The 288,358-nt window shown below is 39.7% G+C and overlaps 2 pseudogenes; both read right to left on the reverse strand.

Annotated features, from left to right (window-relative positions):
- Positions 1-65,392: 65,392 nt before the first annotated feature.
- Positions 65,393-192,265, reverse strand: LOC149212170 (phytochrome-like; annotated as a pseudogene).
- A 911-nt stretch (positions 192,266-193,176) lies between these two features.
- LOC149212171 (phytochrome pseudogene) lies at positions 193,177-195,813 on the reverse strand (annotated as a pseudogene).
- Between the last annotated feature and the right edge of the window lie 92,545 nt (positions 195,814-288,358).

The raw sequence follows: 288,358 nt of genomic DNA on the forward strand, positions 1-288,358 counted from the left end.
AATTCTATTCGTGTGATGGTTTGATTTACTTTTCATTTCCTTGAATTGCATTACTTTACAATTTCCTGTTCCTTTACATTTCCTTGAAATCGTTTTATGGCATAAAATTGTAATTGAATCGTGTTGCCATTTTCTTCCACCATAACAAGATTATTATCCTTTGCAACTTAAATTTTTATGCTGTTCATTATAATTATAAAGCTTCGCTGTTCACTTCAGACTCTACCGTTCATTACAGATTGTTGTTCATTTAGTTTCGCTGTTCATTTCCATTAATTTCGTTTTGCTGTTTATTTCCATTAATTTAGCTTTTCTGTTCATTTCCATTAGTTTAGTGTTGCTATTCATTTTTGGTAAATTAGCTTTGTTGTTATCTCTTTCATGCAAGGATTTGGTTTCACCTTTTAAATGTTATTGCAGCAAGTGTGTTTGTTTCATTTTTACTAGCAACATTATTGATTGAATTGTCATTTCCAGTTAACTGTTTTGGTGTGGAAGTGTAAGATTAGCAACTGTACAGGACATTGAATATCACTGTCTAATTTCTCAGATTGAGGATCTTGTTCATGATTGATTTCATTTACATCAATTGACAGAAGAAAGATTTATTTCTACTGCATCCTTGACTCATAATTGCTGTAATTTCCTGAGTGAATGATTTAGTTTTAGAGCATTGAGTTTCTTTTAATTGCAATTTGAGTTCACTAGGTGCATCCATTTATTCTTGTATTTGAGAGCACTGTACTGCAAGTTAGAAACATTACTCTTGAGTAGATGACCACCTCAGACTGAGTACACTCTTGAAATAAAAAATCGTACCTGGATTGATAATTAATGTGAAGATAATTAGGAATTTAAAATACACCTTTTATCACTCAACAAACATAAAGATGAAGATTCATCAGGCTCCAAACAAGATAAAGGAGAAGAAGAATCCCTCCTCAATGACCACTCAAAAGGAAAAGGGAAGGAAGAAAACTTTCCCGCACCTCCTAATAGCCCTGAACATAAAAAGAAGACATCTTTGATCAAATTAGATGTTAAATTTGATTTACCCATATATGATGGAGAGTTGAATGCAGAAAAGCTGGATAACTGGATCAAAAAAATTGATTTTTATTATAGAGTGCAGAGTATCAACTCAAACAAGAGTAAGATTCAGCTAGCCAGCCTATGCCTCGGAGGCACTACCTTGGTATGGTGGGAAGGCAGGACCCAAGCTGACATGAAGAAACATGGTAAGATTCTTTCTGGCTGGAGTGAATTTCTTTCTGTAATCAAAAAGCAGTTCTATCCACTAGCTTACATGCAGCAAGCCATGATGAGCTCGAAAACTCTTCGCCAATTGAAAGGTAAAAGTGTACAGGATTACACCTAAGAATTTAGGAAGAGAGTTTTCATTCTATGAATCTCTTTAGACTCACCTGAGACACTGTTGAAGTACATAGGTGGTCTACACAACTATATGAGGCACACTATACTCATGTTTAATCCCACTAGTATAGATGAGGTATCTGTTCAAGCTACGCATCTAGAAGCTAGAGGAAAGAATGGGAACCTATAAGTTGGGGGATCATCCAAACCCATTGCAAGAAAGAATAAGGAGAAAAGAAAACATAAATGGAAAGAAAGGATGGCCAACACTGCACAAAAGAGTAAGTCTTAATGCACTCACTATAAGAAGGAGTGACATAATGATGAGCACTATTGGATTCTGCATACGGAGCTGAGACCTAAGAAGTTCAAGGGCAAGAAGAAGAAGATTGCTGCATCTATAATAAATATTTAGGGTCAGGCTTAGGAGATGAAACAACCATTGCAACCACCGGTATAAAAGGTAAGAATTTTGAAGTATCTACTAGTAATTTTGCACAATCTACTATTGATGAAGAAAATGAGAGAAAAAGACATGAGCTTTTCCATATTCGAGTTATTTCCAAAAATCAAAATATTGATACTTTGTTTGATAGTGGCTCACAAGTAAATTTAATTTCTGAAGCAATTGTAAAGAAGTTGGGATTACTGTCTACGCCTCACAAGAAACCATACCCATTAGGTTGGTTAAGTGATAAAGCACAACTACAAGAGACTAGAAAATGCAAACTTAAGTTTTCTTTTAGGTCAGCATTTGTAGATGAGGTTGAGTTAGATATAATTCCTTTGGATATATGTGGAATTGTTTTGGGAAGTCCTTACTTGTATGATAGAAAAGCTATTTTCTATAGAGCTAAGAACAAGTATATACTCGATAAAGATGGAATCGAATACTTTGTAAGAGCTCATAAGCTCAAGAATAATTATACTCTCATAAACTCAGGGCAGATGAAACAAATTGTAAATTCATGCAAACAATTTTTACTAATGGTTGTAAAGGAAAATAAACTTGATAAAGCCAATGTATTTGAGGGTTGTGATGCTAAATAGCAAGATGATTTAGAAAAAGTTGTTTCAGTGTATGATATCTTGTTTTAAGAACTTAAAGGTCTGTCACCCAAAAAGGAAATAGTGCATAATATTAATTTGCAGCAAGATGCTCCATTGCCTAACATTGGAATGTACAGGTTTTCCACTCTAGAGAATGCAGAAATCAGGAAGCAGGTGCAAGAGTTGCTCAAGAAGGGGTTCATCAGACCTAGCACATCGCCATGTGGGTCACCAATCATTTTGGTGAGAAAGAAAGATGGCTCGTGGAGAATGTGCATTGATTACTGAGCACTGAATAAGATAACGATAAAAAGTCATTATCCCTTTCCTCGCATAGATGATCTATTAGATTAGGTAAAAGAAGTTGTTTATTTTTCCAAGTTAGACTTGCATAGTGAATATCATCAGTCAAAGTTGCAGAACAAGGTGCATGGAAGACTGCTTTCAAAACAAATCAGGGATTGTATGAGTGGCTGGTTATGCCTTTTGGCTTAACTAATGCTCCTGCTACTTTCATGAGAATAATGAATGATGTACTCAAACCTTTTCTTGATGATTTTGTTATTGTATATCTGGGTGACATTCTTATATTTAGAAAAACATGGGAAGAACACTTAAAGCATGTTAAGCAGGCACTATATGTTTTGAAAAGAGAAAAACTTTATGTTAAACTCTCAAAATGTGAATTTGGAAAAACATATTTGAATTATTTGGGACATATAGTAGAGGGTGGTGAATTGAAGATAGATCCCTATAAGGTGGCAGTCATTATAAGCTGGCCTAAACCCAAATCTACTACAGAAGTTAGAAGCTTCTTAGGAGTAGCACAATATTGGAGAAAATTCATTTCTAACTTTTCCTCAATTGCAGCTCCCTTACATGCTTTAATAGGATTGAACAAGGTGTTTCAGTGGGGAGGAAAATAGCAGAAATCCTTCGACACATTGAAAAAAAAGATTATTATAGCACCAGTACTAGCACTGCCTGATCTACAAAGACCATTTGAGATCCAAATAGACGCCAGTGACTATGCCATGGGAGAAGTGTTGACATAGCATGATAAACCCATATGTTATCATTCCAAGACATTTAATTATGCAGTAGTTAACTATCCAACATATGATAAAGAATTGTATGCATTAGTACAAAGTGTGAAAAAGTGGAAACATTACTTAATGGGCAAAGAGACAATTATACATACTGATCATCAACCACTTCAATATCTACACTCCCAAAATAAGTTGCAGAAATCAAGATACTAGGGATGGGTTTTCTACAACAATTTCATTTAGTCATCAGATACAGAAAGGGCATACACAATAAAGTTGTAGATATGTTATCTAGGCCTATTATAAATGCATCTACTATACTTAAGCATAATTCAATACTCCATGAAAGCTACATTGAACAATATGATCAAGATATAGATTTCAAAGATGTATATGCAGCTTTAAGTCAAGGCAAACGAATAGAAGAATTGGATTATCATGTTAAGGACCGACTCTTGTATCATTGTGGGAAGCTATGCATTCCACAAATTGAAAGAGTAAAGATAATTCGAGAAGCACACAGTTCTCTAATATCAGGTCACTTTGGGGTAAGTAAAACAGTTGCACAACAACAAAGCTTTTGTTATTGGCCAAAAATGAATGAGACAGTTTCTAGATATGTAAGAGGGTGTACCATGTGTGCTAAAAGGAAGCCCAACAATAGAAAACTAGGCTTGTACACTCCACTGCCAATTCCTTCTCATCCTTGGGAAAGTATTTCCATGGAATTTGTTGGAGGACTGCCTAAATCTAGGAAAGGTCATGAACATTTATATGTTGTTGTGGATAGGTTCAACAAAATGTGTATTTTGATACCTTGTAACAAATAGATTACAACTGAACAAATTGCAAAGTTGTTCTTTCAGCATGTATGGGTTCATTTTGGATTATCCACTTCCATTGTATCTGATCAAGACACCCAATTTGTTGGGAAGTTTTGGTCAAGTATGTGGGGACTGATGGACACCAGACTAAAGAGAAGCACAACCTTTCATCCACAAATAGATGGCCAGACAGAAGTAGTCAATGGGACAGTGATCCAGTTGCTCAGAGGCTATTTCAGCAAGTATCCCAAGCTTTGGGATGAACATTTGTGTTATGTGCAGCATGCTTGCAACCGAGCAAAACATTCTTCGACACAGAGATCTCCTTTTGAGACATGTTTTGGTTTCACACCAAGGTCTCTCTTAGATTTTGTCTTTGGTAAAGACATAGCAGTTGATGGACATAGGGATGTGGACAATGCAACTAAGTTCATTGAACAAATCCAAGAGATTCACCAGGCAGTATAGGAACAACTGGAAAAGAGCCAAGCCAAATACAAGGCAAGGCATGAAAAGCATCGGATGGAGCATAGTTTCCAAGTTGGTGATCAAGTCTAGCTGTATATTAGCAAAGACAAAATGCAAGGTGAAGGTAAAAAGCTAAAGCCAATAGGGTATGGACCTTTCAAGATACTTGAGAAAATTGGTGAGAATGCTTTTCGCCTTGATTTACCAGCTTACATGCACATCTACTCAGTCGTTAATGCAAATAGTCTGAGACTATTTGAACCCTCATTAATTGAAGATCTCGAAGAGCAAAGTCAATTGCCTTCTACTGATGACCTGTTACCTAAATATCTCAATGAATTACAGGAAGACATAGTTCTGGATAGGAAGGTGAGGAGGATGCACAAGGGAGATGTTGAGTACCTCAGGATTGGACTCAAGGGTTCAAATCCAAGTAGTGCAAAATGGATAGATATTGGACAAGTGAGACAACTATACCCTCACTTAGTCGATGCTTGAAAACCATATTTTGGTGGTCCAAAATATTTTTCAGTTGGAAGGTCGTGATCCGAATTGGATCCTTAAACATTTCCATGATTGTTTCAAATTATGTCAAATCAGAATCTTATGAATAGCGAGCTTATTAGAAATGACCTCTGGAAAATGGCAATTATGGCTAGCACGAAACAACAAGGACCCTCAGACAAAGTGCGCTAACTGTTGGCCCATGGAGACTGCGCATGGACACAAATTGGCAATCAGAAGCCAAGATCTAGAAACAAAGGCAGTTTCTGATATGCTTAGCACAGGACAAAACCCTCAGAGAAGGAAAGCCTCGAGCGCTCGGTCACGAGGAAAAAAGGGAAACCATGCGGAAAGCATCAGAAGGTGGGTCCCATGCCCAAAACCAGAAGGATATCGCATGCACTTCGAGTGGTAAGTGGATTTGGTTGAGTTCAGCATGATGCCACACACCGGGCGATGCGTGTCCAGTGGATGAGAGAGAAAAACCGCGTACATCACGTGAGTAATGGTCAAGCAACTTACCCGTGTGATATAAACGGAGACTATAGGATCTAGAGGATCTAGATCAACAACAGAGAATCAGCCCGATGGATGACCAGATTTGACGGGGAAATAGACTGAGGTACATAAAGGGTTGAGGTTTGACATGACCATTGAGCTGGCGGAAGAATCAGTTTTGCAGGGAAATCTTGGAGTAATAGAAATAATGACCGTTCAAAGAAAAATGACACTCAATTCATAAGGCAACAAGTGGCCACCTCTCTGTGCAGCATTACACAACGATGATGATGTAGAGCAGGGGAATTCCAATGGACAAAGGTAGGCAATCTAGAGAGTGTGGAAGAGGAAACAAACAGTCAGGGAGCAGTGTTATCAGGAAAACTAGTGTCTATGTAGAACTACTAGTCCCACTAAGGGTGATAGCTACCTTAGAAACAAACACACTAAAACCACTTTCGTTTCCCTTTATGGGAAATAGATGAGAGAAGAATAAAGGAGACCAACCACAGTCTTGCGCTTGGTTCCTTGCTTGATTCCTCTCCCTTCTGATAGTCCTTTGCTAATTGCTTCCTTGTATACCTAGCTTCGAGGAGTACCTGTAGAATCAAAGCAGCATAACACTATATGAGAACATAGATCTATTATAATAAACAATATAGGATCAGATGTATATTAACCACACAAGTGCATACAACATCAATTACATGAGAATGTGGAGGAAAACTTGAATAGCTTTATTAATAATCAAGAAAGAGCAAAGAGGATTACAACCAATTGTTTTGACCCAGCATCATCCTCTCAGCAAGAAGCCCTTCTTCACCTCATGAAAAGCTTAGATCACCCAACACTATGATATTGCACCAAGAAACCAGTAGCACTTCCTTACAAGATACACAATTCCAGCCCCTGGATCTCTGGGATGAGGGATCCATATATAGATATTTGCAAGGGGGGGTGAGTTAGCTTTTGAGATTTGATTAGTGTCTTCTCTCTGATAGTTCTTTATTCCACTTGGAGATTGACAATCTCTTACTCATCCCTGGTCGAATTCAGAGAGGCAAATATCACAAGAGAGGTTTCTGGAAGATTCCATGCTCCTCCACCTTGCGGATTGACCCTGCCATTTGTCTCTTCTTGCCCATTGCACCCCATAGAAGGGTTTTTTGACATGCATCGCACCTGCTAAGTGTATTCAGGTGGGATGCAGCACACTTTGCCTATGGAGCAGGTGAAATGGTCCAGTTTTGACCAGTTCTGAGTGGTTTTTCATGGAGAACTTCTGGGAGAAGATATAATCAGTTGACCTTGTTCTTTTAGGAGATAGAACAACACTTTTAGGGACTTAGGAGCCCTTGGTTTATGGACATTTATGATTGGGGTTACGGTGCCCAAAAATGTCTATAACAGTTTCCCCCTAAAGCATGAGGTCGTTAATCTTTTGATGTCGAGTGAAATGCTTTATCATGAGGATCTGAAGTTTTTCGAGCTGGTAGGTGACCTGTAATAAGATACAATACAATACATTATCTTCATAATATTTTCATGATCTAGCTGAGGTGGGCATTTCCCATGCTCAGCTTTATAAATTCATTTACATGTACATGAGACAAACAATCGTCTGAGTGTAGTCTGATGATTCTGGTAGAGCCATCATCCCTTAGGTTGGATGATTATCTGTGCAGTAATGATGTACATTTGATGTCTTTATTTTCCTAAATATATATCGCAGCCCGGATGGATGAAACTAGATTCGGGGTCTTCAATCTCGTTTGATCTTTACTAAAAGTACAAGTCGATCCATGTGAGAGATGTTATGGAGTCGAACATGGAAAGACATCGCCTGATTACCAGCCAATGATGTAAGATGTTAACATGCGCGAGAGGAATCACCGATAATGATGATGACCCTCAAGGTACTACAATACAATTCACGTGGTGTGAATAAAGGACTTGGCTTCGAACACCACACAAAATCTTTCGGTTGAAGGCCATTGATGTAAACCTGTCGCCGGAAGTGAGAAACTTGCCATTGAGGCATGCAAGCTTCAAAGTACTGAAATGGTTGTTCCTAGATCGACTTCTTGGATAATGAGCTGATGTTGACAAGAAGCGATCCGTCATAGGAGGGCCTTAGGGAATCCCCCATCAATGACACGGAACGGATCAAATGATTTTAATGGAGGTGAAAACGATCTGATGATATAAGGTTCAGGGCAGCGGTCATGAAAGAATGGAGCGTAAGTGTATTGCAGTGGTTGAGACACAGGTGAATTCTCTGAGCGAATTCTCTTGAACATATCGGCGACACTGACATGATGGATTGGTAGAATTAACCCCAAAAGTGGATGGTGTGACGGAACCATGGTGATGTGACCAGTGAATGGAACAACCCAACCTAACTCGGATGCGGACCAAAAGTGTCATGTTCAAGAGCGACTTGCTACCAACAAAGTTTCTTCAAGTTTTCTTCCCAATTTTCCCCAGTCATTGCTGACCAGTACCTCTTTATTTTTGTCAAGCTTGAGGAGGATAACATATGCTTGTTCTATAATTCACCCTTCAGGCAAACCCATCGGTATGTTTTAACGAGCCTAGCGATAGTGAAACTCATTCTTGTCTATTGTGGACAAGTTTGTCGCTCTTAGGTTTTAACAAGTTTAACGACAAAGATAACTCGGTCCTCTTCAATTTTAGAGAGTCTGAAAAGGGATGTAAAGGAAACTCCACAAATCCTTTTTCGTCATCTAATCCCTTAAGTATGAAAAAGTATAAAACAATACGAAAGGGATGAATTTTCGGTAATTTTAACGAGCTGAACAAAACAAGCGCTCAATACTTTTTTGTGTAATAATCCCTCAGGTCCAAAAAGATTAAAATCTAAAGGAGAGATAGCACTTTTGGTCACTTTAACAAGCTGGAGAGGCCAATGGATAGGCAATCTTTTCATATTTTACGAGTCAGCTGAAAAGAGCTTAAAGGAGACTCGTTTTTGAGGAACGAGTGATAAATTCGAGTAGCAGCTGATTCCAAGTAAGGTTTGGAATTTTCCAATCACGACAGTGTCACAAGGATGGCTAACAGGATCACTTTTTGTAGTTGTTCCTCAAAAGGGGTAAACAATCAAGTGGAAGTGAATGATCGACCAATACAAAGTGGAGGTGATGATGGGAACACGACCAAGGCTTTAAAGGCTGAAGTACTACATTCACGACGGTTATTTACTGGAAATTGGTTCATTTTTTAAAAAATGAGTTTAAACTCTGGAGGAACATTTGCTCATGACTTATGTTTAATTTTTAACGAGTTTGAACTATGCGCTAAAACTGCTTGATATAACGGTCACTTCTTGAATTTACCATAAATAACTTTGTTCCTTCAAAGATTGTACTACATGCTCAATTGCTTCATCAAACTAGTTAGAAATGAAGAATATATGTTTTGAAAAATGAGTTAAGACACTAACACTTGAATTACGTAAATCGTAATTTAAAAGTGCTCCTCATTTTACCATTTCATTTGAACTTTGGATTGTTGGAGCTTTGGAGGTGCTTTCCCCTTTGATTTTCACCAGCTGATTCCGGGATATTCTGAGGATGATTTTTGGTGCGTCTGGATCAGGTAGGAGTTAAGCCAGAGCTCTTCCATTTCATCTTTTCAATTTTGCATTCTGAGCCTCAGGGGTTTGAAAAACTCGACCTGGATTCATCGTACCCTTTCTATATCAAAAGGTGCGTTGCATGTTGGCATACCCACTGGACAGTTAGGATGCAACACACCCAGAACATTGCTGGGGGTGCGATGGGGGCAAGGAGGGAAATTTGTGCACAGTTTTCAATGGAAATTTTTTCCTGCTTTTCACCAAATCAGGATCTAACTCTTCTCTTGTTTGTTTTCAGAGATTCATTGGAGCAAAATGCATGTTACATGGCGAGAATGTGAGCATGAAGAAGAGGACATGCTTGCTTTACATGATCCGGTTACGGTAACTGCATTACGGAACTGCGGCTTGCTCAAGTTTTTCCGCATTTCTAGCATGAGGCAACAAATCAACTTGTTGAAATATTTGCTCAATGCATGGGATCCTACCAGCCAGGTGTTCCAGATCAGGGGCAAATCCATTCCCTTGACTGTCGTGGACATCTACTTTTTGACTAGCTTATCGAGGCAGGGTGCCCCTATCTCACTATCAGGTTCGGCCCGTGGGGGTGAATCTGTGAGAGATTACATCGCAGGTATTGCAGAGAGGGATATTAGTTGAGTAAAGACGGCAAGATCAACATCCGAGATGTCACTGACAGGTCCCTAAGGACCATTCTGTTCACTTTTGGTAGGATGGCTGGTAGTGCAGCTCTTCATGTGGCCAACCGGTCTTATATGCAGTATGCCTTAGAATGCCTTGAACCGAAGGTGTTCAACTGGTGTGATGTAGTACTCTTAGTGATGAAAGAACAATTGACCAAGGTGAAAAGAGGATGATTGAAGAACTTTGGATATGGTTCTATTTTGACTACTTTTGCCTCGGAAAAGATCTCGCTGATGCAGCTGCAGTATATTTCACTTGGTTTACCTCCACCAACTGAGCCACGGATGCAAATATGGGTCGACCATATGTCCAGACATGCTGGTCAATCTCAAATTCCCTTTTCTAATACCTTCTTCGGGTGGTTCCATCATCAAGAGATGGTTTATTCCTAGTATCCATATGCTAGTATGGATTTCCGGGATGACCCGGATTTGGTACTGCCGGCTGGCGAGCAGTGGGGTGCCATTGGTAAATCTTTTGACCATATCTTTGTTTATCATTTATCTTTATAATGTCCTTGTTCTTTCTTCTATCAAGACTAATCAAAACTCATGTGCTCATGCAGATGTTGGACCAGTTCGGCCAGTAGTACGCCTGAGAGTGCCGGCTGCCGCTCCAGCAGGAGAGGCTGTGGGAAGGGCTATCCTTCGTGACCTCGATGTGGCCGAGACTCTTTCAGCATTACAGGATTAGGTTGAGGGCCTCACCCTTGGTATTCCGGATGTGAGGACTGATGAGCTGCCTCTGAGGTTGTAGCGACATACTACTGGCGTGCCAATTAGATGGACTAGGCTTTTACGCATGATCGCACAGGCGGTGACTTGTTATCACCAGCATCATTAGACTAGGGTGCCCCCTAGCGTTTTGCGTTTTGGGTCAGTTGACCAATTTTGTCTTGGTTATAGAAAATTGTGTGTAAACCATAAACATATATATATATATATATATATATATTTTTGATTTTCGGAGTTTCATTTTGGTTAAGTTACATGATCCAAATGCAAATGCTTCTTTTTATAAATGTTGTAAATGTCTATCTAACACATAATTTGCCAATGAGTCAGTTAATGTGTTTAAGTTTCTATAAATATGATGATATTGAATAAAATCAAATTGCCTTTCCAAAATATTGACCCTTAGGAACATGTGATAAATAGCTGGATTTCGGATGGAGTAGATACTAGTGAGCTGTAGAATGATGAGCTATGAGTCTAGCCTAACGACTAGTCGGCGTATGCCATGTGTGATGGAATCAGAGAGGAGTTCTATCAACGCGCTATATTCAGCGATGTTATTCGTTGAACGACCAATACATACCCCTCTGAAACTTACTAACTCGTCGTTTGGATCAAAAATGGCCCAGGCTGCAGAAGATAGGTTTCGCGAACTACGACTTGCTCCATCGGCATATCCAACAAAAGATTCTAATGGGTTCGAAATCTGTGACAAATGTAAAAAGTGGATTACATAACCGAAACGATTCCCCTTAGCGAAAACAAAAATGTAACAAAAGCATGTGGGTTACCACACTGAATCATGCGTAGTAACGCCTAAGGTACAACCCTTTACGGGGTTGCGCCAGTGAAATTCCGTCGTAGTCCTTTAACTCGTAGGCTCCTTTTGCTAATACTCGCTTAACAATATAGGGGCCCATCCATAAAGACTTGAATTTACCTGCTCCTAATTTATCGGATTCTTGGTCGTAAAGTAAGACCAAATCACCTTCTGAGAAGACACGGGGTTTGACATTCTTGTCGAACTGCGCTTTGACTTGTTTCTTATGGGCTTCATTAGCCAAAGCAGCATCATGACGGATTTCATCCAATTGGATTAGTTCCAAGAAACGAGCCTCTTCTTCTGAAGTTCTAGGGAGAAGGTCAATTGCAAGTTTGAGGGATGAGATTTCACACTGAACTGGTAAGATTGCTTCTAGGCCATACACCAGTTGGAAGGGTGTAAACTCGGTTGCGTTCCTTACCAATGTTCGGTATGCCCACAAGGCCGAGTACAGGATCAGGTGCCAAATCCTTTTGTGGACTCCAATCATTCTTGGCAGCATGCGCTTTAGGACCTTGTTGATTGCTTCAACTCGTTCGTTGGCCTGCGGGTAATATGGAGTAGAGTTGTCGTGAGACAACCCTAATTTGGCAGCTAATTCAGCCATCATGTGATTGCAAAAATGCGATACATGATCTGTGACTATAGCTTGGGGAACGCCGAATTTGGCAACTACATGATTGAAAAAGAAAGGGCAGCTGTTTCACCAGTGTTATCCAATGTAGGCATCGCCTCGGCCCATTTGGTAAAATAGTCCACTGCGACTATGATATACCCATGCCCCCCGGTCGAGGTGGGGTTACATGTCATGAAATCAATGCCCCATTTGGCGAATGGCCCAACAACAACTATTGGCTGTAGAGGTGCGGGTGGTCTTCTAGTTTTGCTATCAAAAATTTGATAGGCATGGCAACTTCTAACTGTGGTTATGAAATCTTTGAACATTGTTGGCCAGAAGTATCCTGCTCATAAATTTTTTTGCGCCATAGCGTAACCAGATTGATGCCCCCCACACACACCTGAATGGCAATCATTTAGGACTTTTTCGGCTTCCTCATGGGTGAGGCACCTCCTCAGAACTGTATCGACACCACGATGGTAAAGCGTGTCACCGACGATCATGTAGTCTTTTGATTGGTATCAAATACGTTTTTGTTCGGAGCGGGAGGTATTAGGCCTATATTTTTGGGTTTGGAGATAGATGATTATATCTCCATACCAAGGATTGCTTGAAGATATCATAAACAAAGATTCATGCACGATTGTTTCTTAGAATGTTTTATAGTTGGACGACGATGGGAGATCGCATAGGAATTCCACGAAAACTAGAGCTTTCTTTGACTTGGATTTTACAAATTCCAGATCAAACTCTTGTAGAATTGCTATCCATTTTGAATATTTGCCCCCCAGCAACTGTCGCGACAATATGTAAGTCATGGGGTTGCAATCTGACAGAATGGTAGTTTTTCGAAAGAGGACATAGTGTCAAAATCTCTGTATCGCTTGAACAGCTGCGAGCGCTAGCTTTTCCACATAAAAATATCTACTTTCTATATCATTTAAGTTTCTACTTAAATAGTATATAGGATGTTCAATTCTGTTGTCTTCTTGAGCTAAAACCATTGCGATGGTTGTATCTGCAGCAGCCAGATACAGGTTAAAGTCTTTTTGATAATCAAGAGCGTACATTAATGATGCTTTCATTAGGGATTCTTTTAAAGCATCAAAGGAAGCTTGCGCGACCTGATCCCAGACGAAGGGAACTTCTTTTTTCAATAGACGTGTATAACCTTTAGCAAGTTCTGCATAACTTGGAATGAACCTCCTCAGAAAGTTTGCTTTCCCTTGGAGTTTCTGAATCTGAAGCAAGTTTGAAGGTGGAGCCAAATTTATGATTGCCTGAACCTTACATGGGTCGAGACGAGTCCCATCCTTTGAGACTACAAAGCCAAGGAAACAACCAGAACTGACAGATAACACACATTTGTGTGGATTGAGTCGTATCTTGTAGTGTCGGCAACGTAGAAATATCACTCTCAAATGCTGCAGATGATCGGTCCGCTTTAGTGAATGAGCCGGAAGGTCATAGAGATATGGTTGAACGATGTTTTTGATGTCATGGAAGGCATGATTCATTGCCCTTTGAAATGTCGCCCCTGCGTTCTTTAAACGAAAGGGTAATTTGCGATACGCGAATGTGCCCCACGGACAAATAAATGTAGTCTTTGACTGGTCCTATGGGTGGATATTAATTTGATTATACCCGAAGAATCCATCCATGAATGAAAATATTTCGCATCCGGCGCATTCATCAATTATCTGGTCAATAAAGGGTGTAGGGTAGTTGTCTTTTGGACAAGCTTGATTTACATCCCTATAATCGATGCACACTCTAATCATTCCTTGTTTTTTCATCACAGGAACAATGTTCGATACCCAATCGGTTAGAGGAACCGGGTAAATGAAACCAGCATGGAGAAGCTTTTCAACTTCTGCCTTGATGGCGGCGGCTTTCTTGGGGTGCACCTACCGTAGCCATTGTCATACTGGTTTGACATCTGGATACATCTTGATTTCGTGTTCAACTATATTCGAGTCAATGCCTGGCATTTCATCATATGACCAAGCAAAGACATCTCTGAATTCGCGAAAAAGAGCGTTGTATATTTCTAGTTCTAGAGGAGAACAACATTTGCCAACATAAATATTCTTTGCAACTTTTGTTTTGGTTGAGATATTTATGGCGATTGTCTCTTCAATATTGGACAAGTTTCATTCTGAATCCACCTTGTTTACAGTGTTTGATAGAAAATCAAAAACTGAAGGGTGATGAAGGTCATTAGGAGTATCTTCTTGACAATCCGGAAGATGGGCACGATGGTGGTAGTCTTCCCATGGCGCCCCTTCAGTTATCATTGATTGAATAATTCCTTCGTCGGTGTAATGCACTAGCGACCAAGGATCTAAAGGGGTGTCATATTCCTTTGACCTATCTACCCAAATGCTTGATGAGGGTTGATTTGGGCTTGCCTCCCATGCTAGAAACATTGATTGCTACAATATTTCTATTGGGCTTGGAGGTAATACCGATAGATGATCCATGTTTATATCGATCTCTGAGATCTTTTGTATCGAAGATATCATATTGCAGGTTCCTACCGTTGCCACTTCCTCCAGATTGATTGGAGGTGGGAGGGAAAAAGTACCCATTAATATAGGGACTTTTAGTAGGCCTACTCCGATGTTTTGAAGCGAATGGGAGCTTCCATGGACCATCGATATGCTTCCCGTAACTTGGGAACCATTGGGGAGAAAATTTTGTTGACCGATGATCGTAATCCCTCCTTGGAAAGGAAATTCAATCTTCCTAAAGTAGGTCAACACAACGGCGGCCATAGCATATACCCATGGTCTTCCCAGTAGGATGTTGTAATCGAGGTTTCCATCGATTACTTCGACATCTATTTCTACTGTTTTCCCCCCTAGTTCAACTTGCAAGTTACTTAGAATACCATATGGGGTATACATTCATCCGTCAAATGCTTTTAATGTTGTCGAAGATTGCGACAAGGTTGGAGATCCTAAAGTTTTCCAGCAACTCATCGACATAATACATGTTGATGCCCCCTCATCAATAATTGTTCGATGAATATTTTTGTTGAGGGCTTTCACTTGAATGAGGAAAGCCAGTTGACCTGGTAACTCAGGATCGTATCCCTTATGATTAAAGGACACAAGATTAGAATCCTTTGGGTCTATCTCACCGACAGTTGATAATAAATCCTACTTTTGGGATGGGCAGTTTTGCAGTACCTCAAGTGTCGACATAGCGGATGGCGATTGGGCCAGATCCTCCACTATGTTATAACATTGTGCCGCCCTGGCACAAGGATTAAATGTCGACTTGTGTACTACTCCCTTTGGTAGTTTTATTATCAGTTCTGGAATGATGGGTGGCGCAACTTCTGTCGAAGTTGTTGTCAAACTACTAGGTTGATCATTATCCTTGTTGTTTGACAGCTGTGGATTGCCGTAATCTTTATTCCTTGTCGATATCAAAGCATCATTTTTCTGTTTCGAAACTGACAACATCAGCACATGGGATGGGGAAGCATTTTCACTAGCAACCAGATTTGTGCCTGGATTCGGAAACGGATCAGTTAATACTGCCGAGGTTTTTGAATTCTTAAAGGTTTTTTAAGCTCAGCTTTATATGGACACTCTCTTGTCCAATGATCCTCGTCACATATTGAGCATGGATTTTTTGGTTTCCTATTTCCAGAAGGTTCGAAGAAGATTTTTTAGGTGATGATTCCTCTTGTTTCTTTTTCTTCCCTTGGTTTTTCTTCTTGCCTCCTGGTTGCTTGGTTTCTTTGCCTTTGTCTGTTGAGACGACATTTACTTCCGAGGTGAGAAGTTCTTCTTTTGCATTTTGACTGGAAATATTACGGGCCTTCTTAGATGTAGCCTTTGTCAATTTCGTGTCTGTCGTACCAATCACACCATCACTGGCATGAGAGTCATTGTTTGATTTAGGAGGAGGAAGGACAGAAAATTCTGGTCTGGGAGCGTCAGGGATTTTATCGTAGAGCATGCTAGACTGAGTATAAATCAAGTCTAAATATTGTGCACGAGCAATAACTTGCTCTTCCGTGATGACTCCTCCTTTTGCCACATCTTTTGTAACAGAAGGTAATAATGACTTAATAAACCATTCAGCTAAAAGCTGATTAGGAATATACATTTTTACCATTCTACGACGACGTCGCCACTCATGAATATGATCTGATATGTGAGTGGCCGTTGTTTGCTTGAAATTGGTAAGAAGTTCTGTTCTTATTTCGTACCTTATGGGTAATTGAAAATGGGTTAAAAAGGTTGTGGCTAGGGTACTGAAGTTGTCAAATGAAGATCTGGGTAATTCGATATACCACTTTGCTGCCAGACCAGTTAACGTCCTCTGAAAAAGGCGAAGCCTAATCGAATCATCGTTTAGGGTGTTTGATGAACACCACAGATGAAAGGTGATCACATGATTCGACGGATCTTCACCCAGATTTCCATTAAATTTAGGAATGTCTGACGGAAGTTTATGCGGAATCGCTGGCCACCAAGGGGTGTAAGAAATTGGATCGTTTGTTAAACGATTTAGATCTAGTAACTATAAAGTCTCCATGAAGGGTAACTGTTGATTCAGGTTAGGCAAAGCATATCCAGGATAAGATGGAATCGCCAGAGCGGTTGGCCTTTGCATACCAGCATAATGCATTTGATGCTGGTAACTTTGGTAAGGTTGATGGGCATGACCATTGTAGAATGGTTGATTTTGACCGTTTTGAATATACGGCTGCCCACTATTTGCAAAGATTTGTTGCTCAGATCCTTGGTATACTTGTTGGAATTGGAGTTGTTGGTATTGCACTAGCCATGCTTGTGAAGCCATTTGTTGTTGTCCAATACTAACTGTTTGACCAAGATGAGGGGTAATTGTACCCGTTTGGGCCTGTGTCATTCCAATAGTTGGCGATTGTGGTTGAGTCGAAGGGACAAGAGGCTATTGCATTACAACCTGAGAAACCCGAGGTTGGCATACAATAGGTAGTGCTTGTACTTGTGACACTGTCACAATAGCCGGCGTAATTGGTATATTTGACATAGGTAAACATTGTTGCATCGAATATACAACTCTTGGTTGTTGAGGTAGTATTGACACCCAACCACTAGATGTAATTCCAGCATAACCTGAAATTTGTTGTGAACTCTTGTATGGTTGTCCTCTCCGAGGAGACAATGAAAGGGTATACTGCCCCCCATATGGCGGTAATCCAGTACTTAAAGGAATTGTTTGTCCTTGAAGACCAGACTGCCCAAATTGACACCCTAAAGGATCAATTTGCTGAGACTCAACATAAGAGTTCCTGGATACTATTCCAGATGAAAAAACAGGATCGGACCATACTGTCGAAATAGCCCTTGGGTGGGCCCCTTCTAGCAATTGAGAGCTAGTTGGGACAGATGGTATGTCGGCGAACATTGTTGGAGTGACAGCAGGAAGTTCTGCCGTCTCGTTGCCGGATGACAAAGTCCTAGATGTCGACAGTTGTTCAGACATTTCTAGTCTATCCAAAAGATTTCCTAGCAATTCTACAGGAGCTTTTGATGACAGTAGACTAATTTCTAATGAAGAAGGATACAAAGTGATCCCGACTACAAATTGTGATGGAGTACTAGATAGAGGATCTTCCACAATCTCTTCTATAGCAATCAGACCAGGTGGGAGAGGTAAACCGTCTGGTCTGTAAAATATTTCTGGTGCCGAAGAAGGTATAGAATCTGCAGCGATAGATGTTTGGGGAATAACACCTTCTGAATCAGCTGTAGATGGAGCTGGCTCAGTAACACAAGTGTTTACCCTCACACTAGGATCAGTGCTACTGTCCTTCTGTGGCTGTTGAACTTCTTCTGTGAAGGCAGGAATACCAGAAATGTTTGGAGTAACCGGAGTCTCCGATGGTGTTGGAACACTTGTTCTAAGTTTACCTGGGGATTTGGAACTGGTTAAAGGAGTTCGCTTTGTCCGTAATAGTTTCGACTCTGGAGACAAAGACGGTTGACTCGTAATCCTCCGCGAACGACGGGGTTTTAATTGACTTTCTTCCACGATTGCGGATTACTTGATCAACTAAAAATCAAGGGGAAGTATGTTTCCGAATTAGATGAATTTTAGATGCTTTGACACAACCTTTTTTTTTCAATTTTTAAGAGTCGAGAAAACACAAAAGATGACTCTAGTTGCCTTCGATTTTTAATGAGCCTGAAGTGATAAGTGCTCAGATGGACCTTTTCCATTAAGGAGTCTTAAAAGGAATGAAAGGAACTGCTCTGGAAATCTAGACAGAGGGATTACAAAACCAATCACAAAACTGCAGAATACTTTTTACGGTACGAAAATCAATCTTCCCGAATGCTGTGTTCAGTGCATTGTGATCGATAGGGCGGCAGACACGGCTTCCTATGGATAAAGGATAAAGCTTATTGTGGTCTCCCAATATATACTCGACGGTACGTGGGAGCACAAGATTGTATTGGCACTTGTCGCCTCAAAGTGGAGGAATCACCCAACCAACAATGAGAGCAACAGTTACCACGTTTTATGACTCCGGAACACGTCTCTAGCCTAGACTTCTAAATGTTGTGCATTAGGTTCCAAAGTGTTTTTAGATTCATTAAATTTATTTTATAGTTGATCTTGCTTAAGAAATTTTCCTTTCAGGTTCACCGCGTGATGTAGATGTACAATTCCTAAAATGCAGTCTAAGATGACAAACAGTCATTCAATCTTCTTTCAGCAATGAAAATCCTAGCTACTAAGGAAAGAGAGATGGCGTTCTTTCAACAAAGAGCAAAGAGCACACACTATATCCATTGTCCTAAATCAAACCAACAAACAGTCTAAATGCAAATGCACATGCATGTATTTGTTTTTCAACCTTCTTAATGTGAGAATGATAAAAAGAAAGCTAATGCGCAAATTCGAATTATTTTTCAGAGCGACAATTACTAACAAGTTTCTTTTCAAGACAAAATGAGGACAACGACAACACTTTGCTATTCGAAATTGAAAACTTGCTTTCAACACTTGAAAAACTACTAATTCAAATCAAATACAAGAGTAACAGTGTAATCGACTATCAAGGATAATCAGATTCTCTTCTATGACTGAAAACGACACTTGCGACACTTTCAAATCAAGAAACGACAGTGCAATTACGCTACTTCTTTGTAAAGGAGAATTGAAAATGACTAAAAATACATAAGAACATTTACAGTTCTTTGCACAATGGAGGCGGAATAGCAGCAAGGAAGGGGTTTCAACAGAGGTGTATTGATTACAGGGAGAAAAACTCCTGAATAGATCTGAAAAGAGTGAAGACAGAAACCAAAATTTAGGAACAAGGCCTAGTTTGAGCAGTGCACCTGTAACATAGTGAAACTAAAATGCAGCGCACCTACTACACTCGAGAAGTACGATGCATTTGAAGTTCACAGAACAGAGAGTGCGATGGACCATAGATGAGACTTTGAATGGGTTCCGTGTCACAGTTTGCAGTTCAGTTTAGGGATTTAGGCCGAGCAAGTGGTAATCAGTAAATCAATCACAAGGGTAGATCTAAAGAGGTTACTAGAGCCACCACAAGGGCAATTAGAGAGCTTGTAAATCAATTGTTCAATTTATAAACAAAACCCGGAGATTGACTGAAACAACATTGATCTACTTTGCATTCATAAAACAAATGCAGTTGGAAGGCTAGTTGGCTTGGCTTCAGGCTCCGTCCGTAAGTTTATAAAGTAAACAAATGCGGATAAACAAACAATCTATTCGATCCCCAGCGGAGTCGCCATTTTGTTATCGGGAAAACTAGTGTCTATGAAGAACTGCTAGTCCCACTAAGGGTGATAGCTACCTTAGAAACAAACACACTAAGACCACTTTCGTTTTCCTTTATGGGAAATAGATGAGAGAAGAATAAAGGAGACCAACCTCAGTCTTGCGCTTGGTTCCTTGCTTGATTCCTCTCCCTTCTGATAGTCCTTTACTACTTGCTTCCTTGTATACCCAGCTTCGAAGAGTACCTGTAGAATCAAAGCAGCATAACACTATATTAGAACATAGATCTATTATCATAAACAATATAGGATCAAATGTATATTAACCACACAAGTGCATACAACATCAATAACACGAGAATGTGGAGGAAAACATGAATAGCTTTATTAATAATCAAGAAAGAGAAAAGAGGATTACAACCAATTGTTCTGACCCAGCATCATCCTCTCAGCAAGAAGCCCTTCTTCATCTCATGAAAAGCTTAGATCACCCAACACTATGATATTGCACCAAGAAACCAGCAGCACTTCCTTACAAGATACACAATTCCAGCCCCTAGATCTCTGGGATGAGGGATCCATATATAGATATTTGCAAGGGGGGGTGAGTCAGCTTTTGAGATTTGATTAGTGTCTTCTCTCTGATAGTTCTTGATTCCACTTGGAGATTGATGATCTCTTACACATCCCTAGTTGAATTCAGAGAGGCAAGTGTCATAGGAGAGGTTTCCGCAAGATTCCATGCTCCTTCACCTTGCGGATTGACCTTGCCATTAGTCTCTTCTCACCCATCGCACCCCATAGAAAGGTTTTTTGACATGAATCACACCTACTGAGTGTATTCAGGTGGGATGCAGTGCACTTTGCCTATGGAGCAGGTGAAATGGTCCAGTTTTGAGTGGTTTTTCATGGAGAACTTCTGGGAGAAGATGTAATCAGTTGACCTTATTCTTTTAGGGGATAGAACAACACTTTTAGGGACTTAGGAGCCCTTGGTTTATGGACATTTATGATTGGGGTTGCGGTGCCCAAAAATGTCTATAACAAGTAGATTGGCTTTAAGCCACGAACAAGCAAAGAGTAAATGGGGATAGAAGTAGAGAAAGAAGCAAATTGCAAAGAACATAGAAGTTGAGTTGACCTGTAGAGCAAAGGTAGCATTGAGCAGATAGAGACAGAGAGAGTACGAGAGTCTGTGAACTCTAGAGAAGGCTTGAGAGGTTCAAGCAACTCCTCTATGTATACCTGTTAGGCATTGAGCACCAAATTGGACTCATAGCACTGAGACCAGTTGAGGTCGAGATTCAGTAAGGGGGAGTCTATGTACTCTAAAGGCTTGGGGGATTCAAGTACCACTCTACTGATCATCATCTGTTAAGTGAGACTCAAAGTGAGATCCTTATTGTAAAAACTCTACTTTAAGACACAATAGAAAAGGCCACCACTGAAGCTAGACCAGGAGACGTAGCCCAAGAGGATTGGGAGAAGTCCTTATTAAATTTGTTGTGTTGTTGTATTTGCATACTATGTTTCTCTTACTGTTTCAAGTGTCTCTGTATTTCACAATCTTATCGATCCGTTGCTTAAAATAACATAGGCGCACCCGAGCACATGAGTCTGTAATACCTTCAAAAATTAAATGAGATCATTTACGAGTGATTTTCAGATCAACGATGGGTGTTTGTGGCTAGAGGATCTGATACCCATCACGGACATGTTGATCCATAGGATCACACAACTGCCATATATAGGGGAAAATCTGGCAATGATGTTTGGCGGAAAAGTTGGTGAGCATGCTCTTGCAGAGACCATGAAGGAGAAATTCAAGCTCGCGAAGAAGCCACGAGGCTATGCCATCTCAAGCATCTTCGAATCTGCGGTCAAGATGGCTACGCAGATCTTGGCAAGAAAAGTGATGCGAAAGTGTCACACAGATGAAGTGCCAACACCTGTCATCACTTTGGCGGCCCAATGCACAGAAGGGGTTCAGTTTAATTGGGTGCGCTATCTCCGCAGTGAGTTCCTCACCAACTTCCTTGAGGCACGAGAGCTCAGCAAGACCTTCCACTATGCATGGCTCTTGCTATCCATTGTGCTGATAGCCTAGGAGCTACCTAAAGACAGTCAATTTCCATCGGTTGCACCGGACATACCAGAAGTGGTGAAGTATGCTTTTCTTTGGGCAACTAAGGATGCTCATCGCATCAAATATAGCAAGATCTTTTGGATCTTGATGGAAATGAATACACGTATGGCTATTAACTGTAAGTCATGAATGTCCCCTACTATTTTTGATAGACTGCAAGAGTACATGGAGTTCAAGGCTTATTTTCACCTTGTATTGATTAGGCCATGAAAGGACCTTGAGTAGAAGTGGAACGAATTGCCCTACTTGATAACTGATGACGCGATTGATGCAGTTTTGGATTGTTGGCCAGCAGAGTGGTGCACTGCCTCTGACTCGGCGGCGGGGTCAAGCAAGTCTACTGCACAACGCAAAAATGAGGAGGGAAAGCTCAAGATGGCGCAGCTAGCCGAGAAGAGGAGAAAAGAGGCTAATGAGAAGGCTTAGGTAGAGCGTTATTCTGCACAACAGGCGGAAAAATAGAGAGGAGGAGAATAGTGTGACTTTGACCAAGGTCAGAAGTCGCCCTCACCTGAAACAGAGGAAGAAATGAATGAGCAGACAAAGCAGCATGAAGCGGACCCGTAGACGGCATCGGCTCATATCAAGCATCTAAGAGGATAGAAAAAGGTTGGGCCGGAGAAGAAATCCAAGGCCAATAAGGCATCGGTGGACCCAATCACCCCAACAGAGGGAGATTTGAATGACAATGGAGATATAATGCAGGATGCCACCACAAAGGTACTACAACAGTTCAAGTAGCAATAGCAGAAAGCATTGGGGGCCATCCAGACAAGTCTGCATGAGCTGTAGATCCATGCATCATAGACCGATGCGACGCCTAGCCAGCTTGGCTATCGATACATCCAAAGCTAGGCTAAACTTGGCAGTGCTTCCAGCGAGGCACTTCACATGCTACAAGATGGCGTGATCATGAAACTGAGCTCCCACGAACAACGCGCTTTGCAGGTGATCAATGAGCAGAAAATCAATAATGTGCAGATGGCCCTACAACAAGACTCTGCCATCACCATCATGAACGATGTAACCGACCGAAACAAGCACATCATTCAGGTTGTCAAGGAAGCATGCCGAATGGTCCTAGAGTTAGCCATTCCTGAGGAAGAACCGGTAGTGGTGAGCATTCACAAACTAGCTACGGGGCACATGACGTCTGCACAAAATTGGCCAAGGTTCAGCTGGAGCTAAACCTCTAGATTGCAAAGTTACAATTCAAGGCCTAGCCTTCAACTCCGCCGTAAGTAAAGGGGCAGAGTACGGCCGTTGTCACAGAGGCAATATCGATAGTAGACAGTGCAGTAGCAGACTGCAAACGACTGTTTGAATAGTCATTTGAATTACTGACCATTCTGCAAGAAGATCCTAATATATAGAAGCTAGAGATAGAGGCTCGAGAACTACAACAATGCTACGATGAGGTGAAAGGGACAGCTCACACTGTCACCATCACATAGAGACTCGCAAAGCTGTAGGAGGCCAAAGCACTAAAGAAACAGGTAGATTCAACTCAAAACAAAGATGCGGTGCTGAAGGCACACTTGAAGCCTTGGTTGGACAAGGCCTATTTGATAATGGTCTCAATTGAAGGCAAGCTTGCTAGTCTGCAAGCAACTTAGCAGAAGCTTCAGGCTAACAATACAGGGCCAAGAACAGAGAAATTGGTCGAATAAGTGAAGCAGGCAGTCGCGCAGTTCACTGCCGAGGTAGCAGTCATACAGGTGGAGCTGGAAATTCTTCGTGCCAATCTCTCTATGCCTGTAGAGTGACTCAAGGGTGAGTCACCATGTTTGTGGTGGGGGCATATTGGGAACGGGTTTCCCCAAGAGCAATTTTGGGGCTAAATGCCTGGGTTTTGGGACAATTTTGTAATAAAAGTGTAAAGTCTCTGCATATTGTGGTCGCAGAGCGCGAAGATGTCAAGAGTCATAATGGGTTGTCTGACCTTATTATGTAAAGTTTCATGTCGGCTATAAAGATCTACCCATGGTTCGCGGACCATGGGATTGTATAAAAAGGAGCTAAGGAAGTAAGCTCTAGGTAGGAGATGAAGTTTTGGTATAAGTCTGGGAGAAGTTTAAGTGTTCTTGGGTCTTAGCATAGGTAGAGGCTCTACAGCTCAATGCGCAGAGAACTAGGGTAGAAGTCTACAGCTGAGTGTGCAGACCCCTGTAGCTATGTGCGTAGGGCGATAAAGTTTGAACTAAACTGGGGATATCAATAAAGAGAAGTATTCTGCAATTACTGTGTATTTTGTCTCTGTTGATGCATCTGATTATATTAATCTAGGTTTATATCATAATGCTTGTTTGATGTGCAAATGAATGTGATTATATCTGTTACTTGAACACAAGTAAGAATATCCGTTTACACGACGATAAAAATAATTGAATAGTAGAATAAGTAGACTCTTAAGATAAACTGGGAATCGATACAATACATCATCATAAAGGTGCATGAGTATTTGAACTGTTGGTTAGGGTTGCATGAAGGTCAGTCGTATACCTTCGCAAAGATACTGAAGTGCAGGGGAGAAGGCAGATCGATAAGCCTTAAGGCTTAACGACCTGCGTGAAGGTAGGAAGAGGCAGAATAAACCGACATCACAACCATCTCAGGGTGCAGAAAATTGGTTCCAACATCCTCCCATACTGCTTCAGGTGAGACTTTGATTTGCACTCCACGGGCCAATGCAAAAAGGGCCAATAGTGTAGGGATTTGTTTGGCTGACTAACGTTGAACCTGGGTCAGGGCCCACAAAGCCAACACTATGAAACTCGAATTTTCATCTTAATAAAGCGTTTTTCAAAATATCTGCATCCTACTCCTTTGTGGGAATGTACTCCAACAACATAATTCTCCTCTGCACACAATGTCGAAGATGATGATACCATATATCAATATGCTTGGACCGATCATGAAAAACTAGATTTTTAGAGAGTTTGATACAACTTGTACTGTAACAGTAAATCAAAGTTGGATCCATCTATTGACCATGTTGTAACATGCATTCTCGTTTGCTTATAATATTCATTTTTCATTCAAGAATCACTTGATAATATCTTAAAAATAGATAAGGCAAGAGGGAGATGCGATAATGGTATTAAAGAATCAGCTCACCGCTGAGCTAAGGTTGCGATGCAATCAAATCGTAATCATAAATTGTAGTGGAGCAATTATATGAGGTGCCACCCCGGGTTCCGTCGATTGCAATTTGCGATGGGCCAGACTCAAAAACACATGCATTATGTTTAATAATCCCAGCGGGTCTACAGAGTGCCCCATGTATAGGTGTTTAGTCCCAACGATTGCGATTTGCAATGGAGCTAGACTTGCGATTTACGATGGGATCTGGACCCAACAATATATGTATTGCATTTAATAATTCTGGTAGGTTCGCAGAGCGCCCCATGTATAGGTGTTTAGTTCCGCCGATTGTGATTTGCGATAGGGGATTCCGGACCCGATATTATATATGCCATGTTTAATAATCCTGGTGGGTCTGCTGTATCGCAGAATGTTAAAGTTTAGGTCAGTACACCGATGGAAAGCACCGATTGCAATTTACGATATTGTATATTGGGTCCGTAAGGGTATCAAGGCACATTGAAAAGGTGAAAGGGCGGACGCGACAAATTTTATGAAATAGTGTTGATTCATTTTTATTTCCATGGGCCCATCATCATTTAAATGGCATACAAGTTTAACAAGCGCGATCAAGGGGTAAAAGTTGCGATGTGATCAATTCGCAATCGTAGAACGTAGTGGGAACAATTATATGGAGTATTATCCTTCCGCTGATTGCGATTTGCGATGGGTTTCAGATCCTTATTAAATAAAGCGTATTGTATATCACGTCCATATGGGAAATCAATAGAGTGTTGAACAGGTGGATTCAATGGGTTTATGAATCAGATTTTTAAAGTCTTTTCAGTTCCATGGCCAACTAATGTTTCTCGTAAAATAGTTGATTCCGCTATTTAAGTGAAATAATCAGAATTAGCGGTGGATGACTAAAACTTCAAAGGAAGTTCATTGGTGGGGTTTTCTTGTGTTTCAGCCAATCAAAACACATCTAATACATATGTAAGCCTCAGGTCCATGCACAAGTCAAAGTCTAACACAGTTTATTATGGTTAAAGCTGATTACTCATTATTTCCTATTATTTGGTTTTCTTGAGATTGAGGTGACTTTTACCCTGTATTGTAATATTTTGTAATAATTTTTGCTTCAAATAGTTAGAGAAACAGTTAAGTAGTTTTACAGTTTCAGAGACCACCAACTATTTCATAATGTATAAAAAGAGGAAACTTTGCAAAGAAAGGGTTCGAATTTTGGAGAACCCGGAGACTAGGCCACTGTATTCCTGATATAACTGTTGATTAATGAAAGAATCAGAAGTTTCCATGCATTGTTGGGTTTGATTTTGTGACTTCTCTGTTATGTGTCATCTTATGTTTTCTTCCTTTAAGTATGGTAATGAAGCTGTAGGTCTTTATTTGCTTATGTAAATGAAGTTAAAATTCCTTAAAAGAGTGCTCCTATACTTGAAGTTCTCTCTTTATTCCTTCTTCTAAGTTACAGATAGTAGTTTATGTGTAAGGAAACATATTATCTCTAACTTCTCCAAGTGTCATAGATAGTAGATTCTGTGTAAAGCAACATATTGTCTCTGATTTCTTCAAGCTTTCTTCCTTCATCATTTATATTCAGCAAACAAATGGCATTCTAAGATTTTCTTGTCACATATGTATTAAGGGTTAAAAACCAAGTTTTCCCAGTCCTTCATTTGAGAATACAAAAAAAAGCTAAGTGACAAACAAGCGACAATAAAAAATAATCATTAATGTCTTAAGCACAATTTCTACACATTCATGAAATTCGTTTCTTAAGGTACAAAATTAATTGGCATTGTTGCCGGGGAAAGAAGACAAGAACAATTTTCCCTGGGTTTTTAAGATTTTCCTCTACTTGTTCAGTGAGGAGGAAATACTTGGCTGTTTTGAATCAAAGCAATAACGCTGGCTCCAAGAAGACCCCATACAATATCAGACACTTCACAACAAAAGGTTCAAGCCCTTTCATATCCTGAAAGGCTAGTTTCTAGGAGGGTTGGAAAGTCTAAGATCCCAATTACACCAATTCCTACATTGTCTGCATCAGGCAACAACTCACCCGAACATTCATCTAATAAAGAGTCATCTTTTTCATCATCTTCATTTTAGGAACCCAACTATCAAGAGAAATCTTTAGAGTTTGTTACTTTTCCTTTATCTACTATAATTATTCAACCTAAATCAATAGCCACATTACCACCTCTGCACACTCCATTTACCTCTCAGTCAGGTTTCACATCTGTTGGTAATCAAGGTTCAATAAACATGGAAGTACCTGCGTTCTTGATGAATAGGTATCCACCTCTTCAATTGCCACAACCGTTAAATAAAATGCCACAGGAATACCTCAAAATTCTTCCTCATTTTACAAGGGAAGATGAAAAAACAGCATAGAATCATGTATCAATATTTTGCAATTTTGCAAAAAGCCTAAATGTTGAACACTTAGATGTTGTTCTAAGAATTTTTGTTCATTGCTTGGATGGAGAAGCAAGGAAATGGTTTAAAGGACTTCCCAATAATTCTATTCCTTCTTGGGAAGAGATGGAACATTTATTCATTCAGAAATGGGGTGAAAAAAGAGACCATGGGTATTCATTAACAAAGTTTAATGCGATAAAGAAGAAGTTTGATGAAACTGTGGTTGAATTTGTCAGAAGATTTAACAAATTGTACAATAGACTTCTAGTGGAGATTAAGCCTCCTCCTGCTGGTGCAAAAATAACTTTTGCAGGGGCTTTTGAGTCAAATTTTGGATTCACATTAAGGGAAAGAAGATCTCCAACCCTTGATCAGATCCAAAAAAATGCATTAGAGATAGAAGAAAATCTGGTGGCTGCAGGAAAAGCACTAGAGACACAACCTATCCAAGACAAGGGAAAGGCAAAGATGGAATCCTCTCAAAGTCAAACATTGGAGGATATGAGTAATGTAATTAAAACTTTATCAGATAAATTGAATAAGTTAGAGTTAGAAAATAAAAATTCTCAAAGACAAACACAGTATAATAAGAACTTTAATCCCCAATGCAGAAGACAACCTTTGCAAATCTTGCAGAGGAAAATAAAAGATCAAGATCAGATTCAAGCACCATTATATATAAAGGCAAATCCTAGTGAAGAACAAGAACACCCTAAAGATCAAATTTCTATGTTATATGCAATAGATGAAGATGAACTTGGTATCAAAGGAGAAGAGTATGAATATGATGAAACAAATTCCATTCATGCTGAAAATAAAATTGATGAATATTAGAAGCAATTCTATGATTTTATGCAGGCTGAACTACATAAGAAATATGACTTGAGATCGAGGAAAAGATCAAGAAGTCAAGAAAATGAAAGTGAGCAGCAAGTTTCAACTTCCTCACCAAAGGCGACTCCATAAGAATCTCAGCCTGCAAAACAAGTGAATAAAGGAAAGCAACAACATAATGCAAATGGAAAGACACAGATACTTCAAGGTGAGTCTTCTCAAGATCAAACTAAAAAAATTCCTTTGGAGAGACTTGTTTCAATTCCTCAAGTAATTCCAGTCATGAAAAAAGGCGAAGATGAGAATGTAAGGATTACTACTAAATAGGGTCACTTGTTTAGTCTTACTAAGGAGTAGGAAAAATTAAGAATTCAAGTTCCCCTTATAGAATTGGCAAAACACCTATTTATCAAAAGGAGATTGCTGAGTTTATTAATTTAAAAGAAAATGAGAGTATAAATGACACTATAAATCTACAGGAAGGTAAACTAGTAGTGGTTTTTGGTCCGCATGTAGAGGAAATAAATTATTCAATACCTCCTTTTTATATTTCCTTATTGATCCATGATCTCCTCCTACATAATTGTATGTTTGATTTGGGAGCTTCACACAATCTTCTGCCATTGTCAGTGATGAAGCAACTAAATTTACAAGTTACCAAACCTTATAGGGACTTGTATTCTTTTTATTCAAACAAAGTCAAGTGTCTGGGGGTCATTAAGGATCTAGCAGTGTCACTAGCACAAATTCCAGCTAGAATCTTGGTCATGGATGTAGTAGTAGCAAATATCCCTGCTAGATTTGGAACGCTTCTAGCTAGGTTCTGGGGTCTAAATTGGGTGGTGTTTTGAAACTAGATTTTACATATGCTGTTGTACCAACTTTTGGTGGGGAAGAGAGGAGATTGTACAGAGAAACTAGATTTGTAAAAACAATTACAAAAAATGGACCAAGTAATTCACCTGTATATAGCCAGGAGAAGGACGACTTTGCTTGTTTCATGTTGCATGATAATGTAGAGCTACTTGAAGATAATCAGAAGCAGCTTGCTTCAGAAAATGTAATTACAGAGCTGCAAATTGAAGGAGTGTGGAAATGCTTCTTTGATGTAGCTTATTCCAAGGAAGGAATAGGTGTTGGTTTTCTTCTAATTGTGCCTGGAGGTAATATGTTCCCTTTTTCCTTTAAATTAGAATTTGAGGCAACAAACAATGTGGCAAAATATGAGTCCTTGATTATTGCTCTACAAACAACTAAACAGATGGGAGTTAAGTCAATTTTTGCTTTTGGAGGTTCGGAGTTGATCTTTAAGCAAATAAAAGATCACTTCAAAACAAAGCACCCTAGGCTTAGGGCATACAGAAATGAGGTGTATGGGATTTGATTGAGAAATTTTTCGAAGCTTTTAACATTCAATTTATTCCAAGAGATGAGAATAGATTAGAAGATTCATTGGCTGTCGTTGCTAGTATTTTCAAGCCTCCTATTAATCCAAGACTAAGATATGAGGTAGAAATGAGACATAGACCTTCTGTTCCTAATAATGTTAAAAATTGGCAATTTTTTGAAGTTGATCAGTAGATTAAAGAGTTTTTGACTATGGTTGAAGAGTTTCAGGGTACAGGAATTGATCAAGATGAAGAAGAAACAACAGAAGTCACATAAGTCAGTGGTTTAAAAGATTAAATAGCAAATTAGAAGATATTTGAATTGAAAGATAATATTCTGCCAAAGGGACTTGTTCCTCTTGAAAGGCTTTTTAATCCCAATGATGTGGTTGTTGACTCAGGGAAAATTTCACAAGATGAACAGATTCGGGATCACAAAATTGGAACTCAAGAGAAACCCAGGTTAGTAAAATTATTTGGTGGAGTTTCACCTAATTTTCAAGAGAGATATATTAAACTTTTCAATAATTATGTTGATGTCTTTGCATGGTCCTATGAAGATCTCAAAACCTATGATGTAAATATTATTCAGCACAAGATTCCCTCGAAGGAGGGAATTAAACCATTCAAATAGAAGCTTAGACAGATAAATTCGTTGCTTCTACCATCAATTGAGAAGGAGGTAAAAGATTTGCTTGATGCCAAAATAATAGTTCCACTCAGGTATTCTGATTGGGTGGCTAATATAGTGCCTATGAGAAAGAAAAATGAAGAAATAAGGTTATGTGTGGACTTCAGAAACCTCAATAGGGCTTCTTTGAAAGATAATTATCCTTTGCCTAAAATGGATCATGTGCTGCAAAAGGTAACATGATCTTTTAGAATGTCAATGCTGGATGGGTTTTCTGGGTATAACCAGGTGGTTGTGGATAAAGAGGATCAGAAAAAGATGGCATTCAAAACTCCCTGGGGAACCTTTATGTATGCCAGAATGGCTTTTGGATTGATGAATGTTGGTGCTATATTTCAGAGGGCTATGGAAATTGCTTTTGTGGGAGATAAGTTTGTAGTAATATATTTGGATGGTATTACTGTTTTCTCAAAGTCTGATGAAGAACACTTGGACCATTTGAAAAATACTTTTGATAAATGTAGAAGATTTGGGCTTTCCTTAAATCCCAAGAAATCCATTTTTGCTCTGAAAGAAGGAAAACTATTGGGGCACATTGTTTCCAGAGATGGAGTAAAGATAGATCCAGCCAGAGTACAAGCTGTGCAAAAAATACCACTGCCTAGGAGTAAAAAGGATATCCAAAAGTTTCTAGGAAAGATAAACTTCCTAAGATGATTTGTGTCCAACTATGTGGAAATCATAAAAGAAATTACTAATATGCTGAAGAAGGAGAATGAAGTGCATTGGACCAAGGAAGCTAGAGAATCATTTTCTAGGATTAAAGAGGCATTGTAGGCAGCTCCAATCCTAATCAACCTTGATTACCAAAAGCCTTTCCAAGTTTTTTCATTTGCATCATCAAGTTCAATAGCTGTTGTCTTGCTGCAGAAAAATGATGAAGAGAAAGAGCAGCCAGTTGCATTCTTCAACAAGATTCTCAGGGACACTGAGCTTAAATATAATATTCTTGAGAAATAGGTATACGCTTTGGTAAAATCTTTGAAAGCTTTTAGAAATTATGTGCTGCAGTCACAAATCATTGCTTATGTGTGAAATGATGCAGTAAAAAATGTATCAGTATAGGTTGACGTAGAAGACAGAAGAGGAAAATGGATAGCCAAGATCCAAGAGTATGACTTGGACATAAAACCCACAAAGTTGGTGAAAGGGCAAGGATTGGCAAAAATGTTGGCAAAATCAAACTTTCAGGCATTAGGAATCTACTTGCTGACACCAGCTGAAAAAAATGAAGGAAATCAAGATCCAAGTATGAAGACCAGGTATAAAATTTTGTGTTCTGAATGGTATAAGCATATAATTCATTATTTTTGCTTTCTTTCCTACCCCCAACTCTTGATAGAAAAAAGTATAGAGCACTAAAGATCAAGGTGCAACCATATATGATTGTGGAAGGTAGTTTTTACTGGAAGGATCCTGTTGGAATTTTATTACTATGTTTAACAGAGGATGAGTTTACAGGAAAAATCAAAGATTATCATGAGGGATTATGTGGAGGACATTATAGTTGGAAAGTGACTGCACATAAAATCGTTTAAGTAGGATTTTATTGGCCTACTTTATTTGGTGATACATATAAGTTTGTTAAAATTTGTTAGAAGTGTCAACTTTTTGCCGCTAAAGAGATTAGCTCCTTTACCTTTGATCCCAGTCTTCATAGAGGAACCATTTAGACAATGGGGATTGGACTTTGTCGGAGAAATCAACCCAGCTTCAAGTGGACAACACAAGTGGGTTCTCACAACAGCTGATTACTTCACCAAATGGATAAAGGCTATAGCTACTAAGAGAGCAAATGATCAGATAGTAATGAAGTTCCTAGAGGAGAATATTTTTAGAAGATTTGGATGCCCCATCAAAATTATAACAGACAATTCTGAAGTCTTCAATTCAAGTAAGTTTATTGCTTTTTGTCACAACTGTAATGTTATTTTGTGCCATTCAACATCTTACCATCTGCATGGAAATGGATTAGCTGAATCCACTAACAAAACTTTGATGAAGATCCTTAAGAAAACTATTGAAAAAAACCAAAGAGACTGGGATTCTAAGTTAAATTTTTCTATATGGGCTGGTAGAGTGACTACAAGAAAATCTACAGGAAAATCACCTTTTGAATAAGTATATGGGACTCGGGCTCTGTTTCCAAGTCAACTTGTGAAGCCAGTGATTGCAATGATTCAGGAGGCAAAAGAAGAACCAAATTCTTTAATAAGAAGAATGAATAAAGTAGTGGAGCTAAGTGAGAACAGGGACAAGGTAAGAGAGAACTTGATTATGTATCAATCCAAGATGAAAAGTATTTTTGACAGAAAAGCCAAGGAAATTGACTTTAAAGTTGCAGACTTAGTATTAAGATGGGATACCAGAAGAGAATATAAGGGTAAGCATGGGAAATTTGATCCTCTCTGGTATGGCCCCTTTAGAATTGTTGAAGCAAGATACAATAACACTTTCCTTCTTGAGAATCTTGACGGTGAAACTCTACAGCTACCTGTCAATGGGCAGTACCTCAAACATTACTTCCAGTTCTGAAGAATAATAGTCTTTCATTGTAGATACTGGAGTGAAATCAGTGTACAAATGCCATAGAATTTAAATTTATGCAAATAATATATGACTCCATGCCCGAGGTGAAGGCACTAATATGTGGTTCTTAGTGCTTATGTGGACAAAGCACTATCCCCAAGTGGAGCCATATGTTGTAACATGCATTCTCATTTGCTTATAATATTCATTTTTCATTTAAGAATCACTTGATAATATCTTAAAAATAGATAAGGCAAGAGGGATATGCGATAATGGTATTAAAGAATCGGCCCCCGACTGAGCTAAGGTTGCGATGCGATCAAATCGCAATCACAAATCGCAGTGGAGCAGTTATATGGGGTGCCACCCCAGGTGTTATAGACATTTTTGTGCCTTACAGCATGAAGCATGAAATGTCCATAATCTAAGGGATCCAAAGTCCCTAAACATGTTGTTCCTACCCCTAGAGGAACAAGGTCAGCAAACCACAGCACTGAGTAAAAGTTCTCCACCTGAAAACACTCAAAAACAAGGCAATTCTGGATCATGTCAACTGCTCCACTGAGCATCTGCGCTGAATGTCAACTGCTCCACTGTCTACCTGCACTGAATGTCAACTGCAAAGAAGGCTACCTGCGCAGAGTGAATTGGGACATGTGGCACAGTCATTCCTCAAGGTGTCAATGCCCAGGAAGCTTCCAAAATGACACTTGGATCAGAGAATTCGACTGGTGATGAGTAAGAGGGTCTAGATCTCCAAGTGGAAGCAAGAACCTCCAAGTGGACTCAAGAACTGAAGAATAACTGAAGTGAGAGAGGACACTAGTCAGCTTCATGCCAGCCTCAAGCTGACTCATCCTTTCTCCAAAACTCATATATATAGATCTCTCTCATGAGGTCTAGGGAGGCTGGAATCTTGTGAATGTAAAGAATTGTTGTTGGTTTGAGTATAGAACTATTGGGTGATTTGCTTTGAAGGAGGTGAAGAGGAGATTTCTTTCTGCTGGGAGGTGATGCCGGATTGGGCCTCTTATGGTTGTATCACTTCCTGAACTTTACTTCTTCCATTAATAAAGCATTTGAGGTTCTTCTATATGCATGTGTCTCAATGATGTATTGTTATACTTGTGTATTTGATTTATTCTAATCCTTGAATCAATTATGAATGTATGCTTCTTGTAGTTTCCCTCTCTTGTCATTTTGCAGGATCTTGGTGTAGCTGGGCCAGTGAAAGAGCAAGGAGCTGGGGGCAAGCAGCAAGGAGAGAAAATTGGATCAATCATTAGCGGAAGACATCGGTTAGTGGATCTCTTTCTCCCCTCTTTTACATCTCATAAAGAAGTAATCTCAAATAGCTTTGCTTTGATTGTTGCTGAGGTACTATCACCCTTAGAGTGGGATAGGGTCACTCCGTATTGGATACTTTTCCCAACAACAAATTGGCGACTCCGCTGGGGAACGTATCTTGTTGGTTATTTGTGTTTTTTGCTATTCATTTCCTAAACACAGGGAGTACCGAATCGAACTGCATTTGGAGCTTTCAAATGCAAAGTAGAGGGCAGCTACTCTAGCTCAGTTTCTGGGCATGTTTATGATTTGAAGAGCTGATCCACAAGGACTCTGAATAGCTCTTAGTGATAGCTTTTCATCCTCCTTTTCATCCTTTAGTGTGTACATGATTGCTAGCTTTTGATTTGGCCAAAAACTGTTGATTTTTGAGCAATCTGTAACCCGGAAACTGAGAAAAACGAGAGTTTCTCTCTTCATTGCAGGCACTGTGAAGGTAGTCTGCATTTCATCGCAGGTCCCGAAGGGGATACCTGCGCTGAATGTCAAACTGACAGTGTACTACCTGCGCTGAACCAGTTAGGCCTTGTGCAACTGGGGTTCCCTGCTTTCTGTTGCCCTGTTTTCATCCCTGTTTTTGCAGCTTGTTATCAGTCAATGTACCTATCTGAAACCACCTTTATTTGCCACTATTCCGCCTCGGTTGTATAAAGAAACTGTATTTGTTCTTTGTGTATTTCTTACATCATTTGCAATTTCCCATAACGAAAGTGAACTAGTCTTGCTGTGGCCTCTTAGATCTAGACCTGTGATAAAGTGTCGTTTTGATCTTAAGAGTTAGTTTGTTTGTTGTTCATAGCTGATTGAGCTTTTACTTTCGTCATATGGTTTGAATTTATGTATTTCTAGTGTTGAAACAAGTAAATCTTAAGGTGTCTTTTGATTTTGGACAAAAGCTTGTTTGCTTTCACTTGAAATTGAATTCAAAGTTATACAACAGCTTTCTTTTTGTAGTACATCATCATTAAGAAAGAGAAAAGAAATACCTGCATAGTGCATGTGCATTTTGACAGTTTGCATGTTGATTTAGGAAAAAGTGCATTAGTGTGTGCTCTATGATCTGTGTGAAAAGATGATGTCTTTCTTTTCCCTCAGTAGTTAAGATTTTCAAAGTTGAAAGATTGAAAAGCTTGCTTATCATCTTAGACTGCATTTAGGAGTTGTACCATACATCTCGTGGTGATCCATAAAGGCAAACTGCTAAACAAGATCAACCTTAAAATAAATTGAATTTACATAACAACGCTTTGAAACATAACGCAGACACATAGAGGTCTAAGCTAAAGACGTGTTCCAGCGTCGTTAAACGTGATATCTTAGCGTTGAGTGGATGGGTGATTCCTCCACGGTGAAGCGATAAGTATCAATACGGACTTGTGCTCCCACGTACCGTCGCGTATATATTGGGAGACCCCTATAGGAACAAAGCCTTTATCCATAGGAAGCCGTGTCGGCCGCCCTACTGATCGCAATGCAGTGAACACAGCATTCACGAAGATCGACCACCCGTACCGTAAAACGTATTCTGTGGTTTTGCAAAAAGTTTGGCACACCCTCTGCCTAGATCTCCAGAGCAGTTTCTTTTGGCCTTTTTCAAACTCTATAACTGAAAAAGTCCATCCGAGCATTTGTCACTTCGGGCTCGTTAAAACATCGAAGGAGACTAGAGTCATCTTTAGCTTTTTCTCGACTCTTAAAATGTGAAAAAGAAAGTTGTGTCTAAATCGTCCTTATAAAATTTATTTTAAACGGAACATAATCACCTCCTATTCCTACGTTGATCTGTAGGTTGAGAACATGGAACGCACCAACCAAGGAATTCCACATGATGGAAATCCTAGTCTTTTCTCCTCTTGGGGAGAAGTTGGTGCGCCCCACATGGACACATTGTCGCTTCCAGGATTGACAATTGGCCTGCCAATTTGGCTATTCTCAACCAATGTAGTTCAGAACACCACGGTTCCTGAACAGTTGAGTCAATAGTTAGATCAGTCTAGAGCTGCCCACCAGCCTTCTACTTCCTATAACTCTTCCTCCAATCCTTCATCTTCACAAGGTAGAGCCGGCAAAAGCCAAGCTCCCATGGAGAAGAAGGAGAAGAAGAAGAGAGAGAAGAAGAAGAAGGAGCCTAAGGCGACTGGGGGCAAGCAAAAGACATCTGAAAAAAATCCACACACAGCACAGACCGGGCCTAAATCACCATGTGTCATATGTAGAGGAGACCACTTCCATAGAGATTGTCCCTGTATTCCCCGGATACTAAGGGACTGGTCCCCTCGTTTGCACAGTTCAGGAGCATCAACCTCTGATAGCCATGTTGAATGCTTACCGTCAACCAGCGAAAGTGAAGGTTCAAGACAAAGAGGAGGAGCAAGATCCCCCTACAGACTGTGTGAAGGCGATCACGCCATCCACCGTTGTCCCTTCTTAGACGAAGCGAAGAGAGTTTTGGAAGATCGTCCGGTTTCACCGTCGAGACTTCCTCCTGGATACAAAAAACTCGTGCCGAGTCCTTCGTTGGTTGAGAATACAGCTGGCCCGCTCAAGTGGTCAGCTGAAGCGTCAGTCATTGAAAATGAACCTACTGAATCCAGACCAGATGAAAGTCCGAAAGTCGAAATGGCAGTTGACCCAGTTCTCCCTTCAGAAGTTTCATCTTCAAATGACACCATCATTGAAGATTCATCTTCAAATGACACCCTCACTGAAGAGAATAAGGATGACACCATCCAGATTCTTTTCATCAACACAGACTCTAACGAGCGTCAGGGCAATGCGCCCATTCCTTTATCGCAGGAAGGAACATTGTCAGGGTCATATCCGGCCGTGTATTCGGTCCCACCACCAAGCAACCTGGTTGTGTCCTTTGATTGGAACCAACTAGGCAGACCCCGGTTGCCAGCCAGTATACCATTCAGAATCATAGTCCAAATATACAGAATGGTAATGGCTGGCACTATCATTGATGAAGGGGCATCTGTGAGTATCCTTTCCTCTATTGCTTGGAAAGCACTGGGTTCCCCGGCGCTTTTACCTGAGATAAGAAATCTCTCGTGTTTTGATAAAGGAACCAGTCGACCATTAGGGATCCTCCCCAATGTGCCTGTTACATTGAAAGGGAAGACCGTTCAAATGAACGTGATGGTCGTTCAAGGACCCTTGGATTATAACCTACTCCTTGGACGAGACTATATATATTGCATGGGAGCAATAGTCTCCTCACTCTTTAGAGTAATGTGTTTTCCACACGAAGGAAGGATGGTCAAGCTCGTAGACCAACTTTCATTTCCGGGATCACGCATCACAAATAGTCACATACCAACCCTAAATGGTCTATTCAATCAAGAATTGTCTCCACCCCCGGTCCTCCTTCCCGATGAGTGCGAGTGATTCAGAAAGATGGGACTGGAACCCAGGGGGCATGCATCCTGGTCTGCTTCGGGCAGAGAAAACCTTGGGTATAAGGTAGAATTTCCGCGAGAGAATATGACTAGTCCGTACCCCGTCCGTGGATGGAAGAGGGGTTGTTCTGGAATAGGATTCTTTTGTCAAAGTTACGTGTTTGACAAAGGTCATTCACCCTTGTCTATTTCGGTAGACATTGCCGAGGAAGTGTTTTGTTTGAAAAAAGAACAAGACAATCTTTGGGTAACCTGAAAGAGGTAAGCCTCACCCTTTAAAACAAATGTTTTGACGGATAAGTAGGGGCAACCTTGAAATTGTATTTTATACCTGGGGGCATGCAAACCTTTTGGAGTGCAAGCTAAGAGCAGTTATTTATCTGTTTTTGGGATTAGTCGTTTCCGAACTTGCATAAAGAAAGGATATGGAGTAAAGCTTAGTGAAGATGAAACTCCTTAAAAAATAGAGATCTCACAGGAGACATTTCTTATCTTATGACTGGTATTTCGAGCAGTTTTAGCACATAGTTCATGCTCGTTAAAAAATAAACATAAGTTCGAGCAGTTTTACCGCGGAATTTATGCTCGTTAAAAAATAGAAAAGCGAGATTCGAGCAGTTTTAGCATAAAGTTCATGCTCATTAAAAAATAAACGCAAGATCCGAGCAGTTTTAACGCGGTCTTCATGCTCGTTAAAAAATATATATAAGCAGTGAGCAATGTTTCCTCCAGAGTTTAAGCTCATTTTTAAATAAAAAATGAACCTATCCTGGTAAATAACCACTGTGATCGTAAATTTATCAGCCATAAAAAGCCTTGGTCGTGTTTTGCACCTACCACCTCCACTTTCATTTGGCCGATCGTTCATCCCATATGATTGTTTACCTATTTTGAGGAACAGCTGCGAAGAGTGATTTCACCTAGCCATCCTTGTGACACTGCCGTGATTGGAAAATTCCAACCTGTACCTGGAATCTTCTGCTATCCCTGTTTATCACTCGTTCCTCAAAAGACGAGTCTTCTTTAAGCTCTTTTCAACTGACTCGTAAAATATGAAAAGTTTGCCGAGTTCTGGCCTTCCAGCTCGTTAAAAGGACCGGAAGTGCTATCCCTCCTCTAGATTTTAATCTTTTTGGACCTGAGGGATTATTGCACAAAAAGGTCGAGCGCTTGTTTTATTCGGCTCCTTAAAATTATCGAAAACTCATCCCTTCTGTATTGTTTTATACTTTTTTGGACTTAAGGGATTAGATGACGAAAAAGGAATTTTGGAGTTAACTTTCTGTACCTTTTCAGACTCTCTAAAAATGAAAAGGACCGAGTTTTCCTTGTCGTTAGACTCATTAAAATGATTAAATAGCGACAAACTTGTCTTTAGACGAGAACGAGTTTCCCTATCGCTAAGCTCGTTAAAACATAGCGATGGGCTTGCCCGAAGGGCAGGTTATAGAACAAGCATATGTTATCCTCCTCAAGCTTGACAAAAATAAAGAGGTACTGGTCAGAAATGACTGGGGAAAAATTGGGAGAACCTCAAAGCTTTAATGGTAGCAAGTCACTCTTGAACATGACACTTTTCCTCCTTACCACATCGGGTTGGGTTGTTTCATTCACCGGTCTCATCGCCATGGTCTCGCCAAACCATCCACATTTGGGGTAATGCTACCGATCCATCGCATCAGTGTCGTTATATGTTCAAGAGATGTTGTTCAGAAAGAGTCAACCATGTCCCATCCACTGCCATACATTATCCTTCATCCATCCATGATCGCCACCCTGAATCATATGTCACAGATTGTTTTCACCTCCATTAAAGTCATTAGCTCCGTTCCGTGTCACTGATGTGGGATTCATTAAGGCCCTCCTTTGATGGATCACTTCTTGTCGACTTTAGCTCATTATCCAAGAAGTTGATCTAGGAACACCCCCCTCAGTACTTTGAAGCTTGCATGCCTCAATGGAAAGTTTCTCACTTCCGGCGACAGGTATACATCAATGAACTTCGACCAGAAGATTTTGCGTGGTGTTCGACGCCAAGTCCTATATTCACACCACGTGAATTGTACTGCAGTACCTTGAGGGTCATTATCATTATCGGTGATTCCTCTCGTGCTTGTTAACGGTTTACATCATTGACCGGTAATCAAGCGATGTCTTTCCATGTTCGACTTCAGCGCAATTCTCACATGGATCGACTTGTACTTAGAGTGAAGATCGAACGAGTTTGAAGACCCCAGATCTAGTTTCATCCATCCGGGCTGCGATATATATTCAGGAAATATAAAGACATTTGACATGTACATCATTGCAGCAGATGATCATCCTACTCAAAGGATGATAATTTCAGCAGAGAATTATCAGTCTACCGTCAGACGATCGTCTGTTCTACGTACTAAAATGAATTTATAAAGCTGAGCATGGGAATGCCCACCTCAGCTAGATCATGAAAGCAGAATGAAAAATAATGTATTGTATTGTATTTTATTACAGGTCACCTCTCAGCGATTGAATGAACTTCGGATCCTCCTGATAAAGCATTTCACCCGATAAACGACCTCATACTTTAGGGGGCAACTGTTATAGACATTTTTGTGCCTTACAGCATGAAGCATGAAATGTCCATAATCTAAGGGATCCAAAGTCCCTAAACATGTTGTTCCTACCCCTAGAGGAACAAGGTCAGCAAACCACAGCACTGAGTAAAAGTTCTCCACCTGAAAACACTCAAAAACAAGGCAATTCTGGATCATGTCAACTGCTCCACTGAGCATCTGCGCTGAATGTCAACTGCTCCACTGTCTACCTGCGTTGAATGTCAACTGCAAAGAAGGCTACCTGCGCTGAGCGAATTGGGACATGTGGCACAGTCATTCCTCAAGGTGTCAATGCCCAGGAAGCTTCCAAAATGACACTTGGATCAGAGAATTCGACTGGTGATGAGTAAGAGGGTCTAGATCTCCAAGTGGAAGCAAGAACCTCCAAGTGGACTCAAGAACTGAAGAATAACTGAAGTGAGAGAGGACACTAGTCAGCTTCATGCCAGCCTCAAGCTGACTCATCCTTTCTCCAAAACTCCTATATATAGATCTCTCTCATGAGGTCTAGGGAGGCTAGAATCTTGTGAATGTAAAGAATTGATGTTGGTTTGAGTATAGAACTATTGGGTGATTTGCTTTGAAGGAGGTGAAGAGGAGATTTCTTTTTGCTGGGAGGTGATGCTGGATTGGGCCTCTTATGGTTGTATCACTTCCTGAACTTTACTTCTTCCATTAATAAAGCATTTGAGGTTCTTCTATATGCATGTGTCTCAATGATGTATTGTTATACTTGTGTATTTGATTTATTCTAATCCTTGAATCAATTATGAATGTATGCTTCTTGTAGTTTCCCTCTCTTGTCATTTTGCAGGATCTTGGTGTAGCTGGGCCAGTGAAAGAGAAAGGAGCTGGGGGCAAGCAGCAAGGAGAGAAAATTGGATCAATCATTAGCGGAAGACATCGGTTAGTGGATCTCTTTCTCCCCTATTTTACATCTCATAAAGAAGTAATCTCAAATAGCTTTGCTTTGATTGTTGCTGAGGTACTATCACCCTTAGAGTGGGATAGGGTCACTCCGTATTGGATACTTTTCCCAACAACACCGGGTTTCGCCGATTGCGATTTGTGATGGGTTGGACCCGAAAACACATGCATTATGTTTAATAATCTCGGCGGGTCTGCAGAGTACCCCATGTACAGGTCTTTAGTCGCACCGATTACGATTTGTGATGGAGCCAGACTTGCAATTTGCGATGGGATCTAGACCCAACAATATATGTATTTCATTTAATAATTCTGGTGGGTCCGTAGAGCACCCCATGTACAAGGATTTAGTTCTGCTAATTGTGATTTGTGATTGGGTATTTCAAACCCGATATTACATATGCCATGTTTAATAATCACAGCAGGTCCATCGTATCACAGAATGTAAAAGTTTAGGTTAGTACACTGATAGAAAGTGCCGATTACGATTTGCGATGTTGTATATTGGGTCTGTAAGGGTATCAAGGCACGTTGAAAAGGAAAAAGGGCAGACGCGACCGATTTTATGAAATATTGTTGATTCATTTTCAGTTCCATGGGCTCGTCATCATTTAAATGGCATACGAGTTTAACAAGCACAATAAAGTGGTAAAAGTTGCAATGCGATCAAATCGCAATTGCAGAACGTATTGGGAACAATTATATGGACTATCACCCTTCCACCAATTGCAATTTGCGATGGGTTTCAGACCCTTATTAAATAAAGCTTATTGTATATCACGTTCATATGGAAAACCAGTAGAGCACTGAACAGGTAGATCCAATGGGTTTATGAATCAGATTTTTAAAGTCTTTCTAGTTCCATGGCCAACTAGTGTTTCTCATAAAATAGTTGATTCCACTATTTAAGTGAAATAATCAGAATTAGTGGTGGACGACTAAAACTTCAAAGGAAGGTGATTGGTGGGGTTTTCTTGTGTTTCATCCAATCAAAACACATCCGATACATATGTAAACCTCAGGTCCATGCACAAGTCAAAGTCTAACATAGTTTATTATGGTAAAGCGGATTAATCATTATTAAAGCTTCTACAGTCAGCAGCCGAACAACAAAGCTGAAAAGGCAGTTATCATTATTGTCTAATTCCTGTTATTTCCTGTGATTTGGTTTTCTTGAGATTGAGGTGACTTTTACCCTCTATTTTAATATTTTGTAATAATATTTACTTCAAATAGTTAGAGAAACAGTTAAGTAGTTTGACAGTTTCAGAGACCACCAACTATTTCATAATGTATAGAAATAGGAAAATTTACAAAGAAAGGGTTCAAATTTTGGAGAACTCAGAGACTAGGCCACTATATTCCTGATATAACTATTGATTAGTGAAAGAATCAGAAGTTTCCATGCATTGTTGGGTATGGTTTTGTGACTTCTCTATTATGTGTCATCTTATGTTTTCTTCCTTTAAGTATGGTAATGAAGTTGCAGGTCTCTATTTGCTTATGTAAATGAAGTTAAAATTCCTTAAAAGAGCACTCCTATACTTGAATTTCTCACCTTATTCCTTCTTCTAAGTTATAGATAGTAGTTTCTGTGTAAGGCAACATATTATCTCTAACTTCTCCAAGTGTCACGGATAGTAGATTCTATGTAAAGAAGCATATTGTCTTTGATTTATTCAAGCTTTCTTCCTTCATCATTTATATTCAGCAAACAAATGGCATTCTAATATTTTCATGTCACAAATGTATTAAGGGTTAAAAACCAAGTTTTCTAGCTCCTTCATTTGAGAATACAACAAACAATTAAGTGACTTACAAGTGACAATAAAAAAAATTCATTAATGTCTTAAGCACAATTTCTACACAGCCAAGAAATTGATTTCTTAAGGTACAATAGACCAAACAAACCAACAAGAATCTTCTTCATCCAAATAGCCTCACAAGTTGCTTGACTAGCAGCCATGTACTATGCTTCTGCTGATTTGAGTGCAACTGATCTCTGTTTCCTTTTGTACCAAGAAAAACCTACTGACCCAATACTGAAGATCTCATCTGATGTGCTCTTCCTGTCGGATGGACTCCCTACCCAATCTACATTAGTGAAGTCTTGAAGCTTCACTCCCTCTATCTGTTTGTACCATAAACCATACTGAGTAGTGTCTCTGAGGTATCTCAACACATGTTTGGCTTCCTACCAGTACATCTTGGTGCGCTTGACCATCGCTTGACTAAGTTGGTTAATTACATAACACATGTTCGGTCGTGTGTTCACCAAATACATGAGTGAACCCACAAGATGCCTGTAAATAGTAGCCTCCACTACTTCACTGGAAGTAGCATCCTCCTTCCTCCAGTTACCTTCTAGAGGAGTCTCCATGGGTTTACTGCTCTCCATGTGGAACCTTTTGAGTATCTCATTGGCATACTTTCCTTGAGAGACAAAAGGTTCCTCATCACCTTGCCATACTTCCATACCTTGAAAGTAGTGCATGAGCCCCAAGTCCTTCATTTCGAACTCTGTTGGAAGATCCTCTTTGTAAGACTTGATAAGATTATAATCACCTATCAGAATCAAATCATCGACATATACAAAAATAATCAACAATTTACCTTCAACCATAATATGGTAAAGGTTCATATCTACTTCAATTTTGGTGAAGCCCCACCCAATGAAGTAGCTATCGATCCTGGTGTACCAAGCACGAGGTGCTTCTTTCAGCCCATACAATGCTCAATTGAGTTAGCACACATGTGACTCTCTATTGAAGTTCTCAAAACCTTCAAGCTGCACAATATACACCTCTTCATCAATCATGTTGTTGAGGAATGTTTTCTTTACATCCATATGATATATCTTCCATCCCACCTGCACTAACAGTGTTAGGATGGATCTAATTGATCAATACCTTGCAACATGAGAAAAATTATTATCATAATTAATCCCTTCCACCTGAGAAAGACCTCTGGTCATAAACCTAGCCTCGTGTTTCTCCTCACTACCATTCGTTGCATGATTTACCTTATAAAGCCATCTGGAACTCACCAATGACTTGTGTGCTGACCTTGGGACTACATACCAAACATTGTTCCTGAAAATGGAGTCATACTCCTCAACCATGGCATCAACCCAATGGTTGTTGCATTGCTTCCTCAAAATAGGATGGCTCAGTCTCTACACATCTGCTCATCAGGGCCATGTAGCCAATGTATCTCTCTGGTGACTTCCTCTTGTAACAACCCAAAATAAACATGTAATTAATCAAGTAATTTATATTCAACATGAAATTATCAATTAATTAATATCAAGTTCAAAACTATGAGTAGAACACTTACCTGTACCTGTGATTTCGGTTGAAGTCTGTACTTGTGATTTCGGTTGAAGTATGCTAACTTCAATAAGGTTTTGGGGACAACTCTCCACCCAACTGTAGGCTTAATTGTGCAAGGTCTTGCTACAACTAGCCACCCTTGAGCCCTCAATCAACGTACTACTACCAGTGAATCCTCTGTCTTAGAACACTATTCCCCCAAGAGAATGAATGATAGAATCTTGGAATGCTGGAATGCCTCCCATATTCCTCACCATCTAATAAATAGAACAAACATTAGAAGGGGAACCACATGCACACACTCCATGTGTCTACATGCAACTTTATTTCTTTCTTGTTTTATTTCTTTTTGATAGCTTTACTGATTTTTTTACTATTTTCTTGTTTTATTTCTATTTATTTTTATTTAGAGCTTTAGTATGGTTATTTATTATTTACTACTATTTTTATTTTTTTATTATTATTTTGTTTTATTCATTGTTTATTATTTATTTTCTTGTATTTTTTTAATATTATTTATTATTTATTATGTTTATTATTTATTATTTATTATTTATTTATTATTTTTGTTATTTATTACTTCATGTTGCCGACACCCTCTACTGAACTAGTACAACCAGTAGGCATTGAAATTTTCACAACACTTGGGAAATCCGAAGGAATCTCTGTCCTTTTTCCCACTTTCGGCACTAGGCATAAGCCTGACCCGGTCTATATCCTAGTCCAAGACTGGCCCCAAGGCTCATGCCTGACTCAGACCTCATCTGCCCCAAGGCACGCATCTGGTACAGTACTGAATAACTTCGGGCATCTCTCAAGGTTGGCTCACTCCCTCCACAACTGCTAAGGTGCACATCCCCAAGCATCGAAGTCCTTACACCCCCACCAGACTTCAGCATCCCAATCTAATAACAGGCACCTAGCCTAGAACATCAGGCGATTGAGTTTGTCCCCAGCCCATATGGTGTTACTTATTCTCCCTCATGCATATGGGCTTGCACAAGATCATCAAATAAACCAGCCCTCAAGGCCCATTGTGGAGTCCTGTCAATCATCACACCTCAACATGAAACAATGCATTAGTTATACCATCATAGTATCATAGAAAATAATCCGCAAGCCATGTCTTGCATGTCATTATGAAAACATTCATCATTGTGAACTGCGTGCTCATGCATGTCATAAATTTGTATGCAACTATTACTTGCTTCACCTCATGAAATACCATCATAGGTTATAACATGAACATATTGCATCAAAGATATATCATGACTTCACATAATAAATGAACCACATGTCAATAACCTCATATTATACCATCATAATTCCTATGCCACGTTATGCATATCATATCCATCATGAGTATTCAACATTAAATACGTATCATCACGTAGTAAATGAATATGTCAATATACCTTGACATAACATCTATGCATATCACTATCATCATAAGGATACATCATCACTATAAGAACCACATGTACATCATTATCCTCCTACCATCATATCATGAAACATCGTCAATATGAGAAACATCTCAATACTTATCAAATATAGAATAATACTCTATAAGAATTCTTATCATGATTCATCAGAAAAATCAATTTCATTTACTTGTACAAACATTGAATATCAACTATGAAATAAGATTATTCAATGTATCCCTAGGATCTAGGTTATCTTACCTATCTTATTAGTGTCATGTTTTCATCAAGTTGTCAATTACTTTTCAATAATCATTTCCACTTCTTTCAACTAGGAAGTTGATCATTTACACCATCGGTATAATCATCTAAGTACATCATTAAATTTCACATGAGCCTCATCATCTTGATTCTTAATCTCTAGTCATATATTAGTCCTTCCCCAAGGAAATTCTGGCGAAATTCATTTTTTAAGATATTACTAGTTATACAATCATTATTTAAATCATCTATCTCAAAATTAAAATCCCTTGGTTTTACATCCATTTACCCTTTGGCTTACCGATTCCAATATCGCTATATGCAAACACTAGGTCATCATGATTTAATTTTATATCATGGTTAATTTACTTGCATGAGGGTTTGTTGATCCATGTTGACTTATACATCCATCACTTACAATTATCATTTTCATCCACAAAAAATATTTTCTTATCTCGTCAAGTTTTATCTCAATACAATTTGATTGCTTTATTATAAATTCACCCTTCTTCAAGTTGGACAAGAGATTCTTGCTCATTAAATAATATCTTTATTTTAGATTTTGAAACAGTTGGAAACACTACTATCATCATTGTCCATGAAAAATTTAAATGTGTGGCGTTCTGTGGAAACAACCTCTTTTAACGTTATGGGAACAAAACTTGATAAGTTTCTCTATGTGAAGTCCTATTCATGAAACAATGAGTGCAAATCAATCAAGTACAACCTCTATTAATTGACTTTCACTTCTTTTGTCAATATGTGTACAATCCTTCTCAAGGTATCCTTATAAAATTTCTAGCAACATTCCTTCCTATACTTCAACTATTATTTTTTTTACTAGTCATTATGAAAATTCTCAACTTCATATCTTCATACTTTTAAACTATGTAGATCATCACTATGATCATTACCAATTAGGTTTCTTGGTCCACTCATCAATACCCTTAAAGAAATTTCTTCTTGATAGAACAACCCTTCATTTCCTCCTACCAGATATTCTTATATATATATTTCTCCTAGTCTTAATTTCCTATTATTCCATGTCTACTAGCTTAAAAAATGGAAACTTCTTCACTTCATTCTATTTTATTAAATTGACTTTAATTTCTCACCTCCAGTCATTGTGGTTTCTTTTCCTCCTATCTTAAAAGCATAGCATTGATACACTTTGGAAATGCTGTTACTATTCCCCAACTTGGGTAATACCCTATAAATAAATTCATTAAGATGGCTACCAAATGTACTCCGCTTATCATTTCCTGTTTTAAGACATCAACCTAATAAAATTGCCTGATCATACATCTTGTTATCCATAATTCATGCATATAATTAGTCACCTATGGAAAACTTACAATGTGGCTCTCCCATTAGAGGGAAAAACTATTATAGATGTTTTCATGCACACAACTTATCTATCTATGGCATCATACCTTCCAGGTTCCTTCAAACTGACCTTCATTATTACCATGACTATTCGACTTCATTAGTTGATTTCCAATATTTTCTTCTTTATGTGCATCATCCTTAGATAGACCCTATAGTGATTCTTCCCTTATGTTCTAAAGTAGGTTGCCTCTTCTTATTGATTTATTACCCTTGTTGTGACACTTCCTCTCAACCACCTTAAGCATATGATCCAAGTTGACCATAATCATATGAGCTATCATTAGTTATCATCATTATAAAATTTGAAAGTTTTCTCCTTTCCATTTCTCCTTAGGCAACTTTATCCACTATATGCAATTAACCTTGAATCACGAAACCTCATGTAACATTATACTCAACATCATAATAGTTAATTAAACTAAACTGAAATCATAGTGTGCAATGTAGATGTATCATAAGTTTAAACAATAAAACATGATTTAGATGCTCCAAATCCAAATCTGTACGATTTGCCACTGAGACTAAAATATACCATCATGTGGTTTATATATATATTGCAAACCCAACTGATTCACTCAAGAATGAAGGAGACTTCAATGGTAGCTTGATGATGTTTAATATACAAATGATATGATTAAGAACATTGATGCAAATGTAGTAAATGAGCACATACATGTAATCTGAATGGCAATTGCATTGCAAAATCAAATTTATTAGAATATTTTACATGTGTATTTCATGAAGGTACCCAAAGTTTAAAAGTAAAGGTCTCATTCATTCATATGTTCAGTTCATGATACCACTTTAACCATAACAAAAGTGTGTTGTCTTTAGTGGAACCTATGTAAGAGGACTACAACTATTTTAATTTATCAGAAAGATATATAGAAAGATCATTGCATGCGATTAATGTGTCGTGGAACATGGTTAGATTAGTCAGATGAAATGTGTGTAGGACTGAAATTTGTTGAACCATTTAAACATTTGCCTTGATTGGAGAAGTGATGCAAATATTAAACTGTATTATCATCATACAAATGTCATCAGGAATTGATTTAAATTTACATACCCTTCCCCAAAAGAATTGACGTCAAAAAATTAATTACCACTGTTTATATCCATTTGCATCATAAAAAGGAATTTAGGAATTGAGACCCTGAAATCTGCAGGCATATGAAAACAGAAGATCTTGACAAGCAAAAGCAACAATTGGTTTAAAACAGAGATCGTTCCAGATTTATAAATGTTAATTGATTTGAAGTATCATCAGGAAGAATGTATTAGCCTTGACGTTAGCAAATATTAATGGCTTATCAGAGTTATCATGTGATCTAGAAATGAAAAAGAGGTTAATGTGTGACAAAAAATATCAGATTCCAAGCTTGCAGCATCATTCGCTATTGCCTTAGATTATGCGTGATTTGAGTCAGAGTTGAAAATCCATCAAAATTCGCTTAACAGGTTGACACTGGGTATTACTTGCATAATGTGGGAAAGTGTCCAGGTTTACCCACAAGTTTTTCAAAGCTAGATCAGGTTTGTACACATGATAACCAACGATTTCTAGAATGTAATGACACACAAATAATGCCAGCACAGAATCATGCCAAGTCCAAATTTTCCATAGAACTCATCATTTTTAATCTTTGTTGCTATGAGAAGTGATATAAAACCATTTGTGTCAAGAGAATCCTCAAAAAGTTTAACATAAATTGAAATTTGGTGCTGTAGAGTGAAATATTTTGAGTATCTGTTTAAGCAATCATAACTTATGTTAGAAGAAAAATTAAATGGACTGCCTTTAACAAAATAAATTGTTAAACAAATTTATTGAATGTATCTTGGGATTCTTATGACCATTAAATGATTACTCTAAGGGGCTTTAAGAAATCAAACAACCAAAGAGATATTCCAACAGAAACACACCATAAACAAGAAGAGACACTGCCACCCGACCCAAAACCAGATCAGATGACTGGGAAGGTTATCCCTCCCCAAAACACAAAATAAAATCATTTTATTAATAAGATGGCTCGCCTGCAAGCACACCTGCAAAGGCAACACCATATCAAACCCTTAACAAAGCTTTAATAGCTACCGGGTTTTACATTCATTAATTACAACATAAAGATCGAAACAATACCAGGAAACTCTGAACAAACCTATTGGCTACAATACATTTTAGCTATAATGATTTTAGCACTTTGAATTCTTGACGAGAGAAGGAGCTTCTTTTGGTGCTTGGACTTTGAACAGATATGCACTTCATTTGAGGTAACCTTGTGGATCATATTTATCTGCAAATGGCTGTAACCTAGATGCTACACAAAGAGATTACACAAACCTAAATTCCAAAGCTTTTTCCACCAAAGAGTCGTACTGACTTCTTGTTAATTTGAAATTTATTAGTAATATAAGCAATGAAAGAGTGTGATCTGCAAAAGCTAACGAATTGACAACAGATCATTTACCATTAAGTCATTAAAAGAGTGTGATCTGCAATAAAACAATCATAATGATGGAGTAAAGAGATCAACCTGCATTTAAATTCCAGATTTTTTGTGAAAGGTGGAAAAATTTAGCACATGCAAATAAGTCCCTAGATCAAATCCGATGAACAACTTTTGAAGAGATTTTTTTTTGTTAGAAGAAGGAAAATCGATAGAAGGGTAGAGATGATCATTAATTAGGAAAAGAGATTCATGAATTCATGAATTCCATGGAAAGTCCAGTTTGTCAGCCCTGCAATTCATTGACTTGTTCTTGTATAAGTCAATTTTCCATGACAATCTCTCAAATTGGGATTTTCAAACATATCGCAATAGATGAAAGGCAACGGCTCAGATTCTTTGAATTTAAAAGGAATTAGAAGTAGTGATTCCATGCAATTTTGTATGTTATTTTATTAGAATAATCCATCCATATCACATCCAACAATCCTTAAATGAATCCAAGCAGAACCAAGAATATAGACTCTAGCTCCACACCTACCGAATGAATGTTACATCTTTCTATCGAAGTCAATCTATAGGCCTCTATTAATGAACATCTTTCTGTCTTTGCTTCGATGAAGGTATCTATCTCTATGCGATAAAAGTGGTGATTTCCATGCGAGTAATTACCATGCCTTTCTATCAGAATAATTAACAAAGATGATGAAGTTCCAATCTATAGAGTTGTGAGCATATATTCAATTCCACTCCAGCTACACCATCTTCATTGTTTCCTTGATCCATTAACATTTACTATATCATAAGTCAATCATTACCCTCAAGATTTTAAAATAGTGCACCTTGTCCCCTTAGTAAATCATGTTGATCGAATCAATCCCTAACAAAAAAAACGTTCAAGAAAGTCTATCATATGAGCTTCTCAAGGGTAGAAAAGCTTCTAAATTCACAGAAAGCATACAAACCAGAATTAATAAAAATACACTCCCAACTTTCTTTTCGCTTAACTATAAATCCAGTTATTTAATCACTGTAGCTATCATTAACCATTCAAGTCACCATAATTACCCAATACCCTATACATCCATAGAAATAGCATAAAATTAAAGGATAAGCATTCAATATCAACCCGTTTGCAACAGATTAACATAATATACATGATAGTCTAACATTGCATAGAGACACAGAAAAACATAACAATAATGTATAAAGCTTATGTAAATTAAACAAAAACATGCAGAGGACAGCTAGAAGGAGCTCGGATATGAAAAGGCTGGAGTCGAGACTAGCTCCTGGAACTCCAGACTCACGTGGAATAAATCACAAATTAGCAGAGCTGAACCACTTAGATCAGCAGATCAAGGATTTTGAGGAGGAAGACAGAGCATCGATAGTTTGCAGAGAGGTATTAGCTCTTGGCCTGGCATTTGTATGGAGAAAATTGTACTTCAAACTCCACAACGCATAGTGCTTCAAGGAATAGATTCATAATTTTATTTAAACATGTCAGTCATATTTGTCTCATAATGATTCAAGGAACAGATTCATAATTTTATTTGCATTTTCAAGAAAAAAAATAAACAATGAGCTAGTAAATTTGTGTATTTAGAACACAGAACTTGAAAAACTGTGAGGGATTCTTGTTGTCATCCATGCACAAATTTAGCAGTCTATGAGATGCAATAACTCAAAAACAGAAAGAAAAGTCCAAAACAAAAACTTCTGAAAGTGCCTTGCCAATAAAACCCTTGTCTTTTTGCAATGAGTCTGCAAGTTTCCACCAGTGAGAGCCTCACCAATAAGAAAGGCAAACCAAAAGAGAATTCCAGTACTCATGCTAAAATAAATAAACTCATATTGGTTAGGAATTCCTTCAAAACAACAAATTAAACCAAAAGCACTTTGTTACCAAATATGTACATGATATGATTTTCCATGGAAATTACTCATAGGAATGAAAAAAATGAACACCATCAAAATATAACTATGCAGCTAGTACGCACTGAACAAAAAAAAAAAATTACGTGTATAGCGAGGGTTTGCAGAACAAAAAAAAAAACAAAAAACATGTGGCCTCCCGGAAGTAACGATCCTGTAACTTTCAAAACAATTCAAGTTAAAAATCCCAATAAAACAATTTTTATTTTTTTTCTAAGATGCCCATAGGCCCTAAGGGTTGAACTTGTGCTCTGATACCATATGTAATAGCACAAAATAAACATGTAATTAATCAAGTAATTTATATTCAACATGCAATTATCAATTAATTAATATCAAGTTCAAAACTATGAGTAGAACACTTACCTGTACCTGTGATTTCTGTTGAAGTCTGCTAACTGCAACAAGGTTTTGGGGACGACTCTCCACCCAACCGTAGGCTCAATTGCGCAAGGTCTTGCTACAACTGGCCACCCCCGAGCCCTCAATCAACGTACTACTACCAGTGAATCCTTTGTCTTAGAACACTATTCTCCCAAGAGAATGAATGATAGAATCTTGGAATGATGGAATGCCTCCCATCTTCCTCACCATCTAATAAATAGAACAAACATTGGAAGGGGAACCACATGCACACACTCCATGTGTCTACATGCAACTTTATTGCTTTCTTGTTTTATTTCTTTTTGATAGCTTTACTGATTTTTTTACTGTTTTCTTGTTTTATTTCTATTTATTTTTATTTAGAGCTTTAGTATGGTTATTTATTATTTATTACTATTTTTATTTTTTTATTATTTTTTTTATTATTTATTTTCTTGTATTTTTTTTAATATTATTTATTATTTATTATTATTATTATTATTATTATTATTATTATTATTATTATTATTATTATTATTTGTTATTTATTATTATTTGTTATTTATTATTTTTATTATTTATTATTTACTATTAAGGGAGGGACATTACACCTCTATCTGCATTATGATGTGGGTGCTCCAACATTCTCTCTAGCATCATGCAATAACCCATCCTCTCTGGTGCACTTTCTCCCATCTCTGGAATACTCTACAAGAGTGGGTGTCTCCACTCCCTCATCCTCTTCATGTGGCTACTCCACATAATCCCGAGGTTCCTCCTTAGGAGCTAAAATCTCCTCAACCACATGTAACTAAAGCTCCCTCTCAAGTGAACATCTCATGGCCTTCTCTTCATCTAATTTTATATCTCTGTGAACCATTTTCATCCTATTGGTCGACATGTACACCCGATAGTTGTGAGTTATATTAGTGTACCCCAAAACTATCTCTAACTTTGATGTTGTCTCAAACTTATTCTGTGCATATTTCATTACATGGCAGTAGAGTGATGAACCAAAAATCTTGAAGTGTCCCACATCTCATTTCTTCCCTAAAAATGCCTCTTCCGGTGTACTCATTCCAAGAATTTGATGACGGCTTCTATTTTGCAAATAAACAAATGTGTTGCATGCCTCAACCCACAAGTGTAGTGGTAGACCTTGATCATGCAACATTACCCATGCTGCTCCTACAATTCTTCTGTGTTTCCTTTCAGCCACCCCATTTTGTTGTGGATTATGAGGTGCTATCAACTCTCGTCAAATTCCTTCTCTTGCACATAAGTTTTTGAACCCATTCAACACATACTCTCTATCGTTATCACTCCCTTCTTGCCAGTATCTTTATTTACCAATGCTTTAAATTCACAAAACTTTGAAAAATTCTAATGTTTCTTCTACATGAAGAAGATCCAACACTTACGAGAAAAATTGTCAATAAATATAACATAATGCCTGTGCTTGGCCATGGATGTTGTCGAGAATGGTCCACACACATCTGAGTGAACTTGATTAAGGATTGCCTATGCTCAACTATCTTTGTCATGACAGGAAGATTTGGTGTATTTTCCCAATGTACAACATTTTCATGTGTCTACCTACTCTAGTGTACCCTTGGGAAGACCAGTAGAAATTTATTTCCTGATCTTCAAATCACCATGATGCAAGTGGCCAGACCTCCTATGCCACAACTCACCAATGTCTCGGCTTTGCACCTTCTCTTCTTTCGTGCTCAAGGAAACACAATCTTCTACCTCCAACTTGTAGAGATTCTTCACTCGAACCCTTATCCTCTTCACCTGTCCTGTGGATATTTGACGAAGGAACCACTTTCCCTTAATAAATATCACATCATAGCCTCTATCCTCCAACATGGTAATAGATACCAAGTTCTTATTCAAACCAAGAACATACACAACATCTCGCAAAATGAGGGGAGAAATCGATTCCCTCTGAAAGGTAACTATACCGAGACTGTTAGCATTATACCTCCCATCATCACCCATCTCATTATGCATATGGAGATCCTTCTCCACCAAGTTACTAAAGATCTCTTTGTTCCCGGTTATGTGGAAAGAAGCTCCACTTTCAAGGTACCATACACTAACCATCATCGATGACACCATACAAGTAATTGTTATAAAATTATATATTACGGAGCAATGGAACACATAAAATATTGCAGAAATATAAACACAGAAAACTCACAAAACAAGAGAGACACAGATATACGTGGTTCACCCAGTTTGGGCTACGTCCACCCCAAACAGCCAGTCCTTCCTTTTCTATTATCCAGCAAAATGAAGAGACACAACCTACAGCAAAACCGCTGTAATATCCTCTGTTTTCTCTCACAGTCTCACCTCTCTGTTTCTCGCTCACAGAATACACATCTATTTCCCAGCCTCAAATACAATACCCTCATACAAAGAGAGGGGTTGCCTTCTAGGGAAAAAAACCCTAAACTAAACATAAGTTCTACCGTCAGATCATCCGCCTAATGAACAGCCTAGATTGACTCGAAATTACTATACTTTTACAAGGCAATTTTACATTTGTTTTTAGCTTTGGGGGCGCTGCCCCCGAGCCCCCGCCGAGGGACCGCTAGCCCCCGGACCCCCCAGCCGAGGGGTTTGGCCCCCCCAGACCCCCGCGGGGGGGACAAGTCCCCGCCGCACCCCCTGCGTGGAGGGGCGTACAAGACTTCCTGGGGTATACATCCAGCTGAAACAAAGACCTTTGAACAATCATGCTCCACACACAACAATCTCCCACTTGGAGAATGATTGTAGCAACTCCATTGTTGCTTCATTTGCTGGACATTGACTCCTCTTTGGACCTGGTTGTTTCTCATCTTCATCGTCATCCTTGAAGACCAATTGAAACTGAGCATGTTCTAAGTTTCTCCCTGGTTACAACTTTTGTTAGCATATCTGCAGGGTTCTGGCTAGTGTGTATCTTTTCTAGCTTCAACTCTCCATCTTCCAACACTGATCGTATGAAATGGTACTTGAGCTGTATGTGTTTAGTCCTGGAATGAAAAGCTGAGTTATTTGCAAGATGAATGGAACTTTGACTATCACTGTATAATGTGCCCATATCATGCTCCTTACCCAATTCACCCATAAACCTTTGTAACCAAATCATTTCTTTACTAGCCTCTGTAGCAGCAACATACTCTGCTTCTGTTGTTGAAAGTGCAACAACACTTTGGATTTTTGAAACCCAACTGACAGTTGTTCCACCAACAGTGAATACATATCCTGTAGTGCTCCTCCTGTTATCTCTGTCACCTGCCATATCTGCATCAACATATCCTTGTAAGGATATGTTTGAATCACCAAAACATAATGCTTGATTTGTGGTACCTTTCAAATATCTGAGAATCCATTTCACTACCATCCAATGTTCCTTTCCTGGATTGTTCATGTACCTGCTTACAACTCCCACTGCATGTGCAATATCAGGCCTTGTGCAGACCATTGCATACATTAATCTTCCAACTGCTGATGCATATGGAACTTTAGACATATAATCCATGTCTTCTTGATTCTTTGGGCACATTTCCTTGCTAAGTTTGAAATGGATAGCAAAAGGTGTACTAACTGGTTTTGCATTTTGCATGTTAAATCTTTTCAACACCTTTTGTATGTACTCATTCTGAGACAATGTTAATTTATGATTTTTCCTGTCTCTAGTTATTCTCATACCAAGGATTTGTTTTGCAACTCCCAAATCCTTCATTGCAAATGAATTTGCCAATTTTCTTTTAAGCACATTTATTTCCTGCATGTTAGATCATGCAACAAGCATGTCATCTACATACAATAACAATATAATATAGCTGCCATCATTTTCCTTTTTCAGATAAACACAATGATCAGAGCGACATCTAGTATAACCTTGTTCAGACATAAACTTGTCAAATTTTAGATACCACTGCCTTGGAGCCTGTTTTAAGCCATACAAGCTGTTCTTCAACCTGCACACTAGTTTCTCCTTCCCTTTCACCTCATATCCTTGTGGCTGCTGCATATATATCTCTTCCTCCAAATCCCCATGGAGAAAGGCTGTCTTTACATCTAGCTGCTCAAGATGTAAATCTTCAGCTGCTACAAGACTTAAAATAGTTCTGATTGAATTCATTTTAACAACAGGAGAAAATATGTCATCAAAATCAATACCTTTCTTCTGTGCAAACCCCTTCACCACAAGTCTAGCTTTGTACCTCTGTTTTCCTCCATCTTCTTCCTTCAGCCTGTAAACCCATTTATTCTTCATTGTAGTTTTTCCTACAGGCAACCTGACTAAATCCCAAGTCTGGTTATGCATTAAGGAGTCCATCTCTTCTTCCATGGCTACCTCCCACTTCTTCTTGCTTTCAACCTGCATTGCTTCTTCATAACATTCGAGTTCACCGGAATCAGTCAACAATAAATAGTATAATGAAGGAGAGTATCATTCAGGAGGTCTACTTATCTTGGTAGATCTTCTAACACCACTTTCAGGTGTTTGGGGTGCCTGTTGTTGTTGTGATGGTTGTTGTTGTTGTTGTTGTTGATTATTATTATTTTCAGGCACCTTTACTTTTTCAGTGATTTCATCAAGAACTGCATATTCCTTGTTTTCTTTCTCTTGTTTCTTTTCCTGCAACTGATTCTTATACAAGACCTTTTCATTGAATATTACATCTCTGCTCCTAATGATTTTGTGATTTTCATAATCATATAAGCGATAACCAAAATCATTAACACCATATCCAATAAAGGTACATTTCTTTGACTTTTCCTCAAGCTTTGCTCTATTTTCTTTATCAATATGGACAAAGGCCTCACAACCAAAATGCTTTAAAATAGAGTAGTTTACCTTTTTACCTGTCCATGCTTCCTCTGGAACACCACCATCCAAGGAACTTGAAGGTCCTCTGTTTATTAGATAAACAACAGTATCTACAACATCTACCCAAAACTGTAAATGCAATCTTGCATGCAATCTCATGCACCTTGCACGCTCCATGATTGTTCTGTTCATCCTTTCTGACACACCATTTTCTTGTGGTGTTCTTGGAACTGTCTTCTCTCTACGAATTCCATTCTCTAAACATTATCTATCAAACTATTTGCTACAATATTCACCTCCATTGTCTGATCTAAGACATTTTAATTTCTTTCCTGTCTCAATCTCAACCAAAGCTTTCCATTTCTTGAAAGTATCAAATACATCAGATTTATTCTTAATACAATAAATCCAAGTTTTTCTAGTTGCATCATCAATAAATGTAACATAATAACAAGAGCCACCGAGAGATGATACCTGAGCAGGTCCCCATACGTCTGAATGCACAAGCTCTAATTTTTCGTTCTTCTTTTCTTTCCCAACTCTGAGAAATCTGACTCTCTTCTGTTTTCCATAAATGCAGTTCTCACAGAAGTCCAAATCAACATTCTTCAAACTTGGCAACAAATTCCTTGAGTGAAGAATCTTCATCCCTTTTTCACTCATGTGTTCGAGCCTATGATGCCATAATGCTTCATCTACTCCCTTGGAAGTCAAAGCATTAACAGAGTTAGAAATACCATTGCATAAATACAATGTACCAACCTTTTCACCTTTTGCTATTACCAGGGCTCCTTTGGTGACCTTCCAAGCTTTATCTGTGAAAGTTGTCACACAACCTTCACTGCCTAACTGCCCTGTTGAAATCAGATTTTTCTTTAGATCTGGAACATGCCTTACCTCCTTTAGTAGCCATTGGTTTCCATTCTGTTGTTTTACAAGAACCTCACCCATTCCAACAATTTTACAGGGTTTATCATCACCCAAACGAACTTGTCTAAAATCTCCTTGAACATAGTCATGAAAGTATTTCTTATCAGGTGTGGCATGGAATGAGGCCCCTGAATCTACCACCCAGGAATCAATAATATTTTCGAAAGAAAGAATCAAAGCATCTTGTAACACCTCACCTGTCACATTTTCTTCATGATTGTTTTCTTGTTGTGCATCTCCTTCTTTTCCCTTCCGAGATCTACAGTCTTTCTTTAGGTGTCCTTTCTTTCCACATTTCCAGCACACTATCCCTGATCTGGACTTGGATCTGCCTTTCCTTGATTTATTGCGATATCTTGAGTTCTTTCCTCTTTCCATTTTTCTTCCTCTAGACTCTGCACTCAAAGCATTTCCTGATGTCTCACCGGAGCTTTTCCGTCGCATTTCCTCGCTAAGGATAGCACCGACAACATCATCAAACTTTAAAGTAGTAGATCGAGAAACGAAGTTACTAATGGCCATTACCAAACCATTCCAACACAAGAATAACAGAGCTCTAATTTCATCATCAAAGTTTACCCCTACAGAACTTAACTGACTTGTAACTGTATTAAAATCATTTAAATGGTCTGCAACAGATCCACCTTCTGACATCTTCATATTAAATAACCGTTTCATAAGAAATACCTTGTTTGAGGCCGAGGTTTTTTCATATAGTTTCGACAACACCTCCATCAAACCCATTTTCATGGTTTCCTTCGAAATATTGAAGGCAACTGACGCAGCAAGGCACAACCGTATTGTTCTGAGTGCCTTTCTATCGAGAAGGTTCCATTCTTCATCTTTCATACCCGTCAGCATCTTTGTTTTTCCACCCAATGGTAGGTATAGATCTTTCTGATACAGATAATCTTCCATCTGCATCTTCCACAGCGAGAAGTTTTGGCCGTTAAATTTCTCGACCCTAAACTTACCATCTTCTACCATTGCTCCCACTAGAACTAGGAACCCTTCTTTCCTACGAGTTTATCCGCCAAATAGACCTTTGGCTCTGATACCAGTTGTTATAAAATTATATATTACGGAGCAATGGAACACATAAAATATTGCAGAAATATAAACACAGAAAATGCACAAAACAAGAGAGACACAAATATATGTGGTTCACCCAGTTTGGGCTACGTCCACCCCGAACAGCCAGTCCTTCCTTTTCTATTATCCAGCAAAATGAAGAGACACGTCAACCTACAGCAAAACCGCTGTAATATCCTCTGTTTTCTCTCACAGTCTCACCTCTCTGTTTCTCGCTCACAGAATACACATCTATTTCCCAGCCTCAAATACAATACCCTCATACAAAGAGAGGGGTTGCCTTCTAGGGAAAAAAAACCTAAACTAAACCTAAGTTCTACCGTCAGATCATCCACCTAATGAACGACCCAGATTGACTCGAAATTACTATAATTTTACAAGGCAATTTTACATTTGTTTTTAGCTTCGGGGGCGCTGCCCCTGAGCCCCCGCCGGGGGACTGCTGGGCCCCGAACCCCCCAGCCGGGGGGATCGGCCCCCCCAGACCCCCGCGGGGGGACAAGTCCCCCCCCGTACCCCCCCGCATGGAGGGGTGTACAAGACTTCCTGGGGTATACATTCGGCTGAAACAAAGACCTTTGAACAATCATGCTCCACACACAATAGTAATGAGGGTAAAGTCTAGTTCGAATTGTGAGGCAAGAGCCTCACCTTTTGCTCCTCCTGAGGGCTTATTACCAACCTTATTGAGCGAACACTTTTTGGTAAAATGTCCTAGCTCATGAAAATGAAAGCACTTGACTTTTGACATGTCCTTCTTCTTATGCCCTGACAAGAATATGATTTGGAATGGGATGACTTCCCCTTCCATTTCTTTTCCTTACCCACTAAGGCACAATTATCCTCATCATCAATCTTTGATGAGGATCCATCTCTAGTGTTGTGCCAAATCTCTTCCTGTACCAAATATGACCACAACCGCTCCCAATCTGGTAGCTTCTCCCTCCCATTAACAGAGTCCTGGTAATTATGCCAACTCTTGGGAAGTCCTAAAAGAGCTAGGCTCACCATATCATCTTTGGAAATAGTAATCCTGACACTTCCAAGCTCATCCCAACAATGGGTGAACTTGGTCAAGTAATTCAGAATTGAGTTTCCCTTCTCCATCTTGATCTTTCTAAGTTTGTCCTTTAGTGCCAACTTTCTATGGTCACTACTATTTTTAAACAAGTCCGTTAATGCCTTCCACATTACGTATGGAGTGTCCTTACCGTGGAGACTCGAGACAATGTGGTCTTGAACTCCTTCTAGGATAATCCTTCTCGCTTTTTCCACACACTTTCTCCATTCAACCAGATCTTTAACATCATATGCTGGAGGCTTAGGAATGTCATGATCTATGAATTCCTTAAGGCCATTGTCTTCTAGCACTACCTCCATCTTATCCTTCCAAGCTATGTAATTTGATTTTCCCTCCAGGGCATACTCAAGTTTCAAACTGTAGAATGACATATTGTTGACTCTAAAGTATGAACTTTCAAATTTGATTTCACCTGCACACCAAACTTGAATTCTCATCTTTTATACTGTCTTCATCTCCGATAACATGTAGTTTTTTTTTTTACTGTAGATTCAACAACTTATTTGATATGCTAAAACACAAGACAAGAATCTACTCTACTCTTCAACGGAAACCAAAATTGGTTGATGAAAAAACTAAGCAGAAAAGGAAGAATATTTCTCTAGGGAAAGAAATTGCTAAAAACCTCGACTATCTATATTGCATTAACCATAAGATGTGAGAAGAAAATGAAATGCTTGTTCAATCTTGAACATTTCATGCACTAGTACAATCTAACTCTCTGCCTCATAAGCCAACTCAAGCCAACACTTATCGAATTATGCTTCCTTCCAAGCCCCTACTTCCTTGCGCAATTCTTGAGAGAATTAGCCCATATTTAATTGGGAAATCCACTCTCCATAATTGCACAATCCATCCATAGGCCCTCAACTAATTGCATGCACCATCTGTACAACTTGGAAAATTATACAACTAATAGTAAATTGTCCCTGAACTCTAACCTCAACTAGGTCTTACTTTGAACTAACATGCATGAGTTATTTATGAGTGAATCATCAGTTAACTAGTGTGGCACTGAGGATGCACTAGTGCACTTCCCCACTACTAGACTCCTACTAGTTCCTCCAATAGTTAGAACTAGTTTAACTGACTATAACTCAATTAGACTGAGTTATCTAATTACAACTCAAAATAACTCAACCTGGGCCCCTAAAATTTAGGGATCACTCTACATGACTCTAGATAGAATTCCAACTCGAATTTCCTAAGTCAATTATGTCAATTTAACTTAATGAACTATTACAAGTTGCTATGAGAATAGGATTACAACTTAATTTACTACTTAATTCAAGGGCAAACTAAATTGCAATTTCTTGTTGCTGTTTTTAGTAGGAGGTGATGAATTTTCAATGGTCCAACAATTGATGCCTACAATTATTTGATACAATGATTGATTTCTATATTGATATTGGCCTTAAATGATGGAAGTTGGTCCTATTATCACTCCAGGAAACTCTCCTATGGTTGTGGCTCAAATATGCCTGGTAACATATAATCTTCGATATTGTTCTCGGAACTATGGGAATGGATGATGGTTTGGATCAAGCCAGATAACCGTTTTGACTCTGTTTTTTCTCAGGACATGCATGAACACCCTCAGCCTATAAGGCTTTAGACCACCAATGCTCAATAGTTTGTAGATTAGGTGAATGAATGGAGAATATTAACCATACCAGTAGATACATACACAAACATATGATGGCCAGCTACAGAAAGAAAAGAAACTTTAAAATCTAATACATCAACATAAAGATAAGATGATAGTTATCTGGAATTGGAAACAAAAGAAACCTGAATGGCTTGTTCAAGTGTAAGCTTGGAACAGAAGAGAAATTGGAATATTGAACATATGACAGCAAAAGAAGCTTGTATTACTGATGAATGAAGATGAGAAGCTTGAGTAGCAGGGTCTTAACCATCTCCAGAAGTTGAACCCTGATTACATCTTACTTTCAACTATTTATATCTCTTTACAATGCTCTCTAACTTTTAAGGCTTGAGGTGTCTTAATATATTTATACTGTTTTTAAATGCCTGATTGCGTACAAGGACAAAATTCTCCTTCCATCATGAAAACGGTAATTAATTTTGGTATAGCGCTGCCCTATTAGGTGGCTGGCTTGATTGTGCTAGTAAGGTTCCATGACTATTTAATTCTGTTTTCCTGTATTGTGTTGCATCCTTCCTCTTTTGGCCATGCTTTTAGTTAATTCAGTTCAATGGCCTGATTGTTACAATACTGATAGAGTCAACCACTTTCCTCCTTTGGTAATTGATAGGAAGTGGAGTACGAGGTGCATGGATGGCGGAGGACAGGCAGGTAGCTATTGGATGAATTACATCAGATGGGCAGAGTAATGGCAGGGTGGCAAAGGACAAGCAGGAGCAGTCATGAACAAGGGCCGCTAGATCGAAAGGAATGGATGGAGGAGATCGATTGCACGAGGCTTGTAGCCATGGAAAGAGCAGTTAAGTCTGAACCATTAGATCTCGGGTGGACAGCTCTGATGGTAATTGGGTGGAAGAAGTGCTCGGAGAATAACGATCAAGGGTAGTTTCCTGAGGCGGGAGTGATTTCCATCGGACGGGCAGAGTAATGCCAAGGTGGCGAAGGACAAGCAGGAGCAGTCATGAATGAGGGCCACCAGATCAGAAGGAATGGAATTAGGAGATTGATTGCATGAGGCTTGCAACCATGGTAGGAGTGGTTAAGTTCGAACCATTAGATCTTGGATGGATAGATCTGATGGTAATCGGGTGGAAGAAGTGCTCGGCGAATAACGTTCGGGGGTAGTTTCCTGAGGTGGGAGCGGTTTCCATCGGACGGGCATTGGGCGGTTAGTAGTAAGTGTCAGAGCCCACTCAATTCCACTTAGTGGATGACACGTAGCAGCGGAGGAGAGAGAAAAACCACCTTTTTAGGCGGGCATTCCTCTAGCTAGTTGCCTATGCGATATGAGCGACAGCCGTTAGATTTAGCGGGAATGATCTAATGGTGGAGATCGATTGAGCACATTTCGTCGATCGGGTGAAACGCAGGCCGTCAGATCGATGGGAGAGATCGATGGCAGAGGGGATACAGAGGTACAGGATGTCCTCATGAAATGTGCAAAGGGCGTGTATGGAAGGAAAGTAAGCCTTTTCAGGGGTTTTTGGGTTAATTTATTTAAGGCTAAGGCGAAAGAGGATTTTGTTATGAAGTGATGGTCAGGTTGAGATATGAGTGGGATAGAATGTAAGTGGAGGGGTGGAGGGAAGTGGAGTGATGGCCCATGTGGGGCCCTTTCCCGGGTAGCAAAGCAAACCATCTTCTTCCTTTAGTCTTCAAACTAGCAGCATTGGACCTCAGAGCTAACACTGGCTCCTTCTAGGGATGAAAGCCTCCCTGTGAGGTTTCAAGAACTGTAGATCACTGCCTTTTTAGTAAAACTACAATAAAATCCTCCTCCTAGTGTTCCATTGGGCATAAAGTTTATTTTGCATAAAAATAAAAACTAAAACAGAAACATATTTACAATGCTAAGGCCTTTACAACATTAAACGAAATAAGTCTTGAGAAATTGCCCATTGATCGGGCCATCGAAAGCACTTTCCCTCTCCAGATTGTGAAGGACAAAGGTGTTGTTTGTGTGGGCCTAAGTGATGACAAAAGGTCCTATCCACAATGCATCAAATTTGCCATGATTACCCCTCTTCTCCTTGAACGCATCCCACTTGAGAACCCAGTCACCAACCTAAAAGGTGTCCAACTTTTCCTAAATTTTATCAAAGACTTCCTTGATCTTCTTTTGATGCATTGCTGAATTCTCAATTAGCTGCTCCCTGATCTACTAGAATTCAACCAAGTCACTCATCCTCCTTGTCATGTCATCTCCTTCATCTAGCTCCTCTTGCAAGAACTTGGCCACAGGGAGGGTCAACTGGATAGGAAAAGCATCCTCAGTACCATACACTAGCTTGAATGGAGAGTTCCCTATGGATTTCTTGGTGGTAACTCTCTCAGCCCATAGTGCAAGCTTTAGCTTGGAATCCCTGCTCCTTTTGTTGTCTTCCAGCAGTTTTCTGATTATCCTCACCAGGCTCTTATTTGATGATTCCACCAAGCCATTGCCTTGAGGATAATATAAGGTAGAATGTACTAATTGAATACCCATAGATTGACACATGTCCACCAAATCCTTCGCTTTGAAAGATGTTGCATTTTCAATGACTAGTTGGTTGGGGAGCGAAATCTAGTGAAGATATTCTCGGTCAGGAACTTCATGACAACTTAGTGATCAACCTTCTTAGTGGGTATAGCTTCAATCCATTTGGTAAAATAGTCAGTGGCTACTAAAATCCACCTGTGCTGGCCACTAGAATGTGGATTAATCCCCCTTATGAAATCTAAGCCTCACTGCTAGAAGGGACCATTAGTGTGTATTGGCTTCAAGGGCAGTGATTTCAGTTGTTGTCTTCCTGTAAACCTCTGGCATTTTTCACAAGATTTCACAAATGAAGAGACATCAAAGAACATGACAGGCCAATAATACGCAGCCCTCAGGATCTTGTGGGTTGTGGTTTTCCAATAATGATGCCCTCCACAGATGCTAGAATGAAACTGGTTCATAACTTCCACAGATTGTTCTTTGTCTAGACATCTCAAGAGGACTCCAGATGGGTCCCTCCAATAAAGCAGGTTCTTATTAATAAAAAACTTAGCTTATCTAAGCTTAATGGTCATCGCCTGACTTAAGCTAAGCCCTGGAGGAACTTCTAGTTTTAATAAGAAATGAACTATACTAGAATACCACTCAGAAGTGGCCAAATTCTCAGCCAGACTCTGGTTTTGTTCATGTTTTCCTACTGTTTCCTTTGTTTGTTCTCCATCTAAATTTAAGCTCATTCAATTTATGTCCAGTAGACTGCAATCTTCCTTGGCCATAAGCTTGGCCAAACCTTGGCCTTTGATAATCTTGGTGGGCTTCACCTCTATATCGAATTCTATTAGTTTTGCAATCGATTTGGCTCTTCTTCCATCGACATCTGGCTGGGTTAGGACATCCTTTATTGAAGCTGAGGGAACGTAGGCAACCACCTTGGAGTGTAGAATGTAAATTCGGAATGCCTTTAAGGACTTTATAAGAGCATATGCCTGCCTTTCAATAAGGTCATACCTTAATTCAACATCTCTCAATGTTTTGCTGAAGAAGGCCACTGGGTGCTCTACATCTTCACCATTTTTTTGTTACAAGACTGCTACAAGCATATCATAAGAGGCAAAAGAGAAGATATAAAATTCCTTGGTGTATTTTGGGCTGATTAAAGTGGGAGATTCCATGATAGCTCTTTTGATGGCTTCGAGAGATCTTCTTGCTGCCTCTGTCCATTTTATCTCTGATCCCTTCTTTAGCATGGAAGTGATGTGCTTCACTAGCTCTGCAAAGTTTGGAATGAACCTTCTGACAAAGTTAATCTTAACCAGGAAGGATTGAATGCCCCTTTTTGACCTTGGGATGGACAATGTTTATATTGCTTGGACTCTTTTTGGATCAATTTTGACACCTGCAGCAGAAACAATATGCCCCAAAAGCTTGCCTTCTTCCAGAGCAAACTGTGACTTCTTTGGGTTTACTGAAATTCCAAACATTCTACATTTTAGGAACACCTTCCTCAAATGCTATAAATGATCCTTGTGACTGCTAGAGAAAACTATTATGTCATCAAGATAGATAAGGAAAAACTTGTCCTTCTCACCCACGAAGGCTATGTCCATGGCCCTCTGAAAAGTAACCCCAGGATTCATTAGTCCAAAAGGCATCTTAGAGTACATGAAAGTGCCCCAAGCAGTAGTGAATGCGGTCTTTTCTTGATCTTCTGGGTGTACAACAATCTGATTGTAGCCTGAAAATCCATCCAAGAAAGACATGACTCTAGCCCTTGAAACTTTTTGCAGCAAATGTTCCATCTTGGGCAAGGGGTAGTTGTCTTTTTTAGAGCACTTGTTCAGATTCCTAAAATCAACACAAAGCCTGATTTCTCCATTCTTCTTCCTCACTATCACAAGATTAGCTATCCACTTTGAGTACCTTAGGGGAACTATGATTTTGGCATTTAGCAACTTCTTGATCTCCTTTTCAATCAAAGGTAACAAGAGAGGGTTAATCGGCCTTAATTTCTACTTGAAGGGGATGGTGTTCTTCTCCAGTGGAATCTTATGTTGAATAATGTTGGTGTCATAGGTTCTAAGGTCATTGTATTCCCAAGAGAAGAAATCAGCAAATTGTTTCATTAGGGTGCAATACTAAAGCTTTGGACAGAGGACAAGTGAGTTGAAAATTTGATATATTTTGGATGGGCTGGACTCCCTATATTATGTTCCTGAACTATAGACTCACTTTTCCTTTTGGCAGGTTTATAAGGTACATCGTTATGATAAAACAAACTCTCTAAGGGGACCAACCCTTTGGGTATATGATTACTAGGCAGCTGCACAATACTATCCTGGCCAATTTTGTCTCTCAGCTTGGATTGGTTGCATTCCTCAATGGCCTCATTCTCTTGGTCAATTTTCATTTCAGAGAATTCATCAATGACCTACAGAAACCTATTGACTTCATCATCATCTTCAAAGACTTTCCAGTACTTGACATTGTCAGGCAAGGATGGTCTCTATTTCACTTGGACTTCATAAGACAACTTAGGAGGCAACGAAGGGATAAAAGTGCTAGCAGACACATCAAGGGAATCAACAAGCTAATTCTTAGCTCTACGGATGTATGAAATACTAAAGCTATTGAAGGAATCCTTGAGCTTCCATACCTCATCTCTGTATGCCTTCATCCTGGGGTGCTTTTATTGGAATGTCTTGTTCACCTGTTGAATAATCAGATCTGCATCTCCAAATACTTTCAGATCTTTGATGCCGATTTCTTTAGCAACGTTTAAGCCTAACATCAAGGCTTCATATTTTTCTATGTTATTGGTGACCTGAAATGTTAGCTTGAAAGACAAATGTATGTATTCTTGTGTGGGAGATACAAGAACTACACTTGCTCCTATAGCTTCTTTAGAGCAAGCTCCATCAAAGAACATTTCCCAGATTTGTGGGCCTTCCTCCTGTTTCCTATGTCAAACCGGCTTTCTAAGCTGCATGGAGGCCAGCTGTGATTTTTCTACTTGAAGAATACAATACCCAAAATTAGTATCAACAACATAGATGGGATGATTAATAGGATCCCTTTCATCGCTGATGATATAAGCTAATTGAGCCTCTCTGTATAACCTCCTGCTTTCACCTCCAAAGACTGGGACGATGGCATAGGATAGGTCATTCTGTAATGTCCCACCTAACCTCTTAATCCATCCTCTGGAAAGTAACATGCCAAACTTAGGGGGGACATCTGCTACCACAATATCTATCATCATGCTCTTCATGGGCAGCAGAGACAAGGTGATGGCTAGAGCTTTGATTAACCCCAAAAATTTCACCTTTCTAGAGTCAAAAGAAAACAAGTCATGATATAGCCTAGTGATGTCCAGGCCCAACTCTTCCATGACAGTCTTGGGCATTAGATTATGACTGGCACCTGTATCCAACAGACAATTGTGAAGGGTTTTGTCATGAATGTTCAAGGAGACATAGAATGATTAGGAATTGTCATCGGTATGTTCAATCATTGGGTTGAGGACAACGGCTGGTTTATCATCTTGCAAATTCACATAGTCATGGGATGCCTGTGTTGCTTTAAGCTCAAGGGCCTCAAGGATGGGCTTCTTAAAAGATTCATTCTTCACTAGTTGCATCAAAGTTACAGATATTTTCAGCTATTGGATTTCTGATTCAAAACTAAAGGGAGAAGGGCACTTGTCAGGACCTCTTATCCCTTGAGTTGGAGCTTTGAGAATGATGGGATCAACTGTTGGCCGCTTTTTCTTGTTAGTTTGTTGCATTGTAGGGACGATAGCCCTCTAAACAGGGGTTTGTTGGGTAGTATTCACCTTGGACCTTAGATTGTATCTGTGTTGGTCATCAGTTTGCATAATAGCCCCACCATCCCACTCTTGGCTGTTTTCATCCTCGGATAGTGACTCTTCATATGTAGCTAGGGTTAAAAAAGAGGCACTGCCCTTGCCTTCCAGAAAATGGATCTCATCGTCTTCCTCATACTGATCTTCATCCATGACTACATTTTGCAGGGGGGTCTTCATCCTTTGGTCTTCATTTACATCTTTGTTTCTCTAAGGAACCTGCAACTGCTCGTTTGTTCTTCTATATGGGTTTGGATTTCTAAATGTAAAGGCATTAGCATCTCTTCCTTTCCCAGAGTGTTGTTCCATCTTTAGCTTAGAGACTTCAGAGGCTAATGACTCTATTATTTTGGTCATCTTATCTAACTTGGGATCTAAATATGATGAAGATTTTCCCCTCGGTCTCCTTTGATCAGCATGTCCTTTGAGTTTCTCTGTAGCCATGATGCTGGATTTTACCTCCAAGGCTGCATCTCGCATCTCAGCCAAAGTAGCACATATTCTCTCTTTGAATAGTAAACATAAGTCAAAATCAAAAGCATTGGCATAGGTGAGTTTAGCAGAGGTAGGGGTGGGTTTCACTTCAGCTGGTATCTTTCTGTACATGCGGTTAAACCTTTTATTGAAATCAAACAGTGACTCACCATTTTCCCTTTTCAGGTTCCCAAACTCAATATGGTAGTAGAGGATATCCTTCTTATCCCCCTAGTGCTTTAAGAACACATCATCTAATACTTCAATATCTATTATATAACTCGGGGTCAGTTCTATGAACCATTTCCTAGCCTCCGCATCTAGGCTCTGGACAAATAATCTCATCCATACATCATCTTCACTAATGTCTAGATTATCAGCATATCTATAGAATGATTCAAGATGTTCTTTAGTCGCAACCCCTTCTATCCCAGTAAAATTGGGCATGTATTTATGATATTCTCCAGTAGGCATAGCATTCAAAGGAACGAGCAGTACTAGAGGTCCATACCTAGCAGCTATAATTCTCTTCATTTCGGTGGGTGCTTATGGGCCTGCCATAGCTGTGGTGGCTAGAAGGGAACTAGAAGTTTGACTGACAGAGCACTGAGGAGTGACTTATAAGATTAAAGGAGAATTATGGATAGGAGGTGAGGTTCCCTTTGGGCTTACAACAAAAGGAGAACCTAAAGAATCAGGAGCTTTGTATATCTCTAAGATTTTTTCTTCACTGCTATTATTAGATACTATACTCTCAACATGTATTTTTTCTATCGTAGGGTTTTCTTGAAGATATACATAACATTGTTTAGGTTTACCTGCACCCGATGCTCCTCTCTAGAAAGCCTTTCTTTATTTGATTATCTTTTCAGGGTCAGGTACTAGGTCAACTTGTGGCTTCTGAGGATTTCTCCGAGTATGCCTTCAAAACTAAGCCAGAATTATGGAGTGGACTCGCCAAGAGGTTCGTCCTCTAGTAGAGTCACCAGATAGATGATTACAACTAGAATAATGCCCACGCTTTGTCTATCATCAAAGTTGGATCTATGTCGTCTCTCAGGGAAGCTGAGCTTCAATCTCCTTTCCTTAGCAATGATGCCAATTAATGTCATTACTCTAGGAAACTCTCCTATGGTTGTGGCTCAGAGATGCCTGGTAACATATAATATTCGATATTGTTCTTGGAACTATCAGAATGGATGATGGTTTGGATCAAGCTAGATAACTGTTTTGACTTTGTTTTTACTCAAGACATGCATGAACACCCTCAGCCTATAAGGCTTTAGACCACCAATGCTCAATAGTTTGTAGATTAGGTGAACGAATGAAGAATACTAACCATACAAACATATACAAACACAAACATATGATGGCCAACTACAGAAAGTAAAGAAACTTGAAAATCTAAAATATCAACACAGAGATAAGATGACAGTTATCTGGCATTGAACATAAAGGAAACCTGAATGGACTGTTCAAGTGCAAGCTTGGAATAGAAGAGAAATTGGAATATTGAACATATGACAACAAAAGAAGCTTTTTTTACTGATGAATGAAGATGAGAAGCTTGAGTAGTAGGGTCTTAATAGTATCTAGAAGTTGAACCTTGATTACATCTTACTTTCAGCTATTTATAGCTCTTTACAATGCTCTCCAGCTTTTTAGGGCTTGAGGTGTCTTAATCTCTTTCTACTATTTTTAACTGCCTGATTGCGTACAAGGACAAAATTCTCCTTCCATCATGAAAACGGTAATTAATTCTAGTAAAATGCTGCCCTGTTAGGTGGTTGGCTTGATTGTGCTTGTGAGGCTCCATGACTATTTAATTCTGTTTGTCTGTATCATGCTGTGTCCTTCCTCTTTCGACCATGCTTTTAGTTAATTCAGTTCAGTAGCCTGACTGTTACAATACTAATAGAGTCAACCACCTTCCTCCTCTGGTAATTGATAGGAAGTGGAATACGAGGTGCATGGATGGCGGAGGACAGGCGGGTAGCTGTTGGATGAATTACATCGGATGGGCAGAGTAATGGTTGGGTGGTGAAGGACAGGCAGGAGCAGTCATGAACGAGGGCTGCCAGATCGGAAAGAATGGACGGAGGATTTCGATTGCATGAGGCTTGCAGCCATGGTGGGAGTGGTTAAGTCTAAACTATTAGATCTCAGGTGGACAGATCTGATGGTAATCAGGGGAAAGAAGTGCTCGGTGAATAACGGTCAAGGGCAGTTTCCTAAGGCAGGAGTGGTTTCCATTAGACGGGAAGAGTAATGGTAGGGTGGTGAAGGACAAATAGGAGCAGTCATGAACGAGGGCTGCCGGATCGAAAGGAATGGATGGAGGAGATCGATTGCATGAGGCTTACAGCCATGGTGGGAGTGGTTAAGTCTGAACCGTTAGATCTCGGGTGCATATATCTGATGGTAATTGGGTGAAAGAAGTGCTCGACGAATAATGGTCGGGGGTGGTTTCCTGAGGCAGGAGTGCTTTCCATCAAACGAGCATCGGGGAGTTAGTGGTAAGTTTCAGAGCTCACCCGATTCCACTTAGCGGATGACACGTAGCAGTGGAGGAGAGAGAAAATCTGCCTTTATCAAGTGGGCATTCCTTTCGCTAGTTGCCCATGTGATATGAGGGACAGCCATTAGATCTAGCGGGAGTGATCTAATGGCGGAGATCGATCCAACACATTTCGTTGATCAGGTGAAATGTGGGTCGTCAGATTGATGGTGAAGGGGATACGGAGGTACGGGATGTCCTCATGAAATGTGCGGAGGGTGAATATGGACAAAAAAGTAAGCCTTTTCGGGGGGTTTTGGGTTATTTTATTTAAGGCTAAGGTGGAAGAGGGTTTTGTTATGAAGTGATGGTCAGGTTGAGATATGAGCGGGATAGAATGTAAGTGGAGGGGTGGAGGGAAGTGGAGTGATGGCCCGTGTGGGGACCTTTCCAGGATAGGAAAGCAAACCATCTTCTTCCTTTAGTCTTCAAACTAGCAGCATTGGACCTCAGAGCTAACAAGTCTAGTTTAAAAATATGATGAAAATTGGCCTACAGGTTTGATGTTGTGAGTTAGGTGGATCTAGTATGAAAAATTATGAAATGTGGTCCATAGAGGTGTTGAGGGCTGGAGCCTTCAGCGAGGGAGTCGTAGCTTCTTTCTAGTGGTCGTTGGTAAATCTAATAAGGTGTTATATACCTAGGGGGGATAATATGGGGTACCAAGGGATTTACCCAAGGTAATAATGTAATAATGGGATGGGCCATAGTAATAAATAAGGTGGTTAACCCATGTCATGTAAGGGACCACAAGTAGTTAATAATAATGTAATGGGCCCATGGTATTAGTTGATGGTATGAGGAAACCATGGTAATGATGCATGGTATTGTATGTATGAGGCCTATATAGAGGCTAGAGACTCCACATGGAGAGATATGAAGGAAGAGAAGTATTCTTGTATGAACAAGCATATGGCTTGTGGAGTGTTCTCCTTCCTTAAGGAGTGAATGTATGGTGTTGCCCTACCTTAAGGGTTTGATATCAATAAAGAATCATTTCATATTATTTCTGGGTTTATTTGTATTGTTTTACATTTTCATATCAGATCTATAATATTTTGGGTTAGATCCACAACAAGTGGTATCAGAGCACTTTCTTGGGCAAACCGTGGAGATTTTTTTTTTTTTCATTTTTGCAGGGTTTCTCGGGTGGCGAATTTGCAGATCAGATCTGTACTTTTTGGTGCAAGATCTGTAGAATCTAATTGCAGATCTGTATTCCTTATGAAAAAATAGCTGATTTCAAAAAATAAATCGGTTGAATCGGAGTCCGGATGAAGGAGATATCGCTGATCTAAAAATCAGTGGGGTTGCAGAGAATTTTTAGGGCCAGCGAAATTGCGGCGTAGATCTGGACGTCCTGGTGCCAGATCTGTAATATCCAATTATAGATCTGGAATCCTTGTGACAAAACACCTGATTTCAAAAAAAAAATTAGGCGAATCGGAGTCCGGATGAGGAAGATATCGCTGATTTAAAATCAGCTCTTTTTTCAACAATTTTGGGTGACGGCGGGAAAGTTGCAGCGCAGATTTGGAATTCTAGTACCTGGATCAAAATTTCTATCACATGGACAGATGCAGAATGAGGGTTCCATTTCTAAAAACAGGTCATAATAAGGATTCTGAGCAATATTGACGAAACTGTGACAATTTCAATTTTTCGCCAATATTTTTGTGATGGCGGGCCTAGATCGCTTTGAACAGGAAGAATCTTTTTTGCATCGTCTCGTTTGGCTCCAATAGACTGGTACAGTGGAGGAATATATTACCGCTTTTGAAGCCTTAGCCTTCCGCACTAAGGGTCTCACAGATGCATTCTTCAAGGAATGTTTTATCAACGGTCTTAAAGAAGCCATCAAAGCTCAAGTTCTACGTCACCACCCTTCCACGTGGAAGGAGGCTTGCCAGTTAGCTCGTCAGGTCACATTGCCTAGCAAAGATTTCATTTTTACAGAAAAGAAGGAAACTAGGGAACCTAAAGGGTTACTTCCTACGGGTATACCCTTATTGCAGATTCATGGATTGATTCAGAAAGAGAAGATCATTGTTTCTATCAATCCTAGTTGTAAACATAATGTTATCAGTGTTAATTTGGCAAAAAAATTTCAAGTCCCAGCAAAACAAATTGAACATACACAGGTTGATGATAAAGATGTTCAAATCTATAAGGATTTGAAACTTTCTATGGATAAGTATGTGGTTCATGGTGATTTTCATGCTTCAGATATGGATAACATGGATGTTGTTTTGGGATACCCTTGGATGGAATCCGTGGGTACTATCAATATTAATGTGCAGAAGAAATTCCTAAAGCTATGGTATAAAAGGAAGAAAATTACATTACAGGATATTTCCATCCATAAACAGGTAGAGCACATGGAGGCTGAAACAGAAGATGTTCAAGGGACTGACATATCAGATGATGAGCCTTTGATGATCGACAATCAAACACAACCAGAGGCTGCAGAAGAAAAGGTTACAGGTGATGATACATCATAGGAGGGCTCAGTGGTTGAAGTCATATTGACAAAGAAGACACCACAACAGGCACCACAGCAGGGTGAAGTCAAGCAAAAGCCATCGTGGATTAAAACTTCAACATATCATCACCCACATCACCCAACAAGACAACCATCAAGATGGAAACCAAGTCGTCACATGACGGATCGCGAGGAGAGAAGATCCACCCACTGCACATCAACACAGAAGAGCTGCCACGGTCAACTTCCATCTCAAGCGAGCGAGGCACCAGCAAGATCGAGGGTTCACCTTCCTCTTGGATGGCTAGATGCACGTGCATGGTATCAGTGGACTACTCTTTTGAGTAGATCTTATTATTTGTGTTCTTCCCATGTTTCGCGGACGAAACATGCTTAGGGGGGTGGAATGTTATATACCTAGGGGGGATAATATGGGGTACCAAGGGAGGTACCCAAAGTAATAATGTAATAATGGGATGGGCCATAGTAATAAATAAGGTGGTTAACCCATGTCATGTAAGGGACCACAAGTAGTTAATAATAATGTAACGGGCCCATGGTATTAGTTGATGGTATGAGGAAACCATGGTAATGATGCATGGTATTGTATGTATGAGGCCTATATAGAGGCTAGAGACTCCACATGGAGAGATATGAAGGAAGAGAAGTATTCTTGTATGAACAAGCATATGGCTTGTGGAGTGTTCTCCTTCCTTAAGGAGTGAATGTATGGTGTTGCCCTACCTTAAGGGTTTTGATAATAAAGAAGAATTTCTATATATTTCTATCTTGTTATTCTGGGGTTATTTCTATTCTCATATATCTTTTGGATCACATCTACAACATCAGGGGATTGGAGCTCCCTTCCGGTGGGTGTTGGTAAATGAGATCAGGGGGTTGGAGCTCCCTTTCAGTAGGTGATGGAGAACAAGAGATGGTTTTAGCCTTCTATAAGTGGGTGTCTGTGTACTTGTATGAGTCTACAGTAATATAATATTGTAAGATATTTTCCTTTATAATAAAATATGAAGCAGAGACGACAACAACGGTGGTTCTCTCCCACATTGGGTTTCCAACTAAAAATCTCGGTGTCGTCATGTGTCATTGTTTTTCTTATGTGTGATGGTTTATTCTTTTTTCACTGCTCGTGTTTACTATTTAATTAAAGGCTAATGAAGTAATGATACACTAGTTAAAGTAGAATAAATGATGAAATATATGAAAATTTAGTTAAATGATGAAATATATGAAAATTTAGTTAAATGATGAAATATATGAAAATTTAGTTAACTGGGTATACGTTTTTTTCCTTCATCATAGTCACATACATACGTTGGTTTACTTAGTGACATTAGTGTACAGATACCTGAATAACAAATTGAAAGGTTTAAGTGAGTTTTAAATTACTGATTCACCACCCCCTCCTCCCCTTTAGTATTTTTACCAACACCTCTTATATGTCAAAATTATTCATATTAATGAAACATAAATTGTTTGTATTAATTTCATAGAGAAAATGTTGATATTAATATATATAATGTTTATATATTAAATAATAATAGGCAAGGAAGGAAGGTGAAAGTGTTTCTCTGAGGACTACTTAAGCTTTCCATTATTAGTGAATAGAAGCATAAAAATTCATCTCTTTCTAAAGATGAATAGGGCTTCACTTCAAAACCCGTGATAATCTTAAAACTATATATAATAGATTTAGTTAGAGGACTAATGATTCAAAAGCTTCACTACTAGTTGGTAGGCTACAGCCTATGCCTTGCTACAATAGGTAGCTTGTGACTGTACTCTCATAAGGTCCAGCTACAGTAGATCTAGCAACCATATAGGCTTACCTATAGCTAACCGATATAGCATAAAGGCTAATCTCAGTGAAAACACCCTTCATTAAAAATCCCTCCTTTCTGTTCGACAAGCCTTTGTACATTGTATATCTATTCAATTTATATGAAACAATTGCTACTTGGGTACAATCATGAGTATTCCAAATATATGCCATTCTGACAAGTGCCTATTTAGAAATGGGATGGAAACTAGCACTTATACATTACATTGTTTTGGAGTTAATAATGGTAAATAAGCACTTGTCAGAATGGCATATATTTGGAATACTCATGATTTTACCCAAGTAGCAATTGTTTCATATAAATTGAATAGATATACAATGTACAAAGGCCTGTCAGATAGAAAGGAGGGAGTTTTAATGAAGGGGGTTTTCACTGAGATTAGCCTTTATGCTATATTGGTTAGCTATAGGTAAGCCTATACGGTTGCTAGCTATACTGTAGCTGGACCTTATGAGAGTACAGTCACAAGCTGCCTATTGTAGCAAGGCACAGGCTGTAGCCTACCAACCAGTAGTGAAGCTTTTGAATCATCAGTCCCCTAACTAAATCTATTATATATAGTCTTAAGATTATCACGGGTTTTGAAGTGAAGCCCTATTCATCTTTAGAAAGAGATGAGTTTTTATGCTTCTATTCACTAATAATGGAACGCTTAAGTGTTACAGGGATTAGTGTCCACACGGATCTACTCTATCCCACTAAGGAATGGTAGTGCCTTAGAAACAAAATCACAATAGAGTCTAACTTGATTTCCTTTTATATGAATAGATAGAAGAAGAGAGAGGGTAGGAAAACACTCAACAATTTTTCTTTTCAAAACGAGAAAAAGCTTTGCGACTCTTTTAAAATGCACCAATTCGAATCAAAAGCAAAAGTAGAGCATGTAATCAACACTTTTAAGGGTGTTTGGCTGCCTATGGCTGAAAGCGACACTTTTCAAACACAAATCGACAGCTTGATTAAACTACTTTTTGCAAAAGAGAGACTGAAAATGATAAAAATACAATGAAAAACACTAACAGTCCTTTGCACATTTGGGGTTGGAATTTATGCAAGGAAAAGATGTTTCTGAACAGAGGGACACTGATCTAAGGCTGTAAAAACAGAGAATAAAACTGAAGGAAGTGAAACTGGGGGCCAAAATCAGTGGCAAAAGGCTCCAACAGTCCAGCGCACCTGTTACACAGGCTACCTGCGCTTAAGAGCAGGCAGTCCCTTTGGGAACTGCGCTTAAGAGCAGGTGGTCACTTCAGAACCTGCGCTGGCTCAGTGACGAGACTTTTGACTAGCTCCGGGTCACAAATTTCAGTTTAGTTCAGTATTTTAAGCCGTGTAAAAGACCAATAAGCTTGATAAATAAGGGGGATCTGAAATGAAGGTTCTAAGCTACCATTAAGAGAAACAAATAGAGAGTTTGTAGATTGATTGTTCAACTCATAAACATCCCGGAGATCGACTGAAGTAGCTTTGATCTACTATGCACTCGTAAAACAAGTGCAGTTCGAAGGCTATCTGGCTAGTCTTCAGACTCCGTCTATGTGTTTATAAGACAAACAATAGCAAATAGACAAACAAACTATAAGTAAGTTCTCCCCAGCGGAGTCGCCATTTTTGTTACAGGGATTAGTGTCCGCACGGATCTACTTGTTGAGCCTCAGACCTGCACTCCTTTTCACAACCTCTCGGCCTCCTTTTCCATTCATTTTCTTCCTTTATCACTCATTTCCTTCATCAATTTGCTTAAATCATTGTATTATAGGACTTTTACATGGTTTATTAATTATGCTAATGACTGTGTTGTTGGATTAGAATTTTGGTTCAAAACCTGCAGTTTCCGCAGCTGTTTTGTTAAACGGCATGATCCAGGTGTCCTCCGGTCATAAGGGCCACATGGGCAAGTGCGTGGCACCAAGGACATGGTGTGTGTCCTTCCAGCTCATCCATAACAGTCGTAAACACCCATGGTCAACGAGGGGGCAACTTCGGTCAAACAAAGGTTATTGGCGGTGGCACGGCTCTGCGTGTTCGATTTAGAGCACGTGAAGCATAGCTGGCCTCTTCCTCAGCCACGCAGATGATGGGGAACACAAATCCAACCAGAGATTTAATGCCCACCTTGACCATTACCTAAATCCATGGACTGTGTTAGATTACGTGTTCTTCACACAGCTGTTAGAATAGCGCAGTTTGTGATTAAGTTAGTTTGGTTTTTCCGCTATAAATAAAGCGTATCTGAACGCTGATTAGTTAGCTGCTGATATGTAATTTTGAACCCCACTGTACTTTCCATTTTGCTACGTAATATATGAGAAGATTGTTCTTCATTTGAGCGTGTAATTGATTTTTGAGCTGGCTAGAGTAGGCAGAGGGCCCCTGTTTACTTAAGGCCTGTACAGTGCTTTTAATTTTATGCATTTCTTCTTATCAATTTATGTATAATAGTTGTACAGAATGCTTTCGTTTGCTATGCTTTGATCATGTACAATAGTTGTATATAACTTTGAATTTTGTCCATTTATATTTCTGCACTTTTCCATGATTGATCAGTATGTTTTTGCAGATTTCTTAGGTGCCCGGGACAGTTTCTTCTTACTCTTTTTTTGTAGCTAGTGGCACTTGTGGCTGTCTTATCTAAACTGCTGACCTTTGTTTTTGATTTCCATTAGCATTACTGCTTTAGTTGCACTTTATTTTCTGCTCATAGATTATCAAGTTGTTTGTCTTTTAATGGCTCTTTTATCATAATCAACTAACTTTTCAAGGAGCCAGAACATCATTTAAGTGCAGCTTGGTTATTTTGTTTAAGACTCATATTGCTAACTCACTCATAACTCTTTCTTATATGATCAATCCAGCTGAAGGTAGAAAGGTTAAGGGAAAATTAAGTAGTGTGATTTGTCACTTAGATTGTACATTGCTTGAGATTTCATTGAAGAATTAAAGTAGTTGCTCTTGTTTTTAAGTCAATGTAGATGTCATTTTCAATCTCATTTTTATCAGCAGTATAGGTACTGGGTCAATGCCATTGGTCTTTTATTTGATGCTTTCAATTTTTCTTTAAGAGTTAATTTCACTTCAGTTGTTGTTCAAAGCTTTCGTGTAGATTACTTTTAAGCTTTAAGAAATCATCTAGAACTCATCACAATTACACACACCTCACTCACTTTATTTCATTTCCATCACATCACTGTAAGGAGAAATAGACTTGAAAACAAACTTAAAAAGTTAAAAACGACAAAAGCTTAAGAAATAGTTGCCTAAGTACATACAGTACCCATCACTTCATCAGCTTACGAGCCCCGGGTTGACATTTAAAAGTTGCAATTTAGACATCACTAAATTGACCAAACATTTTGGCGTCATTGCCAGGGAAGTGAAATTAGGTAGCCAATTCTTAAAAAGAAAAAAGAAAAACAAGAAAATTTCAAGGAAGGAAATTGATAACCTCTCAAAGTATGCTCTCCTCTTGCACCTAGAGTGACTTGGAGGATCAGAAAAGAGAAAGTTATTGGTTTAATAGTTTCTTAAGTATGCTCTCTTCTTGCACCTAGAGTGACCTGGAAGATCAGAAAGAGAATTAGTATCCGGACTTGAAGAAAAATAAAAATGACATGCATAGAGCTAGAGATTCTAGGGGAAGGTTTTTAGCTAGAGCCAAGAGTTCGATTTTTACAAGTCCATCTACTTCAAGGGATAGACAAGAGACACCTCCCTCATCTCCAACTGACACTCCTAGCCCTAGGTGTTATAGACAATTTTGTGCCTTGCATGAATTGTCAATAATCCAAGGGATCCAAAGTCCCTAAACATGATGTTCCTACCCCTAGAGGAACAAGGTCAGCAAGCCAACAGCTCTCAGATCAGTTCTCCACCTGAAAACACTCAAAAACAAGCAATCCTAAAATCAAAGCAGGTGCTCCACTAGGTTTCTGCGCTGAAACTCAGCTGCTCCATGGTGTACCTGCGTTGCAAAGCAAGTGGAACAAAGGCCACCTGCGCTGAGCGAGATGGGACAAGTGGCACAATGAGTCATTGCTCTGGAATCTTCCAAAAATGACACTTGGATCAGGGATTTCGCCTTGTGATGAGTCAGAGGCTCTGTTTCTCCAAGTGGAAGCAAGGTTCTCCAAGTGGACTCAAGAACTGAAGATCAACTGAAGAGAGAGAGGACACAAGGCAGCTACACATCAGTTGCAAGTTGACTCATCCTTTCTCAATTCATCTATATATTGAGCTCTCTCCTATGAGCTCAGGAGGCTGGAATTTTGTGCAAAGTAATGATATGCTGTTGGTTTCACTATAGAGCTATTGGGTGATTGCTTGAAGGAGGTGAAGAGGAGAAATTCTTTCTGCTGGGAGGTGTTGCTGGATTGGAGCCTTCAATGGTTGTAACACTCTCAGAACTTTACTTCTTCTATTAATAAAAGCTATTGAGGTTCTTCTATATGCACTTGTTTCAATGTTATGTTGTGATGATTTTATATTTGATTTATGCTAATCCTTGAATCAGTTATGATTGCATGCTTCTTGTAGTTTCCTTCTTGGTTATTTTGCAGGATCTCATTGTAGCTGGGCCGGCAAAAGAGCAAGGAGCTGGGAGCAAGCAAGCAAAGAGAAGAGTCTGGATTCGACATTAAGCGCAAGGCAACGGTTAGTGCATTTCTTCATTCTCTCTTGCTTTCATAAAGAAGTAAACCTTAAGTAGTTTTCTTTACAGTTGTTGCTGAGGTACTATCACCCTTAGAGTGGGATAGGGTCATCCGAATCGGATACTTTTCCCTACAACAAACTGGCGACCATACTGGGGATCGTATCTGTTTGATTGTTTGTAGTATTTTGCTATTCATTTCCTGAACAAAAGAGTACCAAATCGAAAAGCTTTTGACTATATCAAAAGCGAAGTAGAGGGCAGCTACTCTAGCTCATTTCTGAGCAAGTTCACGATTTGAAGAGCTGATCTACAAAGATCCTTGTAAGCTCTTAGTGATAGCTTTTCACCTTCCTAATCATCCCTTTGAGTGTGCTTGACTGATTGTTTCTGATTTGAGCAAAAACTGTGAATTTTTGAGAAAGTTGTGACCCAGAAACTGTGAAAACGAAACTCTCATTTTCCAAAGCAGGTAGTACACAGGCTACCTACTTTGCAACGCAGGTCCCGAAGGGGCTACCTGCGCTGAGAGCCAGATTGGCTGTGCAGCACCTACGTTGGCCCAATTTTGCCTTGTGCAGTTGGGGTTTCCTCCCTTTTTCCTGTCTGTTTTCACTATAGTTTTTTCAGCCAGTTACCAGTCTTACACCTATTCTGAAACCAACCTTACTTGCCATCATTCCGCCTCTGTTATATAACGAAATTGTACTTGTTCTTTTGTATTTCTTACGTCATTTACAATTTCCCATAACGAAAGTGAACTAGTCTTGCTTTTGGCCTCTTAGATCTGAACCTGTGTTAGGCATTTTGCTGGTCTAAAGAGTTAGCTTGTTTGCTGTCCATAGCTGATTAGTCTTTTCACTTTTGTCATTATGGTTTGATTTCATGTATTTCCAGTGATTAAACAAGTGAATCTTAAGGTGTCTTTCGATTTTGGACTAGCTTGTTTACTTTCGCTTTAAATCGAAATCAAAGTTATATAACAACTTTCTTTTTGTAACCCATCAACATTAAGAAAGGGAAAAGAAAATACATGCATTGTGCATTTTGCATTTGACTGCTTGCATGATGATTTAGGAAATTTTGCATTAGTGTGTGCTCTATGAACTGTGTGAAAAGATATGCCTTTCTTCTCCCTCAGTAGTTAAGATTTTCATCAGTCAAAAAGATTTGAAAAAGCTTGCTTCTCATCTTAGGCTGCATTTAGGAATTTGTCATATACATCTCGTGGTGAACCTTGAAAGGAAAACTTTAAAAAGATCAACTTAAAATATACTAAATGAACCTAACAACGCATTGAAACATAACGCAAACATATAGAGGTCTAAGCTAGAGACGTGTTCCGGCGTCGTTAAACTTAGTGACTGTCGATCTCTACGAAGGTGGGTGATTCCTCCTGAGAGTCGGTGGCACTAATACGGACTTGTGCTCCCACGTACCGTCGCGTATATATTGGGAGACCCCTATAGGAATAAAGCCTTTATCCATAGGAAGCCGTGTCGGCCGCCCTACTGATCGCAATGCAGTGAACACAACATTCACGAAGATTGACCACACGTACCGTAAAACGTATTCCGTGGTTTTGCGAAAGGTTTGGCACACCCTCTGCCTAGAACTCCAGAGCAGTTTCTTTTGGCCTTTTTCAAACTCTATAACTGAAAAAGTCCAACCGAGCATTTGTCACTTTGGGCTCATTAATACATCGAAGGAGACTAGAGTCATCTTTAGCTTTTTCTCGACTCTTAAAACATGAAAAAGCAAAGTTATGTCTAAAAGCGTCTAATAAAATTCATTCAAATCAGAAACACAAATTTTCCCCTTTATATTTTAGTTGATCGAGTAATCCGAAATCGTGGAAGAAAGTCAATTGAATATCCGTCATTCGCGGAGGCTTGCGAGCCAACCGTCTTTGTCTCCGGAATTGAAAACAATCCAGGCAAAGCGAGCTCGTCGAACCAGTTCAAAATCTCCTTTAAAAGTTAGAACAAGTGTTCCAACAACATCTGAGATTCTAGTGACTCCAAACATTTCCGGAAACCCTGCCTCTATAGAAGAAGTTCAACCGCAGCAGAAGGACAGTAATACTGATCCTAGTCTGGGGGCAAATACTTGTATAACTAAACCAGTTCCATCTGTAACCGGTCCAGAGAGTTTTGTTCCTCAAACATCTGTCGCTGTCGATACAACCCCTTCTTTGGCACCGGAAATCTTTTACGGACCTGACGGTTTTCCTCTTCCACCTGGTCTGATTGCGATAGAGGAAATTATAGAGGAACCGCAAGTATCCACTCCAACTCATTTTGGAGTAGGGGTCACTCTATTTCCTGCTACAACAGAAGTTTGTCCATCACCAGTGGAAGTTCCTGTAGAATCGCTAGGCGATCAATTGGATAGACTCAAAATGTCTGAACAACCGTCGACATCTAGGACTGTGTCAAATGACACGACGACAGCAGAATTACCTGCTGCAAATCCGACAATGTTCGCCGGCATACCATCTGTCCCAACTAGCTCTCAACCGCTAGAAGGAGTCCACCCAGGGACTATCGCGACGGTATGGTCTGTTCCTGTTTGTTCCGGAGTAATGTCTGGTAACTCTTACGGTGAGACTCATCAAATTGACCCTTTTGGGAATCAAATTAGGCCATCCAGTCCTCCAGGACAATCAATTGCCTTGAGTTCTGGATTACCACCGTATGGGGGGCAGTATGCCCTTTCATTACCCCCTCCGGGAGGGTACCCATACGGGAGTTCTCAACCTTATTCAAGTTATGGTGGAATTGCAACAAGTAGTTGGGTACCCATGCTACCCCAGCAACCAAGAGTTGTATATTCTATGCAACAGTGTGTACCTGTGACGAACATCCCAACTACACCGGCCATTGTAACCGTGTCGCAAGTTCAAACGATGCCTGTTGTATGTCAACCTCAGATTTCTCAGGTTCTCATGCCACAGCCCCTTGACCCTGCGACCCAACCACAATCGCCTGCTGGTGGGGTGGCACAAGTACAATCGGGTACAATTACGCCACATCTTGGTCCAATGGTTAGTATAGCACAGCAACCCATGGTCTCACAACCGTGGCTAGTGCAGTACCAACAACCACAATTCCAACAAGTGTACCAAGGTTCTGAACAGCAAATCTTTGCGAATAGTGGACAACCATATATCCAAAATGGTCAAAATCAACCACTTTATAGTGGTAGTGTCCACCAACCGTACCAGCCATACCAGCATCAACTCCATTATGCTGGCATGCAAAGGCCAACTATTCAAGCGATTCCATCGTATCCTGGTTACGCTTCACCTAACTTGAATCAACAGTTACCATTCGTGGCGACTTTAGAGTTGCCTGATCTACATCGGTTAACCAACGATCCGATCGCCTACGCCCCTTGGTGGCCAGTGATTCCACACAAGCTTCCATCCGACATTCCTAAATTTAATGGAAATCCAGGTGAAGACCCGTCGAATCATGTGATGACATTTCATCTATGGTGTTCATCGAACACCTTAAATGACGATTCGATAAGACTTCGCCTCTTTCAGAGGACATTGACAGGTCCAGCGGCAAAGTGGTATATAGAATTGCCAAGAGCTTCGTTCGACAATTTTAGCTCCCTTGCCATGACATTCTTAACCCACTTTCAATTACCGATAAGGTATGAAACGGGAACAGAGATATTGACCAACTTCAAACAGACAACCACAACTCATATATCAGATCATATACATGAGTGGCGACGTCGACGAAGAATGGTTAAAACATATGTTCCTGATCAGCTTTTAGCTGAGTGGTTTATAAAGTCGTTACTTCCAGCCATAACGGAAGATGTGGCGAAGGGAGGAGTCGTAACAGAAGAGCAGGTTATTGCTCGTGCGCAATATTTGGACTTAGTATATACTCAGTCCGGCACGCTCTATGACAAAATACCAGACGCCCCTAGACCAGAGTTTTCAATCCCTCCTCCTCCTAAATCGAACAGTGACTCTCATGCCGGCGATGGCGTGATTGGCACAGCAAACTCGAATCCGAAAAAGGCCAATCAAAAGAAAGCCCATAAGGATTCGAATCAAAATGCGCATGAAGAAGTTCTTGCTTCGGAAGTAAATGCCGTATCGACAGATAAGGGCAAAGAAACCAATCAACCAGGAAGCAAGAAGAAACAAAACAAAGGGAAGAAGAATAAACAAGGTGAGTCATCTCCTAAGAAAAATTCTTCAAACCCTCCTGGGAATAGGAAACGGAGTCCATGTCAAATATGCGATGACAAAGATCATAACACTAAGAATTGCCCATTCAAAGCTGAGCTAAAGAGATTCTTTAAGAGTCCACATACCTCAGCTGTGTCAAATGATCTATTTCCTAACCCAGGTCAAAATCTGGTTGATAGCGGAAACGCTTCCCCATCTCAAGTGCTTATGTTGTCGATTTCAAAATAGCAAAATGATGCTTTGATTTCGACAAGGAACAAAGATTACGGAAATCCACAGGTGTCGAACGATAAAAGTAATGATCAACCTGGCAGTTCGACAACAACTTCGGTAGAAGTTGTACCCCCCATCATGCATGAATTAACGATAAAACCGCCAAAGGGAGTAGTACACAAGTCGACGTTTAATCCTCGTGCCAGAGCGGCACAGCATTACAACATAGTGGAAGATTTGGCGCAATCGCCATCCGCTATGTCGACTCTTGAAGTACTACAGCATTGCCCGTCCCAAAGGCAAGCATTGTTATCAGCAATAGGTGGGGTGGATCCTAAAGATTCCAATCTTGTATCCTTTGATCACAAAGGGTATGATCCTCAGTTACCAGCTCAACTAGCTTTCCTCGTCCAAGTGAAAGCCCTCAACAAAACTGTTCATCGAACAATTATTGATGAGGGGGCATCGACATGTATTATGTCGATGAGTTGCTGGAAAACTCTAGGATCTCCAACCTTGTCGCGATCATCGACAACATTAAAAGCATTCGACGGAAGGATATATACCCCTTACAGTATCCTTAGTAACTTGAAAGTTGAACTAGGGGGCAAAACAGTAGAAATAGATGTTGAGGTCATTGATGGCAATCTTGACTATAACATCCTACTGGGTAGACCATGGATTTATGCCATGCAAGCTGTTGTGTCGACTTATTTTAGGAAGATCGCATTCCCCTTTGAAGGAGGGATTACGGTCGTCGACCAACAAAATTTCCTCCCTAATGGTTCACAAGTTACAGGAAGCATTCCCATGATCCATAACAGTGACCGGTCGATTCAAGATATTGGAGTAGGTCTGTTGAAGGATCCCACCATGATGGGAACTTTCACGCTACCACCTCCTTTTTGCATAGGAAATGTACCATTTGTAGCAACATGCAATATGGTATCCACCTTGAAAGCCACAGAAGGCAGAGTCGCTATGGATCATGCAATGGTTTTGCCACCAAGTCCCATTGAAATATTGTAGCAATCAATGTTTCATGCCTGGGAGGCAAATCCCAGTCAGCGCTCTTCGAGCATTTGGGTAGATAGATCTAGAGAATATGGTACCCCATTAGATCCTTGGTCGAAAGTACATGGGACTGACGAAGGAATCTTACAATCAATGTTGATTGAGGGAGCACCATCGAATGATCACCACCATCGTTCCCTTCTTCCGGAATATGAAGAAGATACTCGACACGACCTATACCACCCTTCAATTTTTGAATTCCTAACAAATACTGTAAATACGGTGGATTCTGAGCGAAACCTATCCAATATTGAAGAGACCGTAGCCATAAATATCTCGACAAAACCTGATGTTGTAGAGAATATTCATGTCGGCAAAAGTTGTTCCCCTTCAGAACTGGAAATATATGGTGCTCTTTTCCACGAATTTAGAGATGTCTTTGCGTGGTCATATGATGAAATGCCGGGCATTGACTCGAGTATCGTTGAACATGAAATTAAAATGTATCCTGATGTCAAACCAGTAAGACAACGGCTTCGACAGGTGCACCCTAAGAAAGCCGCTGCCATTAAAGCAGAAGTTGAGAAACTTCTCCATGCTGGATTCATCTACCCGGTTCCTCTAACCGATTGGGTATCGAATATTGTTCCTGTTATGAAAAAACAAGGAACAATACGAGTGTGCGTCGATTATAGGGATGTAAACCAAGCTTGTCCAAAGGACAACTACCCTACACCCTTCATCGACCAGATAATTGATGAATGCGCCGGATGTGAAATCTTTTCCTTTATGGACGGATTCTCCGGGTATAATCAAATTAATATCCGCCCACAGGACCAGTCTAAAACTGCATTTATATGTCCGTGGGGCACATTCGGTTATCAAAAATTACCCTTTGGTTTGAAGAATGCAGGGGCGACCTTCCAGAGGGCTATGAATTATGCTTTCCACGACATCAAGAGCATTGTTCAACCATATCTTGACGATCTTCCGACTCATTCGCGAAAGCGGACTGATCATCCGCAGCATCTAAGAGCAATATTTCTACGTTGCCGACACTACAAGATAAGACTCAATCCACACAAATGTGTGTTTTGCGTCGGTTCTGGTCGTTTACTTGGCTTTGTAGTCTCTAAAGATGGGATTCGTCTCGACCCCTGTAAGGTTCAGGCAATCATCAATTTTCCTCCACCTTCGAATTTGCTTCAGATTCAGAAACTCCAAGGGAAAGCAAACTTTCTGAGGAGGTTCATTCCAAATTACGCAGAACTTGCTAAAGGTTATACACGTCTTTTGAAAAAAGATGTACCCTTCGACTGGGACCAGGTTACGCAAGCTTCCTTTGACGCTTTGAAAGAGTCTCTAGTAAAAGCATCATTAATGTATGCCCCGGATTATCTTAGGGATTTTAACCTGTATCTAGCTACAGCGGATACAACCATTGCGATGGTTTTAGTTCAAGAAGTCGATGGAGTTGAACATCCTGTATATTATTTAAGTAAAAACTTAAATGATACAGAAAGTAAATATTCTTACATTGAAAAGCTAGTGCTTGCTGCTGTTCAAGCGGTACAGAGATTTCGACATTATATCCTCTTTAGGAAAACTACCATTCTGTCCGATTGCAACCCCATGACTTATATACTGTCGCGACAGTTGCTGGGGGGCAAGTATTCCAAATGGATAGCGATCCTTCAAGAGTTTGATTTGGAATTTGTAAAATCCAAATCAAAGAAAGCTCTGGTATTCGTAGAATTATTATGCGATCTCCCATCGTCGTCCAACGATGAAACCTCCAAAGAATCAATCGTGGACGAGACTTTGTTTCTGATATCTGCAAGCGATGAGTGGTATGGAGATATAATAATCTATCTCCAGACCCAAAAGTTTCGGCCAGACACCTCACACTCCGAACAGAAACGTATACGATACCAAGCAAAAGACTACATGATTGTCGGTGATACTCTTTACCGTCGTGGTATCGATACAGTTCTGAGAAGGTGTCTCACCCATGAAGAGGCCGAAAAAGCCCTGAATGAGTGTCATTCAGGTGCATGTGGGGGGCATCAATCAGGATTCGCTACAGCCCAAAAGATATTAAGAGCAGGATATTTTTGGCCAACCATATTCAAAGATTGCATAATCGCAGTCCGAAGTTGCCACTCCTGCCAAATCTTTGATAGCAAAACTAGAAGACCGCCCGCACCACTGCAACCAATAGTTGCAGTTGGGCCTTTCGCTAAATGGGGCATTGATTTCATGCAATGTAACCCCACCTCGACCGGGGGGCATGGGTATATTATAGTCACTGTTGACTATTTTACCAAATGGGCCGAGGCGATGCCTACATTGGATAACACTGGCGAAACAGCTGCCCTTTTCTTTTTCAATCATGTAGTCGCCAGGTTCGGCGTACCACAGGCTATAGTTACAGATCATGGATCGCATTTCCGCAATCACATGATGGTCGAATTGGCTGCCAAACTAGGGCTATCTCACGACAGCTCTACCCCATATTATCCACAAGCTAACGGACAAGTTGAGGCAATCAACAAGGTCCTGAAGCGTATGTTGCAAAGGATGATCGGGGTTCATAAAAGAAGATGGCACCTAATCCTGTACTCAGCCTTGTGGGCTTACCGAACATCGGTAAAGAACGCAACCGAGTTCACACCTTTTCAATTGGTGTATGGCCTGGAAGCAGTCTTACCAATCCAGTGCGAAATTTCGTCGCTTAAACTCGCAATTGATCTCCTCTCCGGAACTTCGGAAGAAGAGGCTCGTTTCTTGGAATTAATCCACTTGGATGAAACCCGTCATGATGCCGCCTTGGCTAACAAAGCCCATAAGAAACGAGTCAAGGCTCAGTTCGACAAAAATGTCAAACCCCGTGTCTTCTCAGAAGGTGATTTGGTCTTGCTATATGATCAAGAATCCGATAAATTAGGAGCAGGTAAATTCAATTCCTTATGGATGGGCCCCTATATTGTTAAAAGAGTGTTAGCAAAAGGAGCCTACGAGTTAATTGATTACGACGGAATTCCACTGGCGCAGCCCCGGAACGGGCTGTACCTCAAGCGTTACTATGCTTAAATAGTAACCTGCATGCTTTTGTTATATTTTGTTTTCGCCAAAGTTCTTGTTTTGGTTGAGTGATTCCCCTTTTTCCATTCGTTGCAGATGTCAAACCTTATGGAGACATGTGTTGGATATGCCGACGGAGCAAGTCGTAGTTCGTGGAACCTATCCTCCGCAGCCTGGGCCATTTTTGATCCAAGCGGCGAGTTAGTAAGTTTCAGAGGTGTATGTATTGGGCAATCAACGAATAACATCGCTGAGTATAGCGCGTTGATAGAACTACTCTCTGATGCCATCACACGTGGCATATGCCAACTAATTGTCAGGCTAGACTCACAGCTCGTAATACGACAACTCAATGGTATATATTATGTTCGCAATCCAGCTATTTATCGCATGTTCCTAAGAGTAAAAATCTTGGAAAGACGATTTGATTCAATTCAATATCAACATATTTCAAGAAATTTAAACACATTAACTGACTCATTAGCAAACTATGTGTTAGATAGACATTTGCAACATTTATAAAAGGGACACCTCATAAAAGAGTGTACATATGAATCATCCAAATCAGCCAGAATGAAACTCGAAAATCAAAATACATATAAGCTGTTTATAAAGTTCATACATAATGTTCTGTAACCAAGACAAAATTGGTCATGTGACCTAAAAACTCAAAAAGTGCTAGGGGGCACCCTAGCCTAGTGATGCTCCTGATAGTAAGCCACAGTCTGTGCTATCATGCGTAGAAGACGGGTCCATCGTCTAGGTACACCGATAGTATGCTGTTGCATCGGTAAAGGTAACTCGTCAATCTGTACATCCGGGAGACCACGGGTAAGGTTCTCAACCTGCCCCTGCACAGCTGTAAGGGTCTCAGTATCGCTAAGATCACGGATAATAACTCTCCGAGCAGGTTCCTCTGCCGGAGCAGCAACAGGTGGTCTCAGACGAACTGCCGGACGAACAAGACCGACATCTGCAAGCACACATGAGTTCAATTAAAGTCTTGATAGAATAAAGCACAAGAACATTATAAATGAAAACAATGAACAGTAATATGGTTGAAGTTCTTACCAGTAGCATCCCACTGAGCACCGTCTGGCAGTACCATATCTGGATCACCCCAGAAATCCATACCAACATATGGGTACTCGGAAAAAGCCATCTCCTGGCGATTGAACCACCTGAAGAAAGCGGCATTGAATGAAATCTGGGATTGACCTGCATGTCTGGACATGTGATCGACCCATCGCTGCATACGTGGCTCGGTAGGAGAAGGCACTCCGAGATCAATGTACTGAGGTTGCATCAGAGGGATCTTCTCCAAGGCAAAGGCAGTCAGAATCGAACCAAAACCAAAGTTCTTCAGCTTCCCGTCCTTCACCTTGTTCAGTTGACTTTTCATCTGAGTAAGCACTGCATCACTCCAGTTGAAGATCTTCGGTTGGAGACACTCCAAGGCATGCTGCATATGAGACCTGTTGGCAACATGTAAAGATGCGCTGCCGGCCATCCTACCAAGAGTATACAGAATAGACCTGAGAGGCCTGCTAGTAACATCACGGATGACTACCTTGCCGTCTCTGCTCGGCTAAGACCCCTCCCTGCAATACTGGCGGACATAGTCTCTCACGGAATCATTTCCCCGAACTGTACCAGATAAAGAAATGGGGGCACCCCGCCTTGACAAGCCAGTCAAGAAGTAAATGTCTGTCACGGTCAATGGAATAGGCTTGTTCCTGATCTGGAATACTTGGTTAACAGGATCCCAAGCATCAAGCATATACTGCAGTAGTGAAATCTGTGCTCTCATGCTTGAGATACGGAAAAACTTCAGCATACCACAGTCTCGTAGCGCGCCCACCGTAACAGGATCATGAAGGGCAATCATATCTTCTTCTTCATGTTCTCGTTCTCACCATGTGAGGGCCATCTTGATCAAGAATCCCTGCAAAACAAACAAGAGAATGAGTCAGCTCCTGAAATTGATGAAAAACTGGTGAAAATTTCATCAAAATCTGTGAAAAATTGTTGTTTTTATGCCCCAAAGCAGGTGCCCAGTGTACTACCTGCATTGGGGGACAAGCTGCTTTCAAGCAACTTGAATCCCAACGCAGTTTTTGAATGGGGAACCTACGCTGATCAGAGGGCGCCCTGGAAAAACCCCAGAGGCTCAATAGAACAGCAAAACAAGCATAAAACAGGAAAATGAAACCATGAAAATGAAGAGCTAAGGTTTAGCTCCTACCTGGTCCAAACGGCGCCGAAAATCGTCCACAGAATCTCCCGGAATCAGCTGGTGAAAATCAAGGGGAAAGAGGCTCCTCCAAAGCTCCAACAAGCAAAATGTAAATGAAATGGTAAAGTGAGAGGTAAAAACCCTTTTTATTTGCTTTTTACGTAGTTCAAGGTAAATATTAATGTGTTAATCTCATTTCCAAGTAAATATTACTCATTTCTAACTAGTTTGTTGCAGCAATTTGAAAATGCAGTGCTATCAGTGAAAAAGAGAAGCTAGTTATGGTAAAAAATTAAAAGTAAACCATATAATCGAGCAGTTTTAGCAATGTTCATGCTCGTTAAAAAATAAACGCAAGATCCGAGCAGTTTTAGCGCATAGTTCATGCTCGTTAAAAAATAAACATAAGTTGTGAGCAATCTTCCCCTAGAGTTCAAGCTCACCCAGAAAAAATGAACCGGTAAATAACCTTGGTAAATGTAACCTTTGACTGCCATATTAAAAGCCCTTGGTCGTGTTTATATGCCATCACCTCCATCCGTTCATTTGGCCAATCGTTCATCTCCATATGATTGTTTACCTTCTTTTGAGGAACAGCTGCGAAGAGTGATTTCACTAAGCCATCCTTGTGACACTGCCGTGATTGGAATATTCCAACCTGTACCTGGAATCTGCTGCTACCCTGTTCATCACTCGTTCCTCAAAAGACGAGTCTTCTTTGAGCTCTTTTCACTGACTCGTAAAATATGAAAAGTTTGCCGAGTTTTGGCCTTCCAGCTCATTAAAGCGACCGGAAAGCTATCCCTCTTCTAGATTTTAATCTTTTTGGACCTGAGGGATTATTGCACAAAAAGACCGAGCACTTGTTTGTTCGGCTCGTTAAAAGTACCGAAAACTCATCCCTTCTGTATTGTTTTATACTTTTTCGGACTTAAGGGATTAGATGACGAAAAAGGAATTCTGGAGTTGACTTTATGTACCTTTTCAGACTCTCTAAAAATGAAAAGGACCGAGCTATCCTTGTCGTTAGACTCGTTAAATTTATTAAATAGCGACAAACTTGTCTTTAGACGAGAACGAGTTTCCCTATCGCTAGGCTCGTTAAAACATAGCGATGGGCTTGCCCGAAGGGCAGGTTATAGAACAAGCATATGTTATCCTCCTCAAGCTTGACAAAAATAAAGAGGTACTGGTCAGCAATGACTGGGGAAAAATTGGGAGAACCTCACAGCTTTAATGGTAGCAAGTCGCTCTTGAACATGACACTTTGTCCTCTGTATCACATCGGGTTGGGTTGTTTCATTCACCGGTCTCATCACCATGGTCCTCGCCACACCATCCATAGTTGGGGTAATGCTACCGATCCATCACATCAGTGTCGTTATATTTTCAAGAGATGTTGTTCTGCAAAGAGTCAACCGTGTCCCATCCACTGCCATACATTATCCTTCATCCATTTCATGACCGCCTCCCTGAATCATACATCACAGTTTGTTTTCACCTCATCACAATCACTAGCTCCGTCCCGTGTCAATGATGTGGGATTCATTAAGGCCCTCCTTTGACGGATCACTCCTTGTCGACATCAGCTCATTATCCAAGGAGTTGATCTAGGAACACCCCCTTCAGTACTTTGAAGCTTGCATGCCTCAATGGCAAGTTTCTCACTTCCGGTGACAGGTATACATCAATGACCTTCGACCAGAAGATTTTGCATGGTGGTCGACACCAAGTCCTTTATTCCCACCATGTGAATTGTACTGCTGTACCTTGAGGGTCATCATCCTTATCGGTGATTCCTCTCGCGCTTGTTAATGGTTTACATCATTGACCGGTAATCAAGCGATGTCTTTCCATGTTCGACTTCAAGAAATTCTCACATGGATCGACTTGTACATCGAGTGAAGATCGAAAGAGATTGAAGACCCCGGATCTAGTTTCATCCATCCGGGCTGCGATATATATTCAGGATATAAAGGCATTTGATATGTACATCATTGCAGCAGATGATCATCCTTCTCAAAGGATGATAATTTCAGCAGAGAATTATCAGTCTACCATCAGACGATCGTCTGTTCTATGTACCAAAATGAATTTATAAAGCTGAGCATGGGAATGCCCACCTCAGCTAGATCATGAAAAAGTATGAAAAATAATGTATTGTATTGTATCTTATTACAGGACACTTCTCAGCAGATTGAATGAACTTCGGATCCTCCTAATAAAGCATTTCACCCGATAAACGACCTCACACTTTAGGGGGCATCTGTTATAGACAATTTTGTGCCTTGCATGAATTGTCAATAATCCAAGGGATCCAAAGTCCCTAAACATGATGTTCCTACCCCTAGAGGAACAAGGTCAGCAAGCCAACAGCTCTCAGATCAGTTCTCCACCTGAAAACACTCAAAAACAAGCAATCCTGAAATCAAAGCAGGTGCTCCACTAGGTTTCTGCGCTGAAACTCAGCTGCTCCATGGTGTACCTGCGTTGCAAAGCAAGTGGAACAAAGGCCACCTGCGCTGAGCGAGATGGGACAAGTGGCACAATGAGTCATTGCTCTGGAATCTTCCAAAAATGACACTTGGATCAGGGATTTCGCCTTGTGATGAGTCAGAGGCTCTGTTTCTCCAAGTGGAAGCAAGGTTCTCCAAGTGGACTCAAGAACTGAAGATCAACTGAAGAGAGAGAGGACACAAGGCAGCTACACATCAGTTGCAAGCTGACTCATCCTTTCTCAATTCATCTATATATTGAGCTCTCTCCTATGAGCTCAGGAGGCTGGAATTTTGTGCAAAGTAATGATATGCTGTTGGTTTCACTATAGAGCTATTGGGTGATTGCTTGAAGGAGGTGAAGAGGAGAAATTCTTTCTGCTGGGAGGTGTTGCTGGATTGGAGCCTTCAATGGTTGTAACACTCTCAGAACTTTACTTCTTCTATTAATAAAAGCTATTGAGGTTCTTCTATATGCACTTGTTTCAATGTTATGTTGTGATGATTGTATATTTGATTTATGCTAATCCTTGAATCAGTTATGATTGCATGCTTCTTGTAGTTTCCTTCTTGGTTATTTTGCAGGATCTCATTGTAGTTGGGCCGGCAAAAGAGCAAGGAGCTGGGAGCAAGCAAGCAAAGAGAAGAGTCTGGATTCGACATTAAGCGCAAGGCAACGGTTAGTGCATTTCTTCATTCTCTCTTGCTTTCATAAAGAAGTAAACCTTAAGTAGTTTTCTTTACAGTTGTTGCTAAGGTACTATCACCCTTAGAGTGGGATAGGGTCATCCGAATCGGATACTTTTCCCTACAACACTAGGGTTCCCGGAATTCAAGAAGCAGGAGTCGACTCTCCCATACCTTCCATCGAGTCTGAATTAGAGAGAGATCCTTTCCTTCTTTCTCCAGAGAGACAAATTATAATTGAAGAAGTAGAATCACCTGAAGAAGAAGGAGGGAATCCTTCTCATACACCCTTAGTAGAAGAACCAGAAGACTCTGAAGTCTCTGGGGAAACTACCATGGCAGAGGAAGGAGCACCTGGATTTGGTAGAGGTAGAGGTAGAGGAGGAGGAGGAAACAATGGAGGAGGTAGAGGTAATATTGGAGGAAATAGGGATGGGGATAACTCATTCGGGTTCCCTATAGTTGATGAGGATTCCCGAGCCACCATGAAGAACATCTCACCATCTGTCCTCCCGAACTTTCATGGATCAAGGAATGAGGACCCTGAAACATTTCTATTTGAGTTTGAAGTTGTATGTCGAACTTATGATTATCTAGATGACTCTCAAAAACTCAAACTGTTTCCTTCAACATTGAAAGGAAAAGCTTTGAAATGGTTCATGGGATTACTCACTCAATCCATTAGGTCTTGGAATGATATGAAACAAACATTTTTGGATAGGTACCTAGACTATTGTATGCCCACCAATCATAAGGATGAGGTATTCAAAATGGTAAAAAAGGAAGATGAAAACTTGGAGGAATTGATTGAAAGATTTCAATATAATATGAAAAGAGCAAAAATGAGTAACTTGGATGAAGAGACCTTGAAAGCCCTATTACTAAATGCCATTAGAGATGAATGGATAGATCTTTTGAATATGATGGGGAAGGGAGATATATCTCAGCTTCCACTTTCTGATATAGCAGAATTATGTGTCCATCTCTCAAGGGGGAAATCCAAAACTCAAAAAGGGCCTAGAGATCCTTCTCTCCTCAGAGCAAACAAATCTGCAACTGGATCAGTAAGTAGGGCTGAAATCGGCAATATGCTTGATGAATTCAAAACTGACATCTTAGGGAGTCTTAGCGAACAATTAGACACCCTTAAGATCCACAATAAATAGAAAGCAGAAGCTGAGGCCTTGGCCTTCTTTTGCCCAAAGTGTAGAAAGAAACATGCTCTAAGGGAATGCCCCTTGGATGCAAAAGTTGTAGAAACATGTGTAATTTGTTCATAGAACCATGAGACCAAGGATTGTCCTTCAATCCCTGGGCTCAAAGCTGTTTTTCAAGAAGATCCAGGTACACTTGAATCTCTCTGTTTTGTTGCAAGGAGACCTTGGCAAGGGCAACAAAATCAAGGGTTTAACAACTCTATGAATTTTCAACCCCACCAAATTGGAATCCTTGGCAACAACCTTGGCCCCAACCTCAAAATTCTTTTCAATCATGGGTACAAGGTATGCAAAATCCTTATGGGAGATTTGCTCAGTTCTACCAATATCCTCCATCTTTTCAAAATCAACAAGCTCTGCAACTTCCAAATCAAAGTCCACAACTATCATTGCCATTCCCTCAACAACAACAACCTTCTCCACAAAATCAAAATTCTCAACTCTTGCTTCCATCCCAACAGAAGTCAAATCAACTTCCTTCTCAGCCATTGCCAAACCCCAATAATAAAAACCCTCAAAATACTTACATGATGGAAGGTCAACCATTCCCTACCTATATGATTGTTCCTCTTAATGAAGTACAACTCAGATCAGGTAGAGTTCTAGATAAACCTTCTATAAATACTCAACAGCCAAGCATTTCTGAGGAAGAGTCTCTTGAAGCCAATAAGGGTTCTGAAGTTGCTCTTCAAAACCCAAACACTCAAAAAGAAAAAGAAAAAGAATCAACCCCCACAACTCCCATAGTTGAGCAACCTACATCTCTATCCACACCTCCTTTTCCTGAAAGATTACAAATAGATAGAGGAGTGGAAAAACAAATTTGGTTGCCTGACTATAATTTTCTAGATGAATTGAAAAATGTCTGTATCAAGATTCCCTTGTTACAAGCCATTAAGGAAATTCCTATTCTAGCAAAAACAATAAAGGAGTTGAGCCTTAAAAGACCAGGAAGGAAACCAAGAAATACCAGAAGGATCCACCTGGTAGGGAAAATTGCAGACATCATGATGGGAAATATTACTATGCAGAAATATGTAGATCCCGGTAGTCCAATTGTCAAAACACATATCAATGGGGTAGAAATACCAAATACTTTGATTGATTTAGGGGCCGCTATCAACATTATGAGTAGACAGACTATGGAACAGCTAAAACTTCCTAATCTTCTTTTTACACCCACCTTGTTACAACTTGCAGATCGATCAATTATTAAACCAGATGGTGTATTAGAAGACATTCCTGTCTCCTTAGATTCTTGGGAATATCCAGTGGATTTCATGATTTTAACTCCCAAGAGTAATCTAGGAGGACATCCTCTTATTTTAGGAAGACCTTGGCTAGCCACAGCTGATGCTTTCATAAGTTGTAGGTCTGGGGATATGTATATTTCTGATGGTAATTCGAAAAAGAAGTTCAATCTGTATCCTCCAGCGAAAGCAATTACAGAAATAGGAGATAATGAGTGGGTTGATGATGAAGATACTATACAACCTGTCTTTACCATTTCTGAGATTAGTGAAGATAGTCAAATTCTAAACACATTAGAAAACTTTGAACCATCTTCAGAATATGACTCCAGTTGGATTCTGACATTGAGTGTCTATCATCTAGACAAATGTCTCTTTTCTCTATGGAAGAGTTTGGTAGTTCTGCCATTGAAATTTTTCCAGGAAAAAACACTGAATATCAACAAAAACTTGGAAAAATCACAACAGGAAGAGCTAACCAAAGCCTTGCAAAAGCATTCTACTGCATTTTCATGGGAGTATACCGATATGAAAGGTATTGATCCTAAGACTTGCATTCATCACATCTATATTGAGGAAAATAGCAGACCAATCAGACAACCTCAAAGAAGGATGAATCCAAATCTCAGGGAGATAGTGAAAGAAGAGCTCCAAAAGTTACTCAATGTAAACTTCATTTACCCCATTTCAGATAGCCGGTGGGTTTCTCCTTTGGTTATAGTACCTAAAAAGAATGGTAAATGGAGGGTTTGCATTGATTACAGGGAATTGAACAAAGCAACCTTGAAGGATCACTTTCCTTTGCCCTTTATTGATCAAGTATTAGATACTTTAGCAGGCAAAAAATATTTCTCATTTTTGGATGGTTTTAGTGGTTACAATCAAATTCAGGTAGCACCTGAAGATCAGGACAAAACCACATTTACTTGTCCATGGGGAACTTTTGCTTACCGAGTACTTCCTTTTGGATTATGTAATGCACCTGCATAATTTCAAAGGGCAGTATTAGGAATCTTTTCCGATCTAATTCATGATTGTGTAGAGGTCTACATGGATGATTTTACAGTTTATGGTAACTCATTTGAAGAAGCGTTAGAAAATTTGGAAAAAGTCCTTATTAGATGTAAAGAAACAAATCTTTCATTAAGTCATGAAAAATGTTTTATGATGTTTACTGAAGGGATTGTTTTAGGACATCATATTTCAGGAGATGGAATTAAAGTTGATAGATCAAAAGTTGAAGTCATCCCCAAGTTACCTATTCCAAATTGTCAGAAAGATGTTAGAAGTTTTCTTGGGTTTATTGGATATTATAGAAGATTTATTGAAAACTTCACCAAGATAGCATCTCCGCTCTTCAAATTACTTACAAAAGACTATGAATTCAAATGGGATCCTGAGTGTCAATCTGCATTTGAAACTTTAAAGACTAGAATATCTGAAGCACCCATTTTGAGAGGGCCAAATTGGAAACTCCCTTTCCACATTTCTACTGATGCTTCAGATACAGCTCTAGGATCTGTCTTGGGACAAAAGGATTTGGTCCCTTATGCCATTTACTACACCAGTAAAAATTTGACTCCCACTGAGTTAAATTATACTGTGACTGAAAAAGAGTTCTTAGCCGTTGTTCATGCAATCAACAAGTTTAGACATTATATAACCGACTATGAAACTTTTGTCCATACTGATCATTCTGCAATTAGATATCTTATGAACAAACCTGTTACTAATGGCAGAGTTACAAGATGGCTTTTACTTTTACAAGAATTCAATATTACTGTGTTAGATAGACCAGGAAAACAAAACACAGTAGCTGATTTCTTGTCTAGAATCCAAAACATTAACGAAGATTCTCCTGTAGAGGATAAGTTTCCAGATGAATACTTGTTTGCAGTAACTACTAAAACTCCTTGGTATGCAGATATTGCTAACTATTTAGTTACAGGGAAGCTACCTCCACACTTATTTCCTAATGAGAAAAGGAAAATCATTCAGGAGAGTTCACATTATTCCTGGATTTCTAATGAATTGTTCAAAACAGGGCCAGATTGTGTGATCAGAAGATGTGTTCGGGAAGATGAAATACCTGACATCCTTAAAGCATGTCATGATGAACCATGCGGCGGACACTTTGCTGACAAGAGGACGGCCTATAAAATCCTTTCTTTAGGATATTATTGGCCTTCTCTCTTCAAAGATGCAAAACAATATGTCAAAAGGTGTGACAGTTGCCAAAGAGTTGGGAGACCAACTCTTTCAAATGAAATGCCATTACAGCCACAGGTATGCATCGAACCCTTTGAAAAATGGGCTTTAGATTTCATTGGACCTATTAACCCACCATCTAAGCAAAAGAAGTATATATTGGTTTGTACTGATTATGTTACTAAATGGGTAGAAGCAAAGGCATTGCCTTCTGCCACTGAAAATTCAGTTGTTCAATTTCTTTTTGAGGATATTTTTACTCGTTTTGGTGTCCCAAGAGAAATTGTGACAGATCAGGGAAGTCAATTTACATCTAACTTGATGGAGAAGCTGATGGAAGAATACAAAATCAAGCACAGAACATCTACTCCATACCATCCGCAAGAAAATGGTCAAGTGGAATCTACAAACAAAGTTCTTGAAAGCATCATCACCAAAACTGTTCATCTCCACAGAAGAGATTGGGCGGAAAGGCTTCCTGAAGCCTTATGGGCCTATAGAACTACATGGAGGAACACAACAAGACATTCTCCCTATGAACTTGTTTATGGGAAAGAAGTCCTGCTCCCCATTGAGTTCCAAGTCAAGACCTTCAAGATGGCAGTTGAATTGGGGATGAGCCTATCAGAAGCCCAAAAGCACAGAATGGAGCAGCTGAATGAGCTAGATGAGATAAGACAAGATGCAATTTTAAGGACTGATCTAGTTCAGCACCAAAGAACTAAGTGGCATGATCGACACATCAAAGAAAGAAAGTTTCAAAAGGGAGATTGGGCACTATTGTTTGATTCCAAGTTTAAGGACTTCAAAGGAAAATTTCAAACTCATTGGCTTGGACCATATGAGATTGATGAAGTCTTTAACAATGGAGCAGTTCGAGTGAAGACCATTGATGAGCTTCAGACTCCTCTCATTGTGAATGGCCACCGATTGAAAGTCTACCACAAGCCACTCTCAAAGGAGGAATTTGTTAAAATCTTCCAAGAAGATTCTGCAATGAGGCTGGTGGAGAAGAATTCTTCTCCTCCATCAGCCTAGTCTTTATTTCTTTCAGTTGAAAAAAAAAAAAAAGAGAAGAAGAAAAATAAAAAAAAAATAAAGAAATCTCTTGTATAAGCCTGAAAACCAATCTTGGATTGGCGGTCTTATGCAGAAAATATAAAGTGAAAATCAGGGTCACCTGACACTTTATATTTTCCAAATAAAAAAAAATCTCTCTCTCTTTCCATTTCATTCGCCATTTCATTCCACTTCATTTCCATTCCATTTCATTCTTTTCATCTCATTTCATTTTCATCTTCACTTCCATTTCCATTTCTATTTCCACTTCATTTCATTCATCTCACTCCATTTCATAATAAAAGTCCCTCTCAGGACTATTTCATTTAGTAAGTCTTCTCTAATTACTTTTTGTATAGACAGAAGGGTGTTGTTTCAGTTTCTGCAGCTGAGAACTGTTTCCGCAGCTCGCACCAGTTTCCGCAGCTCGCACCAGATTCCGCAGCCAGCACACTCTGTCTCCACAGCAGCAGTACTCTGTTTTCAAAAATCACAGTCAGAAGGCAACAAGGATGGAAGGCACCTGCAGGATCAAAAGGCAATCATGGATCAACAACCTTAATCAACAGATGGTAAACCCATAAAGGTATGATCAAAATTTTTCTCCAAACAACCATTTATGTCATGTTGTGCATAATTATTAATCATGGACAGAGCCACTAAATGCAATGATTAAGCAAAGATCATCCCATTTCTCCACCATGATCATCCTTCATCCACCTCAGATCCTCATAACGGTCTCATAACCACCACTTAGTTTAAACTCAAATCGAGACTGCGCTTTCATTAATTAGTCGTACGAGGAAGAAGGGACCTATCGTACTACGTCTCTTCTCCACCATGACCTTCGCAGCCAAAGACTGAAACGTGTATGAAAGTCGTCCGACTCCAAGGGATTTGGCCATTAATTCATTCCCTTATCACTCCATTTCGCACGCATTTGAACTCATTCTCGTGCTTGTCTTCCACTCCTTCACCTTCACACCATTTCCACACTCGTTTTTGCTATAAACCCCGTAGCTCTGTTTTAAACTCCACGTCTCTGTTTTAAACCTTGCAGCTCTGTCTCAAGCTCCACAGTTTCGTTTCCAACCTGTATTACCTCGCATTACAGTGCGGCTATTCCACCTACAGCCGTAGTCTATCTATCTTACCCAAGAGCATCCTCCTTGAGTATCCATATACAGTCAAAGCTTCAGCCGAAGTTGAGATGGGGAAATTGCTTCGAGCTGAGCCCGAAGGTTCAAAGTATCTAGAAGGACACCCACAGACAAAGGAAGCGTTAAAAAAGGCAAAATGGTTGAAGTTCATTCAGAAATTCAAAGGATATGATAAAGAGGTAACGAAAACGTTTGCTCGTTCATTCGATGGAAATACTGTGGAAATAGGAGATCTGAAATTCACAGTCACAGAAAAATCCATAGCAACAGCAACTAATTTACCTATGGTGGGAGACCGATGGTTCAAGAACAGAGGGGTTGAAGATCAGGAATGGAAAAATATGCTAAAGAATCCAGGTATGGACACCTCAATATTCACCAAAGGGATTCCTGTACATGTTATTAAAGAAGAATGGACTACATTGTTGTTATTAGTTCAAACGTTTATAACATGTGAAGGCCGCTTTGGCACCATGTATATGTACCATGCTAGAATTATGATGAACTTCATGGAGGGCCATGCCATCAACTTACCCTATTTTCTGTTAAGAAGCCTAACAAAAATGAGTTTTACTGTCCAAAAGAATATAGGCAATATTGAACCTCACTTGAATCATCATGGGTTCATTAGAATTCTTATAGAGGACCAATTGAAAAACAACAATGATACATGGGAAAAGTTTTTAGTCAGGAATCATTTTCAAGAAGTAATTGAAGCTTCCACTAGCAGCTCTCCTAGAGTCCCAAAAAGAAGTAGAAGAATGAAAAAGGATGATGTAGCCCAGGATCCTCCCATTATAGAAACTCAGGAGACTCCTCAAGAAGAAGAAGTGGAGAGAGATAAAACGAAGAGACAGAAAAAGGATAAAGGGAAAGCAGTTGTCCAAGAATCATATTCATCCCCTGAACCTTCAATAGAAGAGGACTATCAAACCCTGGCTGAAAGACTAGTAGAACTCCAAGCTATTGCCCTCTCCAAGAAGAAACAAAAAGAAAAACAAAGTAGTCAGCAAAAGAGTACTAGTGTACATGTAAGAAGAAGCAGTAGACTTATAGAAAAGAAGAGTGTGACTAAAGAAATGCAGTCACATTTTATTGATTTGGGCACACCTGAGAAGACTCCAATCCAGCTAGATATTGAGCCAAGTTCTCCACGAGAGGAAAGTCCCTTCCAGCAAGAAAGAGAAAGCAGTCCTCAAGAATTTGAATTTAGGCCAAGACAAACACCTAACATTGACCCTGACCAGTAGGAGGCATATAATTATTTGGAGACCTTGGAGCAATCTGTTGCCGGTCCAAGCACTATATTACCTCTTGAAGAACAAGTCCACTCTCTAAAACAAGAGGTATTTGAACTAGAAGTCCTGAACCGGCATATTAAACAAGACAATGAAGCATTGAAAGAACAAAGCAAGGTGGACAAGATTGTCCATGACAACACCATGCTTCACCTTGGGCTCTGGCAGAAGAAGAACAGGAAATTGAAGAGAAAATGCAAGAAACTGAGCAGGGCCTTGATCAACTTGAAATTCAAGTGTTTAGTCAGAAAACCAAGGACAATTTTAGCAACAAGGAGAAAGAGGAGAAGGCTGGATGTTTTGGCAGAAGCATCTGAGCACATGGACTGAAAAACACTGACAAAGTTTTGGTTGCATGAGGACATGCAACATCCTCACAGTGGGGGTATGTTGAGCCTCAGACCTGCACTCCTTTTCACAACCTCTCGGCCTCCTTTTCCATTCATTTTCTTCCTTTATCACTCATTTCCTTCATCAATTTGCTTAAATCATTGTATTATAGGACTTTTACATGGTTTATTAATTATGCTAATGACTGTGTTGTTGGATTAGAATTTTGGTTCAAAACCTGCAGTTTCCGCTGCTGATCCCAGTTTCTGCAGCTGATCCCAGTTTCCGCAGCTGTTTTGTTAAACAGCATGATCCAGGTGTCCTCCGGTCAGAAGGGCCACATAGGCAAGTGCATGGCACCAAGGACATGGTGTGTGTCCTTCCAGCTCAGCCATAACAATCGTAAACACCCATGGTCAACGAGGGGTAAACTTCGGTCAAACAAAGGTTATTGGCGGTGGCACGGCTCTGCGTGTTCGATTTAGAGCACGTGAAGCATAGCTGGCCTCTTCCTCAGCCACGCAGATGATGGGGAACACGAATCCAACCAGAGATTTAATGCCCACCTTGACCATTACCTAAATCCGTGGACTGTGTTAGATTACGTGTTCTTCACACAGCTGTTAGAATAGTGCAGTTTGTGATTAAGTTAGTTTGGTTTTTCTGCTATAAATAAAGCGTATCTGAGCGCTGATTAGTTAGCTGCTGATATGTAATTTTGAACCCCACTGTACTTTCCATTTTGCTACGTAATATATGAGAAGATTGTTCTTCATTTGAGCGTGTAATTGATTTTTTAGCTGGCTGGAGAAGGCAGAGGGCCCCTGTTTACTTAAGGCCTGTACAGTGCTTTTCATTTTATGCATTTCTTCTTATCAGTTTATGTATAATAGTTGTACAGAATGCTTTCGTTTGCTATGCTTTGATCATGTACAATAGCTGTATATAACTTTGAATTCTGTCCATTTATATTTCTGCACTTTTCCATGACTGATCAGTATGTTTTTGCAGATTTCTTAGGTGCCCGGGACAGTTTCTTCTTACTCTTTTTTTGCAGCTAGTGGCACTTGTGGCTGTCTTATCTAAACTGCTGACCTTTGTTTTTGATTTCCATTAGCATTACTGCTTTAGTTGCACTTTATTTTATGCTCATAGCTTATCAAGTTGTTTGTCTTTTAATGGATCTTTTATCATAATCAACTAACTTTTCAAGGAGCCAGAACATCATTTAAGTGTAGCTTGGTTATTTTGTTTAAGACTCACATTGCTAACTCACTCATAACTCTTTCTTATATGATCAATCCAGCTGAATGCGGAAAGGTTAAGGGAAAATTAAGTAGTGTGATTTGTCACTTAGATTGTACATTGCTTGAGATTTCATTGAAGAATTAAAGTAGTTGCTCTTGTTTTTAAGTCAATGTAGATGTCATTTTCAATCTCATTTTTATCAGCAGTATAGGTACTGGGTCAATGCCATTGGTCTTTTATTTGATGCTTTCAATTTTTCTTTAAGAGTTAATTTCATTTCAGTTGTTGTTCAAAGCTTTCGTGTAGATTACTTTTAAGCTTTAAGACATCATCTAGAACTCATCACAATTACACACACCTCACTCACTTTATTTCATTTCCATCTCATCACTGTAAGGAGAAATAGACTTGAAAACAAACTTAAAAAGTTAAAAACGACAAAAGCTTAAGAAATAGTTTCCTAAGTACATACAGTACCCATCACTTCATCAGCTTACGAGCCCCAGGTTGACATTTAAAAGTTGCAATTTAGACATCACTAAATTTACCAAACACTACTCTATCCCACTAAGGAATGGTAGTGCCTTAGAAACAGAATCAAAATAGAGTCTAACTTGATTTCCTTTTATATGAATAGATAGAAGAAGAGAGAGGGGGCCAACCTGTGTCTTCCGTTTGATCTCCTCACTTGAATCTTCCTCCTTCTTGTAGCCGTTCGGTTCTTGTCCGCTTCTATGCCCAGCTTCTGAGAATATCTGTGAAATCAAAGCAACCAGATACTATGCAAGAACAAAGATCTATCATATAAGCAATCTAGGGTCAGTGTAGATTAGCCATTCACATGTATAAGCATAAACATATAATGCACAAGTAAATGGAAGGAACAAGAATAGCTTTATTGATCAAATAAGTCAAGGGAGTTACAAGCAGCTGCTCCAACCCAGCATCATCCTCTTGACATGAAAGAGTTCTCTTAGAACCTCATACAAAAGCAATCACCCAACAAGCTCAAAGATCTCCTCAAGAAACTATCAGCACTTCCTTGCAATAAGCCAAAATTCCAACCTCTGGATCTCATGGAAAGGGATCCATTTATAGGCATTTGACAAGGTCATGAGTCAGCTTCCATGATTGTGATTAGTGTCCTCCAACTGATAGTCCATGCTTCCACTTGGTGAATGAGCATCTATGACTCATCCAAGGTCGAATTCTGAGTAGCAAGTGTCACAGGAGAGAGAAATGGAAGATTCCATGACTTTCCACCTTGCAAATCAACACTGCCATTTGTCACTTTCCCGCCCAGCGCACCCTGTAGAAGGGCTACCTGCTCTTAAACGCAGGTGCACAGTGTTCTACCTGCTCTTAAATGCAGGCAGACCATGGAGCAAGTGCTTTGATCCAAAATTGACCTGTTTTGAGTGGTTTTTCAGAAGGACTTTCTGGGAGGAGCTGTAATCCTTTAACCTTTCTCCTTTAGGGGCTGAAACAACCTCTTTAGGGACTAAGAATCCCTTGAATTATGGATATTTGTCGCTTGGAGTCGCAGGACCCAAAAATATCTATAACATTAAGTAGTCCTCAGAGAAACACTTTCACCTTCCTCCCTTGCCTATTATTATTTAACCAGGCCCTTATTACAAGAGTTGGGCATATACGTTATAAATGGGATTAGAGTGAGAGATTCCATTCGAGAGATTCATAGCGAGATATTTTAATTTGAGAAACCAACATGTAGGAAGTATTACATAATGGACCTCAATTTAAAGAAAATAGAGATATGAATTTCATCTAAACTTTGAACATGAAGACCACCAATATTAATAGGGCTAGAGAAAAGACACCTCATACTTTTCTTGATATTTCACTAGTAGAAAATGGCTAATTAGTTACTAAAAAAATGACCAAAAGTTGCATATAAATGACCATTTTTCAGTCGGTGACAAATAGTAGCTAATTTACAGTATCTTATAACGTGACCAACTTTTAGTCGTTCTTAGCTTAGTCATTATTTAGTTGCCTCAATTTTGTTGTTTAGTAGTATATTTAGTCATAAATTTGATCATTAATTTAGTCATCGATTGCCACAATTAATGACCAAATATACAACAAATATATTACTATATGATCGTCTGAGAAAACAAATTAATGACCAAATAAATATGACTAAAAAGTTGGTCGTGTTATAAGATACTGTAAATTAGCTACCAATAGTCATATATTTGCAAATTTTATTCATTGTTTGAAACTGATTAATGACCAAAGAGATATGACTAAATTTTGGTCATGTTATAAGATACTGTAAATTAGGTACTAATAGTCATATATATGAAAAATTTAGTCTTCATTTGTAATCACAAATTTATCATTTGCAGTCATCATTTATCCTTTTCTTGTAGTTTCATATTCATTATATAAATGACTAATTTAGTAGTTTATATTCATTTCATTTACTTTTATTAGTAATCATTATAAACAACTAATTTAGTCATATATTCATTTTATTTGTGTTCATCATTAATCAATATAAACTACTAAACTATTAGTTTTACATTTTTTTTATGTGGTCATTATTAATCTACATAAATTAATTGTTATGATTTTGCGACTAAATTAAAAAAATGTCATACAATGGTCGTGTTCATCTAATATGAAAACACAAAATTACATATGTTAATTACAATACTAAATAATATCAATTGCAAACTATAAATAATTTCAACCACATAAATTATATTATATAAAATTTCAAGTATTACAATATGAGTTTCCAACTTAATATTGTTGGACTACAATTTATACATGAAATATTGTTTCATCACTTCAAAACATTATCATTGTGTTGCCAAGACAATGTAGGTGAATTCACCAACTCTAAAGACTTGATCATCAGTCTATATATGTTTGTCTCATGCGGGATATTAGCTTTAAGGGCTAGACCAGTTCTCTTCTCTCCCTTTTTACATTTGTGACTCCAGTGTTATTGTTCTCCTCTTTCTTCAATTCCTTCTTCTTACCATCAACACTGAGTTCCTCTTCTGAAAATAAAAGAAGATATAATGCAAAGTATCAGACATGAAATATGATGAACACTGAAACATAAAATAAAGTAGACTATAAAGAATTTATATGACATATACCTCAAAATCAGCAATGGCAATGTCATTATTCCCGAGAAAAGAAAGAAACTTGAACAAGTTTTCGTCAGTTAGGCGATAGTGGCCACTATGTGGCAAGATGACCTGTATAAACAAAGTAAATAAAATGTCACCATAGAAAAGAACACCTTAGGACTTAGTATTCAACCTTCAGGAAAATCTTAAGCACAATCATGCTAACTAAGTTACATTCCAGAAAGCTCAAGTTGTAAATAACTTGTGAAAATAAAGAAAAAACAAAATATAATAAATAATGTATGATAATTGGCTAGCAAATTGCGTCATAGAAGAAAAACAAAATCCTATGGTTACCCATACATGTGGGTGGGTAGCCTACCCCAATATGCCATGATGCTTAGGGTCCAGAGGAAGTAAACCTCCTACTAGCATAATGATTGATTGGTTGCATCTTGGCCTCCAAACAACTACCATGATTTCCCTTACACATCATAATATTCAAATATTTAGAAAACAACACAAGAACCAAGGATATAAAATTGTGTTTGATAATGATGATACATTCAAAGCATTGTGAGGTTAATAAATTAGCTTTGTGTAAATCTAATAAATATGGTAATCTGAAAAGTTTCACTATGTTTTTTTTATCACAAATCTAAAAATGTGAAACAAAGATCTTTGTATTTATTAGATGAAGATCTATGTAACCCTTTATGCTGCCATAGTTTCCATTATTAGAAAGCTTATAGGCAACATAAAGGGTTCTATTTCATATCACAACATATGCAACAAACCTACAACTAACAATTTAAAGTCCTCCAAATAACAATTATGTAAAGGAGTTGTCGACTAAGAGGATCCACTCATATTATCACTAGTAACTACTGTAAAAAAAAAAGAAGGGCACCCAGAGAAAAGGACTTACTCTCCTTTAATTTCTTAAAATGGGATAAAATATAGAAGGCCTCTGCTCATACTCTGAGCTCACTAGGATTCCAGAAGACACCTTTAACTACAATGGAACATTCCCAAATCAGTGAAAGTACATGTAAATTAATGAACTTGTAAATTTTAGAGCTAACATCTTGTAATTGTTGGTCATGTTAATGGCTTAAGTTATGGATGGTTGAGCTAGTCATAGGCTTATCATATTTAAAAATTTATATCATATGAAGTGCTTACTTCACCAACCATCATCCCTGATAGTTATACTCCTCACTACCAAGTATAATATAGGGTGAAGGTATAAACTGAGTGTCACTACTTATGTATAATTTATCTAATATGAACACCATTTATCTAGTGCCCTCTTGCTCCTTCTCAAGGTCAAGAGGCACCTTACTATGGGGAATAGATAAGATAATATAATTTCGTTTGTTGGACATTATTCAACTTATCTTATCATCACCCTCTAGGGAGACAAGATAGTGGGCTTGATAAATAGGACATCTCGAAATAAATTTGTGTAGGTAAATAATCACTATAGATAGTTTTTTTGTAGTTGCACGAATCCTTACAATTTGATTTATCCTCCCTCTAGGAAATAATTATTCTCTCATTTGAGCAGCTTTAGCAGCATTTTTGTTAACAACATAGGTTTTGAAGACTACACAGTTATAAGTTAAACCAAGTTACAAAAAAATCAATATGAATGATAAAGGTTTTCCTATAAGAAAATGATTGATCTAGTGCCCTCTCACTCCTTCTCAAGGTCAAGAGGAACCTTACTATGGGGAATAGATAAGATAATATAATTTTGTTTGTTGGACATTATTCAACTTATCTTATCATCACCCTCTAGGGAGACAAGATAGTGGGCTTGATAAATAGGATGTCTTGAAATAAATTTGTGTAGGTAAATACTCACTATAGATAGTTTTTTGTAGTTGCATGAATCCTTACAATTTTATTTATCCTCCCTCTAGGAAATAATTATTATTTCATTTGAGCAACTTTAGAAACATTTTTTTTAACAACATAGGTTTTGAAGACTACACAGTTATAAGTTAAACCAAGTTACAAAAAAATCAATATGAATGATAAAGGTTTTCATATAAGAAAATGAATGGCAAAATCATGACTCTTTATGAAAAATTACAAGAAGAGCACATCCCAATTTCATAAAAAAAATTACAATTTGCATTATGAGATACTTCAGCTAGATATGAGAAAATAAATTGGATAATGAATCTAACTAGTAATCACAACATCTTAAAGATGTTTCCCATGAATAAGACTACCATAACATGGCCGATGACGCTCTCTTCCATAGCCATATGATGGTAATGGGGGCATCAATGGCCAATACTTTTCATCCTACAAAAAGAGAATCAACATTGGAATTTAGTAACATTTCATCAAGATACAAAAGTACATGGAAGAGACACATCAAGAGGAAGTAGAAATATCATATAGAAAACTTCAACAAAAATTAAAAAATCAAGGCCCAAGACTACTTGAAACATAGTATCCCTGCAAGAAAAAGAGAAATCATAGTTCACTATTCAGCAAAGCACTAGCTCTCATACGCTGAGATCAGAATGGTCACATTTTAATTCAAAAAGCGCTATAAAAGCTCAAGGAGTAGCCACAAGACAACACCTGTTTGTTTGAGATTTGAGCAGTTGCAGAGTATTGAGAACCGAGCAATCTTACCTTCTTTGAGTACGCGATAGAACATATGTCATGCAAACACGAAGACTGCTACCAAGCCAGGTGTGAGGTTTGCCGAAGATACCACTGGCGAGGCTACGTAGCCCCATATGGTCCATGAGGAGCTCAGCGATGCGACAGTTGTGCCAGAAGTTCCAAAATCACCCTGGACACTGCGGCCGAAGAAAGACAAACAGACTATGGGACCAATCCGCGTGTCCCCAACAAACCCATGTTTCAAAAAATTATCAATGGAAGAAAGAGGAAAGGCCATTACCATTAAATCGGAGGAGGAGGAGGAGGAGGAGGACTTGTAGGACCTGATTGCAGAAATAGAATAGGGAGATGACATGGAGGAGGATGTTCCACAAATGAGATCTGCAGCAAAGTTACCCACGTACATCCCTCCTCAAAAAGGGAAAGCTAGGATGTGCAAAGACCCGAAGGCCATGAAGAATGCACTCCAGACCCCACTCCTCCCTGAGGGAATTACTTTTGAAGGTCTGCTTTTAGGTCGGGTGCCTACCCTGAAGTTCGAAGATTGGGACCTCGCAAACAGTGAGAAGTTCCTGCACCTCGCGATGGAGAGCTTGATGAAACAAAATTCGGAGGGGCCAATTATCACGTTGGAGCTATGGAAATGGCTGTGCAGTGTGGAGAAGGCCGAGTTACTTCATCTATGATGGATACCCCACTTTCACCATGCGCCTATCACCATTTTTCATCATCAGGCAGCTGTTATGCCTGGTGCATGATGGGTATCTATGGCTAGAGGAGCCTATTCCCATCATGGCCGACCTCATTCACTAGATTTATCGGCTTCCCTGTAAGGGAAAGGACCCCACGATGATGGCAGGCAAAAGTAGCAATTTGGCTCTCGCCGAAGCCATGAAAACTAAATAGAAGTTGGAAAAGAAGAAGCGAGGCTATGCAATTGCAAGTATCAATGACAAAGGGGTGCGCGTAGCCACCCAAATCTTGGCTGGAAAACTAATGTGGAAGTGCCACGCTAATGAAGTATCAGCACCGGTGGTTGAGCTAGCTGAGCAATGCATGGAGGGGGTCCAATTCAACTGGGCAGAGTTCCTCTGCGAGGAGTTTTTGACAAACTACAAGGAGGCCCAAGAGTAGGGTAAGACCTTCCACTATGCATGGTTGCTCTTATCCATCTTGTTGGTAGCGGGTGAACTGCCAGAAGATAGCGAGTTCCCAAATATCGACTGGGACCTACCTGAGGCTGTGCAGTAGGCTTCGCTCTAGGCCACTAAGGACGTGAAGCGGATTTGTGAAACCAAGGTTTTTTGGGTGTTGATGGAAGTGAGCATCTAGATGTGGATCAATAAAAGGCCACGGTTGTCTCCCATGTTGGGTGTGGAGCTTGATTATCTTCTATAGTACCGCCACATTAGACCCCAGTTCAAAACTGGGGCGACAACGCCGCCCGTAAAATAATCGCTGCAAGGGGGGTCCAGGGGGGGCACTTTTGGGAGCCCCCCCCTGGCGGGGGGTTTCGGGGGTAGAGCCCCCGAAGCTAAAAACAGCTGTAAAATTGCCTTGTAAAAGTAAAGTAATTTCTAGTCAATCTGGGTCGTTCATTAGGTGGATGATCTGACGGCAAAACTTATGTTTAGTTTAGGGTTTTTTTCCCTAGAAGGCAACCCCTCTCTTTGTATGAGGGCATTGTATTTGAGGCTGTGAAACAGATGTGTATTCTATGAGCGAGAAACATAGAGGTGAGACTGTGAGAGAAAATAGAGGATATTACAGCGGATTTGCTGTAGGTTGTGTCTCTTCATTTTGCTGGATAATAAAAAGGAAGGACTGGCTGTTTGGGGTGGACGTAGCCCAAACTAGGTGAACCACGTATATCTGTGTCTCTCTTGTTTTGTGCATTTTGTGTTTATATTTCTACAATATTTTATGTGTTCCATTGCTCCGTAATATATAATTTTCTAACATCCCATAGTGTATGCCACTATGCAGAGCTTTGAAGATTTCAAAGTAGACATGCACAACATATATGTCCTAGCGCATAAAGATCCGAGAAAAGAATTGACGAAGGTCCCGTTCATTGCTACTAACGATGCCATTTTCGTGGTATTGGAATCATGGCATCTAGAATGGCACGCCCTAGATTTGGCTGAATTAGAGAAGGCTGAAACATAGAAGCAGAAGGATGACGCCAAGCTGTGAGTCACGAAGCTGGCTAAGAAGAGACGAAATGAAAAAGTAGCTGCGGAGGTCAGGGAAGTCCATAAGCAGCAATAGCAACCACGACATAGAAAAAGGTCGATGAAGCAGTAGCAGTAGCAAAGGCAATAGAGACAACCACAGCGCCAACAGAAGAGGCCGAGGGGGGCCATGAGATGTCAATGGGGCAGGGGGCTGAGGACGTATACCTAGCTGCAAAATGCGTGGACCTAGACTTGCAATAGTTGAAATGGTCGCATGTCCCAGAGAGACTGGTCCCCAGAAAGAAGGTTAAGGCATCAAAGATGTCCATCAACCTAATCACGCTCACAGAAGGTGATATTTTTTACATCGGCGAAACAGTTCATGATGTCACTAAGGACATGCTCCAAGAGGTGATAATGGAGCAGAGCACTGTGTTGGGGTAGCTAAGAGCATAGTTACAGGAATTACATGTGTGACCCCCACAAACAAGAATGATGGCCCCATATGTCACAGTAGGTACATTAGAGGCAGAGTAGATGTTGCGCACCTAAATGACCAACACTTTCATGTTACCCGAGGGTGCATTAGCAACAGTGAATGAAGTTGACTGAACTGTGGTGGGTAGGATTAATGGCTTGGGCTTAAACTTGGCTGCCCTTCTAGGAGAAACCCTATACCAGTTACAAGATGGGGTCACAGTCGAGCTTTGCACAAGAGAAGGTCGTGCACTACAGGTATTGAGTGAACAAAAGATCAATATGGAACAGCTTAGCCTGCAGCATGATGAACTGGTTGCCCAAACTTGAGAACTAGAGCAGGCAGTAGACGATTCTTGTAGTAGCGTCCGGAGTTGGCTGTCCCGATAGATCTACCAGTAGCAAAGCGGATCCACCAATTAGTGACCGGGGTCTGCGAGGCTAGGATCGAAACGACAAAGGTTTAGTTGGAGTTGAATCTACAAATCGTCGAGTTACGGTTGAGGGTGCAGCCGTCCACGCCCCCAGAAGTCAGAGAGCAACGCGCCTGCTCTATTCAAAAGGGGCTGGAAGAAATTAGACACGTAGTAAAAGACTGTACCTTTATGTTGGATCAAGCGCTTTCCATTGCTACATCATTACAGGAGGATCCCAACATACAACACCTAGAGACAGACGCGTACGAACTGTAGGAGCAGTATGACAGTGTCCAAGGGGCTGCGCAGACAGTCGTCCTTACTCAATGGCTTGCAAAAATGCAGCAAGCAAGGGCACTGAAGGAGCAGGTGGACGCCGCACGACAAAAGGAAGCACTACTTAAAGCACGCATCCAGCCATGGATTGACGAAGCATTCATGATCACGGAAAATATTGAAGGAAAGCTCGCCCAGATGCAAGGAATGTATGCGCTTAGGTAGGTATGTGACCCTGCTAAGGAAGCTTCAGAGAAATGCGTGCAGTAAATACAACAAACAGCAAAACAGTGTGTTGCGGACCTCTCAGCAGTACAAGACCTACTAGATGGACTTCGCGTCAAGATCGCCATACCGATTGAGTGACTTGAGGGTGAGTCACAATGTTTGTGTTGGGGACCTATTGGGCATCAGATACCCCCGCAACGTGTTTTTGGGGCACAAAGCCCAAGTTTTGGTCAATTATATTGTAAAGACTCCATGAATTGCGTGGAGTGTGAAGCAGATAGTTGAGTCATAGGGTTTTCCACCCTAAGGAATGTAAAATAGAATAAAGTAATGTCGGCCTACCCATGGTCTGCGGACCATGGGATTGTGTAATTAGAGAAAGGCTCTAATTTGTAAAGACATCATATTTTCCGATGGAGAATCAATAATGTAAGCGAGATAGTTCTGAAGTGTAAGTTCAAGTCTTGGGTCGTAGTAGTAGGAAGAAGCTCTGCGGCTGAGTGCACAGAGGCCTAGCAGAGTCTGCAACTGAGTGCGCGGACTCCTGTAGCTGAGTGCACATGGTGGAGTTGAGGTTGTAATCACAAAAAGGATTAATAAAGATAAGTTTGATTCTAAATACTGTGTATTTGTGTTTCCTCTTACCTTTATGCATTTATACTATTTTATGATTGTGCGCACTTATATGAATGTTGAATGGTAAATAAGAATACTGAGCTCACACAGATAAGTTAGATACTACAATAGTAACACAGTAAGTATAAAGAATCAGGGTAGTACTTTCTTCGCACTGCAAACAAAGCTGCGCGAAGGCAACTTCATGGTTGCAAGGGATAAATAGCTTTGCGGAGTAGTGTGCACGCAGGGTCGAACTGTGAACCTCCTAAAAATCATCGAGACATCCCTAGGGTGTGGAAACCTGGTTCCAGCACCCTCCCATACTACCTCTGGTGAGACCTCAGTCCACACACTGTAGACTGTTGCCAAAAGGTCTGGTACTTTTAGGATTTTTTTGGCTAAATCACCTCCGAACTTGGGTCAGGACCATACAAGGCAACACAAGGGTCTTAAAAACCAACCAAACCAAAACCAGAACTAGCCAATTCAACTGGTTTAGTGGCTGGTCCATGAACTAGTTTAGTGACTGGTTCCATATCAAACTAGTTTGTTTAGTACAAAACTAGTATGATATGGCAATTCAACATATATATAATCAATATTTTATGTATTTTCTAGTAAACTAGTTCCTAAATTGATTCTAAGTCCAATTCCAACTTTTCAAGCATGGAAAACCATGGAACCACTTTAACACCATAATCAAAAAACATTTAACTTTCCATGATGAACTAACTGGCAATAATATGAAATGGATACCATGGCTCCTCCCCCTTATTTCCATTTGCCTCAAAACATGACCCTCCCTCCTGTTCTCGAACAAAATCACTAGGACCAATTGTACACATTTCCTTATTCTGGCCAACAAAATTGGATATCGGAGCTTCTTTCCATATTTTTCCAACCCTTATGCAGTTAATTCTTGTGGATGTAAAACCATCCACCTCCTACAATTATAAGAGACATGGGGTTAACATTATGAATATAGGCCACACAAAGATGCACAAGACATAACATAGTTTGAAACATAGATTTTAGTTGAATACAATTATACAACTATATAGTCTTAAATATATATTTTAGTTGAATACAACTATATAGTCTTAAACAAAGATTTTATTTGAATAAAACTATATAAGGTCATCATGTGTCTTTTCTTCTCTCATGAAAAATAGTCTAAATGTTTCTAAACACCCTAACAAATTAAGCACAATATCATATTCCAAAGAGAATGATAACTCATAGACTCAAGATAAGCCATGTCCAAAATTCTGAAAAAAAATGTCAGGTTTGCTTCCGAGTTCAACGTAAACATAGGAAGGTATATCAGTACAACCCCTCTTGAAGGTTTGTCAATACCAAAACATACATTGTTCTTTGTTGAAGAATATCACATATGTGCTTTTCTCACTGCTAATTATAAACGGTCCATAAAGTATTTTAGTCCTAAATTCAAAAAGGTTAATGCCAATTCCCTTCGGTCTGAGGTGGAGAAAATATGATCTTGATTTCACTGGGCTCAACAATGAATAATTTTTTTCTTTTTTAAAGCAATTTGCATTGCCAAAGTTCTGGGGTTATACTGACTTGGAGAATTCTATCCAAGTTCGTCGCAAGGAAAGTCAGAAGTGCAACATCCAATCAAAGCTTAAAGAATTATAAGAGAAAATCTTGCACAATTTTCTCCATGTTCTACCTGAGTACTGTAGATTTATTTAATATATCCCTGACTCAAGATTTGAAGAGAGGGAGCATATTGGAGACGATGAGATTCCTATTCAAATAAATAGGTTATAGTAATTGGAACATTAGTTGGATACTATTTGGGGTGGCAACTAGGGTAAGAAGAAACTGGTTTTCATTGGCATGGAGATTAAATTTCAACCCTCTACACCCTCTACTGGGATGGAATAAGAGTTTTCATTGAAAAACATGAAAAGTTTGGCCATCTGATTTTGTTTGAAGAAGAGATTATATTGAGGCCCATATATAGGTGAAGGTGACAATACAAAGCAGAAGGAAAATATTTTTCCTATTAAAAAAGATGGATCTATAAGGAAACACCCAGTAGTATCAGGTGAGTGGTGTTTTATTCAATTTGGAAGCAACATAAATTCGTTACTAGGGGTTGTAGAAGTCATCCATGTTTCACACCATGCACTCCATGATTCAATAAAATCTTTAGTTACTAAAAAAATAGTAAACATAAGACATAATATTGTTTCCCTAGCTTTCCTTATGAGCAATGGAATTTTGGAGCAAATGAAGAGCTTTGGTCAGCCTATTATATATTGAGAAAATTTTGAACACAAAAAGATATTTGATTGAAAAACAACTTAATTAAGCAATGTTGCATGGGGACCTATTCCCACCTTTAAACAGTGCTCCCAATGATATGACATTTCTAGGAATTTGGTACTCTTTGAAAATTTCTTGAAATGAGTGGGAACTACACTAGGGACTCTACAACTTTCCAGTTGTACCCACCTTGTTACTTACCAATTTTTGGGAGTTTTCCTTATATTTTGTGGATTTTATACCTGTCCCTATGCTAAACCCGTGACCATTATGTTAAAATATTCAGAAAAAATAATGATTACTTCTCAATTTGGATAATGATTTTTCCCATATAGGCTTATTTGGGTTTGAATTATTTTAGTTTTAATAGTGTTCTTATTCCAAGATGAACTTGCTACAACAGATTCTGTGCAGTGTGGATAAAGGATTGGAAACACTGCAAAGCATAATGAAATATCTATTAAAAGAGCAAGGCCAAGTGGATAGAATGAACAGATTTGTGACCCATCCATGAAGGGTTGATGTGATGCTGATGGATGAACTGTTTGCAAAGTTAATTTTGGAGTTAAGCAAATATTGAGATCTGACAAGTTGCAAAATTATACTAAAATTAGGTTATCTCACCCCAAGTTATGAGTCCTATGAAGGTATTGGAATTTCCTGCCACTGAAAAGGCACTGCAACATTATTTCCCGAGAATACTAAGTAAAATGATCATATTAATAGTATGAGAATGAATAATATCATGCCAAGTGGGAAGGGATGAAAATAAGACATCCCATTTAGTCCTGAAGTCAAGAACAGAAAACAAGACATCCTATTTAGTCCAGGAGATAAGAAAATCACTGAGAATAGCATCTGGCCTCATGATACCACAAATGACCTTGGTAAGATTGATGCTTATGATGAAAGACTTTTTGCAACATTCAAGGCTACAATGATTGGAAATTTTAAAAATGACAAAAGAAATAGAGCTTATAGATCTCATTGTAGAGAAAATTTCCAACCACTAAGAAGAGGGAACTTGATGAAGAAATTATATGGCACTGGATGGGAAATGTCGCCATGTGTGGGATAAGGATTGGGAGGTTTAATTTTGGAAAGGCATGGTAGTAGAGAAAACAACTCAAGAAATAGTAAATTTTATATTTATATAGTAAACAAGTTCTATTTCACTAAACATGTTTTTGTGAATTCTGAATGATTTAAACAATGTTGCAGTTTAGTGAATGTTGATTTTAAGCATTCAGAATTCACAAAAAATGTTTAGTGAAATAGAAGTAGTTGATAGTAGTTTAGTCAAGAAAAGAAAAAAAGACATCATGTTTAGTCTAGAAGATAAGAAAATCACTGAGAATAACCTTCGGCCTCATGATACCATGGATGACCTTGGTAAGATTAATGCTTATGATGAAAGACTTCTTACAACATTCAAGACTACAATGATTGGAACTTGTGAAAATGACAAAAGTAATAGAGCTTATAGATCTCATTATAGAGCAAATTGCCAACCACTACGAAGAGAGAACTTGATGAAGAAATTATATGGCACTGGATGGGAAATGTCGCCATGCTTGGGATAAGGATTGGGAGGTTGAATTTTGGAAAGGCAGGGGCAGTAGAGAGAAACAACTCAAGAAATAGTAAAGTTGATATTTATACAGTAAACTAGTTCTATTTCACTAAACATGTTTTTGTGAATTCTGAATGCTTTAAATAATGTTGTAGTTTAGTGAATGTTGCTTTAAAGCATTCAAAATTCACAAAAACATGTTTAGTGAAATAGAATTATTTTACTGTAGTCTAGTGAATGTTTAGTGAAATAGAACTAGTTTACTATAGTTTAGTTTAGTGAAATAGAAATAGAACAATGTTGCAGTTTAGTGAATGTTGCAATTTTGTGGGTCAAGGGACCCCCTCCATGCAGTGATTTGATTGCTTAGTCTACAGACATCATTGACTCTATTATGATAGGTGTGGGAATATTATTTGGCATGTCCAAGAGAAATCCTCAAGGATATGTAAACGCAAAAAATTCATACATACAAACATGGGGGTCTTATACATCAAATTTAGTGTTTGGTTATGCATAGATCCCAAAAAGTCAGGAAAAAAATTTCAATGTTATATGATTATAAGTAAATACAAACATAATGATTCTTGAAAAACAAAGTGGCAATTGGCTAAAGGCTTGGAAATACTGCATGTTGGGACTCAGAATTGACCTATTTTGACCTTATCTTTTTGTCGTATTATTACCCTTTTGCAGTCATAGGTTGAAAGCTTTTGATTTTATAATGACATAATTACCCCAAGGTACGAAGTAACTTCCCGCATATCTATGTTTAATTGTTCATTGCATATTCGTGAATATCTTTATATTTATCCTTGGAAAAGCTGACTAAACTGTCAAGTAATTGTCTTAAGCTTGCAGGAATTATAATGTATAGTTGCTGTAACACCAGAAACAACAACTACGCAGTTGCTGCAACACCAGAAACAGCAACTACGCAGTTGCTGCAACACCAGAAGCAGCAACTCCACAGTTGCTACAGTCAGCAACAGCAATCATCTAAAGCAAGCTATTTTGCAACAGCCGCGAATAACAGATGGCAACTATTTAAAGAACCCTGACGCGGCATAATCAAGCGGATGTCTGAGTAAGAAAAACACAGTCAGCGTTGTCTAAATCAAGAACAGCATGGGGAAGCGGCAAAGGAATGTGAAGATCCCGAGAAGACGGTCGAAGTCAGTTACCAGCTGTGTAACAGCCAAAACCCAAGAAAGAACATATTATCATACTGTTGTAAAAGCGATTCTGTAATTCTTATTTTTATAGAATGGGTTAACTGAATGAACTGTAATACTCTATTGTAATAGATGTCTCCTCTATAAAGAGGAGACATCTACATGAAAAAGGGAGGAGTCAGAGTCTATGGTCAATCTGTAAGTGAGATTTTGGGAGAACTTCAGCAAGTCTAAATTTTATTGTACTTGGATCTTTTCGGCAGATGAATATAAAATTGTTTTGAGCACTTAATCCAGTCTTCGCGTTCCTAGGGAATCTTGTGAGAGGGACTGGGCCCACATTCCTCACAAGATTCACCCATTTACTTTCTTGTTGAGTGTGTAAATGTGTAATAGTTTCTTTCCGGTACTCTGTTTGGATTTCATAGCATTACCTCTGGTATTTCTGTTTCGCTAGTACTCTGTTTCGTTAATTGTTTGAGTTGTTTCTCACCGGTGAATTAGAGTGCAATGTGCGTTAGCAATCTGATTACAGGGGCAGGTGCTGAACGTCCCCACCTGGAGGATAGGGTCCTGATCCTCTGCCAACAGAGCATCCATCACTTTGCTTTCCATATTTGTAGTTTTAATTAATTGATTTCATTTTAGCAGTACTGTGATGACTTAACGTAAGAATTACGTATACTACAACTTTTTCAATGCTTTTAGAATTTAAGTACATACAGTACGCAGTAGCCTTTGGAATAAAAAGACGTTCCCTGGTTGACAATTAATGTGGTACTTGAATGTTTAATTCATAAACAATTCAACTAGCCAACATTTTGGCGCCGTTGCCGGGGAAGGCAACTAAAGATTTCTAAAAGCATTAATGGTTTCTTGGTGAAAATAACAGGTGTATGAGAGGACGCAAGAAACCTAATTTCACAGGCGGCAGGGGAGGAAGAAAGAATTTTATTGACGAGATCATCTCAAAGGCCGAAACATCGCAGAGGACGAGCTCCCGGAGACCGCAAATCCAATACTCCTCACAGACGGACCAACAGACGGAGGAAGTACTGGGACCGGAAAGGAAGCTGGAAGCACCAGAATACACTGAGGAACCGGTGGAAGAACCTGAAGACACAGAAGACAAATTAAGTGATTCAAGAAAGAGACCAGAACCTGAAGATACAGAAGAAAAATTAAGTGATTCAGGGAAAGGACCAATGGAGGACAACAGAACGGAAGGAAGAGGGGAAAACTCGCTTTCTACCCTGGAATTTCCTATTGGGGAATGACCCCTATGAAGAATATTCCACTCTCAGCGTTACCCAACTTCCATGGGTTATCCTCTGAGGACCCAGACGAATTCCTCTTTGAATTCGATATACTGTGTAGGAGTTATGATTATGTGACTCCTAATCAGAAACTGAAATTGTTTCCAGCAACATTAAAAGGAAATGTGCTGAGGTGGTTCATGAGCTTAGGAGCTCAGGTAATCACCACCTGGGACCAGATGAAAGAAGGATTCTTGGCCAAATATCAAGACTATTGCCGAACGAGAGAAAGGAAGGAAGAACTGTTCAAAATGGTTCAGAAGGAAGACGAGAGCTTAGAAGATTTTGTGGAAAGACTGCAGTATAATCTGCAGAGGTCTGACCATCCTAATATGAGTAAAGACATTCTAAAGACCATATTGCTAAAAGGGGTAAGAGATGACTGCCTGGATATGCTGAACATGCTAGGAAAAGGGGATATTTCCAAAGAATCATTTGATGAAATCATCAATCTCTGCATGAGATGCTCAAGAGGAGCAGGCAGCAGATCAAAGAGCAGAGATAATGTGTATTCAAGAGTTCAGAAGTCGGCCAGTGGAGGAGCGACAAGAGCCGAAATAGGTAACTTATTAGAAGAATTTAAAACTGAAATGCTAAGCTCTTTCGCTTCACAAATCGATTCTCTGCAGGTTAAGAAGAAACAGGTGGAAGCAGAAGCTGCTCTAGCTATCTTCTGTTCCAAATGCAGAGAAAAGCACCCACTAAGGGAATTCCCACTGGACAAAATACCTATCTGCACAATCTGCGAGAAGGACCATGAAACGCAGCAATGCCCCTCTCTGCCTGGAATCAAAGCAGCACTGCAATCAACTGAAGAAGAGGCTGAAGCAGTGTACCTGATGACACAGAGGAGGCAGTGGCCACAAAGACAAGGTATGAGCTCTAATACAGCATTCAGTCGTTGGAATAATAATAATTCTCCTTTTTACCCACCCATGAACCAAATGCAGTACCCACCCTTCAATACAATGAACTTTCCACCTATGCAGCAGCCAAATCTTCCTTTCCATGATCCTACTATATGGAATCCTTGGGCTCCCCAACAACCATACTTCAATCAATGGAATCCAAATTGGGCAGCCCAACAGATCCCATTTCCTCAACAACAACAGTCTCTTTCCCTACCATCTAACACTCCTCCAAATAATCAGGCAATTAGACCACAGCTGCCTGTACAACCTAACCCTAATCCAAACAATAATAAAGCCCTGCAAGTAATTGACATTCAACCTGTCTCTCCCCTGCAATGTAATGATATGCATCTCCGCTCTGGGAGAATTGTCGAACCCATTATAGATGATATCACTGACTCTGACAAAGAAGAAGTTAGAAAAGAAAAATCACCTAACAACAATGTTGAAACAGCAGAAGCAGCACCTAATAATAATGAGCAAACAATAGATCCACCCTTTCCTGAACGGCTAGCTCTCACAAAAACACTTGAGCAACCTACCTTTAACCTTTTAGGAGAGTTACAGAATCTGTATGTTAAAATCCCATTATTGCAAGCATTAAGAGATGTGCCTATTTATGCTAGAACCATTAGAGACATTTGTATAAAGAAACCGGGAAGAAAGGCTAAGGATCCCCTCACAGTTCATGTGATGGGAGAATTAACTGCCTTAATGACCGAAAAAGATTATCCTGTGAAGTATGGTGATCCTGGTCACCCTACAGTAACAGTCCAGATCGGAAAAACCTTCATCTCTAAAGTTCTAGTAGACTTGGGAGCTGCAATAAATACAATGACACTCGAAACAGCACAACTGCTTCAGTTGAAAAACTTAATTAGGGAAACTCCAACAATCTTAGAATTAGCTGACCGATCTACAATTAAACCCGAGGGGGTCATTGAGGATCTTATAATTTCTGTAGAATCCTGGAACTACTCGGCTGACTTTGTGGTGCTACAGACTAAAACAAAGTTGGGGGGTCATCCATTGATTCTAGGGAGACCTTGGCTGGCTACGGCAGATGCTTTCATCAGTTGTAGGTCAGGATCAATGACCATATCCAACGGGCAGGAGACTAAACAGCTCACCCTCTATCCTCATGCCACACCCATGATCAATAGTGACAATTCTGTATGGGTAGACTATGAGGATGAAGAAACCCAACCAATACTGACTATTGGACAAGCCTTGACTTTTAAGGACTTCACCGAAGATGAACTAATTAGCAGTTTTATTTCTGAACCCTCTTCGGTTAATACTGAAACATTTAACCACTTCACTGCAATCCTAGAATCTGAATCCTAGCAAAACATGAAAGAAGAAAACTTATGCCAGACAGCCCTAGGCAACCCTTCCAAGAGCACAACAATTGAGATTGAACCTGGTAAAACGCTGAATATAAATCCTGAATTGGCTGATAATGAAAGACAACAATTAATAAAGTTACTCCAAGCAAATAAAGAGGCATTCGCATGGGACTACATAGATATGAAATGGATCTCCCCTGAATTATGCACTCACCTTATTTATATTAAGGAGGGATCCCGGCCAGTCTGCCAACCCCAGCGAAGAATGAACCCTAACCTTAGAGAAATTGTGAAGGGGGAACTCCAGAAACTTTTAAATGCAGGATTCATATATCCAATATCTGATAGTGAGTGGGTTTCCCCACTCGTAATTGTACCAAAGAAGAATGGGAAATGGCGAGTATGTGTAGACTATAGATCATTAAATAAAGCAACCCAAAAAGATCATTTCCCTTTACCCTTTATTGATCAGGTATTGGATAATTTAGCAGGTAAGAAATTCTTCTCATTTTTGGATGGGTTTAGTGGATACAACCAAATTAGGATTGCACCCCAGGACCAGGAAAAAACCACATTTACTAGCCCATGGGGAACCTTTGCTTACAGAGTACTTCCATTTGGGCTATGCAACGCTCCAGCAACATTCCAAAGAGTGGTGATAGGAATCTTTTCTGATATGTTCAACGATTCATTAGAAATATTCATGGACGACTTTACTCCTTATGGAGTGACCTTTCAAGATGCCCTGCAAAACCTTGAAAAAGTACTTAAGCGGTGCATAGAAGCACACCTTGCTTTAAGCACTGAAAAGTGCCATATGATGATGAACTAGGGTATTGTATTAGGTCATTTCATTTCATTTTTAGGAATTCAAGTCGACCCAGCTAAAATTCAGGTCATTCAGAACCTTCCTATCCCCAAAACACAAACTGAGGTAAGAAGTTTTCTAGGACATGCCGGATATTACAGAAGATTCATTAAGGATTTTTCTAAAATAGCTTCTCCTCTGTTTGTGTTATTAATGAAAAATTTTGAATTCAAGTGGACTGATGACTGTGAAAATGCATTCAATAAACTTAAACATCAGTTGTCCGCAGCTCCTATTTTGAGAGGACCTGATTGGGCATTGCCCTTTCATATCTCCTCTGATGCCTCAGACATGGCAATTGGAGCTGTCCTGGGTCAGGAAGAAAACAATCTCCCCTATGCTATCTATTTCATTAGCAAGAACATGACACCAGCTGAGCTAAATTATACAGTAACTGAAAAAGAATTTTAAGCAGTTATTTATGCTATTAATAAATTCCGGCATTATATTACTGGCTATACTACCTTTGTGCATACTGATCACTCGGCCATCAAGTATTTAATGAATAAATCAATTACAAATGCTTGAGTTACTAGGTGGTTATTACTATTACAAGAATTTGATATCACAATTGTAGATAGGCCAGGAAAAGAAAATGTAGTTGCTGATTTTTTTTCTCGATTAAAAACTGATGAAAATGCTCCAGTAGATGATTCTTTTCCTGATGAGTATTTATTTGCAGTATCTGCTCACTCACCTTGGTATGCAGACATTGCCAATTATCTAGTTGCAGGAAAACTACCATCACACCTATCACACAGGGAAAGAAGAAAAATCATCCAGCAAAGTGCTAGGTACAGCTGAATAAGCGGGTGTCTGTTCCACACAGGAATAGATCAAGAAATCCAGAGATGCATTGGGGAAGACGAAATTTATGATGTGTTAAAAGCTTGTCATGATGGCCCTTGTGGAGGACATTTTGCAGACAAAAGAACAGCACACAAGGTACTTAGAATGGGTTATTATTGGCCATCACTTTTTAAAGATGCTAGAAAATATGTAAAGGCCTATGACAGCTGTCAAAGAATGGGTCAGCCTAACCACAGGGATGAAATGCCACTTAACCCCCAGGTAACTCTTGAACCTTTTGAGAAATGGGCATTAGATTTTATAGGTCACATTAATCCTCCATCTAATCAAAGAGTTTACATATTAGTATGCACAGATTATATGACTAAATGGGTAGAGGCCAAAGCACTCATTAAAGCTAATGAAGAAGCAGTACTAACATTCTTATTTGAAGAAATCTTTGTTAGATTTGGCCTACCTAGAGAATTAGTCACTAATGGAGGACCTCCTTTTAATTCTCATGGCTTCAAAGATACGCTCCAAAAATATCATATCAAGCATAAAATGACCACACCATACCACCCCCAAGCAAATGGGCAGGTGGAAAGTACCAACAAGGTCATAGAAGCCATCTTAACAAAAACGATAAAGGAGAATAGAAGAGATTGGTTTCATAGGTTGCCCGAAGCTCTATGGGCTTATAGAACCACTTGGAGGAATACAACAGGCTTTTCACCCTATGAATTAGTTTATGGAAAGAATGCTATTTTCCCTGTAGAGTTTGAAATTAAAACCTTAAGAACTGCCTTAGCTGTTAACCTTGATTTAACTGATGCACAGACAGCCAGGTTGCAGCAACTTCAGGAATTGGATGAGAAAATACTAGATGTCGTCCATCAAACAACTATGATACAGCAACAAAGAAGTAGATGGCATGACAGAACTATCAGGCAAAAGCAGTTCCAGAAAGGTAACTGGGTTTTACTTTATGACTCCCGTTTCGAGAACTTTCAAGGGAAGTTAAGAACAAGGTGGTTGGGACCGTATGAAGTGGATGCTGTTTTTCCAAATGGAACAGTCAGACTATTAACAATTGATGGGAGCAGAACACCACTGTTAGTGAATGGCTACCGACTTCGGTTATATCAGCGGCCTGTTTCCAAAGAAGATTTTAAAGCCACTTGCATGGCAATAAAACAGTATTCTTTTCCAGGGGAACTTTCTGTCCCTCAAAGCACTTGAATTTTTTTATTATTTATGTAATTATCTTAGGATAGATATTCTTGTTTTTTTTTTAAATAATAAATCCTGCCAAAGGATTGCGATATTATATTTCAGTATTTTGCATATTTTAGCCTGGGAAGTAGCTGAGAACAAAAGTTTCAAAGGAATTACTGTGCGGACTCGGAATTCCCCATTGCTGCAACACCATTCCCCGTTGCCACAACACCATTCCTGTTGCTGCAACACCATTCCCCCGTTGCTGCAACACCATCTCCTGTTGCTGCAACACCATTCCCCGTTGCTGCAACACCATCTCCTGTTGCTGCAACACCACTCCCCGTTGCTGCAACACCATTTCCATTACTCCAGCACATTTCCTATCTTTTCCCGATGATAGAACACCCGTCCCTGGTGGCCACAACGGCAATTTTCCGTTGCTGCAACACCAATCCCGGTGCCACAGCATTGCTTCCCGATCATGAAATATCTTTCCCAGCAAAATTCCCTCACGTACAAAAACCCCTGTCTTACCACTTCAGCCCAAAAGAACAAATCTTGATAAAATAGACCACTTCCTGTGATGATTATAGCACCCTACTATCACTTCCCGTCGTTATCATTACAAATCACCTATATTACCATGCTTTCAGATCCACGGTAATTATTATGATCTGGCAGAAGACAAGAAAAGACTTTTTGGCGTAGCGATCAAAAAGGTAAAATACGAAGGTACGCACGTTTATGAATGAGCATTAAATAATAGATAACGCGGAAGAGTTGATAGGACCATTAAATGATTGCATTCCCAATCATATCATTTACACGTAGGAGGGGGGGGGGATTACCAAAGCAATTTTCATAATGACATACCACGCCAACTACCGCCACCCTTAATTCTCCCGGTAGGATGTAAAAGCCACGGCATGTACCATTTGCGATGTATGCTTTGAGTTGAAATCGGTAACTCAGCTCCGAACTCTGGAAATTCGCTGAAGCAAAAGCCATGGGAGGAACCCTCATTAGACATGAACCTGGCATGACAGCAGTCCTGGAACTCTTTCCAGAAATTTATCAGATCTTCTTGCAAGCAAGCTGGGTTGAGTATTTCAGGAGACTTCCGGACTTCGATGAGTAGCAAGTCCTGGAATTCACATGCAACTTGACAGAAGGATTCTCTGTCGTCCAAGGAATTCAAGTTCCAGTCACGGAAGAAATCATAGCCGAAGTCACCGGACTACCAGCCAATGGCACACGGTGGTTCAGCAGAAAGCACCTGATTCTGAATGCACATCAGGATTTTCTCCGACCAGGCGAGGAAGTAGAGACCAAGGGCAGAGGTGTAGCACTGCGATCATTACCTCAACCATGGCCAAAGGTCGCTGAATTCGTCAAGCAATATCTAACGTGTGAAGGTCGCTACCAAGTAATTTACCAACACGACTTCGTTCTGTTAAATCACTTAAGAAATGGTCAATTATTAAACATGCCATATTACCTGCTGGGTTGTCTCAAAAATATGTCACGATATGTTATGAAAGCGAAGCATCCAGTCCTTTCCTTAAAACATCATCGCTTAGCCCAATTGCTGATCAACAGAGCTCTCGCTCTAAACAACCCTCCAACCCCCATTAATCCCCATCCGGAGGAAGGAATTCCACAGCCGAAGCATGGAAGTCCTCATCAAGAAGAGGAAACTCTTCGTCAAGCTGAGGACACACCTCAGCAAGATGAAGAATTTCCTCAGCAAATGGACGACATGCCTGAAAAAATCCCTTTGGAAAACCCTCAGCAAGCAGAGCGTATTCCTGAGCAACCCCAGCAAACACCCCTGCATGTTGCTGAGAATGAACAAGCAGCAGCAGAATTAACCTCATCTCCAAGAGGAACTAATCCTTCCGCTCCCATACTCAGTATTTCCACTGATGATTCCGACGATAATATCCCAATTACTCTGCTTAAACGAAAAAAGCAGCAGAGAAAGAAAACCCCAGCAAAAAGGAGAAGAACTAGGGTTTCAACTAAAGCACCTGCTACCCTGACTACTGCCCCTACTTTAAAGGCTAGCAGGAAGAGAAAAACGACTGAATTCCCTGCTTCTCTACCAAAACGAAAATCAGTAGTAGTTGAATCCCCTAATTCCCCCAGTTCACCGCCCATCGCTTTAAGAACCCGCACTCTAGCCACTCCTCGAAACTCCTCTCTCGCACCCACAGAGGCTGAGATGCAGAGTGTTCATAGCTTCGTGACATCATATCTTAAGACAGTTGATACACAAGAACCAGCTGCCGACACCCAGAGTGATAATTACCAAGTGGCTGCAACACAAGAAACAACCACTACCCCAGGTGACACACAAGAACCACCTGTGGGGAATATTGATCAAATTGACGAAGCCCAACCTCTGCCTCCACTGGAATCTACTGTCCCACAGGATCAGCCTACTATACCTGCCCTACAGGAAGAAATTGAGTTTCTAAAATCTCAGATTCAGGACTATCAGGAAGAGATAATAAGGGTTAAGGAAGCATATCAGAAAGAATTCAGCCTGCATGTTTTAGCACGAGTAGCGTCTGCAGTGGAGAAAAGTAAAGGTAACGAATATGTGTGTACAAATTGTGGTGAAATATATACTCAGGCAGGATATAAGGTAGTACAAGAACCAATGAAGGAAGCCTCCGTTGCTGTAGATGAAACAAAAGAACGTGCTGATGCACAAATAGAAATCCCACAATCCTCTGATGAGATAGAAAAACCTGTTGACACACAAGAACCAACAGGATCTTTAGAAGAAATGCAGGCAGACAAACCTGTTGCTACACAAGAACCAACAGGATCTTTAGAAGAAGTGCAGACAGAAAGACCTGTTGCTACACAAGAACCAACGGGATCTTTAGAAGAAGTGCAAACAGACAGACCTGTTGCTACACAAGAACCAACAGGATCTTTAGAAGAAGTGCAGACAGAAAAACCTGTTGCTACACAAGAACCAACAGGCTCTCCAGAGAATATGCAAGACCAAACTGAAGGACTTACTGACACACAAGAACCAGTAAGTTCACCTGAAGCTGCACAAGATCAAGAGCTTACTAACACACAAGAACCAGTAAGTTCATCTGAGACTGCACAAGATCAAGAGCTTACTGACACACAAGAACCAGTAAGTTCTCCAGAGACTGCACAGGAACAAAAAGAGGAGCTTGCTGACACTATGGAGGAAGAAAAGGAGGAGGAGAATATGGATTCACCATGGCCTGCCCAAAGCATTATGGAGGAAGAAGAAATAGTCTCAGGAAGAATTGAAGAAAAATTGGACTCATCCAACCCCAGTCAAACTGCGAAGGAGCAAGAGGAAGAAAAAGGAAATGAGGAAAAAGAAACAGACTCACCCCGGCCCACCCAAATCACCATGGAGCAAAACGAATTAGTACAACAGGAAGAAGAGACACTGGTCAGAAATAAAGAGAAAGATGTTGGATCATCCCAGCCCACTCTAATAGAGTAGATCATTCTGGTTGATGCCTTTACACAAACAGAGCTCCCCTCTGTTAGTGATGTATGCACAGAAACAGAGAGTTTTCAGGCATTGAAGGGAAACTGGTGGAGGGAATATCAACAGTCTCAAAGCAAAGCATTCGAACAGCAAAAGGGGACCTGGTTCGATCATGCTTATAAGAACTGGGAAGCACTAGAGCAGTGTAGAGCCCAGTATAAAGAAATCAAGAAACTGAAAACCAGGCTGTCCCAAATGTTTGAGTTATGTCAAAGAATGCTCGCCACATGGAAACCTTCTTTTAATTATGCTACATTTTTTAGGGAAAGACTCGCATTTATACAGATAAAGGCTGTTAAAGAGGGAAGGCCTCATCAGGTAGTCACATCAGAGCAGTTTATGCAGACCTTTGCAGAGGCACCTAACAACGAACAAAACCTGCTATGTGAACTATACCTCCATAATGAAGCCGTGTCCGAAGAAAGGAACATGAATATGATACCTGTAGTTGGTGATATACAGCTAAGAGCCTTTGTCTCCTTTTTGGCTAATCAACTTACCTGGCAGAATGCCTTTGTCTCAGCTCACCATAATGAACAGAATTGTCTTCTATGGATCAGAGCTGAACCACAGAACGCTGCCACTTTCATTGCACAACACCTACAAATGGTAAGTGATCCTGATATGAAGAACCATATCACGCGACTGCAAACAACAGTCCTAGAAGATTGTCAGCATTATGTGAAGACTAAGGCATCCTTGGCTGTTAAAGCAAATAAACTGTTTTGGGAAAACTGCCCCACAGAAAGGCAGGAATATCACCCGTATAACCCATCAAATCTGCAAGTAGCACTCTCAAGGGTACCTTAGTATGTTAAATGCATGCAGCATTGTGCTGAAAATTGGATGGGTTATAAATTTAAATTTCCACTTTTATGGTTGTCTGGTGATCAGTATAAGGGCTAGTTTGGACTATCCGACAGGGAAGAAGCAGCAGCATGGAAGCATATACGAACTGTTTTTGGGTTCAGGGAGAAGTTTGATGCCACTCCCTACAGCTATTGTCTTAGTAATCTACATTGTTCGTCCCAGTTCTCCGACTCAGACTCAGAGTAGCCATTGCATGCGGACATGCAATCTCTTCAGTTGGGGGGGATGTTGGGACTCAGAATTGACCTATTTTGACCTTATCTTTTTGCCGTATTATTACCCTTTTGCAGTCATAGGTTGAAAGATTTTGATTTTATAATGACATAATTACCCCAAGGTACAAAGTAACTTCCCGCATATCTATGTTTAATTATTCATTGCATATTCGTGAATATCTTTATATTTATCCTTGGAAAAGCTGACTAAACTGTCAAGTAATTGTCTTAAGCTTGCAGGAATTATAATGTATAGTTGTTGTAACACCAGAAACAGCAACTACGCAGTTGCTGCAACACCAGAAACAACAACTACGCAGTTGCTGCAACACCAGAAGTAGCAACTCCGCAGTTGCTACAGTCAGCAACAGCAATCATCTAAAGCAAGCTATTTTGCAACAGCCGCGAATAACAGATGGCAACTATTTAAAGAACCCTGACGCGGCATAATCAAGCGGATGTCTGAGTAAGAAAAACACAGTCAGTGTTGTCTAAATCAGGAACAGCATGGGGAAGCGGCAAAGGAATGTGAAGATCCCGAGAAGACGGTCGAAGTCAGTTACCAGCTGTGTAACAGCAAAAACCCAAGAAAGAACATATTATCATACTGTTGTAACAGCGATTCTGTAATTCTTATTTTTATAGAATGGGTTAACTGAATGAACTGTAATACTCTATTGTAATAGATGTCTCCTCTATAAAGAGGAGACATCTACATGAAAAAGGGAGGAGTCAGAGTCTATGGTCAGTCTGTAAGTGAGATTTTGGGAGAACTTCAGCAAGTCTAAATTTTATTGTACTTGGATCTTTCCGGCAGATGAATATAAAATTGTTTTGAGCACTTAATCTAGTCTTCGCGTTCCTGGGGAATCTTGTGAGAGGGACTGGGCCCACCTTCCTCACAAGATTCACCCATTTACTTTCTTGTCAAGTGTGTAAATGTGTAATAGTTTCTTTCCGGTACTCTGTTTGGATTTCATAGCTCTGGTATTCCTGTTTCGCTAGTACTCTGTTTCGTTAATTGTTTGAGCTGTTTCTCACTGGTGAATTAGAGTTCAGTGTGCGTTAGCAATCTGATTACGGGGGTAGGTGCTGAACGTCCCCACCTGGAGGATAGGGTCCTGATCCTCTGCCAACAGAGCATCCATCACTTTGCTTTCCAGATTTGTAGTTTTAATTAATTGATTTCATTTTAGCAGTACTGTGATGACTTAACGTAAGAATTACGTATACTACAGCTTTTTCAATGCTTTTAGAATTTAAGTACATACAGTACGCAGTAGCCTTTGGAATAAAAAGACGTTCCCTGGTTGACAATTAATGTGGTACTTGAATGTTTAATTCATAAACAATTCAACTAGCCAACACTGCAAAGTATAATAAAATATATATTAAAAGAGTAAGGCCAAGTGGATAGAATGAACAAATTTGTGACCCATCCATGAAGGGCTGATGTGATGCTGATGGATGGAATGTTTGCAAAGTTAATTTTGCAGTTAAGAAAATATTGAGATTTGACAAGTTGTAAAATTATACTAAAATTAGGTTATCTCACCCCAAGTTATGAGTCTTGTGAAGGTATTGGAATTTCCTGCCACTACAAAGACACTGCAACATTCTTTCCTCAGAAGACTAAGTAAAATGATCATATTAATAGTATGAGAATAAAGAATATCATGCCAAGGGGAAAGGGATGAAAATAAGACATCCCATTTAGTCCCAGAGTCAAGAAAAGAAAATAAGACATCTTGTTTAGTCCAGGAGATAGGAAATGCACTAAGAATAACATCTAGCCTCATGATACCATGGATGAACTTGGTAAGATTGATGCTTATGATGAAATACTTCTTGCAACATTCAAGGCTACAATGATTCGAACTTGTGAAAATGACAGAAGTAATAGAGCTTATAGATCTCATTGTAGAGCAAATTGCCAACCACTAAGAAGAGGGAACTTGATGAAGAAATTATATGGCACTGGATGGGAAATGTTCCCATGCTTTGGATAAGGATTGGGAGGTTGAATTTTGGAAAGGCAGGGGTAGTACAACAAAACAACTGAAGAAATAGTAAAGTTGATATTTATATAGTAAACTAGTTCTATTTCATTAAACATGCTTTTGTGAATTCTGAATGCTTTAAACAATGTTGCAGTTTAGTGAATGTTGTTTCAAAGCATTCAAAATTCACAAAAACATGTTTAGTGAAATAAATTAGTTTACAATAGTTTAGTGAATGTTTAGTGAAATAGAACTAGTTTACTGTAGTTAAGTTTAGTGAAATAGAAATAGAACAATGTTACAGTTTAGTGAATGTTGTAGTTTTGTGGGTCAAGGAACCCATGCAGTGATTTGATTGCTTAGTCTACAGACATCATTGAATCTATTATGATAGGTGTGGGAATATTATTTGGCATGGCCAAGAGAAAGCCTCAAGGATATGTACATGCAAAAAAATGCATACATACAAACATGGGGGTCTCATACGTCAAATTTAGTGTTTGGTTATGTATAGATCCCATAAAGTCAGCAAAAAATTCAATGTTATATGATTATAAGTAAATGAAAACATAATGATTCTTGAAAAACAGAGCGGTAGTTGGCTAAAGGCTTGGAAACACTACAAAGTATAATGAAATATCTATTAAAAGAGCAAGGCCAAGTGGATAGAATGAACATATTTGTGACCCATCCATGAAGGGCTGATGTGATGCTTATGGATGAACTGTTTGCAAAGTTAATTTTGGAGTTAAGCAAATATTGAGATCTGACAAGTTGCAAAATTATACTACAATTAGGTTATCTCAGCCCAAGTTATGAGTCTTGTGAAGGTATTGGAATTTCCTGCCACTGCAAAGGCACTGCAACATTCTTTCCCAAGAAGACTAAGTAAAATGATCATATTAATAGTATGAGAATAAATAATATCATACCAAGGGTGAAGGGATGAAAATAAGACATCCCATTTAGTCCTAGAGTCAAGAAAAGAAAACAAGACATCTTGTTTAGTCCAAGAGATAAGAAACGCACTGAGAATAGCATCTGGCCTCATGATACCACAGATGACCTTGGTAATATTGATTCTTATGATGAAAGACTTCTTGCAGCATTCAAGGCTAAAATGATTGGAACTTGTGAAAATGAAAAAAGTAATAGAGCCTATAGATCTCATTGTAGAGAAAATTGCCAACCACTAAGAAGAGGGAACTTAATGAAGAAATTATATGGAACTAGATGGGAAATGTCGCCATGCTTGGGATAAGGATTGGGAGGTTGAATTTTGGAAAAGGTAGGGGTAGTAGAGAAAAACAAGTCAAGAAATAGTAAAGTTGATATTTATACAATAAACTAGTTCTATTTCACTAAACATGTTTTTGTGAATTTTGAATGCTTTAAAGCAACATTCACTAATATTAGAGGCAATATCCATTCTCCAATGCTCTATTGATTGTTCCTATTTTCACCTTTGATGAAAACAAGCATTGATCCCATGTGATCATCAACTTTCTTCTCCATTATAGTGTTTTTATAGAATGTATGATGCTTTCATGCATGCTTATGTATGTTTTCTTGCATGAGAGAGAGAGAGAGAGAGAGAGAGAGAGATGTAAAAATTGGTATTTGTTTCTTTAAGGAGGTGCATGACTACCTGGCTTCCATTTATGCATTGGGAGTGGAGGAGAGAGGCATCTCACAGAGTGGTATTCTGAAAAAGGTGTGCATCTCAATCCTTTTCTATAATTAGTTTTGTGCCATATCAGTTTCGAGGTTATGCTTACCTTGTGGAAATGGAAAATATTGGATGTTTTAAGTTCCTGAGCAGTTCTTGAAGGGTATGGATAAAATGACTTCTTGGAGGGACACAAGATATCCAAAGTCATGGGGATTTGGAGCCAATCTCACGTTTGAAAGATTTAGAGTCCACGAACCTGTCTTTTCCCATTAAAAATTGGATTTTAAAACCTATCTTTGGATGGACATGGAATACCTCAAGGCATGGGGCCTTGGATCCAATCATGCATTTGAAGGCTTCAGAGAATACAAACCCACCTCTTCCTTTTCAAATTAGATTCATTTGCTGAGGAAAGTTGAACAAAAGATAAATTTTTGGTTCTACAATTTGTTGTCCCATGGCAACATAATGATATTAGTAAAATATGTGCTAGAAAACATTTGTCTATTGGTTGTCTCAAGATAAAATCCCTATTTCTATTATAAATAATCTTAGGCAAAAAATGTTCAGCTTCCTATGGAGGACTGGTAAAAATAGTAAGTAATGTATTCACCTAGCCTATTGGGACTCCCTGTCTAAACCAAAAATTCTTGGTGGGTGGGGTTTTAAAAATCTACATTGGTTTGGTAAAGCTTTGGCCCTAAAAATTATGTGGAGAGGCCTATTTGGTGTGGGAATTTGGAGCCAATTTTTAAAGGAAAAGCATCTAAAAATAATGTTGGTGGTGGAATTTCTTAGAGGATAAGCAAACAAACTTGTCAAGAGGGGATCCATTGTTTGGAAGGCCCTTATTGACTCTTTCCCATTCCTTTTTAATTGGATTTACTGGAAAGTTGGGGATGGTAAGAAAGTGATCTTAGGAAAGGACCTTTTTGAAGGTGGTTCTTGTGTCTTCAAATTATCTTCTGATCTGATCCAATGCCTAAATGAAAAGGGTCTCTTCACCCTCCATAATGATAAAGAATAGTCTTTGCTCTATCTTCTAAGAGCTACTAGTTGAGTTATGCTATGTTGGGACTGTATGGTTCTTTGGCAGAGGAGTGGAACTCTTTCATTAAGGAGATAAATTATCAATGGGGTCTATTTAAGTAACTCCAAGGACTTCCAGGTCTGGAGTTGTATTCCTCCTCAGGTAAGGAAAATGTTGGTCTCACTTAATATGATGCAATAGCCAATTCTACAGTGGTCCAAGATTCCAGTTTCTGGAACAAATTTATTTGGACTTGAATATTTCCAACAAGCTAAAATGATTCACCTCGCTTGTTCTTAAATACAAAGTTCTAACCTAGGAGAACCTGCAAAAAAGGATGCCTCACTAGACCAAACTATTGTTGCCTCTGAAAATAGTTTGATGAATATTTTGATCATATTTTTATTTGTTGTCCTACTGCTAAGAAAATTTGGCATGCAGTTCTTTTGGGTTTGAGAATTAGGGAGAATTTGGATCAAATCTCCTTTGAGGTCCTTCTTTTTCACTGGGCGGAGAAGTATAAAACATTTTGAACTCTGCCTATTTATGTTGCTTGGGGTATTTGGTTGCTCAAGAACAGGGTAATCTTCCAAAATGTGAGTATTTTCATTCTTCTTCAATCTTCTAAGAGTGTTTCTCTCTACAGGGAATATTTCTCACTTCAAACTAGAAAAATTCTAAGAAGGATCCAATTTTCTGGCATCTCACATGACCCCATTGATCGGGTTCTTTGATGGAGATTCTCAAGCAAACATCTATGGAGAGGGGGGGGGGGGGGGGGGGGGGGGGAGGATTATTCTGTCAAGGAAAATTTTTATCCATTTCAAACTTTTCCTATGATATGTATCCAATACCAAAGTCAAAATTATAGTAAATCAACCTCCCTATTTTTTTTTTTGGTTGTAACTTGCATCACACTAAACCCTTTGTTAGAGTCAGTCTGGTCAGTCCTCCGTCAGAGGTCAAAACTCTTTATGCATTTCATTTTTAGGTGTCCTGCTCGATTCATTCTGCTACATTCTGCTAGGGCATGCCATAATCTGACGAAGAAGGTCATGCTAGTCATTTCCCCTCATGTCTGGCTCATGCTGGCTCAGGTCTTTTGTCAACAATCACCAAAGTCCATGACAGTCAATGTCTGGTCCTTTACAGGACAGAGTCATTTTCTATGTTTGGTTCTAGGAATTCATCAATTTGGTCTTTGAAACATGTCCAATAAGCCATGCAGGCCAGAGGGATGTCTTACACAGCTATGGTTCAGAGAGCTTCATCATCACGTGGATAGACTTCGACTCTTCTTCAAAACTCCGTTTTGAAGAAAAGTCAAACAAGGTCATTTATGATAAAATTTTCCAAAAAATCACCAGTTGACTTTTCAGATGCAGTTATAGTTTACATGGCTAGATACTTTGTCATACAGTCCTTGCAAAGATGTGCCAAAAATTCCACCATTTGAGCCAAAATGTCAAAGGGAAAGTGAAAATCAGTGTGTTTAAAAATCAGTGAAAAAATGCAAAACACAACATCAGAAAAATGGGTTTTCAAGGTAGCAAAAATTAAACCCATCCCCTCAAAGGCTATAAATACATGTTTTGGCCCAAGTCAAAGGTATTGTGCTACTACAAGACTTGGAGAAGACATTGCAAAGGCGTGAGTGTGAGATTGGAATGTTGGAAGTGAGTGGGAGCAGGTTCTAGAGCGCGTGTCGCACATACCCAGGAGCGCGGCGCACTCACCGGGCGTGGCGTACACGAAGTTCATCTCGCAGTTGAAGCTTTACACAGGCGTGGCACATACAAAGTGTGTGGCACGTTGGGAATTGCGTGCGGCACATACAGTCCAGGGACCGAAACACGTTGCCAAAGCACTGAAAATTTTGGTGAACGCCATCAATTCAAGAGGTAGGCCTTATGACATCACCGGTTCATCAATTTTGTCAATGATATGGTGTTCATAAGATGTTTGAATGTCACCCAAAAGCATAAGGTCAACCATAAGAAAATCACCAAGAAAACGTTGGCTGGGTTTGTTAGTGCCAAGGTTTCACTCCACTCACCTTTGTCCCCTCACCTTTCATTTTTCCCATCTCCCATTGATCATTTTTCCTAAAACCCCACCCTAAATCACTATCATAACCCTCTCCCTATTCCTCCACTATTTGGTCAGCTCAAAGTCACCACAAGACCAGCTCATTGTGCAAGCCAAGCTGTGGGAGGGGGTTGCATGGTCGAAGAGTCGAAGAGTCAAAGGATTAGGCATGACTTAGGGTGATTTCAGGGCACGCGGCACACACACCAAGGAGTGCAGCGCACTCATTGGGTGCCGTGCACACAGAGCCTGTCCACTGTGTAAATCTGCCACTGGCTCAACGCACTAGGCATTCCGCGCGGCACACAGAGATGTAAAGCCCAAAAACTATTCAATTTGCCTAATTTTTTTTTGGATGCTCACCAAATTTGAAAGGTAGACAACCTACCTCCATTCTTGCATCAAACTTGAAATGAATAGCATGGTTGTAGGGGTATAAATCAAATGCAAACATTTTTGTAAAGCCAACAAAAGGAGACACAAAGAAAACATAATCCTAGGGTTTGTGCTACAGTAATAGTTCCGCCAAGGTGTTTCAAACCCTACCCCAACAACACTATACCCAAAACTACTCCCAAATCCCGAAAAATCTCTCCCTTTAAACCCTATTCCCATTTCATCATTCCCCTCCTAACACTCCCTGTTTTATTTTCCCCTTGGTGGCATATTTTTAGAGCAACTACCAACTTCATTGGAATTCAAGGGCAGCATAAAACTCAGGGTACAAACAGCAGTCATGGCATCAGGGGTTTCATCAGAATATGAGGAGGAAACTCATAGTGATACGGCTTCAGGAGAACAGGCTCCCTGGAGACCTAGGAGTGGCAAACATGTCAGAGATGAGCTAAACACCCTCACTGAGTTGCAAGCATGCCCTCTTGCTATGTCTTGTTTCCAGCACTTAGCATGTTTTGAATTTTGTCAGAGGGTGGAAAATGTCAGAGTTCATCATGAGTTGGCCCATCTTTTTGCACTTCACCTACATGGAGGTCAGTCTATCTTGGCAGGGGTCACTTTCACATTGACACCCGAAACCATATCAGTGGCAACAGGCATACCAAATGTTGGAGAATAGTGGCACAAGAAGATGAAGGTGGAGAGGGATCATTATGAGCCTTACATTAAGGCCAGTTGTTTGAGCCAACTCACGAGAGTTTTTCCATTCAGATTTTTTGAGAGATGAGTATGCTCCACTCATGAAATTGAACATGAAATACTTCAATTGTGAGGGGAGGTTTTATTGCCTTTATTCCTATCACATCAGGTTGCTCATGCACTTTACTAGGGTGCGGATGATGAGCCTCCCATTTTTCAGTTGCGGTAACATAGAGAGGATGAAAATTTTCATGCAGCACAAGACCCCTCGACAGCAGCTAAACAGTGTTTATCACTTTGCTCTTATTGAGATTTTGGTGGATCATCAGTTGGGATTGCAGGGCATTTCTTGGGAGGACTTCATCTCCCATGACTTCTTCAGCACTCCATAGGTAGTATCAGAGGTAGAGCACGAGGTAGGTGGTCCTTCACATCAGTATGAGTGCCATGAGACCACTACGTTGCCAGTGTTCATCACATATCAGAGAGGCTATCTGAAAGGCATCAGACCTTTGTTTGCAGTGGCAAAGCGAGTGTTATCTCCACCCAAGGTGGAATGGGCCTCGCTTCCTACATCGACAACATAGGTACAGGACAAGGGAAAGAAGCCCAAGCATGATGAGGGGCCTTTAGGTGAGCCATTAGGTGAAGGAGAGACCAAGTTAATTCTCCTTCATGATGATGAGACAGATACAGATTCAGAGAGTGCCAAATATAGGAGGACCATCCAGGAGCAAGAAACGAAGATAGAATCCTTATCACTCAAGTTGGAGATAGCCAAATGGAACATCAGGTATTTTAAGTAGACGAACAAACAGCTAGAAGACCAACATGTGATCATGGAGCTGCAGAACATCCGTGAGGATCGCCAGGCCTCCCAACATAGGAGGATTGAGCTCACTTCCTTAGAGCAATAGATTCATGATGATCGGGAGTCTACTCTCGAGATGGTTAACATGCACCTGGACAGAATGTTGAACAAGGCTGACAGAGACAATGCACTCCTGAGGCACATGGCCTACAACTACATGGCGCGCAACAAAGTTTGCAGGGCACAAATAAGGAGTTTGAAGGCGAAATTGGGAAAAGCGGAAAAAAGAGCAAGATAGGCTTCAAATCTTGGCTAAAGCCTCTATGGCCGAGTATAGTACCTCTTAGACAACCTCCAGCCCAAATTTCAAGAAATTTGGGGCAATTTTGGTGTTTTTGGAAATTTTTGGGCAAAAAACAGGGTTTTTCTTCCTATGCGCCGCGCAAGGCACGCGGCGCTAAAATTATAGAGCTCCAAATGAGGAATGGCTTGAATTTTTGGATTCATCATGGAAAGTCATGACTACTGGTGTCTAGACAAGAAATTTTGGCAAGGTATGAGTCTCCAAAAGGTCAAAAAACACCTAAAAATGGCCTTTCTGCCACTTTTTGACGCACAGAAAGCAGTCTTGGAGAACGAAGATTTGGAGGGCAAATGAGCACCAAATTAAGAAATTCTAGTGGGGTTGAAAGTAGACAGAACAAGCTTTCCAACAAGCCCACTTGGGAACATTTTGGACACCTGAAAGTGCCCCACAACAGGCCCCAAAATAGTGTGGCGCATAGAGAAAATGGCGAGGCGCACAGAGGAAAATCTACCCAGTTTGCTTCCGTTTCGCGAAATTTCAGGTCGCAACTTTCTCCAAGTGGGCCCGCTCATCTACACTTCGGTTTTTTGGCACCAATGGAGGCATTAAAAGAATTTTCTCTCCAGATGGTCTTTTATCCAAGTGGCGAAGGAAGGCAAATGGTCACCCAAGCCAAATGTCATATTTGTGGCGCTGCACTGTAGCTGATGGTTGGCTCTCCATCTCCATTTTGCAATGATTCGAGTAACTCCCCAACCCTTGGGCATTCTATCTCTTCCTTACACATTCTATGTATTGTATGAAAACTATTTGCAAAAGGTTGGCTGGTTTGTAACTTCTGGAAGACTGTGGGAGAGAAATTCAGTTCCGCATTGTATATTTTGACAGAGGATTAATGAAAGGCAACGGCTCTGTTTCATGAGATTCTTTTGGTTGTGAGTGTAGAAAATGTGCCTCTTATGTTTTCATATGTATTTTTTATGTTTCATAATTCAATTCATGTTCATTTCCAGTGAAATTTTCTGAGTGAGATTAGGTAGAATTCAATTTTATTGCTCTACCTGGGGAAAATTTCATGTTTAGTGTTATTCTTCTGTTGAAAAGGATTCATGTAACTATGCCCTTTTCGCTTTCTTCAACATTATTTTCATTCCGCATTACCTCAAACTAAAATTGATACACTTTCCACCTACCTTGCCTCACGAAGTAATCTCTGCCTTCGTATTACATTCTCTATTCTTTGTTGACCGTTGGTCCCATACCATCCCAGAAAACACAGTCATTCACAAAAAATTCGTTTCTTGGTTCCATATTCTTTTGCTAGCCTAAAATAAATTTTCATTATCAGTCATCTCAGGCCATCTTGTTTATCTGTTCACTGAGCGTGACTCGGAGAGAGCCCTCTCCTGTTCTGGTAGGGCTAGCTACCAGACTGAGCATGGTTTGTGGTTACCTTAAATTTTTCCATCCTTCAGCCTGAGGCAGATTTAGGTGCTAACATACTGGCGACTCCACTGGGGAAGAAGTTTACTTGTAGATTGTCTTGCCCCAGTACATATCTCAAGTTCAGAGCTGATTTTTGATGGTGAACAACATTCAGACATAAGAAGACAGCTAAAATCATTCACCTGGCAACTCCTTTCACTGAACAATCTAGCAACCGGTGCTTCATGGTGACTCCACTGCAGAGGAATCAGTAGCTTTGAGATTTTTTATTTTTTTTTAAATGGAGCAGATTGTAAGAAGATACGCTCCCATGAGCCGAGATCACATTCCAGGCTTTCCAAATAATATTCCAAAAGTAGATTGGTTAAGGAATTTGCCTATGTTAAAATATGATGGTAAGAAGGATGCTGCTTTACATCTAGTTCGATTTCACATGCATATTCGCAAGTTGAAGGTTGATTTTCTTGAAGATTGCTTGATGAAGATATTCTTGGCCACTCTGGAAGGTGAATCCCAATCATGGTACGAAAGTTTGCTGCTTGCTTGTATTTACTGTCTAAAGGATTTTCATGCCCTATTCATTGAAAGATATAAAGACTCTTATCCATCATTAAATCTAGTTCATGACTGTTGCAAACATGCTTCTACTTTTATTGAAAGCCTTGAAAAATACTATGAGGATGATGAGATCATGGAAGCCTTGTATGAGAATCCATTTCAACAACATGAAGAGAAACTAGAGGAGTCCCATCAAGATGCTCAGGAAACGTTACAGCAAAATCAAGATCTTTGTACGGTGGAAATGAAGGAATTTTGCATCTTGACAGTCAACATGAATTACATGAAATAGATCAGTAGGTTGAAGAATTCCATATGGCTGAAAGTGATGAAGGAAAAACTATCGGTTCAGATCTATCCATAGAAGAAAACAGCATGCAAGGAAGTTCAGTTCTAATTCCAGAATGTGATAATGTTAAATCACCCATTTCAGATTCAGATTCAAATTGTGATGACCAAGAAAACTTGTACTAAGTCCCATGAAAGAGAACTCTGCTGTTGAAATCATCTGGGATGAATAAGACAGAGTTATGGATCAAAGTGTTCTCATGTCATCAGAACACAGTCTTCATGAAGAAATAATCCAATCAGCTCGGATCTTTTCTCAAGTAAGTGAAAACGTTCCTCTAGATGAATTTGTGGTAGATGATATAAAGTATTGTGTTGCGTTTCAAGAATCATCTGAAGTTTCTTTCCTCTTGATTGATGAATGTAATGAGGAACATGATAAACTGGCTGTCATATCATAGGAAGATGACCTATAGTATATTCATACCACAGAAAGTCAGATCATTCAGGATTCCCTTTCAGATTCTTCTTCATATGTCTAATGTTTTGAATTTTTTTTTCCAAGAGGAGATCTACTCATCTATTTGTTCAGAAATTTTTGAGGATCAGGGAAAGACTTTTACTGAAGAAAGATCAGAATCAAAGGAGAAAGACACCTTTCTTTTCTAGCAGGAGGAAAGACTTCATGTTTTCAGGATCCAATGGAAGATTTGTTGCAATCAATAGTGAAGGTGATTATTGCAGTATTCAATGATGAAGGGGATCATGGTCCATTATGTTTTTGGAGGCCCAATTACTAGTATCTGTTGTTGACCAGAAGATCTGATCCGAAGGATCAATCAAGGAGGCATCTACTTGATTGGTTACATTGGAAGACACATTACACATGATTGTACATATTGCATTAATACGTAGGTGGCTGTCATCATGATTTGAAACCCTCGAATCTTGATGGACTGCTGCCATTGAATAAGTTTTTTCAGTTCTTGTTTTAGTTAAGTCAATCATGAGTCATTTCATTTTGCATTGACTCGGTTTTTTCAGTCATGTTGGTTTCATAATTAAGTCGGTTTAAGTCAAGTTTCAATCAATAAATGAGTCGAAGTCTTGTGTTGGTTTGTCGAAATAATGACTCCATAGCCCAATGGATGAAGGCACTGTCTAGCTCCTCCAGAGATCTGCTGTTCTTGGCACCTCCAAGGAGCTACCATCCCCCATTGGAGCTAATGTTAAAGTTGGTCTGGTCAGTCCTTTATCAGAGATCAAAACTCTTTATGCATTTCGTTTTTAGGTGTCCCTCTCCATTCATTCTGCTGCATTCCGTTAGGGGCATGCCATAATCTAATAAGAAGGTCATGCTTGTTGGAGAGGTAAATCCCCTCTACGGATAGAGGCGATCCCTACTAGCCCAGCAAGGGTCTAGCAACAATCAAACAATGCTGCTATGCATGTTCCTAATTACAATTAAACAAGAGGTAAAGAGCACCTACTTGGATTCCAGCGCTGCTTTTTGGCGAAGAGATGTTGCCTTCGCTCCTTCGCTTTGGCTGGTCACAATCCTCTGCGATCCCCGCGAATGGATACCTGCACACACGAAGAGGAAACAAACACAAGCGTGAAATCTAGTAAAAGCAACCATACATCGGTCAGAAAAGATGTAAGTCACATTTAACCATTGCAAGTACAAATGGGAATGGAACAATAATAGCAGTCATCTATTATTAATCAGAATAGAGAAGAGTACAACCAAATGTTCTGACGTCGGTAACCTTCTCAGGAGGGGCCAGTCAGCATGTATCTCAAGCATTCACCTTTGAGGATGATTCTCCCAAGATAAACAACTCTCTCTCTCACACAAGCAACACAAAACAACCTTCCCTAAGCAATCAATCACTTCCACTCCTAGCACACCAAATACCTATAGTAGCAGCAATCTGAGCACTATAAGCTCTATACAATCCAAGCTATGTCTAACTAGCTGCTCATGGTAATGGTGGAAGTATATGTAGAGAAGGAGCCTCCTAAAAGGGTGGAAGGATGAGCTTATCTTTGAGGGAAACGTTTGCAAAGGGTCGAACAGTCATGCCATATAAGGAGTCGACATTCACAAAGCTAAACAACCAAGCCTGGAGTTATCTGGAAGGCTGGTTGTTTGAACAAATTCGCCCAAACTGGATCAGCGCGGATTATGAGGATACTGCCCACGCTGTCGGCGCATCTCAATAACTGGGACAGTCATGTCAGCGCGGAAGCACACGGGAAAGGCGCGCTGTAGGCCATCGCGGAAAAGTGATGTTCTTCCGCGCTGGCAGCGCACAGAATACACTACAGGGCGCCTGTCATCGCGGTTATTTTGGGACAGACGCGCTGATGAACAAAACTTTGGAAAAAGGGTTTTTAACCAGTTCAGGGAGCAAGACTTATGTTTGTGGAATCTGGGCACAGCAGGGTGACTGACAGGAAGGCAGTGAGAAATTACTGTGTAACAGATGCCCCCTAAAGCATGAAGACCGAGAGAGTGGGAGGGGTGAAATGCTTTAACAACACACGCCGAACTGGAACACCACCAGAAGGACCAAAATATCTCTGATAATCAAGTACATGCAGTCTAGGCATGGGCGCAGCCATCCATGAAGACATGCGAAAAAGGTCTGTGGAATGGACGCAGCCACCCAGCTAAAAAGACCATAATAATGACAAGGTATGGTCGCAGCCATCCATGACGACTCAGGTATGGGCGTAGCCATCCATCAATGAGTCATGTAATGATCATCCACAAAATCGCAACCTGGACCATAACAGACAGGGTTCCAGGGTCTTGTGCTCCGTCCCGATCCGAACAAAGTACAAGTTCAAGCATGTGAATATATGGGTTGAAGTCGAACATGCATGAACATCGTCTGATTAGCAGTCAATGATGAAAACTGTTAACAGACGCGAGAGGTACCACCAATAATGACAATGGCCCTCAAGGTACTATAGGTACAATCCGCGGCATGTGAATCAATGAGCTGGTGTCAAACACCCATGGAATCATTCGATCGGAGGCCAATGATGTAAACCTCGCGTCGAACACGAAGAACCTGCCATTAGGGCATGCAGGCTCTAAGGCACCTGAAGGGAGTCTCTAAGTCACCTTCCTGGATAATGAGCTGAAGTCGACAGGAAGTGACCTTGATCGAAGGTGGGCCATAATGTTTCCCACATCATCGACGCGAGACAGAGGAAAAATGATTTGTGTGAGATAGCAGATGAGGTTGTATTATTGCAGAGGTCAACTTCTCTTGAACACATCGGCGGCACTACAGCGGATTTGGAAGTATTTGACATCAAATGAGCAGAGGGTATGGTAATGATGGCAATGAGCAGATGAGAAGTCAAATAGGATAACCCCAAACCCACGGAGGTCAGTGAAAAACAAGATGAGATAGGCCCCCCCAGACACACGAGCAGAGGAGTGCCATGTTCAAGAGCGACATACTGCCGACACGACTACGATTACAAGTTCCATTTTCCCCACCATTTCTGGTAGGTACCCCGTTATTTTTGGATGACAAGCTTGACGGGGATAGCATATGCTTGAAGAGTGTCATTTTGACAATGTCCGATGTCATCAAGTGTTTAACGAGCCTGACAAAGGAAAAACTCGGCGTCTTTTCTAGTTTAGAGAGTCTGAAAGACAGCAGAAAAGAAGACTCCAGGGGGTCCTTTTTCGTACAGTTGTGTCTCTTGAGCCGAAAAAGTATAAAACAATACTCGAAAGAACCGCCCGACCCAAAATGATCGAGGAGTACTTTTCGTAAATAGTGACCTCAACCCGAAAAAGTAAAAAAGCGGTCAGAGGCACCGTCGTTTTGGAGCCAATAACGAGTTCGAAACGACAAAACCCGGCAATCTTTTTAGTTTAAACGGTCGAAAAAAGAGCTTTAAAAGGCGACCGCCTCTCATTCCTTTTAACGAGTCAAGGGGAAACTCGGCAATCTTTTCATCTTTAAACGGTCGGAAAAGTGCTGAAAGCAGACCTCCATTTTTATTCTCTTTAACGAGTCAAAAGGGAAAAATACTCGGCAATCTTTTCACATTTTACGAGTCAGAAAAGAGCTTAAAGGTGACTCGTCCTAGAGGAACGAGTGGTATAAAGGGTAGCAACTCGTTCCGGTAATGGTGGAACTGCTCAAAACATGTAATGGTCAAGAGGCTGGCTAATAAAACCACTCATCGCTGCGGTTCCTCAGGAAAGGATAAACAACCAAGTGAAAGCATATGATCGGCCAAAGAGATGGTGGCGATGGAATGAAAACAACCAAGGCTCATCTAGCAGAATTCAGTGGATAAAAATGGCAATCACGAGATGTAAATCGGGTATGGGTTCATTTTTACACAAGCTTGAACCATGGAGAACTCTGCTTGGATTATGTTTCATGTTTACACAAGCTTGAAATGAAAAACTATGCTTGTTATAAGTTTGCATGCCCCCAGCATAATAATGAAAATCGAGGTACATGCCCCCCAAGCTTCATTGCATTCAACAAAGTGGATGGAATGAAGGTTCACTCTCGAGATCTATGAAAGACTCGACTTGTATTTTACGAGATCTTAATCAAAAGACTCGATTTGGAAAGGGAGGTGTTTCATTTTTTAATGAGGTTGACACAGTAAAAGAACTATCCCCACAACCCTTGTTTCATTTTTTAAGGAGCTTGACACAAGATCAGGAACTATGCTCCATCCAGACCTAATTTCATTTTTTAGGGAGCTTGACATAGGAAAGTGAACTATGCTCCATCCAGACTTCATCATAATGAACGGGAAGTGGAGGCCCCCAAGAAAGTGGCTCCGGAGGGAAGGCCGACATCTTGGAAATCAGGACCTAATGCCCCCAGGACACTATGCACGATGGTGTCATCACTGGGTATGGGCACGTGGTAGGTGGCCACGTAGTTGATTTGCGGCGAGGCAGATGCAACTTGTGGATGAAAGCTAGGAGGGAAGGATGAGTGCGCCGGAGGGGCTTGTGGACGAACGAACGATAATTGATCGAACGTCACGATTCTTCCATCGTGTGGAAAACAAACCACACGGAAAAGTGAAGAAACAAGGGCTCCCATGGCATACACATAATCACGACCAAGGAGAAGACTGAAGTCTAAAGAACCTTGGGTAACTGAGATGTCTATATAGACAGTCTTGCCTCCCAAAGTAATAGGAAACTGTGGAAGGATCCCTAACGGTTGACTCGTTCCTCCATCAAACGCGGTGAGATGCGGTGCGACAGGTACAAGCGATGGGGAACCCAAAGCTCGCCAAGTAGTAACGGGCATGAGACTAACCGATGCTCCTTCGTCTAACACAGTGCCGGGCAGCGCCTTATTGCAAGCATAGGCGGTGACCCAGAAAGGCACGTGGGATGGAAGGGGAGGGGTAGTCAAACGACTCCAATCAAAGGAAATGACCGAACTACTTGGTGGGGGAACCATATGGTTGCCCCCCTGCTCGGAAAGAACCGACTCTGAATCCTCGGGAGAGGTTTCAGGGGAACCTTTATCAAGCTCAGGAGAATCTGAGGAGACGAGAAGAACATGAGAATTTTGCTCTTCCGAAACAGAGTGCTTGAGAGGAGGGGAACTCGAATCAACACTCTTTCCGACCAACGGCGGGTCTGGAACAGGCTGGGGACAGCCAGGTTCGGGAAGAGGAGCCTGGACAAGAGAGGAATCTGAAGCAATCTCTTTGTCAACAAGGGCGCGATCTGCAGTCGCAGAAAGACGTTGATAACCAGCAGGAAATGGATTCGGAGGAGCAGCAAGACTTTCCAACACAGCAGAGGCTTTATCCATGAGTGGACAAAGGTGAAGGGGATGTTTTCCTTCACAAAGTCGACAGGGGATTCGAAGCTTCCCTTTCTCCTTACCATTCCCAACTGATGAGGTAGCATCGCCATGATCATCAGTGGACGATGAAGGGCGGGCCGGATCGTGAGACCAAACTTCTAATACCCTGGGAATGCCAGGACAATCACGAAGCAGATGGTCCTCCCTGCATAATCGACAAGGAAACTTAACCTTCCGCGGAGGAGCAGAAGGTGACCCGACTTCAGGTGTACTGGAGTGGATAGCTGGACTCGAGAGGGGGACTTTGTGCGTAGGCTCTCCCTTAGGGGACTTCTTCTTCTTGGTCTTCCTCTTCTTCTTCTTAGCCACCTGGTTACTCACATCGAGAATTTCACCAGGCGAAGTACAAGAGGACGACGTAGAAGTAGGCGTCGAAGGGGAGAGATCCACCTTAGGATCAACATGACGTTGTTCAGGTGGAGGGACTGATGGACTAACAGCCGATACGGTAGTGACCAAAGAGGTTGAAAACAACCACAAGGGCAACCCGACAGTTAACCCTGGTAGGGACAACGTCGCCATATACGGAGCACCAACATTCCCGAGAGGAGGGAATTGTCCTGGATTCCCATTAGATGGGGAACCTGGGTTAGTGAATCCCGGAAAAGTTGCCATAGCAAACGAAAACGAAACCTACTCAAGCTAACGCACACGAGATCTAATCAGGTGATGTTATCGTGGCCGAATAAACTTTTAAGACACAGGAACCAAACTTGACCTTTTCATGTTTCAAGAGTCGAGAAAAGGACGAAAAGATGACTCCAGTCTCCTTCGAATGTTTAATGAGCACGAAGTGACAAGACGCTCACAGGCACCTTTTCATTTAGGGAGTCCGAAAAGGATCAAAAGTGACTGCTCTGGAGATTCTAGGTAAAAGGTGTGCCAGACTTTTCGCAAAACCACAGAATACTTTTTAGGGTACGGGTGGTCAATCTTCGTGAATGTTGTGTTCACTGCATTGCGAATCGTAAGGCGGCAGACTTGGCTTCCTATGGATCAAGGATAAAAGCCTAATGGGGTCTCCCTATATACGCGACGGTACGTGGGAGCACAGTCCGTGTTAGACCACTATCGAGTCACAGAAGGAGGAATCACCCAACCGTAATGTGAAACAACAGTGACTATGTTTAAAGACGCCGGAACACGTCTCTAACCTAGACCTCTAGATATTTGCGTTTAGTTCCAATGCGTTTTTTAGATTCATTCGGTTCATTTTACAGTTGATCTTGAGATTAAGTTTTGATTTCAGGTCCTATCGTATGTTCTCTCACAATTACCTAGATGCAAACTACATGTCAAAGAGAATCATTTTGTTCGATGAATTCTAGCTATGGAAGGGTAAAGAGATTTCAATCAAACAAAACGAACACAATCAATCAAACAGCCTAATGCAGCTGAAAGCGAGGAAGGGAAACTTTTTCTTTTGAAAATGCAAATCAATGAAACATTCTTTTCCTTTTCAACCCTTTTTTAAAAGCAAAGCTACTAGTTTGATTTTCTTTCAGTGACATAAAGCATCCAAAATAATTTGGAGGAACTAGAACACCAAGTAAACTACTTAATGAGAGCACACAAAGTTCCCGAAACACTCAACCAAAGTTTCCAAATCAAAAGAAACAAAGTAATGCCCGAGCTATGTGATCTAAGCTCTGCAAAACAAGCAAAGATTGCAAGCAAGGAGGAAGCGAAAAGAGACCACTCGGAAACACAATCCAAAACACTCCAACAATCACTGGACAAATGCAAAAACAAGTCTAGAACCATCTGGTCAAGCAAGCAAACAGAAATCCTACGGTAGGCTTGACACACACACGGCCTCTAGATGTCCTAGGGCTTAGAGTGTGAAATCAATAGAGAAAAACAAACACCCGACGGACGAGAGTTACGACCAGTCAATTAGGGACTCAACACAATCCAGCAATTGCAAAAGTAAGGATGGCAACACGAACCAAGCAGCGAAAGCAAAAGAAGGGAAGGTATTTGCAAACTCAAGAACTGAGCAAAAACGAAACCCTATGAAGCCAGGCTCCGCAATCAAGCAGTTTAGAGTTCAGACAGTGAAGAGCAAGTCACAAAGCAGGTGGAGAGAAGAAGGGATAGTCAAAGCAAAAGGTTCAGGGGGCTAATTTGGTCAAAAATGAATTTTACAGGATCAGCGCGGGTAGCCTTCAGCAACTCGGCGCTGACAGGAGGAGCCCTTTAGCAACTTTGCAACGTCAGCGCGGAAGAACGGGAATAAAGCGCGCTGTCTCGGAAAAACGAGGTCAGCGCGGAAATAAAACAAACAGACGCGATGACGGGAAATACAAAGAAGCGGGGGCGTGATGTCAGCGCGGAAGGACACGAATAAAGCGCGCTGTCTCTGAAAACGAGGTCAGCGCGACTGTTAGACGTACAGGCGCGATGGGAAGAAAACCAAAGAACAGGGTCGCGATGTCAGCGCGACTGTTTGGAATTAAAACGCACTGAAGATAAAAAACAAGCAAGGCCAAAGCAAAACTTCCCAAACCAAAAGCAACAAGCCTTCTAACAATCAAGACACTTCCCAGATGTACCCAGAAAGTTTATAAGCAGAGAGACAATCAGGAAATCTCGGAAAAAGACCAATCAAAGTCAAACACAAAAGTGGACTCAAGAGACAAAAAGGCTGATCCCCAGCGGAGTCGCCAAATTGTTGGAGAGGTAAATCCCCTCTACGGATAGAGGCGATCCCTACTAGCCCAGCAAGGGTCTAGCAACAATCAAACAATGCTGCTATGCATGTTCCTAATTACAATTAAACAAGAGGTAAAGAGCACCTACTTGGATTCCAGCGCTGTTGTTTGGCGAAGAGATGTTGCCTTCGCTCCTTCGCTTTGGCTGGTCACAATCCTCCGCGATCCCCGCGAATGGATACCTGCACACACGAAGAGGAAACAAACACAAGCGTGAAATCTAGTAAAAGCAACCATACATCGGTCAGAAAAGATGTAAGTCACATTTAACCATTGCAAGTACAAATGGGAATGGAACAATAATAGCAGTCATCTATTATTAATCAGAATAGAGAAGAGTACAACCAAATGTTCTGACGTCGGTAACCTTCTCAGGAGGGGCCAGTCAGCATGTATCTCAATCATTCACCTTTGAGGATGATTCTCCCAAGATAAACAACTCTCTCTCTCACACAAGCAACACAAAACAACCTTCCCTAAGCAATCAATCACTTCCACTCCTAGCACACCAAATACCTATAGTAGCAGCAATCTGAGCACTATAAGCTCTATACAATCCAAGCTATGTCTAACTAGCTGCTCATGGTAATGGTGGAAGTATATGTAGGAGAAGGAGCCTCCTAAAAGGGTGGAAGGATGAGCTTATCTTTGAGGGAAACGGTTGCAAAGGGTCGAACAGTCATGCCATATAAGAGAGTTGACATTCACAAAGCTAACAACCAAGCCTGGAGTTATCTGGAAGGCTGGTTGTTTGAACAAATTCGCCCAAACTAGATCAGCGCGGATTATGAGGATACTGCCGCGCTGTCGGCGCATCTCAATAACTGGGACAGTCATGTCAGCGCGGAAGAACACGGGAAAGGCGCGCTGTAGGCCATCGCGGAAAAGTGATGTTCTTCCGCGCTGGCAGCGCACAGAATACACTACAGGGCGCCTGTCATCGCGGTTATTTTAGGGACAGACGCGCTGATGAACAAAACTTTGGAAAAATGGGTTTTTAACCAGTTCAGGGAGCAAGAACTTAGTGTTTGTGGAATCTGGCCACAGCAGGGTGACTGACAGGAAGGCAGTGAGAAATTACTGTGTAACAATGCTAGTCATTTCCCCTCATGTCTGGCTCATGTTGGCTCAGGTCTTTTGTCAACAATCACCAAAGTCCATGACAATCAATGTCTGGTCCTTTATAGGACAAACTCATTTTCTATGTTTGGGTCTAGGAATTCATCAATTTGGTCTTTGAAACATGTCCAGTAAGCCATGTAGGCCAGAGGGAGGCCTTACACAGCTATGGTTCAGAGAGCTTCATTGTCACGTGGATAGACTTCGACTCTTATTCAAAACTCTGTTTTGAAGAAAAGTCAAACAAGGCCATTTATGATAAAATTTTCCAAAAAATCACCTGTTGACTTTTCAGACACAGTTATAGTTTACATGGACAGATACTCTGTCATACAGTCTCTGCAAAGATGTGCCAAAAATTCCATCATTTGAACCAAAATGTCAAAGGGAAAGTGAAAATCAATGTGTTTAAAAATCAGTGAAAAAATGCAAAACACAACATTAGAAAAATGGGTTTTCAAGGAAGAAAAAATTAAACCCATCTCCTCTAAGGCTATAAATACATGTTTTGACCCAAATCAAAGGTATTGTGCTGCTACAAGACTTGGAGAAGACATTGCAAAGGCGTGAGAGTGAGATTCGAACGTTGGAATTGAGTGGGAGTAGGTTGTAGAGCGCGCGGCGCACATACACAGGAGCGCAGCGCACTCACCGGGCGCGGCGCACACGCAACCAACCCACAGTTGAAGCTTTACACAGGCACGACGCATACAAAGCATGCAACACACTAGGAATTACGCCCGATGCATACAGTCCAGGGACCGAAACACGTTGCCAAATCACTCCAAATTTTGGTGAACGCCATCAATTCAAGAGGTAGGCCTTATGACATCATCGGTTCATCAATTTTGTCAATGATATGGTGTTCATAAGATGTTTGAATGTCACCCAAAAGCATAAGGTCAATCATAAGAAAATCACCAAGAAAACATTGGCTGGGGTTGCAAAATTGTGTTGTTAGTGCCAAGGTTTCACTCCACTCACCTTTGTCCCCTCACCTCTCATTTTTCCCATCTCCCCTTGATCATTTTTCCTAAAATCCCACCCTAAATCACTATCATAACCCTCTCCCTATTCCTCCACTATTTGGTCAGCTCAAAGTCACCACAAGACCAGCTCATTGTTCAAGGCAAGCTGTGGGAGAGGGGTGCATGGTCGAAGAGTCGAAGAGTCAAAGGATTAGGTGTGACTTAGGGTGATTTCAGGGCGCGCGGTGCACACACCAAGGAGTGTGGTGCACTAATTCGGCACGGCGCACACAGAGACCGTCCACTGTGTAAATCTGCCACTGGCGCGGTGCACTCAGAGCGCGTAACGTACTGGGCATTGCGCACGGCACACAGAGATATAAGGCCCAGAAACTATTCAATTTGCCTAAATTTTTTTTGGATGCTCACCAAATTTGAGAGGTAGACAACCTACCTCCATTCTTGCATCAAACTTGAAAGGAATAACATGGTTGTAGGGTTATAAATCAAATGCAAAACTTTTTGTAAAGCCAACAAAAGAAGACACAAAGAAAACATAATCCTAGGGTTTGTGCTACAGTAACAGTGCTGCCAAGGTGTTTCAAACACTACCCCATCAACACTATACCCAAAACTACTCCCAAATCCTGACAAATCTCTCCCTTTAAACGCTATTCCCATTTCATCATTCCCCTCCTAACACTCCCTGTTTTATTGTCCCCTTGGTGGCAGATTTTCAGAGCAACTACCAGCTTCATTGGAATTCAAGGGCAGGATAAAACTCAGGGTACAAATAGCAGTCATGGCATCAGGGGTTTCATCAGAATATGAGGAGGAAACTCAGAGTGATACAACTTCAGGAGAACAGGCTCCCCGAAGACCTAGGAGTGGCAGACATGTCAGAGATGAGCCAAACACCCTCACTGAGTTGCAGTCATGCCCTCTTGCTATGTCTTATTTCCAGCACTTAGCATGTTTTGAATTTTGTCAGAGGGTGGCAAATGCCAGAGTTCATCATGAGTTGGCCGTCTTTTTGCACTTCACCTACATGGAGGTCAGTCTATCTTGGCAAGGGTCACTTTCACATTGACACCTGAAACCATATCAGTGGCAACAGGCATACCAAATTTTGGAGAACAATGGCACAAGAAGATGAAAGTGGAGAGGGATCATTATGAGCCTTACATTAAGGCCAATTGTTTGAGCCAGCTCACAGGAGTTTTTCCATTCAGATTTTTTAGAGATGAGTATGCTCTGCTCATGAAATACTTCAGTTGTGAGGGGAGGTTTTCTCGCCTTTATGCCTATCACATCAGGTTTCTCATGCACTTTACTAGGGTGCGGATGATGAACCTCCCATTTTTAATTTTTGTTAACATAGAGAGGATGAAAAATTTCATGCAGCACAAGACCCCTCGACTATAGCTAAACAGTGTTTATCACTTTGCTCTTATCTAGATTTTGGTGGATCATTAGTTGGGATTGCAGGGCATTGCTTGGGAGGACTTCATCTCCTGTGACTTCTTCAGCACTCCACAGGTAGTATTAGAAGTATAGCATGTGGTAGGTGGTCCTTCACATCAGTATGAGTGCCATGAGACCACTACGGTGCCAGTTTTCATCACATATCAGAGAGGCTATCCGAAAGGCACCAGACCTTTGTTTGCAGTAGCAAAGAGAGTGTTATCTCCACCCAAGGTGGAAGGGTCCTCGCTTCCTACATCGACGATACAGGTACAGGACAAGGGCAAGAAGCCCAAGCATGATGAGGGGCCTTCATGTGAGCCATCAGGTGAACGAGAGACCAAGTTCGTTCTACCTCATGATGATGAGACAGATACAGATTCAGAGAGTGTCAAATATAGGAGGACCATCCAGGAGCAAGAAACGGAGATAGAATCCTTGTCACTCAAGTTGGAGATGGCCAAATGGAACATCAGGTATTTGGAGCAGAGGAACAAATAGCTGGAAGACCAACATGTGATCATGGAGCTGCAGAACATCCGTGTTATAGATATTTTTGGGCCCTACAACCCCAAGCACAAATATCCATAAACTGAGGGCTCCTAAGTCCCTAAAAGTGTTGTTTCAACCCCTAAAGGAACAAGGTCAAGTGATTACAGCTTCTCCCAGAAGTTCTCCATGAAAAACTGCTCAGAATGGGTCAATTTAAGATCAGTGCACTTGCTCCATGGTCAAGGTGCGCTGCAGCCCACCTAAATACACCGTGGGGGTGCGTTGCAATGCAAAATCCCTTCTAGGGGGTGCGTTGAGCGGGAAGAGACAAATGGCAGTGACATTTTGCAAGGTGGAATGGGATGGAATCTTCCATAACTTTCTCCTGTGACACTTGCCTCTCTGAATTCGACCAAGGATGAGTAAGAGATGCTCAATCTCCAAGTGGAAGCAAGGACTATTAGTGGGAGGACACTAATAAAAAACACAAAGCTGACTCATACCCCTTACAAGATATTTATATATGGATCTCTCATCCCAGAGATCCAGAGGTTGGAATTTGGCATCTTGCAAGGAATTGCTGTTAGTTTCTCGAGGTGATATCAGTATATGTTGGGTGATCTAAGCTTTTTATGAGGTGAAAAGAGGGCTTTTCTAGTAAAGAGGATGATGCTGGGTCGGAACAGCTGGTTGTAACTCCCTTGACTCTTCTTTGATTATCAATGAAGTTATTCTTGTTTTCTTCCATATTCTTGTGTAATACATGATTTATGCATTTGTATGATTAATTTGTATCTGACCCTAGATTATTTATAATAGTAGATCCATGTTCTTGCACAATTTGGTGTTGTTGTGATCTTGCAGGTACTCTAAGAAGCTGAGTGTACAAGAGAGCAAGCAGCGAAAGACTGTAAGAAGGGAGAAGAATCGAACAAGGAGTCAAGTGAAAGACAAAGGTTGGCCTCCTTATTCTTTTGCCATCTATCTATTATAAAAGAAACCAAAGTAGACTTTCTTCTGTTGTTTCTAAGGCAGATACCACACCTTAGTGGGATAGAGCAGTTCTGAATAGACACTTTTCCCTATAAAAAAATGGCGACCATACCCGGAGAATCCATCCATAAATGAAAAGATTTCACAGCCGACGCATTCATCAATTATCTGGTCGATGAAGGGTGTAGGATAGTTGTCCTTTGGACAAGCTTGATTTACATCCCTATAATCGATGCACACTCTTATTGTTCCTTGTTTTTTCATAACAGGAACAATGTTCGATACCCAATCGGTTAGGGGAACCGGATAAATGAAACTAGCGTGTAGAAGTTTTTCAACTTCAGATTTAATGGCGGTGGCTTTCTTGGGGTGCACCTGTCGGGGTCGTTGTCGTACTGGTTTAACATCCAAATACATCTTTATCTCGTGTTCAACGATACTCGAGTCAATGCCTGGCATTTCATCATATGACCAAGAAAATACATCTCTAAATTCGTGAAAAAGAGCGTTATATATTTCCAGCTCTGAAGGAGAACAACCTTTGCCAACATAAATATTCTCTAAAACGTTTGTTTTGGTCAAGATATTGATGGCAGTTGTCTCTTCAATGTTGGACAAGTTTTGCTCAGAATCCACCGTGTTTACAGTATTTGATAGAAAATCAAAAACTGAAGGATGATGTAGGTCATTCGGAGTATCTTCTTCACAATCTAGAAGAAGGGAACGTACCTCTTTATTTTTATCAAGCTTGAGGAGGATAACATATGCTTGTTCTATAATTTGCCCTTCGGGCAAACCCATCGCTTTGTTTTACCGAGCTTAGCGATAGTGAAACTCGTTCTTGCCTGCCACAGACAAGTTTGTCGCTATTATGTTTTTTAACGAGTTTAATGACAAAGATAACTCGGTCCTTTTCAATTTTAGAGAGTCTGAAAAGGTACGTAAAGGAAACTCCAATATTCCTTTTTCGTCATCTAATCCCTTAAGTCCGAAAAAGTATAAAACAATACAGAAGGGATGGATTTTCGATCCTTTTAACGAGCCGAAAAAAACAAGCACTTGATCTTTTTGTGTAATGATCCCTCAAGTCCAAAAAGATTAAAATCTAAAGGAGGGATAGCACTTCCAGTCGCTTTAATGAGCTGGAGAGGCCAATAGCTCAGCAATCTTTTCATATTTATCGAGTCAGTTGAAAAGAGCTTAAAGAAGACTCGTCTTTTGAGGAACGAGTGATGAAATGGGTAGCAGCTAATTCCAGGTAAGGCTTGGAATTTTCCAATCGGGGCAGTGTTACAAGGATGGCTAACATGATCACTCTTCGCAGCTGTTCCTCAAAATGGGTAAACAATCACAATGGAGGTGAATGATCGGCCAATGCAAAAGTGGAGGTGATGGTGCAAACACGCCCAAGGCTTTAAAGGGCTGAAATCTTATATTCACGATGGTCATTTACCGGAAAATGGTTCATTTTTTATTGATGAGCTTAAACTCTGGGGGAACATGTGCTAATTGCTTATATTTATTTTTTAACGAGCATGAAGTCCACATTAAAACTGCTCGATTAATCCAGTTGTATGAAAAGGATGTCCCATTTGATATGGAAAATTTTCAATTGTTTGCCCTTGAGACTTTCACACGCAAGTTAGGAGTGACCAACTACTATTTATGGAGTTAGCTAGCCACTAAAGCAAGGTAGGAAATTTCTCCTTTAATTCGCCGAGCCTTTTTGAAAAAAAGGTTCTGCACGAAACGAATGGTCGATTCGACTATTCACCCGACTCGAGTAGTTATAGTTAGAGAACGAAATGAGGTTAGCGTTACGCTGGTCTCTTTTCACTTGCTTGTGAGAGGTTTGCATGCCCCCAGGTATAAAATATGGTTTCAAGGTTACCCCTACTTTTGTCCATTAAAACATTTGTTTTACCGAGAGAGGCCTACCTCTTACAGGTTACCAAAGATTGTTTTATTTGCAGTGCAAATGAAACATTTCTTCGGCGATGTCTACTGAAATAAGCAAAGGTGAGTGGCGAGGTCTGTCACTCACATAACATTGACAAGAGTATCTTGTTCCAGTCCAACCCCCTCTTCCAATCACGGACGGGGATACGGAGGTCATATAACTCTCACGGAAACCTACCCTATACCTGAAGTTTCTTCTGCCAAAGCAGACCAGGGTGCATGCCCCCTGGGTTTCAGTCACGCCCTTGAATTACTCGCCCTCATCGAGCTGACGGACTAGGTGTTGAGACATTCCTTGCATGAAAAGACCATTTAGGGATGGTGTACGACTATTTGCTATGTGTGAGCCGGTGAATGAAAGCTGGTCTACGAGCTTGACCACTCTTCCTTCATGCAGAAAACACATTACTCTAAAGAGTGAGGAGACAATTGCCCCCATGCAATAAATATAGTCTCACCCAAGGAGTAGATTATAATCTAAGGGACCTTGGACTACCATCACGTTCATTTTAACCGTCTTCCTTTTCAATGTGATTGGCACATTGGGAAGAATTCCTAAAGGTCGACTGGTTCCTTTATCAAAGCATGTCAGATTTATCATTTCAAGAAAAAGCGATGGCGAACCAAGCACTTTCCAAGCAGTCGAGGAAAGGATACTCACAGAAGCCCCTTCATCAATGATGGTACCGGCCATAACCATTTTATATATTTGAACAATAATTCGAAATGGTATACTAGCTGGTAAACGGGGTCTGCCTAGTTGATTCCAGTCGAAGGAAACAACCAGGTTGCTTGGAGGTGGGACCGAATAGATGGCCGGATATGACTCTGATGAACTTCCTTCTTGCGGTAAAGGAATGGGTAAGTTGTTCCCTTGATCATTAGAGTCTGTGTTCACGAAAAGAATTTGGACGGTGCTATCCTCGTTCTCTTCGGTGACGGTATCATCCGAAGATGGAACCTCTGAAGGCAAGACCGGGTCAACTGCCGTCTCGACCTTTTGACTTTCGTCTGGTGTGGATTCAGACGGTTCATCTTCGACAATAGATGCTTCGGCCGACCACTTAAGAGTGCCAGCCGGATTCTCGACTAGTGGTGGACTTGGCGAGAGTTTTTGATATCCAGGTGGAAGTCGTATCGGTGAAACCGGACGACCTTCCAGAACTCTTTTTGCCTCGTCTAAGAAGGGACAATGGTGGACGGCATGATCGCCTTCACAGAGTTTACAAGGAAATCTATACTTTTCTTTTTGTCCATGGACTTCACTTTCACTAGTCGACGGTGTGATTTCAACATGAGTTTCAGAGGTTGACAACACCGGATTGTGCAAATGAGGGGACCAGTCCCTTAGGACCCGAGGGATGGAGGGACAATCTCTGTGATAATGGTTCCCTTTGCAAATGACACATGGCGATTTAGGCCTGGTCGGTGCAGTGTGTGGATTTTCGCTAGATAATGATTTTTTGCCCCCTCTCATTTTTGGCTCCTTCTTCTTCTTCTCTTTCTTCTTCTCTTCCTTCTTCTTCTCAGGTACTTTATTTTTGGCTTTGTCAGCCTTATCAAGCGAAGAGGAAGGAAGAGAGGAAGAATCAGATGAAGTGGAGGTTTGGGGGGTAACTTTTGGATCGTTTAGCTGTTGACTTTACTGTTCAGGAATTGCGGTGTTCATAACAACAGAGGTTGAGGAGAGCCATACAGGCAAACCTATTGTCAACCCTAGAAGTGACAATGTGGCCATGTGAGGTGCACCAATATCTCCCCAAGAGGAGAAGGGACTAGGATTCCCTCCAAGGGGAATTCCTTGTTTGGTGGACTCCATTTTCTCAACCTAAGATCAACGTAGGAAAAATGATGATTATTCCGTTTAAAATAAATTTTAAGGCGCTTTGACACAACTTGTTTTTTCAATTTTAAAGAGTCGAGAAAAAACAAAATATGACTCTAGTCTCCTTTGATTTTTAATGAGCCTGAAGTGACAAGTGCTCAGATGGACCTTTTCTGTTAAAGAGTCTGAAAAGGAATGAAAGGGACTGCTCTGGAGATCTAGGTAGAGGGTTTACCAAACCAATCGCAAAACTGTAGAATATGTTTTACGGTACGGCAGTCAATCTTCCCGAATGTTGTGTTCGGTGCATTGCGATCAATAAGGCGGCAGACACGGCTTCCTATGGATAAAGGATAAAGCCTATAGTGGTCTCCCAAAATATACTCGACGGTACGTGGGAGCACAAGTCCGTATTGGCACTTGTCGTCTCAAAGTGGAGGAATCACCCAACCAACAGTGAAAGCGACAATTACCACGTTTTACGATGCCGGAACACGTCTCTATCCTAGACCTCTAGATGTTGTGTTAAGTTTCAAAGCGTTGTTAGATTCATTCAATTTATTTTAGAGTTGATCTTGTTTATGAAATTTGCCTTTTGGGTTCACCGCGTGATATATAGATGTAATTCCTAAAATGCAGTCTAAGATGATAAACAAACTTTTTATCTTCTTTTATGCCATGAAAATCCTAGCTACTAAGTAAAGATAATCAGATTTCTTTCAACAAAGAGTAAAGAGCACACACTAGATGCACTTTTCTTAAATCAAACCAATCAGACTGTCTAAATGCAAATTCACATGCATGTATTTATTTTTTGACTTTCTTAATATGTATATGATAAAAAGAAAGTTCAATGTGCAAATTTGAATTACTTTTAAAGCGACTGTAATCTAACAACTTTCTTTTCAAAAAGAAGCGAGGGTAAAGAGACACTCAACGATTTTGAAATGAAATATTATTTTTCGACACTTTAGAAATTACACCAACTCAAATCATATGCAACAGTAAATCATATAATCGACTACCAAATAGGAGGATTGTTGTCTATGGCTGAATGTTGGCATTATGATACAAGTGTTGTCCTTGATGGAAACTCACTCAGAGATAGGTACAGGTGATGGCAACTTAATCAGAGGACAGATCTTAGTACAGCAAGACAAGAAAGAGATATACGCAGGTTCATTAAGGAGAATCAGCGTGTACACGCAGGTTGGATTCAGTAAAAGTGCGTACATATGGAAAACTTATCTTTGGTCTGTGGCGGTTAGTCCTTGGAAGTTGTGCCTATGGTTTTGGACCATGGTGTCTCGACGAACGTGTTGATCCCTAGTTTTGAAGTTGATGGTATTGTGTTACTATGGTTTTGGACCGTGGTATTGTAAAGGGCCTAAGCCTATATAAGGAGAAGATCATTAGGCCAGATGCGTGTGTGAGTGTGTGTGAGTGATGAAGATCTGAGGAAGTGTGAGATCCAAATGCTGGTTATGGGTTGGTGATCTGAACCAAGGTTTCACTCATGTGGAGGATGATGAATGATGGAACGAGATCTCAAGGCTTTGAATGATTATCTTCTTATGGTTTGACTGTGGATAGACTAGATCTATTGACGCATGTTTATTGTTATGATCTGGGTATGTTTTGATGTCTGATATAGCTGCGGAGTTTTAAGTTTGAATTTACAGATCTGTACGCAGGTTGGTTTTGGTAAAAGAGCGTATACACGCAGGTTGGGTTCATCCAAGTAACGTATACAATGTGAAGTATGATATTTGAATATGGAGTTGGATCTGGTTGTTGTTATGATGTTGTTGACAGGGTTTCAGTGATTCAGTATTGGGTGTTTCAGTGATTGATGATGCAGGTTGTACTACAATGGTGATTGTCTTATGGATCCAGTATGAAAATGTATGAAACGTGGTCCCGAGAAGATCGTAGGCCGACACCTACGTACTGGTAAACATATCAGCCAGTACAAGAGCCAGGGGGTTGTAGCTCCCTTCCAGGAGCAGCTGGAAAACGAGTAAAGGTTGGAGCATTCTGTAGGTAGGCACCTACGTACTAGTAAATGGATCGGCTAGTACAAGAGCTATGAGGGTTGTAGCCCTCTGTAGGTTGTAGCCTGCGTACTGGTAAAGGACTGCACCAGTACATTGTAAAAGAAGTTTCTTATTAAAGAAGAAAGAGACGAATTGCAGCAGGTGGTTTTCACCCACATTGGGTTTCCACCTTATATCATGGTGTTCATGTGTGTGCCTTATGTGTGATGATCTGTTCTGTTATACTGCACCTGTTTACTATTAATATGGTTAATAATGTTCTGATGCATTTACTGAAGATAAGCTAACTGAATCATAAGATTACTGCATGTACGCTAGTTGCCCTTAACGAAGTCACGTATATACGCCGATATCCTTAACTGAAGCTGCGTGTATGAATCTGAGTATGAAATTGAAAAAGTTTTATCTGATCTGATAATACTGATTCACCCCCCCCCCCCTCTCAGTATTATTTCCAACACTGAAAACGACAGTTACGGCACTTTCAATTCAAATGACGACAGCTTGATTATGTTACTTTTTGCAAAAAGAGAACTGAAAGAGACTAAAAATACACTTAAAACACTGACAGTTCTTTACACATTAGAGCTGGAATATCAGCAAGGAAAAGGGTTTCAAACAGAGGGTTACTGATCATAGGCAACAAAATTCAAGAATAGAACTGAAAAGAATGAATCCAGAAGCCAACATTCAGTGGCAAAGCCCAACCTGACCAGCGCACCTGTAACATAGGGAATCTGGATTGCAGCGCAGGTTCACCACTCGGGAAGTGCGCTGAAATACAGATTCTCAATATAGATAGTGCGCTGGTCCAGAGACGAGACTTTGAACAGGCTCCGGGTCACAATTTGCAGTTCAGTTCAGGGTTTTTGGCTGTGAAAATGATGATCAGTAACTTGATAATCAGGGGTAGATCTAAATGAGGCTGCTAAGGCTACCACAAAGGTCAAGTAGAGAGCTTGTAGATCAAATGCTCAAGTTATAAACAAACATGGAGATTGACTGAAGCAGCGTTGATCTACTTTGCATTCATAAAACGATTGCAGTTCGAAGGCTAGCTGGCTGAGCTTCAGGCTCCGTCTGTTTGTTTATAAAGCAAACAAATGAAAAATGAATCAAACAATCTATTTGCTCCCCAGTGGAGTCGCCATTAAAAGAAAAGGTCCATCTGAGCACTTGTCACTTCAGGCTCATTAAAAATCGAGGGAGACTAGAGTCATCTTTTGTTTTTTCTCGACTCTTTAAAATTGAAAAAACAAGTTGTGTCAAAGCGTCTTAAAATTTATTTTAAACGGAATAATCATCACCTTTCCTACGTTGATCTTAGGTTGAGAAAATGGAGTCCACCAACCAAGGAATTGCCCTTGGAGGGAATCCTAGTCCCTTCTCCTCTTGGGGAGATATTGGTGCACCTCACATGGCCACATTGTCACTTCCAGGGTTGACAATAGGTTTGCCTGTATGGCTCTTCTCAACCTCTATTGTTATGAACACCGCAATTCCTGAACAGTCAAGTCAGCAGCTAAACGATCCAAAAGTTACCCCCCAAACCTCCACTTCATCTGATTCTTCCTCTCTTCCTTCCTCTTCGCTTGATAAGGCTGACAAAGCCAAAAATCAAGTACCTGAGAAGAAGAAGAAGGAGCCAAAAATGAGAGGGGACAACAAATCGTTATCTAGCAAAAATCCACACACTGGACCGACCAGGCCTAAATCACCATGTGTCATTTTCAAAGGGAACCATTATCACAGAGTTTGTTCCTGCATCCCTCGGATCCTAAGAGACTGGTCCCCTCGTTTGCACAATCTGGTGTCGTCAACCTCTGAGACTCATGTTGAAAGCACACCATCGACTAGTGAAAGTGAAGTCCATGGACAAAAAGGAAAGTAGATTTCCTTGTAAAATATGTGAAGGCGATCATGTCGTCCACTGTTGTCCCTTCTTGGACAAGGCAAAAAGAGTTCTGGAAGATCGTTCGGTTTCACCGATACGACTTCCACCTGGATATAAAAAACTCTCTCCAAGTCCACCACTAGTCGAGAATCTGACTGGCCGTCTTAAGTGGTCGGCCGAAGCATCTATCATCGAAGATGAACCGTTTGAATCCACACCAGATGAAAGTCAAAAGGTCGAGACAACAATTGACCCAGTCTTGCCTTCAGAGGTTCCATCTTCGGATGATACCGTCACCGAAAAGAACGAGGATAGCACCGTGCAAATTCTTTTCATGAACACAGACTCTAATGATCAAGGGAACAAGTTACCCATTCCTTTACCGTAGCAAGGAAGTTCATCAGAGTCATATCCGGCCGTCTATTCGGTCCCACCTGCAAGAAACCTGGTTGTTTCCTTCGACTGGAATCAACTAGGCAGACCCTGTTTACCGGCTAATATACCATTTCGAATTATTGTTCAAATATATAAAATGGTTATGGCGGGTACCATCATTGATGAAGGGGCTTCTGTGAGTATCCTTTCCTCGACTGCTTGGAAAGCGCTTGGTTCGCCATCACTTTTGCCTGAAATGAGAAATCTGACAGGCTTTGATAAAGGAACCAGTCGACCTATAGGAATTCTTCCCAATGTGCCAATCACATTGAAAAGGAAGACCGTTCAAATGAACGTGATGGTAGTCCAAAGTCCCTTAGATTATAATCTACTCCTTGGGCGAGACTATATTTATTGCATGGGGCCAATTGTCTCCTCACTCTTTAGAGTAATGTGTTTTCCGCACGAAGGAAGAGTGGTCAAGCTCGTAGACCATCTTTCATTCACCGGCTCACGCATAGAAAATAGTCGTACACCATCCCTAAATGGTCTTTTCATGCAAGGAATGTCTCAACACCTAGTCCGTCAGCCCGATGAGGGCGAGTAATTCGGGGGCGTGACTGAAACCCAGGGGGCATGCACCCTGGTTTGCTTTGGAAGAAGAAACTTCAGGTATATGGTAGGTTTCCGCGAGAGATATATGACCTCCGTATTCTCGTCTGTGATTGGAAGAGGGGGTTGGACTGGAACAATATACTCTTGTCAAAGTTATGTGAGTGACGGACCTCGCCACTCACCTTTTTTTATTTCGGTAGACATCGCCGAAGAAATATTTCATTTGCACCACGAATAAAACAATCTTTGGTAACCTGTAAGAGGTAGGCCCCTCTCGGTAAAACAAATGTTTTAACGGACAAAAGTAGCGGTAACCTTGAAACCATATTTTATACCTGGGGGCATGCAAACCTCTCACAAGCAAGTGAAAAGAGACTAGCGTAACGCTAACCTCATTTCGTTCTCTAACTATAACTACTCGAGTCAGGTGAATAGTCGAATCGACTATTCGTTTCGTGCAGAACCTTTTTTTCAAAAAGGCTCGGCGAATTTAAGGAGAAATTTCCTACCTTGCTTTAGTGGCTAGCTAACTCCATAAACAATAGTTGGTCGCTCCTAACTTGCGTGTGAAAGGCTCAAGGGCAAACAATTGAAAATTTGCCATATCAAATGGGACATCCTTTTCATACGACTGGATTAATCGAGAAGTTTTATTGTGGACTTCATGCTCGTTAAAAAATAAATATAAGCAATGAGCACATGTTCCCCCAGAGTTTAAGCTCATCAATAAAAAATGAACCATTTTCCGGTAAATTACCATCGTGAATATAATATTTTAGCCTTTTAAAGCCTTGGGCATGTTTGCACCATCACCTCCACTTTTGCATTGGCCGATCATTCACCTCCATTGTGATTGTTTACCCATTTTGAGGAATAGCTGCGAAGAGTGATCATGTTAGCCATCCTTGTAACACTGCCGTGATTGGAAAATTCCAAGCCTTACCTGGAATAAGCTGCTACCCATTTCATCACTCGTTCCTCAAAAGACGAGTCTTCTTTAAGCTCTTTTCAACTGACTCGATAAATATGAAAATATTGCCGAGCTATTGGCCTCTCCAGCTCGTTAAAGCGACCGGAAGTGCTATCCCTCCTTTATATTTTAATCTTTTTGGACTTGAGGGATCATTACACAAAATGATCAAGCGCTTGTTTGGTTCGGCTCGTTAAAAGGATCGAAAATCCATCCCTTCTGTATTGTTTTATACTTTTTCGGACTTAAGGGATTAGATGACGAAAAAGGAATATTGGAGTTTCCTTTATGTACCTTTTCAGACTCTCTAAAATTGAAAAGGACCGAGTTATCTTTGTCGTTAAACTCGTTAAAAACATCATAGCGACAAACTTGTCTGTGGCAGGCAAGAACGAGTTTCACTATCGCTAAGCTCGGTAAAACAAAGCGATGGGTTTGCCCGAAGGGCAAATTATAGAACAAGCATATGTTATCCTCCTCAAGCTTGATAAAAATAAAGAGGTACTGGTCAGCAATGACTGGGGAAAAATCGGGAAGAAAACTTGAAGAAACTTTGTTGGTAGCAAGTCGCTCTTGAACATGACACTTTCACTCCGCATCCATGTCGGGTTGGGTTGTTTCATTCACCGGTCACATCACCATGGTCACATTCACCATCCACATTTGGGGTTAATTCTACCAATCCATCATGTCAGTGTCGCCGATATGTTCAAGAGAAGTCATTCATAGTATTCACTCGGGTCCACCCACCACAATACATCTATACTCCATTCTTGCATGACTGCCATCCTGAACCATATATCATCATACAGTTTTCACCTCTATAAAAATCATTTGCTCCTTTCCGTGTCATTGATGTGGGATTCATTAAGGCCCTCCTGTGACGGATCACTTCTTGTCGACATCAGCTCATTATCCAAGAAGTCGATCTAGGAATACCCCCTTCAGTACTTTGAAGCTTGCATGCCTTAATGGCAAGTTTCTCACTTCCGGCGAAAGGTTTACATAAATGACCTTCGACCGAAAGATTTTGCGTGGTGTTCGACGCCAAGTCCTTTATTCACACCATGTAGATTGTACTACAGTGCCTTCAGGGTCATCATCATTATTTGTGATTCCTCTCGCGCCTGTTAACAGCTTACATTATTGGCTGGTAATCAGGTGATGTCTTTCCATGTTCGACTCCAAATCAATTTTCACATGGATCGACTTGTACTTTGAGTGAAGGTCAGACGAGATTGAAGACCCCGGATCTAGTTTCATCCATCCGGGCTGCGATATATATTCAGGAAAATAAAAACATCAAATGCACAGCGTTACGGCACAGACAATCATCCAATTGAAAGAATGATGGCTCTATCAGAATCATCAGTCTATTTCAGACAATTGTCTGTCCTATGTACATGAGAATGAATTTATAAAGCTGAGCATGGGAATGCCTGCCTCAGCTAGATCATGAAAATATTATGAAGATAATGTATTGTGTTGTATCTTATTACAGGTCTCCTCTTGGCTCGAAAGAACTCCGGATCCTCATTATAAAGCATTTCACCCGACATTTTAAGAAACAATTAACGACATCATGCTTTAGGGGGCAACTATTATAGATATTTTTGGGCCCTACAACCCCAAGCATAAATATCCATAAACTGAGGGCTCCTAAGTCCCTAAAAGTGTTGCTTCAACCCCTAAAGGAACAAGGTCAACTGATTACAGCTTCTCCCAGAAGTTCTCCATGAAAAACTGCTCAGAATGGGTCAATTTAAGATCAGTGCACTTGCTCCATGGTCAAGGTGCACTGCAGCCCACCTAAATACACTGTGGGGATGCGTTGCAATGCAAAAATCCCTTCTAGGGGGTGCACTGAGCAGGAAAAGACAAATTGCAGTGACATTTTGCAAGGTGGAATGGGATGGAATCTTCCATAACTTTCTCCTGTGACACTTGCCTCTCTGAATTCGACCAAGGATGAGTAAGAGATGCTCAATCTCCAAGTGGAAGCAAGGAATATCAGTGGGAGGAAACTAATAAAAAACACAAGCCTGACTCATACCCCTTACAAGATATCTATATATGGATCCCTCATCCCAGAGATCCAGAGGTTGGAATTTGGCATCTTGCAAGGAATTTCTGTTAGTTTCTCGAGGTGATATCAGTATATGTTGGGTGATCTAAGCTTTGTATGAGGTGAAAAGAGGGCTTTTCTAGTCAAGAGGATGATGTTGGGTCGGAACAGCTGGTTGTAACTCCCTTGACTCTTCTTTGATTATCAATAAAGTTATTCTTGTTTTCTTCCATATTCTTGTGTAATACATGATTTATGCATTTGTATGGTTAATCTGTATCTGACCCTAGATTATTTATGATAGTAGATCCATGTTCTTGCACAGTTTGGTGTTGCTGTGATCTTGCAAGTACTCTGAGAAGCTGAGTGTACAAGAGAGCAAGCAGCGAAAGACTATAAGAAGGGAGAAGAATCGAACAAGGAGTCAAGCGAAAGACAAAGGTTGGCCTCCTTATTCTTCTGTCATCTATCTATTATAAAAGAAACCAAAGTAGACTTTCTTCTGTTGTTTCTAAGGCAGCTACCACACCTTAGTGGGATAAAGCAGTTCTGAATAGACACTTTTCCCTATAACAATCCGTGAGTATTGTGCTCACTTCCTTGGAGCAACAGATTCATGATGATCGGGAGTCTACTCTCGAGATGGTTAACATGCACCTAGACAGAATGTTGAACAAGGCCAATAGAGACAACGCACTACTGAGGCACATGGCCTATCACTACATGGCGTGCAACAAATTTTGCAGGGCACAAATAAGGAGTTTGAAGGCGAAATTGGGCAAAGCGACAAAAAGGAAAAAGAGGCAAAAAGAGAAAGATAGGCTTCAAATCATGGCTGAAGCCTCTTGGCCCAGCATAGTACCTCTTAGACAACCTCCAACCCAAATTTCAAGAAATTTGGGGCAATTTTGGTGTTTTTGGAAATTTTTGGGCAAAAAACAGGGTTTGTCTCCCTGTGCGCCACGCAAGGAGTGCGACGCTAAAATTCTAGAGCTCCAAATGAGGAATGGCTTCCATTTTTGGATTTAGCATGGAAAATCATGACTACTGGTGTCCTGAAAATAAATTTTGGCAAGGTATGAGTCTCCAAAAGGTCAAAAAACGCCTAAAAATGGCCTTTCTACCACTTTTTTGACACACAGAAAGCAGTTTTGGGAGAATGAAGATTTGGAGGAGAAAATGAGCACCAAATTCAAATATTCTAGTGGGGTTAGAAAGTAGACAAGACAAGATTTCCAATAAGCCCTCTTGAGCACATTTTGGACACCTGAAAGTGCCCCAAAACAAGCCCCAAATTAGCACGGCACACAGAGAAAATGTCACGGCGCACAGAGGAAAAACTGCCCAGTTTGCTTCCTTTTCGCGACATTTCGAGTCGCGACTTCTCCAAGTGGGCCTGCTCATCTACACTTCGGTTTTTTGCCACCAATGGCGGCATTAAAAGCATTTTCTCTCTAGATGGTCTTCTATCCAAGTGGCGAAGGAAGGCAAATGGTCACCCAAGCCAAATGTCATATTTGTGGCGCTGCACCTGTAGCTGATGGTTGGCTTTCCATCTCCATTTTGCAATGATTCGAGTAACTCCCCAACCCTTGGGCGTTCTATCTCTTCCTTACACATTCTATATATTGTACGCAAACTATTTGCAAAAGGTTGGCTGGTTTGTAACTTTTGGAAGACTGTGGGAGAGAAATTCAGTTCCGCATTGTATATTTTGACAGAGGATTAATGAAAGGCAGCGGCTCTGTTTCATGAGATTCTTGTGGTTGTGAGTGTAGCAAATGTGCCTCTTATGTTTTCATATGTATTTTTTATGTTTCATAATTCAGTTGATGTTCATTTCCAGTGAAATTTTTTGAGTGAGATTAGGTAGAATTCAATTTTATTGCTCTGCCTGTGGGAAAATTTCATGTTCAGTGTTATTCTTCTGTTGAAAAGGATTCATGTAACTATGCCCTTTTCACTTTCTTCAGCATTCTTTTCATTTCTCATTACCTCAAACTAAAATTGCTACACTTTCCACCTACCTTGCCTTGTCACACGGAATCAGTCAATAGTGCGGACACAACCGACCTTCCTAGAAGTCTAAGACATTCTAATGACAAACAAAACAAAGTAGAGCTATCCTTCTCTAAACATGCATTATGATATGAGATATCAAGTGTTTTGTTCTTACCTTTGTCCAAACGCTGTTGTAGAAGTCCAAGCTTTGTTGATCTGGATGAGCTCCTCCTTTTCTCCAAAACCTGCAATCACCAACAGTCAAACCATTAAATAGCACCTGATTATAACATAAAACAAAGCATATTCAACATGTAGACCAAGGAGTACATGAAACAACTCATAAACAACAAGTCATTGAGAAGAATGGACTAATTTGCATTAAAGGTAACAAAAGGAACCATTACAACCTGAGCCTTGGTGTTGTGCAAGCTCCTTCCAGGGTCCACAAGAGTCTTCCTTTACTTTGACAAAGCTCACCCCCCTCCCAATGGAAACAAGTAAAGATGACAATCTCTCCTCACAAGTTCTCACAAAGAGGTCCCAATTCTAGCAGCATCTACCCTTAGGAATTATTAGCTTTCAGCCTCTCTCCCTCTGGCCCAATGCATGTATTTATAGTGCTCAAAAGGAAGTTATTCAGGTCCACCATCAATGGGATAATCCCCTCTTTGATGGGATAGCTCCCTTATTGATGGGATAAGTTCCTCTTTGATAGGGGTACATGAACCATCTGGAGGCGCTTCATACACGTCGAACAACCTTCTAGAATGCTCTAGAAATGACCACAAGTAACTTTTTAAAGATGAAACTTGCGCATTTTGACCTTTTCAGGAGGACGCACCTGCCCCTTTAGATACAGAGCGTCTTTGGACGCAGACATTGTGAACATTAGGTGCGTACCCGCAGGCAAGGTTGAGAGAACTTGCGTACCCAGAGATAAACACATTTAAAAAGACTTTCTCTCTTCTTGGAGTTTGACATGCATAGCAGAGGCATAAGACTTGCTTAAGAGGGTAGTATGACTGTTGATAGAGCCATACTAACTGTAAATAGCCATGGTGACATTTTTTAGTGTAACATGCCTCATGAAGTAATCTATACCTTCGTATTACATTCTCTGTTCTTTGTTGACCGTTGGTCTCATACCATCCCAGAAAACACAGTCATTCACAAAAAATTCATTTCTTAGTTCCATATTCTTTTACTAGCCTAAAATCAATTTTCATTATCAGTCATCTCAGGCCATCTTGTTTATCTATTCACTGAGCGTGACTCGGAGAGAGCCCTCTCCTGTTCTGGTAGGGCTAGCTACCAGACTGAGCGTGGTTTGTGGTTACCCTAAATTTTGTCGTCCTTCAGCATGAAGCAGATTTAGGTGCTAACACCCTCAAATGATTACAAAAGAAACACAGTCCTCATAGTCCCCACACAAAATTGTCTTACTGGGACACTTTAAAGGGTGGATACAATTGGCAAATAATCCCTCACATAATGAATCTACTTCTTGTTATGCTTTTGGAAAAGGACAAGCCCCTGGAAGATATCAGCAGGTTCAAAGATTTTGTTTGTTATGCTTTGTCTTCCTCAAGATAACTTATGGATGGAATTTCTAGATATGTTTCAGTTGTTGCCCCTAGCACCTGCAAGTCTTGTGTTCCCCTTGGACATTCCATCAAAGAGCAGTTCCTGAAGGTTATGGATAAAATGACTTCTTGGAGGGACAAAACATATCCAAAGTCATGGGGATTTGGATCCAATCTCACATTTGAAATCTTTAGAGTCCACGAACCTATCTTTTCCCATTAAAAATTTGATTTTAACAACTCTATCTAGATGGACATGGAATACCTCAAGGCATGGGGCCTTGGATCCAATCATGCATTTGAAGGCTTCAAAGAATACAAACCTATCTCTTCCTTTTAAAATTAGATTGATTTTCTCAGGAAAGTTGAGCAAAAGATAAATTTGTGGTGCTACAATTGGCTATCCCATAGGGGCATAATGATCTTAGTAAAATTTGTGCTAGAAAACATCTGTCTATGTGTTGTCTCTAGCTAAAATCCCTATTTCTATTATAAATAATCTCAGGCAAAAAATGTTCAGCTTCCTATGGAGGACTGGTAAAAATAGTAAGGAACGTATTCAACTAGCTTGTTGGGACTCCCTGTCTAAACCAAAATGTCTTGGTGGGTGGGGTTTTAAAAATCTACATTGGTTTGGTAAATATTTGGCCCTAAAAAATATGTGGAGAGGCCTATTTGGTGTGGGACTTTAGAGCTAATTTTTAAAGGAAAATCATCTAAAAATAATGTTGGTGATGGAATTTCTTAGAGGCAAAGAAAACAAACTTGTCAAGAGGGGATCCATTGTTTAGAAGGCCCTTATTGACTCTTTCCCATTCCTTTTTAATTGGATTTCCTGGAAATTTGGGGATGGTAAGAAAGTGATCTTAGGAAAGGACCCTTTTATAGGTGGTTCTTGTGTCTTCAAATTATCTTCTGATCTGATCCAATGCCTAAATAAAAAATGCCTCTTCTCCCTCCATAATGCTAAAGAATGGTCTTTTCTCTATCTTATAAGAAATACTGGTTGAGTTATGCTAAGTTGGGGTTGTATGGTTCTTTGGGAGAGGAGTGGAACTCTTTCATTAAGGAGCTAAATTATCAATGGGGTCTATTTAAGTAACTCCAAGGACTTCCAGGTCTGGAGCTGTATTCATCCTCAGGTAAGGAAAAAGTTGGTCTTGCTTAATATGATGCAATATCCCATTCTGCAGTGGTCCAAGATTCCAGTTGGTGGAAAAAATTTATTTGGAAATGGAATATTCCCAACAGGATAAAATGATTCACCTCACTTTTTCTTCAAGACAAAGTCATAACTTAGGAGAACCTGCAAAATAGATGCCTCACTAGACCAAACTATTGTTGCCTCTGAAAACAGTTTGATGAATCTGTTGATCATCTTTTTATTTGTTGTCCTACTGCTAAGAAAATTTGGCATGCAGTTCTTCTAGTTTAGGGCATTAGGGAGAATCTAGATTAGATCTCCTTTGAGGTCTTTCTTTTTCACTGGGGGGTGAAGTATAAAACATTTTTCACTCTGCCTATTTCTATTGCCTGGGGTATCTGGTTGCTCAAGAATAGTGTAATATTAAAAAATGTGAGTATTTTCATTCTTCTTCAATCTTATAAGATTGTTTCTCTCTACATGGAATATTTCTCTCTTCAAACTAGAAAAATTCTGAGAAGGTTCCAGTTTCCTAGCATCTCAGATGACCCCCCTGGTCAGGTTCTTTGATGGAGATTCTCAAGGAAACATTTGTGGACAAGGGGGCGGGGTAGGATCATTCTGTCAAGGAACATTTTTATCCATTTTAGAATTTTCCTAGGATATGCATCCAATACCAATGTCGAACTTATAGTAAATAAACCTCCCTATTTTGTATTTTTTATAACATGCATCACACTAAACCCTCAAAGGATTAAAAAAGAAACACAGTCCTCATAGTCCACACACAAAATTGTCTTACTGGGACACTTCAAAGGGTGGAGAAAATCAACAAAGAATCCCTCACATAATTAATCTACTTCTTCTTAATATTTTGGAAAATGACGAGCCCCTGGAAGATATCAGCAGGTTCAACAATTGTTTTTGTTATCCTCTATCTCCTCAAGATAACTTATGGATGGAATTTCCAGATAGGTTTTAGTTGGTGCCCCTAGCACCTATAGGTTTTGTGTTCCCCTTGGACATTCCATCAAAGAGACATTCCTGAAGGGTATGGATAAAATGATTTCTTGGAGGGACATAAGATATCCAAAGTTGTGGGGCTTTGGAGCCAATCTCACATTTGAAAGCTCTAGAGTCCATAGACCTATCTTTTCCCATTAAAATTTGGATTTTAACAACTCTCTCTAGATGGACATGGAATACCTCAAGGCATGGGGCCTTGGATCCAATCATGCATTTGAAGGCTTCATAGAATACAGACCTATCTATTCCTTTTAAAATTAGATTGATTTACTCAGGAAAGTCGAAAAAAAAATAAATTTGTGGTGCTACAATTGGCTATCCCATGGGGGTGGCATAATGGTCTTAGTAAAATATGTGTTAGAAAACATCTATCTATTAGTTGTCTCTAGTTAAAATCCCCATTTCTATTATAAATAATCTCAGGAAAAAAAATTTCATCTTCCTATGGAGGAATGGTAAAAATAGTAAGGAACGTATTCACCTAGCCTGTTGGGACTCCTTGTCTAAAAAAAAAATTCTTGGTGGGTGGGCTTTTAAAAATCTACGTTGGTTTGGTAAAGCTTTGACCCTAAAAATTATGTGGAGAGGCCTATTTGGTGTGGGACTTTAGAGCCAATTTTTAAAGGAAAAACATCTAAAAATAATGTTGGTGATGAAATCTCTTAGAGGAGAAACAAACAAACTTGTCTAGAGGGGATCCATTGTTGGAAGGTCCTTACTGACTCTTTCCCTTTCCTTTTTAATTGGCTTTCCTAGAAAGTTGGGGATGGTAAGAAAGTGATCTTAGGAAAGGACCCTTTTATAGGTGGTTCTTGTGTCTTCAAATTATCTTCTGATCTGATCCAGTGCCTAAATGAAAAGGGCCTCTTCTGCCTCCATAATGCTAAATAATGGTCTTTTCTTTATCTTCTAAGAACTACTGGTTGAGTCATGCTTAGTTGGGACTAGATGGTTCTTTGGAAAAGGAGTGGAACTCTTTCATTAAGGAGCTAAATTATCAATGGGGTCTATTTAAGTAACTCCAAGGACTTCCAGGTTTGAAGTTGTATCCCTCCTCAGGTAAGGAAAAGGTTGGTCTTGCTTAATATGATGCAATAGCCCATTATGTAGTGGTCTAAGATTCTAGTTGGTGGAACAAATTTATTTGGAAATGGAATATTTCCAACAAGATAAAATGATTCACCTTGCTTGTTCTTCAAGACAAAGTTATAACCTAGGAGAACCTGCAAAAAATATGCCTCACTAGACCAAACTATTGTTGCCTCTGAAAATAGTTTGATGAATCTGTTGATCATCTTTTTATTTGTTGTCCTACTGCTAAGAAAATTTGTCATGCAGTTCTTCAGGTTTTGGGTATTAGGGAGAATCTGGATCATATATCCTTTGAGGTCCTTCTTTTTCACTGGGGGGAGAAGTATTAAACATTTAGCACTCTTCCTATTTCTGTTGCCTGTGGTATCTGGTTGCTCAAGAACAGGGTAATATTAAAAAATGTGAGTATTTTCATTCTTTTTCAATCTTCTAAGATTGCTTGAGAGTTTACTGGCTGATTTGTAGAGGAGAAGTACCTTTGAAGGGCCTTTGGAAGCTGGATGCTGCACCAAAACCATTTTTCCCCTCATTTGTTGGAGATGGGTCACTTTTTTGGGCCTACTACCTCTCATGTAAGCATGGGTACATATGAACACTTCGCAATATTTATCAACATTATTGTAAGCCCAACATCATGTTACCCCTCTATTAGTAGGGGTACTCCAAAAAAATTTGGACACACCATATAAGCTCAAAGTATGTGCCTTATAGCCTTGTAAAGTCATGTGGGTGTGTGTTATTTTGTGAAAGTGACTCTAAGATCCCCATTTGTGTGGATGTTCATGGCTACTTTCAGTTTTGTTTTATTCATGGTATGTCTAGATCTATGGCACTGTTGACTTCCCCTTGGTGGGCAGTAACTCCCTACCTTGATGGGTATCATTGCAATATTTCTTTTCAAATTTATTTTAATTTTCCCAAAAAGTATTCTATGAAATTTCTTCAGGAAAAGCACATAATAATTCTTGCAAGAATTTGAGTGATTTAAATTTTAAAATCAATAATTGCAAAGTTTGTAGACAAATTATGTTGTAAAAATCAACTCTTGGTTTGAAGCAACACCAACACTACAAACACATAAACATGTTCAACTTTCAGAGGCCCCAAATGAAAATGATCAGATTTGTTGTAGATACAACCTATCTTATTCAAAACTAATTACCGATGACCTTTGGGGTGGCTTGTTACGAGATGGAGTTTCTGATGGTATTATTGGAATTTTGGTTGTTCCTCTTGTCTGTTTGTCTCCCCATGCTTTTCTAAATATAGGGTTGCTTTCACTTGAGGCTCCAACATTGGCGATAGGTGCACCTCTACCAAGCTACAACATGTTGAATAACCTTTACATCAATGAAATATAGAGTTGTTCCTTGGAGAGAGTTATTGCTTTATGAAATCTTATGTTAACGCCATGAACCTTGTAACAAATATTCATAGTGCTCAATCAATTTGCTTCAGCCAAGAATCTGCCTAACCAAATGCTAATGGATTCCTCTCACCTATCAGATAGTACACAACACTATTTTAATGTTTTCCTAGAAGTATAGGTATAATAAATATCCATATTACAGACTCTGATGCAAAATTAGGCCCTGCTGGTACCTAACTTAAGAAGACTTTACAAAGACCTATATTGTCTCATAGAAGGTGCAAAATCATTGGAACTTTTAGAGTAATGAGTTTGAACAATAGATGGTGAGAAATGTCCTCAGTCAACCCAAAATATTTAATTTCAAATGTTACAAATGGAAGGGCCTTTATTTTAATCAACCTATGCCATTAATAATTTCTCAAATCAGCTGTGTCCAAACTTGGTTCATAAGTACCTAAGCTTTGTTTTCATGGCTTGTAGGATGCTGACAAATTTTGCACACCCATTCTCCACAAAGCATGTAATTTCATGGCTTGATTTCTAAAATCTGCATGAAAGTAATAGCATACCTTGGTCCTACACACACAAATTGGGAGTAATATTTATAAAAAAATTAAATATAATAAATTATTTTGTTTAGACAGGATACCTATCAATCCAAGATCATGGATATTTAGACCACAAGAAGAAAATAATGCCCTTTTCCAGTGCTATTGACCACTTTATTCAATGACTAACTAGAAAACTTCCAAAAATTTAGCTTATTTCTACATTTGGTGTTGGGTGTGGAGCTTGATTATCTTCTGTATTCAAAGGTATCGCCGCATTGGACCCCAATTCAAAATGGGGTGGCAACGCCGCTTGCAAAATATTTGCTGCAAGGGGGGTCTAGGGGTCAATCTGGGTCGTTCATTAGGTGGAGTTCTGACGGTAGAAGTTATGTTTAACTTAGGATTTTTTGCCCTAAAAGGCAACCCCTTGCTATATATGAGGGAATTGTATTGCGTCTATATATATCTGTATTCTAAGTGAAGAAAAGAGAGGAGATTGAGAGCAAAGAGGGAGTTACAGCGGATCTGCTATAGGTTGTATCTCTTCAGTTTGCAGGATAATATAATAAAAGAAGGACTGGTTGTTTCTCTATGGACGTAGCCAAAATGGGTGAACCACGTATATCTGTGTCTCTCTTGTTTTATGTGTTTTCTGTGTTTATATTTTTGCAATATTTTATGTGTTCCATTGCTCTGTAATATATAATTTTCTAACAACTGGTATCAAAGCCGAAGGTCTATTTGGTTAATAAAATCGCAGGAGAGAAGGGTTCCTGGTTCGAGCGGGAGAAATGGCAGAAGATGGTAGGTTTAGGGTCGAAAAATTCAACAGCCAAAACTACCAGTTGTGGAAGATGCATATGGAAGATTATCTGTATCAGAGAGATCTGTACCTACCATTGAGAGGAAAAACAAAGAAGCCGATGAGTATGACAGACACAGAATGGAATATTCTCGACAGAAAGGCACTTGGAACAATATGGTTGTGCCTAGCGGCGTTGGTAGCGTTTAATATTTCAAAGGAAACGACAACAAAGGGTTTAATGTCGACATTGGCCAAACTATATGAAAAACCCTCGGCCTCAAATAAGGTATTTCTTATGAAGCGTTTATTTAATATGAAGATGTCAGAAGGTGGATCTGTTGCAAACCATTTAAATTATTTTAATACAGTTACAAGTCAGTTAAGTTCTACAGGGGTAAATTTTGATGATGAAATTAGGGCTTTGTTATTTCTATGCTCATTGCTAGAAAGTTGGAATGGTTTAGCTATGGCCATTAGTAACTCTGTCTCTGGATCTAGTACTTTAAAGTTTGATGATGTTGTCGGTGCAATCCTTAGTGAGGAAATGCGATGGAAAAGCTCTGGTGAGACATCAAGTAATGCTTTGACTACAGAGACTAGGGGAAGAAAAATGGAAAGAGGAAAGAGCCCAGGATATCACAGTAAGTCAAGGAAAGGCAGATCCAAGTCTAGATCAGGGATAGTGTGCTAGAAATGTAGGAAGAAAGGACACCTAAAGAAAGACTGTAAGTCTCGGAAGGGAAAAGAAGGAGAGGTGTAGCAAGAAACTAATCATGAAGCGAATGTAACAGGTGATGTGTTGCAAGATGCTTTGATTCTTTCACTAGAAAATATTATTGATGCCTGGGTGGTAGATTCAAGGGCCTCATTCCATGCCACACCTGATAAGAAACAGTTTCATGATTATGTTCAAGGACATTTTGGACAGGTTCAATTGGGTGATGATAAACCCTATAAAATCATTGGAATGGGTACAGTTTTCATAAAACATCAAAATGGAAATCAGTGGCTATTTAAGGAGGTAAGGCATGTTCCAGATCTGAATAAAAATCTGATTTCAACAGGGCAGTTGGGTGGTGAAGTTTGCGTAACTACTTTCAAAGATAAAACCTGGAAGGTCACTAAAGGATCCTCGGTAATAGTGAAAGGAGGAAAGGTTGGCACATTGTATTTATGCAATGGTATTTCTAATTCTGTTAATGCTTTAACCTCTACACGAGAAGATACGACATTATGGAATCATAGGCTCAAGCCAAGTTTGAAGCATGTTGATTTAAAATTTTGTGAGAATTGTGTTTATGGAAAACAGAAGAGAGTCAGATTCCTTAGAGTTGGGAAAGAAAAGAAGAGCGAAAAATTAGAGCTTGTGCATATAGATGTATGGGGACTTGCTTAGGTATCATCTCTTGGTGGCTCTCATTATTATGTTACTTTTATTGATGATGCAACCAAAAGAACTTGGATTTATTATATTCGAAATAAATCTGATGTATTTGATACTTTCAAGAAATGGAAAGCATTGGTTGAAAATGAGACAAGAAAAAGGTTGAAGTGTCTCAGATCAGATAATGGAGGTGAATATTGCAGCAAAGATTTTGATAAGTACTATTCAGAGAATGGAATTTGTAAAGAGAAGACAGTTCTAGGAACACCACAAGAAAATGGTGTGTCAGGACAATCATGGAGCGTGCAAGGTGCATGAGATTGCATGCAGGATTGCCTTTACAATTTTGGGCAAATGTTGTAGATATTGATATTTATCTAATAAATAGGGGGACTTCAAGTTCCTTGGATGGTGGTATTCCAGAGGAGGCATGGACAGGTAAAAAGGTAAACTACTCTTTTTAAAGACTTTTGGTTGTGAAGGCTTTGTCCACATTAATAAAGAAAATAGAACAAAGCTTGAGGCAAAATCAAAGAATGTACCTTTATTGGATATGGTGTTAATGATTTTGGTTATCACTTTTATGGTTATGAAAAACACTAAATCATTAGGAGTAGAGATGTCATATTCAATGAAAAGTTTTTGTATAAGGATCAGCTGCAGGAAAAGAAACAGGAAAAAGAAAACAGAGACTACACAGTGCTTGACGAGATCACAGAAAAAGTGATGGCACCTAAAAATCATAATGATCAACAGCCAAAACAACAACCACAATAGCAAAAAGCACTTCAAACACCTGAAATTAGTGTTAGAAGATCTACTAGGATGAGTAGACCCCCTGAACGATACTCTCCTTCATTATATTATGTATTGTTGACTGATTTTGGTGAACCAAAATGTTATGAAGAAGCAGGGCAAGTAGAAACCAGGAAGAAGTGGGAGCAAGCCATGAAAGAAGAGATGGACTCCTTAGCACATAACCAGACTTGGGACTTAATCAGGTTGCCTGCAGGTAAAACAACATTACAGAATAAATGGGTTTACAAGTTGAAGGAAGAAGATGGAGGTAGAAAAAGGTACAAAGCTAGACTTGTGGTGAAGGGGTTTGCACAGAAGAAAGGTATTTATTTTGATGAAATATTTTCTCCTGTTGTTAAAATGACTTCAATTAGAACTATTTTAAGTCTAGTAGTAGTTGAAGATTTGCATCTTGAGTAGTTAGATGTAAAGACAACCTTTCTCCATGGGGATTTGGAGGAAGAGATATATATGCAGAAACCACAAGGATATGAGGTAAAAGGGAAGGAGAAACTAGTGTGTAGGCTGAAGAAGATCTTGTATGGCTTAAAACAGGCTCCAAGGTAGTGGTATCTAAAATTTGACAGGTTTATGTCTGAACAAGGTTATACTAGATGTCACTCTGATCATTGTGTTTATCTCGAAAGGAAAAATTATGGCAACTATATTATATTGTTATTGTATGTAGATGACATGCTTGTTGCAGGTTCTAACATGCAGGAAATAAATGTGCTCAAAAGGAAATTGGCAAACTCATTTGCAATGAAGGATTTGGGTGCTACAAAACAAATCCTTGGTATGAGAATAACTAGAGATAGGAAGAATCACAAATTAACATTGTCTCAAATTGTTGTTGCACTCTCAACAATAGAAGCAGAGTATGTTGCTACCACAAAGGCTAGTAAAGAAATGATTTGGTTACAAAGGTTTCTGGATGAATTGGGTAAGAAGCAGGAGTTGGGCAGGTTATATAGTGATAGACAAAGTGCCATACATCTTACAAAGAACATTGTATTTCATTCGAAGACTAAGCATATAAAACTCAAGTGCCATTTCATACGGTCAACATTGGAAGATGGACAGTTGAAGCTGGAAAAGATGCACACTAGCCAGAATCCTGTAGATATGTTAACAAAATTTGTAACCACGGAGAAACTGAGAATTTGCTCAGTTTCAATTAGTCTTCAAGTATGGAGAAGAAGGTGAGAAACAACTAGGTCCAAAGTGGAGTCATTGTCCAGCAAATGAAGTAGCGGTGGAGTTGCTATAATCAGTCTCCAAGTGGGAGATTGTTGGGTGTGGAGCCTGATTATCTTCTATATTCAAAGGTATTGCCACATTGGACCCCAGTTTTAAATGGAGCAACAACACCACCCGTAAAATATTCGCCGTAGGGGGGGTCCGGGGGGGTGGCTACAACCTTTTGGGAGCCCCCCCCTGGTGGGGGGTTTCGAGGGCAGCGCCCTTGAATCTAAGAATAGATGTAAAATTTCCCTGTAAAATGTTGTAATTTCGTAGTCAATTTGGGCCATTCATTAGGCAAAGATCTGACGATAGAAGTTATGTTTAATTTAGGGTTTTTTGCCCTAGAAGGCAACCCCTTGCTATATATGAGGGAATTGTATTGCGTCTATATATATCTGTATTCTAAGTGAAGAAAATAGAGGAGATTGAGAGCGAAGAGGGAGTTACAGTGGATTTGTTGTAGGTTGTATCTCTTGAGTTTGCTGGATAATATAATAAAAGAAGGACTGGCTATTTCTCTGTGGACGTAGCCCAAACTGGGTGAACCACGTATATTTGTGTCTCTCTTGTTTTATGTGTTTTCTGTGTTTATATTTCTGCAATATTCTATGTGTTCCATTGCTCTATAATATATAATTTTCTAACATTTGGAACTATTACCTTAACATGTATTCTAACATTATAAATTATGGTTTAAATTTGAATTATGTCAGTTTTGACTGAAAGCAATTTACAAGAAGGAAAAACTATGAAATACTTACAGTTTCATTGGTTTGTATGTTTTCACCTTATGACTCTTGCCCAATTGTTGAAGGTGGTAACATGCAGTCTACTCCAGGTTAGTTCCCAAATCTTTGGCATCTGATACCCTCATCTTCCTTGTTAGATTGTTCTTCATGGCTAGGCTTTGCACCTCTAACAATATGGACACCCTCAAAATAAGATGTGTAACCAGTATCTTGTTTAGTATTCGAGTTCCCAAACTCTGGAACATGTGTTAGCCAATGTTGTAAACAAATACAAGAAAAACACCCTAAAAATGTCAACTTATAAAAGCACATACAAGAAAACATGACTAGATATCAAAGTTCACAAAAGAGAGGGGAACTCTAAAATCGCTTGCCTTCACCTTTTGGGGTACCATTGTTGTTTGTTTTTTTTAATCCTTCATGTTCCATGATGTAATTATTTGATCTATGAAGTATATATGCAACATTTCTCAAGAAAATACAAGAGAGGGAGATCTTCAATGTGACAAAAGAATACTTCAAACTATGTCAATGGGACTAGGAGGACAACATTTGACAACAACAATAAGGAGTGCCTAGAGTATCTATCAACCAGTTCTAAAATCTAAGAAGAATGAAAGAAGAGTAGATAATAAAATAGAAAAGGAAGGGAACCCAAAAGAGCATCCCTAGAAAGTGGAATTGATAATAGATAATACTTGAGAGAGAAAATCCTCCAAGTAATGACTAGTTTTCTCGAAAGCAAAGAGTATAGGGATGAGGAAGAGCAAGATCCTTACTAGAATTCGAAACAAAGAGGAGCCATCACCATCCACCACCATAAATGTGTCAATGTTGACATGGTTACCCCTTGGTTTGTGAAAGAAATCATAGGGCTAATTAATGGTCTAAAGGATTTTTAATGACTTTCATAAGGTGAATGAAAGAAATATGCAAAAGGGAATATGACTGTTATGGTTCTCAATTCAAGTCAAGCAAAATGAATGAGTCAAATATGCATAAAGAAAGTTACATGGTCTATGTTTCAAAAGTAACTTTGTAGCAACACTTGCAGAGTTTTCATGGTAGACAAAACTTATAATTGGAGGCAGTTTGAAACTTTGATGCCATAGCAGAATTCAAACAAAGACTTTCTGAATGTGGGCACAAATGTTCTATGTGCTTGGATCATTTTTTCTGAAGTAGAGAATGATAATGTCCATATCAAACCAAAAATGAAAGGTCTACAGGATACTCTTATATTACAGAAAAAAAATCATTCTTCAGCACACAAGTCAAAGTTTGACAGAAAAGCCCAAAGGAATTAAAAAAACATCATATTGGAAATGGTGTATATAAAGGAAAGTGACTTATCAAGCACCTGAAAAGAAATAATGAGTAAACACCTGAAATTTCACTTGAATCAGTATAAACTTGATGGAGAAATATATGTACAAATGGTATTCCAACAATTAGGAAACAAAAGTTGGGAAGTGGAGTCCCTATCAGGCCTTGGTAAAGACTGCATCTGCCATTCTTCGAAAATAAGGAACAACACAGGGCATTTACTGGAATAGAATATGGATGATTTCAAGAGCCCTAGCATATGTACAACCTTGGTATGAAAATTTTGATCGAGCATTCACATCTATATTCTACACATAAATATCTACTCGAGCATATTTTTGAGATAGAACTCATTGATCAAAGGATAAGAAAAGTTCCATCCTATGAATATGTTTGTGGCTTTTCTCCAAAAGGCTTATAGCATGAACAATATTTATTATGTAAGTAGGTTCCCTTTTTATCTATCCTTGGATTATTTCAGTGTGGTTTCAGGGTGGTCCAACACCCTTAAGAGCTTTATGAGGAACTTGAGCATCAAAGCTTGCAATGCGTGCAAGTATGGTTAAAGCTATATGCAGCTCCTTCATAGTGTTCAGAAGAACTGGAACTATGGTTATCAAAATAGGAAAAACATCTCCAAGCATTCATCCACTCTCAATTGTTAAATCATAATTGTCCCTTGCAAGTCTAAGGTTTGATGAAGCTGCAATTGACTTCAAAGAAAGCACTCCTTCACATACTAACTTGATTGGCTTAGGTTTTAGTTTTTGAATTGAATGAAATATCTCACATATGTCATTATAGATTCATAGAATGGATTTTGATGGTTGTGCTATAGGAAACATCAGATCTTCCCCACAGTCACCAAATGTGCAGGATAATGATGTTTTGAGTATCATTTGTGAGATGTTCTTGATCTTCCGCTTGGTGATGCCTATATGAAAATCCAAGTTGCCATTATGTATAATTTTCTTAGTGAATGAAGATGAGGGAATGGTGAAGGAACTAGTACAATTGGCAAATCTATATGAACTTTATTCATAAGAAAATACTGTTGAGGAATCCATAGAGGAAGATTGGTTAGTTGGCTGCTTTCTTCTAGCCATGCCCTATTTCTGGATCCCTTCTTTTCTTATTTATCTGATATTTTTATTTATGTCAATGATATTTCATGATCAACATATGATGATAGATGTTTGTCACTCTCCTTTGTTTTCTCATGGGTTCTCAGTCAACAAAATTAGCTTGCTATGAGGGAAACCTAATCAACATGAAAGAATAATTGAGCCTGCTTTGACATGTGAAAAGGAAAGCATTTTTCGCTGCACCTTTGACTATGAATTCCAGTTTAGTCCATTAGACTCTTCATATGTGAATTATCATCCTTCTCTACAGAGAAAAGGATCATCTCTGAGCAGGTAAACACAATGCTTACATAATTCTTCCTCTGATACCACAGATGATATTTTCAGTAGCTTAATGGTGCTCCTTTGTTTTTTGCCAGGGGTTCCTTTAATGAGGGAAATTAAGCCACCTATTTAACCAGCTGTCATTTTGACTGATATCTTTATGCCCTTCAAATCTAGAGCTTCGGATTTTATGCCTTGAAACTCTGATCATAAAAAATGCAATCCAAAAATTTGGCAACTTTAACAGTAAGAATTAGAGCCTCTTTGTCTCTAGGGAAAAGTCCTCTCAGAACAACATCCACATTCATTTGTTCCAAATATGGGAGGAATTAGGGTACATGGATTCTGGAATATTTCCCTGCAGTCGTCTTGAATGAGAGTGAACTGTTCCATAACGATCTTTTGCCTGGTGACATCTTGGGTGACAAAGCACACTCCCACAACATTCTCCTCCAGGTCCTTGCTCGAGCAAGCATTAACGAGTAAAACTACTAGACCCTTTTACTCCTCTGAGACATGTCTTTTCAGCTCAATTTGAACATTCTGCTTTTCAACTCCTTGCAAAGCCAAATGTAGCATCGTTCTCAACTGAGGTTTCCTCAACAATATTGATTAGAGGATCCCCCAGGATCTCTTCCATTGACAACCCCATAAGTTCATTAGCTTTTATATTCCATCCATTTACTACTCCATAAGCATCGTCTGCCAAGATTGGAGTCCTTTCTGTTTCAATCAATCTCACCATATCATTTGTCACTGCATTCAATTCATTCATTTCCTAAAGTTTCAAATCAGTTAGTTGCCTATTTATCGAGATATATCTACTAATTTCATCAGTTTCTTTGTAGGAACCTCGCAGTATTAACTACAATGAATGGATGGCATCCATCTCAACATCCTCCCAAGGAAAACTCTTCATTCTTACCATGTAAAGGAATGCATCAAATGAAGCTCATGGATGAATTTTCTTACCATCGTCTCTGTCCTACAAGTCATGTTTGGGACCTCCCCATTTGATTATTTTTCTGTATGGGATCTAAACCAAAACAAAGGTCTTTTGAATTAATTCTCACTGTGGCAATTCCACAAACTGCATTCCCTAATGATCTTGCTCTAGGATAGCCTGCATAAACAAGACTATCTGTGCTCAAACCTATGGAATCCATGTGATGCTCAGACAACCATGTAACAATATCTTGGATCTAAGCCTCAGTAGGAGTTATCCCCAGAAGCCAAAAGTTTTCTTCATAGTAAATGACAGCACCATCGCATCTGACAAGATCCATGATGTTGGGCTTCCGTGTGACAATTCCCAAGGGTGTATTGCAAAGAAACATATCACAGAGCAATGCTTGAGTGTGCAGAATTTGCTTTTCTCTCATCTGAGTAGCCAATTCAACTTCCTTGTTTAGCTGAATTCCAAAAATTTGCATTAAGAACTCACAGGCATACCTCAATGGAAATGGAACATAGCATGGACTAGTGTGATGAGAAACCACCAGTCCCCAAAGCCTTCTTCCTTTTTGCTGCATCTGCCCCTCACTACTTTTGTCCAATTCCTTCTCAATGATTACTACAACCATTACTAAAGATGCTATAAAACCCATGTTGGCCATGTATTGAGCATGGCAACCATGAGGTGTTATCAATGTAGATCCACATAAACTTAGTCTCTAGGCAATCTCTTGTCCTGAATCAATGTTACAAATCATTCTTACTTTGTTCCTCATAAACAAAAATCTTGAAACTTGAATGACATCAGTTGCAGGGTAGTGAAGACCCAAATAAGGTTCTAAATCATATCTTCTAATCTCAGATATCACCTCACCATGATCATCATCATCAAATTTATAGGCCATAACACAGTTATAGCCTATAAGGTCACACACCTCTTGTACAATCATGTCACACAATAGCCCAATATTTCCACTAGGGCTCAATTTGCAACTGTAATATTGCCTTTTGCAGTAAGCTTATAGGATTGTAATGCTCTCATTGTAGAGGTGGGAACATCTGAAGTCCCACTAGGCTCAAAATATATCACCAACACCACATCAATTCTATGGAGTATAGCATAGAAGGGCTTACCGAAACTCTTGGAATGGACCAAAACATGATTCAGAAGATTTAGTTCTTCAAACTTGGAAGCCTTCTGCAATGCCATAGTGCTCGAAGGAGTGAACAAGGTCCTTGCATCATTTCCAATACAAAGAATTTTATGGTCCTCCACGCTGGGAACTGCATGAGTTGACACTTGAAACATATATGGGGGATTTTCATTGTAAGTAATCACTTGAAATGTCCTCTCATTCACTGCAACCACCCACCCAAACAGCTGAAGAAAATTTCTCCTTTGTATTTGCTGCAGATATGGACTAACTGCAACTGATGGAACAATCTCTAAATCCCTTTTATCTGTTCCGGAGTCACAACTTTCAACACCTTGAATTTTAGGCCAGGTATGCCAGCTTTAAGAAATTTAATAACTTGTCCCAATCCCTCATCTACATCATCATTTTTTCTCTGTGTTAGTATCTGAGTCTTCAGTAGCTTTAAGTGATATTGAAAAGGAAGCATCTGCACATTATACATTCTGCTGCAAGTAGACCACATGCTCCTTGTATTTCTGATTTTTCTTAAGAAAATTTCAAACATAGGAATACCTAGAGCTCCTGCAACCTTAAGCACCAACAAAATTTTCCCATGTAAATAATTTTTAACAAAAAATTATATGTGATAACATGACCAGACGCGTGAGAGAGAAGGCACCAAGTGTTGGCCTCAGTTTGATACTTGCAGAGTAAGAAAGCATGGCTTTGGGTTCACAATACTAGCCTTCTTTACCGCATATACCATTCGACACTAGATGAACATGAACACAAGGACTGTGGAGGCCCTCCTGGAGAATAGATCTCAAATCTGGCAGGCATGCTAAGCCGAAAGTGGCATCCACCCTCGATCATTCCAAATGTGCCCTTCCTTCTCCTTCTTCCCCATGGACAAACCTTTCAAATGGAAGGAAATAAATAATTTTGATATTTGGACAAACCTTTCAAATGTAGGGAAATAATACATTTTAGTATTTGAAAGAAATAAATCCATGAAAGCTTAATGAAAATTGAATGAAATGTTCTTTTGTTTATCAAGGGAATTAAATTCCATTAAATAAAAGGTGAGTTTTTTTTAAATAAACATTTTTGATATTTGGACAAACCTTTCAAATGTAGGGAAATAAACCATTTTAATATTTGAAAGAAACAAATTCATGAAACCTTAATGAAAATTGAATGAAATATTTTTCTGTTTATCAAGGGAATTAAATTCCATTAAATAAAAGGTGAGTTTTTTTTAAATAAACAATTTTGATATTTGGACAAACCATTCAGATGGAGGGAAATAAACCATTTTAATATTTGAAAGAAATAAATCCATGAAACCTTAATGAAAATTGAATGAAATGTTCTTCTGTTTATCAAGGGAATTAAATTCCATTAAATAAAAGGTGAGTTTTTTTGTTTTTGTTTTGTTTTGTTTTGTTTTTTAATGGGAGGTATTTTTTATTATAAATAATTATTAATTTATGAAAAAAATTATGTTTTGTCACTAAATATCAATTGAGGGGGTTTTGGTTGATTTATCAAAACTGAATTATGGTGATATCAAAACAAGTTTTGTGTGGTTAAAAAGTGAAGAAAAGTACCAATGTCATGGTAATGATCAATCATCATTTCCAACTAAATGTTTGGTTTAATAAGGATAATTAATTTATAGAGATTTTTTATGATGTTTAATAGAGGGAGAACATGGGAAAGGTAATACTTTGGCTCTCACATGTTTTAGGAAATTGATATCTCTTTGTTCATAAACATTAGGAGTGGAAAAATAGCATAGCTTCTAGAGCTAAGTTTGTTCCAACTTAGTTATATCTTGAACCACAAATTGGTGTTGACCTCATGGATGTGAGAGAAATTTGGTGGCTTGTAGGATAGTATTGTCATAAAATAAGAAGGGTAGACATCAAAATAATCTTTGTGTGGTAAAAAAGAATAGTGAAGTAGTAATGTCATAGGATTAATGATCATTTCCAATGAAATGTTTGTTTTAGTAAGGATAACTAATCTATGGAGATTTTCCATTATGTTCAATAGAGGGATTCAACATGGCAAAGGTGATAGTTTGGCTCCCAGATGCTTTAGAAATTGATCTCTTTGTCCATAAACATTAGAGGTAGAAAAAAAATCCTAGGCTCTAGAGCTAAGTTTGTTCCAAATTAGCTATATCTTGAACCACAAATTGTTGTTGACCTCATGGATATGATAGAAATTTGGTGGCTTGTAGGGTAGTCTTGTCATGAAATAATGTTGTGACTTATTATCTAGTCATATATTTTAATACTAGACTAAATTAGTCATTTAAGTTAGCCACTTTTAGTTTAGTCACTTATTAGCTAGTCGTATATTTTATCCCTAGACTAAATTAGTTGTTTAAGTTAGTCATTTTTTGTTTGGTCACTTAAAATTGCTCAAATTGCATAGTAATTTACTTGAAATAATTGCAGTGACTAATTTTTTTAGTCACCTAGTCATTAATTAATTTCATCTTTTTCTACTAGTGTTGTCACTCCTTTGATCACCCATGTAGTATTCATCACCATCACTTTTCTTGGACTCTTCCCTATTTTCAATCACACACCTAGACTTCACAACTTCTTGTAATTTTTCTATCTCTTCTGGAAGCCTTTGCTCCTTGATATACCTGATGGAATTCACAAAGCATACCAATGCACAACATGTAAATTTAAAGCAACCATCATATGATTTCCATTAAATATATTGACTACACAAATAATTCAAATAATAGAAAATCGGTTTTGAAAAAATGTTTTGTCTCCAATTGCAATATAATTTCTATAAAGAGTATGCTCGAAATAATCAAGCAATAGTGATAGTTGTTAGTATTTACAACAAAAAATATACTTACTAGGCATCAGAGAAAGCTTATGTACGAGCATAAGATAAGATAAGACTTGCATTACATTCCATGACAAACAAGAATTGTTAAGTGAAAGAAATCAAGAAAAGTTCAAGAAAACATACAGTTTTGATTTTTAAGTTTGGAATGCTCAACTCGAAAGTCAGAGTTCTGACAATAATTTCAATATCTAATGCGCTGAGGAATGTACGACACAGCAACTAACTTTCCAACCTAATGTAGATAAGAAAATATAATATAATTTTATTAATGTCCAATATAGGACAATAAAAGTGGTCAAAGGGATTAAGATAATACATCCAGTTACAATGAAGAAAACACAAATGCATATTAGGAAGTTGAACTACAATATTTGGAGAAGAATGGGTGCATCTTCAATGTTCATGAAGATTTCACTTTAAGTAATAGAAAATAAGAGCTCCATAAAAGATAATACGCAAATTAAGCGGGTCAAAATAATAAAAGGTTATATGCAAAATTAACACCCCAAGGTTGTTAAAGTAATCATGTAATAACTAGAGATAGGAAGAATCACAAATTAACATTGTCTCAAAGTGTTGTTGCACTTTCAACAACAGAAGTATAGTATGTTGCTGCCACAGAGGCTAGTAAAGAAATAATTTGGTTACAAAGGTTTCTGGATGAATTGGGTAAGAAGAAGGAGTTGGTCAGGTTATACAGTGACAACTAGAGTGCCATACATCTTACAAAGAACTTTGGATTTCATTCCAAGACTAAGCATATACATCTCAAGTACCATTTCATATGGTCAGCATTGGAAGATGGACAGTTGAAGCTGGAAAAGATACACACTAGCAAGAACTCCTGTAGATATGTTAACAAAATTTGTAACTAGGGAGAAACTGAGAATTTGCTCAGTTTCAATTGGTCTTCAAGTATGGAGAAGAAGATGAGAAACAACCAGGTCCAAAGTGGAGTCACTTTCTAGCAAATGAAGTAGCGGCGGAGTTGCTATAATCAGTCTCCAAGTGGGAGATTATTGGGTGTGGAGCCTGATTATCTTCTATATTCAAAGGTATTGCTGCATTGGACCCCAATTCGAAATGGGGCAACAACGCCACCCATAAAATATTCGCTGCAGGGGGGGTGGCTGCGACCTTTTGGGAGCCCCCTCTGGTGGGGTGTTTCGGGGGCAACGCCCCTGAAGCTAAGAATAGATGTAAAATTGCCTTGTAAAATGTTGTAATTTTGTAGTCAATCTGGGCCGTTCATTAGGTAGAGATATGACAATAGAAGTTATGTTTAATTTAGGGTTTTTTTCCCTAGAAGGCAACCCCTCGCTATATATGAGGGAATTGTATTGCGTCTATATATATCTGTATTTTGATTGAAGAAAATAGAGGAGATTGAGAGCGAAGAGGGATTTACAGTGGATCTGTTGTAGGTTGTATCTCTTCAGTTCATTGGATAATATAATAAAAGAAGGACTGGCTATTTCTCTGGGGACGTAGCCCAAACTGGGTGAACCACATATATTTGTGTCTCTCTTGTTTTATGTGTTTTCTATGTTTATCTTTCTACAATATTTTGTGTTCCATTGCTCTATAATATATAATTTTCTAAAATTTGGAACTATTATCGTAACATGTATTTTAACATTATAAATTATGGTTTAAATTTGAATTATGTTAGTTTTGACGGAAAGCAATTTACAAGAAGGAAAAACTATGAAATACTTACAGTTTCATTGGTTCGTATGTTTCCACCCTGTGACTCTTGCCTACTTGTTGAAGGTGGTAACATGCAGCCTACTTCAGGTTAGTTCCCAAATCTTTGGCATCTGATACCCTCATCTTCCTTGTTATATTGTTCTTCATGGCTAGGCTTTGCACCTCTAACAACACGAACGCCATCAAAATAAGATGTGTAACCAGTATCTTGTTTAGTATTCAAGTTCCCAAACTCTGGAACATGTGTTGGCCAGTACTGTAAACAAATACAAGAAAAACACCCTAAAAATGTCAATTTATAAAAGCACATACAAGAAAATATACATAGATATCAAAGTTCACAAAAGAGAGGGGAACTCTAAAATCCCTTGCCTTCACCTTTTGGGGTACCATTGTTGTTTGTTTTTTTTAATCCTTCATGTTCCATGATGTACTTATTTGATCTATGAGGTATATATGCAACATTTCTCAAGAAAATACAAGAGAGGGAGATCTTCAATGTGACAAAAGAATACTTCAAACTATGTCAATGGGACTAGGAGGACAACATTTGACAACAACAATAAGGAGTGCCTAGAGAATCTATCAACTAGTTCTAAAATCTAAGAAGAATGAAAGAAGAGTAGATAATAAAATAGAAAAGGAAGGGAACCCAAAAGAGCATCCCTAGAAAGTGGAATTGATAATAGATAATACTTGAGAGAGAAAATCCTCCAAGTAATGACTAGTCCTCTCGAAAGCAAAGACTATAGGGATGAGGAAGAGCAACATCCTTACTAGCATTTGAAACAAATAGGGGCCATCACCATCCACCACCATAAATGTGTCAATGTTGACACAGTTACCCCTTGGTTTGTGAAAGAAATCATCGGGCTAATTGAAGGTCTAAAGGATTTTTATGACTTTCAAGGTGAATGAAAAAAATATGCAAAAGGGAATATGACTGTTATGGTTCTCAATTCAAGTCAAGCAGAATGAATGAGTCAAATACGCATAAAGAAAGTTACATGGTCTATGTTTCAAAAATAACTTTGTAGCAACACTTGCAGAGTTTTCATGGCAGACAAAACTTATAATTGGAGGCAGTTTGAAACTTTGATGCCATAGCAGAATTCAAACAAAGACTTTTTGAATGTGGGCACACATGTTCTATGTGCTTGGATCGTTTCTTATGAAGTATAGAATGATAATGTCCATGTCAAACCAAAAATGAAAGGTCTACAAGATACTCTTATATTACAGGAAAAAATCATTCTTCAGCACACAAGTCAAAGTTTGACAGAAAAGCCCAAAAGAATTAAAAAAACATCATATTGGAAATGGTGTATATAAAGGAAAGTGACCTATCAAGCACCTGAAAAGAAATAATGAGTAAACACCTGAAATTTCACTTGAATCAGTATAAACTTGATGGAGAAGGACATCTACAAATGGTATCCCAGCAATTAGGAAACAAAAGCTGGGAAGTGGAGTCCCTATGGGGCCTTGGTAAAGACTGCATCTACCATTCTTCAAAAATAAGGAACAGCATAGGGCATTTATTGGAATGGAATATGGATGATTGCAAGAGCCCTAGCTTATGTACAACCTTGGTATGAAAATTTTGATCGAGCATTCACATCTAGATTCTACACATAAATATCCACTCGAGCATATTTTTGAGATAGAACTCATTGATCAAAGGATAAGAAAAGTTCCATCCTATGAATATGTTTGTGGATTTTCTCCAAAAGGCTTATAGCATGAACAATATTTATTATGTAAGTAGGTGCCCTTTTTATCTATCCTTGGATTATTTCAGTGTGGTTTCAGGGTGGTCCAACACCTTCAAGAGCTTTATGGAGAACTTGAGCATCAAATCTTGCAGTGCGTGCAAGTCTGGTTAAAGCTATATGTAGCTCCTTCATAGTGTTCAGAAGAACTGGAACTGTGGTTGTCAAAATAGGAAAAACATATCCAAGCATTGATCCACTCTCAATTGTAAAATCATAATTGTCCCTTGCAAGTCTAAGGTTTGATGAAGCTACAATCGACTTCAAAAAAATGCTCCTTCCCATACTAACTTGATTGGGTTAGGTTTTAGTTTTTGAATTGAATGAAATATCTCACATATGTCATTATAGATTCATAGAATGGATTTTGATGGTTGTGCTATAGGAAACATCAGATCTTCCCCACAGTCATCAAATGTGCAGGATAATGATGTTTTGAGCAGCATTTGTGAGATGTTCTTGGTCTTCCGCTTGGTGATGCATATATGAAAATCCAAGCTGCCATTATGTATAATTTTCTTAGTGAATGAATATGAGGGAATGGTGAAGGAACTAGTACAATTGGCAGATCTACATGAACTTTATTCATAAGAAAATATTGTTGAGGAATCCATAGAGGAAGACTGGTTAGTTGGCTGCTTTCTTCTAGCCATGCCCTATTTCTAGATCCCTTCTTTTCTTAATTATCTGATATTTTTATTTATGTCAATGATGTTTGATGATCAAAATATGATGATCGATGTTTGTCACTCTCCTTTGTTTTTTCATGGGTTTCCGGTCAACAAAATTAGCTTTCTATGAGGGAAACGTAATCAACATGAAAGAATAATTGAGCATCCTTTGACATGTGAAAAGGAAAGCATTTTTCACTGCACCTTTGACTACGAATTCCATTTTAGTCCATTAGACTCTTCATATGTGAATTATCATCCTTCTCTACAGAGAAAACGATCATCTCTGAGCAGGTAAACACAATGTTTACACAATTCTTCCTCTGATACCGCAGATGATATTTTCTGTAGCTTAATGGTGCTCCTTTGTTTGTTGTCAAGGGTTCCTTTAATGAGGGAAATTAAGCCACCTATTTAACCAGCTGTCATTTTGACTGATATCTTTATGCCCTTCAAATCTAGAGCTTTAGATTTTATGCCTTGAAACTCTAATCATAAAAAATGCAATCCAAAAATTCGGTAGCTTTAACAGTAAGAAATAGAGCCTCTTTGTCTCGAGGGCAATGTCCTCTCAAAATAGCATCCACATTCATTTGTTCCAAATATGGGAGGAATTAGGGGACTTGGATTCTGGAATATTTCCCTATACTCATCTTGAATGAGAGTGAACTTTTCTGTAACGATCTTCTGCCCGGTGACATCTTGGGCAAAAAAGCACACTCCCACAACATTCTCCTCCAGGTCCCTGTTCGTGAAAGCATTAATGATTAAAAATACTAGACCATTTTACTCCTCTGAGCCATGTCTTTTCAGCTCAATTTGAACATTTTTCTTTTCAACTCCTTGCAAAGCCAAATGCAGCATCGTTCTCAACTGAGGTTTCCTCAACAAGATTCATTAGAGGATCCCCTAGGATCTCTTCCATTGACAACCCTATAAGTTCATTAGCTTTTATATTCCATCCATTTGCTACTCCATAAGCATCGTCTGCCAAGATTGGAGTCATTTCTATTTCAATCAGTCTGACCATATCATTTGTCACTGCATTCAATTCATCCATTTCCTAAAGTTTCAAATCAGTTAGTTGCCTATTTATCGAGATATTTCTACTAATGTCGTCAGTTTCTTTGTAGAAACCTCACAGTATTAACTACAATGAATTGATGGCATCCGTCTCAACATCCTCTCAAGGAAAACTCCTCATTTTTACCATGTAAAGGAATGCATCAAATGAAGCTCGTGGATGAATTTTCTTACCATCATCTCTGTCCTACAGGTCATGTTTGGGACCTCCCCATTTGATTTATTTTTCTGTATGGGATCTAAACCAAAAAAAAAGTCTTTTGAATTAATTCCCACCGTGGCAATTCCACAAACTGCATTCCCTAATGATCCTGCTCTAGGATAGCCTGCATAAACAAGACTATCTGTGCTCAAACCTATGGAATCCATGTGATGCTCAGACAACCATGTAACAATATCTTGGATCTAAGCCTCAGTAGGAGTTATCCCCAGAAGCCAAAAGTTTTCTTCATAGTAAAGGACAGCACCATCGCATCTGACAAGATCCATGATGTTGGGCTTCCGTGTGACAATTCCCAAGGGTGTATTCCAAAGCAACATATCACAGAGCAATGCTTGAGTGTGCAGAATTTGCTTTTCTCTCATCTGAGTAGCCAATTCAACTTCCTTGTTTAGCTGAATTCCAAAAATTTGCATTAAGAACTCACAGGCATACCTCAATGGAAATGGAACATAGCATGGACTAGTGTGATGAGAAACCACCGGTCCCCAAAGCCTTCTTCCTTTCTGCTGCATCTGCCCCTCACTACTTTTGTCCAATTCCTTCTCAATGATTACTACAACCATTACTAAAGATGCTATAAAACCCATGTTGGCCATGTATTGAGCATGGCAACCATGAGGTGTTATCAATGTAGATCCACATAAACTTAGGTCTCTAGGCAATCTCTTGTCCTGAATCAATGTTACAGGTTGTTCATAGCAATCACAAATCATTCTTACTTTGTTCCTCATAAACAAAAGTCTTAAATCTTGAATGACATCTGTTGCAGGGTAGTGAAGACCCAAATCAGGTTCTAAATCATAACTTCTAATCTCAGATATCACCTCACCATGATCATCATCATCAAATTTATAAGCCATAACGCAGTTATAGCCAATAAGGTCACACACCTCTTGTACAATCATGTCACACAATAGCCCAATATTTCCACTAGGGATTGATTTCCAACCGTGATATTGCCTTTTGCAGCAAGCTTATAGGATTGTAATGCTCTCATTGCAGAGGTGGAAACATCTGAAGTCCCAATAGGCTCAAAATATATCACCAACACCACATCAATTCTATGGAGTATAGCATAGAAGGGCTTACTGAAACTCTTGGAATGGACCAAAACATGATTCAGAAGATTGAGTTCTTCCAACTTGGAAGCCTTCTGCAATGCCATAGTGCTCGAAGGAGTGAACAAGGTCCTTGCATCACTGCCAATACAAATAATTTTCTGGTCCTCCACGCTGGGAACTGTAGGAGTTGACAATTGAAACATATATGGGGGATTTTCACTGTAAGTAATCACTTGAAAAGTCCTATCATTCACTGCAACCACCCACCCAAACGGCTGAAGCAACTTGCTCCTTTGTATTTGTTGCAGATATGGACTAACTGCAACTGATGGAACAATCTCTAAATCCTTTTTATCTGTTCCAGAGTCACAACTTTGAACACCTTGAATTTTAGGCTAGGTATCCCAGCTTTAAGAAATTTAATAACTTGTCCCAATCCCTCATCTACATCATCATTTTTTCTCTATGTTAGTATCTGAGTCTTCAGTAGCTTTAAGTGATACTGAAAAGGAAGCATCTACAGATTGTCCATTCTACTGCAAGTACACCACCTGCTCCTTGTATTTCTGTTTTTTCTTAAGAAAATTTCAAACATAGGAATACCTGGAGCTGCTGCAACCTTAAGCACCAACAAAATTTTCCCATGTAAATAATTTTTAACAAAAATTATATGTGATAACATGACCAGATGCATGATAGAGAAGGCACCAAGGGTTGGCCTCAGTTTGATACTTGCCGAGTAAGAAAGCATGGATTTGGGTTCACAATGCTTGCCTTCTTCGCCGCATATACCATTCGACGCTAGACGAACATGAACACAAGGACTGTGGAGGCCCTCCTGGAGAATAAATCTCAAATCTGGCGAGCATGCTAAGCCGAAAGTGGTATCCACCCTCGATCATTCCAACTGTGCCCTTCCTTCTCCTTCTTCCCCATGGACAAACCTTTCAAATGGAGGGAAATAAATAATTTTGATATTTGGACAAACCTTTCACATGTAGGGAAATAAACCATTTTAATATTTGAAAGAAATAAATCCATGAAATCTTAATGAAAATTGAATGAAATGTTCTTCTGTTTATCAAGGGAATTAAATTCCATTAAATAAAAGGTGAGTTTTTTTTGAAATAAACAATTTTGATATTTGGACAAACCTTTCAAATGTAGGGAAATAAACCATTTTAATATTTGAAAGAAACAAATCAATGAAACCTTAATGAAAATTGAATGAAATATTTTTCTGTTTATCAAGGGAATTAAATTCCATTAAATAAAAGGTGAGTTTTTTTAAATAAACAATTTTAATATTTGGAAAAACCATTCAAATGGAGGGAAATAAACCATTTTAATATTTGAAAGAAATAAATCCATGAAACCTTAATGAAAATTGAATGAAATGTTCTTCTGTTTATCAAGGGAATTAAATTCCATTAAATAAAAGGTGAGTTTTTTTTGCTTTTTGTTTGTTTGTTTTGTTTTGTTTTTTAATGGAAGGTATTTTTTATTATAAATAATTATTAATTTATGAAAAAATTTAGGGTTTTTGTCACTAAATATCAATTGAGGGGGTTTTGGTTGATTTATCAAAATTGAATTATGGTGATATCAAAACAAGTTTTGTGTGGTTAAAAAGTGAAGAAAAGTACCAATGTCATGGTAATGATCAATCATCATTTCCAATTAAATGTTTGGTTTAATAAGGATAATTAATTTATAGAGATTTTTTATGTTGTTTAATAGAGGGAGAACATGGGAAGGGTAATACTTTGGCTCTCACATGTTTTAGAAAATTGATATCTCTTTGTCCATAAACATTAGGGGTGGAAAAATAACATAGCTTCTAGAGCTAAGTTTGTTCCAACTTAGTTATATCTTGAACCACAAATTGGTGTTGACCTCATGGATATGATAGAAATTTGGTGGCTTGTAGGGTAGTATTGTCATAAAATAATGGTAGACATCAAAATAATCTTTGTGTGGTAAAAAAGTATAGTGAAGTAGTAATGTCATAGGATTAATGATCATTTCCAATGAAATGTTTGTTTTAGTAAGGATAACTAATCTATGGAGATTTTCCATGATGTTCAATAGAGGGATTCAACATGGGAAAGGTGATAGTTTGGCTCCCACATGCTTTAGAAATTGATCTCTTTGTCCATAAACATTAGAGGTAGAAAAAAATCCTAGGCTCTAGAGCTAAGTTTGTTCCAAATTAGCTATATCTTGAACCACAAATTGTTGTTGACCTCATGGATATGATAGAAATTTGGTGGCTTGTAGGGTAGTCTTGTCATGAAATAATGTTGTCACTTATTATCTAGTCATATATTTTAATACTAGACTAAATTAGTCATTTAAGTTAGTCACTTTTTTAGTCACTTATTAGCTAGTCGTATATTTTATCCCTAGACTAAATTAGTTGTTTAAGTTAGTCATTTTTTGTTTGGTCACTTAAAAATGCTCAAATTTCGTAGTAATTTACTTGAAATAATTGCAGTGACTAATTTTTTAAGTCACCTAGTCATTAATTATTTTCATTATTTTCTACTAGTGTTGTCACTCTTTTCATCACCCATGCAGTCTTCATCGCCATCACTTTGCTTGGACTCTTCCCTATTTTCAATCACACACCTAGACTTCACATCTTCTTGTAATTTTTCTATCTTTTCTCAAAGCATTTGCTCCTTGATATACCTGATGGAATTCACAAAGCATACCAATGCACAATATGTAAATTTAAAGCAACCATCATATGATTTCCATTAAATATATTGACTGCACAAATAATTCAAATAATAGAAAATCGGTTTTGAAAAAATGTTCTGTCTCCAATTTAAATATAATTTCTATAAAGAGTATGCTCGAAATAATCAAGCAATAATGATAGTTGTTAGTATTTACAACAAAAAATATACTTATTAGGCATCAGAGAAAGTTTATGTACGAGCATAAGATAAGATAAGACTTGCATTACATTCCATGAGAAACAAGAATTGCTAAGTGAAAGAAATCAAGAAAAGTTCAAGAAAACATACAATTTTGAATTTTATGTTTGGAATGCTCAACTCGAAAGTTAGAGTTTTGACAATAATTTCAATATCTAATGTGCTGAGGAATGTATGACACACCAACTAACTTTCCAACCTAATGTAGATAAGAAAATATAATATAATTTTATTAATGTCCAATACAGGACCATAAAAGTGGTCAAAGGGATTAAGATAATACATCTAGTTACAATGAAGAAAACACAGATGCATATTAAGAAGTTGAACTACAATATTTGGAGAAGAATGGGTGCATCTTCAATGTTCATGAAGATTTCACTTTAAGTAATAGAAAAGAAGAGCTCCATAAAAGATAATACGCAAATTGAGCAGGTCAAAATAATAAAAGGTTATATGCAAAATTAACACCCCAAGGCTGTTAAAGTAATCATGTAATATACAACACAAATATTAAAGTTATATTCTAATCACTTAAAAGTATATATATTACTTATACGTGAGGATGGTGGAGCACTTATTTGTATGAATGTCTAAATCTTGCTTGTGTATTAACACATATCTCCATGCTTCAGATAGTCCTTATAAAAAGGGGAGTCATTTTCACTTTAGTTAGAAATTGGATTGAAAACCTTTAGAAAGGGAATAATCTGCGTAGAATTGATCCTGGTAGAGTATGTTGGTGCACTAAGATTTCTTATTACAAGCAATCTTAATTCCTACATTAATCATCAACCCAAGGAAAGACTTTTTATTTCAAGAGTGTTAGCACTATTTATGCAGTGAATTCAGAGGTCAACTTATGATGAAAGAAATTGGAATCGTTGCAATAGCTAATGTCTATCGCTTTAAATTCAATCCAAACAACTCTGAAAGAAATTCATAACACACTTCACAATTCTACTTAATCTATTCTGAAAGCAAATGAATTTGAATACAAATAAAAAGAGTCACACTTGGCAATCTTAACTGGTATTGAAACTAACTCATTTAACATGAAAGGGAACTATGACAATTGAACAACAAATAATAATTGACCTGCAAATAACCATATAAGCATCTCATGGAAAGCAGTCGATTCTAACTTTGAAATATATGATAACGTTACTTAAAATGAACAACAATCTAATGTTGGAAATAACATAACCAATTCAATAAATAACATCACGCATATGTAACACACAAATAAATCTTGAATCTTGAATGAACAACAAATGCAAATTAGAATCGTCAATCCTCACGGTAATCAAAAAGATAGTAACTTAACAATAAAAAATAGTAAATAATAAACAGAAATGATTATAACACAGTTGAAGCAGTATATCTTCCCTTGACTGGGCCCAAAGTCTCTAGAAGTACCTGCTGTTAGCTACTCAGAATACGATTATAAATTAAACGAAGTCTTCTTCATTAAAATAAGTAACAGAGTTACATCATCACCAAGATTATATGTCCAAAAGAATAGCTACAATCTGCAAATTCCTAGACTAGCTGCTCAGTTTACCTTCCAAATTTATATAACATTTGGAAAAGTAAATAGATAGAAGCGAATCCTAAGGATCTAGGGATCCTGAGGATTTCGAAACACTTGATCTAATTTCATCATAAAATAACATTGATCTGCCCAATCTTCTGCTATCTTCCTTGCCCAAGACGCTGTCTTTTTCCTTTAGTAGATGTTGTTTTTCTATAGATGAACAACCATCGTCCAAACTGTGCCTTTGCACATAAAGATAGTAAAAGTCAGTTTTCCATGCCCAGATTTATCTAATTTATTACTAATTGATTTTACCCAAGTTCAGCTATTGTTTTCTCTACTTTTATCCATAAAACGAAGATAAACATGTGAAGACAAATGCTTAATCAAGTTATTTACGAGGAGAAAGCGTACCTTTTTCTCGGCCCAACATACTCCCCTGTTTACCTTATTGCATGTCCTCATGCAATCAGATGGTTAAGGTGTATTTGAGTTAAGGAATAGGGTGGATATACCTCCTCCTTATATACTTTGAAACCATTTTTATTCTTGAGCATTACAAAGGCCTGGTTCACTTAATGATCTGACAAGTTATAATCACTTCGGTACCCATCTAGAGGATACCATATAATTGGACTTCTATACCGACACCATATCCACTCGGGGCCCATGGTTAAGACGATGTTACTATATTTGTGTAATCAAGTGGAGGTGGCTTTAAAATTCATGAATCCAAATGGTTCTTTATTCCTAATAGTATTGTTGGAGGCTTCCCACCTTTGTCTGGCTGCAGACAAATCTTCTTCTTTGATCTCTTGGAAGTACTCTCGATGAGCCCCAGAAATGGGTAACTATATGCGCTCATTCTACCTGTTATTTTCATTTAATCCACCATTCTCAATAGCTTTGTGCATGTTTTTGAATATATTTATGTCAATAGAGTCAATGGGGATAGTCACTTTGCCATGTAGTCTAATGAGTATTTATTGCAGATCTTTTGGACAATTTTGGACAAGGACTAGGAATTTATGAGAAAGATGGCATCCAAAATCGAGGAAATAGGGATGAGGACTTGTAGGAGGGGTGTTTACTTCATTAATGACCCCTTCCTCAAATTCTCCATCAACAGCTCGGAGTACAAAGGCCCACATTGATGATTTCAAGGGGCAGCTGAGCAAGTTAAGTAGGGCTGCTGTTATCTTCAGTTCTAGACAGTCGAGTTCCTTAAGTTTAGGAGGACTATTTGGATTCCTCACTTTTATAAATAAGAAGGCTTCAAGCCTCAGTAGGTTAGCCATTTCATAGTATATTTTCGCACTTTTGTGCAGCTTTGTACTCAACTCATTTTCGAGCTCTTTTTGAAGACAGTTTTGTGATGTAACTGCTATTTTTTTATAAATGAAGATGAACAAAGTTTTGAACCAGCACTAATCTTTTCTAGAGGGCTAAATCTCTTGGGTTAGGGCCCAACCCAAGTTACCCAACACCTCCTTTGTGTATTTATATGCTTTTGCTTGCATTCATGAGATAATTTCTATTGTTTAGGTTAATCTTGCTTTGTTAAATTAGGTTGCTTTTGATGATCATAATAGTTGTTTTTGCTTCAAGTTGCTTAAGTAGGTTGCTACAGTGACAGAAAAAGATCCAAAAAGGTCAACAGTAGGTCTTGAGCTCCTTTCTCCCTCCTTGGAACCATGATTTGAGATCAAGGCACTACTGCTGCCACCAAAAACATTGTTTTTGCTTTTCCAATGCAACTGCTAGTGTGCTATTTCAAGTTGGAGAAGTTGACATTAGCTTAGATTCACATGCTTAGATCATTTCCTATTTATTTACCATGGTTCTCTTGCATTATTTCCTGTTCATAAGATACTGTTCAGCAATTCTCTGGTTTTAGGTCAGAAATTAGGTTAAAATAGACAAAACTATGTTTTTCGGTTTTTGCTTTGGTCAGTTTTGAGAAGTAAGTGTGAAAATCTATTGTAGAACATTCCAGCCCACTATCCCTCCATCAAACAGCTAGCACCAACTCATTTCTCCAAGGTTTCCCCACTCATTCGCCACATTTTGCCAATCTGCCCTAATTTCTACAGTTTTTCACAAAATTGCTTCCTTGCCCTTTGAACAAATCCAACCATCTCTTTTGTTCATGATCTTCCTTGACAAGTTATAGACCCTCCAACACCTTCATCCAGCCTTCATTCCCCTTTTTCCATCATTTTTCCACCTTCAAACCTTCAAAAACAGCCTTCGACCTCGTCCTGTAGAACCTCTTGTAGTTCCCTTGCAGCCTCCTGTAGAAATTCCTGTGAGTGATTTTTCGAAGTCTAATCGCAATGAAAGTATTCAGAAGGGTACTAGGGGCTTCTTAGGACCCCTCCACACCTTCCTCACCTTCTGCAAAAGCCAACTCCATCTTCCTTTGCCACCAAACCTCTGCACAACCACAACCAGTCAAAACACAAGCATAATAATTCCACATAAAAATGCTCAAAAGTACAAAAAGATGATTTCTTCTCATTTCTCTTTAGAAGTAGATTGAATAAATGCAATTTACCTTTTCAGTAGTTAATGGCACCCATTTCAGTAGTTTCCATCTCTTTTCTTGCAAAAGTAGGGTTACTGGGTAAACTAGGGTTTGCGTTTCATTTTAGTTTTCATTCTCTTTCTGCAAGTAGAATAGCCTCTTTCGAGTTAGCTTTCTTTCATCACAGTTAAAAGCTTCTTCTGAGAATTCATAGAAGTTGGCTTAAGCTCCTAGCGAACTTGCGCCAGCTGATCAAGTGACAGCCTGTAGTAAGAGCTAGTACTTGTGCATACAACACCGTCGCTTCCAAGTTTGTTACGAACTACCGGGTTGATAAAAGTAAAGAAGGAAGCCCCAAGAGTTGTAGAATTATTGCTACAATACTGGAGCTCACCACTCTTTTTTGCGCCGTTGCCAGGGAAGCGTCAGAGTATTTTGTGATTACTTCTTTTCTTCTATTTTCTACTACAACATTCTGCTAAGTAGTTTATTTCAGCACAAGTAGAGTAGTTGTTTCATTTCAATTCTACAATTTCCTCTTTGCAAGCATAGATTAGGAATTTCCTGCTTTCGTTTCAATTATGCAATTTCATTTCAACAAGCGTAGATTAGGCTTTCCTGCTTTCATTTCAATTTTGCAATTTCATTTCAGCAAAAGTAGATTAGTCATTTCCTGCTTTCATTTCAATTTTGCAATTTCCATTCTAGCAAGATTCATTTCAGTTAGTTGCAATTTGTTGTTCAATCCATTTCAGTTTTGCAGGTACAAGCAAAAAAAAAACAAAAATCACCCAAAAGAGATTTCCTTTCATGCCTTGTAGAAACAGAGACAATTCAAGAAAATTCTTACCTATTACCCCCACCACATCGCTAAGTCACCCTTCTCTCTTCTTTGGTGGTAGTGATCCAGAAGAACCTATAGGTGAACCTCCAGAGATTTACAAAGATCTTCTAATAGAAGAAGAGCAAGAAACCATTCCTCCTGAGACCATGGCTAAAAATAAAAACGTTGGAGGAAATGAGGCAAGAATAAAAGGTGCCTTTCCTATCCGAGAGACCAATGGGGACACAAAAATGAAAAACATAAGTCCTTCAGCCTTACCTCACTTCCATGGATTGACTACTGAAGATCCTGATACCTTCTTGTTTGAATTTTCTGTTCTCTGTCGAACCCATGACTATGCAGAAGATGAGCAGAAGTTGAAACTGTTTCCTTCTACCCTCTAGGATGCAGCCTTGTGTTGGTTCATGGGGTTACCTAGAAACAGTATCACAACTTGGGCTCAGATGCAGCAAGCCTTTAACAACAAATACCAGGATTACTGTAGGTCAAAGGATACCAAGGAATAAATCTTTCGAATGACCATGGGAAGTGATAAATCTTTAGAAGACTATGAAGAAAGGTTTCAACTCAGTTATAAAAGGGCCAGGTGCACACTTGACCTTGAATGTTTGAAGTTGGTTATGCTCAAATGAGTCCTTGAAGACCTCCTAGATACCCTCCATCTGCTGGCTAGGGGAGACATCTACCAACTACCTTATGATGACATAAAGATTGTGTTTAGAAACCATTCCAGGTCAGCTAGAAAGAGAGGTAGGGGAAGTCAACCTTTAGCCAGTACATCCTCATGCAGTTCATCCCTTAGAAACAAACTTGAGAATCGGCTGGAAGATTTCAAGAGCGAGGTGAGGCAGACTCTTGACATGCAAATGGATACCTTGCATATCAAAAGAAAACAAGAGGAAGCCGAGAGGGCTTTGGCCATATTTTGTCCCAAGTGCACTAGAAAGCATCCTAGGAACGAATGTCCATTGCACTCTATAGAAGTGTGTTTAGTCTGTGAAGAAGACCATCATACGAATCAGTGCCCTTCCTTGCGCAGAATTAAAGCTACATATCAGGGGGCTGAAGGAGCCACTAAACCACTCTATTTCATGAACCAAAGGAGGCCTCATGGACCTAGACCTTACCAGCAGGGAATACAAGGGACATCCTAGACTTATTACAACCCTAATAAAGCCACTTCCTGCCTTCTTGGGGCCCACATACTCATCCTTCCTGGTCCACTCCCCCTCCTTGGTTGTATCCTCCTCAATATCAAGCTCCACTAGTTTCTCATTCGTTTCACTCTTATGCTTAGCCACAGCCTCAGTGGAATGCACCTCATCAGGGGTGGAGGCCCCATTACAACTCTCCTCCCACTCTTTTGCCTCCACCACCTGCTCAACCAAAACCATTACCTCCTTCTCCTCCAAGAGAACCCCAAATACCTGCTCAACTGAACCCGAACCCCAATAACAGACAGGACATGCAGGTATATACTGGAGAGACATCATGCCTGACCTATGCTGTGGAGATTCAGGAGATTAATCTATGATCTAGGAAGGTTCTCCCAGATAGACAACCTCCTCCTAAGGAGGATGAGGAAGAAAAATAGGAAAGTGAACCGAAAGTCACTCCACCCTTTCCTGAGAGACTAACTGGAACCACACAATCAACCCTAGAAGAAACTGAACTTCTGGGAGAATTGAAACAGTTATGTGTAAAGATACCACTTCTCCAAGCCATAAAGGATGTGCCTATATACAACAAGATGATCAAGGAGAAGTGCTTCAGGCACCCAAGCAGGCGCAAGAGATATGCCCCAACTATCAATGTCATAGGACAACTATCCGACCTGATGTTGGGGCAGGTGATCTGTCCGAAATATCTAGACCTTGGGATCCCTGTAGTCGATGTCGACATCAATGGCACCGTAATCGCTCATACCTCATACCTTGACTTATTTAGGGGCTACCATTAATGTGATTACCAGGGACACTATGCTCAAACTCAACCTTCAGGGTTCCCTAAGAAATACCTCAACAGTATTGCAGTTAGCAAACCGCTCCACCATGACCCTTGAGGGGATTATGAAAGATGTAATGGTCTCTACTGATTCCTGGGAGTACCTTGCTAATTTCCTGGTTCTCCAACCAAAGGCAAAGCTCACTGGGTATCCTCTCATCCTAGCAAGACCTTGGTTGGCTACTGCAGATGCCTACATCAGTTGTCAAGCTGGGAACATGACAATCAAGAACGAGCATATGTCCAAACAACTAGTCCTATATCCTCCTGCCCAACCTCTGCTAGAACATGATTTACCTCTCTGGTTGGAGGAGGAAGATGAGGATGAAGTCTATTCCACACCATTGTGCACAGTGGAAGCTACCATGGGGGGTCCACAAACTGAGGATGATCTTATTGAGAACTTGATTCAGAATCCACTCACCAGTGTGTTGCCATTATAAGAGCTGGTGGAAGAAACCCAAGCCAATCCTTTATTTGATCTCTGTGTGGCTCATCCAACCTCTCTCTGAGTTAAGAATGTGGAATTTGGCCTAGAAAGAACCTTGAAGATCAACTCATCCCTCTCCACCTCTCAGGAGAAAGAACTATGTGTGCTTATTTAAAAATCACTTGGATGCTTTTGCTTGGAGCTATAAGGAGATGAAGGGAGTCCACCCTTCAGTCTATACTCATCAAATTTACATTAAAGAAGATTGTAAACCAGTCAGGCAGCCTCAAAGGAGGATGAATCCAGCCCTTAAGGACATTGTCAAAGAAGAACTGCAAAAGTTGTTGGATGCAGGATTCATCTACCCCATCTCTGACAACGAATGGGTTTCTCCTTTGGTGCTAGTGCCAAGGAAAAACGGGAAGTGGAGAATCTCTGTAGATTACCGGGAACTAAACAAGGCCACCAAGAAGGACCATTTCCCTTTGCCTTTCATAGATCAAGTGTTAGATGGTCTGGTAGGGAAGAAGTTCTTCTCCTTCCTAGATGGGTTTAGTGGGTACAACCAGATCCAAATCAGCTCGGAAGACCAAGATAAGACCACCTTCACTTGTCCTTGGGGTACTTTTGCATACCGGGTCCTTCCTTTTGGATTGTGCAATGCTCCCTCCACTTTCCAGAGAGTAGTACTAAGCATATTTGCTGAACTGGTTCAGGACTCAGTGGAAATCTATATGGATGACTTTAACCCTTATGGTTCTAACTTCTAGGAAGCTTTGACTAACCTGGGAAAAGTTTTAGCCAAGTGTATTGAAATGAACCTGTCCCTCAGTCCTGAAAAATGCGAATTCTTGATGACTAAAGGGACTGTGCTAGGTCATACAATTTCTCAGCAAGGATTACAGGTGGATCCCAACAAGATTTTCTATCATCCAAAGGGTCCCACCTCCTCAAAAGGTAAGAGATGTTCGGAATTTTCTAGGCTTAGTAAGGTATTATTGAAGATTCATTAAGGATTTTAGTAACCTAGCCTCCTCATTGTTTGGTATTTTGGGAAAATATGTTGAGTTCATATGGACTGACAACTGTCAAGAGGCTCTGAATGCCTTGAAAGGTAAACTGGTAACTGCCTCAATTTTGAGAGGTCCAAACTGGGCCCTACCTTTCCACATTCACACAGATGCCTCGAACAAAGTGATAGGAGTAGCCTTAGGGAAAGTTGATGAGAAGCTTCCTTATGCTATATACTTTGTAAGTAAAAATTTGTCCAAGGTAGAACTAAACTACATTGTAACCGAAAAGGAGCTCCTAGCTGTATTCCATTCCCTAAATAAGTTCAAACACTACATCACCGGCTATCAAACATCCGTACACACTGATCATGCTACAATTAGGCATTTGATGAAAAAACTAGATGTAAATGCTCGTATCATTAGATGGTTACTTTTATTGCAGCAATTTGATTTGACCATTGTTGATAAGCCGGGTAAGGAAAATGTTGTTGCTAATTTTCTATCTAGACTAGATCTGCCTGTAGGTGAAGAAGGAATGGTGGATGATCAAATTCCAGATGAACACCTATTTTCTATTTCAGTACTCTCTCCATGGTTTGCTGATATAGCAAACTATTTGGTTTCAGCACAGTTTCCACCACACCTGTCCTCAAAAGAGAAGAGCAAGATCGTGAGGAAAAGTGCCCCATTCACTTGGATTGGGGGCAATCTTTTTAAACTTGGCCCAGATTAGATTTTGAGGCGATGTGTCAGGGAGGAGGAAGTTTTTGACATCCTCCTAACCTGTCATGATGGGCCCTATGGGGGCCATTTTGCAGCAAAGAGGACTGCCTTCAAAATTTTGCAAGTAGGTTACTATTGGCCCACTCTTCATCAAGATGTCAGGAGATATATCAGCCAATGTGATCGATGTCAAAGGATGGGGAAACCTACTCCAAGGGATGAGATGCCCCTGCAGCCTCAAGTGACTTTCGATCCATTTAAGTGCGGCATGGACTTTCTGGGTCCTATCAACCCTCCTTCAAAACAGAAATCTTACATCATTGTGTGTACTGATTATCTGACAAAATGGGTAGAAACAAAGGTGATCAAGGAAGCAACAAAAGAAAAAGTAGTTGAGTTTTTGAAGGAAAATATCTTCTACAAGTTTGGCTATCCAAGAGAGTTAGTCACAGATTATGGGAGTCGGTTTACCTCCAATCTGGTTGAAGACCTTCTCACACATCACAAGATTAAGCACTGAACTTCCACGCCTTATCATATGCAAGAAAATGGATAGGTGAAAGTCACTAATAGAGCTTTGGAAGGGATTTTGACTAAGGTAGTGAGCAGCAGCAAAAAAAGATTGGGCAGATCGATTAGTTGAGGCCACCTGAGCCTATAATACCACCTGGAAAACCACCACAGGGTTCACACCCTATGAGCTAGTCTATGGGAAGAAGGCTCTGCTGATAATAGGATTTCAATATAACACCTTAAGGATGGTAGCTCAACTAGACCTAGATCTCAGCCATGCACAAAAGGAAAGACTGCTTCAGCTAAATGGATTGGATGAACAGAGATTACAGGCCCTTCTCCACTTAGAGGTAGTCCAACTTCAAAGAAAAATATGGTATGACAGACACCTCAAAGAAAAAAAAATCCAACAAGGAGATTCAGCGCTACTGTATGATTCAAGATATAAAGGTTTCAAGGGAAAATTGAGGACAAGATGACTGGGACCATACACAGTAGAAAAATGCATTGACAATGGTTCAGTCCTAATCTAGACCATTGATGAAGAAGCCATCCCCATGCTCATCAATGGGCATAGGTTGAAAATCTACAGGAAGCCCCTTTCCAAGCAGGAATTCATTGAGAATTTGAGGAAAATAGTGTTGGTAGTGGAGCAGGTCTTTGCCTCCACTCCACCCACACCTTGAGTTTCAAATAAATAAATAAATAAAACAGAAAAAACAGAAAAAGAATAAAAGATCCCTGGGTGAAAACATCTTGGAGGCCCCTAGGGTAGGCAGTGTGGGTGAAAACCTCCTAGAGGCACCCCAGTGGTCTCAAAAAAAAAAGAAAAAAAGAAAAGAAAAAAAAATAGAAAACAACCTAACTTCTTTTGAATGCATTGCAGATTGCAGGAGGGTCACACAAGAAGAAAAGAACATGGCCAGCCTGCATACACCCTTCATAGTCCATTCCTCCATCACCATTATCTTTTCCCAGGCCTTGGTCTCACTTGTTCTGAAAATTTCGCATCCTACAGGAAACTCTATGCATTCTATAGGAGGCTCCTGTAGAAATCACAGAGAGCTCAAAATTGAGTTTAGGAAAGAATCTGAGGGCTAGAAATTTGTTTAGAAGGCTTGTGGACCTCCCTGCCACCATTCACCCTCCTGATTCTCCATTCCATCCCTGCACATCCACATTTCCATTCGCTTTTTCTTCCTTGCAAACAAAAAAAAAACATGGAATTCTGTTTCTTTTGTTTTTTTGAAAAAAAATAATGAATAAAACAACAACATTCTTCACTTGTTCTTACCTGATTCCTTCCAGCTATTATTCCTTTCATTCAAAACCTTCTTCAGCTCTCTCTTCAGCCCTTGCTTAGGCATCAGCCTAAAATTTCAAAGGGAGAAGCAACGACAGGAAATCCTGCAGGATTTCTGTAGCAGGTGATCCCTTTAGAAAACAAGCTCCAGAGACAGGGTCAATGCAGCCAAGATGTATGCAACATGAAAGGAGCAGAGCCTGATTGAAAAATCACTAGCATAAGCCACCAATTCAGAGCATGCAAAGCACCAGCAACAACAAAAATGAGAAAATGAAGTGCCATAGTCTAAGCATGCAAAGCACCAACAACAGCATCAATGAGAAACTAAATTGCCAAACTTCAAGCATGCAGAGCACAACAACGACTAACAGGTAAGTGGCTAAACCTGTTCCTCTATTGAATGAGTATTATTTAGGAACTGCATGCACTATTGGGATGGTAACGATTAAATGAAATCAGTGGCTAGCTAACTGGACATCCTCATTCAGTTCAAATCACCCTCGTTGAGTTCAAACAAGCTTCGTCCCATTCAAACCGTAGTTCAGATACACAGTCAACAAGTGTGGCCCGTCAAATCAAGAAGGAAAAACTCAGAACCAGTAGTGGTGGCGGCATACAACGGGAATAATAGAGGTGATGGTGGTCAGGTGACATGAAAAACCATAATGACAATGGCGTAGGACCAAAGGTCCAGATGGGGATAACGTACCGATCTGGCCACCTCACCTCGTCACCACATATCATGCCATCAGCTTAAGTACGGTGTGGTTTATGCCTTCACCACCTTTTGTTTCATTTGCATTGACGAGTTCTCGACTGTAGCACTCACCTACCACCTTCAGAACAATGAACTAATCGTTTTCTGCCAGTTTTTCAAAACCCTCCTACCTATTGGGCTCTACATAAGCATTATTGCATTCTACATGAGTAGGAACACCGTTTACATGAGGTTTTCTACAAGAAGGCTAGAGAGTAGCTCTGCAGAGGAAAAAATTGGAATTTTTGTCAAATTCGAGCTTGAAAAGAGGTAGGCTCAGAAACCCACTCTGCATGTGATATATTTATACAAGGTGGTGGATTAGAAGCAAAGTATTGGGTTGAAAAAAGAAAGGAAAGAGAGCTCAAAAGTCTGCCTTTGTTTCCTGAATTCCATACAGTCTTTCAATTTTCTTCTCTGCACTCAAAAATCTATTTTTCTCCTTGCCTATATTCTCCTGTAAAAAAAAAAAGGGATGCAACCATAGAAACCAAGCCTATGAAAAAACGAATTTGCAAGTATGTTTACTCTGTGAGGAAAAAACACTATTTTATATATTCTCTATTATGTCAAAATATTGAAGTTCCTCCAAAAGCCAGGAAGTAAATTCAGAGTGAAAATAGTTTGAAGGGAGGGAAAAATTGCAAACTGATGTTGTGAGAAAAGAAGAACACGAGAAATTCCCTCTCTAGTTTTAGAAAGACAAACATCAGCTATTCCTCTGTTTCCAATTCTGAAAGTTGTTGCCTTCTTCCTCACTTGAGCATTTTTAGAGGTCACTAAACACCATGCCAAGAGGTTTTATGAGAAAGGAGCCTTTGAACTCCAACAAATTGCATGAGCACCCAGAAGTGGTGGCCCTTTTCACCAGGGCAAACTGGATGTCTTTCTTCGAGAGAATTCATGGATATGATGAGGAGGTGACCGAGGAATTTTTAATGTCCTTAAGACCACATTCAAAAACCCATGCTACAGTCAGTTTCAGGGGTTTGACCATAGAGCTTACACCAGAATTCATCAGCAGAGTCACAGATCTTCCACTTGGGCTCCCTTGGAGCAAAGAGGAAAAACCACTAGGACAGGTTGCTAAAAAGACATTTTTCAGCCTGATGAACATCCTGTAGAAGATAAGAATGGGGTCAGAAGGACAAGTTTACCTCATCCATGGGGTGAGGTCAGCTACCAAATCATGAAATATATCTCTTGTGAAGGTAGATTCAGTATAGTTTATGGTTATCACTTCAGATTATTGCATGAATTAAGATATGGAATGGACCTACCTGCAGCTAGAAAACTCAGTCTGCCATATTTTCTCCTCCAGTCTTTGATAGAGTGTGGCACCAAGTTGAATGCAGGGGTTCCAGACCAACTGGCCCATCATGGGCTCATCAAATTGTTGGTAGAGGATGCCCTACACACATATATCATCCCTATAGCCCGTGAAATTTTCAGGAACATGTCCAGAGAATATGACATCAAAACTCTTACTGATAACCTTAGTCCATCTAGTAGTGAAGAGGAGGAGCAGACAGAGGAACTTGGAAATGAAATTCATGAGGAAGCACAAAATATTCAAATAGGAGGAGAGAAAGATGGAAAACATAAAGAAGAAGAGAAACCGGACCAAACCACAGTTGAACCTAAGGCAGAAAATAAAACAGCATCAAAAACAGAGAAGAGGAAGAGGACAAAAGCTAAGAAGAACAAGCCCAAGAAATCTCAGAAAAAGACTGCCACAGGAAAGGTAGAAACTCAGCAAGAAAAGGAGAAGACACCACCAGAGACAACAGAAACAAAAACAGAAACAACAGATATAGGAAAAACTGCAGAGGATGAAGGGAAAGAACAACAAGAAGAAGTGTCTCCTGAGACACTAGCAAGGGAAGCAACAGTTGTCCTTGCTGCATTGAGCACTCCAGCTAAGCAAAAGGGGAAAAGAAAAAGACAGACATCTATGTCTTTCAAAGCCAGAAGGAGTGATGAGCCCCAATTTTGGTACAATTTGGGCTCATTTTTGGCCTATTTTGCTTGCTCAAACCATTCATTTTTATTGTTTATGCATACACTTCTTAGTTTATTCATGTTGTTTGTAGGAGAAAGGATAGGCACTTTATCTACGTAGCTAATGCATTGTGATTCCAGGTTTTGGCATTAAAAGGGAGCAAAAGACAACGAAAAGGTGGCAAGGAGACAACGAGTTGGCATTGCTGACATAAGGAGAGGTTGTCCACGGTTTTGGGGGACATTCCTCGTGATCCTCACCAAGAACTCCGAGCCCACTTCAGCCTCCCTCCGAGCTTGATACACGGCCAGCTGTTCTACAGGAACAGCAGTTCAAAACTGCTCTACAGGAAACAGCATTTATGACCATCCTACAGGATCAGCAGTTAAACTATAGATTGAACAGCCGAGCTCCTAGAATCATGGATATCTGTTGGAGCATCGTTTTGTATAAGTATAGAAGCCTTAGCCTTGGTTAGGTTGTTGAAACTCTCGTATTACTATTGTAATTTTGGAGCACAGCTCAAGTTTCGTTCTCTTTTGTAAGCCAATTTGGCATGTTATCAGATTATGAATAAAGAAGGCCACTTTTGAGTTAGTTCTGAGTTTTCTCAAGGAGCTATAGCTCTCAGGTGAGGGCCCAACCTGAGAGCCATAGTCCTCCTCCGTGTTGTAATGCATTTACCATTAGTTCCAGCACTTGAGTTTGTTTAGTTTCCTATGCAATTCGGATTTCCAGCTTGTTAGTTTAGTTGTTTTCATTAGCATAGATAGGACTGGTATGATGCTTTGCTTTCAGTATTTGAGTTTGATAGGTTGGTAGAATAAATCTCTTGGAGCTCCATCAAAAACAGGTTGCAAAAGGCTCACTACCATCTCACTGTTGGGATTGGAGTGTAGACCATGATCAGCCACCAAAAAGAACAGCAGTCGTTTCATCTCCACGCAAGTTGCCACATGAACGTTTTTATTGAAAATCCATTCATATATTCTCGACATTGATCCATACTGCACTCTCACGCATTAGTTTCATTTCTTGTTTTCCATTTCGGATTGGTAGGTTTCATGGCATAATAGGTTAATGAATCTCTTGTTTTGATGCACAGGTCATTTGTTTCATTTACGCTGCTCTTTCTCAAGCCACTTCCTTCGTCGTTTTCTCCATCCACCTGCAAGTTCTATTCATCCTCTACCTCACTCACCTGCCCTCCAACTCTCTCATTTCACGTACAGCTCCATCTCCTTCACTCTCGTTGATTTCACCCTTCCAAAACATCAACCCATTGCATGCACCCTTCCTTCGTCTGACTTGCCATTTCCTAAGACATCATTAGGTCCATCTCCATCTCCCTTAGCCTCCCACACCACTCCAACACTCCATCCACTCCTAAAACCTCCACGACCAACCATCCTGTAGACGGGCACAGCCATCCTGTAGAAAACAGAGTATCCTGTAGAATTCCCAGCAGCCTTCCTGTAGGAGGCCATTCACTTCGTTGCCGAGCTTCTGAACATGAGGGACCTCTGTGGATGGGTGCTGAGGATCCTTAGGAACCTCTCCAAGCCTCCCCAACCTGTCCCACACTTTCCTCCCATCTCCATCCCACCTGCACAATCAAACCCTAGTTAGGCCAAGGTCACAATCATTCCACACACTTAAAGGAAAAACACAAAAACACATTTCTCATGATGCCAGTAGCTTAGACCCATGCATTCATACTTGTTAGAGACAATGACAGCATTCATAAGAGTTGCACCCACATTCTTTGCATTATAGAGGATAGACTAGTTAAATTAGGGTTTCATAGATTTACATGCTTTAAGTTGCTTTTGATTCAGTTTGTCAAGTAGAGTAGCCTTTCTTTGAGTTAACTTTCGTCCATCATTGATAAAGCTTCTTCTGTGAGCCTATAGAAGTTGGCTTAAGCCCTAGCGGACTTGTGCCAGCTGACCAAGTGACAGCTGCGACAAGGGCTAGTACTTGTGCATACAGCACCGTCGCTTCCAAGTTTGTACGAACTACCGGGTTGATAAAATTAAGAGACAGGAAGCCCCAGGAGTTGTAGCATTATTGCTACAATACTGGAGCTCACCATCTTTTTGGCGCCGTTGCCGGGGAAGTGTCAGAGTATTAGCACCTGTTGCTTTTCCTCTACTTTCCTACTCTTACCTTCTGCTAAGTAGTTTGCTTCATTTCCATTCTGCAAAAGTAGCATAGTATTTCCTGCTTTCTTAGACTAGTATTTCCTGCTTTCTTAGATTAGTATTTCCTGCTTTCTTAGATTAGTATTTCCTGCTTTCCTAGATTAGTATTTCCTGCTTTCCTAGATTAATATTTCCTGCTTTCCTAGATTAATATTTCCAATTCCGCAAATTTCATTTGAGCAATCTAGTTAGTTGTAGATCACTTTGTTTCAGTTTTGCAGGTACAAGAAAAAAGCAAAAGCACTAAAAACAGAGAAGAGTCCTTTCCCTTTCATGCCTCGTAGGAACCGAGATAGATCAGGCAAATTCCTACTAAACACCCCCACCACATCACTAAGTCACCCTTCTCTCTTCTTTGGTGACAGTGACCCAGAGGAACCTATAGGTGAACATCCCGAGATATACCAAGAAACTATAGACGAAGAAGAGTTAGAAACCACTCCATCTGAAGCCATGGCTGATAATGGGAGAGAAGATGAGAGAATAGAAGGAGCTTTCCCCATCCGAGAAACCAATGGGGATATGAAAATGAAAAACATTAGCCCCTCTGCCTTGCCTCACTTCCATGGACTGACCACTGAGGATCCGGATACCTTCTTGTTTGAGTTTGCTGTCCTTTGTCGAACCTATGACTATACTGAGGATGAGCAAAAGTTGAAGCTTTTCCCTTCCACTCTCAAGGATGCAGCACTACGCTGGTTCATGGGATTACCTGGGAATAGCATCACCACTTGGGCTCATATGCAGCAAGCCTTCAATACCAAGTATAAGGATTATTGTAGGTCCAAGGAAACCAAGGGAGAGATCTTTCGAATGACCATGGGGAATGATGAGTCTTTAGAGGACTATGAGGAGAGGTTCCAACTTAGCTATAAACGGGCCAGGTGCACACTTGACCCTGAATCCCTCAAGTTGGTTCTACTCCGAGGAGTCCCTGAAGATCTCCTAGACACCCTTCACATGTTAGCTGGGGGGGACATTTACCAACTGCCTTATGAGGACATCAAAACTGTGTTTCGAAATCATTCCAGGGCAGCTAGAAAACGAGGTAGAGGAAACCTCCTCTCCACCGGTGTCCCTTTCTCCAAACATGAGCTTACAAACCAATTAGAAGATCTTAAGAGTGAGGTGAGACATACCATTGCCATGCAGCTGGACACATTCAGGATCCAACAAAAGAAAGAGGAAGCTGAGAGAGCCTTGGCTGTCTTCTGCCCTAGGTGCACCAGAAGACACCCTAAGAACGAATGTCCATTGCATTCGGTTGAAGTGTGTTTCGTTTGTGAGGAGGACCACCCAACAAATCAGTGTCCAACCTTGCCTGGGTTTAAAGCCATGTACCAGGGAACTGAAGCCCCCACTGAACCTCTCTACTTCATCAACCAAAGGAGGCCTCAAGGATCTAGACCTTATCAGCAGGGGATGCAAGGGGCATCTCAAGCTTATTACAACCCCAACCACTTGACTCCCATGCCTTCCTGGGGTCCCCCTGCTCATCCTTCCTGGTCAATGCCTCCTCCATGGTCTTATCCACCTCAGTACCCTACTCAACCTACTTCTCATCCATATCACTCACATACCCAGTCGCAACCTCAATGGAGTGCTCCTCAGTCGGGGTGGAGGCCCCAATACAACACTCCTCCTGCCATTTTGCCTCCACCACCAGTTCAACCTCAGCCTTTACCTCCTGCTCCTCCAAGGCAACCTCAGAAGCCTACTCAACCGAACCCGAACCCCAACAATAGACAGGCTCAGCAGGTATATACTGGGGAGACCTCGTGCCCTACCTATGCTGTGGAGATCCAGGAGATCAATCTTAGATCTGGAAAGATTCTTCCAGATCGCCAACCTCCTCCCCCAGAGGATGAGGAAAACCATCAGGAGAGTGAACCAAAGCCTACTCCACCCTTTCCTGAGAGATTAACTGCCACCACACAACCGAACCCAGAAGAAGATGAGCTTTTGGGTGAGCTCAAACAGTTGTGTGTTAAAATCCCACTTCTCCAAGCCATCAAGGATGTGCCAATATATAACAAGCTGATTAAGGAGAAGTGTTTCAAACACCCAGGCAGACGGAAGAAAGATGCCTCAACTATCAATGTCATAGGACAACTGTCTGACCTTATGCTAGGACAAGTCATCTGCCCAAAATACCTAGATCCTGGAAGTCCTGTAGTAGATGTACACATCAATGGCACCATTATTCCCCACACCTCGATTGATCTGGGGGCAGCCATCAATGTGATGACCAGGGATACCATGCTTAAACTCAATCTTCAGGGTTCCTTGAGAAAGACTTCGACAGTACTGCAGTTAGCAGATCGCTCCACCATGACTCCCGAAGGGATTGTGGAGGATGTCTTGGTCTCAATTGATTCTTGGGAATACCCTGCAGATTTCCTGGTCCTACAACCAAAGGCCAAGCTTACTGGATATCCTCTCATCTTGGGAAGGCCTTGGTTAGCTACTGCAGATGCTTACATAAGTTGTCGGGCAGGGAACATGACCATCAAAAATGGTCCCATGTCCAAGCAGCTAGTCCTATACCCTCCTGCCCAACCTTCTTTAGAGCATGATTTACCACTCTGGTTGGAGGACGGAGACGAAGACGAGGTGTACTCTGCACCTCTGTGCACCCTAGATACCGCTAGAAGAAATTCTCCTACCGAGGATGATTTAATTGAGACCCTGATCCAGAATCCACCTTCCAGTGCACTATCTTTAGAGAAGTTGGTGGAGGATGCCCAAGCTAGCACCTTAGTGGACCTTTGTACAACCAGCCCTGTAACTCCCAGAGTCAAAAGTGTGGAGTTCGGCCCTGAGAGAGCGTTAAAGATCAGCTCCTCTCTGTCTCCTTCCCAGGAGAAGGAGTTGTGTAGCCTATTGGCCAGCCACTTAGATGCTTTTGCTTGGAGCTATAAGGAGATGAAAGGAGTCCACCCCTCGGTCTGTACCCATCATATATACATCAAAGAGGATTGTAAACCAGTTAGGCAACCCCAGAGGAGAATGAATCCAGCCCTTAAGGACATTGTCAAGGAAGAATTGCAAAAACTGTTGGACGCCGGATTCATTTACCCCATCTCAGATAGTGAATGGGTGTCCCCTCTGGTGTTGGTTCCCAAGAAGAATGGGAAGTGGAGGATCTATGTAGATTACCGGGAGCTGAACAAAGCTACCAAGAAGGACCATTTCCTTCTACCCTTCATAGATCAAGTGTTGGATGGACTAGCAGGAAAGAAGTTCTTCTCTTTCCTGGATGGGTTCAGCGGGTACAATCAAATCCAAATCAGCCCGGAAGACCAAGATAAGACCACCTTCACTTGTCCTTGGGGTACCTTTGCCTACCGAGTCCTTCCCTTTGGGCTATGCAATGCTCCTGCTACTTTTCAGAGAGCTGTCTTGAGCATCTTCTCGGAGTTGGTCCATGATGCAGTGGAAATCTACATGGATGACCTTACCCCTTATGGGGCCAACTTCCAGGAAGCATTGTCCAACTTGGGAAAGGTCCTAACCAAGTGCATCGAGATGAACTTGTCCCTTAGCCCTGAGAAATGTGAATTCCTAATGACTGAAGGGACAGTGCTAGGCCATACCATTTCTTCTCAAGGATTGCAGGTGGATCCTAACAAAATTGCTCTCATCAAGAGGGTTCCACCTCCTCAAAAAGTAAGGGATGTCCGGAGTTTCTTGGGATTAGCAGGATACTACCAGAGGTTCATTAAAGACTTCAGCAAGTTAGCCTCACCGTTGTTTGGTTTGTTGGCAAAAGATGTGGAGTTTAATTGGACTGACGATTGTCAGAAGAGTTTGAATGAATTAAAAGACAAGTTAGTGTCAGCTCCAATCCTAAGAGGTCCAAACTGGGCCCTACCTTTCCACATCCACACTGATGCCTCGAACAAAGCCATAGGTGCAGCCTTAGGACAAGTTGAGCAAAAACTTCCATATGCCATTTACTTCGTTAGCAAAAACTTGTCCAAAGCAGAGCTGAATTACACTGTAACCGAGAAGGAATTCTTAGCTGTGGTTCATGCACTGAACAAGTTCCGACATTACCTTACTAGTTACCAGACTTTTGTACATACTGACCATGTTGCTATTAGATACTTGATGAATAAACCAGATGTGAATGCTCGTATTATTAGATGGTTACTTTTATTGCAGCAGTTTGATCTAACCATTGTTGATAAACCAGGAAAAGAAAATGTTGTTGCTGACTTCTTGTCTAGATTGGATTTGTCTGCAGATGAAGATGGGACGGTGGATGACCAGATGCCTGATGAGCATATGTTTGCTATCTCAGTACTCTCTCCATGGTTTGCTGACATAGCAAACTACCTTGTTTCAGCTCAGTTTCCTCCGCACCTCTCTTCAAAAGAGAAGAGCAAAATCATCAGAAAGAGTGCCTCATTTACATGGATTGGGGGCAACCTGTTCAAGCTTGGCCCCGATCAGATCTTAAGGCGTTGTGTAAGGGAGGAGGAAGTCTTTGACATTCTCCTCACCTGTCATGATGGGCCTTGTGGAGGACATTTTGCGGCAAAGAGAACTGCCTTCAAGATCCTGCAGGCAGGCTACTATTGGCCCACACTTCATCAAGATGTGAGAAGATATGTTAGCCAGTGTGACCAATGCCAAAGAATGGGGAAACCGACCCAAAGGGATGAGATGCCTCTCCAACCTCAAGTGACTCTTGAGCCATTTGAGAAGTGGGGCATGGACTTTGTGGGCCCAATCAATCCCTCTTCGAGGCAGAGATCCTACATCATAGTGTGTACTGACTACTTGACAAAGTGGGCAGAGACTAAAGCAATCAAAGCAGCAACTGAAGAAAAGGTGGTTGAGTTCTTAAGAGAGAACATCTTCTACAAGTTTGGCTACCCAAGAGAGCTGGTGACCGATCAAGGGAGCCAGTTCACCTCTAACTTGGTTGAAGATCTATTGGCTCATCACAAGATCAAGCATAGGACTTCCACCCCTTATCATCCTCAAGCCAATGGGCAGGTGGAAGTCACCAATAGAGCTCTAGAAGGGATCTTGACCAAAGTGGTAGACAGCAGCAGAAAACACTGGGCAGATCGCCTAGTTGAAGCCACATGGGCTTACAACACCACTTGGAAGACCACCACCGGTTTCACACCTTACGAGCTGGTCTATGGGAAGAAAGCTTTGTTGTCCATTGAATTTGAGTATAACACTTTGAGGTTGGCAGCTCAGCTGGACGTAGATCTCAGCCATGCACAGCAAGAAAGGCTATTGCAGCTGAATGGACTGGATGAACACCGCATGCAGGCCCTCCTTCACTCAGAAGTGGTTCAACTTCAGAGGAAGGTGTGGCATGACCAACATCTCCATGACAAGCAATTTCAACCGGGAGATTGGGCTTTGTTGTATGATTCCAGATTCAAAGATTTCAAGGGGAAGTTGAGAACCAGATGGCTAGGACCATATGTGGTGGAACAGTGCCATGACAATGGATCTGTCCTCATTCGAACCATTGATGAGGAATCCATTCCCATGCTTGTCAATGGGCACCGATTGAAGATCTATAGAAGACCTCTCTCAAGACAAGAGTTTATCAGCACTATGGAGAAATCTGTTTTGGTCATAGAGAAGGGTTCTGCCTCCACTTTGGGCATACCCTGAAGGATCTAAAACACAAAAAAAAAAAAAAAAAAAAAAAAGGGAAAAAATAAAGATCCTTGGGTGAAAACCTCTCTGAGGCGCCCAAGGCAGGCAGTAGGGGTGAAAACCTCATTGAGGCGCTCCTATTGTCTTTCAAGAAAAAAGAGGAAAATAAAGATCCTTGGGTGAAAACCTCTCTGAGGCACCCAAGGCAGGCAGTGGGGGTGAAAACCACACCGAGGCGCTCCTATTGTCTTTCTAAAAAAAAAAAAAAGAAAAAAGAAAAAAGAGAAAAAAACAATCAGCACAATAAAAAGGTTTGCATGCAGATGTTCTATGGAGGAGAAGAAGCCTCTCCACTCCAAGCCAGGGGCCTTCATCATGCTAGCAAAGGATGTCATCAGCACCTCCTCCAAGAACAACAATGTTTTTAAGGTATGTGCAGTTATTATCATGCTTTGGATCTTCTACAGGAGGATACAGTTTTTCTACAGGAACAGACAGTCTTCCTACAGGAAGACGTGGATCTTCTACAGGAAAGTGCCAAATTTCTACAGGAAGCTCTGTGTTCTACAGGAAACTTCCTGTAGAAGGTTACGATGGCCGAAATGTGTTTCAAATGAAGATCTAGTGACTGAGGAGTGGATTGAATGCATGCATGTCAATGATGGCACCCCTGAACATTGCCATTATCGTCCTCCACCACCCTCGTCGCCATGCAACCAAGATCCCTGCAGCAGCACACCAAAGTAATCAGTTCTCGTGAGAAAGCACCTGTCAAAGAGAAACTAAGCACCGAGAACCATACCACATCCATGTTGATACATCAGAAGCGCTGGGATCATGATCGAGAAGCCAGAACCGCCAGCATGCAGCATACACCCGAGAAGAAAGAACGGTGACAAGACCCCTCGCGGGGATCCTGTAACAGTTCGACCTGCTCAAGTGAAGACCGTTCACAGCACCGCCATCTGAGATCAAACACGGGCGCATGAACGCAGATCCATCCACTCCATCACCAGCATCCTGTAACCACGAGCCTACAGGAATGTGTAGCCACATGCGGCAGGTGGATCCATCGCTAAAAAAATCTGGAAATCATGTGCAGCCGCGCGCAGGTAAGTGTTCTAATCCTTCTCTCCATCAAACTGCATGATTATTACTTCGATTTGTTTGGCATGGCATAAAGGTGAATGGTTGAGCGGCCTAAAGGCCAGTGATGGGCCACGTCGGTTAGTAAAGGGATAGTCAGAGGACGAGGTGGCAGCCACGACGAGAGACACACGCAGCAAGCACGTGAAGACCAGTCCCGTCAACCGAGAAGTGAAGTTTAACCGAAAAGGGCGGCGGCAGATCTGTGGGAATGAATGCGGCAACAAACGAATGTGCAGGCGGATGAGGGGTGACGTCACCCAACGGTCCGGCGGGGACAGCTCACCCCCGCGCCACGAGCTGCGCCGATACAAAATCTAATCGGCTCGATTAAGCGTGTATCTCCATCAACCTCACTTCAAAACTCGAGTAGATCCTCTGCTTACCTCTGCATGTTGACACGCCGAGCTCTCGGCTACCTGAACGCTGGTAAAGCACCTCTCGACCGCCAGCCAGCTAAAAGCTCTTCCCGAAGCCTGCACACTGCTCCTACAGGAACAGTTTCTACAGGAACGCCGTCCTACAGGAAGCAGTTTCTACAGGCACGCGGCTCTACAGGAAGGTGAAGTCTTCACGTAAAAAAAGGTGGCAGAAAAGAGGTAACCCTGCAACTCCTTCCGCAATTGGTTTTTTTAAAAGGTGGCAAGGCAATTAGTCACAGTGTGGTCATAAAAATTTTTGGTTTGCCGTGCCTATACTATCGCTCCTACAGGATAGCTGTATAATCACACTGTGGTCTGAAAATTCATTGCATGTTCTGTCTTTAAGACCGAATTTCCTGTGTATCCACCACCTCTGGTACAAACACTGTGTTCATCATGCCTGGCGGGTTTATCAGGCGAGAGCCCACTAATTCAAATGCATTAAGGAGAAACCCGGCAGTGGTTGAGCTCTTCACTAGAGCACAATGGATGCCTTTCTGTGATAAACTACAGGGCTACGATGAGGAAGTAGCCAAGGAATTTTTGCAGGCTCTGCAGCCTAAATCACAGACGTTGGCCACGGTAACCTTCAGAGGTCTCAGCCTCAAACTCACCCCCGAGCATATCAGTCGGATTACAGAGCTGCCCATGGGTCTGCCGTGGGACAAAGAAGAGCGGAAGCAGAGCCAGCAAGCAAAGAAGGAGTTCTTCCCACCGGAAGAGTCATTCACCGAAGACAAAAATGGAGTCAAAAGGGCAAGCCTGTTGCCGCCATGGAACGAAGTCAGTCTACAAATTATGAAATATATCACCTGTGAGGGCCGATATAGCATTGTATATGCGTAGCACTTCAGGCTGCTTAACGAACTGAGACACCAGATTGACCTCCCGGCAGCACAGAGGTTGAGCATTCCTTACTTTCTACTACAATCCTTAATGGAGTGTTCCACCAAGCTTAGGGACGGAATTCCGGACCAGATAGCCCACCATGGGCTAGTCAAGCTCCTCGTGGAGGATTCTCTCCGCTCATATAAAGTCCCCCTCGCTTGGGAATCATTTAGGAACTTATCAAGAACGGGGAACATAAAAATGTTGCTCGAAGAAGCGGAATCCTCTAACGAAGAAGAAGACGAGCCGGCAGCCGGGAGTAAGAAAGGAAAAAGCCAAAAAGTTCCGGCTCCAGCACAGAAAAAGAAACGAAAGAAGAAGGAGGAGGGAGAAGATGACAAAGTCAAAGAGGACACCCCCATCCTATCAGCAAGGGAACAGAGGTTGAAGAGCAGGGCAGTCAAAGCTGAGGTGGCCCCTGCCAGCCCAAGCACCTCGTCAGCTTCTGCAGTCAAAGCCAAACGCAAAAGCCACGCAACAAGGAAAGAGAAGGTGGTGAGAATTGCATCTGCAGGAACGCAATCACAGGCTTCTACAGGAAGCCCGAAAACGCAAACTCAGACTTCTACAGGAAACCCGAAAACAAAGGCAAAGGTTTCTACAGGAAGCCCGAAGATCAGTAAGGAGCAGGCTTCTACAGGAAGCCCAAGAGCAACGACCAAGGCTTCTACAGGAAGCCCGGAAATTGCTGGGAAACAGGCTTCTACAGGAGGCCCAAAGATGGAGACAAAGGCTTCTACAGGAAGCCCGACAGTATAACCACAGGCTTCTACAGGAAGCCCGAAGACAAAGACAGGGGCTCCTACAAGAATCACTAGGCTGGAAAGAGGGGTTCCTACAAGAGGCCCGAAGGTCATTGAGAAACAGCCTCCTATAGAGAGCCGGAAGACAAAGAAGGAATCTTCTACAGGAGGCCCGAAAGCGGGCAAAGCAGGGTCTTCCATAGGAAGCATGAAATTTAAAAAGGAGGGACCCTCTACAAGGAGCTCCGAGAAAGCAAAACACAAGAAAGAGAAGGCTGACATCCTCGATAAGGAGGCAGCAGCGGCACTGGCTGCCCTCAGCACTCCTCCAAAACCGAAAGAGAAAAGGGAGAGGGAGACCCCTCTGCCACCTGAAGCCACGAGAAGCAAGAGGATGTCCCCAAGCAAGCCACAGCCTTCACCCAGTGGCCATACCACTTCAGGGGATGTACCTACTTCACCCATTGCAAGAACCCCCTCTAAACAATCAGCTACCCTCGAAAAAGGGAGCCCAAAAATAACTTCTTGGACACGAAAGATAGGCCAGTCGCCTTCTGAAGCCCGACTCAAGGAAATAGAAAAAGGGAAGGAAGCATCACCCTCATCACCATCAGGGGCAGAAAAGGCAGGACCATCAAAAGCAGAAAAGAAACAGCCTGTTCCGGTCCCGAGTCCTCGGCCAAGGACAAGGAGCAGGGGCAAGGTTGCTAAAGGATGAGCAAATGGTTCAGCTGGGGGGTGATGATGAGCCCCAATTTTGGTACAATTTGGGCTCATTTTTGGCCTATTTTGCTTGATCAAACCATTCATTTTTATTGTTTATGCATACACTTCTTAGTTTATTCATGTTGTTTGTAGGAGAAAGGATAGGCACTTTATCTACGTAGCTAATGCATTGTGATTCCAGGTTTTGGCATTAAAAGGGAGCAAAAGACAACGAAAAGGTGGCAAGGAGACAACGAGTTGGCATTGCTGACATAAGGAGAGGTTGTCCACGGTTTTGGGGGACATTCCTCATGATCCTCACCAAGAACTCCGAGCCCACTTCAGCCTCCCTCCGAGCTTGATACACGGCCAGCTGTTCTACAGGAACAGCAGTTCAAAACTGCTCTACAGGAAACAGCATTTATGACCATCCTACAGGATCAGCAGTTAAACTATAGATTGAACAGCCGAGCTCCTAGAATCATGGATATCTGTTGGAGCATCGTTTTGTATAAGTATAGAAGCCTTAGCCTTGGTTAGGTTGTTGAAACTCTCGTATTACTATTGTAATTTTGGAGCACAGCTCAAGTTTCGTTCTCTTTTGTAAGCCAATTTGGCATGTTATCAGATTATGAATAAAGAAGGCCACTTTTGAGTTAGTTCTGAGTTTTCTCAAGGAGCTATAGCTCTCAGGTGAGGGCCCAACCTGAGAGCCATAGTCCTCCTCCGTGTTGTAATGCATTTACCATTAGTTCCAGCACTTGAGTTTGTTTAGTTTCCTATGCAATTCGGATTTCCAGCTTGTTAGTTTAGTTGTTTTCATTAGCATAGATAGGACTGGTATGATGCTTTGCTTTCAGTATTTGAGTTTGATAGGTTGGTAGAATAAATCTCTTGGAGCTCCATCAAAAACAGGTTGCAAAAGGCTCACTGCCATCTCACTATTGGGATTGGAGTGTAGACCATGATCAGCCACCAAAAAGAACAGCAGTCGTTTCATCTCCACGCAAGTTGCCACATGAACGTTTTTATTGAAAATCCATTCATATATTCTCGACATTGATCCATACTGCACTCTCACGCATTAGTTTCATTTCTTGTTTTCCATTTCGGATTGGTAGGTTTCATGGCATAATAGGTTAATGAATCTCTTGTTTTGATGCACAGGTCATTTGTTTCATTTACACTGCTCTTTCTCAAGCCACTTCCTTCGTCGTTTTCTCCATCCACCTGCAAGTTCTATTCATCCTCTACCTCACTCACCTGCCCTCCAACTCTCTCATTTCACGTACAACTCCATCTCCTTCACTCTCGTTGATTTCACCCTTCCAAAACATCAACCCATTGCATGCACCCTTCCTTCGTCTGACTTTCCATTTCCTAAGACATCATTAGGTCCATCTCCATCTCCCTTAGCCTTCCACACCACTCCAACACTCCATCCACTCCTAAAACCTCCACGACCAACCATCCTGTAGACGGGCACAGCCATCCTGTAGAAAACAGAGTATCCTGTAGAATTCCCAGCAGCCTTCCTGTAGGAGGCCATTCACTTCGTTGCCGAGCTTCTGAACGTGAGGGACCTCTGTGGATGGGTGCTGAGGATCCTTAGGAACCTCTCCAAGCCTCCCCAACCTGTCCCACACTTTCCTCCCATCTCCATCCCACCTGCACAATCAAACCCTAGTTAGGCCAAGGTCACAATCATTCCACACACTTAAAGGAAAAACACAAAAACACATTTCTCATGATGCCAATAGCTTAGACCCATGCATTCATACTTGTTAGAGACAATGACAGCATTCATAAGAGTTGCACCCACATTCTTTGCATTATAGAGGATAGACTAGTTAAATTAGGGTTTCATAGATTTACATGCTTTAAGTTGCTTTTGATTCAGTTTGTCAAGTAGAGTAGCCTTTCTTTGAGTTAACTTTCGTCCATCATTGATAAAGCTTCTTCTGTGAGCCTATAGAAGTTAGCTTAAGCCCTAGCGGACTTGTGCCAACTGACCAAGTGACAGCTGCGACAAGGGCTAGTACTTGTGCATACAACACCGTCGCTTCCAAGTTTGTACGAACTACCGGGTTGATAAAATTAAGAGACAGGAAGCCCCAGGAGTTGTAGCATTATTGCTACAATACTGGAGCTCACCAAGGAGCACCAGAATTAAGGTAGGTAAGCCACAGCCACCATTAAGAGAACCCATTATCATTGAGGATGCACCTACTATGACAAGAGAGAAATCTTCCTCCAAAATCTCTATCACCTACGAGAGAGGGAGTCCTAATACCTCCACTTGGAAGGAAAGGATCAAATTTATGGACTCCAAAGCAGTCCTACAGGAGACACTAGCCAAGGTCAAGGAAACTGAAAAATTGGAAAAGAAGGCAGAAGAACAGTCCCAAGAGGAAGGTAAGGCCAAAGAAATACCTGAGCCAAGCCCTCAGCCTAATTTAGGCTCCTATTACAATCTTCTAGAAGGTGGGAAGATCATCCCACAAAAATTCGCAGTGCCTCTCTTCTTTGAACTAGAAAAGGAACGAGTCAAGACCCACACCTGGATGCAGATTGCCAAATCTAAAGGGGTCAAAGATATAGGGCACATGGAAAATAGGTTGAGAGAGATGAGCAGAGAATTGGGCATGGTAAGGCACACAGAGAGCATTAGAAGAGCTCAACTACAGGAAGAAAATGAACTGTTGAAAAAGTAGTTACAGGAAAGGGGACCTCAAGGAGGAGATAAGCTGCCAATTTTGGAAGGACAACTGTTACACAGTAATTTGTCATCGTTTTTCACTGTCCCAGTTACCCCTCTCCCGCACTTTGGAGGACTCATTCCGGGACCTGTGAGAAGTGACACAACTTGAAAACACTTGCATCATATTCCCCTAAGTGTGGACTTCACATGCCCAGAAGACATCTCCCGCAAAATACCCTTAAAAAAGCCCCTTTTTCCATTTGCACGGTTTCCAAATGTACTACCCGTGCCAACGGGGGAAATCCAACAAAGAGGGCGCGCCAGTTGGCGCTCTGTCTCAGTGTCAGACCCGCGCCAACCAAATTTTGTAAAGTTTTTAACAAACAGGCACGGGAAGGTTCTTTCCAACTCATGAACTCTATGTGAGAACACTTTACGAGGGTAAAGCCAACTCGATCGATGATAGGTCCAACTCGATCAATGTTGTCGTTGATCTTATCTCCTTAAGGATGAAGCCAATCCCATCTCCTTTCCCCTATCTACAAAAGCTTGTTCTGTTGCCTTTGGCAAGCTAGTTTTTGAATGGGAATAATGGTAATGGGAGTTTTCTAAAGGATAGCGATAGCTCTGGTCCCGGTTCCAGCAAGAGGAGAATCATACTTTCAGAAGGCTAAGAGATTGGTACAAGGAATAAGGAGATTCTTGTAACCAAAGAGAGAGAGGCTTGTTTCCCCATCACAACAAGCTTTGCAAGACATGTGTACCTGATCACCCAGCCAAAGGAGGATTTGACGTCAGAACTATGGTTGTATTCTTCTTTGTTGATTATCAATAATAGATGACTATCATTATGGTTCCACTCTCGTTGTTCATTATAATGATGTTTGAGTTATATCTTTTCTGACCGATATATAGTTGCATCTATTGGTTTCTATGCTTGTATTTGTGTCGTTCTTTGCATGTGCAGGTGTCCATTCACGGAGATCGTGGGGATCGTAACCGGCCGGAGCAAAGGATAGACTCTTCTACAATACTAGCGTTGGAATCCAACTAAGCTCTCATCACTTACCTATAGTTTGCAATTAGGAACCTGCATGTTAGCGTTGTTTGATTGTTGCTAGACCTGATCTGGGCTAGTAGGAATCGCCTCTGTCCACAGAGGGGATTTACCTCCTCAACAATTTGGCGACACCGCTGGGGACTAGATTGTTTATTGTTTGATTTGTAAACTTTGGATCTCTGGTTTGGTTTACGAACCGAAAAATTTGGGGTTTGTCTTGGCTTTTTTATTTTTCTTGTTTTGCTTGCTTGATCGGCCTTTTGGGTTGATTCTTTGGTTGTCTTGCTTCTTGGTATGTCTGGGTACTGCTGGCCTAGTCTTGGATTGCTTGTTTTTTATTTTATCATAGAAAACTCAATTGGCGCTCTTTTTTGCATGAAAGTCGTGCCAATTGTCAAGTGGCGCTCTAATTTGCGTGACAGTCGCACAAATTGGCGCCGCTTGTCAATGTACAGCCCGTGCCAATCCTCAATTGGCACAACTTTTAGCCTGAAAGTCGCGCCAGCCCAGGGAACCTTTTAGAGTTTGCTTGTTTTGAGCCTTCCAAGCTTGGTTTTTGTGTCTGGATACTACCTTTCAATCACTTGAGTGTGCTAGAGTCTTGTTTGATTGGTTTTTGGCCTTTACCCTTTGGGTGTTTTCTTGTTTCCGACGATTTCACATTGTAGCCCTAGGGCATCTAGTGGCTTTGTGCATCGAGCCTTCCACAGGAGTTTCAGTCTTCCCTTGGTCCAGTCAACTTTTTGGTTACTCTTTTGCATCTGTTTGGTGGTTGTTAAAGCTTGTTATTGGGTTATTCAAGCAAGTTATTGGGTTATTCAAGCAATTTACTTCTTTTTCACTTGATTTCCATTTGGCTTCGTTTTGAGCCTAGATCACATGGTTCATTGAGGTCTTTGGCGTTTTTCTTGTTTTGAAGGACTGCCTTTCTGTTTAGAGATCTGATTGTGTTCCCATTGAGTGAAATTTTCTTTTTGCTCTTTGTTATTGTTTCTCAAAATTTGTTTAGTGCGCTTTGCCATCAAAAAGAAACAAACAATCTCTTTTGCTTTGCATTAGTTAATGGAAATTAAAGCTTTTCATTGTTATTCATGATTAGTAACCTTGGAGAGAAGTCTTGTTAATTTCCATTAGTTGCATTAGAGTTATTATTGATTGTTTTATGGTCACTTTGTTTGCATGAAAACTCTCAACTCTTTCATAGCTAGCGTTCATCGAATGAAATGATGTATTTTGGCATATAGCTTGCATTTAGGAAATTATGAGACATTACATACGGTAAGGCCTGAAAATCGAAACCTAATCCAAGATCAATCGTAAAATGAACTGAATAAATCTAACAACACATTGGAACTTAATGCATACATCTAGAGGTCTAGGCTAGAGACGTGTTCCGGCGTCGTTAAACCTAGTCACTATTGTTTCACATTAAGGTTGGGTGATTCCTCCTTTTGTGACTCAATAGTGTTCTAACACAGATTTGTGCTCCCACGTACCGTTGAGTATATGGGGAGACCCCACTAGGTTATCATCCTTTATCCACAGGAATTCGTGTCTGCCGCCTTACAAGCCGTAACGCACCTAACACAGCATTCGGGAAGATTGACTGCAGTACAAAAAGTCCTTGGTTTTCATACGATTTCCAAGGTGTATATGCAGTTTTACAGATTGTCTGGTAAACCCTTTGCCTAGTTCTCCAGAGCAGTCACTTTTGATCCTTTTCGGACTCCCTAAAAGAAAAGGCTCAACTGAGCATTTTGTCATTTCGCTCCTTTTGGAAATGTTGGTGCTCCTTATATAGCAACGTTGTCCCTCCCAGGGTTAACTGTTGGGTTGCCTGTTTGGTTGTTCTCAACCTCTCTGGTCCCTGCCATCTCACCTACTGGTCAATCGATCCCTCCACCTGAACAACATCATGTTGATTCTAAGGTGGACCTCTCCCCTTCTTCGCTTGTTTCTATGTCCTCGTCTTCTACTTCACCTGGTGAAAGTTTGGATTCCAGTAACCAGGTGGCTAAGAAGAAGAAGAAGAAGATGAAGAAGAAGAAGTCTCCTAAGGGAGAGGCTAAAAGTGCAGCTACTGCTCCAAGTCCAACTCAAGTCGGGCCACCTTATGCTCCTTCGCGTAAGGTCAAGTTTCCTTGCAGATTGTGCAAGGATGACCACCTTCTTCGTGATTGTCCTGGCATTCCCAGGGTCTTAGAAGTATGGTCTCACGATCCGGCCCGCCCCTCATCATCCTCTGAAGCTCATGGCGATGCTACCCTCTCAGTTAGCAATGGTAAGAAGAAAGGGAAGATTCGAATCCCCTGTAAACTTTGTGAAGGCCATCATCCCCTTCACCTTTGTCCGTTCATGGATAAAGCCTCCGTTGTCTTGGAAAGTCTTACTGCTTCCTCACCCCAACTTCCAGAGGGTTGTCAACGTCTCTCTACAACTACAAATAGTCCCCCTGTTGACGAAGAGATTGCTTTAAATTCTTCTCTTGTCCAACCTCCTCTTCCTGAACCTGGTTGTGCCAAGCCTGTTCCGGACCAACCATTGGTCAGAAAAAGTGTCAACTCGGGTTCCCCTCCCATCGATCACTCTGTTTCGGAAGAGCACAATTCCCATGTTCTTCTTGTCTCCTCAGATTCTCCTGAGTCCGGAAAGGACTCTCCTATCTCGGCTACTCCCGAGCATCCTGCTTCGATCCCTTTAGAGCAAGGGGGCAATCATACGATTCCCCCTCCAAGTAGTTTGGTCGCTTCCTTCGACTGGAGTCGTTTGACCAGCTACGGCCTTCCCTCCAATGTGCCTTTCTAGGTTACAGTACATACCTATAATACGGCGATACCTGGCACTCTTTTAGATGAGGGGGCATCTGTCAATCTTATGCCTGCTACTACTTGGCAAGCTTTGGGTTCCCCACAGCTTGTGCCAGCCGCACCGAATCTGATGGCTTTTGACGGGGGAACTAGTCAACCATTAGGGATCCTTCCAAAGTTCCCTATTACTTTGGGAGGTAAAACCGTCTATATAGACGTATCGGTTACCCAAGGTGCTTTAGATTTCAGTCTTCTCCTTGGCCATGACTATGTTTATGCCATGGGGGCCCTTGTCTCTTCACTTTTCCATGTGGTTTTCTTTCCACACAATGGAAGAATCGTGACAATCGACCAATTAGCGTTCGTTTGTCCACGGGCCCCCCCTGCGCAATCATCATCCCCACCTGGTTTTCATCCACCAGTTGCATCTGCCCTTCCACAGATCAACTACATGGCCACTTATCCCGTGCCTGGATCCAGTGATGTCGTCGTCGTGCATAGTGTCCTGGGGGCATTGGGCCCTAACTTCTAAGATGTTGGCCTTCCATCTGGAGTGGCACTTTTGGAAGCCCCAACTTCCTATTCATTATGATGAAGTTCGGACGGAGCATAGTTCCTTTCCTGTGTCAAGCTCCTTAAAAAATGAAACTAGGTGACAGAGCATAGTTCGTTTTCCTGTGTCAAGCTCCTTAAAAAATGAAACTAGGACTGGTCAAGCATAGTTCCTGATCTTGTGTCAAGCTCGTTAAAAAATGAAACAAGGGTTATGAGGATAGTTCGTTTACCGTGTCAACCTCATTAAAAAATGAAACAACTCCTCCTTTCCAAATCGAGTTTTTGATTAAGATCTCGTAAAATACAAGTCGAGTCTTTCATAGATCTCGAGAGTGAACCTTCATTCCATCCACTTTTTTGAATGCAATGAAGCTTGGGGGGCATGTACCTTGTTTTGCGTTATTATGCTGGGGGCATGCGAACTTATAACAAGCATAGTTTTTCGTTTCAAGCTTGTGTAAACATGAAAACGAATCCAAGTAGAGTTCTCCATGGTTCAAGCTTGTGTAAAAATGAACCCATACCCGATTTACATCTCGTGATTGCCGCTTATCCGCTAAATTCTATTAGATGAGCCTTGGTTGTTTCATTCCATCGCCACCATCTCCTTGGCCAATCACATGCTTTCACTTGATTGTTTATCCTTTCCTGAGGAACCGCAACGATGAGTGATTTTATTAGCTAGCCTCTTGACCATTACATGTTTTGAGCAGTTCCACCATTGCCAGAACCAGTTGCTACCCGTTTTACCACTCGTTCCTCTAGGACGAGTCTCCTTTAAGATCTTTTCTGACTCGTAAAAGATGAAAAGATTGCCAAGTATTTTTCCCTTTTTAACTCGTTAAAGAGAATAAAAATGGAGGTCTACTTTTAGCTCTTTTCCGACCGATTAAAGATGAAAAGATCGCCGAGTTATCCCTCTTGACTCGTTAAACGTAAATAAGAGGTGGTCGTCTTTAAACTCTTTTCCGATCGTGTAAAAAATGAAAAGATTGTCGGGCCCTTGTCGTTTCAAGCTCGTTAATGGTTACGAAATGACGTGATATCAATCGCTTTTTTACTTTTTCAGGTCGACGTCACTACATGTGAAAATTACTCCTCGATCGTAATGATCGGGCGATTCTTTCGAGCATTGTTTTATACTTTTTTGGGCTCGCGAGACACAACTTTATGAAAAAGGACACCCCCAGAGTTTTCTTTTCTGCTGTCTTTTAAAACTCTCTAAACATGAAAAGATGTTGAGTTTTTCCTTTGTCAGGCTCGTTAAGATTTGATAACATCAGATTCCGTCGAAATGACGCCTCACAAGCATATGCTATCCCCGTCAAGCTTGTTAAAAATAACTGGGGTACTCGCCAGAAATGGTGGGGAAAATGGAACCATAATTATTGTCGTGTCGGCAGTATGTCGCTCTTGAACATGGCACTTGTTTGCATTCGTGTCTGGGTGGGGACATCTCATCTCGTTTTTCACTTGCCTCCGTGGGTTTGGGTGATCCTGTTTGACCTCTCATCTGCTCATTGCCTCGTCACCATGACCTTTGATCCCTTGATGTCAAATACTGCCAAATCCACTGTCGTGCCGCCGATATGTTCAAGAGAAGTTGACCTCTACAGAATAACAACCTCCCTCTGCTATCTCACATAATCCTGATTCACAATATTCTCCCTCTGTCTCGTGTCGATGATGTGGGAAACACTATGGCCCACCTTCGATCAAGGTCACTTCCTGTCGACTTCAGCTCACTATCCAGGAAGCTGATCTAGAGACTCCTTTCCGGTGCCTTAGAGCCTACATGCCTCAATGGCAGGTTCTTCATGTTAGACGTGAGGTTTTCATCATTGGCCTCCGATTGAATGATTCTACGGGTGCTCGACGCCAGCTCACTGATTCGCACGCCGTAGATTGTACCTATTGTACCTTGAGGACCATTGTCATTATTGGTGGTACCTCTCGCGTCTGTTAACAGTTTTCATCATTGGCTGGTAACCGGACGATGTCCATGCCTGAGTCTATTCATCGATCCTCATCGGATGGCTGTGCCCATACCTTGGATCTACTCTGTTATGGATGGCTGCACCCATACTACATATATCATGTACTTGAGATATCAGTTGTACTTCTTTATGTAGGTTCTCCGGTAGCAGTGTTTTCAGTTGCGCATGGTCTTGTAAAGCATTTCACCCCTCTCTCTCTTTCGGGCCTCATGCTTTAGGGGGCATCTGTTACAAAGTAATTTGTCACTGTTTGTCACCATCCCAGTTACCCCTCTCCCGCACTTTGGAGGACTCATTCCGAGACCTATGAGAAGTGACACAACTTGAAAACACTTGGATCATATTCCCCTAAGTGTGGACTTCACATGCCCAAAAGACATCTCCTGCAAAATACCCTTAAAAAAGCCCCTTTTTCCATTGGCGTGGTTTCCCAATGTACTGCCCGTGCCAATGGGGGAAATCCAACAAAGAGGGCGCGCCAGTTGGCGCTCTGTCTCAGTGTCGGACCCGCGCCAACCAAATTTGGTAAAGTTTTTAACAAACTGGCACGTGAAGGTTCTTTCCAACTCATGAACTCTATCTGTGAACACTTTCCGAGGGTAAAGCCAACTCGATCGATGATAGATCCAACTCGATCGATGTTGTCATTGATCTTATCTCCTTAAGGATGAAGCCAATCCCATCTCCTTCCCCTATCTACAAAAGCTTGTTCTGTTGCCTTTGACAAGCTAATGGTAATGGGAGTTTTTTGAAGGATAGCGATAGCTCTGGTCCCGGTTCCAGCAGGAGGAGAATCATACTTTCAGAAGGCTAAGAGATTGCTGCAAGGAATAAGGAGATTCTTGTAACCAAAGAGAGAGAGGCTTGTTTCCCCATCACAACAAGCTTTGCAAGGCATGTGTACCTGATCACCTAGCCAAAGGAGGATTTGACGTCAGAACTATGGTTGTATTCTTCTTTGTTGATTATCAATAATAGATGACTATCATTATGGTTCCACTCTCGTTGTTAATTATAATGATGTTTGAGTTATATCTTTTCTGACCGATATATAGTTGCATCTATTGGTTTCTATGCTTGTATTTGTGTCGTTCTTTGCGTGTGCAGGTGTCCATTCACGGAGATCGTGGGGATTGTGACCGGCTGGAGCAAAGGATCAACTCTTCTACAACACTAGCATTGGAATCCAAGTAAGCTCTCATCGCTTACCTATAGTTTGCAATTAGGAACCTGCGTGTTAGCATTGTTTGATTGTTGCTAGACCCAATCTGGGCTAGTAGGGATCGCCTCTGTCCGCAGAGGGGATTTACCTCCTCAACAACAACAACAAAAAGAGGGACCCTAGGCAGATAGTGAAGTAGCAAAGAAACAATAGCAAGAAGAAGAACTACAGACAGATAGTGAAACACTGATGAAACAACAACAATTAAAAGAATCTCAGGCAACAACTGAAGTGCTGATTTTGAAAAAAAGCTGCAGGAAAAGGAAGCCCAGATGTCCTGCATGGTCAGCTGGGCAATGGAGGCCTTAATGTGAAGACAACTAGCTAGATTATATGCATTGTATCTCAAATATCAGTGGCTCCAATTCCAAATTTAACACATTGGCCCAGAGGGGCATAACACCGTTTCAAGATTATGGCCAGTTTATGTATTTATGTGATAATGGTTCAGCCGAAGATAAAGCCAAGCTATCAGAATTTTACCTTCACAACATTGCACTTCCTGACATGAATTTATGGGATCCAAATTCTGCATTGGGAGACCTACAACAAATGGCTATGGCTTCTTGGCTAAACCATGAAGAAAAGAGGGCAGTGGAAATTTAGAAAATCATGGCAAAGGTGCTAAGTGAGCCCCTGATGATAAGGGCAGAACCAGCAAAACCATTGGATCTCATCTATGCCCACAAACACCTTGCAACCAATCCTCAAGTTGCCCCTGACTATGTTGACAGACAAGCACAAGCTATTGCTCACTTTGAAGATATGGAGAGATTGTTTAGTGATGACTACATTTATGCCTGCATATGAAGGTGGAATACATTATCACATAGCCTAAATATCAGGGAGTATCACTCCCCAATCAGAATGAAGGAAGCTATGAGGAGAGTGCCCCTATATAAACAATCAATGCAAAACTTGAAAGCCAACTGGATTGGTCTTAAATTCAGTCCTCCACTGCTGCTAGGACTTTTGGAAGGAGTTAAGGAGGAGGAAAAATATAAACAATGAGAGGAAGTGGATAGGAAAGCAGGTTTCCATGAAAAAGAGGAAGACATCACATCAGAGGCTTGGGATGTCAGGGAATCTGTTAGAGCTATTAAAGATGAAGAACTAGATTAGTTGCTCAGAGGATGAGCAACCCATTCAGTAGGGGGGTGATGATGAGCCCCAGAAATGGGTAACTATATGGGCTCATTATGCCTATTATTTTCATTTAATCCACCATTCTCAATAGTTTTGTGCATGTTTTTGAATATATTTATGTCAATAGAGTGAATGGGGATAGTCACTTTTCCATGTAGTCTAATGAGTATTATTGCAGATTTTTTGGACAATTTTGGACAAGGACCAGGAATTTATGAGAAAGATGGTAGGAAAACTCGAGGAAACAGGGATGAGGACTTGTAGGAGGGGTGTCTCCTTCATTAATGACCCCTTCCTCAAATTCTCCATCAGCAGCTCGGAGTAGAAAGGCCCACATCAATGATTCCAAGGGGTAGCCGAGCAAGTGAAGTAGGGCTGCTGTTATCTTCAGTTCTAGACAGTCGAGTTCCTTAAGTTTAGGAGGACTATTTGGAGTCCTCACTTGTATAAATAAGAAGGCTTCAAGCCTCAGTAGGTTATCCATTTCATAGTATATTTTCACACTTTTGTGCAGCTTTGTACTCAACTCATTTTCGAGCTCTTTTTGAAGACAATTTTGTGATGTAACTGCTATTTTTTTTTATAAATGAAGATAAACCAACTTTTGAACCAATGCTGATCTTTTCTAGAGGGCTCAAGCTCTTGGGTTAGGGCCCAAACCAAGTTGACTAGCACCTCCTTTGTGTATTTATATGCTTTTTCTTGCATTCATGAGATAATTTCCGTTGTTTAGGTTAATCTTGCTTCGTTAAATTAGGTTGCTTTTAATGATTAGAATAGTTGTTTTCACTTCAAGTTGCTTAAGTAGGTTGTTGCAGTGATAGAAAAAGATCCAAAAAGGTCAAAAACAGGTCTTGATCTCCTTTCTCCCTCCTTGGGACCATGATTTGAGATCAAGGCACTACTACTGCCACCAAAAACACTGTTTTTGCTTTTCCAATCCAACTGCTAGTGTGATATTCCGAGTTGGATAAGTTGACATTAGTTTAGATTCACATGCTTAGATAATTTCCTATTTATTTACCATGGTTTTCTCACATGATTTCATGTTCATAAGATATTGTTCAGTAGTTCTCTGGTTTTAGGTCAGAAATTAGGTTAAAATAGGAAAAATTATGTTTTTTGGTTCTTACTTTGGTCCGTTTTGAGAAGTAAGCATGCAGCTCTCTTGTTGAAAATTCCAACCCACTATCCCTCCATCAAACAGCCAACACAAACTCAATTCTCCAAGGTTCCCCCACTCATTCGCCACATTTTGCCAATCTGCCCTAATTTCTGCGGTTTTTCACAAAATTGCTTCCTTTCCCTTTGAACAAATCCAACCATCTCTTTCGTTCATGATCTTCCTTGACAAGTTATAAACCCCACAACACCTTCATCCATCCTTTATTCCCCTTTTTCTATTATTTTTCCACCTTCAAACCACCAAAAATAGCCTTCGGCCTCTTCCTATAGATCTTCTTATAGAACCTCCTGTAGATCTCCTGCAGCCTCCTGTAGAAATTCCTATGAGTGATTTTTCAAAGTCTGATTGCAATGGAAGTCTTCAGAAGGGTACTAGGGGCTTCTTAGGACCCCTCCACACCTTCCTCACCTTCTGCAAAATCCAACTCCATCTTCCTTTGCCACCAAACCTCTACACAGCCACAACTAGTCAAAACACAAGCATAATAATTCCACATAAAAATGCTCAAAAGTACAAAAAGATGATTTCTTCTCATTTCTCTTTAGAAGTAGCTTGAATAAATGAAATTTACCTTTTTAGTAGTCAATGGCACCCATTTTAGTAGTTTCCATCTTTTTTCTTTCAAAAGCAGGGTTAGTGGGTAAACTAGGGTTTGCTAGGGTTTGTGTTTCATTTCAATTTTCATTCTCTTTCTGCAAGTAGAATAGCCTCTTTCGAGTTAGCTTTCTTTCATCACAGTTAAAAGCTTCTTTTGAGAATTCATAGAAGTTGGCTTAAGCTACTAGCGAACTTGCACTAGCTAATCAAGTGACAGCCTGTAGTAAGAGCTAGTACTTGTGCATACTGCACCGTCACTTCCAAGTTTGTTACGAACTACCAGGTTGATAAAAGTAAAGAAGGAAGCCCTAGGAGTTGCATCATTATTGCTGCAATACTGGAGCTCACCAACTCCTTCCCTGCTTGTATAATGTCTATGTGGAATGGCCCTAATTTTCTCACAACACCCGTTCTTTTCATGAATTTTTTGTGCTTAATAGAAAGATGCAGGGGTTTTGTAGGTTCTCCCCTAACCCATAGGTCGATGCCATATTCTTTCTTTTGAGAAATATTATGGGCTTTAGCCCATTTGATCTGGTTAGTGGAAAGGAAAGAAAGGCTTGTAATTGGATATCCCCTATGAAGTGACCAGGATTGTTGTCTAAGTCATCATCTAAAAAGAAATTATGCATGTATAATTCACACAAGAGGCGTTGCACCTGCTCATTCTTCTCTATTAAACACTTGACCAAGTCTGGGGTGGTCTTGATTTCCACAGACTTGCTAGCTTTAACACCTTTGATCTTTAGTAGGGAGTACCTTTTGTTATAGACATATTTGGGCACATCAACCCCAAACTTATATGTCGATGTATTGGGCTCATCAACCCCTAAAAGAGTTGTTTCATACCCTAAAGGAACATACTAGTCATTTGAATACATCATTCCCCAAAAATTTCCATCTGAGAGATCATCCAGAGATTGCCTAAATTGAACCATATTGACTGTTCCACTAGCAAAGTGCAATGCATACTGAGTGGTACACTACCAGGGTGTGATGCATACTGATTAGGCCTTCTATAGGGTGCGATGGTCGAGGATGGACAAATTTTTGAGACAGTTTGTTGGGTTGTTGCTCATGGAATCTTCTAGAAACTTCTCCTGTGCCACTTGCCTCTCTGAATTCGCCCAAGGATGAATAAGGGATTTAAGAAATCTCCAAATGGAACCAATTGTAACAAGTGGAATGACACTAATCAAACACCATGGATGACTCACACCCTTGCACACATCTATAAATGGATGCGTCATCTAAGAGATTTGGAGGCTGGAATATTGTGAATTGCAAGGAAGTGTTGATAGTTTGTAATTGGGGAAAGAGCATTGTATTGTTGGTGTGATCTTGCTATTTCATGAGGTGAAGAGGGATTGAAGCTGGGAGGATGATGTTGGATCAAAAAACTGGGTCGTAATTCTCCCTTCTATTAATAAAGTTCTTCAAGTTTTCTTCCATATGATTGTGCAATTGTGAATGTTATCATTTGTGAATGCTATCATTTGTTCATTATATATCTGATTCAGTTATGTTTATGTTGTAATAGATCACGATGCTTTGACGATTCTTTGTTACTGTACTTGTGCAGGTACTCTCCAAGCATGTTAAGTATCGGGAGGAGTTGCAAGATCTATCAAAGGGGAGAGAGAGCAAGCAAGGGATTAAGCAGAAGTTTCCAAGTTGGTTCCATTATCTTTCTCTTATCTGTTACACATAGAAGAAATCATTGGATTGCTTTAAACTATTGTTTCTAGGGTAGCTGTCAAACCTAGAGGGCTAGCATTCTATAGGAATACTAGTTTTCCCAAAAACAAATTGGTGACTCCGCTGGGAAGAGAACATATGTTTGTTTGTTGTTATTGTTTGTTTTATAAACTATAGACAGAGCCTGAAGTCAGCCAGGTAGCCTTCAAACTACTCTTGCTCTGCAATTGCATAGTAGATGAATGTTGCTTCAGTCAATCTCTGGTTTCGTTATGGATTAAACACTTGACTTGCAAGCACATCTAGATGCCCTTTTGGTAGCTCAGTAACCTCTCAAGACATTCCTTCATACTTTTCTCTTTACTGTTCATCAACACTCAGCTTAACTCATTGAAAACATCTGCACATTTGAGCCAAAACCCATTTCAGTTGCGGTCCCTAGACCATCACATTGTCTTCCACTATAACCTAGTATGAATCGCACCTCTCGAGTGTAGTAAGTTCAATGCATATCTATTTCTATGAAGCCCAGGTGTGATGACTGACTAAACTCTTTTTCCATTTCTTGAATTTGAGGGTTTTTGACCTTGTTTTCAGTTTTCTTTAGTTGTTTGCTATGAATGAACAATACCTCTTTACTGAAACTTAATTGCATCACTTAGATCAGCCTCCATTACATTAGGATTACTAAGTGTTTTTTCTGTATTTGTTCCTCATTTACAATCCTTTGTCGAAAAGTTGTTTAAATTGATTTGTCGCTTTGGTACAAAAAGTGTCGTAATTTTCGTTTTGTGTCGAAAAGAGAAGTGTCGTGAATTCTTCCTTCCCTTGATAATCAATTGAACTTTTCTTCATGTATTTAGTTTGATTTGTTTATATTCGAAGTGTTGAAAGCATTTTTATTTAAATTTGAGAAGTGTCGTTGAATCTTCCTTTCTCTTTTGAAGAAGAAATTGTCGAAAATGTCGCTTTGAGTGAAATATTTCAAATCTTTGCTGCATTTAGTTTTCCTTTTTGGCATTTTTCACATTAAGGAGAATGAAAACAAATACATGCATTTGCATTTAGCATTTTTTTTTTTCGTGTGCAAAGATATGATTTAGGAAAATGCACTAGTGTGTGCTCTTTGCTCTTTGTTTAAAAAGAACTATTATTTTCTTTCCCTTGTAGCAAGGATTTTCATTGCAAAATAAACAAAGATTGTTTATCATTGTAGATTGCATTTTAGGAATTTCAAATCATCATCACATGGTGAACCATTGAAAGGCAAACTCTAAACAAGGTCAACTTTAAAATAAATTTCAATGAACCTAACAATGCTTTGGAACTTAATGCAACATATATATAGGTCTAGGCTAGAGACGTGTGTCGGCGTCATTAAAACTAGTGGCTATCATTTTCATTGAAGGTTGGGTGATTCCTCCTCCTTGATACGACAAGTGCTAGCACGGACTTGTGCTCCCCGTACCATCGCGTATATATTGGGAGACCACAATAGGTTTATATCATTTATCCATAGGAAGTTGAGTTTGCCACCTTATTGATCGCAATGCACTGAACCAAAATTCGGGAAGATTGACTGCCATACATAAGTCCTTGGTAATTTCTCTTTAATTTATCACCAAGGTGGATATTACAGATCTGCGATTAGTTTGGTAATCCCTCTGTCTAGATTTTCTAGAGTAATCACTTTCATTCCTTTTCGACTCTTTAAAAGAAAAGGTCCATCTGAGCACTTGTCCTTTCAGGCTCATTAAAAATTGAAGGAGACTAGAGTCATCTTTAGCTTTTTCTCGACTCTTAAAAACTGAAAAAGAAAAGTTGTGTCCAAGTGTGATTAAAATTAATTAAATGCGAATAACATCCCTATTCCTTAGTTGATCTTAGGTTGAGACATATGGTGACGAATCCAGAGTCCACTGATTAAGGAATCCCTTTTGAGGGGAATCCTAGTCCTTTTCCTTCTTGGGGAAAGGTTGGTGCTCCTTATATGGCTACACTGTCCCTTCCGAGACTTACCATTGGCCTGCCAGTATAGCTATTTTCAACCTCTTTAGTTCAAAATGGGAGTACACCTTCAAATGAATAAAATAAATCTACAACTGATCCTAAAGTTGACCCTTCGCCTTCTTTCTCGTTTGTTTCTCCCTCCTCTTCTTCCTCTTCGCTTGGTGAAAGTAGTGATACTAGTAACCAAGTGGCTAAGAGGAAGAAGAAAGGGAAGGAGAAGAAGAAGAAGCCAATTTAGTAAGGGGGCAACCAAGCAACCATTGCTTTGAGTACATCATCTAATGAAAATCCGCCCATTAAACTTCCCAAAGCTAAATATCGATGCATAATTTGTGCGAGGGACCATTTTCATTGAGATTGTCCTTCATTTCCTTGGATCTTGAAAGAATGGTCTTCCCGTTCACACCATCCCGTGTCATCAACCTCTAGAGATTATGTTGGTAACACACCATCAACTAGTGATAGTAAAGTTCATGGACAAAAGGGAAAGGTCAGGATTCCATGTAGGTTATGTGAAGGTAATCATTCCCTTCACCTTTGTCCTTTTTTGGATGAAGCCAAAAAAGTGTTGGATAACTATCCTGCTTCATCGCAGCGACTTCCATCTAGTTACAGGAAACTCTCCCTAAGTCCTTCACTAGTTAAAAAACCGAATGACTTAAATCAACCGTCGGTCAAAACCACTCTCTCTGAAAGTGAATCCTATGAGTCTATACCCGACCAAAATCAACAAGTCGAGGTAACGGTTGACCCAATTTCGCCTTCAGCTAATCTTACCTTTTCCGAAGAGAGTGGAAATGATATCGTTCTAGTTCTTTTCGTTACTTCGGATTCTAACGAACTTGGGGGCAATCCACCTGTTCCATCTAGATAGGAGGTAAACCATCTAGTTCTTGTAACTTAAGGGGTTAATTCTCCCATTTCTTCGGTACCCCCACCAAGTAGTCTAGTCACTTCCTTTGATTGGAATCGACTAGCAAGATCCTGCCTTCCTTCTTATGTACCTTTCTGGATCATAGTACAGGTTTGTAAAATGATCGTGTCTAGCACTATTATAGATGAAGGTGCATCAGTGAGTATCATTTCCTCAACTGCTTGGAAAGTTCTTGGTTCACCACCGCTTATGCCTGTTACACAGAATCTGTTAGGCTTTAACAAAGGAACTAGTTGACCGTTAGGGACCCTTCCTAAGTTACCTATTACTTTGGGAGGAAAAACCATTCATTTGAACGTGATGGTAGTCCTAGGACCTTTAGATTACAATTTACTTCTTGGGCGTGACTATGTTTATAACATGGAAGCGATTGTTTCAACACTCTTCCAAGTGATGTGTTTCCCACATGAAGGCAATATTGTTGCCATTGACCAGCTTTCATTTCCCGGTCCAAACATAGCTCGAATTCAATCATCATCCCTAAACAGTCCATTTACATCAACAGTATCACTTGAACCTTCATTCCATCCACCTGATAGCCATGAGTAGTCTGGTAAATGTCATGAAGCTTGGGGGGCATGCACCTAATGGTAAAGATAAGTTTCCCTGTAGGTTATGTGATTGGTCTATCATACCATTCACCTTTGTCTATTATGGATGAAACCAAAGAGGTGTTGGATAACCATCCTAACTCACCGTAGTGACTTCCATCTGGTTACCAGAGACTCTCCCTTTTATCATGATGGGGTCATGCAAACCAATTCAAGCATAGTTTTTTGTTTCGAGCTTGTGTAAAAATGAAATTGAATCTCAAGCATAGTTTCTTCGTTTCGAGCTTGTGTAAAAATGAAATGGAATTCAAACATAGTTTCTTCATTTCAAGCTTGTGTAAAAATGAAATGGAATCCAAGCATATTTTTTTCGTTTCAAGCTTGTGTAAAAATAAAACCAAATCCAAGCATAGTTCCCCATGGTTCAAGCTTGTCTAAAATGAACCCATTTACAACTAATAAACCCCTATGAATACCATTCTGTCAGCCTTCTGAGCCTTGGTTGTTTTCATCTCATCACCACCATCTCTTCGGTTGATCATACGCTTCCACTTGGTTGTTTTACCCTTTTTGAGGAACATTTGCAATGAGTAGTCTTGTTAGCCAGCCTCTTCACGTAAATCAACATGTTTTGAGAAGTTCCAACATTACCGGAACTAATTGCTACCCTAGACACCACTCGTTCCTCAAAATCGAGTTCTCTTTAAACTCTTTTCAGACTCATTAAACATGAAAATATTTTCGAGCGCTTGGCCTATTCAGCTCGTTAAAGTGATTGGAAATGTCATCCCTCCTGTATTATTTTATCCTTTTTCGGAACTAAGGGATTATTTTACGAAAAATAACTTATGGAGTTTTATTTTCATCCCTTTTCAAACTCTCTAAACATGAAAAGTATCGAGTTATCTTTGTCGTTAAACTCGTTAGAAAAATAGCAACAAACTTGTCCATCTAGACGAGATCAAGTTTCACTGTTGCTAGAATCGTTAAAACATTAAATAGCGACAGGTTTTCCTGAAGGGAAAATTATAGAACAAGAATATGTTATCCTCCTCAAGCTTGAAAAAAATAAAGAGGTACTGGTCAACAATGACTGGGGAAAAAGAGAAAAAAATTGAAGAATGTATGGTAGCAAGTCGCTCTTGAACATGATGCTTTCACTTCATCACCATTATTGAGTTGGGTTGGTTTATTCCGTTCACTGGTCATCTCACCATTAGTCTTTCATACCATCCATATTTTTGGGTTAACACTACCAATTCATCTCAGTGTCGCCGACATGTTCAAGAGAAGTCATTCAGTTGAGAAATCACCATCCAGTTAATGTCTCATCCACTGCAATACCTCCGACCTTCATTTTTTCAAGACCGCCATTCCTGAACCTTGTGTCATCAGTTCATTTTTCACCTACAGAAATCATTTGCTTTGTTTCGTGTCGTAGATGTGGGATACATCAAGGCCCTCCTACGATGAGTCACTTCTTGTCGACATCAGCTCATTATCCAAGAAGTTGACTTAGAAACAACCCTTTCAATGCTTTGAAGCTTTCATACATCAATGGAAAGTTTCTCACTTCCGGCAACAGGTTGACATCAATGGCCTTCGACCAAAAGATTTTGCGTGGTGTTTGACATCAAATCATATATTCACACCACGTGAATTGTACTGTAGTACCTTGAGGTTCATTATCAATATCGGTGATTCCTCTCGCGTCTATTAATAGCTCACATTATTGGCTGGTAATCAGGTGATGTCTTTCCATGTTTGACTTCAGAACATCTCTTCACATGGATTGACTTGTACATCGAGCAAAGATTGAATGAGTTTGAGGACCCCAGATCTAGTTTCATCCATCTAGTATGCGATATATTCAGGGACATAAAAAATCAAATGTACAAAGGCTCTACACAGATGGTCATCCTAACCATGGATGATGACTCTATATCTAAGGATTCACCAGTTTGTATCTGCAGACGACTATCTGATCTATGTACATGAAATGAATTTATAAAGTTGAGCATGGGAATGCCTCCCTCAGCTAGATCATGAAAATTATATCATGATGATGTATTGTATTGTAACTTAAGCAGGTCACCTTCTAGTTCGAAACTTTGGATCCTCATGATAAAGCATTTCACTCGACATCAATATTTACAAATTCACACTTTAGGGGGAAACTGTTATAGACACATTTGGGCACATCAACTCCAAAATTATATGTCGATGTATTAGGGCTCATCAACCCCTAAAAGAGTTGTTTCATACCCTAAAGTAACATAGTCATCTGAATACATCATTCCCCAAAAGTTCCATCAGAGAAATCATCCAGAGATTGCCTAAATTGAACCATACTGATTGCTCCACTGGAAAAGTACGATGCATACTAAGTGGTACACTACCAGGGTGCGATGCATACTGATTAGGCCTTCTATAAGGTGCGATGGGTGAGGATGGACAAATGTCTGAGACATTTTTCTAGGTGGTTGCTCATGGAAGCTTCTAGAAACTTCTTCTATGCCACTTGCCTCTCTGAATTCGCCCAAGGATGAATAAGGGATCTAAGAAATCTCCAAATGGAACCAATTGTAACAAGTGGAATGACACTAATCAAAACCCATGGATGACTCAGACCCTTGCACACATCTATAAATGGATCCCTCATCTAAGAGATCTGGAGGCTGGAATATTGTGAATTGCAAGGAAGTGTTGATAGTTTGTAATTGAGGAAAGAGCATTGTATTGTTAGTGTGATCTTGCTATTTCATGAGGTGAGGAGGGATTGAAGCTGGGAGGATGATGCTGGATCAGACAACTAGGTTGTAATTCTCCCTTCTATTAATAAAGTTCTTCAATTTTTCTTCCATATGATTGTGCAATTGTGAATGTTATCATTTGTGAATGCTATCATTTGTTCATTATATATCTGATTCAATAATGTTTATGTTTTAATAGATCATGATGCTTTGAAGGTTATTTGTTTTTGTACTTGTGCAGGTACTCTCCAAGCTTGTTAAGTATGGGGAGGAGTTGTAAGATCTGTCAAAGGGGAGAGAAAGCAAGCAAGGGATTAAGCAAAAGTTTCCAGGTTGGTTCCATTATCTTTCTCTTATGTGTTATACATAGAAGAAATCATTGGATTGCTTTAAATTTTTGTTTCTAGGGTAGCTGCCAAACCTAGAGGGCTAGCATTCTATGGGAATACTAGTTTTCCTAGAAACACCTTTCTAGGAGGAACAACACATAGTTCGTGGCAGGAGCTCGACATGACAGGGTATCTGAGTAAAGAGAGCAAACAGTCTCCAATTGCTCTTTAGCCTTCTGTAACTTGACCTGTGCTTTTTCAACTTTCTTTTGTTCATCCCTGTAATGAGTGAAGGTCTCATCCTCTGTGACTGTGAGTGCCTCGAATTTATTCCTTAATTCCTAGTGTACTCGTAGGGGCACTACTTCCTCTTTATTCCGATTTAATTCCTTCTGAATCTTAACTAATTCATTCTGCAATTTTCTAATGACTAATTCCCTTACTAGGGAATGTAGGCACATGTCTCCTCTGTCTAGACCTCATAATCCTGTGTTTCCATAGGATTAGTCTGAACAGCAGCCTCAACCGCTTCTTGAATCATGCAATAATCAACTTGGATGTTTTCTTCAGCATCTGTTTGAATGAAAACATTCACAGGAGGGAAGTCCGTTTGGGTTTCCCGTGGGCAAACACACGGGTCTTCTGTCTATATTTCACTATATTTTAAACAACATGGCTCTATTTGGGTTTCCATTAAATAAACCAAAAGAGTCTCAGTTTGGGTTTCAACATCTTCCCCAGAGAAATGTTCTATCTGGGTCCCTGTCGTCTCCAATTCTGGTTTCAATTTTCTAACCTTGATTGCTTCCTTCAGCCACTACCTTAGCTGCTTAATTATTTTATTTTTCTTCCTATACTTTTTAAGCATATTCTAAGTCTGTCCTTATAAGTTTTGTTTGTTGTGAGACTTCTAATTGGCAGTGGTGCAACTGTATTTACCTCAGGTTCATGTCCAGGAGGAATTGTGTTGACATCAGGGTGGGGTTCTATTGGAGCCATATCTCCTGATGAATCTTCACCTTCTAGCTCTCTTTTGTCATGAATTTCTCTCTCAGGAGACCCCAATAGAATGATGTCTACTGAGAAATTATCATTTTCAGGGTTTTTTTCTAGGTGGGCCTCATCCTTAAGGGACTTCATAAAACTATTATTCCCTAGTTGATTTACACCTCCAGGGTTTCTTCTGTAGGGTTTTCTTTAGCTGGGGTTTCCAATGGACCAGTAGCTACTGCTTGATTTCCTTCTCTAATGGTTTCCTCAGCATGCACTTTTGCTTCAAGGGGCTTCTCCATAGAAGGGACCGGTTCCCTCTATTCTTCCAAATTATCAGTAAATGGTAGGGTTTCAACATGACCAGGACTCGCAGCAGGCACAAACTATTTGGGGGCATAATTTTTCCCTTCAAAATTCCCGTATTTCTCCCTTCCTTCACCAAACATCCCCATATTTTCCAGTACTTTGGCCACCTCTTTCTCATAGTCTTGCAAGGAGTCATCCTGCTGACTTAGAAGGGGTATGTGAGATGACCCTACCTCATTTCTTTGAATTGGAGTGTGTCATTGCGACTTCATTCTCACAGAGAATTTTTGTTTTGATGGGCCCAAGGCCATAGAGGGATTCTTCCTTTTCTGTGTCCTTTCCGGACCTGTCACTCTTGGCCCTTGCTGTTCAGTTGCTAGATTTTCTATAGGTGGGGCTAGAGTAGGATTTACAATATTATCCCAGGTTAGTTGATGATGGGCCAGTCCATGAATGATAATCAATTTGATCACCCCATGATGATTGTATGTGGGTCCTTTTCTTTTCTAACCCGACGAGCAATGTCATGCAATGGGGAATTTAAATAAAATGGAAATTTAACTCTAAATTTCTATTTTAAAATAGCTAACAATTTAAGTTGGAGAGGTTTTACCACATCTTGTCATCTGTCACATGTGATATACCTCTACACAATGGCTTTCAATTCCTGCCATGGTTGTTTTAAAGTTGTAGGATGAACCCCTTTTCCTGTTCGCACCAATTACTCGTCTGGGCCTTGAAATACTATGACCGCATTGTGCAGAAGAATATGTTTGTCTATCCATCTTGTTCCTTCTGTTGGAAGTCTAGTTACTTTAGCTATGAATGCTTCAGAGACCGTTATATTCCAGCCTTTTACTGTGGTGCTTCCATTCTACAAATTCTGTAGAAATTCAAGTGTCATCTCTTTGTGAAATCCACGTAATTTATTCAAGTAATGCAGCCAGCCGACGCGTTAAAAAATTGCATGAGCCTGGTCTAATACCCTAAGGACTATGGGTTCACTTCGGATGGCCTTTCTTCCCATGGCTGCTTTTTTTCTGTGACTGGTTAACTTTAATGCACTTCTCTCACACTTTCGTAGTTTAGAACATCAATAGAGAATGTTAAAGCAATTGACAGGAAAATGACATTTTTTTTAGAATTAATATCACATACAGTCAAGTCATTTATCTCGTCAACAATATTTGACACATGATCATAATCAATTTGCATGTTATCCATAATGGTTGCCTTTTTTCCTCCAATCAGAAATAGTTTGATAATTATTACACACACACAATCATCATGCAGTCCTTTAACCGGAAATCATTTTAATAATCATCACACAACTATCCATAAATTGTCACACAGGTTGTTCATACGCAAACCATCCCCCCTCCAATAAAAAAAGGGCGTCCACGTCTGTCAAGCATGGGAAAAATAAGAGAAAGCGTTGGTAAATCATAAATGCAGGAAACCAATCAATAAAAGTGGTGCAATATATGACAACAACAATAGAAGCAGTACATGTCAACAAATTTGAAATGCCCGTAAATTAAAACAGAGATTTAAACCATTATGTCAAAAGATTTTTACCTTAGGTGGAAAAGTAACAAACGCATGATCAATGGTAAGTATTAATGACTGTCATTAAAGTGATTGGACAAATATGATATAATGAATATAATATATAAGTTACCATGCATGTTGGCTTTTTAGGAATGTTGTTCAAATGGGAAATTTTCCTTTAGAAATGAATCCATAGGTGGTAATAGGATAAAGAGCATTTGGCAGTGTCACATAGTACTTCAATACTACAAGAAGAGGAACTGCTACCAACAGGTGTTCATAGCCTCGACAGGGTTGCTTTTTAACCCCACAAATGAGCCAGAGTCCTCCTTTTAGTATTTAGATGATTCTCTCTTTTCTTGCTGGCATGGTGACTAGATAATCATAGTGCCAGTCACCAAGATATAACAAAGTGATCAGGCTGGCTCGTGATGAGACCCCCTATCCTTCTGACAGTTTTAATTATCAAGAAGGTCATTACCTTGGTTTGGTGGCCAAAATGGAATGTCATCTATTACATCCTTATGATCATGGTAGGTTGGATCGTACCGGGACCCCCTATCCTCTTTAAGACAATGTTTGTTGCATCTTCATATTTCTATATTTTCATATTTTCATATTTTGATGCTTTTATTGTAAAAATAGGGAGGCTCATTTACTCCTTAAGAGTCATAGATGACGTAAGAAGTAAGAAAAATTCCAATGAAAGTTATACTTTTACCCCCATATCATCATATTAAAGGGATTTATCCATTTGAAAGTGTGAAAGATAAACCAACATTGTTTTAAAATAATGAATCATTTTATGATGTGTCCAAAGGGAAGATATTCAGCCAGTCATTATAGAGATGCACCATGTCAGCTTTTGAATAAAGATAACCATCAAAAGGTTTCATAGGTCATAATGGTATTAACATTACTGTTTTTCTTTATCTTAGGCGCAAATCCAACCAGATGGTTTTTATTCAAAACATAAAAGAGAAAGAAAAATGGAAAAAAAAATGATCGGTGATGAAACAACAAAGAGAAATCACAGTTATTCATTCTACTGATTTAAACAACAAACACACAAAAAGAAAAATCAAGGTTGTTCAATTGATTGAATAGTAATCGTTCAATCGATTGAACAACACACTCAAAAAGAATTGTTCAATTGATTGAACAGCAGCACAAAAACGCAAAAAGTGATGTTCAATTGATTGAACAAAAATCATTCAATCGATTGAACAACAAAATTGTAAAAACACAAAAGTGTTGTTCAATTGATTGAAGAACAAAATCATAAAAAACGTAAAAGTGTTGTTCAATTGATTGAACAACAATCATTCAATCGATTGAACAACAAAAATCAAAAAAACACAAAAAGTGTTGTTCAATTGATTGAACAACAAAAATCAAAAAACGCAAAAGTGTTGTTCAATTGATTGAACAACAAAATCATAAAAAACGCAAAAGTGTTGTTAAATTGATTGAACAACAATCTCAATCGATCGAACAACAAAAATTGAATAAACAGAAAATCGTAAAATGCAAAAGTTTTGTTCAATGATTGAACAACAAAATCATAAAAAAATGCAAAAGTTTTGTTCAATTGATTGAACAAAAATTGTTCAATTGATTGAACAACAAAAATAAAAAAACACAAAAAGCGTTGTTCAATTAATTGAACAACAAAAATTGAAAAACGCAAAAGTGTTGTTCAATTGATTGAACAACAAAATCATAAAAAAAAAGAAACGTAAAAGTGTTGTTCAATTGATTGAACAAAAATCATTCATTCGATTGAACAACAAAATCGAAAAAATGCAAAGAGTGTTGTTCAATTGATTGAACAACAAAACACACAGAAACAAATAAGTGTTGTCATTATGGGATTTTTGAGGTCTAAAATGGGCCTCCTAAGAAAAATGTACAACCAAAATAAAATTTATAAGAACCAATAATATTCAAGGTGATGATGTCAACCATGGGGATGATTCGCCATTTTTGGAGTAAAAAGGTAAAAAGATAAAAAAATAATAAAATAATGAAATTACTTTTTCAACTCGTATTTTCAACTTATCTCCCTAAGTTTTTACTCAAATTTTGAGAGTGAATACTTGTTGGATGCAAAATTTAATTCGTCATCCAAGGAGTACCCCTATTTCATACTTTTGATGGACTCTACTACATGAAAAATGAGAAATACATGAAAAAACGTGATTGCAATCACATTTTCAAGTATTTCTCATTTTTCATGTAGAAGGGTCCATCGAAAGTCTGCAACATGGGTACTCCTTGGATGGGGAATCCAATTCTGCATCCAACGAGTGTTTCTGCTCTAAATTTGAGCAAACCCATAAGGAGATAAGTTGAAAATACATGTTGAAAAATAGTTTTTTCTTTTTTCCCTCTAAAATTTGATGATGTCATATAATCTTAATTTATTATTTCCTCTATTATTTTATAATTTCCTTAGAGGCCCATTTTAGACCTCAAAAGTCCCCTAATGTCAATTGATTGAACAACAATCGTTCAATCGATTAAACAACAAACATTTAATCGATTGAACAATAATACATATACAAAAATAAGTGGTGTTCAATTGATTGAACAACAATCGTTCAATCAATTGAAAAACAACTCACACATAAAAATAAGTGTTGTTCAATTGATTTAACATCAATCATTTAATCGATTGACTAACAACTCACACACAAAAATAAGTGATTTTCAATTGATTGAACAACACTTACTAAACACACCAAAAGACAAGAAAATTCCTCATACTTACATGGTGATGTGTAAATAAATTGAAATCAACCATAAAAGAATGTATACATTATTTATAGCTAAAGAAAGATATAATTTTACGAGAGCAAAGCTTCCGGGTCGTCACTCCCTGCAGCAAAAATTTTCATGGTGGGGTTGTCACGTACCTGTTTTCAAAAAGACTCCATGGTAAGTGGTTTGTGATAAAGACACACTTGATGCCCATTCAACTTGAAAGAATGGCCAGACTTGTCAATGGTAGTAAAAGTGAGAGTACCATTGTTATGTACTTCTTGAATTTCATAAGGGTCGAGCCACCTTGTTTGTAACTTGCCCGGAAAGTCTTGGAATCTAGAGTCATAGAGGAGTGCCCAATCTCCTTTTTGAAACATCTTATTTTTTATAAGACTGTCATGCCACTTTTCCCTTTGCTACTGAATAATTGCAATGCATTACAGAGCAAGTAGTCAAGCCTTGTCCAATTTGTTTATTTGTTGAAGTCGCTTGGTTTGGGCTTCTGTTAGATCCAGTCCCACTTCCTAAGCCGTTCTTAGAGTCTTTATTTCAAATTCAATAGTAAAAATAGGTTCTTTTCCAAACAAAAGTTGGTACAGAGAATATCCAGTAGTATTTCACTAAGTTGTGTGATAGGCCCATCAGGCCTCTGGCAGTCTAGCAGCCCAGTCCTACTGATGTGTTGAGACTGTTTTGGTCAAAATTGCTTTGATGACCTTATTGGTGCTTTCAACTTGCCCATTCACCTATAGGTGATATGGGGAAGTGATTCTATGTGTAATGTGGTGGTTTCTAAGAGTGGCTATAATCTTGTGTCCTACAAATTGCCCTCCCCCATAGGTTATCACTTCCTGAGGTAAACCATACCACACAAATAGCCCAAAAAGGAAATTAATTATATCTTCTTCTGTAGCTCTTGGCAAATCTATTGTTTCTACCCACTTCGTCACATAATCTATGGAAACCAGTATGTAGGCATTTTGGTTTAATGGCAGATGAAATAGGCCAACAAAGTCCAATGCCTAGTGTTTAAAGGGTTCTATTACCAGTTGGGGTTGTAGTGAAATTTCCTCGGATTGGCCAGGTTGGCCCATCCTTTGGCAGCTACCACAAGCCTAGGCATATTTCTTAGGATCTTTAAAAATAGTGGGTCAATAATAGCTTATCTGTAGTACCTTATGCCCTGTCATACAATCTGCGAAGTGTCCCCCGTAGGGCTCGTCATGGCAAGCCTTCAATATGTCATAAACCTCGTCCTCACGAATGCATCTGCATATACACATCTCAGACCCTATGTGAAAAGGATATCTGCCAATCCAAGAGAATCAGGCGCTGCGCTGAACAATTTGTTTCCTTTCCCTTACTGCCGAATGCCTGGGAAACTTCCCTACTTCTAGATAGTTTGCCACATCTACATGTCATGGAATTTTAATTGCCACGACAAAAAAATGTTCATCCGGAAATTGGTCGTTCGTTGCCAATGGATCATTTATCTTTGGAACTAGAGATAGAAAATCAGCAACTGGGTTTTCCTTCCCTGAACGATCTTTGATGGTGATATCAAACTCCTACAAAATCAATAGCCAACGAGTCACTCGACCATTTGTAATAGGTTTGTTAGCTAAATACCTAATGGCGGAGTGATCAGTATACAGAAAAACTTGATAGCCAGTTATATGATATCTAAATTTGTTTATGGCATAAATGACAGCTATGAATTCCTTTTCTATTACTGTATAATTAAGTTCAGCAGCAGTAAGATTTTTGCTGATATAATATATAGAATAAGGTTTTCTGTCCTCCTCCTGGCTGAGGACAACACCTATTGCTGCATCTGATGCGTCCGTGGAGATGTGAAAAGGAAAATTCCAGTTTGGTCCATGTAATACTGGTGTCATCGAAACTAGTTTCTTTAAATTTGTAAAAGTTGTGTCACATTTGTCAAACCATTTAAAATTAACATTTCCAATTAAAGCATATAAAGGTGCATCAATTTGTGAAAAGTTTTTGATAAACTTGCAATAATAGCTTACATATCCAAGGAATCTACATACCTCCTTTTGAGTACAGGGTGTAGGCAGTAAAAGAATTACTTGTATTTTTGCTGGATCTACTTGTATCCCTGCTGCAGAAATATAATGTCCCAGGATTATGCCTTTGATCATCATCATGTGACACTTGAAATTGCTTAAACGCAGCCTGGTAGAAATGCATCATTTCAAAACCTTTTCTAATGTTTGTAGCTCTTTATCAAAGTCATCCCCATATGGGGTAAAGTCATCCATGTAAACTTCAAGTCCTTCGTTTATCAGATCATAAAAAATGATGAGTATAGCTCTTTGAAATGTAGCTGGGGCATTGCATAAGCCAAATGGTAATACTTTGTAAGTGAATGTACCCCACGGATAGGTGAAGGTTGTTTTGTCTTGGTCTTTAGGGGTGATTTGAATATGATTGTAGCCATTGAAGCCATCTAGAAATGAAAAGAACCCCTTCCCTGCCAGAGTATCAAGGACTTGATCAATAAATGGAAGAGGGAAGTGATCCTTCTATGTTGCCTTGTTTAATTCCCAATAATCCACACAGATACACCACTTCCCGTTCTTCTTGGGGACAACTACAAGTGGAGAGACCCAATTGATATTAGAAATTGGATAAATGAAATTCACATCTAGTAGCTTCTGTAACTCTTCTTTTACAATGTCCTTGAGATGCAGATTCAATCTCCACTGAGGCTACCAGATAGGATGAGCATCCTTTTCGGTGTAGATATGATGTGTACAAAACTGTGGGTCTATACCCTTCATGTCAGGATAATCCCAAGCAAAATCCCCTTTATATTTTTATAGGACTTGAATGAGCTTTTGTTGTTGATCACTATCCAGGCTATCATTAATGTTTAAAAAATTTCCTGGTTCAATTTCAACAGGCTTGCTGTTATGAACAACAGTCGTCTGGATATGTTGATCATCAATATCTTTCAAAGGGTCTTCCAAGGCTTCATTATCAAGAATTTCTTTTAACATTTGACATTTGACATTGTTCACATTAGCTGACTGGTTGATAAAGTTGTTGATAACATCATCTTTAGTCTAATCCTTGAATTCAAGTGCCTCTTCTACTGTGAGTGGTGAATGAATGCTTTCTTCCAGGTATGCTGGTGGTTGTTCACATATTTTTACAATAGGTAGACTTGGTTTGGAAGGAGGTTATAAAAAATATTTTTTACAGCATTGCCCTTAGCAATGGTCACGCTGCCCTCTCGACAGCCTATATAAGCATCATTTTTTGCCAGCCAAGGTCGGCCCAGAATCAAATGGTTCCCATCTAATCGACTCTTCGGGTTTATGATGAGAAAATCTACTAGATATTTTCACAAATCAATAGAAACCGTAATATCCTACAAAGTTCCCTCTACCCTTACCACCGAACGATCAACAACTTCTAGCAGGGTGGTTTTTGGTTCTAGAGCTCTAATACTAAGTGTCTGACAGGTTTCCACTGTTAAGATGTTAATGGATGCACCCAGATCAACTAGTGTCTTTGGAAAGGAGCGACTATATATTTGAACTATAACTATGGGATTCCCAGGATCTTCATACTTTGCCAAAGTTTCCCTTCCCAAGAGTAAATCATATAAGGTCCCTACAACATGAATGATGGGTGAAGTTTATGCTTTCCTCATTCGCTTCTTTACACATAGCTCTTTAATCATTTTAGAATAAATAGGAATATCTTGGATGGCCTGGAGGAGAGGAATTTTAATAAAAAGACTTTTTAGTTCCCCTACAAGATCAAAATCTGGATAAACAATTAGTTTAGGTATTTTTAACCTTTCAGGGAACGGGGAGAAGTGATTATGAGTTTCTCAAGATATTTATGTTGATCTATATCTTCTCCTTGTTTTATTTCTGTGTCAATTACAATTGATGGTATATGTGCAGGTAGGGTTTCCAACTCAATTGATGACTGGTATTTATTTTCCTCAGGGGTGATGGTTCATCCTTACCTCAATCTAAGTTAATTACATTCTTTTTGTTCAATCTCATAGCCTGAGCTTTCGACAATTTTCACTAGCTAAACCGGTCTGTTACTGGGATTCGGATTCGGTTGAGCTGGAAATTGAGGATGAAAAAGAGGTTGAGGATTTTGCTGTAATGGATATGGAGCTGATAATACAGATTGAGGTTGAGGACCTGTCCCCAGTATTGGATATCCCCAAAGGTCACTGCCAATTCGGAGGCCAGTTCGGATTTTGAGAAGTAGAGGCAGGTCACTGGGATTGATATGGATTACCTTGCCAAACAGGAGTAAAAGGAGAATTTGGCCAACCATTACTCGGAAAGGATTGAGTTGGCTAGGGTGTCATAGGGAATGGCTGGGATTTCCAATTCGAGTAAGGTGATTTCCCTTCCCATGCTTCCCTAGGGTTCTGTTGTTGATTAAATGGTGAAGAAGGAAAGAACTAGGATGTTTCTTGTGACATACCTGTAGGTTTGGCCTACCACTATTAACACTGGTTCATTAAATATACTGGCTCTATCTCTTCTTCTGCTTCTTTGAAGACTGCTTTCAGCCCTGGAAGTGATCGACATTGTTCAGTGGTGTGATCCTTGGTGCAAATGGCTCATGTCTGACACTCCCATTGGCTATGCTTCTTTTGATAGCATGGGTAGAAAATAGCCAAGTTCTATTCTGCTAAGGTTTGTTTCTGTTTAGGCTGTAGGACGTCCAGCTACGTTGTGAGGGTTCCCATGATGTCTGTCTTGAAGTCTTCTAGGAGGTTACCAATTTCCATTTGTATTATGCCTCCATTGTGTGGTTTTCTTCCCCTGGTCATAGGATCTCGGCTTCCTTCTCCTGTGTGTGTACTTCCTCGTGAACACCTGATACACAAGTGAACAATTTCATCATAATCTTCTCGAGAAATATCTCCTTTCCCCATGTTGTACCTATCAACAACCCTTCCAATAAAATAAAATCTTAGCATCTAGTCATGCCTTTTTATTTTTTAGAACAAAATAAGATGTCAAAGTGGAACTTGCTAAAACCATGGAAATTTACCTTTTCATACTTTAGGTGCATAAAGCTTCACAAACGAAAAGTTTTTTAAATAAGCGCCACATGATAAAAATCCTAAGAATAATTTTATACCCGCAAAGTCGTGAATATTAAAATAAACCTTGAAAAAGACCCGCTTTAAGAAGCTTATTCTCACATCGCAAAACAATTACGACAGGCCTCCCTTATAAAAATTACCCCTTGAAAATGCGATCCGCGAAAATGCGAGATCATAAAATCCTATAACCTTATCGCATCGCAGTTTCAAACACGCAATGCTACTTGATAAATCATAAGCAAATATTGTGAAATGCGATAGCATCGCGCAATTAGCATATCGCAGCAACTCACGTGGCGATGGATTTTAACGAAAAAAAGTTTTGTGATATAGCAATCTATGATATTGCAAAACAAATCGCCAAATCAGTTTTATCACAACTCAAAGGGCTCATAGTTCTAGGAGAGTACTCCCCGACTTTTGATGTGAATCTATGAACATTAAAGTTAAGCATAACGGTTCATTAGTGGACATTTATTAAAAGAACGATTATGATCAGTTGTAAAGGACTATTTGATGCAAGTTGATATCTTTTGATATGATTTAGAATTAAAGACCCTCCGTCACCTTATTTTCGTCCTTCTATTGATTATTTCTGCATTCACTATCATTTTTATAATATTTTTCTCTCTTCTTGCGACTTTCAGGAAGAACACACAAAGCAAAACATACGAAGAAATGGTGAAGAAAGGAAAGGCACCCACTTCTGAGAAGTCAGAAATGACCCCACTATTCACAAACGCTACCTGTAATCAAGATACAGTAACATCCACATGGGAAACTATGTATCAGCTGTTAGAGGAGGAACAACCGAGAATCTACAACAAGCAGTTTGTCGAGAAATTTGCCAAGGAAAATGAAGACTTGGCAAAATGCACAAAGAATTGGTCCAAAAATGAGGAAAGACTGAAGAAAGATAAAAATGGTATGTACACCACTGGTTCTCTTAGTTCCCCTTTCTATTTCGCTGCTTCTATGTTATGTTGACGGTTTGGTAAACCAAACAACAACAAATTTTCATCAAAATGGTTACCCCTAGTAGATGCAACTGTCAATGCTACAATAATGAATTGGGCTCAAATCCTGTCAGATAACTTAGCCACTGAAATTTTAGAGTATAGAAGAAAAAGAAGTATTGCTTTGAGGGTTTACCCTCCAATTTTCATGAGTGCCTATTCTATGGATACTATTTGTTTTGGTTCCAAATTCCCTATAATGGGATGGAATTGGACTGCTCATAATCCACATTCCATTCAAATTTATCACAAAGTCATGTGGGAATCTAATTTCATGCCACATTTCTTCAAAAATTGTCACAAAGTTATGCTTCTGATACATAGAAAGATTACAACCGTGATTCCCCTAGGTTTTCCCTAGAATGAGGTGGACATTCTCCCTGTAGCCAGATGATTCGGGGAAGAATTATTCACATATATCAAAGTGTTCGGCAGTATTGCCTCACCTCATGTTCTACCTTCTTATGTCCCAGACGAATTGATGTCTAGGGAGATAGCCTATCAGACATGTGGTGAGGGAGGAATGAGCAAAATACTGAAAGATTCCAAGAAGGCCATTTGGCCTCAATTTCCTGTAACATGTGGAGTTTTTGCATTGCATGACTTAGGGCATGCCTTCAAAGAAGTTGACAATGTATTATCTTTACAATTACCCAAGTTCCCAGGAAGGCAATATGATCCCTTTGGTATTGTAAAAGATTTTAACACAATGGTTAAAATAAGAGTATTTACCCATGAGAAAGATCCCTTTGATGATGTTTTCCTACAGAAAAACACCTTCAAAGAGGTGCAGCATATGGCACAGATTCTTTTTGACCAAGAAGGTCTCCAAACTTTTGATAATTATAGAAAACAGAGGTTATCTAAGGTCCCATTGGACCAATTACTCATTGAACCAATAAGAGATCCTACTCCCAGCGTAAGCATAAGTGGAGATTCAAAAGAGAAGTCCAAAACAAGTTCTGGAAATGAATCCATAGAAAAGTCTGGCAATCAATCTGAAAAAACATCAGAAAATGAACACAACAAGAGCGAGGAGTCAATAAAAGACACAACCCAGTCCACAACAAAGTCTGATCAGCAGACTTCATTTGTAAAACAAGTTGAGGCCTCAACTCCCATTACAAAGCAAGAAAAGCTGCCTATAATTGATTTAGAAGAAGAATGGGAAGGTTTTAATAAGATCCTAAACACAAAGGAACAAAACGTTGAACCACCAACAAAACCACAAGAGACAACCGCAGAAATGGTAATAGAAAGAGCTGTTAGCACTCAAGAAATAGAGCATATTCCTATTGCTCCCACGTCTAAGATTGTATTAAGAATAGAGGAAATTCCTCCTCTAGATGTATTCTACAGCCCTCAACATAAAGCCATCATGAGAAGACAAAGAAAGAAAAGAAAGTTGGATTTTGTGCTCACTCCTAAGGATGAACCTCTGGATGTCCTCTGGAAAGACCCATCTACAGATCCATCAGCTAATCTCACTAGGCTCTCATAGGTCGTAGGGGTGTATGCTTCAACAACCATAAACAAGGCAGTAGAGGTACAACTGCTTCTTAATGAAAAGGAAGATAAAATTTTGTTATTAGAACAGTAGTTACAGCAGGTTAGCATCAACCAACAAGTAGAAATGCAGTTGGCAAAACTTCAGCAAGATTTCCTGCAAATGCAGTTGGCACATCAGAGCAGTTTAGTTGATAAAGAAGCACAATTACATGCTATAACAGAACTGCATAAAGATGATCCCAAAATTGAACAGTTTGTCACAGAGGCACTTGGCCTCAATTCCTAGCTTTTACAACAGAAAGAACTATTATGCCAGAAGATTTCGCAGTGGAATTCTCACTGCGAAATGAGCAATAACATAAAAAATCAAGTTGTGGAATTACGACTTGAATATGACTCAATTTTTAAGAAATTTTTAGACTTCTTGAACTGGTTGAACTCCGAAGACGAGAAAAGAGCAGACATGCCTAAAATTGATGAATCAAACAAAGAGATCTTTTTTGCGAAATGGGATTCTCGGCTAAGAGAGGCAAAACAATCAATGGAGGATGTAGCAGGAGCAGTGAACAGTTCATTGAATGTGTGAATGAAAATCTACACAAGGCTAATTTGGTAGCAGAAACCACCCCTGACTTTCTTCCAAAAGCACAACAGCTTCAAGAAATATGGAAACAAGCAGCGGAGGAAAGGGCAGAGGTAATTAAATAGGTAAACATATTGAACTAGGAAGCATACTGGCAGTACCTAGTGAAACCACGCCAATGGATGACCCTAAAGTGCCTGATGACTTCTGCCGAGAAAATGGTGCCAGCAGTCACCAACGCCGTATTTGAAGGACAACTAAAAGCTGAAGTCCGCTAATAAACACTTCTTAAACCTATGTTGAATATTTGCGATCTCAAGGACCAGATGCAGGATTAGTCATAGACATATTTTGTTTTTGTTTTTGTTATTTTCAGTTAAAAAGAGGCTGTTCGTTTAAGCCTCCTCATCTATTTTTGTAATATCTATTTTTAAGTTTCATAGATTAGTATTTAAACCCCTCTCATGCATTTAGAGAGGGGTCTAGAGTTTTATCAAAAACATTCTTCAGAATGTGCATCTTGCCCCTCACTAAGGAGGTTTTGGTAAAATTAATGGAATGAGATTTCTTTTCTACTTGAGCTTAACATCTGCTACTGAAATTGCACTTTTGTACTCTTAGTTGATGTTAAGTGATTTGAAGATAGATCAATATTGCTAGAGCTCATGAGTAGAACGTATTACAAATGGTACTTCTATCTCTTAATGCTTTTTACTTCTGTGTCAAGGAATAAATCATTTTCAGTTATTTAGGTGTGAAAGTTTAAATTCTTAGTTATCATTATTGCACTTTTGTATGATGATGATTTATTATTTATGTTGAATATGTGAATGAATATTTATGCGATATATTTCTCATATCGTTTCAGCTAACTTCTTATATGAAACAATCATTCTTAAATGGATTCTCTTCTTATCATGATTGAATGATATTTATTATCAATTACTTTGAGAAATCATTTTAGAACACATATGTCAACGTTACTCCTGGGATATTCTTAAAGTTAGATGTTTTCTTTGATTATGTTAGATTTCATATGATAGCTAGAAGATAGATTAAGTTTAGAATAAGTATTTGTCAGGCCAGGTTAGCTCAGAAATTAATGAGCGCAAAACAACTGAGTGATATTATTCATTCAACTATTATTATTTATACATATACAAAAACGGATCAGTTCATCTTCTAGATGACTGTCCGGCTTCACCTCATCCGTTTCGGATTAGGTGTCAACATTCCCCCCCTTAATCTGAAGGGATGTTGGTGAGTCCAAGCATCGTTCTGAATCTTTCAAGCTTTTCTCTTCCAAGCGCTTTGGTGAAGATGTCTGCAATTTTCTCGTTTGTGGAACAATGACGGAGATGGATTGTTTTGGCCTCAACATGATGTCGAATCAGATGATATTTAGTATTGATGTGCTTAGTACGATCATGGAACTTTGGATTCTTGGCCAACTTTATTGCAGATGTGTTATCAATCATGAGTGGAGTAGATTGTATTTGTTTTACTTGCAAATCTTCAAGAATTTTCCTGAGCCACACAATTTCTTTCGTTGCTTCAGCTGCTGCCACGTATTCTGCTTCTGTTGTGGAATCTGCTGGTACTGATTGTTTGCGTGATCTCTAGGAGACAGCTCCTGATCCAAGACTCATAGCATATCCTGAAGTAGATACCCCAGTTTCTTTGTCTCCATCGAAGTCTAAATCAGAGTATCCAATCAAGTTTAAGTCGTCCACCTGTGTATACTTGATTCCAAGGTCTTGAGTTCCCTTCAAGTACCTTAGAACTCTTTTTGCAGCAGACCAATGTCCCTCACAAGGCTTTTGCATAAACCTGGAGAGGATTCCAACAGCAAATGAAATGTCTGGTCTGGTAGTAGTGAGGTAGATGAGACTTCCTACAAGCTGTCTATACTTTGTTGCATCCTCAAATTCTTTTCCTTCAGTAGATGTGAGCTTCAAGTTTTGTTCCATTGGAGTAGAAAGGGGATTGCACTCTATCATGCCAAATCTGTATAACAAATCTCCAATGTATTTCTTTTGAGAAAGAAATATGGACTTTGGATGTTGGGTTACTTCAATGCCAAGATAGTAATGAACATAGCCCAAATCAGTCATTTCAAAAAAATTTCTTAATTCTTTCTTTATGGATGCAATATAGCTTTCATTGTTCCCTGTCATTAAAAGATCATCTACATATACCACAAGATATACAACTGTTTTGCCAACTTTCTTGACAAATAAAGTTCCATCATCAAGATCAAAATGTTTGAAGTTGAGTTTCAGAAGATGCTCAGTTAGCTTTTCATACCAGGCTCGTGGTGCTTGTTTGAGGCCATACAAGGACTTCACAAGTTTGCATACTTTGTGTTCATGTCCTTTCACAGCAAATCCTTCAGGCTGGGACATAAAAACATTCTCTTTTAGATCTCCATTCAAGAATGCAGTTTTTACATCCATTTGATGGACTTTCCAACCGTTCTGAGCAGCTAGTGCAAAGAGTGTCCGGATGGTGGCCCATTTTGCTGTGGGAGCAAAAGTTTCCTCATAATCGACCCCTTCCTTCTATGCAAAACCTTTTGCCACAAGCCTAGCTTTGTGCTTGTCAAGTGAGCCATCAGCTTTGTACTTGTTCTTGTAGACCCACTTGCAGCCAATTGGTTTGGTTCCAAATGGAGGATCAACCAGCTTCCAAGTGCCATTCTTTATGAGGGCATCATACTCCTTCTGCATCGCTTCTTTCCATTCATCATGAGAAGCAGCTTCTTTGAAGGAAGTTGGTTCAAAATCTGTAGACAAGTTCAATTCACAATCATAAGTAACATCCATATCAACAAGTGAATTAGAGTTATCTACATCACCTCCATCTTGTCGGTTTGAATTTCTGGTTCCTGTTTTTCCAATTTCATCAGGATGAACACTTTCAAGTGTCTTTGTCAGCCATTTTGGAGGACCTTTCTGAGATGTTCCAGGCTGTTCTGTTGATGGAGTTGGGTCTGAATCAAGATTGAGTCTCCCAATTCTATCAATTACATCACTTAAAGCATCATCCGTTGTTGGAGTGTCATGTAGGGGAGCTTGTTCTTCTGAAGAAGATTCCACATGTTGATCTAGTATAGGAATCCCCCCTTCAAGATGTGGAATCTGATTATCAAACTCTTGAAATGATTTTGGTTTTGTGAATCTATCCAAGTGATCAAGTTGCCGCTCAACAACACTGTCAGATTTGGATGATTCAAGAAAAATGACATCTCTAGATAAAACAAACTTTTTATTTACTTCATCATAAAGGCGGTATGCTTTAGATGTGTTTGAATACCCCAGGAAGATACACTTACGACTTCTAGCACCAAGTTTGTTTCTATGTACCTTTGGTATTAAAGCATAACAGGTGGAACCAAATATCCTGAGATGTTTTACCGAAGGAACATGTCCATACCACAATTCATAAGGAGTCTTGTTTCTTATAGCACTAGATGGACATCTATTCTTTATATATGCAGCACATAGAACAGCATCAGCCCAAAACATTGTCTTTACATTTTTGAAGAAAAGCATGGATTGTACCATATTCAAAATTGTTCTGTTCATTCTTTCAGCTACACCATTCTGTTGAGGATTATAAGGCACAGTTGTTTGATGTTTAATCCCATGTTGGCAAAGATAGTGTTCAAATTCATTTGATGTATATTCTTTTCCATTATCAGTGCGAATAGACCCAATATGAGATTGTGCATCATTTTCAATCCACTTATGAAAATTCTTAAATGTTTGAAAAGCATCAGATTTGTTCTTCAATAAGTAAACCCAACACATTCTGGTGTAATCATCAATAAATGTCATGATATATTTATTTCCATTTGCAGAAGGAACGGGCATTGGACCACATAAATCTGAATGAATAAGTTCAAGCTTCCTATGTGCTCTTGAATGTGAATCATGAAAAGACTGTTTGCTATGCTTTCCTAGAATGCAAGCATCACATTGTTTATGTTTTCTAGGAATTGTAGGCAAACCAGCAACACCATTTTTCTTCAACAAGCGGAGACTATCATAGTTTAAATGTCCAAATCTAGCATGCCATAATAAACTTGATGGAAGTGCATCTTCTTCATGATGAGAAATATATGAGAAATGTTGTGCATGAGCAGAGGTTCCTTGCAGTTTAAGGAGTCTTTCTTCTTCTATACCCCTCATGACAAGTGAGTGGTCAGATGCCTTTCTTACCTCAAGCTTGCCATCAAACATGTGAATGGAGTGACCTTGCTGGCGGATCTGGACCAGGGACAACAAGTTTCTCTTCAGCTGTGGGAGATATAGAACATGATCCAGAAGAAAGTCTGGAAGACCAGGCAGTTTAAGCCTGATTGTGCCAAGCCCTGATGGCTTGATTTTTGACTGATCTGCAAAGTATACTGCTCCATCAACATTGTTAGTGAAATCTTCAAAGAAATCTCTCCTATGAGTCATATGACAGGTTGCTCCTGAATCAAGCAACCAGTCATTTTTCGAAGAAGCAAGTGAAGCATTAAACAAGTCTTCATTTACTCCAATGTTACATTGTGCCTCAATATAGTGAGCGGATTCAGGTGCTTTACCTTTGTCTGTGTCATCAGTTTTACCTTTTTGCTGATTTCTTCTCTGCTCAACTTTGTCCCATGGTAGCTTGCATGTAGAAGCATCATGTGATCCATTTCGTTTGCAGCGAATGCAATGCAGATCTGCCTTTTCTGCTTGAGGATGTCTGCCCCCCCTACCTCTGAAGTATCTTCCTCTTCCTCTTCGTCCACCTCTTCCTCTTGTAGAATCTTGAGCAGGATGCTTTTCTTTATGAGCAAGGCAAACAGTCTCTTCAGAAGATTCAGGGACTGTTTTCTTTCCAAAGGCTTTCTCTCTTTCAGCAAACTTTTTCACAAGAGTGTCAAAGGTTATATCTTTAAGATTTACATTTGCTTGTAAAGACTCAAGATAGTTAGAGTAGGTAGGATAGAGTGCTTTGAGAAAGGCAATAAGAGAGATATCCAGCTCAACCTTAGTGGATTTAATATCATGCACTATAGACTTTATTTCAGATGCAAGAGTAAGAGGATCATTATTTTTCAGTTCAAGAGTGAAGAGTTTAATCATGAGCTGAACAACTTCAAGTGCAGAATGTGTATCATAGAGTTCTTTCAGCTTTTGTAAAGCTTCAAAGGCAGTGGAATAGGATGAAATATGACGACTTACTTCCTCATTTACAGATGCTGCGATCAATGCAAAGGCTTTGTTGTTCTTGTTTTCCCAAATGGCGAGTTCTTTGTCTGATGTGGGCTGCACAGGGTCTCTGTCTTCTTCTCCGACACACACACCTTTCCACAGCTCATTGTAGATGAGGGTGTGTTTCACCATCCGAGACCATTCATGATAGTTCTCCTTGCCAGTGAGAACTATTCCGACCATTGAAATGATTGAATGCATTCTATAAAAAAATATCTCTGCCAAAAACACTTCTGTTGAGAGGAAAAAAAAAATCCTTATATGATTTCCTTATGCAATTTTATTTTTCTTCTAACATTCCAACAGTATATATATATATCACTGCTCACATATCATTTTTCAACAAAACAAGGGGGCTCAATACACTGTTCACTGCTCAAATATATCAATCAAAGGGCGCTCAAATACTGCTCAAAGACTGCTCACATATATCACTATATTACTGTTTAACAAAAAAATGAGGGCGCTCAATACACTGTTCACTGCTCACATATATCAATCAAAGGGCGCTCAAATGGTGTTCACTGCTCAAAGACTGCTCACATATATCACTATATTACTGTTTTAAAAAGAATGAGGGCACTCACTGCTTTTCCATATATCAATATATATCACAGATCAACAAAAAAATGAGGGCGCTCAGCATATACCATTGTTTTGAAAAAAGGGCGCACATATATATCACAGTTTTGACAAAAAAAGCAGTCACCAATATATTCACAACACAGTGAACATATACGACCAATACCACCAATTTATGGGGTTGTAATGGAAGTGTATTACTGTTGTTGTTGCGACCCGTGATAGGTTTTGTTGATGGCGTGTTATTGCTGCAAGATAGATATTGGTATCAACGTGACCATTCTTAAAAGTCCCTCGAGCTGGCTATTGTATCCACAAGTTTTTCAAATAAAAAACATCCAATAACACATATATATTCTATTCGAACCAGCAAAGGTATCTCTAATAGCAGCGGACAAGTTCTGCGAGAAAAAAAACCTTAAGACCGTGCTCAAAAAAACGCAGTCTCAATATATATCACTGCTTTGATATTAAACGCAGGTCTCAATAGCACACCATTAACGCAGTGGTCATACATTAACGCAGCTCTCAATACATTAACGCAGCTTCGCAGCTCTCAATACATTAACCCAGCTTCAATACATTAACGCAGCTTCAATAAAAAACGGCAGTCATCTTACAATAAAACGCAGTCATCTTACCATTCTTTTCCTTGATAGTATTGGTAACCGGGCGGAGACCTTCGTTCTCTTCCTTGAACGGACCTCAACGCAGCGTTATGAGCAATTAGTGTTTCAAAAAAAAAGACCAGCGGAAAGGGAGGGCGTATGCAGCGATGTCAGAAGGGATGTCAGGCCATTCAGAATAGCAGAGAGCGTATGCAGCGCTGGTGCGCCAGGGAGCAGAGGTTTCATGAGGCAGCAGAGGAGTTACGCTATTTCTGGAACCTGGGACCTGTGCTCTGATACCATGTCAGGCCAGGTTAGCTCAGAAATTAATGAGCGCAAAACAACTGAGTGATATTATTCATTCAACTATTATTATTTATACATATACAAAAACGGATCAGTTCATCTTCTAGATGACTGTCCGGCTTCACCTCATCCGTTTCGGATTAGGTGTCAACAGTATTCAGCCCATAAAACCTAGAAAGGAAAAACATCATCCCGTTAGCACAAACATCATAAATAGAATGGGAATCTGGTCCCATAATCCCCAGTCGGAGCCACTATTCCAAATGGAAAAGGAGCTGTCCTAAGGTCTGGACTGGGTGGTTATCCCCCTTGTTGGAGTCCCAATTTTTCGAGCCTTTAATATATTTGGTGCTAGAAGGAGGGCTTGACTATGAATGGCAAGTAAATCTACATCGTCATGCCATTCTAAGAGTAAAATTCCCTCACCATCACCCTCAACTTCTTGTTTTGCATTCCAAATCTCTTACCTCCAAACCAGAAGTTGAAAAGAAAAATATAGAGCACATTACTGAAATCCCAAACAAGGCAGATCATTCTTCTTCAGATCCCCCTGAATTGCAAACTTTAATCCATAATTTACAATGGAATTCAATATCTCAAGAATAATTTGAGTTATCCAAGGGTAGTGTCACTTCTCACCAAACCCCATCTCAATTACTGACTAGAGCACAAAGCGAAAATCTAGGAATCCCACTAGTTGAGTTTCCTCTACCGAGTCATAAGAAAGCTAGGAAAACACCCGTAGAATCTCAAAGTGAGGTTCTATCATCATTTTCTTCCACCATCCCGTCCATATCATCACAAGGTCACTCATCCATCCCTCAACTCTAGATCGTGGTTCACACAGGTACAGGAGCAACATCCTCCTCTACCCAATCACCTTCAACTACTGCCACACCTCCTCCTACTCATACCTTGACGATGGCAGGAAATCCACCACCGAGGCCATGGGCCAATCCAGGAGCTGTAAGAATGGCTACACCTTTGTCTTAATTACCAGCTCATCCTGAGAAATGGTTTCCCAAATTCAATCCTGACAATGGCCTATTAGCCGAAAAACACATAAATAATTTTATGCTATCTGTTAATTTGAATGGAGTAACAGAAGAGGATGCAGTTGTAAGATTATTCCCCTATACTTTACAAGGAGTAGCAGGATCATGGTATTTTTCATTACCATTAGGCTCCATTAATAATTGGGATACATTTCAAGATTAATTTTTAACAAAATTTGGGGATGATAGGTCCACAGAAACCTTGATAAATGATCTCTCCAATTTAAAAGCCGAACCAAAGGAACCAATTAAGGACTTCAACTCTCTCTTCAATAAATTACTGAATAAAATACCAGCAGCATCTAGGTCTAGCAATGAAGTCCAAAATGAATGGTATATTTCTTCTTTACCTTCAAATTCAGCCATCTTTGTAAACATAGCCTCTAAGCCAACATTAGCAAAAAACATGAAAGAGGCAATAGCTGTAGAGAAACGTATCATAACTGTAGAAAAGAAAAATGATGTAGATGAAAGAAAGTCTAAAAAGTGTCTTTTAGAGATGATTCTAAAAAGAAACAATCAAAGGATCCTTTCGATCTGGAAGGGTTACAAAAAGTTTTGAAGACCATGTCTAATGAAATGTTTGATATAAAGAAACAAGTGGCGGAAACCTCTTCCAAGAAACCCTTTAGACCCTATAAAAGAAATTCTCCAACCAATCCAAAACCTCCAAATGCTATAACAAATGCTGAGTCGGAAGGGGAAGAGGAAGAAGTTTCAAATGAGGAATAGACAGTCAATGAAGAAATCGTAGAACTATAAGGAATGTGGGACATCATCCTTCCAAATGAGGAAGATCAAGAAGCATTACGTGTTGCTACTAGAAGTAGAAATCAACTCGACCCTCCACAGTCTAGTACAAAACAGAAAAACCCAATTCCGCTTCCCAGGGACAAAATCGTAAGTAAAAAATCCTCACCAAAGTCTACTTAGACGAACCCAATCCAATCTGATCCATCATCTTCATCTAAAATTCTTATCACCTCAGATGAAATGGAATACAACATTGTCAAAGACATGAAGAAAACCAAAGCAAACATTACTCTTCAGAGCTCAACAATTTAAAACATCATTAGAAATTACTTTTGAAAGAACTCAATGTAGTGCCTACTATGCCTCTTCCCAGCGCTGTGATTTCACAAGCCACTCATGAAATGGGAATACCTCCAACTAGCGTTGCAAATAAAATCGACCCAACTGACATTGCTCTGATTGGTGGAAGATCCAAATCCCATACTCCGCCATTTCTCCTTACTTTTGAAGTTTTCAATAAAAATATGCATAACTGTCTAGTTGATTCTGATGCATCATCCAACATTTTACCTAAGATAGTTTGCACGAAGTTAAACATCCAACCGCAGAAATCTGCAGTACGAATAGTACAGCTAGATCGGTCTCAAGTCGAGGTCATCGGTGAACTTAATCAAGTAACCATAAGACTTTCATCAAATCCAAAAGTGTGTCAAGTCATTGATATACTTGTCGCTAACATTCCTGAATTTTATGGACTGATCCTTAGTAGGGATTGGTCATAAAAGCTTCATGGTTACTTTGCAACTGACTGGTCTCATATGTAGCTCCCCTACAATGGTAAACCAAATCATATCAAAATCGAACGAGAAAAACATCAAAAATACATATTGACAGAGTTAGAAGGAGAAAATGAGCCTGTAGCATATAGCAACAATATAATCGAAAATTATTCTGTTGAGTAATTCTTAGGAAATTTCAATGCTCACACGTCACCTTTTTTGAAAAATTCTATTTTATCTCAGATAGAAAATTTCTCTCAAACTGACACTTCTAGATGCATCAATTTTGTATATAAAACTGTAAATAAAACCTTGTTTTGGAAATTATTTTTCGATGGTTCTAAATCCAACGATGGAGCAAGAGAAAGTTGTACATTAGTTAGCCCAAAAGGAGAAAAAACCATGTTAGCATGTAGACTTGAATTCGATTGCACAAACAACACCGGTGAATATGAAGCATTGGTTCAAGGGTTATACAAAGCAATCAGACTTAATGTCAAATATCTTCAAGTATTTGGAAACTCTAAGATTTCCATTAGACAAGTAATAAATACAATACACTATCTGTTGGTCCATTTGAAACAGTACCAATCTTTAGTAGAAGACCTGACCTCACACTTTACAGCACTTAATATTTCATCTATTCCGAGACTCCAAAACGCTAGTGTTGATCTTCTTGCTAATGTAGCTTCCAAGCTTATTCCATTAGAAGACTACGACCCTGATAGATTCTCGATTGAATTAATTTTTAGACACTCTATCCCTGATAACATCACCAACTAGAGAGTCTTCAACAATGACCCTGATATTGTGAATTTTCTCACTTCAGAAGGTTATTATAATGATCAAATAATTGACGAAGACCAACATGACAAACAACTGAAAAAAGAAAGCAACAATAATGCTATACCAAAATCCGTAGTCAAGTTCAAGGACCTGTATGACTTAAAGGATAGATTTAAACGATCCACCAATTCAAAACTCCAGAGTCCAACTCTGAGATATGAATTAATCAATCTAGAGATAGACATAAAACCACAAAACATCAACCTAGGTCTTGGTCTGACATCTGAAGAAAAATCAGCTTTCATTTGATTGTTGAAACAATACAAGAGTGTTTTTGCCTGGAATTACAATGATCTTAAAACTTATGACACTTCAATTATTTAGCATACGATTCCTATGATCTCCGATGAAAAACTTGTTCAACAGAAATTACGGAAGATTCCTCCTAATTTTGAAAGCCAAATTAAGTCTGATTTAAACAAATTACTAAGAGATAAGATTATTTTTCCTGACAAACACTCTAGATGGGTTGCCAACCTTGCCCCAGTCAGGAAAAAATGGAGATATTCAGATTTCTATAGACTTTTGCAACCTCAATAAAGCTTGCGAAAAGGATAATTTTCCATTTCTTCCTATGGAACAGATATTACAATCAGTCGTAGGGTTCGAAATAATGTCCTTTTTACACAACTTTTCAGGGTATAATCAAATATTATTCCACCCAGATGATCAATTGAAAACTACATTCAGAACAAAATGGGGCACTTATGCTTAGCAAAAAATGCCATTTGGGCTAATCAATGTTGGTGCCACGTTTCAAAGAGACGTGGATATTGCGTTTAAGGGATTAGTAAATAGGTTAGTGGTAATATACTTAGACGATATAACGTCATATTCTAAAAAATGTAGTAATCATCTCAGAGACTTAAAACAAATATTTCAACGTTGTCAAAGATATGGAATCTCTCTTAACCCAAAGAAATCTTTTTTTTTTTGCATTGAGTGAAGGAAAACTTCTTGGATTCATAGTATCCAAATCAGGAATCCATATTGACCCAGATAGGATCAAGGAAATTTCTGAGATATCCTTACCCCATAATAAAAAAGCAATGCAGTCTTTCCTTGGTCAGATAAATTTTGTTAAGACATTCATCCCTGACTTCTCAAGAATTGTGTCACCTCTCCAAGCCATGATAAATAAAAACTCTCTCTTCAAATGGGGTCATTCGGAACATGAAGCATTCGACTTGATAAAACAAGAAATTATAAATTCCCCATCTCTAGCAACACCAAATGTTTCCAATCCTTTCACCATATATACATTTGCCTCCGAGAAATCATATGTTGCCATACTCACACAAGCGAATCAAGATAAAGTGGAAGCCCCAATTGCTTTCTTTAGTTCAAATGTGAAAGGAGCTGAGTTAAATTACTCTGATGTTGAGACATAGGCTTATGCTGTTTTCAAAGCAATTAAACACTTCAGACCTTTCCTTCTCAAGACTCACAACAAAATAATAGTACCATTTCCAGCAGTAAGAAATCTTGCAGGATGTGGTAGGAGCATTGAACATATCAGAATCACAATCTATAGATAGTGAAGTACAAATGTATGAGGTAACCCTAAACGACTCTGAATCAAGGTATGCTGATATCATGTTTTACTTAAAAAATGGATATGCCCCTCCACATTTGAATTACACAAAGAAAAGGGCCCTGAGGCTAAAAGCTAAACAATATCAAATTGTCAATGATGTACTATTTAGAATGAATTATGATTCTGTTCTCCTTAGATGCCTCGAGAAATCTGAAGTAGAAAAAGTATTGCAGGAACTTCATGATGGGCCAGCAGGAGTACACTATGCAGGAGATGCAACAGCACACAAAATCCTACATGCTGGCTATTACTGGCCAACTCTATTTAAAGATGCACACAGTTACGTAAGGAAATGTCAAATTTTCCAAACTGCTCCTAGAAGACAGAAGAAACCATTGTTGCCATTACAACTGGTCAACATGGATCAACCATTTGAACAATGGAGATTAGATATAATAGGTGAGATTGTTCCTCATTCTTGTAAATAGCATAAATACATCCTTACAGCTACTGACTACTTTACCAAATGGGTAGAAGCAATTCCAGTCAAGACAACCAACTCTGAGAATATCATTGAATTTATAGATCAATTTATTATCACCAGGTTTGGCTTGACTTCTGCCTTAATGTTTGATAATGCATCATATTTCTCAGGCAATGTCGTGACAGAATTTGCCCTCACAAGAGGATTTAAACTCAAATATTCTGCTAATTATTATCCACAAGGAAATGGGTTGGCCGAATCAACAAACAAAAACCTTATTAGAATCATTAAATGGACTATTGATCAAAATCAAAGAAACTGGAATAAGTCTTTAGTGTACGCTCTCTGGGCAGATCGAATAACTCAGAAAACCTCCATTGGCACTTCTCCTTTTAATTTAGTTTATGGGAAAGAAGTGATCTTACCAACAAATAGAGCTATTTCTTCTCTAGCCTTAGTTCAATTCATTGAAGAAACTCCTTCCTCATCCATGCAATTAAGACAATTGCAGATTTTTAAACTTGAAGAGGAACAAGAAAAGGCCAGAATTACCCACACACATCATCAACAATTAGTGAAAGCTTCTTTTGATTCAAACTCAATGTCCAAAAAATATTTTCAACTTGGAGACTTAGTATTAAAATGGGATAAATCCCATGAAGAGAAAGGTAAACATACTAAATTCCAACGGATGTGACTTGGACCATTCCAGATTGTCGAACTCATTGGCCCATCAACTTTTATGTTACAAGATTTAGCAGGGAAAAGGGAATCTTTGCCTCTTAATGGACAAATCCTAAAGAAATATTTTCCATAGAAGATAATCTCTTCCATTTTTCTGTAGATTATAGTTTTAGTTAAGTTTTCTTTTGATAATAAAAAATGTTGAGAATGTTCACTTTTGGTTTCAGAAAAGAATAGTGTCTCATTTCAATTTTGTTTTTTTGCTTGTATAAATAGGAGTGGTTATGAAAATAAATCTCCATTTATGAAACATATGGGTAAGTGCTATTATTTCGAAATTTTTTTCCTGTTCTTCTGTTTGAACCATCTGAGTTTTGGTTAGAATCAACCTTAGGAAGAAGTTTTCCTTTCATCAGTCACAATAGGTACCAATAACAAAGCAAAGACTCTTTGCGGAAAAGCTATTTTTTAAATTCTATAATTGTCGTCCAGAAGAATTATTAAGGAACCAATGACTTCCCCCCCACTTAAGGAATTTGCAAGATTCAAAGGATAATCCAATTATACACTTTGAACTTAAAGAATAAGAGGTCTCATCAAGAGTTGACTTATCATGATCATAAAGATTATAACTAACTAACATTGCCATACTGAATATCGAAATAGGGTAATGGCTCGAGATTGTTTCAATCAAAAGACAAGGGTTTCATCAAGAGCCAGCTTGTTCAGTTAAGTTATAAATCAAATGAATGGCACTGTCAATTTTGGCCACCAAACCAAGACATTGTTCTTTAAGAAATAAAAGGGAAATAAGAAAAGAAGAAGCAATAAATATATATGAGGATTTATCTTTGAAATTTGCATTATTCTCAAGTGGGACACTGGATCATTGCTGGGTAACAGGTAACCCTGTCGAGGCTATGAACACTTGCTGGAAGCAGAGGCTCTACCTACGACAAATGAGTACACCAAAACTGATCTAAAGAGATGTTTTTGTTTTATCTTTATAACCAAGTAATGACATATGTGAGTAAAATGACTAACTCTGAGAAGAAGATAATCAAAATAAAGATAGTTAGGACAAGATGTTGTTAGTAATAAATAGCACTATTTACCCTATATTTCATACAATGTAGTTTCATTTTCAAAACCGTCTCTATTTTGGACGTTTTAGAAAATTCAAAAGAACCCTCAGAGATAACTGATTCTTCCAAGTGAATTGCAAATTGTTATACCTATCAACAACCCCCCATTTATTTATGTTAGTAATAACATTAATAAATGGGGACCCTTCCAATAAAATCAAATCTTAGCATCTAGTCATGCCTTTTTATTTTTTAGAATAAAATAAGATGTCAAAGTGGAACTTGCTAAAACCATGGAAATTTACCTTTTCATACTTTAGGCGCATAAAGCTTCACAAACAAAAAGTTTCTTAAACAAGCGCCACGTGATAAAAAAACCTAAGAATAACTTTATACCCACAAAGGCGTGATTATTAAAATAAACCTTGAAAAATACTAGCTTTAAGAAGCTTATTCTTGCATCGCAAAACAATTACGACGGGCCTCCCTTATAAAAGTTACCCTTGAAAATGCGATTTGGGAAAATGCAAGATCATAAAATCCTATAACCTTGTCGCCTCGCAGTTTCATACACGCAGCGCTACTTGATAAAGCATAAGAAAATATTGTGAACTGCAATAGCATCTCGCAAATCGCATATCAAAACAACTCACGTCGCAATGGATTTTAACGAAAACAAGTTTTGTGATATAGCGATCTGTGATATTGTGAAGGAAATCACAAAATCGCTTTTATCGCAACTCAAAGGGCTCATAGTTCTAGGAGAGTACTTCCTGACTTTCGATGTGAAGTTATGAACATTAAAGTTAAGCATAACGGTTCATTAGTGGACATTTATTAAAAGAACGATTATGATCAGTTGTAAAGGACTATTTGACACAAGTTGATATATTTTGATATGATTTAGAATTAAAGACCCTTCGTAACCTTATTTTCTTCCTTCTATTGATTATTTTTGCATTCACTATCATTTTTATCATATTTTTTTCTCTGCTTACGACTTTTAGGAAGAACACACAGAGCAGAACATACGAAGAAATGGTGAAGAAAGGAAAGGCACCCGCTTCTGAGAAGTCAGAAATGACCCCACTGTTCACAGACACTACCTGTAATCGAGATGCAGGAACATCCACATGGGAAACTATGTATCAGCTGTTAGAGGAGGAACAACCGAGAATTATGGAAACAACAGTTACAGCTGATAGATGCAGTTCTTCTGATGCGTCCCTGACTGAACTTGCATGCTCATTCTTGCACCGCATTGCTGCAAGACCAAAGATACTCCCTTATACCGACATGGTGAAGTGGATTATAGATGATGCGGACATATCGGACAGAGGATTCAAGACAGAAAGTGAGGAAGTCATGGGATCGTTTACTCCAGACAACCTGAGACTCATGTACCATCTACCAGAGCCCCAGGCCATCTACAACAAGTAGTTTGTCGAGAAATTTGCCAAGGAAAATGAAGACTTGGCAGAATGCACAAAGAATTGGTCCAACAATGAGGAACGACTGAACAAAGATAAAAACGGTATGTACACCACTAGTTCTCTTAGTTCCCCTTTCTGTTTCGCTGCCGCTATGTTATGTAGACTGTTTGGTAAACTGGACAACAACAAATTTTCATTAGAATGGTTACCCCTAGTAGATGCAGCTAGCAATGCTACAATAATGAATTAGGCTCAAATCTTGTCAGATAAATTAGCCACTGCAATTTTAGAGTACAGAAGAAAAAGAAGTATTGCTTCGAGGGTTTACCCTCCATTTTTCACGAGCGCCTATGTTATGGTCACTATTTGTTTTGGTTGCAAATTCCCTATTATGGGATGGAAGTGGACTACTCAGAATCCACTTCCCATTCAAATTTATCACAAAGTCATGTGGGAATCTAATTTCATGCCACATTTCTTTAAAATTTGTCACGGAGTTATGCTTCTGATACACAGAAATATTTACAACTGTGATGCCCCTAGGTTTTCCCAAGAAGCCGAGGTGGACATTCTCCCTGTAGCCAGATGGTTTGGGGAAGAATTATTCACAAATATCAGAGTGTTCAGCAGTATTGCCTCGCCTCATGTTCTACCTTTTTATGTCCCAAAAAAACTGATGGCTAGGGAGATAGCCTATCAAACATGCGGTGAGGAAGGAATGAGCAAAATACTGAAAGATTCCAAGAAGGCCATTTCGCCTCAATTTCCTGTAACATTCGGAGATTTTGCATTGCATGACTTAGGGCATGCCTTGAAAGAAGTTGACAATGTTTTATCTTTACAATTACCCAAGTCCTCGGGAAGGAAATATGATCCCTTTAGTATTGTAAAAGATTTTAACACAGTGGTTAAAATAAGAGTATTTACCCATGAGAAAGATCCCTTTGATGATGTTTTCCTATAGAAAAACACCTTCAAAGAGGTGCAACATATGGCACAAATTCCTTTTGACCAAGAAGGTCTCAAAACTTTTGATAATTACATAAAATAGAGGTTATCTAAGGTGCCATTGGACCAATTACTTATTGAACCAACAAAAGATCCTACTCCCAGCATAAGCATAAGTGGAGATTCAAAAGAGAAGTCCAAAACAAGTTCTGGAAATGAATCTGCAGAAAAGTCTGGCAATCAATCTGAAAAAACATTAGAAAATGAACACAACAAGAGCGAGGGGTCAATAAAAGACACAACCCAGTCCACAGCAAAGTCTGATCAGCAAACTTTCTTTGTAAAACAAGCTAAGGCCTCAAATCCCATTACAAAGCAAGAAAAGCCGCCTATAATTGATTTAGAAGAAGAATGGGAAAGTTTTAATAAGATCCTCAACACAGAGGAACAAAACGCTAAGCCACCAACAAAACTACAAGAGATGACCGCAGAAATTGTAATAGAAAGATCTGTTAGCACTCAAGAAACAGATCATATTCCTATTTCTCCCACGTCTGAGATTGTATTAAGAATAGAGGAAATTCCTCCTCTATATGTATTCTACAGCCCTCAACATAAAGCCGTCATGAGAAGGCAAATAAAGAAAAGAAAGTTGGATTTTGTGCTCACTCCTGAGGATGAACCTCTGGATTTCCTCTAGAAGGACCCATCTACAGATCCATCAGCTAATCTCACTAGGCTCTCACAGGTCACAGGCATGTATGCTTCAGCAACCATAGACAAGGCAGCAGAGGTACAACTACTGCTTAAAGAAAAGGAAGATAAAATTTTGTTATTAGAACAGCAGTTACAGCAGGTCAACATCAACCAACAAGCAGAAATGCAGTTGGCAAAACTTCAGCAAGATTTCTAGCAAATGCAGTTGGCACATCAGAGTAGTTTAGCTGATAAAGAAGCACAGTTAAATGCTATAACAGAATTGCATAAAGATGATCCCAAAATTGAACAGTTTGTCACAGAGGCACTTGGCCTCAATTCCCAGCTTTTAGAAAGAACTATTATGCCAAAATATTTCGCAATGGAATTCTCACTACGAAATGAGTGATAACATAACAAATCAAGTTGTGGAATTACAACTTGAATATGACTCAATTTTTAAGAAAGTTTTAGACTTCTTAAACTGGCAGAAATCCGAAGATGGGAAAAGAGAAGACATGCCTAAAATTGATGAATCGCACAAAGAAATCTTATTTGTGAAATGGGATTCTTAGCTAAGAGAGGCAGAACAGGCAATGGAGGATGCAGTAGCAGCAACGAACAGTGTCATCGAATGCATGAATGAAAATCTACACAAGGCTAATTTGGTAGCAGAAACCACCCCTGGCTTTCTTCCAAAAGCACAACAGCTTCAAGTAGTATGGAAACAAGCAGCGGAGGAAAGGGCAGAGGTAATTAAACAGGTAAACAGATTGAACTGGGAAGCATACTAGCAGTACCTAGTGAAACCACACAGCCAATGGATGACCTGAAGTGCCTGATGACTTCTGCCGAGAAAATGGTGCCAGCACTAACCAAAACTGTTTTTGTAGGAAAACTAAAAGCTGAAGTCGGCCAACCAACACTTCTTAAACCTATGCTGAATATTTGCGATCTCAAGGACCAGATGCAGGACTAGTCATAGACATATTTTGTTTTTGTTTTTGTTATTTTCGCTTAAAATGAGGCAAGTCGTTTAAACCTCCTCATCTATTTTTGTAATATCTATTTTCAAGTTTCATATATTAGTATTTAAACCCCTCTCATGCATTTAGTGAGGGTTCCAGAGTTTTATCAAAAACATTCTTCAAAACGTGCATCTTACCCCCCACTGAGGAGGTTTTGGTAAAATTAATGGAACGAGATTTATTTTCTACTTGAGTTTAACATCTGCTACTGAAATTGCACTTTTGTGCCCTTAGTTGATGTTAAGTGATTTGAAGATACATCAATATTTCTGGAGCTCATGAGTAGAACGTATTACAAATGTACTTCTATCTCTTAATGCTTTTTACTTGTGTGTCAAGCAATAAATCATTTTCAGTTATTTATGTATGAAATTTTAAATTCTTAGTTATCATTATTTCACTTTTGTATGATGATGATTTATTCTTTATGATAAATATGTGAATGAATCTTTATGCGATATATTTCTCATATCGTTTCGGCTAACTTCTTATACAAAATGACCATTCTTAAATGGATTCACTTCTTATCATGATCGAATGATCTTTATTATCAATTACTTCCAGAAATCATTTTATATCACATATGTAAATGTTACTCCGAGATATTCTTAAAGTTAGATGTTTTCTTTGATTATGTTAGATTGCATATGATAGTTAGAAGATAGATTAAGTTTAGAAAAAGTATTCGCCCCATAAAACCTAGAAAAGAAAAACATCATCCTGTTAGCACAAACATCATAAATAGATTGGGAAACTGGTCCCATCATTCCCAGTCGGAGCCACTATTCCAAACGGAAAAGGAGTTGTCCTAAGTTCCGGACTGGGTGGTTGTCCCCCTCATCGGTGTCCCGATTTTTTGAACCTTCAGAACCCCATTAAATTTAGAGTTTCTATCCATTCTTCTTTCATTCCCTTAATTGAGATAGCTCTTAGGAATTCTTTTCATAAGATGGTGTGAGGAGATCTATGCAAATTATAGTGAAATGTTCTACATATTCTTCTAGAGTTTCATTATCCTTTGTAGTCATCTTAAATATTTCATCCTAATTCCCTAGTCTTGCAAAAGTCCTGGTATCTTGTAAGGAAGGAAGTTTTCATATCATCCCAAGAGTTAATAGTATGCCCGCCTAGACCCATGAACCATTTCAAGGCTGCTCCTTTCAAAGTAGAAGGGGACAATTTTAGTTTTTGAGGCTCAGTGGTATAGTCATATCCTCTGCAGAGGACATCAAAATCAAATAAGAAGGCATCGTGGTCCTCAGTGATCATCCCATGAAAAGTTGGGATGCTCTGCAAGGTAATAGATTTCATCAGGGCATTGGCCACTTGGTCGACTATGGGGTATTCCAATGCTGAGGTGGAACCTTAAGGTGGTTGATTTGCCATTTGGTAAAAATGTGCCAATATCCTTCAGGGATTTTAGGGTGTGCTATTTGATTAAGTGGAGGATTAGCAATCCAAGTTGGTTTTGTAGCACTGCCTAGATCTAGGATCACAGTAGATCCTTGTTCAAACAGCTGAGGTCCGCCTTAGTAGTTCCATTGGTTTCTCCCTCTCCTTCTCTTAAGTTACACAATTTTCCCTCTTGTAGAGGATCAAAATGTAAATTTTCTATAACCTAAAGAATCTGTTCAGATCCTCCATTTTTTCTTTGAATCTCAGCGTAGGCTGTAGATGGTGAGTTTGCTTCCTGAGGGATTAGAGTAGGGTTTTTCCCAGATACAGTCTGGAATCCTACTAATGCTTGAGACTACTTTCTTACAATTTTGTCTATAAAAGTTTTTCTCCCAAGGTTCATCGATCCCTTGGGTTTTGTGGATTTTAGTGGGGGGTTCTGATCTTTTTCTATCTTTCTATTCCTAGTCATTCATAAAAAACCTATTCCTATTTAACCTCTATGCATTTTCTGAAAAATGGGCTGGTGAGAAAGAACTTTACTTGCTAGTTATGCAGGTTCTTACCTCCCATTTTTAAAACCAAATTCTTTTACAACATATAAAAGGAAATCACTTTGAAACACTCTCCCCAACAATGACACCAAAATGTTGGTGCACTAAGATGTCTTATTACAATCAATCTTAATTCCTACATTAATCATCAACCCTAGGAAAGTCTTTTTACTTCAAGAGTGTCAGCACTATATATGCAGTGATTCAGAGGTCAACTTATGATGAAAGAAATTGGAATTGTTGCAATTGCTAATGTCTATCTCTTTAAATTCAATCCAAACATCTATGAAAGAAATTCATAACGCACTTTGCAATTCTACTTAATCTATTCTGAAAGCAAATGAATCTGAATACAAATAGAAAGAATCACACTTGGCAATCTTAACTGGTATTGAAACTAACTCATTTAACATGAAATAGAACTATGACAATTGAACAACAAATAATAATTGACCAGCAAATAACCATATAAGCATCTCACAGAAAGCAATCAATTCTAACTTTGAAATCTATGATAACGTTACTTAAAATGAACAACAATCTAATGTTGGAATTAACATAACAAATTCAATAAAGAAAATCATGCATAGGTAACACACAGCTAAATATTGAATCTTGAATGGATAGAAAACACAAATCAGAATCGTCAATCCTCACGGTAATCAAAATGATACTAACTTAATAATAAAACATAGTAAAGAATAAACATAAATGATTATAACATAGTTGAAGCAATAGATCTTCTCTTCACTGGGCCCAAAGTCTCCAGAAGTCCTTGTTGTTAGGTACTCAGAATATGATTAAGTATTAAACACATTCTTATTCATTAAAATAAGTAACAAAGTTACAACATCACCAAGATTATATGTCCAAAAGAATAGTTACAATATGCGAAATCCTAGACTAGTTGTTCAGTTTGCCTTCGTCTTTATATAACATTTGGAAAAGTAAATAGATAGAAGCAAATCCTCAGGATCAGGGGACCTTGAGGATTTCGTAACACTTGATATGATTTCATCATAAAATAGCATTGATCTGCCCAGTCTTCCACTCTCTTCCTTGCCCAAGATGTTGTCTCTTTCCTTTATTGGTTGCTGTTGTTTTGTCAATTGAACAACCATCGTCCAATCCACTCTCTGCACATAAAGATAGTAAAATTTAGTTTTCCGTGCCTAGATTTATCTAATTTGTTACTAATCACTTTTACCCAACTTCAGATGTTTTTTTTTTGCATGTGGTTCATGAGCACCCTAGTCAGTGAGTGGTCGCTATGTCCACAGAAAAATCTAGGCGATTGCTAGGCTAAATTGCCCCTCGACCTACTGCAAGACCTGACCCCAAGGGCTTCGGGTGGATTCGACCCTGTGACCTCCCGATGGCGAGGCACGGTTTTTGACCAACTGAGCTAACCCTTGGGGCTAGTTCTTCAATTGTTGTTTCCTCTACTTTTATCCATAAAATGAAGATAAACATGTGAATACAAATGCTTAATCAAGCTATTTACGAGGAGAAAACGTACCTTTTTCTCGGCCCAACAGAGTACTGTTATAGCTCCAAATCTCACTCTTATGGTTTGTGATGCTGCACTCATGGCCTAGGGCAACCCCTCCTTCCAGACCTGGTCCCAAAATTTAAAAAACAGTGTTTTATTCCCTATACGCGACATTTCCCTGAGTTAAACGCGTGTACACGCGGGTCTGTGTATACCCAACCCGCGTGTATGTATTAAAACACTTAAAAAAATATATATTTCCTTATTTTCGGGCGGTGATCGCGGGTTTTACCTGCTGGATCACCTGTTAGTGCCCGTGGCCCAACTGTTCCCAACCAACTCCTAACTAAAAAACTACTTTGGAGATGGTATAAAAAGACATCAAAGGGAAGGCCAAAGGGAGAGAGAGAGGAGAGCAAGATTATTATGCTGAGATTTTCCCCTTAGACCGGGTCTAAAGTCCTTGGTGCTTTCTGCACTTCCCCCATTTTGCATAGGAAACCCTTGTTTCCATGTGTATTGGTGATCATTCATCCTTAATATCATCATTGAGTAAGACTTGGAAGGAGCTCTTGTTGGAGGCTTGAGGCTGGAACGAATCCGGGAGGAAGCTTTGCTTGGAGCCTGCTGAAGGTGTTCAGGTGATATCTTTCCGTTATATGTACTTTATTTGCCTTTATATATAAAGAAACACGTCTTTGTTCCCGAAACAATCTTTCTTTATGCTTATGAGATTCTTGTTTGAATTCTTATGCAAGTGGTTACTTAAAGATTTTTATAACTAACTTTATAGCATAAAGAGGGTTTATACATAAGTATTTTGTACATGTACTGTTGTATTCTTTGATTTGTTTGTCTTGCAGGTCAAAGGAAGAAGAAGGGAACTCCAAGAAGGGTTTGGACCCTAAAGGCCTTCTTGAACGTAGGACCTTAGGTACGTACCTTTAACATTAGAATTTGCTTGAAAGTAAAAATGATGGCTGTGTGTGTGTTTCTTTGAATAAGCAATTTTCAGTCTGGTAGAGTCTTAGACCAAAGGACCCTAGGGGTACTTTCCCTTCAACCAGAATTGGCGACTCCACTGGGGACAACACTCTTGTTGTTCCTAGTTTGGGTAGTCTTCAAGCCAATCAAGGCTCAGCCCCTCTGTTTGTTGGCTCTGACCGTCTGATCTTTTCTTGAACTCCAAGATTTTCCAGTTTTTCAGTCTGTGTTTTTTTATTTTTCCTGAAAGACTTCAGATACGCTCTTTTCCTGGATTACAGAAGCGTATATACGCAAGTTGCACTAAGTGAACCCGCGTATACGCAGGTTTCCTTAGTTACAGTCGCGTGTACACGCATTCTGCACTTAATTGCAGGCGCGTATATTACATAAATTTCAAGATTTATAAATTTTCTTTTTGCTGAATGTTTGTCTGGTGGTTTGGGTCAGTGTCAAGCAGTCACTTTTCAGTAACAGTTCCCTGTTTAACAGGGGGCATCTTGTTCTGAACTCTCTCTAGTCATAAGGAGTATTAGTCTTGTTTTCGTTGATTGCAAGCGTCATTGATTTTTTGACACACAAGATTTCTGTTTAAGAATCTTGATTGCTCTGTTTCAGCAGAGTAGGAAGATTGGGTTCAATCTTTGTGTCCATTTTTGCTTTGATGACACTTTTGTTTGCTTAACGAAATCATTTTTGTGACCATTTGCTCCTTCGTTTCGGGAAAGTTGTTTGTTACCATTTTCTTGAAACTTGTCTTTTGATCTTTTGGGACTTTCATTGCTGCTTTTGATTGTCAAAAGCGATTTCAAACACATTTATTTTTGTTGAGTTTTCATCATTTGAAAGGTGTCGATTCACAAAAGTGTTTGGTTGCCCATTTATCAATCATTAGTGTCAGTATTTTTGAGAGCTTTCCTTTGAAAAAGACTTTTTGGTTTGATTGAAAGAAAATCTTTTGAAAGTTTTGAGTTTCGCTTTCTTAAACTTGCTTTTCATTTGATTTCCTTTTTGCGAAGTGAAAGTGCTTTGTTTTTATCTTAGAACTTGTTTTTATTGTTTGGACGAAATGATTGGTAACACATCATCTTCTATCTAAGCATTTTAGTGGCAAGACAAAATTTGGTAAAACAACAACTTTCCTTCTTTGCTTTTAGAAGTAGTCTTTAAATCTTGCATCCACATATAGTTCTTGCATTAGGATAGATTTGCATCTTTTTTTTAGGCATATTTAGTTTTGTTAGTTTTTTGTGAGTGTGGAGCCTGAAAAGAAAAAGAAAATTTGCTTATATTACAAGTACCTCTGAACCTCATAGAAATTGCTCTTCATCGAAAACAAAAAGTGCATGTGCATGTAGCTAAGTTTTATTAATTTCTTTTGCGTCCATAAAAACACCACAAGTTTCATCTCCATTACCCTGTGACTTAAAGAACAGCCTAATAAAATCAAGCGCTTAATTAAAATCCACTAGAACTTTTTGTTTTAGTTATTACACCAACAAGTTTAGGATTTTAGGGCCTTGGATTAGGCGAGTGGAGAGTTAACTCTCCAAGGCCACATAAAACGTCAAACATAAGAGTCTGATTAACGAGAGTAAATCCAATAGCGTTAGGAAGACCAGGAAAGCTCCGGATCTGGGAGTTAAGCACGAGGGTCTGTGAAGAAAGGGAAGAGAGATACCCCCTCTCCAACTTGTCCGAACTTACCTCACGACTGTTCCGCCTGGCTTCTGCGACGAGTTGGTACCCATAGTTGCCTCTCCTAGGGATCTGCATAGGTGGCTGCGGAGGGGAATGCCGTGGCACCTGAGGTCGACGTTGCATCACTCTCGACAGTACTACTGGAGGGCACCCTTGCGAAGCTTGGGGGCTTGCACCGGCGCAGGCTGTTGTTAGGAGGTCAGTGTAACTTCCTCTGATACCTTCGCTGATAGGACAGGGCCCTCATCATCCCAGACTATCTTCGGAAGGCCCTTTGATTCACTTTCTCGTATTTTGGTGTCCGGTCCTAATCACCCGGAGCGGAAATACTTGGAAGTTGTTTGACTGACTGTATCTTTAGGAACTTTATAGTGTGTGCTCTGTGCTCCTAGTCGGCTTAGCTTTTAATTTTTTGAGTCTTTAGTTAGATCATAACAAGAAATTCAAAGTGGCTGACCGGTCTCCAAGACGGTCTCGAAGACTTCGTGGTCTCTCGCCACCTAGTTTAGAGCCTTCTCCTAGAAGGCACAGAGGGGATACTACCGGTGGGGTCCGTCCCACGCCGGTTGACGCATCGGGGATTGACCCTCCTCTCGGGGATATTAGCGGCCAAGCAAGGCCTGGCACTTCTGAGCAAGAGAGGGACACTCCAGTCCTTTCTCGAGTTCGCTTTCAAGCAGAGAATAACGTAGAGGTAGAAGAACTTTCAGAATCATTAGTGGTTCCAAATTCTCCTCTACCATCTAGTTATCCAGACGTATTGCAATACGTTGGGACTCCGTCACATAGACCATCGAGTCCAGGTTACGCTACGCGCTTACCATTTATGATCACTACTGGAAGCATGGCTTCTACGAGTGCTGCGACTATGCAAACCCCAACATCGGTGCAAGGGGGAGGAACCATTTCCATCCCCTCCGTTTTCTTGTTCGGATCTTTTGCTAGCACATCTTTAATTGGGTCTACCTCCATTCCGTCTATGAGTGGAAATGCCCAAACCAATGCTTTTAGTACTGGTTCCTTCCTTTTTGGCACCCAATCACAGGGTATTCCATCGGTTCCGCTTAGTGCCGCTACGTCCATGATGGGCGGATCGGCTTCATTCCAGGGTTTTCCTTTCGGAAGTGGTCATATACCACATTCCAACCCAACGGTAGGATCCATGCCTTTTTCTTCAATAGGACAAAGCAGCAATCCTTTCCAAGGTTGGAATAACCCTGGGGTGGGTAGCGCAGGAACTGCAAATCCATTTATCGGCCAACAAGGAAGTAGGCCGTATTCCACGGTTAGCATGTTTCAAAGTATTCCTCCCCTCGCTTCGGCTTGGAACCCATATCAGGGGTTATCAACTCCTTACCATTCTTTAGGAGGAAACTTTGCGGGTTATGGAGGTTATACGGCAGGAGTTGGTCAAACTCCGAATTTTGCTGGGCCACAAGGCTTGCCTTTTGGTTCAGCCGGTTCTACTGGTCACTTCGGGCAGCCTGGTGCCTCCCAAATCCCAGGACAATCTTTTCAGAACTTTGGGAGTTCTGCCCAGTCTGGGTGGAATCCCCTAGGTCCTCCGAGGCTTCCATTTCTGGCAACGTTAAACTTGCCAGATCTCACAAAGTTAACTAACGACCCAATCAGGTATAATCCGGCCTGGCCTCCGGTCCCAACCAAACTCCCTTCGGACATTCCAAAATTCGAAGGGAAGAGTGGTGAAGATCTGGGAGATCATGTAACCACATTCCATTTGTGGTGCTCATCCAACTCCCTCATCGAGGATTCGATTAGGTTGAGACTCTTTCAGCGCACCTTGACTGGTAATGCGACTAAATGGTAAATTGAGTTGCCAGGGGGCAGCTTTACATCGTTCGCTGACTTAGCCAATATCTTCTTAAATCACTTCTAGTTGCCTGTCCGCTATGATGCCGGAACTGAACTTCTGGCCACCTTTCGCCAGGATAAGGCAACCCACATTTCTGATCACATTCAGGAATGGAGATGGAGAAAGAGGCTCATCAAAGCCGAAATCCCTCCGGAGTACCGTCTAGAGTGGTTTTTGAAGTCTTTGCAACCTGAGATCTCCAAGGATGTCTCCATGTCTGGGGTCTATTCTGAGGAGCAAGCGAGTTTCAGGGCCCAGCAGTTAGAACTGATTTACTCTCAGTCTAGGATCCTCCAAAAGTACTTGCCAGATGCTCCTGGATCTAAGGTTGATTTAGATAAGCCAAAGCCAGGTCCGCACGCGGATGGTATCATTGGGTCAGTAGACACATCTACTGTGAACTTGTTGAATCAATTGCAGCAGTTGTCTTTGCAAACTGCTTCTAACAACCAAGTCACATTGTCTAATCCTCCCGCTTCCCAAAATTCTTCCATTAACGCCGTCCAATCCGACAACCCCAAAGGAAATCAAAATTCCAATGGGAAAAAGAAGGGACGTGGTAAGAAGAAGAATTCGGATGGGAAGCCCGATGCAAATAAATCCGGCAACAACGCTGGGGGTGGTAAAGGTGAGTCGAGAAAGAAAGTTAAGTTCCCTTGCAAGTTATGCAGCGGGGACCATCTAACTCATCTCTGCCCTAGAATTGAAGATGCTCAGCACTTGTTAGGACAGCAAGGGACTTCTAGTTCACAAGCTGTGTTGACTAACCCATTTCCCCAAGGGCAGCAACTTCTTGTTGGCGCGAATTCGAATCCTGGGACCTCCTCAGGGGGCAACCAGGAAGGGGAAAAAGCATCAAATGTTTTTATGATGGGTTCAAATGTTAACGTGACTACTCGGTCACGTGATTATGGTGAAGCTGAAACATCTAAGGATAAAACTGTTCCCGGAGGTAATGACCTTCATATTGAGCGACCTCCTGTTGAGACTATACCTAGGATACCGAAAGGTTCCGCCAAACGCACGACGATTAACCCTAATGCTAGGGCCGCCCAAAATTACTCCATTGTGGAGGATTTGGCTCAAAGCCCGTGTGCTATGTCCGCTTTGGAGGTTCTCCAGTCGTGTCCGTCTCAGAGAAGTGCTTTACTCTCCGCCATTGGAGCAGTCGATCCAGCTAACTCTTTAGTGCTCTCTTTTGACATGTCAAATGTCAAAAAGAGACTCCCTCATCATATGGATTTTCAGATAAAGTCTACATACCGGAAAATCAATATTTTTCGTACCGTTATAGATGAAGGAGCTTCCACATGTGTCATGTCCATGTCATGTTGGAAGGCTATTGGTTCACCTTCGGTTGTTCCTTCACCAACCGTCTTAACTGCATTTGATGGCCATTCTCACAAGCTGCATGGGATTATCCCGGCCTTTCCTGTATGTGTTGGAGGGAAGGTCATTAATATCGAAGTTGAAGTCGTAGATGCTAACCTAGACTATAATCTCTTATTAGGAAGGAACTGGGTGTATGAGATGGAAGCCATTGTATCGACTCTGTTTCGTGTCATTTGCTTTCCTCATGAGGGGAAAATCGTTAAGGTTGATCAATTGGACTATTCTCCAATCGATCCTCAAGCAACCTCCAACTCTACTGTTCCTTTGGTGGATAACCCTCGCCCGCCGACTGAGAATTTAGGAGTAGGGATGTATTCCTCATTGATGGGTACGTTTGATCTTCCCTCTCCTTTTGCAAGAATCAATGCTATTTCATCATCCAAGGAGTCTTCTCGAGAAGAGTTCTTTCGAACTCATTATTTTTCCGACCCTTGGACCTTGCCTTCACCTACCACCACATTAGTTGAAGGACAAGTGAATGGAATGGCATTTCCTATATCTGCAGCTGAGCTTAGATATCAGTCTATCGTAGACTCTGCAGATAACCATTCTACTCCTTTTTCCGAAGAGGAGTTAGATGGTCATGTGGCCCCCGCTTGGAGCTTGGATTCTAACTCTGCTTTGGACTGCTTAGATTCAGTTCTACCTTCTGAAGAAGCAATCCTCGAAGTAATGATGGGTATAGATCGACCTTGGGAAGACTTACACCATTGTTCATATTTTCTTCCTCCATTGCAGGAAGTGGAATCTAAATTTTCCGAGCTCGTTGGTAGTGATGTTTGTACGGTATCGAACCCTTTGGCTCCAGCACACACACGTGCCGAAGGTAACATATCGGTAATCTCAAAAATGATACCTATAAACATCTCTAAGGATCCTAACATCATCGAGAATATCTTCATTGGAATTGAGTGTTCCCCTGAAGAAATTCAAATTTATACCGACCTATTCAAGGAATATCGTGATGTACTTGCTTGGTATTATGAGGAAATGCCCGGCATTGATCCTTCTATAGTCCAACATGAGATCAAGACGTATGAAAACGCAAAACCGATTCGTCAAAGGCTTCGGCCGGTTAACCCTAGGAAAGCAGCGGCTATCAAAGCTGAGGTTGAGAAGCTGCTAAGGGCGGGTTTTATATACCCTGTTCCTCTTACGGATTGGGTTTCAAATCCAGTCCCTGTGGACAAAAAGCAAGGAACAATCCGCGTATGCATCGATTTTAGGGACTTAAACAAGGCTTGTCCAAAAGACAACTACCCCACGCCATTCATTGATCAGATTATCGACGAGTGTGCGGGTAATGAAATTTTTTCCTTCATGGATGGTTTTTCGGGTTATAATCAAATCTCTATCCGTCCTGAAGACCAACATAAGACAGCCTTCATATGTCCTTGGGGTACCTTTGCATATCGAAAGATGCCTTTTGGTCTTAAAAATGCTGGAGCCACTTTTCAGCGGGCCATGTCATACGCTTTCCACGACATCAAACATGTCATCGAGGCATACTTAGATGATCTCGTTGCTCGCTCTCGAAAGAGAACTGATCATCCGAGACACCTTCGATTAGTCTTTGAGCAATGTCGTTTCTACAAAATACGGTTGAATCCCAATAAATGCGTTTTCGCGGTTACATCCAGTCGGATGTTAGGGTTTATTGTGTCCAATGAAGGGATTCGGGTTGATCCCTTCAAGGTCGAGGCAATAGTTCAGTTGCCTCCCCCGTACTCAATTCGTCAACTTCAAAGTCTTCAAGGGAAGGCTAATTTCTTAAGACGGTTTATAGCAAACTATGCCGAGATCACTAAAGGGTTCATGCGTTTGCTACGAAAAGGAGTCCCATTTGTATGGGATGACTTTGCACAGCGGTCGTTTGATGCTTTGAAAAAGGCATTAGTCTCTGCCCCGCTTTTGAGTCCACCGGATTATGGTAGAGATTTCCTTTTATATCTCGCTGCAGCAGAATCTACCATTGGTATGGTTCTAGTTCAGGAGGACGATGCTCTTGTCGAGCACGTGATCTATTATTTGAGCTGAGGCTTAATAGGCCCTGAACTCCGCTATTCTCCAGTTGAGAAGTTGGCCTTGGCAGCTGTCCATGCTGTCTAGAGGCTCCGTCATTATATTTTGCTACGCAAAAC

Source organism: Pinus tabuliformis, chromosome 1_1, assembly GCF_031772625.1.
Source record: "Pinus tabuliformis cultivar Carrire ecotype Pingquan chromosome 1_1, CPIR1, whole genome shotgun sequence".
Taxonomy (NCBI): Eukaryota; Viridiplantae; Streptophyta; class Pinopsida; order Pinales; family Pinaceae; genus Pinus; species Pinus tabuliformis.